This window comes from Gallinula chloropus (assembly GCF_964237585.1).
Source record: "Gallinula chloropus genome assembly, chromosome: 1".
Lineage (NCBI taxonomy): Eukaryota > Metazoa > Chordata > Aves > Gruiformes > Rallidae > Gallinula > Gallinula chloropus.
The window spans coordinates 91481744-91770101 of NC_140085.1; the positions used below are offsets into that span (position 1 = coordinate 91481744).

Genomic DNA, 288358 nt, shown 5'->3' on the forward strand with positions numbered 1-288358 from the left:
AAGGTAGTTTAAACAGCTTTTTATCTCTGTTGGATCCCTGTCAGTCAGGGGAGGAGGAGGTGAAGAGCAATGACCTGAGCATAGCAAATGCTGTGTTACCCTCTTGCATCACGATTATTTCATTTCTGAGGGGAAGTTAGAAGCAGCAACAGGAATAAAAGCAGCAGTTTCTGCCTCGTCTTCCAGAGCAGCATCAGCAAGCGTCTGTACCATGACACTCCGCTGCATGCGTCTTGTCTTCTTGCTTCTGCTGGGATCGTGGTGGCCGGACTCAGAGAAGCATGTGGTGGGAGCTGTGAAGGTCAGGGAGCACTACATAGCTGCTCAGATCACTAGCTGGACCTACAAAGCAGCACCTGAGGAAAAGTCCAGGTAACAAAGTACAGGACAAGAAGGATGAAACTAGTCCTGTCTTGTGAAATGATTTGTGTCTTCTGTCTCCTGTGGAATTTCAGAGCCCTGGAGGACTTCAGGGCCTGATTTGTTCGCTTCAGATTTGAGTGACTTTAAACAGCATAATCTGAACTGGAGGCAGTGAAGTATTAAAAGCTCCCTTTTATTTACTTCATTAGCAAGTAGAATTATTTTTATCTTTTCACAGCACTTCTATTAAATATGTTCCAGGGCTTGCTTCCATCTTCTCTGTGGGTTGATGCTGCTTGTTTGTGTGTTTTAATGTGGTTACTTTAGGCGTATGGATTTTGGGTGATGTTGAGAGATGGTGTGTTAAAGTTTCAAAAACTTGCAGGCTTCAGAATTTGCTGGAGGAATAAATACATTCCCTTTTGTGTACTATCACTTTCACTTATATCAGAGCCTAATGAACTTTGGAACTAGCTGTGTTGTTTCTGAGTTGTTCAGTAGTTTTTGTGAAATATCCATCCTGAGTTCTGCCAAGTAAAGTCTGTAGGATCAGGCACTGATACCCTTTATTAAGTGAAAATACTAATAATTTGGGGTTTCTTCAGATTCCATTGCAGAACAGGCAGCCTAGACTCACGCACCAATCAAGCATATTAAGTATCTTATTTGTATTACTGCTATTATAATTATAAACACTGCAAGGACTATGCAACAGATGATGAAGCTTGGATGTAATTTAGATTTCTTATGCTACGTTCAGTATAGATATCATACATAGCTTTTATTTACTCATAAAATGTCTTTAAATGGTAGAAATTACTCCTGCTTTCAAGTGTGTATTTGAATGCTACTGCATTTGTATTTATGTTGGTGGATCACTTTATTTTTAACATGAAATTTTTGTGATGTATATTGCATTTCTGGATGTTATGGAAAGGGTCTTTCCAGTTCAGATTTAGACTTTCTAACTATTCTTGCTTTTCAAGACCAATTAAAACAAAGTTTCTGTGATTTCCAGAACTCCCCTTGGAAGTTTAATGCAACTGGTATAAGTGTAGTGTCATGATGGCAAGACAGAAGAAAATGATTTTTTAATATAGGAATGTGAAGCCAGATGCCATTTAAGTATTGACCCAGACATGTGAATTTAGTAGTCAGAACTTCGTTCTCATCTGCACTGGATGCATCATTGTAAATATCAACTGCTGTTTTCATTAAATGTCACATTGTTGATTGATAGTTTTCATGCAGAGCCACAGACAGCCTCAAACATTAGTTGAAATAATAGGAGGTTTTTGTAAACAGTACCATTGAGATATCTTTGTATTTGGAACAAGTCACATCACAAATTGGTCTGATGAACTTAAAGAAATTTAACTCAAAAATTAACCAAACCAACCACAAAGATGCTCACCAAGGAAGAGTTGTTGGCTTGGATCCCAAAGGCATTTGGGTATGCAGCTTGCTTGGGTTTTACTAGAAGTTTAATATCTAAATACAGTGTAAGAGCCTGATGCTTCTCTGCTTTTGGTTCTAAATAAATGAAGAGAGGCTGAAGAGAAAAATTGGTCCATTTGGGGTTATTTCCTTAACCTTCTAATCTGCAGGTTAGAAAAGGACGCCGCTTCTAAGTGTCAGTCATCTTACTGTCATAGAGCTCTATCTGTTACCCTGTACAAGTGATATTTATAAGACACTTCAGAGCAGAGTGAGAATGTATCATCTGTGCAAGCAGCGTGGCCCCTGCTGTTCCCAAAAGTTACGTGACTAGACCTGCTTGTGTAGCCTGAGATCTTTGAGGCGTTAGTAAGCTGTGCCTGTTGTTCCTTCCAGCTATAGAATTGGTGTCAGTAAATCTCCCCTGCCACCCCACCTTCTTACGGCCACGTTCTAGGGAACATGGCCACCACAGGGCAGCACCTGTCTGCGAAGATCACGGATCAGGGCTTTCTCCTTAAAGAGTGAAGAGGGACTCAGAGGGACTTACAGAAGCCCTCTGCAAAAAGAGATCTCCCCCTTATGGACCCTGGGTGTCACTGACGACAAGCTCGCTGGGCTGTCTCTGCCCAGACTCTCTGTGCTTGAGCAGCCCACCCGCTCGGCCCAGCAAGTGTGCCTGACAGGGCAGTATGGAAAAAGCAAGTGGGATTGCTGTGGGATGCAGCCATCTTACATGCTATATGAAACCAATCAATAAATGTGAAACGACGCAGCCTACTATCCCTCCAGCCCTCTTATCATCATGATTTCCATTCTGGAAGTCTCGTGTGCAGGTTTTCTTCTGCTTTCCTAAATCTTTTCTAAAACGTGGTGTTACGGCGTCCCCAATTCATTTACACTGAAAGACTATCTGAAAGCAGTCTTCTGACTTGCTGTGAGATCCTTAGTCGTTGTCAGGGAACGGTTTCATGCTTGCTGCTGAGGTCGTGGCTGCTGCAGGGGCTTTGCTGTTAATGCTGATGTGTAATCTCTGCGGTAAGTTTGAAGTTCAAGCGTGGGGCTGAGTAAAGAGAAGTTCAGGTTTCTTTCACTGTATTTTTTCAGATGCTTTTGAGGTTAAGTGTGGTCATGACATCTTCCTCTGTGTCTTGAGTAGACAAAACAAAGACACTGTCATTGCCAAATCAAAAGGACCTATAGAAATCACTAACAAAATCAGGGTGAACTGTGGTAGGTACGGTCCTTGAATACCTAGTATGAAATGGCCTAGCTGAGGAACATTATAGATGCAATAGAGGGAGAGGGGAAGACAGACCCTACAGAGCTTTGGACTGCGTGCCTTTGCCTTCAGCAAAATGTGCAAGTGATGAAATGTAATTGTGAGATTCGTTTTCTGAGATACCCATTAAGCAGCATCTAATGGGTATCTCAGAATGGCATCTCTGGGAATATTTGTCCTTTTAATTGTCTTTGAAACTCTTTTGATTTCAGATTGGAACATTCAGATCCTGTGTTCAAGAAAATTTCTTACAGAGAATATGAAGTGGATTTTAAAAAAGAAAAACCAGCAAATACGTTTGCAGGTAAACAGGAAGGAAAAGTTTTCATGTTGTTTGTTGCTTGTTATAAAGCCAGTAACGAGCTAAGCAAGCTTGTGGTTTTGTGCCCACTGTTTTGTGCATAAACCAAATAGGCAGAGGGGATGAGGTCTCTAGGGAGCAGCACTAGGCTTTCAATGACCATGGAGAGGTTGGATTTTTAGACGTGGGGGCTCAGTCCTCTCTGCAAATTAATTGCACTGTACAAAGTTGTTCCCTTTGTTTTCAGCATCTGTTGAGAATTCCCATCCACACGTAGACTTGCACAGTCACAGTGACAACTCTGTAAATTCACAGGGAAGGGGAGCTCAAGGCCTGAGGCTAAATACATTTCTGATAGATCAGTGGAAAGGAAATTAAAAACTCTGAGGCTGGGTGTGAAAGGTGCCCCCTTGCCTTCGTGTCTGCTACTGTTTGAAGACACTTCAAATGGATGAAGGCAAGTTCTGGTACTTATACCATATGTAACTATGGTACTTGTGTTCTGGTACTTACACCGTATGTAACTATGGTACTTGTGTCCTGGTACTTACGCGGAGTACTTATGTAAGTCTGCACTTCGTATTAATAGATAAAATAACTTCAGATGTTAGATGTTCACATTTAGCTTTCAAAGTAAATGTATGTGTGACTGGTGATACAACATTGTTACAGGCTGCCCTGAAAAATCTGGCCCATGATATGATCCCTTCCAGGTTACTTTCTTCTGTGTTTTGCCAAACTGCTGGGTTTTTTTGTTTTTTTTTTTTCCCCCAAGAGAAATAAATAAGAAAAATAGTTAACAAGGAAACAGACAAACAAGGCAAAGGTTGTCTTAACATTTCTCCCATTGCTTATTTTTATAACATGGGAAGTAGGGATACAAGCCCCTCTTGAAAGTTTTTGCAGGCTATGTCTCAAGAAAATTGCACTATGGAACTGGTTATTTAGATACATCTTGAGGCTGAAAGATCTTTTTGTTCCGTGACTTCTGGCATCAACACTGCTACTTAAAGAACAGCAGACATTTTATAGTTTAAATTTTGTGTGAAGGATTCCTAGAAATTCCCAAAGAACCTCAGTATGAACCTTTTGACATCTGGAAGTAACTTTTTCTTTCCATTAACTACCATTGTCCTGTGATTTTTAAGTGACAGTCACCAGATAGACAGTTTATGACATTCCTGACTATGAGCTGCGGGTTTTAAGTTCCCACGTGCTTTTTTTATGGGTGAATCTTTGTTGCATGTCATTCTCTGCCTGTGGTAGGTTTTCAACTTGTACTTTGAAAGCTCATGTGCTCTGCCGGTGGGAGAGAACTCTTCATTTCACTGAACGTGCCGTTTCACTCACATTTTCCTCTCTTGAATAACTACAGGCCTTCTGGGACCAACTCTGCGTGCCGAAGTGGGAGATACCTTAGTAGTTCACTTTAAGAATATGGCTGACAAGCCAGTCAGTATCCATCCCCAGGGCATAGTTTACAGCAAAAACGCAGAAGGTAAATAGTATAAAAACTCCGTGTTTTGTTCGCTTACTTGTAAACTACTGCTTGAAATATTGAGATCAGTGTTCAGTGTTCCAGATCAGTGTTCGAGGATTATGTGTAACACAAACATCTCTTGATCCTGGACTGAAACTTCAGATCCATTGTTAGCTCTTTTCATGTCCATCAGTGGAACACTAGGAATATGAGTGTCACCTGACAGGCCTGGTGTCCTGACCAGCTGCCTCTGTGCTAATACAGTTTCACAGAATCAGAGTGGTCAAGGTTGGAAGGCATCTCTGGAGGTCATCTGGTCCGGCCAGTGTGTAATTGCAAAGTATTCTGTTTCAGTACATGTAAACTCTGAAGTGCAGGTCTTAAGCCTTTCCCAGGTCCCTTGTAATGGGATGCATCAAGGCGTTACTTCTAAAGGCAACTGGGAAAGTGCTGGTCATGTTGTTCTCATACCTGTGAGTGTCCTGGGTTTTGGCTGGAATCCAGTGGATTTTCACAAGAGGCTGGGAGGGGACACAGACAGGACAGCTGGCCTAAACTAGCCAAAGGGCTAGTATCATCATGCTCAGTATTTAAAATGGGAGCTGGCTGGGGAGGAGGGATCACTGCTCAGGGCTGGGCTGGGCATCGGGCTCTGGGGGTGGGCAAATTACATTGTGTACCACCTGCTTTGTGCATTCCAAGTGCGGTTGTTGTTATTTTCCTTCCTTTGCTGTCCTGTTAAACTTTTGTATCCCAACTCATGAGTTTTACCTTTGTCTTCCAATTCTCCTTCCAATCCCACCTCAGGGCTGGGGGGAGGAGTGAGGGAGCAGCTGGGTGGTGCTCAGCTGGGGCTAAACCGCAGCAGTGAGCAGAGGTTGAAGCTTCAAGCCATCCTAACCCTAGCCAGACTGATGGAGGGCCACACCTTTTGGCAGCAATGATGGCTCTAGGAAATGTTTATTCTGTAAGAAGCAGGATGGTGGAATAGCTACTCTCCAATATGCTGCCCTGCACAGTGTGAGTGGAATCATGAGTTATCTCATTGAAGCTGCAGTATCGTGTAGGCAAGAAACAAAACAAGCAATTGGAATTGATTGTTTATTGTATATTCCAGATGCTTTAATTGGTCTTTGTGTTCATGCCACCCTACTGACTCTTTTCTTGGCAGGCTCCCTGTATGATGACAGAACATCCTCTGCAGAAAAGCGGGATGATGCTGTACTTCCAGGCCAGATCTACACATATGTGTGGGATATAACAGAAGAAGTTGGTCCCAGAGAATCTGATCTTCCTTGTCTTACTTATGTATATTATTCTCATGAGAACATGACAATGGATTTCAATTCTGGTCTGATTGGAGCCTTGCTTATCTGCAAGAAAGGTAATGAAATGCTTTAAGACTACTACAAGGTAACATAGTTTCATAGTTAGGGTTGTTTGATAACGAGGGAAGACATTATTTTCCTTTTCACATCTTTATATACAGTGTAAAGTAAATGGTTTTCAGCATCTTTGCTTTAGATGTTAATTTTTTTTAAATGCCAGCTGTCATGCAGATACAGCTTATAAATTTTAGACAGAGCATGCTGTTATTAGATACATTTTCCTGTACTGGTTGCATTTATCAGTTGCTTAACTGCAAAATATATGACCTCAAGTTTCCTGTCTTAGAATAAATATTTTTGAAGCTTCATTCAAAGTGGTTCAGCCATTCCACACAATAAGGCAAGAAATAATTGGTTTACTTGTGTCTTTTAAAGGCTGTCCGATCAAGAGGCTGTAGCACTCTCTATATCAAGGGTTTGAAATCACAGAGCAGTGTGTCTTTTGACAGTCATCTGAAAATACAGCCAAATTTGAATAGATTAAGAGTCTTTGCAAATTGCTTTGCATATAATCAGGGACTTCAGGTTTTAGTGGTTTGAGTCATTGAATTCCATCTCCACTAATTTGAACTGGTGTCTTGCAGGACTTGTAAATAACTGGTAGGTACGTGCCACTGATTTGAGGGAAGTTTGAAACAGCATGACACTGTGTAAACTACTCAAACTCCTTGCTGATCTCTTAAATCCTCATTTTTTTCCAAGTCATATGTACCCTTCTTTTAGTGAAAGCTCTGTGAGTTATTTGGCTCGATCCCCGTTCCCTGCAGTTTCAGTTGAACATTTTGTGTAGATTGCTGACTGCATGGACTTGGACCTTGAAGCTTTCCTGAAAGTAAACATAAAACTGGTTCAGTGTGGATTGCACATGGGCATTCTTCTCACTGATAGATATGCATTTAACTGCAGAACACGCCTACTCATGTCACCTCAAAGGAGTGGCATTGCTATTGATTACGTTCCTACTGAAATTTTTGAGGGTTTGTGATTTTAGTATTGCCTAGGACTTGTTGTTTTCCTTATTTTTACTGGATTTTCTTTCTCTGTGTTTGTGTGTACATGTGCATTTTATGACATACTGGTAGAATCCCAGAATCCCAAGGTTGGAAAAGACCTTTAAGATCATGAAGTCCAACCATTCCCATCCTATGCTAAACCATATCCTTAAGTTCCTGATCTACCCTTTTTTTAAACACATTCAGGGATGATGACTCAACCACCTCCCTGGGCAGCCTGTTCCAGGCCCTGACAACTCTTTCAGTGGAAAATTTTTTCCTAACATCTAATCTGAACCTGCCTTGACACAGCTTTGTGCCATTTCCCCTTGTCCTATCTCTTGTCACCTGGCTGAAGAGACCATCTCCTACCTCTCTATAACCTCCTTTCAGGTAACTGTAGGCCTTCTCCAGGATAAGCATCCTCAGCTCCCTGAGTTAATCTTGACACATGCTTTGGCATTGCTTGCTTTCCTTCCTTCTCAGGCTTCTCAAATTCATGCATATATTGTGAGCTTGAGTTGGTGTGGTGGTTTAGGCCTGGCTGGAGGCCAGACGCCCACTAAGGTCGGCCTATCACTCCCCTTTGAACTAGGACAGGGGAGAAAACATATATATGAGTTTGAGATGGATTGGTTTGACCACTACCTTCAAGAAAATTTGAGCATGTTTCTAGCTAGAGCAAAGACAAATGGTTAGCTATGCAAATTTCTGAACAGGGTTTCTTTGAGTGGGCACTGCGGGTGATGGGCGTGTGATGGGCCTGTGTATTTGGTCTGGCTGGTGTGGAGTTAAATTTCTTCACAACGGCTCCAGTGGTGCCATGTTTTGGATTTGTGGCTAAATAGTGCTGATAATCCACTCAGGTTTTAGCTATTGCTGAACAGTGCTTGCACAGTGTCAAGACTTTCCTCTTCTTCATCCTCAGATCTCCCCAGCCAGTAGGCTGGGGGTGGGCGAGGGGTTGGGAGGGCACACAGCTGGACAGATAAATCAAATGAATCAAAGGGATCTTTCTTACTGTGTAACATCGTGCTCAGCATCAAATGTGGTGGGGAAGAGGGATGTTGACTTCCAAAGTGGCTGTTCCTTAGAAACTGGCTGCTTTGTGGGATGTGGTGAGTGATTTCCTTCATATTGTTTGGGTTGGTTTTTTCCCCCTCTCTCCTTCATCTGTGGAACCACCTTTACTGACCCACAAGTTTTCTCACTTCTGTTCTTCCTGTTCTCTCCCCTGTCCTGCTGGGGATGGGGAGGTGATGAAGCGGCTGTGTGGGTTCATGGCTGCTGGCTGGGTTCAACCCACCACAGTCTTTATGCATTAAGAGCAGCATAGAAGATATAACCTGGGAAGGTTATATAAAGCAGACTTTTGTGTTTAAGCACTAACTGAATGTTCTTGTCATGACAAGCAGACACATTCCTCTGTTGATCCGAGACATCCTGTGTGCAGGAAAACAGGACTTTGTAGCCTTTCATGAATAAAAAGCCTTACGTTAAAGATAACTGCTTCTAATCAGCAAACTCACAGACTGTTTAGTTCTTGTAGTCCAGAGGGATATCTCTTTTTTTGGTTATATATCAAAAGTAGAAAAGGAAGTTGTTTATTTGAGCAATCTACAGGAACAATCAGTGAAATAAATCACACCAGTTCTGCGTGGCATGTCCAGAGTGAATTCTACTTCTTGATAGAAATCACACCTGCATCGTAAACTCAACTGGATAGTTTCTTTAACTGATCCAATTTGTACTATTTGTCAAAATCTCTTTTTATTTAATGGTTGTTTTGCGAGTGATTGGTTTTATGGCTTTTGAAGGAGCTGATGACTTCAGTGTAGTGCTTGAAAAGGCAGCATTGGCCTTGCAGATGACACTGCCATCATTCTTCTCCTTGCCTCGTGGTCCCAAAAGAGAGACTAGCACCTGATTATGGACAGAAAGTGGTTTGGCACTCCCATTCGCTTAGGCAATCTCTACCACACACTGCCAGAATTGTCTGAGGCAATTCAATACATGTTGTTTCATCTCCCCTGGGATGTTATAAGCTTCTGTTTTAATGGCTTTCAAAAATAAAATAACATTATGGGTACTCTTAAGGTCTTGTCTGGTATCATCCATTACGTGCTAAGAGGTGAGACAAGCCCACTAAATGCACATTAATGCCATTACATCGATGTGAGAAGTGTTTTACTTCTGGTTCAAATGGAGACCTGTTGTTTCTTGTCCACAGGAAGTCTAAATGAGGATGGGTCGCAGAAACTTTTCGACAGGGAGTATATACTGATGTTTGGTGTGTTCGATGAAAACAAGAGCTGGCAAAGATCAGCGTCACTCAAATACACAATTAATGGCTATACTGATGGAACGTTACCAGGTACTGTTCAGGCTTGTCTGAAATTAACATTGATGAAGACTGAATGTTAATTTTGCTTGCTTTTTATGCAATAGAACAGGATTGTGGCGGAATGGGATACAGCCTTTTTTAGAACATGTCTGTGAGCATCTAAATTCTAGAAGAGAAATTGTGCTGCTGGATGGAATCTGTGCCATATTGCTGATAAGAACAAGACTCTTCCTAAGAAGAGTTCTGCTCTAAGAACAGGATTGCTAACTTTAAAAAATAAGAAATTCTTCCTTTTTTTTTTACCTAGCTGACAGGGAGAGAGTGATGTGTTTAACTGAGCTGCTGGTTTTAGAGCAGCAGTTCCTGAAAGTGGAGAGTCATTACCACAAAATCTGGCAATTAAATGGGAAGATTGGGAAGGTGGCAATGGGGCTATGCTGTTGCTAGTATTTTCCCCTTGTTCTCCTAAGGAAATACTTTTGTAGTGGACTGTTCCCAGTCCATTGAGCAAATGCAAAGCCTGTTTTAGGTGGGGCTTTCTAAACGAATATGGGGTAGGGTAGTTACTCTCACTAGGTACAACCTTGGTCTTTAGCTTGGATCCTTCCTTTTTTTTTTTCCTAACAAGGACAGATCAGCTTTCCAAAAGTGGCTGCTGGTTTTCTTCCTCACAGTAAGTCAGGTTGTCACTTGCATGTAAGATTTAAACACCTGTTTTCTACTGCCATGCAGGATTTGGGCATCTGTTCCATTTCACAGAATCACAGAACGTTAGGGGTTGGAAGGGACCTCAAAAGATCATCTAGTCCAACTCCCTGCCAGAGCAGGATAACCTAAATTAGGTCACACAACAACATGTCCAGGCGGGTTTTGAATGTCTCCAGAGAAGACTCCACAGTCTCTCTGGGTGGTCTGTTCCAGTGCTCTGTTAAAAGCTTCTGAAACTTCTCATTGCAAATACTGATCTGAGGAGTCAGAGATCTTTGTTTTTAATGTTCTGAGTGAATATTCTATTCAGACCTACTGTGCCTAGGGAGCTTGCTTGAATTGCTTGTATTGTGAACTCCACTCTCGTTTCTCTTTCAGATGCTGAGGCTTGTGCATATGACAGCATTAGCTGGCATTTGATAGGAATGAGTTCCAAGCCAGAAATTTTCTCCATTCATATCAATGGCCAGTCCATGGAGCACAGACATCATCGAGTTTCTACTGTTAACCTTGTGGGAGGGGCATCAACCACAGTCAACATGACAGTGAGTGAGGAAGGAAGGTGGCTGATATCTTCTCTTGTGCAAAAGCACCTGCAAGGCAAGGAAACATCTATTTACTAGGCAACTGTTGCATTGTCCTCCTCTTCTTTGTTCCACATGGCTTCTGCGGTTGCAGTGGTACACTTACTGTGTTTCAGATGGTTGTCATTTCCCTAAGAAACCACTGGAGAACAGGGCATTCTCTTGGAATGAGCAGCACATGGTGATCTAAAAGGCGTTCTTATCTGAAACTTTGCTGCTGTGTGCAGATCACAGAGCAGCAGTGAATCACTGTCCAGTGTCTGAGTCTGTGAGCTGTTCAGATAAGCACTGTTATAAAATGAGTAAGGAACCACCTGTTTTATGAGAAACTGACCACTCTGAGCTAAGGGCCACTTAATCTGATAAAAATAATTGCTGTTCTTCATCTGAAAGTGGGTATCTCTCTCCTAGCAGTGATCAGAATTCTGGTTTAAAGAATGAAAGAAACGTCTCTCACAAGAGCTGGAAGACATGTTGGGGGTGGGGGGAGGAAACAGGAAAAAAATAATAGTGTTCTGTCTGTTCAGCTGGTATTTTCAAAGAAGGCTAGTTGAGAGAACGTCTGTATTCCATTTGATTAATACGGGCCCCTTGGAAGGCTCCCAGCCTATAGATAGTCTACGTGGATGCAGCCTTTTCAAGCCTAAAAAGATGGGAATCAGATGAACGTGTGCTTGCTGGCAGCGCAGCCTTAGCCAAAGAAATGAGAAATTCAGTTGCAAACTGGAAAGTGGTGAAAAGGAAAATCATTATGGTACTGTTTTTCTCTCAATTAGCTGGAATGCACGGCTACCTCACTGTAAAAGACTGTGGGGACAAAGAGATGAAGAGGAGTCGTCTCTCCTATAAAGAACTGCTCATGGTCAAAAGCTGGGATTATTTCATTGCTGCAGAAGAAGTTACTTGGGATTATGCCCCAACTATTCCTGACAGTCTTGATAGGTAAAATAATACTTGTTAATATTATCTTTGTCAAGATAATATGGAACCAGAATAATTTAGGTTGGAGAGGACCTCTGGAAATCCAACAACAAAGATGGATCCACCAGCAAAGTCAGATCCAGTTGCACAGGGCTTCATTCAGTTGTGCTTTCATTGTCTACAAGGATGGGGACTCTCCTCACTCCAGCTGCACAATGAAGGAGTTTTTCCTTATATCTAATCAGGCTTTCTTATGTTGCACCTTGCATCCATTGTGTCTCATCTTTTCTATGCAACTCTGGGAAGTGTCTGGTTCTGTTTTCTGTCTAATCTCCCATTTGATAGTTGAAGATAAAAATAGCATGCTTCCTTAGCTGTGTCTGCAGACAACTGAATACACCAAGATTTTGCTTCTGTGCCATGTGCTCTAGCTCCCTAATCATTGTGGTGGGTCACCCTCCACTGGACTCTCCCCAGTGTGTCAATGACTTCGTTTGCTGAGGACCCCACAGGTGGACATACAATGGGGATGGCAAAATGTGAAAAATGTTTAGGACATGCCCTAAATAGCGTATAAGCCTATTTTTTAAATTACTTTTCACCATAATTCTACTGAAATAAACACTCCTCAAGAGGAAGGGAAAGGGACAGAAGGAATATTTCTGGAGAATAAAAGTTTTTAAAAGTTCAGTACAATAAAGTGTTCAGGGAATGGGAGACAGAGAGGTCTCTGTAAATGACCTTTGCATGGCACCAATGTAGATGTAGTAAAAGTCGTCATAAGTAAGAATACTGGGTTATTTTGTTCAAGCTAAGGTAAATAGAAGGAATTCTGTAACATGCACGAGGTCATAGTACACAATGCTGCCAGTGCCCAGTAAGGTTAAATTTGCAGCATGGCGGTTCCCCACTGCTAGAGTGCTGGTGAGTTCACAAGCTCATGTTCATAAGAACCTTTAAAGATATAAGCAGAAGAAGATAACTTCCTTACCCTGTGTGGTGTTAGAGTTTCATATACCTCCTCAGAATATAGTGTTCACATAACCCTTGAAGTATTCCTCCTCCTTTTTTGGTATGATTTGCTTCCCTTTTTATTTGTTCTTGGACTGCATAGAGCACACTTTTATATCTTTCCCTGTTAGCTATGTGGCATTATTTAGCTGTCTCACAGCACTTATTTTTTTTCCTCCTTTATTCAAAATTATAGAATTTATTCAGTACTTATATGCATTATTTACAGTATTTATATACAGAATTCATTCAGTAGTCTTTTGTTTGAAGTGCAAGCAACCAGGAGAAATGTGTTTCTCTGTGTTACTTGCCAGTGCTTATCCTAGTTTTGCTCTCAGTATTCACAATTCTAATGTCTTTAAACCAGAGTATAACACTAGTTATTGTATGGTGCTTGCCAGGGGTTAAGATTATCTGTCCCTGTCTCTCCTAGATTCTTTGCTACTGAAAGAAAATTGTTTATTTTTTTTCTGTGCTCAGTAGTGCCTTTGTAAAAGGAGACCAATGATTTCTGCTGTCTTAACTTGAAAATGTAGATGATGCTTCAGTTTGTTTCTTTCTTGCACGTGTACCCGATTAGATTAAATGTAAACTCTGACACTAATTGGATCGTATGTGATACTAAACTACAAACAGTGTTCCAAGGTGGTTCTTAGTAATTTAGGTTAGAATTTGGGGTGAAGAGCATTAGGTTGGTTTAGGGTTTGGAAATATTTTTTTTTCAAGCAATTAGGTTTCTACAAGTTGCTTGAGTACTAATTCTGTATTCAAACAGATGTCACCATTCAAGTTTTGTTGATTGATTGTCGTTTCCTTTCCTTTTTAAGACACTATAAAGCACAGCACTTGGACAACTTCTCAAATCTCATAGGTAAAAAGTACAAAAAGGCTATTTTTAGGCAATATACCGATGCCAGCTTCACTAAACGTCTGGAAAATCCTCGTCCCAAGGAAACTGGAATCTTGGGTCCTATTATCAGAGCTCAACTAAATGACAAAGTCAAAGTAAGTAACATAAATTCAGAGATTATTTACACTATAGCATAATTTTCTGTTAGGCTGTAGTGCACTTCTAAGGGGATGTAGCTGTGAGGCCAAACTTTGAGCCCCTCATTCCTTATGTTGTGCTTTCTGGCTGTTTTAGACAATAGCACTCATTTTTCATAGTGAAATGTTCTTTCCTGGAGTTCTGAAATGAAACTACAAAGCCTGATTTGGTGAATGCTAAATTATGTTTTTTTCCATTTTCCTCTCAAATATAGGTTGTATTCAAAAACAAGGCCAGTCGACCCTACAGCATTTACTTCCATGGAGTGACACTTTCAAAGAATGCAGAAGGAGCTGATTATCCTCCGGATCCCAGAGGTAAGAAACTTGTGAGTTACACTTTGCGTGCCACTAACCGTTGTGGAGGGTTTCACTGCTTTGAAGGAGATAGTGTGGCTAGAAATGTGCATTGACTGGGAGACCCCAGGTCTGTCCTCTGACCTGTTGTAACACCTCGTAGAGAAACCAAGTTGTTACCCGAAAAGCATTGGCAAATAAACTTGTTTTCTGTTCCTGCTTGTGATTTAAGAGAGACACAGACATTCATACTGAACTCCAGGTATCTCAGAGGTAGCTTGCAACGTTATAACTGCACCAGTTCCATTAAAATTGCAGCCTGATGCTATCTGAAGACCTGGCTCTAAGTTTGTATCACTACTGTTCTTCTTCATGTTTCCTTAGGCAATGGCACTCAGAGCAGAGGAGTAGAACCAGGGAAGACGTACACTTACGAATGGAAAATTGCTAAAACGGACCAACCCACTGCCCAGGATGCACAGTGTATTACAAGGCTGTATCATAGTGCTGTAGATATTGAGAAAGATATAGCCTCTGGACTGATTGGCCCACTTCTGATTTGTAAAAGTGAAGCATTGACGCAGAAGGGCGTGCAGGTAATGTATCTGGCAACCTCTCAGAGACAGATGTTGCTCAAATAGTATTGTCTGATCTACAGTGAGTTTGGTTTTTCTCCCCTTAGAGAACTGTTCAGCAGTTAAACCAGTGGGCTCCTGAATAAATGACTTAATGAAACAGCCCTCAGTAGGGGAGGAATTACATTCTGCTGTTCTTAGTAAGAGCAGCGTCACAACAAAAAGTCAACCTGACTTGAAAGTCTGTGTCTAGTCTTGATAATAAACTTTCCTGCTCCTATTATACTACCAGACTGTGAGGACATTCAGATGTGAGCTGGACCCTTTCTGTAAGAGAAATGACAATATTGGACATCGCTGATCCAGAGCAGCACAAACAGCAGGAGAGAGTTCTTTGAGAGTGGTTCTCTGGCATCCACTGCAGTCTTGCTTGGCAAAGATTTGGGCACCACTTGGAAGAAAAAATGTCAAAAAACTTGTGCTCTGGTCAAACCAGGAGGCCGGTCCTTTTAGAGGGAGCCTGGTGACATGCCATCTGCGTATCAGCAGCGCTTGTGGCTCTCTCAGTGCTCTGCCACGGGTTGGATGCAGCAACAGGATCTTTACCTTGAAGTCTTGACCGCCCCCTACTCCTTTTCACTTTAGCCCTTGGATCATGCTTACCACAGGTCTGGTGAAGCTTGTGTTGCCTACATAGTAGGAAAAATAGTAGGACTGAGTCCTTAACATGGGTTTCTGTTCATTAAGCATTCCTGCTGTGTTGTTTGTCTTTCAGAAAAAGGCAGATGTAGAGCAGCAGGCCATGTTTGCTGTTTTTGATGAAAATAAGAGCTGGTACATAGAGGATAACATCAAGGACTACTGCAGCAACCCTAGCAGTGTGAAAAGGGATGATCCCAAGTTCTATAACTCGAACGTAATGCACAGTGAGTGGAGTATCAAACTGAGTATTCAGTGGTTGCTTGTTCTGGGATGTAGTGCAATCAGGGAATTCTCTAGAGAGTCGGTGAACTCACCGTGCCAGGTAGCACTGTGTGGAAATATGCAATATTTTAGGGACCAGGTTGGCTCTGGACACTGAAACAAAGGCAAGGGTTATTTAATTTTTTTATAGCACCCTACTGCCTTAGATATGCTATTTCCAGAGCTGGAATCATCATCAAGGCTGTTGTGGTTTCAGCTTTCTGCCAGTCTCTTTCCGGGTGGAAATGTGAGTGGCAAGTCTTGCTCTGAAAATATTGAGACCTCTTTTATTTTGCTTGCCTTTTAGCAATAAATGGCTATGTGTCTGACAGCAGTGAAATCCTTGGATTTTGCCAAGACAGTGTGGTTCAGTGGCACTTCTCCAGCGTTGGCACTCAAGACGAGATTATCTCTGTTCGCCTTTCGGGACACTCCTTTCTCTATCAAGGGAAATACGAAGATGTGTTGAACCTGTTCCCAATGAGTGGAGAATCGGTCACAGTGGAAATGGACAATGTTGGTAAGTGGTAAAAATAGTGTTTGACACCTCTTCTAAGACATTTTTTAATCTCCAACCTGTAAGGGCTTACCTAAGTAAGAAAGAAAAGTTCTCAGATGAACACAGTGCAGGAAAATACTGTCTGCATGGAGTTTTGTTGGCTGTGCAGACCTAGATTGTCTTTGGAAACAATCCAGCATCACCTCCACTGTGTAATTCCCAATTTTGCCATGTTTGTCCATCTTGAGTTAACTAAAAAGAGCTAAGACTGACAAATTAGGCTGGTCATTATTGGACTAAGTGGCTAGGTGTCACCTTGGGTTTGTGGTCCTTTAGCAGCAGTAAAGCATGCCTGACTGAATCGGATGACTGGTCCAGCAATATATATTCCAATGCCTGACTGGAATCAATACTGTACCTTGAAAAGGCAACACTAGAACCCATGTGATGTACACATACAGAATTAACTGCAGAAGGACAGAGATTCTTTTCCATTGAAGGCTGTGAGTGTTTAGTGGTCATACTAAAATCCCAAATGGTTTAGGTATCCTTATCCTTTGGAAAACATCATTTTTTAAAATATCTTTTATCTATTTAAATGAAGAATTCTTTACATTCTCAAAGCTTGTTTTTGGTGAGTGCATGACATCAAGTCCTTCCAAGCTAAAATTGTGATGCATTTTAAGTCTTTCTTTACTGTTCAAGACTAGGGAATCATTAAAACTCTATCAAGCTTTATGGAAACCTCCCCAGTCATGAAGTTGCACTTTTGATTGACTTTAGTACATGATCTGCTCTTTCCACCTGGGGCATCTTTGGAAGGCTTTGCAGGTCACTTCAAACTGTGATAAATACAGAAAAATTGTATGTGACCTTTTTAATAAAAAAGGCTGTTTTCCTCGAGCTCTGTTAATTCTGTCTATTCTGTCACTTCTGCTAGTTCCAAAATCAAGCTGTAACAAGCAAAGAACTTGATGCTGTTGAAGGAAAGAGCTTGTTTTCTGCAGATCCTAGTTTCAAGTGGGGAATTTACCCTGACTAAGTATCTTAATCTCAAATGCCTCAGATTGGCAGCTTAATGTCCTATGTCCAGATTAGAAATTAAAATCATTTTATTCTTTCAAAGATCTCCCTTTATGCATTCAAAAGCCTTAAAAATGCTATGTTTGTCTGATGCAGAGCATCCTGAGCAGAACAAGTATCTGTGTGGCAGTGCATACAGCATTAAGGATTGGGCAAAATTAAAGTTTTATCTCAAAGGATCTCCATCTCAGCTCCAGATCCAAATGCGGGATCCTTTATATTCTCTTTCACTCTCATCATTTGGACTCAGTCCTAGGTGTGGCTTAATCTGTGGAGAAGAGCTCTAACTCTTGGATGTATTTATTTATATGTGCCATTATTTATTTACACTTACTAATTATTTCTCATTGCAACAAGAGCTTATGGAAATCACAGGTGAGGATCAGCACTCTGCTTTGGCGGGTGACCTAGAAACAAGCCCAGGAACTTCTCCTGACTATTTACATGATAAGCAATGTCCACTCTCCTAACTACCACGTAGTAGAAACCCCCTCTTATTTCACTTGCAGGTACTTGGCTCTTAGCATCCTGGGGTTCCTCAGAGGTGAGCTACGGCATGAGGCTGAGATTCAGAGACGCCAGGTGTGACTCTGAGGAAGATGACGAAGCGTTTCACATTATGGATTTATCTTACACCAAGACCGATAAAAAAGCTGTTTCCACATCAGTTGAAGAAGATGTGCTGGCAGGTGGAGATGATTCGGATTATCAGGATTACCTGGCGACTTTTTACTCCATAAGAAGCTCCAGAAAGGCAACAGGTGATGAAGAAAAACTAAACCTTACGGCGTTGGCCTGGGAACAATACGAAGGCACTGATGCTGAGCGTTTCAAGGGGGTGGCTGCCTCAGACCTGACAGCTGTAAATAGCAGCGAATCCACAAACACCCATCAGTTCTTAGAAAGTCGTATCACTCCTCTTCCCCCGGTCAAGACTGAAACATTCCAGTCAGATGACACATTGGTCACAGCAGAAGAGGGCTTATTTTTAGCTAGTGCAAGTGATGAAAAGGGTGACTTGGAATTTGAGAATAGAAGCCAAAGAAATTATGAAATAGATGACAGTAACATGGCTGTAGATGAACATTTGCTGAGTAATGGGGAAGGCCAAAAGAATGTTGCAGAAGAGCTTCCAGCTGATGAAAGGGACAGTAAGTTTTTTTCAGAAGACCATCAGGAGGAAAGCATGGGAAGTGGAACTTCCAGCAGTAAAAGAAACAGGCGAAACTCACTGGCCATTAAGTTTTATTCTGTCCAAACGATGAATGCTCTTCTAAATCACGTACGAAACAAAAACGTCTCATTTCCTGACAACACAAGCGCGCCTCATTCCGTGCATCATGCAGAGAACACACCAGATACAGCCATGGTGGGAGCTGGCCAGCTTCCAAATGATTATGATGATGATGATGATGAACTAGAGGAGGAGGAAACCAAGATGGAAAATGCCGTGGCTGAGGCTAACCCAACACTTACTTCAGACCTCACTGCAGGAGATGGGCCTAATGCATCCAGCCTTTCTGAACCCAAGCTGTCCAAAGATAAACAAGGAGACATTTTTTCTTTAGATCATACGCTAGGCAATGTAAGCCCTAATTCCAGCCCTGCACTAGTGAAGAACTTACCAGAAGTATCGTTGCCTGGAGCTGACAAATACTCCTCTAAAATGACAAATGAGGAATGGAATTTGGTGTCTGCAAAGGGGAGTCTGGGATTAGAGACGAATTTAGATAAACCTGTTAGAGGCAAGTTAAATCGTCATGGCAGGAATGGTACAGCATTTATAAAAAAGAAGCATATGAAGAAGCACCAAGGTTTGTCTCATACAATGGGAGAAAAACAGAAAGGGACCTATATGCACCCAGCTCTGAAAGGAAAGGAGAGGAACCAGAATGATACTTCGAGTGCATCTGGAACCTTCATCAAGATCCGAAGGAAAAAAAAGGAGTATCCAAAAATGACCAACTCACTGAGCCCAAGGAGTAAAGCACCCTCAAAAATCACCAATTCGATGTCAGGGTTTGGCCGTGCGTTGTTCCTGGGTGAGACCAACCACACAACAGCGGCGTGTTGCTCCAACGCCTCAGGGGTGGCCGGTGATGCCAACCAGACGGCGGATCTGAGCAGAGCCAGGCACGGAGAGTCGCTAAACTACACGCTCACCCCGCGGCAGCTGAAACCGTCGATCACGATTGGGCTTCCCCAAGAGAATGGAGACTACGAATACGTCACAGAAGGTTACTACAGCGAGGAGACATCGGGCGATGAATACGAGTACCACTATGTGACCTTTGAGGACCCATACATGACGGACCCAAAACTGAACATCAACGAGCAACGTAATCCAGAAAACATTGCTGAACACTACCTGCGTAGCAAAGGGAACGAGAGGAGGTACTATATTGCAGCTAAAGAAGTCTGCTGGAGTTACGCAGGATATAAAAAAAGGTTTGGCTAAATCACTTGCTTTCATTTTGCACACCATCCTGACACATACTAGCAGAATGCTGCTGATTCACATGCTGATAAACTGAAGAGCATCTTTAATGTGCAGTGTAATTTCCAACACCTCAGTTGCACAACCCTAGTTCTCAAATTGAATTTCCATTTTAATTTGATCAATGTTATTTCCCCTCACTTTTTCAGCGTTCTCTAGGTTTCCTTCTGCCTCTCCTTCAGCCCATACTTTTGAAAACAGCAGAAACCATAGGCAGTTTCTTGGTATGCTTGCAAAATAAAGAAATCCTTATGCTCAGAGCTCTGGTATAAATCTCCGTTTCCTCCTCAGGGGGCGTGAGGCATGTAGCGTTCCAGTGAGATTAACAGAGCCTGTGGCATATACTGCCTCACTGTAAAGGGATGAAAAGCAGCTTTTCTTCCTACTAGATGGCTTCAGTTAAGTTTCTGGGTTTTCCAGAATTAAAAATGAGGCAAGGTTTATAGGGAGTGATAATATGTTTTGTCAAAATAATAGCAATTTGAGCTTCTATTTAAGATCTGAAGAACTCTTTGAAGATCTGAAAGCTTATTTTTTCTGACCAGCTCTGTGCTGCAAAATGCAGGTATAATCAAATGTAAAATGTGTTTCTGTTAGCATCTCTGAAACGCTGCATCTGTGCAACAGTAGGGTATTCGTGGTAGGTTTATTATGCTCTGGGCCAAGCTCTGATTCAGATTATTAATGCTAATGGTAAGAAAAAGGAAAATAGACCTCAGGTGGGTTTTAAGATTGTAAGAACTCTTACAGACTAGTTGGCATTTTCCAGTCGTAGCTGATCAAATCTTTAACTGCAGAAACAGAATTTCATAAACACGGCAAGTCCTAACTTTCAGAATCATCTGCTGTTTATGTGTGTCTGCTCTTTATGTTCTAAAACTCTCCTGCTGTGGAAGTTCTCTGATTTCCTCGGAGTTGTTGTTTCTTACTCTGCATGTTTTCACTTGGGGATTTCCTTTCAGTACAATGATGAATGACATAACCTGCAAAGATGGCACCACGTATAAGGTGATTTTCCAAAGGTATACAGACAGTACCTTTACAACTCTTCAGGATGAAGACGAATACAGTGAGCATCTTGGCATCCTTGGGCCAGTTATCCGGGCTGAAGTGGACGATGTTATCCTAGTAGGTCAATGTTTTGAATACATGTGCAGGATATTTTTTTTATGGTGATCTTACACAGTATGAGTCTAAAAATACCACAAACGTTTAAAAGATCATGATGGGGAAACAGTTTTTGAAGCTTGAAGATGCAGTGTGAACATATAAGCACACAAGTTTCTTTGAAACTCTCCATTTTTCTCTCCTATGCAAGATAAACATGCTGCTGGGGGTTGTTTTTTTTCCTTATGTTTTCCAGCATTAAAAACTGGCTTATCAGTCTAATGTAAAATAAGATTTAAATTTAAGATTAAAAAAAAGTTCAGTTTTTTAAACCCAGATTGCACTGAAAGCATTACTTTTTATATGTAAAGGGAGCTTCTTGATTTTTTTCTTGAAGAAATCAGTAAATTTGTAATCAAGGTGAATGAATATATATATGTATTTGTCCAAAAAGTGTATATAAATGGGTTGCTTAGCTCTGATACAGACAACAAGGGTGGAGAGGATCAGCATCCTTGGTGGTACAGAAGAAGGTATTTGCGTTAGGAGGCCTATTGCTGTAGTTTCCTTTCTCTCATCCTCTTCACCCAGTCTCCCAACACTCAGGGATAGACTAAGGTGGGGAGAGCAGATCTCGCCGCTCTCTGCTCATGTCAGTAGGAGCAGCACACAACAGAAACACGTTGAGCTACACTTAAAAATGTAAGAGGCTGTTTTAGCTTGGGGGTGTCATTCCCTAAGGAGAGGTACATGTGTGACCTCTCTAGCCTCATGCCTCTCTGGAGCAAGCGAGAAGCGCTGGTTTCAGCGAGAGCGACACACGCAGAGGCGCCGTGTTACTATTTGCTGCCTTTCGGGACGACTGTGAAGCAAAGCGGAAGGGGTGGAAACTCCCACCCCCCTGCTCACGGTACTAAGGGCATCCAGGTGCGAAGGGCAGCGGTGAAAGTCCTGGGGACCTGGACTCGGTGGAAAACAGTCTCGTAAACTTATGCTTATTTTAGTGAATGGTACCACATTTGCATGGAAGTGTCAAAGTTATCCCTGCCATCTTTGCCATGCACAGTGTAGTCTGTAATCAATATACAAATCTTGACCCTGGTTTGAGGTCATAGGAGTGTATTGTGTGTGGACTTTGGTTTAGGCCTGAATTTGCTGAACAGAATCTCTTATTATTTTTGATTCTTTTCTTAGGTTCATTTTAAGAATCTGGCATCCAGACCATATTCTCTCCATGCTCATGGGCTCTTCTATGAAAAGTCCTCTGAGGGCAGCATCTATGATGATGAATCTACTGCTTGGTTTAAGGAAGATGATGAAGTTCAGCCAAATAACAGTTACATATACGTGTGGTATGCAAACAGGCAATCGGGACCTGTGCAGCCAGGAGCAGCTTGTCGGTCCTGGATCTACTACTCTGATGTAAACCTGGTAAGGAAATAAAAATAGAAGTGGTAGTGTTGCTGGGGTTGATCATGAAATCACAGAAACATTTACGTTGGAAGGGATCACTAAGGATCATCTAGTCCACACTGCCCAACTCAAGCAGGGTCAGTATTGGTCGTCCACGTCCATGTCCAGTGAGGCTTTGAACATGTCCAAATGATGTTACTGTATGGCTGTAGAAATGTAAGCTGCAGAACACGTTTTAGATAGCTATCTCTTATTTTTGGCTTGATGTTCCCATCTGACATTTAATCTCTTACACTTAGTTAAAGGAGGGATATAAGTTGTTGAAGAATTCAATTTGAAGAACCTTTTGGTAGACTAAACAGGGGGAAGTAAAGGTTCAAGACAATGGCAATTCCGGCCTTTGCTTTAAGTTTTTTGTGGCCTGATACGTTTCTAAGGAAATTTTTTTGACATCCTTTGGGATATCTATCTTGACATCTCATATGAGTTTATTACCTTCTAGGAGAAAGATATTCACTCTGGTTTGATTGGGCCAATACTGATCTGTCAAAAAGGAACCTTAAGTAAATCGAACAGCAGAACATCGACCCGAGACCTTTTCTTGCTTTTTATGGTCTTTGATGAAGAGAAAAGCTGGTACTTCAACAAACGTTCTAGAAGGCCTTGTACTGAGAAGAACCGAGAAATGCAGCAGTGCAACAAATTCTACGGTACTCATTTCATTCTGCCAAGTATTCAGTTTATTGAGGAAGAAGGAAAGTGGTTGGGGCAGTATCTCTCTGTGCCTTTAAACATGCATAAATACCACATGTTGTTAATGTGACTTTTTGTTGTTGTTGTCCTCCATTGTAGCCATAATAGTCGTAATTTTATACGTAAAGATTAGCATTGCCTGGAAATTTGCTATTAGAATGAAGAAAGAATATATTGGACTGAAACTTTCAACAGAAAACTTCTGATGCTCAGATACATCTACCCCTCATTTTTAAAAAAGAAAAGCAAACAACTCTCTTTTCAGTAAGAAGTTAATACCCTGAAAACTTTTGGCAAGAAATTTAAAAATGCTTTAGTAATCTGACAAATCAACTAGTTTTACTGAGGAGCCTGAAGCCGCTGCAGGACAGCCCTTCACAGACCTCTCTGTGGATACAGAGATTTTAGTCATGTAGAGTCAAGTGACTGACTATGCAAAGGTAACCCTTTTTGTGCTTGGAAATACTGGCTAGTAACAAAACTCTGTGTTTCTCCTTTTGAAAATCTGATGCTTGTGTGCTGTAAGTGACCATGTTTGAGAAAGGTGTGTTGAGAAGTAGAAGCTGCCTTCTGAAAATGGGGTCTGTAAAATCCAGTTACTAATCAAAGGTGTCAGCTGTGACTGTACAGCTGTGGAAGTGTCAGCTGCAGGGAACCTTTGGGATAGCTACTGAAGCCTCATACCACTGAATCTCTGCCCTTTCTTTGGGGCCTGATGTTCCTGTCTGACACTTGATTTCTTGCACCTCCTTGTCCTCCTGGCTGCCACATGTTGCAAGCGATCTGTGCTTGGGTGCTCTGGTGAGGCCCCCAGGCTTTCAGACCTGATGCATGTAGACTGTCCAGTGTGTAGCACTTTGTTTTGTGAGCAGTCTTCCTCACTAAGGATATGTTTTTTTCAGCCATTAACGGGATTACCTACAATTTGCAAGGCTTGAGGATGTATGAAGGTGAACTGGTCCGATGGCATTTGCTGAACATGGGTGCGCCAACAGACATTCACGTCGTTCATTTCCATGGACAGACTTTCATAGAACAAGGAGAGCCAAAGCATCAGCTTGGAACATACACGCTCCTTCCTGGTGAGTATCAAAGCAGAATAAGATCTAAAGGGTGATTGTTGCAGTCTCTTGTCATCATACCAAGGTAAAGATGAGCAGAAGTTAGCTTTGGGCACAGTAAGAGTGAGTTTGAAAGCACTAATAGTTCCTTTGCCTGTGAGGGTCAGAAGGAAAATCCTGCTGTGGGAGGGAGGAAATAATGAAGATAGCATTCCTGTTCTTTAGCACTGGAAATAGGAGTAAAGTTATGGACAAGATGTAAGTGCTTCCTCTCAGATGAGAAGGGATATATATGGAGAATGAATAGCAGTTCGGTCTGCAGCGCTGCCTTCTGTTTTACATTTCCCTTGCCACTCACTGCTCTTTTTTAGTGCATCTCTTCTCCTGTCTGCAAAGTAGGTTGTAGTGCTGGGCTTGGCTTTGGACAGTGCTCAACACTAAAGGTCAGTAATGGAAAAAGGAAGTCAGTAGGGTAGTGTCAGCCACCAATTCCTCGTGAAAAACAGATGTACAGAAGTGCAGCCATCCTGTTCACGTGTCCCCAGGCTTCAGAGCTGCTGAAGTCTCACTGATGTTTGCTGGGAAAGACTATTGGTATTGGGCTGAGTATGGTGAACATAGCTTTTTATAATGTCAGGATGAGTGTGATACAGAAGTCTGGGGAGAAAGGACATAGGTTAAAAGCATTCATTAGGCCACAAGCTATATTACTTTGCCCATCACTGTCAGCAGTGCCAGTGTGCAATAACAGTGCTTATGAAGCCTATATTGCCAGCTACAAGTATTTAAAAAAAAAAAGAAAATTACCACCCCCAAAAAAACACCCCAACAAAAACCCAAGGAGATAAAAATACGGGGATTGACTTGGAACAATAGGAATTTATTTTAGTAAATGTATGTGGCAGACTCACTATTTAAGCTTTTTAAGGTGATATTTTTCACTGACATCTACATATGGTTTTGTTTAAATGGGAACAAGAATTGTCATGTCTGCATTAACTAGGGATGTGAGAGCAGCAGTGGAGCATGTACTGTGGTTTTTAAGAAGTGCAGCAAGCAGTGTAAACCGTACCTGCTTCCTGCGTCATGCAGAGCATGAGGGCAGGGCGCGTACATCTGATCCTCCACATCTACTTCTGGCTTCTTTACACCCATCCTTTACTTGAACAACACACTGCAGTGACAGGAGTACGAACTACAGTCAGCAACACAGAATTAACATCCCTGCGTGGCTCAGCACTGTATTTAATGTGCAGGTATCTGTTGTTACGTACAACCATCTGAGGTTTTGTACTTTGCACCAGCAGCAAAGGTTAGGTTGTGATGTGGTCACTTAATTCCAATCTCAGTTTCCAGCTGCAAGTCGCTTGCTTAGAAAGAAGCGATTGAGATAGTGGTAGTTATTGCGCTCTCTGCAGTGTCTGGCAGGTTATTTAATTCTTCTGGGTTAAGTCATGGTATGATCTTTGGTTTTACATGCCTTGCTAACATCAACCTCAGAATGCTAATGTTTCTGAAACATTTCTCTTCCATTTTTTCAAGGTTCGTTTCGAACAGTTGAAATGAAACCACAGAGACCTGGCTGGTGGCTTTTAGACACTGAAGTGGGGGAGTATCAGCAAGCAGGAATGCAGGCATCCTATTTGGTTATAGCAAAAGGTACTCAACTAAAGGTGTATTTTGGCAGGGGGAGTCAAGCTATAAACTCATCTGTACCCTTTCAGGATCACTAAAAATAAACTTGGGAGATTGTTCTGCAAACACCGAAAGTGGATTCTCTGTGCTTTCAAGGAGGAGGTGGAGTGGTTGTTATAAACTTCTTCTAGAAGAAAAAAAAAATAAAAATTGAGCCTCTGGCTTTGAATTATTTAGCACACTGCCTTCGTCCATTCAGCACACTAGCTTTGAGATTCCCTCACAGTGACTACTGAATTAACCTGTGGAGAGCAATTGCAGAGATTAGCTTGGCCTCCTCTGGGAAGCGAGTGGCGATGTTACAGTGCTAAGAATTGTTCTGAGTGATGTTGGTGTATATATTGGAACAGCCTTTCTTTCCTTTAACAACCACCTTACTGTGCCCTAGAGTGCAGGGTTCCAATGGGTCTCGCAGGCGGAGTTGTACTCGATTCGCAAATCAACGCTTCGCGTTATGTAGGTGAGTTGATACTTGAAAAAGTCCTGGAGTGCTTCGGAATATCCCCAGGAAGGTATTGCAGTTCCATCATCTCATGATACACCTTACAAGATCAGTTCAGCAGTTAATCAACTGACAGGTTAAAAAGCTCTTCAGTGCTGCAGCAGAGATTGTGAGCTGTATTTTAACAGCATCACAGGTCTACTCTCAGCATCACAAGCCTGAAAGTTAGGGAATCTTCTGTCTGTGGCTTGCTGGATGACCTGGAACAAATCCAGGTTTGTCGCTTTGTCTCCTGGGTTCCCTGCTTGAAAATCAACAGTGAGTGTTCAAAAAGCTTTTGAGATTTGCATGTGGTATGAGATGTGGAAAGACAAAGTGTATCTGTTATGAAAGACTTAGGAACCTGGCATTTGGAGCAGTGATAGACTTTAATTTACCAAGTTTCTTCTTGATATAAAAGTGGGATCTTTTGATAAAGAAATTGATAGAACTTTCCATGGACAGTGGCAAATCAAGGCATACCAGTTACCACATATATTTTCCCCTGAAATAACAAATAAAATACTTATTTTGGAAAACTGATTCAATTTTATTTCTTCATTTCTCAACACAATGTTATGAAGTCTTGAAAACTGTGTTGTCTCATGCATTTCATATCAGTTGTCAACATGGAAACCTTATTCAGAGGGAAGTGCTCTGCCAGGAATGCAGAGCACATTTTCTGTTTGATCCTGCTGGTGGCCAAAACCTGCTTAGCAAACTCCTAGACCATGCATTAGATAAAAGTCTGTTATTTTTAAAGTCATTCTACCAAGTATAAAACTTTGCCGGCTTCTTCCACAGCTGACTTTCAATTGCTGACCGCATCCAAATTATCCTAGATTATGGTTTTAGAGTCCATTGGTTGGGATTTTCCCCCGAGGCAGACTGAAGAAAAACTCAAGCAGTCAACATCAGGGGCTAGATACAACCTCCATATACTTTTTTGGAGCACCTCTTTAAATTCTTGCTTTATTCATATTTTCTATCTAGACAACTGGGAACCTAAGTTAGCCCGTTTAAACAATTCTGGAACATACAATGCTTGGAGCGCTACAGTGGAAAGAGAACTCCCTTGGATCCAGGTATAGTTGGCACAGTGTGTGCTTTTGACCATCACTGAGCCTGGCTATGGCCATACAATCCTGTGTTGTGAGTTTCCTGCAACTTGTTTTAAAAGGTCAAGTTGCTTTTGTTCTTGCTGACAAGACTGCTGAGGAAAATTGGCAAGATGCAGCAAGCTTGATTGTATATACCACAAATTGTCCTTCTGCCTTGGAGTAACCTTGTCTCCTCTGCTATTGATGCCCAATGACTGGACAGTTACCCTCACAATTGAGGCACTAACTGTTCTGTAGGCAAATGGAATAATTTTCCCCATTATTTTTGTGTCCTTTGTCTGCCTGTAGCAGTACGTATTTATATTTATGTATGTTGGCTGGGTGATCATTTAAAGTGTAATAAATATTGCTGCAGATACTTTTGTTTGTATCCAACTTGAGGTAGCACGGTGTGGCTTCACAAGTCATCAGCAGGCAAATTAGGTTTACAGTTATGTAACCTCACTTCCACCTTTTTCTTCCATTGCAATGACTTTAGCACCAAGTAACCAATTTGCACTCAAATTTAGGGAAGATAGTTGATTTCCTACAAATCTCACCAAAATTGGCAGTGGGAGAAACTCAAACTTGTATTGCGGTGTAAGTTCAACAGGTGGCTGTTATATTTGGCTTAATAACATTTAACATGTTAGCAAGTTAGTGGAGGTTGAAGTAGAGGGAGCAGTTGTGATATCTGATGGGGAACTGGAAATCATGTTGGGAAGAGAAAGAACTTGATAGGGAGCATGTTAGAGAAAAGCTGAGGCTACTGCAGTAAAGCACAGAGAGATGTGGAAAGTATATTCCAAAGAATGAGTTTCACTGCTGATAGGGACATCTTCCTAAGTTGATTTTATGCACTAAGTTTTTGGATCCATTATCAGCAGGAATGGTGGCTTTTCAGCACTTCAGAATGTCATAGTCCTTTTCTCAGCCTGAGTATCCAAAACTAGAGGCAGCTTATGAAATGTGAGCCTTGAATTTCTATATACCCCTTTTGCCTATCTGTAAAATGAGGGTAGCAGAGGTCTGCCTAGAATGGAGACACAGATGTTTTTGAAGTGTCTTTGTGGTTCTGTGATGAATGCTGTAAGATGACCCCTGAAATTAAATGCACACAAAATAAATGCACACACAAATAAATACACAAATTAAACGAGACAGGATCTGCTTGTATTCTTTATTCCTCCTAAGAGTGTTAGTGTTGCAGGTTTTAAAATGCAGGGCTCAAAGCTATCCTGTATATGCCAAAGAATGAGATTAATTTCACCATGCCCTACTTGATTTGCAAACACTATTTTGCTGTTCCTAGGTGGACTTTCAAAGACAAGTTCTGTTAACTGGGATACAGACACAGGGAGCCAAGCAGTTTTTAAAGTCCATGTATGTCCAGAAGTACTTTATTGTTTACAGCAAAGATAAAAGGAAGTGGATCACCTTCAAAGGAGACAGCTCTCCAGCACACAAGGTATGTACATGCCATAGGGGTTACAACAACCTGTGACATGACAGCTTTATTCTATGCTAAGAGAGAGCAGAAAAAAATTATGGCCTTCAGAGACTTCGTAATACAGATTGAGGCCCCAAAGTGTGTTTACCAGTCTAAAAAAGTTCAGATCAGAAGACAAATCGTAAGGTGAGGAACCTCCTAGACTGGGGTTTAGATTGGCCCTTTGAGCTTGACTGTAGAGTCTGGCTTACTCACAAGCATCTCTCCCTACTTTTATTTCTTAAGCCCATGCCAGCTTTTTCGAAATAAGCAGGAAGGCAAACAAAAACTCAGGCCCTACCTCACCCAGGATTACATCCTCCTCTTTGTCCCTTCCTGCTGTCACAACAGTTGAATGTCAAACTGTCTGAGTTGCCTAGAGAAGGCCTGTGTAGTAAGTGAGGTCGTACCCTGAAAAAGCTTCATTTTGTACCCAACTGCTCCAGCCCTACCTATTACAGCTCCCTTCGGTTTGCCCTGAAGTTTCTATGGTACAACTCCCAAATTGAAAACCTGTTGTGTCTTTTTTCTCCTTTTGTCTCTTTACTGTCTTCTTACAGACTTACATATGTATAGAAATGGGTTGCTTATTTGAACTGAGGCCTTCAAAGTGTTCCCAGATATGCTGAGATGTGACCATGAAATATTTCAAGCTGCCCTGCAGCATAGGGTGCTCCATCACTGTGGATGGTGCTTATAGCATAAAAAGGACTGCTTTTGTAAGAAAGTGGGCTTCCAAGCTTGTGTTTGTGTTAAATTAACTGTATATTGATATTTCTATTTTTTTAAAACAGATTTTTGAAGGTAATTCCGATGCCTATGGGATAAAAGAGAACATCATTGATCCCCCTATTATTGCCAGGTACATCAGGGTCTACCCAACCGAGGCCTACAACAGGCCTACTCTTCGCATGGAGCTTCTGGGCTGTGAAGTAGATGGTAAGAACAGCTCGTGTGATGGTGCTTCTTTTCTGTCAAGTTTTTTTTAATCTAATACATTAAATGAAGCTGAAATTGTGGGTATAAGAACATTATTGCTTAGGGTATGACTGGGGATAACTTTGTGCTTCTTTTGACAGGTTGCTCTTTGCCACTTGGAATGGAAAACGGAGAGATCAAGAATACCCAGATAACAGCCTCATCTGTTAAGACATCCTGGTTTAACACATGGGACCCTTCACTCGCTCGTCTCAACCAGAAAGGGAAGCTGAATGCCTGGAGAGCCAAGGTAAGAAGTGAGAACTAGGGACAACAGCAAGACAACTACCATAAATGAACTTGTGCTGCCTGTGTGCTTATGCATTTCCTGCATGCTCTGTCCAGTGCCAAGCGTCACAGGGTTACTTCACATCTCTCTAGTCATCCTTTAGGAAGAAGCCCATTCAACTCTTCCAGTAGAAAGCTTGTCAAACTTCTGGCAACATGAGTGAGATAATATTTTGAGAGATGGGGATGTCCTCCGGCCCAGAGCCCAAGAGAACTTCCCTGCTGAAATAATCCTTTTAATTTCAGGGCATGAATGCCAGTTGAATATTTGGCTCCAAGGGGTAGAAGAAAAACCCTTCCTGTGTGGGTTTATAGGCAGTGCAGCTTAATGGATAATCGAGCAAGATAACCTTCAGCAAGGCCTGTGAGCTTCTGTGTTTTCAAATTGGAGCTGCATTTCTTTGCAAAGCACTTTGAGATTTTTCTGGAAGCTACTGTTTTGTATGAGCATTTTGTCTTTTAATTTTGGAGATAAATCTGTGTTAAGTTTTTATTATTAATTTAAAATTAATTTGGAAATAGTAATCTGCAGTGAAGAAGTTAATTGTATAGACCACCAAGAACACTTGTGACTTTTCCCTCAGCTTTACTCTTCTGTGCTGCTTTGATACAGTTTTGGTGCATTTTGATGCAGTTTTAACTATCTTTAAACAGGATTTTTCACTGAAGCAAATAGCCACAATTGCTAATAGACGACCCTTTTTATCAATTGCAGTTGAACAACAACCAACAGTGGCTGCAAATTGATCTCCTCACGATTAAGAAGATAACGGCCATTGCTACCCAGGGGGTCAAGTCTGTGTCTGGGGAAAACTTTGTGAAAACCTACATTATCCAGCACAGCGACGAGGGCTCGGAGTGGAAAACCTACACAGATGGTTCCAGCTCAGAGACAAAGGTACCGTCCTCAGCTCAGACCGCTGCATCCGCCGCTTGGTTTCAGATGCTGAGCACAGGCGAGGCCCAAAGGCAGAATGCCCTGCCAACAAGATATTCTCGCTGGATTTTAAAAGGCTTGGGAGCTGGGGTTACTACAGATAGTGCCATACTATCCCTCTGATTGTGATCATAGTCATTTAGAGTAACAAAAGGAAGGAACTCCCAATCTGTAGAGAACGCAGTCAACAATGTGATAAAAGGAGCTGATGCCATTTGCAACAGAGGGCATTTAATTTGAATCCTTGAGGACATTTAATTTGAGCAAATGATGGATTTCCCAGATCCTATCTTCAGCTTTTTTGTTTTTTCCTGCCTTGATTTTATAGCAAGATTAACGTCAGGGAACAGTTTAGCTGTAACAGAGCTGCTGGAGAGCTGCAGATACTCACAGTACAGACATAGTACTTTATATTGTCGTTCACCTTACACCAACCTAACCCACAAGGACTATTAGCAGAGGTAAAATAAGGGAAGCTGCTTTTTTTAGTTCAACCAAATTAGAAAGGCAAATTTCATGGTGAGGAAGGTTGTTGAATTCATTCTGACTCGGATATTGCTGGTCTAAATTAGCTTTGGCCCAACAGTTTAGGAAGAGATTGGATGTGATCTTACATGAAATCAGTAATGAGTCAGTCCATCTGCAACAGCTTGGAACCATTTTTAAAATAAAAAGCAGAGGTTTTTTAATGGCTGCCTTTTAACTGATGGTATGTTTGTGTATTTGCAGGTTTTCTTGGGCAATAAGAACAACGATGGGCATGTCAAGCATTTTCTTAATCCACCCATCCTGTCCAGGTTTATCCGCATTGTTCCAAGAACGTGGTATCATGGTATTGCCCTTCGGGTAGAACTTTATGGCTGTGATTTTGGTGGGGGTCTGTCTGTGGAAAGGACTGACAAGTCTGGGAGCTCTTAACCTTTCAGCAACCATCACGCAGAACAACAGTTTTTTAAAAAATCCTTAAAACAATCACACTTAGCAGTTCAGCCGTGTGCTTCCCCAAAGGACCTTAACATTTTGTCAGCCAGAATTGAGGGGACTATCTCTGGCAGATGCTTCATTCCTATAAATACACACTTTAGAAAATGGCTTTTTTTTCTCTGGGAAGAAATAGCAGTCCTTTCTGATTTATTTGTCACTTCTTCATTCTACTTTTTACTTCATTTTAAGTTCTATATCCCTGGGGATGTAGGCTCCGGCCTTCCTCCTGAGCCCTTATTATCTCCATTTTTGGTAATGCTTATGCAGCACAGAGGAGGAATAGAAAGCTATAGGTGTGTGTTCTTCACTCGTAGAGCTGAGAGGGAAAACCAGTGCAGATACAAAGCTGTGGTATGTGGCATTCCAACAATGCCTCCGTAAGAAATGATTGTAGAGGTGGCTTCACCTCCACCTCTCTTTAATCTGCAGTATGACAAAGGTAGCACTCATGCAACCCCTTCCTGCAGAGTGTGGGTTTGCATCATTGATTTGGTTCTTACACACCCAGCCCACCTGAAATGCTGTGGATTTCACGTAACAATTCATCTTCAGTGCCTTGGAAAGGGAAGGAGGGCATGGGTCAGCAATACCTTTCTTTGCCAGAAATAAAGAGGGAAGTGATTTAGCTGGGTTATGGGTAGGTCATGGTATAGCAACAGTAGAACCAAGAACTCCTGGCATTCAGTCCCACATAAACTTTTAGGCTGTGGGGACAGGGAGCTCCCTTAAATAGGAAGGCACTGAGAACCATAGCTGCTCATTGAGAGTACTACCTGGTGGTGGCAGAGATCATAGAATCATAGAATGATCTGTGTTGGAAGGGACCCCAAGGATCACAGAGTTCCAACCCCCCTGCCACAGGCAGGGCCACCAAGCTCCAGGCCTGGATCTACACAAGGTTGCCCACGGCCCCATGCAACCTGGCCTTGAACATCTCCAGGGACTGGGCATCCACCACCTCTCTGGGCAGCCCGTTCCAGCCCCTCATCACTCTCTCTGTAAAAAACCTCCCCGTAATATCTAATTTAAACCTTCCTTTGATGTTTCATCTAGCCTTTCTCTGAGGTGAGAAACATCTGCATCTTCTTTACCACTTAGCCCTGACAGCATTTTCATTAATGGAGCTACTCTTGTGCACAGAACACACATGGATTTTTCTCAGGATGACTACATCTAGTGAAAATACATACACAGTCCATGGTCCCATTATTCCAGCAGACTTTTAGCTAAGCTTTCATTTGTGTATTTGGCTTCTATCCTGTAAATTGTTTAATTGCAGAACTTTCACTTATCACACTGGGTACCATTCAGCAGGGTGGATTTTTCAAAGTAGTTTCTCTTTGAACCTCATATGGTGTTATCCAAGCTGTTACAGTATTTTTTCCAAGTTTTGTATCTTATGGACCATGCATTTGAAAATGAAGGTATTGAATGGGAGTGGAAAAAAGTATAAAAGCTTTAAAAAAAAAATACATGTTGGGTTTTTTTACTATGTCACAAACTGTTATTATTTTTAACTGGAAAATAAAGATAATATTGTAGCATGAAAAGCATCAATGTGTCATTTTGTATATTTGCCTTGATGATACCTCTGGCAATAATTGGTAAACTTTTGTATCACAAAAGTAAAAGTTTCAGCTTGGTGGGAATTTTCAGTGCCAATCAGAATTAATTTCAAAGGGTGAAACTGAATAATTGCTTCATCTTAAAAGAACAGTTTCTTGACGGTTGGTAATGCTTCTTAATCTGTTGTTGTGTAACGTAGTCATGAAATTGCAATACGAGCCATACTCTCTAAAAAGAAAGAAATATTTAGAGTCAGGTCTTACCTAGAGAACCAGACAATAAATGCTCCCTAACTTCAGCAGAACCACGATTTTGTGAGGTAAGTGCTAAACAATTTCCATTTAAGGCAGCTGTGGTCTTAATGACATAGAATTATATGTATTATATGTATTTATAGGTATATTTGAAAAAACCCTAGGCAACTGCCAAATTGTTTGCCAGGAGTATGACTCAATACATCTGCATCAATTTTACATGCTGGCGACTCTGCTTCTACTTCCTAATGGGACAGGACTTGGGTCAGCTGGGGTCAGCTGCCCTGGTTGCGCCCCCTCCGCAGCCCCTTGCCCACCCCCAGGCTACTCGCACGGCAAGCAGAGTGGGAGGCAGGAGAAGGCCCTGACTCTCTGCAAACGCTGTGCGGTAACAGCTACAGCATCAGTGTCTTGCCAACGTCGTTTCGGTCACGAATCCAAAATGCAACACCCTGTGGCCTGCTGCGATGAAAAGTAACTGGTGTTCCAGTATATCCAGTATAGGAACAGCAGCGGTGCCTGGGCCTGTGCCAGCCGAGGCATGTGGCCATTGCTGTTAACAAAATGTTCCCTGGCACAGCAGAGTAAGATAAGTACTACAATAAACAGCAAAGGTCCAAAACAACCACTGGCAAGCTCTAGGCTCTAATATAGAGTAAGGCAAGGGAGCACAGGGCCCTGCCAATTAACAGCTATAAATTCCACCTAGCACGCTCTGGCCAGACACCGTTATCTCTAAGTCATCTTCCCCCATGTTGGGCATGAGAAAGGACTATGGTGGTTGGTGCTGGCTGGCAGCAAAGCCCCCACTCAGTCACTCGCTTGCTCCCCTGAGAGTGGGCTGGGGGAGAGAACTCAAAGGGCAAAAGTTAGAAAAACTTGTGGGTTGATGGAAAGGCAGGTTAATAAGTGAAGCAAAGCTGTGTGTGCAAGCAAAGCAAAGTAAGGAACCCATTCACCACCTCCCATCATCAGGCAGGTAGGTGTTCAGCTGCTTCTTGGCACGCAGGGCCGCAGCACACCTAACAGGTACCTGGGAAGACAAATCACCATAACTCTGAAGACACATTTCCCAGCCCCCTCCCCCCCCCCTCCTTTCTCCCAGCTTTTCTCAGTAAGGATGTCACACAGTCTGGGCTGTCCCTTCGGTCAGCTGTTCTAGCTGTGTCCTCTCCCAGAAGCTTGTGCACCCCTGGCCTGCTCACTGGCAGGGCAGAGTGGGAAAAAGAAACGGCCTTGGCGCTGTGCAAACACAATAGCGAAAACATCGCTGTGTTATCAAGGCTGGTTTAGTCACAAATACAAAGCACAGCACTATACAGGCTGTTGGGAAGGAAATTAACTCTGTCTCAGCCAGGCCAAGTTCACAAAGTATTTCCAAATGCAAACGAGGGGATGAATTCTTGGTTCATGCTTACAGCAAAGGTGATGTGAAAACCCATCTGACTGGACCTGCCTAACGGAAGGCAGGCTGTGTTTAGTGAGCCTGTAGGTGATTGGAAAGCCCAAGAACTTTTAGCAGTTTTGTGAACCAACCAGACTACATTGACTCTGCAAGGGCTTTAGGAAATTTGTAGTCAAAATGGTTCTTTTTGCATCCCCTTTTACACATGGAAAGAAATCTCGTGCACGCTGAATTGACTTGCAAAACACAGGAGGGGAGTAAGAGTTCCTGCAGTTCTCTCAAAGCAAAGAATAAAGATGCATATCACAGCGTGAAGGTTAGCAAACACAAGCTCTTTTGGACTACGTGAGAAACGTGGTGCCAGAGTTCAGAGTATTCACATCTGGCTAATAATTTCTTCACTCACGAATCTGGGTGGCTGACTTCATAGTGGCCTTTTGATCCAAAGGTCCAAAGTTAAGGCTTTTAGCCCCAAAAGGTGTTGTAATGGAGCTGCTGCCCTCTAACGCTCGTTCCAGCTTCCAAGAGGGCTCGGGGTGCCCCAAGCTGACCGTCTGCAGATGGCAATAGCAGAGGGATGGTGATGCATGAAGTCCCGTGCTTTTCTCGCTAGGTGCCACTAAGTGTTTCGTTTTGCTTTCCAGAGGTGGTGGCTGTACTCCTCCCTTCAAGCTCAAGTTGTGAAACTAGTTGTGTCCGCGCTTGGATTGCAAGTGTGATGGAAGTAACACACAACAACAGTCGAGCAGCTCCAAAGCAGCTATGGAAAGCAGCACTGCAGTAGTCTCTTCAGATCCTGAAACATTAGCCCAGTTTTCAGACAGGTTTGTACAGACTGCCCTGTAAAGCCTCAAGATGATCCTGGCAGGCATATAGGAATCAGTAAGCACAGCCTGTCCTTAAGGAGTAGGTGTAAGCTCTGGTTTTGCTGGCTTATTTTTTTCTTGCTGGCAGCTCTGAGCTTAATTAATGCCTGTGCTGTGGAGAAGGTTGCACTGAAGCTGAGCTGCCTCACCTTCACCAAGGTTTGCAGACTGGGTGGTCCCCTCTGCACCACCGGCATAGCAAAGCGTAACGGAGACTTAAAGCTGTGCATTGCCAACGGATAAAAACCAATGCAGATGGTGTTTGTGTTTGCACTCTCAGAAACCTCCTGAGCTGTGCACCACAACAGATACAGAGCAAATCTGGGCTTTTGGGCACTTCACATATTAGAGACCTCAGTGAGCACGTGTGGCAAAAGCATGCCCATGTCAAGTGCTGGGAAAGCTCTGCAGGAAAGCATCAAGTAGGAATCTGGTCAGGACTCTAGGAGAATAGTCAACCTTTTGAGCAACTTCCAGCGCCCTCTGAAATGGCCTTGAACACAGGGCTGGGGTGAGGAGGTTGATCTGAATTTTAGGACTGTGCTAAGGGGCAAAGAGAAGGCTTGCAGTCTCACAAAGAGTGATGCTCAGGAGGTAGCTTTCATGACAGGAAAAGACCTTTTAGATACATACCAGGAGGAAGATGATAAAGGCTGTGCCCATGTCCATACATGTGCTAGGGAAGACTATTCATGTTACTGTTTAATACCATGGAAATAAGATGCAACGCTGTCCTGGGGTAACCAATTGTCATTTTGTAATGGGTCAGTCATTCCACTTAATCAGCATGGAATATTCCTTCTCTTGCTCTTCTATGTTTTGTTTTGTTATGTTTATTCATAGCTGTACATCATAACCAGTTTTTCCACCTACACTTTCCTATCATTGCTGTGCTCCGCTCTCCGTTTGTTTGTTACACCCAGTACTTGCATCACGCTTTAATTACAATAATCTCCTCCAGGTATGGGCTCCATCTTCTTGAACATTTGTACAGCACCCTCCAAATCAGGCCATGGGATCATTCTCAGGGTTCCTGTGCACATCTCTGACACCATTCTTAATGAGAGCAATACTGCGTTGAGCCCACTCTGACCTAGATACATCTAAAAAGTACCAACTAATCCAGACCTATGTTCTTCTACATTTAATAAAAGTTTTGGGTCTATTTCTTCTAAGTCTAACTGATGCACTGCTTGCTCCCCTTTGTAACACCTGCTGTTGTGCTCTCTTTTAGCACTTCCAGGGAGAATTTGCCCACCAGCGTCCCCGTTTGTAGCAGCCCTCAGTGACCATTCTTCCCCCACGGAGCTCACTGCAAAATGTTATGTACGTAATGGAAACATATAGTGCTGTAGGTCATCATCTATCTTAGACCAAGAGTTAATTTGATACCCACTGGCAAACGATCCCACAGGTTTCAGCCACAAATGCCTTATTTCCGATGGCTGCATGCTCCAGCCTGCCTGGTGTCAAGCGCAGAGCCTGCTGTGCAGTGTGGAGGGCAAGGGAAGTTTTCTTCTCTAGCAACCTGCCTCCTCGCGACTCCTGTGCTTTGGAGAGATGGCTGCTATTTGTTCTAAGGCTTCTGCAGGTCTTGCTAGCTTGGATTTTATACTGGCTTCTCTATCAGCTGCGCTCCAGTAAACCAGACTGCTGCTTTTCCCACCCCACGCAAAGCTTGCAGGATATACTTGGTTTACCAGTCTTGCTGAACGCAAGATCTAGCATGTATGGAAGGAGAGGCGATGAAGGCAGCGCCAGAGGAGACCCACGGTGGAATGTGTGGACATCAAGGCATGAACTACAGGTAAGAAGTGATGAAGCTTCAGAAAAAGAAAAAATTAAGATGAATTTGTGTTGAACTAAAGTCCCCAAATCCCTCTTTGACTTCGCGTTTTGTGCACAGTAAAATAGAAGCGGACGATACGCTCTGTCCATGCTACAGCAAAGAGCTGTCACAATCTTCTAGCAAGATACCTTTTCTTGCAGGTAAAGGACAATTTATCAAATTCCAGCAGTATATTTATGACAATGGCTGCCGACCCTCCCTTCACCTCTCCAAAATACAGAAGTTACCCCCGAGAGTCTCCTTGCAATCAAAAAGCCTGAATGGCTCCAGAACGGCTCAAAAAAATCTGCGGCATTCAGAGAACTCCACAGCAGAAATTATGTGTGTTTATTTTTTGAGGAGGGGAAGGAATTTTAAAGGAATTAAGAAGAAGGGATCAGGAAGCTGAGTCACTTCTGTTGTCCATCTCAAGGCTTTTTAAAACTTGTGTTGTGCTATTTGAAGTCCTGATATGGGAAAAAACCCTCTGCTCTTTCCTCCAGTGAAGGTACTTTGTTTGGTCGGTGTCGATGCCTGGGAAACACATGCTCTGTGCTTGCAGGACAGGGCTACAATAATTTGAACTTGAATTCCAGTTCCTATATACTCAACATGCAACATCTTAAAAGCCTGGAGCTAACAAACCCTAGGATAGTGGGAAGTAACAGAAATGAAGGCATACTGCTCTGAATAAAGTAATCAGTGGCAGTGCTTTTAACTTAGCCCATCACGGCTGCCTAGCATTTGTAACTATCTGTAACTATTTGTAAGGCTCTTGTTCAAAGCCCCAAATCATCAAAGGATCAGTCAGGCAGGGGAACTAGAAGACAGAACAACTTCAGTGTTGTGTCCAGTCTTCTGTCTTCTTACAGACAGCTATAGCCTATGGGCTTTGTTGTAAACTACGCTTAATTTCACAAATAATTTGGCCTTTTTTGTTCTCACTACTTTCACTGCATTTCCAGATACATACTGCTTAGGAGAGTCTACTTCCCCAAAATAATTACAACGGCCAAAACCATACAAACAGAGAGATCAGTTGCTGCCATTTCTCACATTTATGTGTCTTTGTTCCTTCCATGCTCAGCAAAAGACAAATTTGTTTTCACTCCATCCTTCTGAAGAGTTTCTGAACCATTTGTGCCACCTGAGTGCCCTGACACGCTGACTCTCACTCTGAGAATGGCTTCACAAGAGCACAGGAAGATATTAATTTACAGAAGCCTTTCTCCAGACAACTTGGCAAGACTTTGAGACCTTTCCTCACACTTACATTTTTATAAATTCATCCATGATAAAGTGAACTGGGTAACAATACTCCCCCCCGGTGCCTTTTTTGGTGAAACCTATTGGAGTTTAAGTAAAACCACCTGGAGAGGTGTGGCTTTAAAATGTTGACTCTCAGACTGAAGTCTGGATTTAGATGAGCTGCTTGGACCTCATGCTGGATCAAGCCTCTCTCAGGGTGATTCCACTCTAGCTTCAAACAACAAGGGGTTCTTAGTCACAAGCACTAAAGAAAGCAGCAACTGTGCCCTGCTGAAGGGCTTGGTGAGCTCCTTTTCTTCCAGAGTGCCAGCAGCAATTTTTGAGATCAGTCTGAAAATCTGGAGTTCTGGGCAAGTGCTCTCAGATTTCAAACTTCCTTTGTGCAACAGAGAGCAGGAGAAGAGCCGGTGTGTCCCCTGGCCAGCAGGGCAGCCTTCTCATGTACCGCAACCCCGAGTTGTACGAAGGTGAGGGGTTTGATAAAGAAGTTGTTTGAGGAAGCTGATACACTCAGAAGGCAGTTCTCTGGTCAAATAACCCAGCACAGAAGGGTTTTGTCCAGTGGTAGTTACACAAGCCTTGTCATTGTATAACAAGTTATTCACTAGGATATTCAAGAGATGTGCAAGCCCAAATTGGATCTGTAAAGGACACTGTGTCCATGCAGCATCTATCATTCAGTTCAGTACACACATGAGCAAGCAATGCCTTTCTTGGTTATTTCCATATAATATTATTTATGTAGAAGCATTCAGAATATGAGAAATCACTCAAATTGGTCAAATCTTTCTGGTAAAAGAATTATGTTCTCCGAAAAATAATTTCATCCCATGTGGAATTTAGTAATTTTCAAAATACTCTTCACATCACCTGTCTGGAAGATAAAAATGATGAAAAACGTATCTCTGTGAGCTGGCTTCAGCTGGGATGCACTTCATTTTCTTCCTAGCAGCTGGTACAGTGCTGTGTGTTGGATTTAGGATGAGAATGATGTCGCTAACACACTGATGTTTTAGTTGTTGCCAAGCAGTGCTTTAGCCAAGGCAAGGACTTCTCAACTTCTCACAATGCCCTGCCAAGAAGGAGGCAGGGGATGCACTGGGAGGGGACATGGCCAGGGCAGCTGACCCAGACTGGCCAAAGGGATGTTAGACATCACACTGAACAAAAAAACAGAACAACTGGGGGTAGTTGGCCAGAGATCAGGGGCTGCCTGGGCATTGGTCAGTGGGTTGCAAGCATTGTGATTCACTTGTTTTGTGTATTCTATTATTATTATTTTACTATAACTATTATTATTATCCTTCCTTTTCTGTCCTACCAAACTCTCTTTATCTCAACTTAGAAGTTTTAACTTTTTTTTTTCCTGATTCTTTCCCCCATCTGGCAGGGATGTGGCTGTGTGGTTGTTTTAGCTGCTTGGCAGGTTGAACCACAGCAGTTTGGGGTGAAACAAATCATTGTTTAATGCTAACATAAATTGTATATTTTGGTTTGCAAATTAAAACAATTAGTGTTGAAGGGTTACAATTCTTCCTCTATTCCTATTTCTTTTTTTTTAAACTTCCTATTATTCTATTTTTCCACTGAAAATACTGTGTGCTTTATGAGAGAGGTAGGGGATTGGTAAAATTAAGGAAAGGAAGTGTGAGAAAGCCTACTTTTCACAGCTGATGTCATCCATCTTGGGAAAAATATTGGAAGCTTTGAGGTTCTTCTTCACTATCGAACACCACTAACCCTGCCTTTTTCTAGCAGAGTGGTGGAGTGGAGAGAGAAAATTGGAAGGAAGGCTAGGAAAAGAAAGACAGGAGTAAAAATTCAGGGGATAAAATGTTATCCTGTTTCCAAAGGCTGAAAATACTTGTTGGAAACAAACTAAGGTAAGCTCTTCAGAGAATAAAAGAAGCACTGAGGAAACCTGGAGTACTTAAATCAGAAAGTTGCGGGTTCTTTTTCTTACGCAGTTTTTGGAGGAGAAATGTAGGCTTGCTGGGTGCCTGGCTGCCTGTGTATTGCGTCAAGGAAACAGGTTGAGCTGACATAAAATCCTCTGGAAACATCAGTTAACCTCCAGTGGCACAACTCTAGGGACTGCTGTTTCGGAAACATCCAAAGCCACCCATCAAATCCTGTGAGCAGCCAGGAAGTTGTGGGAACTGCTGCCCTAGGCAGGGCACACCACGGGAACTCCAAGGTTTTACTCTCCTCCTGCCTCTGTTTGGCATGAAGTGATGACCCAGGCTGGTAAGAAGATCCACTACACCTCACCCTCCCGCTAGCAGGACATACCCTTTTATTAGCTGCTACTGAGCCACACTGCAGCAGAACAAAGGTGCTGCCAAGGGCTAACTGAGAGGGATCTTCCTGTTTCCGTTCATTTCCCCATGGCAGCTTGTTTATTGGTTTTTGTTTTGGCTCATTTCACTCTAACTGGGCTATTTTAAGAGATCAGCAATTCCTTGCAAACAGTAGACATGGATGCCAGTATTAACAGGAGCTGACTCTTTCTAATTAGAGTTTTCTCTGGTTTGAATTTTCTTCTATTTCTCTACTTAGAGTTTTCTTCAAGCTAAGGTGTGGTGAAATGGGAGTTGAAATCTTTTTTTCTACTTTCTTTTTTTCCTAATAAACCTGCAAACAAATGGAGAGGTGCTGAGGAGCAATGGCCTGAGAACAACTGAAAAGAAATGTTGCTAGACCCAGAAAATAACCAGAAAGCGGCAAAGTGCTGATGCCAGGTGTTACAGTCTGATGTGTTGTACAGAGAGTTGAGTAATCTTATGGGTGTAAACCCTTCTGTGGCTATGCCTATTAAGCAATGATGATGGAGATAGTAATAATAATTCCTCTGTGGTTCAGGGAATCTGTTCTGGGGCTGAGAGGAACCTGTTCTTGCCCACCCAACTGTGCACAACCAGATGCCTTGTCTGGGATTTTGCTTCCTTGCCCATTGGCCCCAGCTGGAAGGCAGGATATGCAATAGCATAGGTGGGAGGCGTGAGCCTCCTATGGCATCAGCCAGTTTGGGGAACAAACTGTTAAGGATAGAGTAGGAAGCCCTAGCAGTGGTGGCAACGTGGTGGAGATCACGCAGTGGAGCACAGGGAAAGGTAAAGCCAGTAGATAGAATGCAAGGGACAGATTGCATAGCTGAACAGCAAGGAGTTTAGAGGACCGGCAAAGCTTTAAGAATATTAGTCCTCAGTGAAGCTTTAGATAACGACTCTGAATGTAACAGTTTTATTCTCTCCTCGTCTAATGTTTCTTCTGGTTGGACAAGGCGCAGCTTGTCTTGAACCGCAGAAGAGGTTCCAGCTCTTACCTCGCTAGAGGGAAGCGGGTAGCAGAGATCTGCAGCAGAACGCATTTGGGCCGGGAAAGAAGGATCAAGCGCGGCACGGCAGGTAAGGGAGCTCTTTGCGGGCGGATTTCGGGAAAGCCTCACGCCTGCCCCTCGGGAGAAAGGGGAGAGGAGGAATTTTCAGGGGGGAGCAGCCTATGGGGCGGCCTCAGCAGTGACTGGAGCTCTGACACGCTGCGCCGTGTTTGCGTTGGGCGCGTCCACAAGCGGGGTGTCTGTCTGTCCCGCTCTCCGCGGGAAGCTCGGAATGCGCACCGTAACCCACAGCACATGCTCCCCGGGCCGCCAACTTACGCCGTTCGGATAAGGAAGCAGCTGACCCCGGCGCCCCTCAGACGGCCGTGGGACCGGCGGGGCGGGGCGGGGCGGGGCGCTGTCCTCCCGCTGCCCACGCCGGGCCGGAGGCACCGCCCCTTCCACCCCACCGCCCTCCCTCCGCGCACACGTGCTCCGCTCCCGCCACCGCCCCTCGCTCCCCATTGGTCGGCCTTGCCGAGAGGAGGCGGCCGCGCCCAATCGGAGGGCAGCGCCTCCTGCGCGCCGGCGAATGGTGTTTAGGAGCAGCGTCGCGGGCCGGCGCTGCCTGTTGGGAGGCGGCGGGAGGTGACCCGGGACGGGCCCGCGGCCGCCAGCCCCAGCGACCCCGCCAGCCCCACCAGCCCCGCCAGCCCCACCGGCCCCCGGGAGCGCGCCCGGCCCGCGCCCCTGGCCGGTATGGCGGGATCGCGGGGGGGCCGGTCGGTGCGGCGCTCGGCCCGGGCTGGCGGCGGGTGCTGCTGGGCGCTGCCCACGGCGCTGCTGTGCGCCTACGGCTTCTTCTGCAGCGTGCGGCCCTCGGAGCCCTTCCTCACCCGATACCTGCTGGGGCCGCACAAAAACCTCTCCCAGACCCAGGTACCGTGTCCCGGGGGCACCTTGTCCGTGTCGTGTCCCCTCCTCCCCCGTCCCGTCCCCCATCACCCCCCCGCCCGGGTGCCTGTGTTTCCCGTGCAGCGCGTGGGTGCTGGGGCTTACCGCGGACTCTTTGTTGTTTCCTCCTCTCCCCAGGTGTTCAACGAGATTTACCCGGTGTGGACGTACTCCTACCTGGCGCTGCTGTTCCCGGTGTTCTTGGCTACGGACTACCTGCGGTACAAGCCTGTTGTCCTACTGCAGGGCCTGAGCCTCATTGTCACCTGGTTCATGCTGCTGTATGCCCAGGGGCTGCGGGCCATCCAGTTCCTAGAGTTCTTCTATGGGATGGGTACCGCCACTGACATTGCCTATTACTCCTACATCTACAGTGTTGTCGATATCAACCTGTACCAGAAGGTCACCAGCTACTGCCGGAGCGCTACCCTGGTGGGCTACACAGTGGGCTCCGTGTCCGGGCAGGTCCTTGTGTCAGTGGCAGGATGGTCCCTCTTCAGCTTGAATGTTATCTCCTTAACCAGCATATCCATTGCCTTTGGCACGGCTTGGTTCCTGCCGATGCCACAGAAAAGCCTTTTCTTTCACCACGTCTCAAGTCAGCAGCTCAGTTGGGAAATGAAGGTCATGGACTGTAAAAATGGCTCAGCAGTTCAAGATCACCCCAAAGTGCAGAGGGCACCCGGCTGGGAGGAAGAGACAAAAGTTCCCTTAAACGGGGAGGGTCATTCAGCAGAGAAACAGGTGAGTTGTGCCCTGGGTTTCCGTAGGTAACAGATGCTATGCTAATGTCCTTGTCATGCACGTGTACGTGTATAGGTGCATGTGTGCATATGGGTGTGCGTACAAACGGCGTGGTAGAGATGTAATATCCAGCAGCGGAAAGTATCCCTCTGCTTATCCTGCTTCCTTATTTATGGTACAGGAAAGTCCTATTCCTGGCTTTTTCTTGATTGAGCATGGTAGGCTGCCCCTTAGTTTTTCTGAAGTTGCACTATGTCTCGCAAGCCTGTGGTTAAAATTCTCTGGACCCCAAGCTGTTGTTCAGTGGTACAAAGCAAGGGATGTCTCTGTGGCATAAAAAACTGTGCACCGCGTCCAAATTCTGCATGTGCTTCTGGACTGCACCCTGCGACTTGCAGAAACAAGGTGATCCTCCCTGCACTCGTGTTTTGGAAACGCTTGTGCAAGTTGTGCAGTAATAAGCTGTGTAGTAATTGGGTTTGATCTTGTGATCCTGGAAGGAAACTGTGGTAGTCCTTGTGGGCGCTCACAAGCTGGCACTGATCAGTTAGACAGGGACAGAACGTGGATAAACTGCGGGAAGCACCTGTGTGTACCGACAGCTTAACGCAGCCCACAATGCACTGAGGTAGTGCCCCAGTTTGTGGCTTTTGTTGACTTTGTAACCTCTAACACAGTTGCTTGTATGGAAGCAAGCGCAGAGGGGCCTTGTTCGGCAGCGGGGTCTGTTGGGGCTCAGGAGGTGACGAGCAGGCAGCTTTCAGTTTTGAGTCCCGACGCAGGCGGGCAGCTGTGTGCTGGGCAGGTCTCTGCCGTGCTGCTCCGGGTATCGCAGGTGTATGGAGAGCCTGGCGTGGCAGGGGGATTCAGGGCCGTGGGGAGAGGTCGGCCTTGCTCCTCGATCACACGGAGGTTGTGCTTGTTATGAGAACAAGCCAGAAGGTGCAACCGGCTGTTGGCTTAGTCAGCTAATGAGTACTTCATGTAGCAAGTTAGCAGGCTGAGGGGAGGCAGAATCGGGGCTGCTTTCCACTCCTTCCAGCTACAGCTGGGATTTAAAGGTATTAACATTCCAGGGACCTAATCCTGCCCCATCCAGGTTGGTCGTCCATGCTTTACACTTGAATGCTGAAAGAGATTTAAGATGAATTCTGTGCTGATATTGACTGAGGCATTAGTATCACTTACCAATCCCTTTTGTTTATCCTACTCCCACCCTGTGAGAGCGAAGGTGGTTCCATGCTCCTGGTATTTTTAAAAGAGGAGCGAGTATGCTTGCATAACCATCCAGAGTTCAGTCACACCGGGTGCTGAGCGCTGAGAAGTGCTGGTGTGGGACGATAATCCTTCTGACTGAGGTAACAGCAGCCACATTTCATGAATGTAAGTGAATGGCTGCAGGAATAAATGTCCTGAAGAAGCATCATCAGGCAGCGGGAGGGCGGAGGAGCCTTTCCAGCTTGTCGGGCACACGCTTGGGTTGAACGGGCCAAATCAGTTTTGATAGCATATGTGAAAGTTCCCTTCCTTGGTTTTCCTGCATCTGAGCTTAACGCTTCACGTGAAACCTTCAGTGGGGGGGGTTAGGTTGCTATAGGTACATTGCTGCAAGATGATCTCTTCCCAAGTTGTTCTGTTGGGCTTTGGAGGGGCGATATCTGCATGTGGAGCAAGTGTTTTGCCATTGGCAAAGCACCAACGGGACTGTGTGGTGTTTATTAAAGATGCTCGGTGACACTTGAGTGGTGGAAAAAAGGGAGTTTGGGACATGCTCTGGGGGTTTTAGTAGAAACACCGTCAAATGAGCTCATGGAGAACAGTCTTTCCTGGGCACACACTGCATGATTCCTCTGGGGAAAAAGCACACTGCCAAGAGCCCAAAGTTGCTGCTGCTGACTGGAGACCTCTCTGAAACTGGATGTGTGATGGCACCATGTGCAATAGCTCAGTCCTATGACAGTGCTGTGTGTTTCCCTGCAGGGAATCCAAGTTCACAGGGGCTAGAGATGCTGTGTGGGCCTTGGGGGCTCTGTGCAGTCTCACACAAAGTAACCACTGCTCAGTTACAGGAGAAGGGTCTCCCCGGTCTGCAAAGACTCTGTATGTGTGTGCATGCAGCAAATACAATCAGCAGCTCTGTCTACAAAGTAAAGACGTCCTTGTTTCCTCTGTTGCTGGTGGCACAAAGTGGTTAGGAACATGGCTGTAATGGCCTGTACATAAAAAGCAGTTTCATTTGTCATCATCCCCTGTTGCTAGAACTGATGTATTTTCTTTTTTTGCTTGCTTTTTTTTTCCAAACCACTTCATGGGTCTGCCCTCTTTCACGCTTTCTGGCGGGGAAAGCTTTGTTTTTATCTCATGTCATTTATTCCAGCACCTGCGTGTACAGGAGCTGCCGCTTGTGATAGACACTTGTGTGTCTGGTGGAAATAGCTTCTGTTTCCCTTCAGATCCTCAGGCAACATGTCACCTTCTCAGAGCCTTGGCAAACATTAACCGAGGTAGAGAGCGGTGTAACGAGGTTTCTTTAGTAATAGCATTCAGGGCTTATAAATATTTGAAGAAGCAAATTGTCTCATTTGCAGGGAAGCACACTCATCTGGTTGCTTCCATGTTCTCAGCACTACCAAATTTGGTTGAATTTGGTTCTAAGTGTCAGTGATGTTTTTGCCTTTATGGTTTCCAGGACTGGCTTCTGATCCTCTCTCAGTAAAGTGGATATTGCGTCCCCTTCTTCTGTACCACTGGTACCTTTCAGTTGTTCACATAGTACTTCTAGCATCTAGGAGTTCCTGCGCTCTGCTTGGGAGAGACAGAGACTGGGGGGTTGTGTGGGACTGAATCCTTCCTCTGCCCTGCAGGAGCTTGCCCTGGTTAGGGCAGAGACCAGCTGTTGGCACTCTGGCACAGGGAAGCATTTTATTCATGACTCCGTAGAGATTTGTATCCAGGAGTGGTACTTTCACTCACCAGTGACCAGGCCGCTTGAAAGGAGCAATTTTGTGGAGCAGTATGAATATCTGTAACTGGTGACTTAATGTTGCTCTCTCTTTTCTTCTCCAATCCATGCAGGAGCAGAAAGTGGACATTGTAAAGGTGCTCAAAGATCTCTGGCAGGACTTCCTGCAGTGCTACTCCTCCCAGACCTTGCTCTGCTGGTCTGTGTGGTGGGCGCTGTCCACCTGCGGCTACTTCCAGGTCATCAACTACGCTCAGGGCCTGTGGGAGGTGGTGCTGCCTTCTCACAGCACAGAGGTCTACAATGGAGCTGTGGAGGCGGCCTCGACGCTGCTAGGTAAGCTGCTGCTGCATCTCCTGCTCTGCTGAGAGAAATGCCTTGTGTCCCTCGAGGTCACCAGAGTGTGGTTTGGAAGTGACTTGCATTCCCCCTGCGTGCAGGAGGCCATCTGGGGTGAATCTTCAGTGACATGCCTGGGTACAGTAGTGCTGACTTTGTTGCTGCATGCAGCCCATACTCTTGTAATCCCGCGTGTAGGTGTTTAAAGGAGCCTCCCGAGTCAATCTTTGTTCTGAGATATTTGGCAGGAGGCCCCAGGCATGTGGCTGACTGTGTGTTCTTGGCTGTCGCCATGGCAGTGGGGTTATGCTTAACGCTCAAAGTCAAGCGAAGGGCCAGTATGGCTTTACTGCTTTTCCTTCTCTGGCAGCGTTGGGAACACGGGAAGGCTTCCTGTACGCACACAGCTTGCAGCGAGCCACCTTCAGTCCTGTCAGCACCAGGAACCAGAAACGCTGCTCAGATGAAAGAAGCTGCTTGGCTGGAAAGGGCCACGTAGCTCAGTCAACACAAACATTTTGTGTATTAAGTTGTTTAATGCCATTCCTTCACTAGAACTAGGGCAATAGCTTTTTAACATAGCTAACATACCCTTGCAGAGGCTTTCTAGGTGTTGCTGTAATATGTTCCTTTACTTTGACAGAGTCATCATTACACCATCTGCTGTGGGCATCACCTACTTGGGGGCAAAAGAAACGAAGGAACACAAACAAGGAAAGCTTAGTACTTTCTTGAGCGTGCTCAGCCCCCTCTTGGAGTTCAGCGGGAAGCTGTGTCTGGTTTATAGTTCTAAAAGCTGGTCTACCACCCATAGGTAGTTGGGTTTGAAACTGTCAGTGGTTTGATTCTGAAGGCTCTGGCCATTCAACTGTCTTTGGTGTGTTAAAGCTGTACTTTAGCAACTTGCACATGGTTCCTCCACTCTAGCATGATGCTGTGGTTCTTATTCTTGTTTGATTTGGCTTGTCTACCATCCTGTCTTGGTCCCAGGAAGGAGAAGAATCACTGTCAAAGGGAAAGACAGCCCAAAGCTTGGCCAAATGTGGGCAGACTATTAAAAAAAAAAATTTAAGTATTCTTCAGACCTTATTATGAACATCTTTGATACAGAAGTTTGAGGGATTTTTTGGTGTGTTTTTTTAAAAGCCTGTGGACAGTAGACCGATTGCAAGAAAAGGTGGTTGGCACTAAACTCAAGCAAAACTGAAGGTTTTGGAATTGATTTTTTTGATTTGTCATTTTAGCTTTGATTTTTTTTCCTCCCCCTCTACTATCATAAATGGTCTATAAATGTTTTTGGCTGATATTTTCCGAAAGCAAAATAGCCTCTGTCCTCAAACAAAAAAAAACATTTCTGCTTGATGCAGATTTGTCACTTGGAACAAGTGAAGTTTAGCAAACTCATATCTCAACTGAAAGCTTGAAGCATAACAAAACTGGAAGGGGTGCAAAAGATGAGCATCCAGTGACCTGAGTTCTTAGGCACTTCTAGAGTAAATGCTCTAACTTCTGATTTCCAGATTGAATTTATTTATGAGTAGTTTGTTTATGTCTGACTTCATGCCAAGGCTGTGTTTTAGCACAAAACTGTCTCATTCTGGCTTCTCATAGATAATCTGTCCTTTGCTCTGGGCCAAAGAAGCCAAGCTTTTCTAGATGCTCTTTGGTAGAGTTAAGCTCTTCATTCACTTTGTCATCTTACTAGTTCCTCTTTGTACCAAACCTGCTTTGAGTTGCACTCTTTTTGAAGATGGAGGACCAGAGCTGCACTCAGCTTTATTCAATGAGGCCCCAGACTTGTAGAAGGACGTTGACGGTCTTTACTTTTCGCCCTGTATTAGAAGCGCCTTTCCTGGCACATCCCAGATCTGATTTGCCATTTTCATTGCCCTTAGTAATGCTGTGCTCAGTTATGAGCAAGGTTTGGCAGTCTTCATGTAAGAAGCTGTTGCCATACCTGCACTGCCCTGCAGAAGGGTTTGGATAGAGTGTGGTGACTCATGTGGTTGTCAGCTTCCTGTCCCAGGTATGATAAATAGTGTTCCTTCTAGTGAGGTCAACTAGGAGCATCCATGCATCTTCTTGGGAATGTGGCAATCCTTTATCAGGTGGGGATGTGAAAACACTGAATCAGCTGTAGGTGTCTAACTGCAGGACGATTCTATATCCTGTCATAATTAGGTGTCAGGCCGCTGTAACGTTGAGACACGGTGGGGAATAAAACTTCTTGCTTGCTGTGAGGTTCCCAGAGAGCAATGCCTGTTCCTGGATTTCAGAATTGCTGAGAAGGTAGAAAGAAGTCTCTGGGACATAGCTTCTGTTTCATCTTGGGGTTTTACAACTGGGGGAGGCAGTCTTTCAAAGAGCAAAGTGTCAGTCAGGCAGTGCCACAGCAGGCACTGGAAGGAAGAGTTTAGCTGCTGGTCTGCAAGATTGATGAGAGGCCTGGCAGGGTTGCAGGCTTGTCTGTGCCGATGGTACATAAGGAGCCTTCATGTGGATGAAGGGCTTCTAAGATTGCAGGCCAGCTGAGAACCACAAAGAGCTTAGATGCTGCTCTATAGCACTTCTGTACAGTGGTTAGTTGCTGAATACAATCCTGGTTTTCAGAGATCTCTGGTAAACCTCCCTTTGTCAGTATGCTGTTTGTCTCGCTTGCTGTGTGCAGCCACTTGCTGTGTTGCTATGCTGCTGGTCGCTGTCTGGCTTGTTTGCAGAACAGGGCCTGCTTCCACCACGAACCTTCATGTAAATGTCTGTACTTGGGCTTCTCAGCAGTTACAACTGTGAGAGTGCGTGAAACCCACCTTGACTGCTTGTTGACTTGCATGAAATATCACATGCTTTCCATCTTGTGATCTGTCTTCTCGTCCCCAGCCCCACTTTGTAAAATCCAGCAGGAATCATAAACAAACCTGTTGTGGCTGTAAAGGTTTGCTCTTGCACAGTCAACAATGCGTGATTGTAGTTTGTGATTAGGCTACATCCCAGGAGATGGGGATTTGAACCTCTGCTCTCACTTAATCTTACAGCCCAATGAGAAGGTGACAGTAAATGTCAGTTTTTGTGCCACCTGGGAGAGAGCTCCGACAGCTGTCTATCAGAGTGCATAACGTTTTCCTCCCTCCTAATGGCCTAAAGTACCACAAAATAATTAGCTGAGTGCTTTTGAGAACCAGGGTTTGCATTTCTGTGTAGCCCAGTTGACAATGCTGCTGTGGTCAGGTGCAGAGGACTGAGTGGCAGTGGTCTGAGTCCCGGGGCTGTTGTGCCTCTGAAGCCAGGGAGGAACTTCAGAGGCAGTTATTGACCTCTGTTGTGGTTTTGGGGTTTTTCTGTTCCTGTAACAGTGAATGGGATTTTGCAGCAGGTTTTTAGGTGAGGGAGAGGTCAGGAAGCAGAGCTGCTAAGGTGTGCATGTTGGTGTCCTCCACTTCAATCATGTTTGGCTACGAGGGGCGGTACATCTTGTAATACACAGCCTCCAAGTGTAATAACTAACAGTTATGCTTTTCTTCTCCTCACAGGAGCTGTTGCAGTGTTTGTTGTGGGTCACATAAAAACATCCTGGGCAATGTGGGGTGAGGTGGCACTTGCCCTGTTCTCCTTTCTTATTGCTGCTGCTGTATATATCATGGACACTGTTCGTAACATCTGGGTGTGCTATGCATCATACGTTGTCTTCAGAATTATCTACATGCTGCTAATCACAATAGCAACGTGAGTATCTTTAATGTAAATAGCTCTCAAGGCTATAGTGGGTGTGAAAGCTGGGCTGTTGTCTGTGTAACAAAGGTCTAGCTTACGAGGAATTTGGAAACCCGTTGTAAGGGTTTGTGTTGTGAATTCAGGTTGGAAACTGAGGCATGGAGATATATTTGGCTGGCAGCCCAGGCTCCAAAGTCTTGTGACACAAAAGGGACTATTTGTAAATACCAGATAGTGCTGCTGGTCAGGGGAATGTTTTGCACAAACATGGCTTGCAGGAAGGACCAGTGGAGGAGAGGACAGTGCTTTGCCGGTGGTGAAGCGTGAACTTTCCCAAACCTGTAAGAAGGGAAAGGTTCTTGTATGTTGTTTGTCACTTTGGGGAGGAAAAGAACAGCTTTTGTTGAACCGTGTGTATATAACAGCTATAACAGGACTCAGGCACAGTATGAGGGGAGGTGCTGAAACTGGTAACTCCAAAATGAGTTCCATCAGAGCGCACTGCATCTTCTCTGCCTGCCAAAGATCTTTAGCTCCATCGAACAGGAGTGCTGCTTCAGTAAGGCTGAGACCCACACAGCCTCCCAAAGGGTGCTTGATTTGGTTTTTTTGACTCTTAGATGTCTTTGTGGGTCTCTTCTAGCCTCTATGCTTGTCTGACATGATTCTGTTTAGAGAAGTACACCGCCAGTGTGAAGCAGTTAAGCCTTAGGTGTGGAAAGTGCTGGACAGGTCTGTGTAATTCCATTAGGTTTCCTAGAAGCCTTGTCCAGAGATGTTTCTCCAATTCTTGCATTTCCCTGCTTTTTCACTGTCCTTATGTTTCTGGTCATCCTTTTCTTTCCAGGTTCCAGATTGCTACAAATCTCAGCGTGGAGAGGTACGCTCTGGTATTTGGGGTCAACACTTTCATTGCCTTAGCACTTCAGACTCTGCTCACTTTGATTGTTGCGGATGCCAGCGGGCTTGGCTTGGATATTTTCACCCAGGTATGACAGGCTCTCTTAGCTTTACTGATGGGAGGGAGGAAGATAAACCAGGCTGGAAAGCTTCTCAGCCACCTGTTTGTCAGTCAGAGGTTTGCCGACAGAGATAATCACTGATGCCTGATATTTTTAGAAGAGTAAGGGAGCTTGTGTGTTAACCCTCTTACAAACTTAGTAGCTGCTTGGTTTAATCACTTTTTTGTGTTTTTTTTTTTTCCCCTTTCCCCTTCTCTGCAGTTCATGATTTATGCCTCCTACTTCGCAGCCATCTCACTGGTGTTCCTGGCCAGTGGCATATACAGTATTGTGAGAGCTTACGGAAGACAAGAGCAGATGCGAAGCAGACCTCCTGACAGCCAGTAGCACACCAACTGAAGACTCTTGGTAGCTACGCATGAGGGTGTAGGTCTGGGGGGTTTTTTAATCTCTGCCTCTTCTTCCCAAGGCAGTTGCCTTAATGGTATTTGAACCATATTTATACTATGTTAGTAGCACATTTTAGAAGGTAAATGCCTTTTGTTCTTCGTTGCATATATGGGATGTGCAGCAAAGAACAGGAAGTTTTTCTTAAAGAATCAAAGCCTTGGGAGCTTTTAGTCCAAGGCTGTGTGTTTGGAGGCTGCCATTGAAAAGGCAGCTTCATCATTGTCTTGTCAAACTGCTACCCTCTGTCACTGAGGTGCTGCTGCGGGGCAGAAGCAAGGGCACACTAATAAACCTCTCTGTGGAGAGCCCCAGGCCTGGGACAGGATGTTGCCTGAGGCCTGTGCTCTGCAGCATGGCTCTCCCGTGCCTGCCCCGTGATGCTGGATGCTGCCTTCTGAGGGCTAGTACACTTAGGTTTTTGCACACGCATCCTTGAGTCGCTTTTAGTGTTCCTGCTCATCCTGTCTGTCACCCCTGCTGCCGGAGTTTTACCTTAGCTGATCGTGGTGCTTTCTCAAGGACTCAACCGTGTCCTGAGGCAACTTGTGACACTAGTAGTTGTCTGTCAGCAGCACGACCTGTGCCATGAAGGGCTGTGCCCAAGGGAATGTAAAGCTAGAGGGGAAGCTTAGAGAGAGTTTAAGTAGACAAAATGCTAGTCTGCAGGACTCTGGTTGCCTTTGTCCTTTTGGACTGCAGATGCCTGTGATAAAAGATGTTGCTGCCTCATAACCCTGGAGGCCGGGCTATTTCAGTGGGATTTCAGTGGGATGGTAGATGTTAGTACAGCACTGAGGAGGAAGTTGACCTTCAGGATTTTTAAGCTATTTTTTGGTGACCTTGGAGAATCACGACTCTGGTGACTAAATAGACACCTTCAGTTATAGTAGTAAGTGGGATAACTGCCTGAGGCTTTGAAAAATGCTGATTTCTGGTCTGCCATTTCCCCTCCACTGTTACTTTAAAATGCCTTTATGCTTCTGGTGGGTCTTGATCAACTAGTTCTACCTCTTTCCACCTAAGCAGGACAATGAATGTTTGGAGTGGGCAGTACTCTTATTTTCTCCAGTCTAAGCAATTTGGGATTTGCCTCATTACGTGGTTTTTAAAAGTAACTTATTTTTTCCAAATTGCTTCACTGCTGGGAAGGGGTTGCACAGAGTAGGTCACCTGGATACTCAAGCACCATGACCAGTACAGCAATAGATACCATTAGTACACTGTGGACTGTTGCTGTGCGGGCTGTGGTGAGTTTTAATTGCGCAGGAGAACTGGCAAGGGAGAAGATGCGGTGCAGCGAGCTTCCCCACATGCCTTTTCTCTGTGTGCTGGTTAGAGCTGCTTCCTGCCAGAACCTGAGGGAAGGAGCTTTGGTCATCACTTGGTTTTAGTGCCATGGAGGCTTCATGGCGTCAGGGTTGGGAAGGCTTCTGTCCCCTGGCTGGGCCAGGTGCGGCCTTTCTCATCGCTTTGTGTGCCTCGGCCTCTACCACACAAGGTGAAGGATTAATATGTTTGGGATGTGCCAAGTGGGGTCTGGGGAGCCCTGCTGGGCTGGCTGCTCAGGAGAAACAACTCTCCAAAGCTTCTCTGCGTTTGCAGCCTGCCTCCTAAAGCACCGCCCCCCCCCCCCCCAAATGAAGGGGCTCAGCTGTACTGGTATTTGCATGTGTAAATGTAACTGCCTTATCCTGAAATGGAAACTTGAAGCCACCCATGTATATATTCCTTTCTTTACTGGTTTTTTTTTGGGGTGTGTGGTTTTGTTTGGGGTTTTGTTTGGGTGTTTTTTTTTTTTAAATAGGATCTGAAGCCATGAAATGCTAGCTGATTAGCTGTCCTGGGACAGGGACAGTGGGTGCACTACATATCCCATCCTTTGGGTTCCTTGGTCTGATGGCAGAGGAGTGGGTGAGCAGCACTCGCTTTAAGCGATTGAAAGAAGCAGCTCAGTTTTAATCACACTTTTCATACAGAGGAGAAAAATAAAAAAAAAAAAACAACAACTTTGGGAACAACACGTTTATTTAAAAGCAAGTAAGGAAGCTAATGAATTACAGCAATAACAATGACTTTTTTTCCTACCAAAGTAATGAAACTGTGGCAACTGCAATAGAGAGGCATGCTATGCTGTGTGTGTCTTCAGGCCTGTTAATGTCTGCAAGCCACACCTGCATGTTGTTGAGTTTCCTGTGCTTCCGCTGTTGCTGTGGTGATGAGGTGACTGTAGAGCCTGTCTGGAGCTGCATGCTGAGTTACTGATGCCCATGAAATGCTGTGAATACATTGATGCTGTTGGTTTCTAATTGAATAGCTATTTTTGGTAAATAAAAATACTCTTGAGAGAGACCCTGTGCGGCCAGTGTGTGTTTTGTCGTCTGATACCTTGCTAATCCACAGTGCTGCTGCAGTTAACTAATGCAGGTTGTTCTGAGCATCTTTCTTACAAAGAGGTGGGGCAAAAGCATTTGCAGGACAGACCATGCAAAAAAAGAATCAAGTCTTTAATATGATAGGTGTTGACTGTTCTACATAGGCTTGCAGAGCTCTGTGTCTTGGGTCTTGCACTGAGAAACCTTAATTGGTGAGTAGTTCAGAAATACCATGCTGAGTTCCAGTGTGGACTGGTTCAGTGGGGGAGAAAATGTAACTGAGACAGGGTAACTCTGCTCAGGAAACATTAGTTTCACTGAGGGTGACTTGTAAGGGAAAGGAAGCGCAGGCTTGCTGTGTGGGATCACCTTTCTATTTACATCAACTGAATTAGAAAATTGGGGTCTTAAGGAAGAAATGCCTTGAACTCCCCACCCTGGGATGCCCACCCCTGACTCTCCTGGACTTCTGGAAGAGATATCTTGTACCTGATGGTACAGCCTGGGATGCAGGGAGAAGTGCTCTCTGAATATCTGCTTCTGCTGTGGTGTAGTTCAGTGGGGGTAGTCATCCAAGCAGCTCTCTGCACAACACCCCAAACAAGAATATAGGTGGGAGAGGGGAGGTGAAAGTGAGATCTAGGGAAAAACTGCTGTTATTACAAATGTTGCCTTGAGAGCCTTATCACTGAGGCAGGAGTGAGAGGACTGTCACCATGTCAGGCTTGCACTGGATTTCATTCATCTGCCTTCTCCGGGTGTATATAGGAGTCAGCTGTGCGGGGATGAGCTTCTTGACAGCACAGGGGCTTAAAAATCTCTGCTTACACAGGACCAGAAGGTAACTACTCTCTCATACATGTCTAGCATTTACCCTTTAGGGTGGATTTAAGCATTTCATTTCTCTGGTCCTGCTGAAAGGTGCTGTGACAAGAATCTTGAGGCTGCTCTTGCCTGTGAGCAAAGCAGATCCACGTGAACCGTGGCAATCCTCCTTGCTCCTCCCATTACATCCTGCCACACTGTGTACAGCTGAGAGTGCTGAAAAGGGACACTCGGAAAAGGAGCCGAACGCCCCTGTTTGTGAAACAGCATGCAAGGCAGTTTCATGGAGAGGAGATAAACGCTACGTGTGGCTGGGGTTCCTCCCTGGGATGCTCTGCCTGTTTCTTTGTTCCAGTTGATGCTGGGAGCTGCTGGAGGTGAGTGTTAAGACCAAATCTGTGTATCCTATGCCAAGCTTGCTATGGTGCTGGTAAGATGTGGTGTGGTGAAAGGGAGTGGGCAGGTGCTGGGCTTGTTCTGTTTGAAAGGTGAGGAGCTGCCAGAGGTTGCTCTTTCAGTCCCTCTGGGCCAGGTTGCTGTCCCCCTGGGCTGGCACTGGCTGTGACAGCCTGCCAAGGCATGGCAGGGTTACCCTGAGTCGTGCTGTGGTTGTTTGCATGTGTGCAACAGCCGGCTGGCTGCTCTGGCAGTGCTCTCAGGGAAAGGGAAGGGCTCTGTGCAGAGGTGATTATGTTAGCTTCTCCTATCAGTGTGATAGTAGCCAAGCACTGGGAAAGAAAAGGAATTTGCTTATGGAAGGGGCAGGAGGCTGGGAGCGCTGAACCCTATTCCCAGCAACTCTTGATATAGTCAACCGTTTCCTGCACAGCATACGGGAGGTGTTCAGATGCTTGTGTGACATTGCTCTGGACACATTTCACAGCCTGTTTCAAACATACTCTTTGTAAATTAGAATTCCATAAACACAGTGTCTGATGCATTAGTGACAGAGAAAAGAGTAGCCAACGTGTTGGGGCCTGTCCTTGGAGACCTGCACTGTTTGGCTAGTGTTTCTGTTGTGTTTTTTCACGAGACTGTTCTGTAGCTCCCTCACACATGGGAACGACTGAAAACCTAAATTTAATGACATATGGGTTAATGAATGAATGCATGAGTTGAGATTGATCGTGAGATACTGTTGCGTTATCATTATCAAGCATCACAGCTTGATCTTCTAGCAACGGGGTCTTATCCTTGTCTTGCCATCACACGGATTTGTAATTAGCTGAATAAAGCATCTTTTGTGAATGAAAGGGGTAAGTAACACTGACTTTCAAGACGAAGGATGGTCTTATGATAAAAGCAGAGCAGAAAGCTTTGATGCTGTGTGCAGTTCCCTTTGTTTTAGTCTGCTATGAACTTGTCGAAACCGCTCGTCTCTGAAATGCGGAAAATCGGAAGTTCAGCGTATTGTCTTCAAGCATGGGAGTCTCCAGGTACAGTGGGAACAACTGCCAGGCAGGTACTCAAGTGTTATCTCAGGCAAATATCAGGGAGCCCTTCCAAATCCATGCCAAACCCCACTTCTCTTTCTGGATGTATGGTGTGGGCTTAGCAGAAAGGTTATGGAGCTGAACCTCCTCCTGTGACGTGGGGCCTAGGGTGAGGGCTTTCTTTCAGAGACCTTCCAAACCCCACCCTGGAGGGATTTAGCTTTGTGCCCCACGTTATTGTGAGTGAAGGGGTAACTCTACCTGCGTTACTCTGAGAGTTATCCACACCCTAGCTAAATTTATTCATGGCTGTTTTCTGCCCATATTTTCTTTCATTAACATTAACCCTTTAGTGCAGGGGGCGTGCTGCTCTCTGAGGCATTTGGCCTTCTGGTGCATTTGTAGATTGCCATTCTTTGCTTTGCTGGGCTTGTGTATTCCAAACTGGGGGCCCTGGCTGGGTGTGCTGGGCGCTGTGTCAGCACTGCCTTCGAGGACAACTCCCTCCCTCCACCCTGGGGAAAGCCATGCTGCCACAGCCCATGTGCAGGCAGGAGCACTAAGGGAGGAAGGTCATTTCCCCAGACACGGAGCTGGGAAGCCATGCTGAATGAGCCTTGGTCAACACCAGTGGCCACTCCCTCCACCTTTACAGCATCGCTGGAGGTAAGTTAATGGCCTCCATTGTATTTCATGGCATAAAGACCAGGAAGGAAACCCCAAGCCTCGAGGAAGAAACAGGCTTGGTTCCAACTACACATCCTGGCTCCCCTTCCATCATGGCCAGGGCTCTTGCTGTGGTGCAGAGGGCTGCCGGCAGTGTGGGGCGCTTCCCCTTGCTGTCTGGGGGCTTTTTCCAAAAGGGGATTTATTCAGAGCGGGTTGTGGTGGCTTTTTTTCCTTTTCACACTTCAAAATCCTGGGAGCGATGTTGTGTAATCAATGCAGAGCAGTACCTCGTTGGAGACAGGCACTGGATTCATTAAGCAAACGCTCAGATTGTGACAGTGTTACCTTTCTCTCTGATCACCAGCCTGAGCATGAATAATACAACACAAAATACGCACGAGCAGGTGCATAATTTAACAGCAGCGAAAGGCTTTTGGCTGGGCTGGGAAAGCTGCCTGCGGCCCCCCCTCCTGAGTGCTGCGGTCTGTGGGCCTCCCCCCACGCCCCCCAATACTCTGCTTCAATTCCCGAGCGTTACATGAGATTTCCTAACGCAAAGGGCAAGGAAAGCGGCTTTACCTAACGGGCCCCCAGACCTGAAAATGGGGGACAAAGCCCGGGGAATGGAGGGGGGGGGCTGTACGGAGGCCCGTCTCCATAGCAACGGGGCGGTGGCGCCTCGCGAGCGCGCCCAGGTCCGCGCCTGCCGCTGCCTCGGCACAGGCGGCGGGGAAGAGGTACGGGCGGGGCGGGGTTTGGTCCTCGGGGGCCACCGTCGGTGGTGACCATTGCTGCGGGAAGGTGACCGGGAGGGGCGGTCCCCGCCGCAGCCATGGCAACGCCGCCGGGCTCACCGACGGGGCGGGCCTAGGCGGGCGGCGGTACCGGCACCTCGTCCCCCGGGCCGGGCGGGCAGCGGCGGGACGGCGGTGAGCGGGGTGTCCGAGGCAAGCGAGGCGGGGCTGGCTCCCGCGGGGAGCAGGTAGTGCCGGTGAGGGGAGCGGCGGCCGCACCTGCCGGCCGGGCCCGGGGTGGCCGCTTGGCGAGCGGCTGCTGCCGCGCTGCACCCGGCCTGCCCTTATTTGCTGCGGGCCGGTGAGAGGTTGTTTCGCCTGATGGCGGGCGCTGGTAGTAATGCCGGGGAGGCGCTGCCTGTGGGGCGGCTCGCTGGCGAGCGTCGCTTGCCGAGCTGCCCGCCTTGAAACGCGGAGCCGGGTGCTGGTGGTCCCGCCCGCTGGGGCTGGACCTGCCCCACCCTAACGGTGCTGGGTTCGGCTTTCGGTGTGTGCCTGTGGGTATGTTTTGGCGGCAAAACCCCCGAAGTCCATCGGTGTGTTCCCTCACTTGTTGTAACCGTGCCTGGCCCGCGCGTAGCCCCGCAGAGGCGTTGCTCAGCTTTGCAGAGCGGGTCGGTCCCAGCGCACGCAGCCACACACCCCCTGCCCTCAGCTAGAACAGAAACAGGTGAAAATGAAGACGTCAGATTTTTTTCTGAATGGTTTTGGCCCCTATTAAAGTTGAAGCACTTTAATCATAAGACCCGAAACAGTAAGATCTGGTTCAGGAATTTCTTAACCAAAGTGGTGTAGTTTTCCATGGCTGGGTTCTGGTGCAGAAGGGGGGCTGCAGGGGCAGCTCCTGCGAGAAGCAGCCAGAAGCTCTCTGCAGGCCCCACAGAGCAAACACCAGCCGACTCAAGGCCGGAGTTGTTGCTGACCGAGGCTGAGCCCATTGTTGATGATCACAGTGCCCCTGGGAATCACACTTAGGAGAAAAAAACCCGCAAGCAGATGCTTTTTGCCTCCAGAGAAGGGAGGGAGAAGATGTAAGAAACTCTGAAGACACTAAGGCCAGGGAACGGGGCGGGGGGAGGAGGCAACCCAGGTGCCGGAGAGAAAGATGCCCCTGCAGCCCATGGAGAAACCCATGGTGGAGCAGGTGGAGTCATACAGAAGACACTGTGACCTGCATTGGAGCAAGTCCCTGACAGCACTTGCAGTCCATGGAGAGAGACAGGGGCACAGAGATGAGTGAGAGAGAGAGACCCACGCTGGGGGGACTTGTGACCAGGACCAGGCTGGAGCAGTCTGAGACTGAGAGGCATTCAGTGATTTTATGACTGCACCCCATAGCAGTGACCCACGCTGGGGCAGCTGGTGAAGAGCTGAAGCCCTGTGGGAAAGAACTCACGCTGGAGAAGTTCGCGGAGGACTGTCTCCTGTGGGTGGGACCCCACACTGGAGCAGGGGAAGGGTGTGTGGAATGCACCCCCCCAGCTAAGAAGGAAAACATCTCATGAGGAACTAAGCAAAACTCTCATTCCCTTGCCCTCCCCATGCCACAGTGGGGGGGAGAAGGGAGTGAAATCATGACTAAAATGAAGTCTACTAAGAAGGGAGGGGTGGGGGGAGGTGCTTTAAGATCTGTTCACACTTCTCATTACCTGACTCTGGTGTCACTGGGTGTGCAGTGCAGTGGCATCAATTAGAGAGTTTCTTTCCTTTATTCCATGTAGATTCTGTCTTGCCTCTGATGCTGATGGCAGAGTGATCTCTCCCTGGCCTTATCTTGACTCCTGAACCTCTCAATAGATATTTTCTCCCCTGTCCAGCTGAAAAGGGGAGTGATAGAGCAACTTTGGTGGGCATCTGGCCTCCAGCCAGGGCTAAACCACCGCACAAGGTCCTTAAACTGAAATTATCTCTTCAACCATGACTATGTTGCAACAGAAGAGTCTGGGGGTTATGCTCCTGCCCTTTATTATATGTATGCTAAATAAACAGGTTTCCTCATTTGCAGTGTTGTCCCAGACTGACACGAATGTGTTGTGCTCAAGGCACAGTTCAGCTGTGTAGCTTTTGTGTCTGCTTACCCTAATGAAGTCAAAGAGAAATAGTTCTTTTGTGCTGAATACGTACTGCAGCAAAGTAACCTCCATTAAGAATCTGCTACAAGTCACCACCCAAACCAAGGATATTTGTGAGGAAGGGGCATTTCCCAGCAGAAAGGATTACATGTTGTATGAGAAGAGGTACAGGAAAAGCAAGGTGGAAATAGAGATGGTGTGGAGTGCCAAGGCAACGGCCTGAACAAGCTGGAAAATTTAAACTCTTAAAAAATCTACAGTGATTCTCATGGCAAGTGGTGGCTAAAAAGAAGTGGAATAGAAGAAAGAAAATGCCAGATTTTCTTGAGCAAAATATGGATCAAACAGAAGGAGAGTTTTTATTAAAATCATATATAAAGAAGCCTGTAACAGAGTGCCCAGTTTTATTACCTTTTATTCCTCTTAAACAAATCTGGATGAAATCTGGGGGTCTAAAAGAGCAGTGCTTTTGTCAAGCATGGTACACAAGAGCTTTAAGAAGTGGAACTGGTGTTCTTTTGAGGAAATAACTAGGACCTCCAAGATGGTCATCAGCATTTAAAAAAAAAAAACTTGAAGAAATTTAATCAGCCTCTTCTGGAAGGAAGGGTTTTTATGAAATGTGTGACAAAAAATGCACTGACTGATTGGGAAATCGAGGTGACAGCCTTCTAGTCTCAAAGGGCAGGGTGCTCACACAGCAAGTGCTGTTTTGCAGTTCAATGGTCTTCCAGGACCAGAGCCAATTCTTGCATCCCATATCATGTTGCCATCTGCTAATTGTTGCATCAGGATCTTCCAGTATGTTGTAAATGACATGGATTTGTCCTATTAGATGCTTAGAAGTGGCATCTTCCAGCCTACAGCAGAGGGTACAAAGAAAGTTTTGAATACATTTCCTTGGTTTTCATTGCTTTTGCAACCAGTAATAAATAAGTTAGGGAGGGAATGATGAGCAGCTACAACTGTAAAAAGAGCAGAATCAGCTGTTGAGGTTGATGTGTGTCCACACATCTTTAACCATTCTGTGTCTTTAGATGGAGGCAGATGCCTTCAGTTGAGAAAGCTGAGCTGAGGGGTGGCAGTCAGTCAGCCTGGACCCCCAGCATCTCAGCAGTCCTTCAGGAGCTGTTGGCACTTGAGAGCCACATGGTCCAAAGATTAAGAGATTCAATCCTTGTAGTGGCTCCTCTTCAGTTTTATCATGAATGTGGCTGTATTCAGCCTGATTAGGTGGTTACTGAGTATTTCCCATTGTTGTCTTCCTCAGAAATGAAAACCAGAACTGAATCGTTTTCTCAGCCATCTCAGTGTCTGTGTGACTTGCTTTGCCCCTAACGCTCATGGAGGTGACAAGGTTTGAAAGCTAGCTGCTAGTAAATGTTCAGTGACTCTAGCCAAAGGTTCCTGTCAGGAGTCCAGTCCATGTCTTCTCATTTGAATATGTCATTACAAGAACCATTTTGATCATTTGATCTACTGTAAGCCATGGCATATATCTCCTAGGACTTGTGCATCCCGTGTCTTTGCAATGTAAGGTTAAAAGAGCTGAGATTTCTCTACAGGGAAGTGGGCCAGGCAGGTGTAAAACACACCTGGGAGCAACACAAGCTGGTAGTGCTTCTAATGCATATAAACTAGTAATGTCTTTATTATGGGTCTTTAACACTTAAGAGATAGTGAGTTTTAGTCTTGGCTCTGTCAGAGACTTGCTGCATGACATAGAGCAAGTCACCTTGGTTTCCTTAGACTCAAATCTTGCCCTAATAGTCGGAGCTGGGAACGCTAAAACTGTTCATGTTTACAAACTGTTAGCAGTCCTTAGTTCTGAGTGGTGCCGTGGCACTGTCTAACACACAGCTCACAGGCTTGTTGTTTCTGATTTAAGAGAAAGCAGTGTTCTATGTTTGTTTGCCACTAGAGTTTTAAAACATTTTTTTTCCTTTCCTTTTTATAGTATTACTCTAACACATCACCAAAATGAGTGAAAAGGAAGACCAAGGAGATCCAGGAGATATGGGTGATTTAACAGAATACGAGGATGACTTTGAAAAAGACCTTGAATGGCCTATGAATGAAGAAGAAAATCTTGGTGTAAGAGAGGTATTTGTTAAATGCTTGTTGTCTTATCTAAAAGATGAAATTGAATAAAATTTTGAATCATAAGCACAATATTCAATATGATTTGAAATGTGTAGGTATATTAACTGAATTTTGACAAGGAAGTGTATTTGAAACAATAGTGAAAAATAATTTAGTGGCTGGTCAGTATGGTTATAATTGCCTTAGAGCAGAAAATTCAGTGTTCCTTGAAAATATGTTTGTTTCAAAGGCACTTCTGGGTTCCTTTAAGTGTTTGTGCAACATGTTCTGTTTTTATGCTGTCACTGATTGCTTCACTGCTCAGGCCATGGTTAGAAGCTCTGTACAGATATGAACATGGAGAAACTGCAAGAGAGCTGTTCAGGCCAAAACTGTTAGTTGTGACATACACAGTTTGACAGCCTGTTTTCAAATTAGGGTGGTTAGTATTGCTCTTCTCTCTCACTGTTTGTTTTCTCTGATTCTGTTTTTTTGTTGGGAGAAGAGACGATTTTATTTTAATTTTTTTTTTTTTTAGAATCCTGAAAGAAATGAAGATGATGATGATGAAGGAGAAATCGTTGAAGTTGCAGACAGCTTTGAGGAAGACAATGAAAAAATGGAAGAAAATCCAGATCAGCTTTCAGAGGTAGAGGTAGATGTGGGAGCGAGACCCTCCCACGAGGATAGTTTGGAAACCAGGTCCGATGTTAAACAGGAGGACCGTGTGTCTGACACTGATAGTGAAAGCTCTATCCAGGAATCCAAGCTGGAAAACCAGCAGGAACAAGATGAGGAAGAGGATGAAGAAATAAAGCGTTACATCCTGGAAAAGATTGAAGAAGCCAACAAACTGCTGGAGAATCAGACTCCTGTGTATCAGAACAGAGAACGGAAATTAAAATTTAAGGATAAGTTAGTGGATCTCGAGGTTCCTCCTCCAGAAGATGCTGAGGTTTATAAACCTGACCTTGCGAGAGGCGATGATGTTTCGAATAGGCTTTCTCAGTTGCACATTTCTAATGAAATGGGACAGGAAAGCACATCACTTTCCCCAGGTGCTGGCAAGAATGAGGAAAAGAAGGATGATAAGGTCCTAGTGGAAAAAGCTGGGAAGTTTGAACTCTTAAGTTTGCGTGATATTGAAAGCCAGGGCTTTTTACCTCCAATAAGTGTTTCTTTTACTGATATTGAAACTCAACGTGCGTCTCCAAAACCTTTACACTGCGATCCTTTTGGCACTGCCTCTCAAATGAAGGAAGTGCCTCCAGTGCAGCCAGGAGCACATTCTTTTTCTCCTGCTGGAGAGGAGTCTGTGTATGTCCCTAAACCTCCAGCTAACCCTAAGCGCCGTCCAACTTCTGCTGTCAACGCTGCAAGAGGGCTGGGAAGACGGAAGACGCCGCAGAGAGCGCAGTCCGCAAACACACCCGTGAGAAGCTCCACCTACTGTCTTTCTCCCAGACAGAAAGAATTGAGGAAGCAGTTAGAGCAAAGGAAAGAAAAGATGAGGAAAGAGGTAAAGATCTAGAGGCAACAAGTAGATCACAGTGACCGTCCTGTTCTTCTGCTTCACGGAGCCCACGTGTTCAGGGCATTTACTGCATTTTTCTGTCGTAAAAGAGGCAGTGGTAACAACACCACCTGTAACATTATTAGTAATAGGACTTTGCACAGAATCTCTCAAAACTCCTTTCCTTAAAAGGAAAAATCCACACCTCAGAGAGTGGTGTAGGGTCATGCCTTGTGCCCAGGAGAAATCCAGTATTTATTTAATATATCCTTCATAAATAAACCTTCTCCTGCTGCAGTTTTGCTGCTTTTGCCTACTGACTCTGTACCTAAGTTCTGTTACAGACCCACTGTTTACATGAACATACCCCATGGTATCGCGTCTCCACAGATCACACGGCACTGCAGGGAGTGAACATTAACCACAGTGATGCAGGTGCACGTGGGTGTGCTCATGGGGTATGTCATAGGCAGTTACCGTGTGGGAGAGCGTTCGGTCACAGAATAAGGTTTACGCAGGGGAATGACTGTGAGACCTTCCCAACAAAGCGGGGTGTGTTTGAGACGTATGGAAGATAGAGCTGGCTTCAGAAGTGGCATTGCCTCGTTGCTTGCTTAAGATGCCTGCAGGTAAAGTCACACTGACCTGGTAATATGCCTGGATAAGGTTTTGCCTGGGTGAGTGTTTTAAGTTTTCTGAACGTGTTTGGTGCAGAGTAGGTTGTTGTCCCCTTTTTCTATTAATGGGTACTACTTTTCCTTGTGATTTGATTTTACCTGATTGCTATACAGAGGACAAAAAGAAGAAAATATTTCCACTACTGAGGTTATTCTTGTATCTATAGGGAGCAATAATTTAAAAGAAAAAAAAAAAGAAAATAAAACCAGTTGCTTATGTATTACTGGGGAAAAAAAGCCACAAAACTTTAATTCTTTCTCAGCTCCTTATTCAGAAAAAAAATAGTATTTAATAGAGAGTCAGGAACTTCAGAAATCTTTACCAAAGATTTAAAAAACTTAAGATGTTTTGCTTTACTCTGCATTATGATGATGATGGATCTTTGCATTAGGTGGTTGGACTCGATTATCTTTAAGGTCTTTTCCAACCAAAACCATTCTATGATGATACAACTTCAAAAAGAACGCTTTGCTCTGTGTGTTGCTCTGTAAAAAGAGCATGGAAGCATCTACCATTTCTCTGTGCTATGATGTTCTAGGTAAGCTGGCCGAGCGGCTTCAAAGTTGCTTCCTACCTGTGGAAATAGGCCTGTCCTGCTTTATGTGAAAGCTCTGCTGAGGCTTAGCTCAGCAATGAGGTTTATGAAGTGTGTTTTCTTTGCATACCACAGACTTGATCCCTTGATGCCATACTTGGCATATTTAAAGTAGAAGGTAGTGTGGTGGAGGTGAGGCAGGTTATTTTCCTAACAGTGTGTGCTGAATCTCTTCCTCTGTTGGCTGACCACTGAGAAGGTAAGAATGTCTTACCTTACTTCTTTGTTCTTCAGTGGAGCTCTTCCATCCTGTGATGGATTTCACAGGCATGAAACATGTCTTGGCATTACTGGGATACATCTACTTTGTTCTGGTGCGGTGGGGTTTCTTTCATTTCAGTAAATTTGGAGAGTAGTCTGAGTGTTGAGTGTAGGTGGGAGGAGCATCATCTGTTTGCAAGAAGGGTAGATTTCTACAAGTGTTGAAACAAATGGGGATTGTAGCTTTCAAAGAATCAAAACTCAGTAGACTGTCCTCATCAGCTTTCTGAAGGGACGTTTGAAACCTTCCTTCTCTTTGTAGTTACTTGCTAATTAGCGAAAATGAGATCAATAATTAGCAAAAACTTTTCTCAATTTTGTAAAAATCTGCGAACTTGAAAACAGGTTTAAGCTATTAATACCCCTTCAGTGAATACATTATAACTTAATGTCCAGAGAAAAATCCTTATTGATAAGTAGTGCCTGCTGTCCCTATGTAGTTTAGTAGCCTTTAGGGTTTAGTGGTCCAGTAAGCCTGAGAGTTTAATTAATTTTTAAAATGAGTTTAAACCGATCCATTTTAAGTCAGTCAGAGCTACTGGGCAGGCTTAATTTTAAAAGTCTTCAGCTGTTGCTACTGTGAGTTGAGTTGAGTTGTGTCATGGAAGTGGAGGTAATCACAAAAAGAGTATCTGAATGTAACTTCAGCTGCAGAAGTGCTCTGACTTGGTTTTTCCTTTCAGGATCAACCATGACGCAGTCATTGTGTATTCCTGTTTTGTCAGTATTTTTTTGTCTTGTATCACTCAAATGGCTTATTTATTGTCTGTTGTGACAATGAAGGCCTTTCCAGGTTAAAATAATTCTCTTAAAAACTTATTTTATTCACTCTTAATTCCATTCAAGGAAGAAGAAAGGAAAAGGGAGCAAGAAGAACAGAAGAGAAGAGAGAATGAGATGGTTTTTAAAGCATGGTTACAGAAGAAGAAAGAACAAGTACAAGAAGAAAAGCGAATTCGTCGTGCAAAGGAGCTGGAAGACTTAAACAGCAAAGTAAGATCTCCCTAATGCAGGGCTGGGATCTGTAGTGCTCTCAAATAGGAAAACCAAATTCTCAGCCCATGCTCTTTGCTAAGCTCGTGAAATGTCACAGGGGTAGGAAATGTTTTGGTTATGTTGCTTTCAGTGAAGAACTAGGCTGACTTGCACGCTTAGGATTGCCCTGTTTGTCAGGGTGGCTTGTGTCATAGAAGCTACGTATATGAACTTAATAGCAGCTGTAAAATCACAGGAGATACAGGAATGCTCCTTTTTACCAGGAGAATGATTTGGTGGAACCCTGCAGTGATCGAGTAGCCACAAAAGCTTCTGAAGTGCCCTCCTTGCCATCAGAATTTGTTGGCAGGTGACTAACGCACGTGGCCTGACCAAAACCTGAAGATTCAGATGCTCTGTCGCTGAGTTCTCTGCCTTGCAGCAATGGGCTTGAGCAGCTAAATTCAGTATTTTTTTTACAACATACCACTTTGAATGCTTGCTTATATATATGTTCCCTGCCAGATGAGCATGTGTTCTAGAAATTTACAAAGTATGTTTCATGAATGGGAGAAAGTTTAAAAAATAATCATTATAATGTGATAAATATAAAGGTCATTGGGTGACAAGCTTTGTGTACATGTTTGTTGTTTGCTTTTTTTATAGGATAGGAGCAGGAATCCAGAAGAAGCCTTCAAGTTGTGGCTTAAAAAAAAGCACCAAGAACATATGAAAGAAAAACAGAAAGAAAATTCAAGACGCCAGGCTGAGGGAATTGCTTTTTTCCCAAGAACAGAGGAATGCAACAAAGCCTTTAAAGAGTGAGTAGGGTCACTCCTAAGGAATCACATTTGCACATTTTGTAGTCTGTCAGCATAAGACTCTAGTCATTTTATGGTACATCTTTACTGCTGAAGTCATTACAGGGGTTTGATGTTTGTTTGAGGCTTTTTATTTACTAACATTTTAAAAAATACTTGCTTGAGTGTGCACTGATAAACTTACAGCCTCGTGAAAATACATTAGTTCCTTCATGTAATTTGCTGTTCCCTGCTGTGAACTTGTCAGAACCTGACCTAAAACAGAGGATTGCTTCTGCTGAAAAGGGGAGATCCTTCTCCTCTGCCCTTTTTGCCTGTTCTGGAACAGGCTTGAGTTAATTCCGTTCATTAAATAAACAGAAGGTTCATCCAGTAAAGTGATTTCTTTTTTTCCCCTCAAGCCCATGAGTTGACCCAGCTCAATGAAATAGGGGTGCAGAAGCAGAAGAATTGGGATGGAAAAGTAGTGCCTCCTGTGTTTGGGAGTGGGAGGCTTTTAGGGTGGTGCAGCCTAGACACCTAACTTTATCCTAGGTGACTTTAATGCGGGGGCTGGGGGGAGGAAGTCTCCTTTGAATGGATGATGATGAACTTCCAGTTGCAACTGTCAGTGCTTCTAATCCTCTTTCTCCCTCTGTAGTTGGCTGAAAAGAAAGAGAGAAGAAAAGCGAGCAGAAGAACTGGCTGCTAAAGAGAGAGCAAGGCAGCTCCGATTAGAAGCCAGAAGGGCAAAACAGCTGCAGAACATCCACTGCATTAGCGCAGAGCCTAAAGCCTTTCGCTTTACAGACCACTACAGTTGAAAGTGTGGTGTAACCACAGAGTTTTTGGAGGCAACCCTCTTAGTTTTTCTAGTTTAAGGTTTTGCTCTTTACAGCTACTGACTTCTTATTTTGTTGGTGGTGTTTTTAAAGCTTTCAAGCAAGTTTAACGATTCCCATCACTGACAATGATTTTGCTATCTATTTATTTGTGATTTTGTTGACAAGCCTGCTTTTGTGTGTAACTCAGGGAGCTTCTTGGTTTGACCAAATCTAAATGAGTGCAACATCTATATGCAGGGGTGGCAAATACACATTCCTGGCTTTAAAAGGCACCTTAGACTCAGCACCACCATGAATTCCTGGTTGCAGGCTATTGTGTGAAACACTGATTTTAAATGTTTTTTTCCCTTCTGAATTAACATTGCTGTTTGCTGCTGCTTGTGATGAAGACTCTGCAAGATGCTATGTTGTTGGAAATGCTGTTTCTTGTACCACTCTGTATTTGACCTTTGTGTTGACCAGCTGTGAACACTGGCAGGACTGGAGGTTGGTTATTTTAGTTCAGGTGCAGCGGTTAGTGGAAGGCTGATGTGTACCTGAGTGTGCAACAGCTTTTGGCACTTAATTTGAGTCCTCTCACGTAGTTCTCTGTTCACTGAAATGGTTGTGTGAATTATGACCCTCACCAGTATGAAGGAAGCTGGATTCCTTGTATACATGTCCATGATTGCTAAATTACTTATAATAAACTACATCACTGTACCCAACTAAATTGTGAGCTCGTCAGACAACATGCCAGGGTCACTCACGAAATCAGAAGTAGTGGAAGACAAGGAACGTTCTCTCCAGCTACATATCCAGGAGATTTCATGATCTGGCATTGTTCTTGCCTTTTTCCACATGCTAAGAGTTTTCTGGAAGCACTGAACCAGAGGGAAATGTAATAGGTGTAACCCAAATTTGCTATTAGGATTTTTCTCTTACCATTTTGGGGTGGTTGCAGGTGTGCTGAGGAAGTGCTGGTGTTTGGCTGGAGAGTGCTGCAGGTGCAGCTTTTACCAGCACAGATAAAGGGCTTGGATGTGAAAATAAATTTCACATGCTAACAAGAAACAAGAATTACAGGTACCTTCCTCCTCCTGGCAAGCAAAGGCTGGGGAAAAAGTTTGCCAAGGTTCACAGGCTCTCCCTAATTGTAGTAAGCTACAAAAGAAGTGCCTCTTGGCTCTTTACCTGAGCCCAGCAGAGTGAAGGCATTTACAGTTCAGTGTCATGTGGCTCCTTTAATGCTGCAGAGAACACAGCCAGAACTACAGCTGTACTAAAATCCAGAAATGCAACTTGAAAGCATGCAAAGAAAGTTTATTGCAAATAAAAGTTCATGCAAATAAAAGCACAGCCAGCAACAGCAAGAACCAGTCACTTATATATTCTGACTGTGGTATGAGATTCAAAGGAAAACTGGGTAAAAGCAACCATTGCAGAAACTGTTTTCCCAGACTAGCCAGCTGCCTATGATAAATTTGGGAGAGAAACTAAGACATTAAAATGCATATTTGCACCTCCCACCTTTCCTTTGTACATCTGCAACTTAAATAGGCTTCTTTGGGTTTAGCAGATTATCTGCTAAAAATTCTCTTTGAACCTACATCAAGATTATAAAACCATACAAGTAGAAAAATAGAGTTTTTCTGGGTTTTTTTTTTACCAGCAATTGTGCAAACTTAGTGCTTCTCTTCAGCTTCCCCTGACACCCAGGAAGGGCTTGAGCAAGGACTTGGTTCGAATGATAGGTCAGGTTTCAACACTGTAATAAAGGAGGCAATCAGTCTGTCCCAGCTGAGGATCAGCTATGCTGATCTCTGAAGAACACTCTGAAGAACAGATGGAAAAGCCATTATTTTAGCTTTATGGAAACAAGAATAATCTCACCCCACACAGAGTTCCAGAATCCATTTAAAACCAGTTACTGTTTAGATATTATAGCTGGAGCTCATTCAGGCTCTCTCTCCTCCTTGCCAGGAGGGCTGCTACACAGTCTATGCTCTTACTTTCAGGTCTTACAGCTACAAAGAATCATTGCACATATTCCTTCTTACCGTTCAATTTAAAAAGCTTAATGTAGACTTGGGGACAGTTCATCACCTTGGTGAAGATTAAAACAACAGCATGGAGCTGATGAGTTTCCACTGCCATTTAAAGAACAGCCTACTAGCACTTTATTTACTTTGGTATAGCTAAGCTTTTTGTCTCCCTCTAAAGAGAAATTCATTGAGATTCGCTAGTAAGACTGTAAACCTTAAACAGTCACGGGCATCTCTATACCCTACAGTTTGGACCAGCATAACATTTTTGGTCTTGCCTTTGTAGAAGAAAATATGTAGCTTTCCAGACTAAAAAGTAGAAGTAGTATCCCAGAGGCTAATGAAATCCTGCTAGTCCCTAACTTCAGGAGGCAGAGAAGAAAGAAGTGATTAATCTCCAACATTAAACCCATCCATTATAGAAAGAAGCAGGAAAAAGGGCACCCTGCTGAACATCAGCTAGTGTAATTCCTCAGAAAAAGTGCAGGTGCAGGGGCACTGGCTGTTTTTAAAGGGCTATCAGCTCCCCCTGACAGTGGTCGCAGCAATTGAAAGTTATATCTTCATATCTTGTATAGGGGTGAAACCTCCCGATGTTCTTCTTTGTGGAAAGGAAGGAGGGTGGAGAAGTCCCAGGAAAAGAAACTTCTGTTGATGCTTCTGTACGTGCAGCTGGATCCAATACACGAAGCACCTATGGATGGAGAAGTTGAGAATGAAAAGGTATCTGTTAAGTTTAATGGGGCTTATCCCTCTCTGACAGGTAGGAAGGGTGTTAGATCTCTGACCTCCTCAAAAGTCAGTTTTTTCAAGTTGAAAACTAAATACCCATCTATCCAGATGCTCAATATAAAAGACATTAAATACTGTTTATAAATTAATAATGTCCATCAGAAATCCAAGGAATTATTTTATTGAGAATAAAAACATCTAATCTTTTCAGAGCAAAATCAGGCAACAGGTAACTAGGCACTGTGAACCTCCTGCTGCTCAGCTGTCACTCATCTGCTTCCAGACTAAACCATTAAGTCCAATTTGTTCTTCAAACATCAGCTTTCCTCCAGTGAATTTATCTTGAAAAATAATCATACAGCTTCTCTCTGTTTCCACACACTTTGAACAGAACTGGCTTTTAAGGCAACAGAAACTACTGCTGAAGCGCTGTGATCTATTCCTACCTGAACTGGGTTTCTTCTCCCACTCAGATTTTAAACTCAGTTATTGTCACTTGACTTCCTCCTGACACACTAACGCTAAACAAATTTTGACCCAATTATTTGTGGTGCTAGGGATAGAGAAGGGAACACCGTGCATCATCACATTATTTATGTTGCTCTGCTCATTCTTCCTGCTTGTGGGGGTGGTTTGGGTTTTTGTTTGGGAGGGGGTTTGTTGGGATTTTTTTGTCTTTTTTTTTTAATGAGGGAAATGGTTGTATTCCTCATGCTTCCCCTCCATATAGCTTTTTAAAAAGAAAAAATATCAAGCAATTAACACAAAGCAAAGTATTTCTTTCTGGAAAGAAGACTCTGTGCTGACAGATTGAGATGTATGAAAAACTCTCACCTTTTCAGCCATTTTCTCAGCAGGGGTATTGCAGAACTCCACAGCTGTGGAAGTCTTCTTCGGACTGTTAGCACCAACGTTTCCAAGAAGATGAGAGCTGACAGCTTTGGCTAGCTTACAATTCACAGCTGCCAGCTCTGTTGTAGTGTAAGGTTGGGCACTAGGATAGTATGTCTGCTGTCTCCCCCACTGAAGAGAAACCATCAGCTCCTCCAGCAGCCTGTGCAGAAAGAAAACAAGCATTAGTGGTGGATTTTATACTCTATCCTATCAGCACACAGCATACGTCAGAGGAATCGTTCCTTCCTGAGACCTACTGCACAAGCTGTTAACCAAACACATGGCAGAGAGAGAGAAAGGTGTTTAAAAACAAGGAAGCCTCCAAGGCCTCACCAACACAGTATTTTAATACTGGTAAAGGTTATTTGACATCTGGCAGGATAGGCATTAAAAAGTCAATGTGGGTAGAAGAATCTGTTTGTTTTGGAAGGAGAGGAGACTTGAAGGCAAGACAGTAAGTGATTAAATAGAGAAAGCCTGAGGATACAAGGGATGTCAATTCTACAGTATGACACCCCTAAGACCTCACACCTCCAGGGAAGGGAGAAAGAATTGATGCTAATTTGGCTCTTTCAGCTCTGAGACTGACGGCACTATCCACTGACACAGCTGATTTTTGTTGAATATCCCTAGAACGAGGGAGAAGTTACTTGATTCTTCTCTGGCCTAGAAAAAAAACCTGACAGAAGTGAAAAGCTCGTGCAGACATAGTCTGGATTAGAAAGATCGTACTTCTGCGTATCGATCATCTCTTGCCGGAACTGATGGCGCTCGCTCAGCAAGTCCTGGATGGCACCTTGCGCGTCCCTGGTCTGACGCTGCAGGATTGCTCTGGCGTGGGTCAGCTCGTCAGCCATAACCCTGCAAAAGGGAATCTCCCGTCAGTGAGGCAAGCAGTTGGAAAGCCACCTTTTCTCTACCACAGACTGGAATCTGTCAGATCAAACTAAGCACTAAGCTGCTTTTCTCACTCCCCTCCCCCACACAGGGCTGGTATCAGCCTTATTACAGAGGACATGTGGAAAGAGCAACTGCTGTTCAGCTGTGGTCAACTCAAGCCCCAGGTTACGTATGGTTTGACTTGCTGCCTTCAAACAAATCTACTAATGGACCTTTAAACACCCTGGGTCAGCGAACATGACAGACAAGGATCCCCAGAGATAAAGAGCTAAATATGTTTTGTTTTACTAACAGCTCTCACAGGTGTGAGATCACATGATCACATGATCACATCTTTTCATATTCATCTCTCAAAGACAACCGCCACAGACTACAGTCACCTCTCTGCTTTTCTTATGGGTGATAACTGGATGTTACATGCACCAGATGGAAGCATTTAAGAGCTACAAATGAGACACCTGTTGTCATGCTGCCCCTCAAGCGGGTATTTCCAACATACTGGAAATGCAAAAAAAATTCCCTAATTAAATTTAAGCAGCTACCAGTTAGAAAATCTGAGATCTCAATGAGCCAGAATGCTACAATATCAAAGAGTATTTACTCTAAGCACATCACAACACCATGGTTCCTAAAAAGGACTTGCATCTCTGATCTCCAAACTCCAGCTAATGCTAAAGAAAAAGGTTAAATTAGGATAGTAACACTTCCCTAACTAGGACTACCACAAGTATTTACATTCTCTCATTATGCAGGAACTTCTTAAGACCAGCAAATTAAAGGGAGGACACTGCAGTCTATTACCATTTTCTTTGAGTAGTAAGATTGGGGGTTTTTTTTAATATATATTAAGCATCACAGTTTAAATTTAGTTATGCCCAGCAACAGTAAGAGATTAAAAATCCCAGAATACTATTTACATATCTGGTAAGACAACTACACTTACCAAGCTAAAAGTCTAACCCATTGTCAAATCAGGTTTTGACATTCAGAACATCTTAAAATTTGCTCCTAACTTTCAATACCCAGTATTCTGTGGTTACAGAATTAACAGGAGGGTTCTGGGCAGCAGCGCAATCGGTGTTTAATGAAAAGGTGCCCCTGCTCTTTATCCATACTGAGCTACCCTTCCCCATCACTGTAAGCAGAGACCTTAACCACATCAACTGCCTCACAAACTGGTGACTGGATCATCCTGGGATAAGAGGGTGAAAAATCCAGCCAATTATCTTTAACTCCAGACAGCTGTCCTGGAAGACATTTTAACCCTAAACTGCAGAGAGTCTATCAGAATCAAGAGCTTCTCTTGCTGTGTTGACAAGAACTGTAGTTCAGGTCTTAGGAGACTTAGGATCCACTGTGGTACCTTTGAAAAGCAGAACTATTCAGATTTACAAGGACCTTACTTTCTTTGTCTTTCTTCTGTATACTCAAGTTTCATAATAGGTGTCAGTAGAGCTGTTGTGGCTGTCCCCTGCAGGGGTAAGCACATGCCCTGCCACTGCCACGCGACGAGAGACGGAAGGAGAGTGCTGTTACACCAGCTCTGTAAGAGGGAGTACCTGCTTGCTAGGAACTTGCTTCGCCACACATCACACTGTATAGACATGCGCTCCAGCTGCTCAGAGAGCTGAGCCAAATTCCGCCCCAGGACCTCATTCTCCAGGATCAGCTGGTTTTTCTCCCGAGCCATCCGTTCAAAGTGATACTGCAGGTCATCCCCAACAGAAGCAACAAGTAACTTCTTCAGCTCCCGATTCACCTGGAATCAGACCAGACTGTCTTGTAGTGGTCAATATGGAATGAAACACCTCTGACTTCCAGACTGCAGCACAAGTTACTGCAAACTGCTAACAATAAATTGCCTTCCTCTTTCTGGAAGGGGAGGCATCCAACACAGAGTATGTAAAGCCTCACAGTCCACCCACTCCAGTGAGCAAAAACATTCGAGGCTAATGCACATGTAACATCTTCTTGTTTAGGTTCTACCAGAGACCAAAGAGGAAGAACAAAAGCCTGTTACTAGAAACAAAGTTTCAGCAGTATTCAAGTAATCAGTAAGGCAACAAAAGCCTAGAAAAGCCATCCACAGACTGTATTATGCAGAAAATTACAGTTGCCTCTTCTATGGCATAATGCTTTTCACTTAGTCACTGAGGAGCAAAAATCTTTCCTCATGAAAGATCCATTTCCCTGCAGCCCTCTAATGTGTTTTTCCCAGGTCAAGCCTTTGATACTTTCACCCGTTGTCACAGAAGTAGCACTGGATTACTTACATGTCCTTCTAATCTGTATCTTAGCTGATAAGTCCACATTTCAAGGCTAGAGTGTCACAGTTCTCTCTGGTCACATTCACAGACCACTTATATAAACCACAGTGGCTCAGCTGTGTGAGAAAAGCCATTTCTTACCTCTGTCTGTATGCGCAGCTGATTAGAGAGCCCTTCTTTATCCTGTAACAACCGCTTTTCTGAGTTCTTTAGCTTTTCAATCTCATTCTTCAGTTCTAGCTGTTCTTTCTTGGGATCTGCAGCTCCATCTGACTGATGGAGCACGTCTCCCTTATGTCCCGCTGATTTAGACACCTTGGCATTTTTAGTTGGAACGACATGGGTGATAGCTGCTTTGGGGACTAATATGCGAATAGCTTCAATCTCCACCGATTTATCAGCATGTACTTTCCCTAGCTGTAGAACTCCAGGACTCAAAGAAGAGACAGTCTTTTTCTGTGGGCTGTGGTGGGTGTGATGGTTCGTAGTGTTGGCCCCGGTGACTGCTTCCACCGATACAGCCGTCTGCTCTGTCTCCATGCCATCTCCAGGTCCTCGGATGGGTGATGAGGCATCCTCAACTACAATTTAGAAACGGTGGAAGGAAAGTTTACCACCTTTCACATCGTTATAGTCTTATTGTAACTCTTCCCTTAACTTATTTCAAAGCTATGGATTTTAATTGCACACTCCCCGTGTCAGTTAGTCCTCTGCAGCAGCAATTACCAAGCACAAGTTAGACAAGTCCTTGCTGGACTGTATATTGCTCATTAGTACTAACAGTATGAAACACAAACATTAAGATTAATACATTTCAGGTCAATTTCCTGCTGCCACACAAGATTAAACACAGACAGGAGAAAGAGCTAGTAAGCAGAAAACTCTTGACAATATTCCTCATAGGTTAAGGGCAAAATCAGGTTTAGGGAACTGACAAAACCAGAGCAGCCTTATTTTGAAAAGCAGCTATTAGCTACATAGATACTAACACCTTAAGAAGTTTAGCAGACTTAAGTACTATCTAACAGGCATTTCAGTTGTCTGAGAGAAGGCTTAAGAAAAGCCAACAAGGCAGTTTTGCTTCATTTCTAATCAACAGAACCCGGTATTCCCAGAAATGCATCCTTCTGCCCTGAACTCCCCAGTACACATGACAATGTTTACTGAAATTCACTTCAAGTTGACTATGTTTTAGTAGTTTCCTCACAATGGGTGAAAGCAAGAGTTTCTCAGCACATAGCCACACGTACTGCTCATACAGTAACGTGAGGCTGCATGCTCTGGCTAAATAACAAACTTCCAAAATGCTGTTGTAGCATCATTATATTGCCCTACTTTCAAGCTGGCTGAATCAGTAGCAACAGGCTCTGGATACTAAAGGACTGACAAGACAAGCGTACACAGAGATGACAGTACCAGTGACAAAACTGTTTAATACAAAACCATATTTGGTTAACCTTTCCCTCCAGGTAGCTCTCATTTTCACTAGAATAATGACATCACCTACCTGTTTCCTAACAGCTATGGAAAAGGAGTAAGTTTAAATGAGTGGAGTCTGGCATACAGTCTAACTCTGGTCTTTAGCGTTCAAGTTAAAGCACTTTTAATCCAGTCCGCTTACACAGCCTATGAGCCACGTACCTTTTTCTAGAGATGTCATTTCCCCTTCAGCAGTCAGCTCTTCCAAACTACATAAGTCTGAGGAAGAAAGGAGAGGAGGGGAAAAATTATTTAGCAAGATAACAGTAACAGTTAATCTTGGATTACCCAATGTTCTAGAACAACCTCTAAACTCTGTTTCAGTAGTGAAAAAAACGCATCAAAACAGAAGGAAAAACCCCCAAATTATAAAAACTACACTAGGACCTAAAGAGTTAAAAAGAGAAGGCCTGTGAGACTTCTGGCACTTGTTTCTTTCACCAACAGCTGGACTTCAAGACCTACCTCTTGCTCTTCATCCAGCTCCACTTTCCCCAATTTCCTCTTCCTTGTCTCCCTCCTCCTTACTGAGAGCCCTCACCTTACCCTTTAAAACTCTAACACTCCCAGAGTACAACAGCCCAACTGTGCAGAAATAACCACAAGAAAGGAAAATCCTACACACTTCCTGAAGCGGGACAAGAGGCAGGGAGGAAACGGTGACAACTGCACAGCTGCACAACTGCTTTAGTCCCACTTGTTAATAGAACTTATTTGATCGAGCCAGTTCCCAGCCAAAGCAGGAGTCAGTGCCTGTGAGCAAAGCAAATGCTTAGTTTAGGCCAAGAATAAAACTTTACCCCCAGTGTGGTCCAAACTGCTATGCTGACCATCTTTTCCTTCTCCTCAAACGCTATCAACCATTGCTTCCTTTATCCACAGGTCCATCCACTCCTCACTCCCCAGGCCACTCGCTCCTCTCTCCTAGTCTGCCGGGACATTAGTTTGAGATTGACATATCCCTCTTGTTGGTTGGTGTTTTTTGTTGTTCGCCCCCCCCCCCCCCGCCCCCAGCTGTGCTGTTACTCAGTGGAGACTTCCCAAAGCCTTCACTTCCTTTCGTTATACCACTAACTGAGAGGATTAACTCTTTGCTACAGCTCTCTGCCCTATAAGCACGCCCTCAGCTTTCTAGATGAACGTCCTGCTTTGCAGAAAGGAGGCTTGTCTTTTTCCATCACCAGAACATGAAAGACAGAGCATTCCCTCCCTGAAGTTTCTCACACAGTAGGCACGGGAACACCTTGCTGCCTGTTACTCCTACAGCTGGAGTTATGTTTTTGCTCATTTAACACCACGACGTGCCCGTCACTACCGTTCGCTCCTTTACTGTGGATCTCATCTGAGGAAAACGAGGATGAGGAAGATGTACCTCCTCAGACAGGGGCAGAAGTACTTAACAAGACACTGGCAACGAGAATCTGGCCGCCACCGCTCCATCTGAAGCCACCTGCTGACGATCCTGCTCCCTCCGCATTCGTGTTACGTTACTGTTCTTGCTGTTGCCTTCAAAGCGCCCCGCAGCCCCCTGCGCGCATCCCCCTTTCCTCACACCCCAACAGGCCCAACTCCGCGCCGGCTGAGCCGCTGACCGCCGCGCCCCGCAGAACCCCTCCGCGCTCAAGGGCCGGCGGAAGGAACCCCCGCGGCAACGCGGCCCCCGAGGGCCCCGGCGCACCGCCACCCACCCGCCGCGCCTTGGCTACCGGGGGCGGGCGGGCAGCCACCCCCTCCCCCGCCCAGCCCCGCAACCCGCCGGCAAACGAGCGCCGGCTGCCGCGCACCGGCTCCGGAAAAAGAGGTTTCTCCGCCCGCGGCAGCGCGGCCCTTACCCGCCCGCCTGCTGCGCTCCGCGGGCCAGTCCCGGCCGCTCTCCAGCTCCAGCCCTGCCGGTACCAGACCGGCCGCAACCCCCAGCAGCTCCCACCCCCCTGCCCCGGCGCCGAGAGACTCCCGAGAGCCGACACCCGGCGGGCGAGGCGGCGAAGCCCCGAAGACACTACCGGAAGGTGCAGGGACGCCGCCGCCGCTGCAGCGGAGCCCACATCCGCCACCTCTCCCAATTTCCGCTTCCCGAGGCGGGCGGAGCAGCCCCTGGTGACGGGACCCCCTCGCCCAATCCTTGCGCCGCGTTCAGGGGCGGGGCTTCGGTTGCCAAGGCGCGCCTCCGCCTGGCGCAACATAGCGCCGGCGGCGGCGGGGAGCGGAGAGCCGTCTGTCGCTGCCATCGCCATGGTGAGTGCCGCCGGGGCTGAGGGCACGGGCGGGGGCAGCAGCAGCAGCAGCAGCAGCAGCAGCAGCAGCAGCAGCAGCTCCGCACCCTGATGCGGGGCCGCTGCCGAGGCGGGCGGCGGGGCGAGGCTCGGCCCCGAGGCAGGTGGGGCCGAGGCGCCGGCTGCGAGGCCCGCCCGGAGGCTGCGCTCCCTGGTGCGCGGGCGGCTTGAGCGGGGCGGGGAGGTGCCGCCGCCGCTGTGCCCCGCCTGCCCACCCGGCGCGGTGGGCGCCGGTGAGGTTTGTCTTGGGTCGAAGCTTGCCCCGGGCTCTGCTTCCTCTCGCACTTCTCCGGGCAGCCCTCGTGAGGCGCGGCAGGCGGGCAGCTGAACGGCTGCTGTTAGGTCCGGCTGGAAAGCTACTTGTGCCTCTGGGCCGGGCTGGAAGCGGGCCCGGCGGGGAGGCAGCTGGCGAGCGCTGCGGAAGGGGACGCGTTTCAGGCACAGCAGCCGCTCTCCGCGCCCGTGGCGCGGCTGGCGAAGGCCCGGCAACTCTGAAACGAATTCTGTGCTCCAGCACGTATGCAAGGTGGTGTGAGGGCCTGACAGCGCCTGTCAGCAGGCTCCGCCGCGGGTAACCTGCCTCCAGCAGCTCGGATGTGCCCCAGCTCCCCAGCCAGCCTAGCACCTTCCTTGTCAGAACGCAAACTCAAGACCAGCGTTTGCCCCTGAGGCAGGAGTGCCGCTGTTTGTGTTTGAAACCCAGGCGTCTCGGGGGCTTTTGTCTAATCCAGGCACAATTGTCGTTTTCAATTCCCACGTTGAATTTATTCACGTGGGAACTGAAAACGCAGACCTGCTTTGTGAGCTCACACAGATGTCACCTACGTAAGATGTTTGTTTCGTCACAGTTGTCTTTCGCTCTGGCTGTGATGCGTTTCTAACCTCTCCCGGTTTCTGAGGTGACACCAAGTTAACTGCTTCGTTGAAGCAGTGTTGAATCTGAGCAATGTCTAGAAAAGCATTTCATGATGAATTTGTTTAATTTGTTTTGAAAAGCCTTCAGTGACAAAAAGTGCATTATCTGTTGACATAATTCTGTTACTTGGTGGGTTTTTTATAGTTCAGTGAGCTTTTTTCCTAATATATTCCATGCCACAACCGATGTCACTGATTACCTGTTCTATCCTTGGTGGGGATAAAGAGATTCCTGTTTCTTTTCTGTGCAGAACTTGCCGGTTATAACTTTGCCCTTTTCTCTTTTTCACATTCTGTACTAAGCAATTTCTTTCCCCTCCTAGATTCTCCTACTGATAATTTAAAAGTTTGGATTTTTTTTCCTCTCTGCAGTTTTCTCTAAACCTGGTGTTTAATCTCTCCATTGTTTGCCAACTGCTGTGTGTTTCATTGCTGCTGGACAAAGCACTTGTTTCTTAGGTATTAATAGTGACAGGATTGCCATCCTTTTTTTCCCTAACTGTACCTCATTTCAGTCTCTTAACTGCAACCAACTGTAATGTTCAGATTTTTTCCCAGTGTTTTTGTCTAGTTTTCCCCCTTGAATTTGAATTTTTTGTAGTACTACATCGTTGTAGTACTTTGTGTCTATTTTTCGGATCTTTTGAGTTGTTTTAGTAGACTGTTTGCAGGCTTTCCCACCTTAGTTATCAGCCCAGATTCAGAAAGCCTGCTTTCTCAGTGTCATTGTAATAAAGAAAATATGAAGTAAAGCCAGGTGCACGGCAAATCATTGTGGAGCCCCATTTGACTCCCAGCTTGCAAGAGAAGTATTCCTAACTGCTTTGTCCTATAGTAGTCATAACTGCTCTTCAGTTTCAGCCATAATTCCCTACTCAGCTTGTTAGACTGTCAGGTGACTTAGTTTAAAAGCCCAGTCAAAGCCAAGTTTGTCACCTCTATGGCTCTTCCCTTGCTTAGTGTCAGAAAAAAGATTTGTTCTTGACAAAAAGCTTGTTCTTGACCAATTCACATTATCTGCTTTTTCATTATTGTCCTGTTTTCTTAGATACTCAGTGACTGACTGCTTAATAACTCATTCCATTATCTTCCCAAAGACTACAGTTAGAGCCCATCAAAATCTTGACAGCTGTGACATTGGTGCAGTCATCATCATGCAGGTGATTGTGGTGGTTGTGGCACAGAGGGCTTGATCCATCCTGCTGCCACCCATCTTGGGCTGGAACCTGTGGAAACACAAGCATACCCTCTGCCCCATGTTATTAGAGGGAAAGGTCCTTCCCATTGATTTGTCTGTAGCGTTTTTTTATCATCACTAAAGCTCTATTATTAATTTCAAGTTGGGTTTGCGAGTTAAAACGACGCTGTATCCGAGGCCCATCTTCCATCCATCTGTTCAAAGCATTCAGAACACAACAAGCTTTTGTTACTTGCTCTTGTGAGCCCCCTCTTTTGTTGTTGTAACATAGTTTGAAGAGCACTATGCATGTGTTCAGTCGTTGCCTCTCCTGTGGGAGAGTGAGGAATGCCTGTGGCACCTTTTACTCCCCACTGGGGTAAGAAACATCGGTGTTTTGTATGCTATGTAACCGGGACCATTATCTGATTTGATAGTTACTGGAATTAATAATGCCGCCATTCCATGGCCCAAATGCCCGCTCTTTCTGCTGAGCCGGCCCAGTCCACCCCGGCGCTGCTGGCGGTGCGGGCGCACAGGCAGCGGCAGCTCCTTAAGGTGGCCGCTCCGGGGGGTGACCCTGCCCCACACAGGGTTTCCTGCCAAAGGCAGCAGCTGGTGGGAAATTGTCTGTCAAATTTGGATCGACACTGACTTGTCCATTGCCGCCCTCTGTGGCAGTGCGGAAACAGGCCCGGCCCTCCATCTTGAACTACGTTTGCCTGCGGGCAGTTTGCTCGGACGTGCCCACGCTGACCCCAGGAATAACGTGGCTGCGACCTGACTGACGCTGCCACAAGCGCCTCGGCAAGCAAAGCCAGCTCGTGCTGCCTGGAGCCTATATCCATACACGCCGTGATCATGTCAGCCACAGTGGGGGTTCTCAAGGGCCACAAACCCTTCTGACAGTCCGAACCAGCATTTTCAATTGCGAGTTGTTTCAATATATAATCCCGAGCAGCCTCATTCTCAACTTGCTTCTGTGAGGCACCATTAAGCCTATCCAAAAATTCTATAAATGGCTCCCCTGGTTCTTGCTTTAGACAAACAAAACATTGTCTTTGTCCTCTGGCTTCTGGAACGCTTTTAAGAGCTTGGAGCGCCAGTTGCTTGACCTGCTGCAAGTCTTCGGGAGGGATTCTGGCTTGAGCTGCAGTTGTGCTGTAATCACCTTCTCCCAGCAGCAAATTCACATCAACAGCTCACAGAGGGTGACGCTGACCCAGCGCCTGATTTTCTGCAGCCTGAAACCTAGCAAACTGTCTCATTTTTGATTCCCACATAGTGTATTGCGTATCAGTCATAATAAGCTGAAACATGGTTTTTAAATCATGTGGGGTGAAAACAGAACTATCACACAGAGACTGTATCATATGGGTAGTATATAGACTGCCAAGTCCATGATCAGTTACCGTACACCTGAGGTCTTTTATAAGGTTGTAAGAAAGCCCCTCCCATTGTGGTTCTCATTCAGGAGCATATATTACCGGGAAGGCACCCAAAATGTCCACATTCCCCGCCTGTTTCGCTTCCTTTCTTACAGGTGCCCATTTACCATCCAAAGTTTGGGGGATACAAGTCAGGCTCCTTTTCGAGGTCTTTCCGCCCTAGATCAAATGGATCAGCATCAGTATTATTAGGAGGTCTTACAGTACAGTCTGGAAGAGGGCATCGGTGGGGGCTGACGGTGGTGTAGACTTCTGTTGCCCCTCACACACCTGAGAAACAACATGCATTGTTAAGGTCTCAAAAATGCCCTGCCAAGAGGTTGACAAACCAGCCGCCTCCCCAGGCAGCCAGCACAGGTGAACTGAGTCAGCTCAGGTGAGCTGAGTCAGCCCGGGCTGTTTCTGCACCACCTGACATCATTCCCCCATAAGAGGGGCTGGTTGGGGAGGTGGGCTCCTGGTGTCTCCGGGGCAGTCTGAGTGTGGCTGGGAGTGTTGGGTCCTTGCTTTGGTGCTGTTGTCAGATGGGTAAGGTACTCTGTGCTATCACCAGGTGTAAATGAAATTTGCAACAGGGTGTTACTGTTCCACGTCCACGGTGCTTTTGTCAGCAAGCTGTCCTTATCCCAACCCATGGAGGCTCTGTCTGTCCTCCAGGAGTGAGCGAGCGAGTGGTATCTGATGCTCAGATACTATGTGGGGCTGAACCACCACAATGGGTTAGCTGGTAAAATGACGCAGCTTTGGTGAAGAGCTGTCATTCAGAGCTGATCATATAAACAGGTAGAACTTCCATGTTAATAGACTTTCCTGAACAAGTGCATGTTAACTTTTCTTTTAATAATTTTCAAATTATGTATTTTTTGTTGCAAAATTTTTTTCCCTTAAAAAAAAAAATAAATTAGAAACCTATTTTAATTCTTCCAGGAAAAGATGCAAAGTCTCCCTAAAAGATGCTTTCCTCATGCTTGAGAAGATTTGCTTGCCTGGTCGTAAATCAAGACTCAATTTCACTCGAGTGAAGGCTGATGATTACATTGATTTATGGGTATTTTTAAGGTGCAGAGTGGCCGGACCCTTTCAGTTGTAAGCTTGTCTGGCAGAACCAACGGCGAATGTAAGATTCCTTCCCTAATGGCTAGCTGTCATTTGCTGCATCTCATCACAGGGGAAAATAAAACACTGTATGCAGCATGAGGGGAAAATAAGCAAAATGCCATCAGGTCGTCTTTAAATGCTTATTACGTGGCAAGTCTTCCTATGAGCATCATAACTATGATATGGTTTCCAAATCCTGCAAATTTGCTTCTTGAGCAGCTAGGTGGTGTGTGTTGCAGAAGATGCAGCTGATGAAAGAACAGAATCTTTGGCCCTGTGTCAGCCAAATGAAAACTGCTAAAAATATAACCTTCCTGTGAGGTGTGTCTGATGGCTCAATGGAAAATGTTGTTCCAGGTCTGGGTTTGATGTCATCTTTATGAAATTATGTGCTATATAAAATACCCTACGTTATATAAAGTTGACAGGTTCAGAATCCATTGGATTAATCGCCTCCTACGCAATCCAAGTCTTGGCTTTGGCTTGCAGAAATTGCCATTTCTCTAAAAGTAATTTTGGATGCGTTGATGGCTCTTCTGACTGATTGCCTCAAGTAGTTGACAGTATGAGAGGCAAAGTTGTGTAGCACTACTTAATAATAAATTCCCTATTACTCTCTTTATCACCCAGAATTGTCTCTCAGAATCCTTTGCATTTTACATGCAGTTCTTAGTACGTTTGGCACATCTGGTCAAATTGTATGTTGGGTTGGGTTTTTTTATTGTCAGAAACTGAGGAAATTTGGGAATTACTCGGTGAATTGCCAGGAGTAAAAAAAAGTTACATTCTTTTCAATTAGCCATAACAAAACCATAGAATCATAGAATGGTCTGGGTTGGAAGGGGCCCAAGGATCACAGAGTTCCAACCCCCCTGCCACAGGCAGGAACACCAACCTCCAGGCCTGGATCTACACAAGGTTGCCCAGGGCCCCATCCAGCCTGGCCTTGAACACCTCCAGGGATGGGGCATCCACCACCTCTCTGGGCAGCCTGTTCCAGCACCTCACCACTCTCTCTGTAAAGAACTTTCCCCTAATATCTAATCTAAATCTTCCCTCCTTTAGCTTTAGTCCATTCCCCCTTGTCCTGCCATTCTCTACCCATTTAAAAAGTTGAATCTCCTCCTGTTTCTCTGCTTCCTTCAGCTGCAATGAGGTCCCCCTGCAGCCTTCTCTTCTCCAGGCTGAACAAGCCCAGCTCTCACAGCCTCTCTTTGTATGGGAAAAATACTCCTATTTGATGACAAAATCACATAGGATGACCAAATAATAGGATTTGACAATGGAGCCAGTCATTATTTAGAGAATTGTTCCAGGCAGATTTGATATGGATAAAATTCATATTTAAGAATGCTTTTCCATGAACACTGACCTTTAGCTACACTTGTGGCTACCAGGAATAACCACCGAGAGTACTGTTTCCTGGAAGTAGGCACTATGCTTGGCCCAATCCTCCTAAACTCTGTTGTGTCCCTAGACAGATGGAGACCAGAGACACTGGTGCCTATGCAGCCCGCCAAGGTCGCTCAGTAGTGTTTTGTGGGTGGAACTCAGTTCTTCTGTCCCAACCAACAAACTGGAAGGGGAAAAAACAATGGAAGGTTTGGTGCAGGGAGTATGGTTTTGTACAGCTGGGCTTTGGAAGACAGTGCTATAGCTCCTTATAAGGAGGAGAGCCTAGCAAGTACTTGCATATGTAATGAGAATATTCCCAATCAGATGAGCACAGAGCAAAGGCAGAAGTTCATTTTCCCCTCACAGTAATGTCTATAGAGAAACAAGTTTCCAGCATGAGAGAAACTTTGGTGAGGTGACCCTTGCAAATGGTCTTGGAGCGGGCAGCTCTGATAATTCATTTAAAACGTTGTGACATTGGTGTTTTTGGAGGCTGAGTATTGAAGGCAGCCATGTACCCATACAGCAGCAGTTCTCCTGTGTGAAGGGACTTTATTGCCCAGGCTTTGATGAGCGGTACTTTGTAATGTTGTCATTTCTACCTCCTCTTACGAGGTTACTAATTTGGAGGCATAAAGAGATAGCAAACAGAGCCAGTTTCTTACTGCTCATTTCAGAAGTTAATTCTTGAGGTTTAAACAAGGTGCTCAGCCTGTCTTTGAGCACTAGATGGTGCTCCTGTATTTGCAAAGAAGCGGCTCTTTCCGGTGACAAGTTCCAGGCAGCCTGTTGCGTGTTTTTTGCATGGGATTCTTCAGGAATTTTAACTATCTTAATTAGTTTTAGAAAATCACGCGTTTTCTACAGAATATTCTAACGCGCTTGGAATGAGAGACACATATAAGAGAGGTCTGCACATAGGAAGGGGGGAGATGTGGGCATGTGTGCTTGAGGCTGTGTTCCGTGTGAAGACAAGCACATTTAGGTATGAACCTTCATTTAACTTTGTATCCTTCCTACTTTTACCCTTTCTATGTATTCTTTGTCTACTGTAGTATCTAGGGTCAGGACTATATTATGCTGTATGTTTTCTATTTAGGTAATAGCAATGCTGCCCTCACCTTGTCTGATGTTCTCTGCTACAACACACTTTGTAGTAACTGAACCTTGGCCTCTAAAAGGAATGATGATGATCATTATTTCCATTTTGCAAATGGATGAAGTGGGAAATACTGCCTCCTTTTTCTAAAAGTGATGAAGGTCAAATGTGCTAATGCAGGGGGCAGCTGTGAAGGTGAGACCAAGCAACTTGCCCACAACTTTGGTATTGGAGTCTCTTAGTCACTGTCTGCATCCACCAGAGACCTTCCTATCTCTGGGGAATAGCATAGTCTGCTCAAAACTGTGATGCCAAAAGTCCTATGCTCTGCTAGAGAAATAAATCCTTGAGTTTTAGAACAAGTCTTTGTAAGATGAACCTGAAAAAGCTGGTTAGGATTAGCAGAGTTCAAGAACATGATTATACCTGGCTGCTCTGCTTCCTCTACCCCACAGTTACTTTTTGACGACTTTACTCTTGGGAAATTGCTGAGCAGCTTTTATGATGAGAACATCTGTTCACATGTAGCTTGTCATTAGTCTGACTTCAGAATGAAGGATATCTGACCATTCTGTACTAGCTGAAATATGGATTTAGTCTAACTACCTTAGAATTAATATTTTATGCAATCTGAGGAAAAAAAAAGTATTTTAACATCCCCTTTTGGTTAAACAGCAGTGCAGACAAAATGCTTGCTTTTGGTGCCCACAGTAGCAAGTGAGAGACCTGATGGCAGAGTTGTGCGTTTACTTGGTAGGATCATAAATTGTTATTCAGCTGTTACAAACTCTGACTGCTCAAGGCACACACAGGATGTGTGGTCTTCAGAGCATTCACACAAACTTCCTGGGTGCTCATGCTTGACATACGAGCTGGCTGATGGACCCTCTCTCACTTAGCTGTGATTCCAAGGCAAGGGACCAGTTCGTGTTAAAAATGCTTTTCAGAAGGTTAGTGTGAGCTGAGATAATCTGAAGATGCTGTAGGCCTTTCTCTACTTTGAAGTGCTGTTGACACCTTTAGTTCAGGATTTGTAGGTGTCTCCTTTTGAACCTCTGCTTCCAGCTGCTTAGATTTTGCTTGAAAACTTACAGACAGATTCTACTGGAGGTAAAAAATTTAATGAAAAACTTGAATAAGAATGTGTGGGGCAAAAGAATTGAAAACATTTTGGAATCCCAGTTTTTTATAAAAATAAGTTCAGTGTTCCTCTGTAGAGCTTTAGTGCTGTAAAGGTTGGAAATTGAAAGTTGAAATTTTGCTGGAGGAATGGTCTCTTTAAAAAAAGACTACCTTTGAGTATTGCCTGAACTATTGTTGGGCCAAGTCTTAAGCCTTTCAAAAAATGTTTCTCTTGTAAGTACATTATAGGTTGGATTGTGTAATGGGATGTCACTTGATGTATGTGTAGCCTTGTTTCCCTCTCTGGGATCACATGCAGAGACTAACCCTCATAGTTGGAAGTCAGAGACCCAGCATTCAGCAACTGATCATGGCAGTGTTAGTTCTGCCACTACTGACTAATTAGGTGTACAGCACCTCAACTTTATACTCAAAGGTAATTATGTGAGATGACTTGTGTTACAAATGCGTTTCTGAGTCAGGGAACAGCTTTGCCTTTGCTAAAATCCCTGTCAGACTCTTCTTGAGTTCGTGGAGGCAGATGGGCACATGCTGGGCACTGCTGACTGCTCTTAGAGGAATGCTTGTGGCTGTGGGACTAGAAGTGCAATTATATATGATCTGCAGCTTTATAAAGTGCATCTTGTAACATGCATTAAATCATAGAATCATAAAATGTTTTGGCTTGGAAGGGACCTCAAAGATTATCTAGTTCCACCCTCCACTAGACCAGGTTACCCAAAGCTTCATCCAAACTGGCCTTAAACACTACCAGGGATGGGGCTTTCTCAGCCTCTCTGGGCAACCTGTGCCAGGGCCTCACCACCCACAGAGTAAAGAATTTCTTCCTAATGTCTAATCTAAACCTGCCCTCTTTCAGCTTGAAGCCATTACCCCTTGGCCTATCACTACATTCCCTGATGAGCAGTCCCTTTCCCATTTTTCTGTAGGCCCCCTTTCAGTACTGGTAGGCCGTAAGTAGGTCTCCCCAAAGCTTTCTCTTCTCCAGGCTGAACAAGCTCAGTTCCCACAGCTTGTCCTCACAGGAAAGGTGCTCCAGCCCCCTGACCATCTTCATAGCCCTCCTCTGGACCCATTCCAACAACTCCATGTCTTTCATGTATTGAGGACCCCAGAGCTGGATGCAGTACTCCAGTGGGGTCTCATGAGAGTGGAGTAGAGGGGCAGAATAACCTCCTTCGACCTGCTGGCCATGCTCCTCTTGATGCAACCCAGGACACGGTTGGCCTTCTGAGCTGCTAGTGCACTGCTGGCTCGTGTTGAGCTTGTCATCAATCAGCACCCCTAGTCCTCCTCTTCAGGACTGCTCTTAATTGACTCTGTGCCCAGCCTGTAACTGGGATTGGGATTGGGCCGACCCGCATGCAGGTCTGCATTTGGCCTTGTTGAACTTCATGCAGTTTGCAGGGGGCCATCTCTCCAGCCTGTTGAGGTTCCCCTGGATGCCATCCCTTCCCTCCAGCCTGTTGACCTCACCACACTTCTTGGTGTTGTCAGCAAACTTGCTGCGGGTGCACTCGATTCCACTGTCTGTGTCCCCAACAAAGATGTTGAACAGTGCCAGTCCCAGCACTGACCCCTGAGGAACACCACTTGTCACAGACCTCCACATGGACATTAAGCCAGTGACTACAACTCTTTGAGTGCAATCATCCAGCCGGTTCCTTATCCACTGAGTGGTCCATCTGTCGAATCCATGTCTCTCCAATTAAGAGACAAGCATGTCATGCTGGACAGTGTTGAGTGCCTTGCACAAGTCCAGGAAGATCATGTCTGTTATCTTCTCTTGTCCACCATCTCTGTTACTCCATAATAGAAGGCCACCAGATTTGTCAGGCACAATGTACCCTTAGTGAAGCCATGTTGGCTCTCACCAATCACCTCCTTATTCCCCATGTGCCTGCCTGAGCATGCTCTCCAGGAGGATCTGCTCCATGATCTTGCCAGGCACAAAGATGAGACTGATCGGCCTGTAGTTCTCTGGGCCTTCCCCTAATAACAAGGTTCGCTTGGTCTTCTAGAGCTAAATCTGTCTTCACAGAGCAGTGAACAGCAGCCTGGCATCCCTCATGTGTTTTAGAGAAACTGTGTTCTGCAATTAGAAAAATACACGAATTGTAACTAAGTGCTTAAGTATAACGTGTAATTGCGGAGGATTGGAGTTAATGGCTGAGGACTTGAATTCTTGATTCTTACATGAGAGACTTGGGGGGGAATGTTATTCTTATCAGGCCTACACATTTCATGGGAAACTTGTGGAATTTACATAATCTAGTAGTAAAAGAAGATTTCTTGCTTATTAAATTCACCAAACAGCCAGATAATTTTGCTGATGTGAGGTGGGATTGTAGATTCCTAAATCCATGAAGAAAATTTGGGGCCTTCAGCCTTCTAGAGTTGTGTTTATCATGAGCCCTGAGCATATGGGGATGATTTACTGATCTGAGATCCCTGTCTGCAAGGAAGGTTGACTCAGTTAGTGCTACAGAGGCAGAAGTAGCCCCATGTTACTTGGTAACAGGTGGTCCATGCAGCAGTAGCTGTATGAAGATAAACAGGCAAAAAGGGAGTCTCAGAAACCTTGGTAATATTGGGGGTCAGGTAACTCTGTATCTAGAAATGGCAGCACCTATTTGCAATAGGGTAAATGTTGTAAAAGTCTAAGTGTTGGACTAAACAGACTTACAGAGGTGATTAATAATTCTAATAGTTTGACCAATGCTTAATTAGTTTGCAATAGTTGTGTAGTGTTTGTGTAAAATTTTCGCTAGGCAGGATTTGCTTTCTATAAGCTGGAGGAGAAAGATTGCAAAATTCACCAATGAGCTTCTGAATATAAAGGTTTAGATTGAGATTCATCTGTAGTCAAGACACTGTCATGGAAATAGTAGTTGCCAGATGTTTCTCCATTTGAAAAGTGATCTTTTGATTTTTTTATTAATTTCTTTTTCCCATTTTGACTAAAGAAAAGCCTGTTGAGAAAGTGGTGGGAGGTCTAACAGCCGCGAGGGGGCTGCAAAATTGGAGTTCTAAAAATTATACCAGCTCGTGTGTCAGAAGCATGAATAGAAGAGGGGGAGGAAAATGAGTTTTAAGAGACAGAGCTAATTGAGTGCTCTATCTACACAGTGCTGGGGATTTAAGTTTTGCCTAGAAAATATCCTGTATTATAGGAACTGTGAAGGTAGAAGATGGGTTGAATAACACAACTTAATAAGCATGCACTGCTGAGGATTCATTTTGGGATTTAAGGTGCATTACAGTACTGAAAATGAGAGCACTTTATGCCACTCAGAATGTTATTTGTTAAATACCCCCAGTATGTCTGAAGTCTCTTGTTTCTGTCTTGCAAAATCGTTGCTAACATTTAATGGCTTAGCTACTTCTGCACTTTTTTCCTTCCCTGTTCTTTCACAGATGGATATTTTTCTTTTAAAGAATTACTGATGAAGGAAAATGACTTGTAGTGTGCAAATAGAATTTTTCATACAGCTGCTTCCAGCCTGGTTGCCTCGAAACTAAAGTTTGTGAGATCACAATCTGCTTGTGAGACCACTATCTTTTGTCTTAAGATCCACTCCCCACCCCTCCTCAGTAGTCTGAAGTTTACTGAAAAATTTTCATCAGATTTGGCAAAGGGATAATGATGATCCTCCAGGTTTCCTGAGAATGTGGAAGAAACCTGCCTAAAGCATCTTTAAAGAAAGACTTTGGTGTGAGCTCAACCCTGGTTAGACGTCAGAGAATCCAGGTGGTTATGAGCCTTTATGCAGTGCCTGAGCTGAAGAGAGGCTGTGGTCAAAACAGTCAGGGATGAGAATCAGGTAGAGAACCAGGTCTCATTATTTCTCATCCTCACAAAAGTACTTGTCATTCAGGGATGACAAGGACTTCTAAAGAAAGGCAGAGAACTGCGGTTGGGTAGTGTCTTGTTTAAGAATGATGCCGGTTTTAGATAAACATACTGTCCTCCTTGTTAAGTCAGATTGAAGGATGTATCATGCCTGGAAACTATGGAGAGAGACGTTTGATGAAAAAGCAAGTGTTTTGCTCAGTGATAAAGTGACACCATCCATTTTGCTAACCGTTCCTTTGCTCTCTGAGATGTGTCTTGCTGTAGCAGTCCAGGGACAGACTGTATAAACAGAAGCACTTTGTATAAACTAGAATTGCTTTACAGCTTTTGTAGTACAAATATCCCTTACTAGTGCCCAGGGTCTGGCAAGCCCTCCTGAAGTAAGTGTTTTGCTGTAGCTGGAGAGAAGGAGGCACAATGTGTTGGCTTCTCTGAGGTTGCACTGAAGCCCATGTAGAGCTGAGAATGCAGGAATCCCAGACCTGTTTTCTGTCTTCCATTGACCTTTATTTAGCAAACCAGAAGGTTGGTTGTGATTTCTCCTACACCCTCCCCTCCAGGGGAAAATGGAGTAGGGAACTCATTAAATGTTTTAACATCTGCTAATGTCATTTAATTGAACGTGTTGTGCTTGATGTCTTGACTTCATCATTTTATGTAGTGTTTTTGTAAAGGTTCCAATTGGTTTTATGTGTTCTTGACTTTCCTCTTTCAGCGTTATAGATTTATCTGTAGGGGAGTGTCACACTTAAGATGCCCTTCCATGATAGAAAAGCATTCCTAACCCCCTGGTTGAGACACTCTTTTCTTTAAAGCTAATTGAAGTTACCTTTTTTTTGTTGTTTGCTCCCAATTCCTGAGCGCTCGGTGCCGCTTGGGAAGCTGGGTGTGCTGCCGGGCCTGCAGTTCCCGAGGCAGAGGCACCTAAAAGCATTCAGCTGGGAATAAAGCAAAGCTAGCCGGATATTAGAATGGGAGAAGGGAAGGCTAAATACCACAGAAGTGTTCTGTGGTACCACATCGAAGTATTTCTGCTGCACTTCAGAAAGCAGGTGACACTGTGCCAAGGCTTCTCTCTGTGGCCTGTTGGGAGGGGCAGTATGAACCTGAGCAGCCACCGTTGCGGGCGGTGGAGAGAGATCGGGATGACATTCCTGACTCTTGTTCCTCGCACTAGGAATTTGTCAGTGACTTTCTTTTCATTTGTGCTGAGGTCCTCTCACAGAATCTGGGTTGGAAGGGACCCCAACGATCATAGAGTTCCAACCCCCTGCCGCAGGCAGGGCCACCAACCTTCCTGGGGTAATGAGGTGTTGGGGCGCTCTGGCTGAGGGCTGTGAAATCTTCCACTTTTCAGAACGCAGTGTAGTTCTGAGGCACTGTGCAGGATTGAACCTAATTACACCTGACAGGTCATCACAGGCTGCTAATCACTTTGCTTTGGGCAATTGTTTTCTCTCTGAGTTTCCCTTGTTAGGAAAAAGGGAAGCCAGGGATGAAATTGAGCACGTCTCCTGTAGTAGTTTCACATCTTGGAGACTCTTTTCCATGCTGCAGTCTAGGGCAGGCTAGTGAAAGGGTATGTGAGAAAGTTGTTTGCCGTACTGGTTCTGTTGACTGAGCACCTTAATGGCTCAGGAAAGATAATTTCAGGGCTTGTGGAGACTTAAAATTTTGTTGCAATCCTTACAGTATGTGAAGGGAAGTGGGCAGGTTTTTGTGTTTGATTTTTTGCTTTCAAAGTCCTGCTCCAGCATTAAATAAGTTAAAAAGATCTGATATGAGCTTAATAGCTACTAACATTTTTAGACTTATGATTTTAAACTGATTGGTGGTGATGACTTGGAGTGGCAGTTTTACAGTGGTGCCTGGCAAGAGCTCACCAAAACGTGTTCATGTTACTTCATGTCATGATTGTATTCAGGCTTGTCTTCTATCTGTTCCAAGACTATTTACATGAATCTGCAGTAGTAAAACTGCAGTCCTACCGTGTTTTATGTTATACTTGTTTGGCAGGGCCTTTAGGTTGATATTAACATCAGATTTCTTCACTTTGTGGTGCGGTCCTCTGAAACAATCTACCTGTTCAGAAACATCATCCATTTTCAGTTATTTTTAGTGTTTCCCGTAAGCCCTTAAGTTTTCTTGTGATATTTTCTCTGCATTTAAAAATATTTATTGTGATAATTTTATGCTCATAAAGCAGAGGAAAATCTAGTTATGGCCTAGCAGAAGCTTTACAGACTTTGTTTTGGAAAACTGTTAGCTCTCCATATTTTCCAGATACAGAATAATAATTGATTCAAATTTGCCTGCTCACTGATTCCATTACTGGACATTTAGGGGTTAGGTCTGCAGTGTTTTTGAAGTCTAAGTAGCATTACTTTCCCTTTGATTACAACGTGAAAAAAAAAAGTAATACAGATTGGTCATTTCTACCGTTCAGCTAAATGAGAAGCAGCAACCAACAGGGCCTCCTGAAGAACAAATACGAATAGCTCAGACCTTGAACAAGATATATATATAAAAATAATTTCAAGTCTTCAACCCAAGGTTGTGTTAAAAGAAAAAAAGCAGACCAGTTCCTCACCAGACAAGATGCACAATGTATTTTCTCTCTAAACGTCGAAGTGACAATGACAGATATGTGTGACTAAGTGAAAAATTTAATGGTGTTTTCTTTGCTTGTTCACATAAAAACATCCCTTCCCCAAGACAGGTAGGCAGTTGGAAATTTTGAAGTTTTGCCTAAATGAAAATTAGTAGCTGCTCTGGCAGCTGCTGCTTAGAAAATACATTTGAAAACTATGCTGTAGTATGAAATAAGTAGCATGAAATAACATAGTTATATATGTCTTCATATAATGAGGAGGATTTGATTAAAGATGATGCAACTTTTTAATTTCATACATCATTAGTCAACTTCTGGAGGTTGTACTCTAGAAACAAGGATGTTTTTTCTTTTCAGATAACGTCTTTGGTAGAGAACTGCTTCTCTCTAACATCCATCCTTGACAAGATGATGGTCAAATTGATCAAATATTTTGTCTTCTCTTTCAGCAATAGCAGTATATCTAAGATCAAGGATGAAATCAGTCATTTGTTGTTGTCCAATAACTCTTATTATTGCTTATTACCAATGACATGCCCATACAGATGAATTAAAGTTTTAAGTTTTGAAAGAAGCAAGCATTTGTTCTGGCTTACTTATCTCCAGAACGGTGGTAGTAGCAATGAAGACAGAAGCATGTCTAGCTTAAGTAAGGGCCAGAAGCCAGGGATAGGCCCTGGGGAGTTTTTTTGTGTTGGATGCTGCCCCTAAAACCCGAGTGTGAGTATTGTGAAAGGCTGCAGTGCATCGTGTGGAGGTAACACATAAGTTAAAGTAGCTCATGTAAACAAAGCTTTCAGCGCAGTTCGGACTGGAATGAAAGCTTTGCCTCCTGTGCTGCCCCCACTGCACGCGTCTCTGCTGTGTAATCATGTCTGCGATTTGCAGGGTAGGGGTACCATAAAGGCTGCCAGGAGCCTGGGACACTTGCTGTGATACTTGTACCTGTTCAGTTAAAAGTATTCATTGAGCTGTGAAATTCTCTAATTGTTCATTGTCTCGTTCTTCCCTGCTGCTGCTTGTGCTAGGACTCCAGCCTGCAAAAGCATTTGTTCCTAAGTCAGCTTCAAGGTGAAAAAGCTGAAAGAAAAAAATCTGTTGACAGCAAAAGCAAGATCACGGGTCTTGTTTTGGTGTTGGTTTGGTTTAGTTTTGGAGTGGTTTGGTGGTTGGGTTTTTTTAATGTCTGTATGCCTATAGGCTTGCTAGGAAGATGTTTATGAGTCTTCCTGCTGGTGTTCCAGCATAGTCATAGAAACGCACGTGAACTTTCTATGCTGTTGCTTACTGAGCAATCTTTGAAGCGACTGAAATGCTGCTGTTGGCTAAAATGTGAAGGACTGACAAAGCCTATGTGGCTTCAACTTGCACTCCCTGATGTACCTAAGTGTTTAAAATGTGTAAGAAGAGTACAGAGTGGAAGCCTGTGACAAGGCTGTGCTTAGTCTCAGGAGTAACAGTCAGATTTAGAGGAGGTGTGGAAAATGAAATCATAGAGCTCCATCTAGTAGCTGTCAAATAACCGATGCTGCAGTATCAATAGCTGACGGACATGTACCACTAAGAGGTGCTAGAGCTGCACGTCTGCGTGCATTGCGTCGCCTTTGTGCCCTTTGCTGTAGAGGTTATCCTTTGAAGCATGAGGAGACGGGGGGAGGATGCACACGGAGATAGGGCTTTAGAATTATTGTAGTCTAGCTTTCTTGTCACAGTCCTTAGGAGCAGAAAATGAGTTGTAAATGAGATCAGGCTATTTATGCTTTATGTAAATTTCAGGAAGTTAAATAGTGAATCAAACTAATGTCCTTAACTTCAGTATGTTTATCTCACAATTAACAGGAGTTCAGACATGACTGCTCAGGAAGAGGAAAATGTTTTTTTGTAGGATGTGTGGCAAATGCATTAAGGCTCTGTAATTCAGTTCTGAGCAAACACATTCTTTTTAACAAACAAATGTAAATCAAATACTTTCACAAAGTCAAGAAGTCTAACAACAACTTCTTCAACAGAATGTCTTTCATGACTGATGAAATCAGAGAAAGTCTTGAGATTGCCTGGAAAACTGCCACGCTGTTTCCATGGTATATAAAAGATGATAGCTAACAAGTGAAAAGATGTCACCAGCTGTGGTAAGCAGATGATGATATGCAGAGTGCACAAGTCCATTCACTAATGGGTTGGGTTTTTTTACTTTTCTGATAAAGAATGTAAGGAAGTTTTTTATTTGTATGTTTTTACATCTAAAGCATTAATGCTTTCAGTAATAGCTCTTTATCCTCTTTTGTGTTTTTTTTCAGAGTCAAGATGACAGGTTTGCTTTCACTGCTGAATGGTATGACCCAAATGCCTCACTCTTTCGGCGTTATGAGCTGCTCTATTATCCAAAAGATGGGTCAGTAGAAATGGTAAGAATAAAAGACATAAATAATCTGATGTTGTTAATGCAATTAAACGGTTTATAAAATGACAAGCCACTGCCTATGCCTATTAATTTTCCAGGTAAGAAAAATGTCATCTAAGATTTGTCTTGGTCCCTTTCCTAAACTAAAAGGAAATTAAAAATACAAGTTCACAGTGAAGCATGTGAAGGATCCTCTGTGTTTATGATTTTTTCCTTAAAGCTTGCTTTCATATGGAGAGATTCATTTTCACAAATCTCTACTTGGGTTTCAGAATTGAAACTCAACAGCACTGACCTACTGTTTGGGAAACTTAAATTGAAGCTGATTCTAAACAGGGGAATAAGCTTCAGCTGGAATTCCAGAAGTCTCTGAAGAGCAAAATGTAAGAGAGTCTTATTAAAGTAGAGGAAATGGTAAATTGCCTTTAATTTGTTTTTAATGAAAGGAAGGATGTTTCAGACAGTGGGATCTAAATTCTTTTATCAGTGGTGCTTGCACAGACCTTTCTGATTTGTGGTTCATACAACTAATCCTTGTTGTTTATGGACAGCAGGTTAAAACAAGCAGTTTGCAGTGGCAAGCACATATAGTGTGTACTGCAAAGACAGTCTTAATAAACCGACCAGTGCTTTGGATTTCCTTTAAGGAATGAGTGAGTGGTTTGGACTAGTCTTTTCTGATTTTTAATGAAAACCAAGGGCTTGAGAAAAGCCTAGGTTTAGATATTCACACCCAGTATTAATTTAGTTTTCCTGCTATAAATACCAAATGCAGAAATAAGGAAGCAAGCAGCCTCTGCCTTTCCTTATCTGACCTACTGCTCACTGAAACCATGGTACCCCCTGTCTGAGAGTTCATGCTTTGCCCTTTTTACTGATAGTCTCTTTAAACAAACTCTGTTATGATGTTGTCCCTTTTAGGTTAGTTCTTTGTATCATGTCTGTGTGTGCAGTTCTCAAAATGTCAGGGGTTTCATTTTTTATATCTCAGAAGCAGTTTAGCTAATCAGTCAGCAGCCGTAATACTCTTCCTACTCAACCATGTGTAGGCTGGCAAAAGTGGTGTTCATTTCACCTAGAGATCTGGATGCCAAGAGCTTTCAAGGTGTTCTTGAGCTTCTTAATGCATTCAGCATCAAATACCTATGTGACTTAGCAGACTTAGGTTAAGATAGTATGGTATGTACACAGCCTAAGATAGTATAGTATGTGCACACATATGAGTATATGGACTGTGTGTGATCAGAACAAGAGTTAAAACAGCAAAAATGCATGTAATACTTCTATAGAAAGAATATTTCTTTGGGGGTGAATTTGTGGACAGAGATTAAATTTAGAATTCTCTTCTGGATTATTATTTTTTTTTTTAATTTCTGTAGAATTTGATTAATCTTTCTTTATCACTGCCTAAATCTGCATATTTTGGTACATTCTGAGGAGATGATGGCCTGGTCTTACCTCTAATGTACCTGAGAAGGGATGTCATGGATATGAGCCAGCCTCTCCCTGCTTATGAGAACGATGTTTCATCCCTTTTCCCACCTCCCTGACAATAGTTCTCCTTTATCACACACCTCAGCTGAGGGTGGAGCAGAGGTCCTGAAAGCTTGTGTTATGTGAGGTACTCAGCTTTCCTTTGTGTCTTGGTTCCTGTGATAGTGGGAATACTGAGACAAGCTTCTAGATTGCTTTACAGCTGGAAGAAGACACCATAGATTTTTGTCCAAGGACAGCAAGCAGCTCTTTGATCAAACTGGTCCTCTTGACAAAGAGATGCCCCATTCTCTGAATTTTCCATAGTTAGTAACTCTTACAGGGAATTCTTAAAGCCTGAACAACTCTTCTTTCTACAGGATATTTCCTAAAAAGAGAGAAGTTGCCTTAAAACGGGACAAATTCTTATCAGAGATCTATTTTATTTTGGATAATTTACATTTACATGTACACAGGTAGTTCAAACAGTTTCACATTTTCTTCTACTGTGGTTTATCATTTACTTTATAAAAAGGTCTTTTCAACAGATCCAAAATCTTCTCTAAAGAAAAATTCTTTAACATGGGTAGATGCCCTTGCACCCCTTTATCTTCTGCTGGAGAAGAGAGAAACAGCTCAGGGTGCCTTTCTAGCAACCGTTAGTGAAATAACCAAGTAAATGCTCAGATTTTTAGTCAAGGCATTGAAGAATTTGAATATAGTCAAGTTAGTTAATAGGCTTCCTGATGAAGTCCAGGAAGAAAAAGAAGTAGTTGAATATATTTTTTTATTTCATTTTATTTTCAGCATGTTGTCATTTCACTTACTACTGCATTTGAATGGAGAATATTATTAGGGGCATGTATGAGGGGTTAAAGACATTTCAGCATGGAAGGATTCTTCCTTATAGTCCTTCCTCAGCATAAAGAACTATCCAGATAACTTATATTCTCTGATCTGCAAAGTTTTGACTATTCTGGAAGAAAACTTACGATTCTTCTAGGCTTCTAACAGAAGAGAAATGTTTTCATACATTTCAGAACATGGAGGTTTATGTAATTTTGCTCTTAAATTTTTTTTTCTCCACAATTTGCAGAAGTCATGTTTGTTCTTTTAACACTACTCTAGTCTCCATGCCATTGCAATGGGAGATAGTGCATGTAATTCAAGACAGAGAAGTTTGGCCTGAGGAGGACAGAAGTCTTAATTTCATAGGATTCTACTTACCCAGGAAGCTGAAGGCATCTGTAATATCTAAACGCCGTGAAGAAACTGTTCAGCAGGTTGCCTTTTGTGCTTTGCCAGCCCACCCAGAAAACTGCACATTAACATCTTGCCTCTTGCTTGGAATGATGATTTCTAGCTGAATTGTCTTTGACAAGGCTTTTGAGCTTGCAGCTCTAGGCAGCGAGAACGTCTCAACCGAGCGTTGCACTCATCCATCCATCCCTAATTCTGAGTCCAATAAAGCGTGGTGTCACTGGAACGATGCCCTGGAGAGGAGACCTGCCACGGTGTGATCCTTCCTGGCGCGAGCCGTGGGTCTGTGGAACAGGGTAGGTCTGCTAGGGGGAACGCTCAGCGAGGCTGGGCAGAGGTAACCGCGAGGCACCTGAACCGTTTATCGCAGCTTGAATTAGCACGGGCACATGACAAGGTAAAAAATGCAAAGGTAGCTGTCAGCCTGAGTCTGCTTACATGGAATAAGCGTATAATTGTGGTTTTAGTCTTCTAAGCTTTCCCTGTACACCTGTAAGTTCAAAGGTTTAGCAATTAAATCAATTTAGTGATCAGATTTAATCTCGCAGTACTATGGGAGTTTCTGCAGGTAGGGTAAAAAACTATGTTGAAGGCTTTCCCACAACTTAAATCTCATGCTATGGTAAATGTTAATGTTCTTTTCTTTTCAGTATGATGTGAAGAACCGCCGCACCTTTCTGAAGCGCACCAAGTATGACAGCTTACACCTGGAGGATTTATTTGTGGGCAACAAAATCACTATTTTTTCCCGTCACCTGTCTTTAGTGGACTATGGGGATCAGTATACCGCCCGCAAGCTGGGGAGCCGCAAAGAGAAGTAAGGAGGCACATTTTTTAAGTCTTCTCTGTGGTTGGGGATTCAAAGTAGTTGTTCTTTGTTGGAAATAAGTTTTCTGTACTACAGGGAGAGGAGGAGATGGCTGCGAGTTTGCATGGAGCTTGAAGTGATCCACCATACGGATAGGTGAAGAGAAGCAAAGTGGACCATACTTGTGGGCAAACCCATGGTTGCCATTGTTACCTGATATAAATCTTCAAGGTCAACTTTGCCATGCTGCCTCCTCTAGGTCTCCTGTGAGAGAATAGGGGGAGGAGGAAAGCAGGGGATCCTGTTCAGCTTTACTTCCCCTGGGGCAAGCAGCAGTAGGATTCTTGTGATTCTGGATACTCATGGGGCAGAGTTGTTATGGTAACCCTCATGTGCGCGGGGCTTGAAAGACCTGAATCTTGCAAAACTAGCATCTCTCCCAGGGGTCTGTGCATAAGCCAGTACCTTACCAATCGCATCTACTCTGCGTTAGTAGTAGTAACTGAAAACAGTAGGAACAGGAGTGAGAGAGGCCCATTCCCACTCTCCATTGTTTTTCCCTCAATAGAGGATTTTTTTCTGAGATTTTTTTTTCAGCTTCTCTTCTGCATGAGGACAGGAAGTGTTGTGTGAAAGTGTCAATTAAACTTATAGACTCATTTGTTCAGATGAACTTAAATTATAATGGATGAGACTTGTCATCTTTTTTTGGTTGAAAAACTTGCTTTGGAAAAGACTTTAAGATCCTATCCAAGAACAAAAATATCAGGAGATTTAATAAAATGGCAATAAGACTCACTTAGAAGGAATTTGAATCTGGTTTGACTTCAGTGCAGGTAATGACTGAATTTGCAAATGAATACATTTTTAAACTTTGCCCTAGCTTTCTTTTGAAAAGACTGTGGAATATTTTCTTAGGCATGATGTTCTGGTGAGCCCTGTTTGCCTGCTTGCTTATTCCCTCCCACTAACTGGGCTTATTTTGAACTCTTGTTGGAGAGTTGTACGTGACAAGGCATACAGGGAGAGTCACAAGTTGTAACACACATCTTTGTCTTACCCTCACAAAAACATTGCCTTTCAGCTGACTGCCATAATACCTTTCCAGAAGGAGCTCTGGTACTTCCTCCTCTAAGCTGGGGTTGGGTATGGTGGAAGAGTAGCAAAGGTGGTGGAGAACACCAGAGGATTCTGTATGTGGCTTCTCTGATTCTCGGTGGATTGGGTAGATTACATCTGCATTGTTTATGGTATTTTATATTGATGTAACTTTTTATAGTTGCACATTTCCTGCTCTGTTCTCCCTAAACTAGTGTGAGTCCTGGTGCTGATGCAGTTTATACCAAGAAAAGGCAGCCTGTGATAAAATGACATTGCCTTCTTGTAAGGGAAGTTGCTGCCTGTACAGCAACACTATAGTTGTGTCAATGAAGTGGTCCTGAGCGGGGGCGAGTTCTTGCTGCTCTACAAAAGGAAGGAGGGGAATTTATGACATGTCAGCTGTTTGGAAAACATTTTAGGAATGTTGGCTGGAAGATAACGTAGATATGCAAGTGGTGTTACATATTCAGAATAGCCCGAAGGAACACAGTGAAAGGTGTTTTAAATAGGCAAAGGATCCTCGAAATCCAGTTTCTTCACAGAAACTTTCACTGGGTAAACGGGGTCATTTTAAAAGAGTCCTTGGGCAAAACAGTTGCATATGAGGTATCTGTCTTTTTGGCATGGTCCTCCTACCAGGTTTTACAGCAGTTATTAGTTAAATAGATGTAGTAAGATTTCTGCAATGCATAATAATTCCTAAAATAATCTGTAACTGGAATTCTGTTAATACTTTTAAGGATGTTGCATGGGGCAGAATGCTTCCCTGTCTTTTTCTTGCCTTTGTGCTGAGCTATCAACAGTTTAGTCCTACTTTGGAAATATGTTCTTTGGTCACTAAATATGTATGCAGATAGGCAGGCAAAGGCCTTTGAGGGACACAGAGGAATGTCTATCAAAAATCTTGAATGATTTGAATTAAAGACCTTTGTTTTTGTTAGTAAAGGAAATGACTGTGACTCTGGGTACATGAGGTACAAGAGAGAAGTGTAAAAAGAGGCTTGATTTGCACTGAAAAATCTCAAGAATTTTCCTGAAATTATTACAACAGATCTATGGAATTTCAATTTCTACACCTACTTTTTCTTCTATCTTGGATCGATTTTTAAATGTAACTATATTTGTGTGATGTTCTTCCCTGCTCCCCTTCCAGCACATCATAAGGAAACAGTCACATACAGTGACTAAAATGGGTAGATAAGCACGTGCTTACTTACAGTATGCCACTGAGGAATCGCTGGCGTGGGACTGGGATTTCTGTTTCTGTAGTCTTTCACTTGTGATCCTGGGTGGTTGTAAACTGAGGCAAACGCCTGCCTGTCCGGTCTAAGTAGACTATACTTAGAGGCAGTTAATCTCACTAGTCTTGAAAATGGTGTTAGAAAGCTTGTGTCTCACCCAGGAAGATTTGAATTCTTTTTCTTGATAGGGCTATGTTATTCTTGTGCTTCTAGTCATTGACATAATCAGTGTTTTTTCCCGTACAAGACATAAGCTACTGTACATGCAACAGTCCTATTACTAGAAATAAGTAGGTCTCTCAAATACAGCCACAGCGTGCATTGTGCACCATTCCTTTGATGGGTTCCCATCTTCTGTTATTTTAGTACTCGTTGGAGTCCTGCCGTACAGTTCTTCTGAGAATGTAGGCAAATGAGCTTAATTTTCCTTCTTCTTTCTTCCTAGACATAAAAGTGTTTCAAAATGTGCTTTGCAGACTGCCTGATGTCAAACCACAAGAAACATACTCAGAATTAAAACTAAAAATAGGGCGCATGAATCAAAATCCAATCTCAGAAATGGTCTTCGGCATCCTGAGTTAGGGTTGTTTTCTTGTCCTGCATATGTCTGAGGAGCTCACACCAAAATGTTAAAAGTTTATATATCAGTGTTAGAGGAAAGATGTTATAAGAGTTGCTCATTGTAGTTGGCATTAATGTCTTTTAGGTAAATTGCTTCATAATGCAATATTTCATTTCATGTTGGAATTAGTTTTACTAGAAAGCTTGAAATTGGAAAAGTAAGAGAGAATTTGTTTCTAGCATTAGCACTCTGCCTTGAATAGCCTCTATACTGACAGATTCAAAAAGTAATCAAGGAGATGCAGATGCCACTGCAGGTCTTGTTCCAGTGGCTTGTTCCTTCTTTTTCATGGGAAAACAACAGTGTTAAGAACCTCTTATGCCAGGATGAGGGTTGTGCATTCTGTGACTGGGTGGGTACGAGTCATTGGTCCAGCATGCAACTGCTCCCCCTCACTTGTCTCGATGCATGTGGCATGCCCTGTCACATAAACAATAATAACAGAAAATTAGGTGGAGCTGTGAAATCCTTGGGGAAAGAGGGGAACAGGCTACAGGCTGTAGGCTGCATGGGGTATGCTGTGTTGAGTGCTGGTCAGAGGTCTGCCTTTCCTGATCCGAAGATAGGGCTAACCCAACTTCAGTTTGCAGTGCAATGGACTGAATTGTAGGCTTGGTTGACGACTACTGTGCACTTCTGGCTACACCCTTAGTCTGTCAGTCTTACTGTGTCATTATTTCCCAACGGATCTGGACCTAAGTTGGCCCATATATATGAGCTTCCTGATGCTTGAGGAAATCTGTTTCTGAGCTCTGAAGGTCATCTATGTCTCTGCCTTAGTTCCAGATGAAATGTCACATATGTTCAAATCTTCCTCTTTACATTCCCTGGTCCTAACACCTCCTTTCCTTTAGATTTGCTGTGAGCTAATTTGTCTGTTCCCAAAGCATATGTCAATCTGAGGTCACTTCGGGTTTAAAGTAAATGTAGTGGAAGTTCATCCATCTCCTGTAACCTCAGCATTTTTGCCCTAAACTAAACTGCCACTAAACTAAAGGCTGCTATGCTGGCATGTAAGGTGAGAAATTTGCAATTATTTGCCTTTCATTTAGGGAAGTACTGCAATAATAAATTCTATCTTGGGTCGCCTTCATTATTGGAAACAGTGTAGAAGATGAAAAGAGCGCTTTGGGATTGTCAGAGACGTGGAGTTTCTGAGATACAGGGTTGAATAAAGCTGTGATTTGTAAGCTGAGCACATTTGAAGCTGACTCACCGCAAGATGAATACAAATAGAAAATGCCATTTTACAGACCTTCTTTTTGTGCTTGTTATTTTTGATTAATAACATGTTTAGTGCTGATGGTGTGCTTGGTGCTATGCAAAGCGCACTAATAAAACAGTCCTGGCCTTGGGGATGTACAGTATAAAAAGATAATTGTCGAGAAGACAGGATGTACTTGGAAACAAAGATGTGGGAGAGAGTGTAGAGATATTTTGGATTGGTCTCCCTTAGAATATAGCTGTCAGTCAGTGTAAGAGACGTAATACCTCCTCTGCCAGCGTTTTATTGTGTCTATTAACAGTGGCAGCTATTTGGCATGCAAATTGTATACCATGAAGGGTTTGTACTGTACCAAGCACAATAGGACCTTCTTCTCATGGAAGCTTCCAAATATTTTAAAAGTAATAATAAAACAATCATTTCACTTTGAGTTTTATGGAAGAGGCGTGTGTTTAAGTAGTATTTCTAAACAGGGAATTTTAACAGCTTCATTTTTTTATATATATATATATAAATATGATCAACATGAGGAAAAAAGGGAGCCAAGGAAGCATAGGGAGACATTAACAAATCAGTTATGTTCTAATCCAGAGCTGTGAGTGAGGAGCCATAGAGATACACACTGGTTAAGGAAGAAGTGGTCAAATTGCTTGCTGTGAGAGTGAAGGGAGAAGCCAGTAAATAAGGACTGCTGGTGGAACACTGTGGGATGACTTGGGTTGGAAAGCAGAGGAAATTGTAATGTGCAGAGCTCGTTCTTATCAGAGTAACGTCTTGTGCAGGCATTCAAGAACAGCGTGGAAATTGATGAGACACTGGGACCAGGGTGTTTGACTGTGGCAGAATTTCTCTCTTTGATGTGATGGCTTCTTGTCTGAATATAAACTCAACATGCACACCAAATGCTCTAAGGAAAGTAAAGTTGGCTGTATCTCTCTTCTTTTCTTTTTTCCAGAACCCTGGCTTTGATTAAACCTGATGCAATGCCCAAGATTGGAGATTTAATTGATATCATTATTAATGCTGGATTTACAATAACTAAAGCCAAAATGATGATGCTTTCAAGGTAAGGAATTTTTAAGGTTAGCTAGTTAGCTCTATTGTATCTAAATATTATTTTTGCAGTTAAGGTTTTTTTTGAAGCTATGCAGTGTTGTTCCACATATCAAATCCATCCCGGTGAGTAGTAGAAGGAAGACTCATCTGTTACATAATCATGTAGGTTTCTGAAAGCCATTAGAGAATTAAGCTAAGTATTAAAAAGTTCTATGCAAATGAGGATGGGTGATTAAATATATAATGTGTCTGTATGAATCCAAGATGACTACCATAGCTTTAGCAATTCAGCAGTGTTTACTACTGACATGTCTGTATGTTCTCACCCCATGGCTTCTTGATACAAAGCATGTTGTTGATAGCGTTGTCTTTTAAGTAGTTGGTTTGTTTGCTCTCAGTAAATCCATTGTCTTAATTTGTGCTCTCAGAACCCAGACTGGTTTGCTTTGTAATGACTGGAAGTCCCAGATGAAGCAAATGATCTGGTGTTGTTGCAGGATTGGACAGATTTTACTCATGCATCTTTCTAATCCCCTCCCCCCCCCCCCCCCCCCGCCCTGCCCCCAACCTTTGTTCTCCACTTATCTCATGGAGCCACAAGGTTTTAAAAAGGGTGTGCTGCAGAGGAAAAAAAATTAATTTACCCTAGAAGACCTCCACAAAGTTACTGCACTACTTACCCTTTGCTGCTTTGCCAAATGTGTTCATAGACAATGTGTCGTTTGAAAAGCAAAGCAATCTCTCTTACATAATGCCATTTTCATGTGTTCTTATGGTTTCTGTGTGAGGCAGGAACAATTTTCCCCTATCCCAAAACCATATGGACTTTCTGAAATGCTGATAAAGCGACTATATGACTTCCTCCTCTTGTCCCTGCATTTACTTGCTGCAACATTTGATGATACAAGCCCCAGACCTTCCCTCAAACAACTCCAGTTCAGGAGTTCAATCAGGATTCTAATCATAGAATCATAGAATGGTTGGAAGGGCCCCCAAGGATCATAGAGCTCCAACCCCCCTGCCACAGGCAGGGACACCAACCTCCAGGCCTGGATCTACACAAGGTTGCCCAGGACCCCATCCAACCTGGCCTTGAACACCTCCAGGGACGGGGCATCCACCACCTCTCTGGGCAGCCTGTTCCAGCACCTCACCACTCTCTCTGTAAAGAACTTCCCCCTGATATCTAATCTAAACCTTCCTTCCTTTAGCTTTAACCCATTCCCCCGCAATGCTGATTAACAACTCACAGAGTCTTTCAAGCCAGCTTTTTTTGGCTTGCTCACCTGCAGCCAGAGAGGTTTGATCCTGAAGTGTTGTGTTGGGTGGTTCTTTATTTCAGTGTCTGAGAACTTGAAGAAGGGTTGAGTCAAGTCACATGTTTAGAGTTCACTCACACTTAACGGAAGAGACTGAAGAGACTTGAACTTTTATTTTCTGTTGCTATATCATAAATTTCTGTTTGTCTTGTGTAATTGAAAAGAATTATTAATAAGCACAGGATTGGGCTGTGATACTGGATATAGTTAAAGTAGCGTATTGAGTATTTGTTGTTTCTCTGCATACTATATACCCTGTTTCTTGTGACTGTGCCATTTTAAAATGATGGAATTACAGCTTTGCCAAAGCCTTCTAACCTTTGATCTCAGCAGGCAAGCTTGTTCAAACCAGCATCACCAGCTAGTGCTTTCTTTAAAGGCTTCCTTACTGACATGTGTCTGACAGTCACTGATAGTGGATTCACACCTTCTGTAGAAAGGGTAACTGTGATGTGAAAGCCAGGTCAGGGCTTCAGTCTCTTCATTGAGTCCTGTGTCAGTTCAATCTGTGATTCCTGGATGATCGTTGTTTTCCATCCTTTACAAACAGAGGGCTAATGAGAGAGATTAAATGAAAAAGGAACAAAGTTATACAGCACAACTGCAGTTTTCTATTTATTGGAAGAGAAATTTTTAACTGAACAGTAGAGCTCAGTTTGTTTCAGAAATACATCCTTCACATATTTCATGTTCAGAAATTGTAACGCTTAATCTGTCTGCACACCTTTTTCTTACTTGCTTTTCCCAAATTATTTGGTGAATTTAGTTTCAGAAGTGGATTTTTTGGTGAAGTAGTAAATTGCAATCAAAAACTTGAGGCTATTTGCAGAGTGTAGGTTTGAAGCTTGAGGTTGTAAGAGTTCCTGCAAGTAGCATCACTTTTAAATCATGTTTCTTCCTCAGTTATGAGATGGAAGGATAGCATATTAGTGGTATGGCCAATGAGAATCTTTTAAATTTTTAATGGTTCATACTTACACTCATCTGAAAGCAACAGACTGGGAATTATTCAGTTCCAGTGAGCAGGTGGTCATTTTGATAGACAAGCTGGAGAAAGCTGTGACTGTTCAAATATTTTTTTCAAGGTTAGGAAAATCAAATTCTTCTTAGGTTCTTCTTGAGGTTGTTTCTTTCCTCTGGCAATATTTGGATTAAATCTGGACTGCAGACAGGAGAGAGATCTGGAAAGTTGTATTGCAGATGATGGAACCATGCTGCTGTTCTGATTTGGAATCTGCTATTTGAAAAACATGGAGGTAATCTCTTTAGTAAAGAGGTCTGCTCAAGATGAGAAGAATCACAGAGAACAGAAAATATCAGAACACTGTTTCTGCATGTAAGAACAGTTTCCCAGGTGGGGATCTTTGTACCCAGAGTAGGGGTGTGCAGTATTGCTTGCCTTCACCTGTCAGTGCTCCCGAAAGAACTTCTCCTTCTCCTCAAATTCAAGATTAGGAAAATGATACACACCAGGGTTTTGAGCAATCTGAGACCAAGCCTGCACTACCAAACTGGAATTTTGAAGCTGCAAAATAACACTGGTAGACTTGAAAAGCCCCATGGTTTGTTTTTTTCTAGATGTTTCCATGAAGAAAACAAAAAAGAGTGCTGTAAGCTGGAGTTAAATAGGAGAAGCAGCTGGAGAAGAAATCAGGGAAGAAAGAGAGTAGGATGGCCAACTGCAGGGGGGTGGTGGGGGGTGCAAAGTCACCAAATGGTATGCTCAGTGGTGGATGGATGGTGGGTCCACACCACAGTCCCTGAAACCCTGTTGCTTTTTGAGAGGAAGCAGTGTGTAGTAACTGCTGTGTTCCCCAAGGGAAAAGTGCAAGACTGAAGTGGGGAAGTGTGGGAGAAAGCAAATTTTAATCTGGAGGGCATTGTTCTACCTATGTGACTTGTAACATTTGAAGATACTGAATAAAAGCCAGGTTATGTGATGTTCTGTTGTGCACCAGTGTAATCAAACACTATCCCTGATAAGGAAGTAATTTCCAGTGAAGCAGATAAATTGCTCATTTATGCTTGAAAACCAAACTTCATCAACCAGCAAACACACTTAAACTGAGATGAAAGATGAAAGCAACATAACAGTGAATGTCTTGGCAAGACGGTGACTGTGCTGCGTTTATTTCTCAACTGAGAATGTGGGGACCATCAGTGACCCTGAAAGCCCAAGCTACGGGCTTCAGAGTTAACTTCCTTCCCAGAGTGGGAGCATAAGGAGGAGCCAGCTACAAGCTACACTTGTAGCCTCTCAATATATGACAAAGTTAGTTGTAGTTTCTATTACTGGTCATGAATACCCCACAAGCTGCCTAGCTTGGGAAGGCATATGTGGATTAACAAGTTGATGAATGATAGTTTGTGTTTTTCAGGGTCTTTTATATATGTATGTGTGGATACATTTATGTCTTTTTAATCTTCCAGAAAAGAAGCAGCTGATTTCTACGTAGACCATCAATCAAAACCTTTTTATAAGTAGGTATATCCATTTCAGCTAGGCATGTATAAACTGATTTATTGAATGCACAGGATTTATTTACCTTATTTGGGCCTGCAGGACTGTGGGAAAATCAGAACTTGTCTTAGCGGAGTGGAGCCTTTTTCAAAGCATGCACCCTGTTCATATTCCTCTAGGGACAGGTCCTTGTTTCAGCTATGCAGGTTTTTAACTCACACTCTTTACAACCTGCTGATATCAGGGGATTGTCTTTGGTGTCTCAGAAGTGAAACTTCAAAGCCAAGGGAAGGAGCGTCTTCAGGATCAGGGTGGAGTTTGCAGGTAGTGAGAATTAGAGGGGAACGCTTGGCTGTGAGAATTATTTGGGAGTAAGTACCTCAGATCACAGGTAACTGCAAGTATAGTGTATGGAGCAGTTTTTTACTGTACTGCTACCCTTGGGCAAAACATCAAACTTACATCATGCTGGACTGTTCCACTGAACATGAAAAATCTTAGTCTTTCTAAAACCATCGGGATTGATGCTTATGATCCTGAGATTGTGTCGTTTCTACTTTTCCTGAAAGTGCCTGAAACAACTTCCTCCCTCTGGACTTGATGGTCTGCCTCTGTTAGGAAGAGGGTGAAGCTCTCCCTTGGGTTTTTTGGCCGTGTCAGAACCTGGGTTTGCACTGACTTGGCCAGAAGACTTGGTTGCAGTGCTGTCACAAAGTGCCTGAGTATTGCCAGCTGCTCTCCTGCAACAGCAACTGATCTGTTGTGGGTCCAAACTCAAGCCCTTTACAGAGACATGGCCCCAGGCTATGCCTGACCAGGCTGAAGATCAGAGGAAGATTTAGAATTGCCTTTTCTTTGCTAAGTAAGCCTGCTTTGAATATGTTGATAAATAAGCAAGAATTTTGTCTGTAGTGTTATTTCACAGATGTCTATCTACACTAATGGTAGTTCTCTGAGGAACTGTAACCTTTGTCCACACTTATGTGGCTGTTTCCTATCCTGGAGTCCTATTGGCTACATCATCTGTGGAAGATTTTTCTCTAAATTAGAAACAAATCATAAAGCATTACAAATAAAACAGAACAAGATTCTTAAAGGCAGTGGAATGTAAAATCTCTGAGTCATTTATATCTAGCAATGTATTTCTTGTCTTTAGATTCATATTTAATTTGCAAGTTCACTAGTCAATGTAAATCTAGTGAAGAGTAGGTAAAACAGCAATTCTAATTGTCTGGAAAATAATGCTTTTTACATTAAAGAATTTAATTTTAAAAATGTACTTAATATTCAGGATTAGTCTGCACAGTGTGGTAGAAATTGCTTTTTTACTTGGACATCTATTTTTAAGCCATTTAACTGTATCGTTAGCAAGCAGTCTCTGATCAACAGAACCCGAGTTTCAGTAGTCAGTATGCATGTTTTATAAAGATACAGAATTATACAGCTGTGGTCTTTTGCTTATTTATTTTTTTTAGTTTTTAAATTAACGTTTGGGTTTCTAATTTTGGGTGGTTGTTTTCTGTGTGAGTGAGTTGGTCAGGATAGGAGGCGGGGCTGTTCCTGACAATCTTTCCTCCTTACCCGTTCATCCCATTAAAATCATGTCTGCTTATGCCAGAGTATAACTTAATCTGTGGTTTAGTCCCCTCTCCACCACAATCTTTCCAAGTCTTGCTGCTCCCCTCTCTCCCTCTTTGGATTTCAGCTGGGCAAAAACCATGGGAGAGATCCAGGGGCCAGTGGAGAAATCCATCCTGACAGCAGTGTTGAAAGAGTGTCAGGGCATGTGTGAGAATCCTGAAATCCTGCTGTGCAGAAGAGACATGCTGAGGAATTGTTCCTGTCGGATGTATGCTTGGCAGGGTCTCTCTTGCTGTTGCCAGTGCTGATCTTCTAAAAACTCTTTTGAAATCTAACATACTACACAGTAGCTCGAGTGAGTTGGTATTCTCTGGTTCTTCTACAACCATAAGAAGGGAATGTGTTCACATCACCTAGTCCAACCTCCTCCTCAAAGCAGAGCCCAGTTCAGAGTTAGATCAGATTGCTCAAGGCGTTTCTGAGCATCTCCACTGGGTCATATGTATTTGTTGGTTTTAATTTGGTAGGATGGATCACCATGTGCTGTTTCCATTTTGCAGTGAGCTTCTCCAGTTTATAACAAGTGGTCCCATTGTTGCTATGGAAATCTTAGGAGATGATGCAGTTTGTAAATGGAAAACATTACTGGGGCCAGCAAATTCTGCAGCGGCTCAGACTGATGCACCAGACAGCATTAGAGCAAACTTTGGACACGATGGTATAAGAAATGCAGCCCACGGTCCAGATTCAGTTGCCTCAGCTGCTCAAGTAAGTCTTTCACTGTGTTTGTTGACTGGGGTTTATTTTTACTTTATCTGGTAACAGCTGGGCCAGAAATGCCTCATTTTTCTCCCTGCTTGAGTTCAGAACTAGTTTAGATATTCTTCATGGATCCTATTTACCATGGAAAAACAAACTGTCTGGAAACAAAAGTCTCCTTTATCTCTGTCACAAAGGGGAATTGTGGGCACTTTGATCAGGAGAGCGTGCCTGGTGATTTTTAATGTCTTCTGCGTAATATATCTATAGCCTACCAATGTAGGCCATAAAAAGAAAGGGATCAAACATTTAAATCTTCATGTGCCCTTGTTTTGCTTATCTGTTCTCTTCCACAGTTCTCACTGGTCAGCTACCTGCAGCCTGCTTTCCCCTGCTGTCATTGCTCAGAACAAATAATTATGAGAAGTGCCCGCTTTGTATTGCTTTGTGTTCTGAGGGGTAATACAGTGAGGACTCTAGGTCTCTCTTGCTTGGCTTGCAGTGGATATTTACTTGGAGTTAACCAAAAGTCCTGAAACAGGGTGATAGATATTACCAGCATTTCTAACCTGTTGAGATGCCTACTTGTGTGTGGTGGTGTGTGGTAGGTATGCTGGCAAGAATAAAGTTTACCTCACGATCGATTGGTATTTCACTGTGGTATCGTAGCTCTAGACCAGCTGGGAAAAGGTAACAGTTGTTGCTTCCTTGATGGAAGTTTTCCCTCTGTTTAAATAGGAACAGTGGCAACAACACAACTGGAGAGAGATCTGCCCCAGAATATGTAACAAGCTGCCAGTACTGTACACTAGAAGAAATACATAGAGATTATATCCTGGTGGTGAGGGCAGCGCTGGTCAGTGTCTTCTGGCTGGCTGTTAGGCTGCGTGGCATAGCAAGCTGACTGCAGAGCGTGGTTGGTTTTCTGCTGGCCAAGCATGCCTCTCACTTATCTGCCCTGTGCCTGGGCTGCTGGATCCTCTCCGTGTGTCTCCAGTTTTGGCAAAAAAATCTTAAGTTGGACTGGAAGTACGTTTTCTGCTGGCAAATGGGGTGAAGATGGTACATGGGCAGAAGGAAGTTTGGATGAAATCGATATTTTCCGACAAAGGAGAATTTCAGTCAGAAAAGTCCTTGTAGTTCTGGTTCAACAACTAGGTATCTTCCTATGTAAGGGTCAAAGATTGTCCTGGTACTGCTGTGACAACTGTGCCAGCCTTTGAATCGAGGGTGTAGGAAAGAGTATCTACTAGCATAGAACTTTGATTAGAAGCATAAGTATGTGCTTTGGCTTAAGTTTGTGTTCTCTGCACATCTTTTATTAATGCTGTTTGAAGGCCCTATTCACCTGCAGTAGTTTTATGACTGTGGGCTTACTTTGCTGAACTCTTGCAGGTGTGTGCATCTTCTGTGGTGTTACTGATAAAAATCTTCAGTCAGTCAGCCAACATTGTGAGTTTAATGCCCTGTGCCTATTTTAACTTAGTAGGCCTGGTGTAACGTGGCTGTACAACAATTGCTGTGGAAGCGAGCTGGCTGCACCTCGCAGCGGCTCTGCTGAAAAGAAAGATAAAGGGACCTAAATGAACTCCTCTGAAGGAAAACCAGAGTCCCAACTGCTTCTAATGAATGTATTGTAGACCAAATGGTTAGAGTGGAAAACTGGTTTGTTCTTTGGGAGGCTGAACGGCAAATGACAGGATGCCTCTGGTGTACTCTAAGCAGGCCAGATTTTGGAATTACTTTGGATCAGGAATAAAGGGAAAGGAAAATAATTTTCTTTCTAAGGCATCACTTAGTTTTAGTTTGGCATTTCATTATCCCAGTCCTTCAGCATTATTTTGTTATTTTCCTTCTGTGATTTTTTTTTTACTGGATAAAACAATGTGTTAAATATTGTAAATATTTTTCTGCCTTTTCTTGACGACTTCTCTTAGACTAAACATCAGTTACCGGAGCGGGGCAAGGTCTTTGAAGCATGCAGCATTTTATCAGTAGAAGGAAGCGGGAAACGAACCCTTTTGTCTCAGATATGCCCACTTAAAACGTGGATCATTTGCTCAGAGAAAAGCAAACCCCATTTTCCCTTCTGTTGAAAGATCCATTAGTTTGAATTATGTAATTGTTCAAGTAAGGATTACAGGAATTGTCAGAGTGCCATGAACAGAAGACTGGGAGATAGCAAAGTCTATTCCATCTGAATTGAGCTAGTAAATTAAATGAGACAATTCCAGGAAACGACACTGCTGCTGTTATACAGGAAAAAATCAAATAGTAGTACTTCAGTAGTAGTATCTCCATGATATTATTATTTCCCTTGAATAGAAGTTCATCAATTCTCTCACTGAATTTGACCAATGGGTCTGAAATGGATCTGTGTTTCCAGCATTTGACTAATGTTTATTGACAGATTGTGTAACATATGTGAATAAATGATATGGAAAAAGTGTGAAGCTGGCAGTGCACAGTGAAAAAATGTCACTCAGGAAAGAAGCTTGGCTGTCAAGCTCCACCCCAGTATGGTCCAAGACCCAAGCTATATCATACCTGAATAGTGATGGTGGGGGACAAAAGAAGTTATTTGAGGCAAAAAGGTTCTCTTGATTCATCCCAAAAATCAGAATGATTTTGTTCACCAGCCTCAATTCAGTAAGATTAAAAATAATAATAATAATAAAATAGGTTCATTAAGGCATGAGGAGTGGGTCAAAAATTATCAACAACTGTTCTGTTGTTTACAACTATTTTCCTTTTGTCTTAAGCATGGGGGGTGGAAGTCAGCTCTGTATATGGAAAGGAAACATACTGAGAAACGGATGGTAGTTGCGTTTTTGCTCATACAGTGGAAAAGGTTATGTGAAAACAGGGAAGATAAAATACGTGTATATGGGAGTGGATTTGGATTTGGGAAAGATACTGAGGGAAAGAGAGAGAATTCAGAAAGCTGGGAACACCTCTACAAAATGATGGTGGCAGCAGCATTTTGAATGCTCTTGAGTGGAAATGGATTGTGCTGTGGAGGTGAAAAGGAAGACATTGCAAGAAATATTCAAATCACGTTTTTATGATTGCACCAATGGTGCCAGAGAAGGAAAGATAGATTTGAGAGAATATTACAGGGGAGGAGTACAGAATCACAGAATCGTAGGGTTGGGAGGGACCTCAAGAGATCATCGGGTCCAACCCCCCTGCCAAAGCAGGCTCCCTAGCTCATATCCCACAGATAGGTGTCCAGACCTGTAGCACAAAAGAATCTTTAATTAAGGTTTATCTTCTCTGACTATGGATACTTCAGATGTTGTTACTTATGATAAAAGCTGATGTATGCAGGTAGATCAAACTAAAATGTATTCAATTACAATTGTTTTTAGGAGCTGGAGTTGTTCTTTCCCTCCAGTGGAGGTCGTGGACCAGTCAACAGTGCCAAATTCACAAACTGTACTTGTTGCATTATTAAGCCTCATGCAGTTAATGAAGGTAAGCCATACAGATAGTGGAGGTAAAAGCAATGTATGCTTTGTCATATACATGATCATTCCTGTCCTGGGGTTTTTTTGAGACTGCAAGAGTACAGCGTATATTCCATAGTACATACAGAAGTATGCAAATACATGTCTTTTACACACCTTGAGTATTTCTGCAGCTCAGTTCCATGGAGAGTGAGGAGTCGTGTGCTTTCTGTGTGGACACTGGCCAATTTCAGAACATGAAGCAAGAGGTGGAAAATCGAATGAGAAAAGTACAGATGAAGTTTGATGAATTTTACTGTGAGACCTTATCATGTCCTTTGTCCAGCCCACCACACTCATCTGCTGGAGGGTTCGCATCCTCACGCACGGCAGAGTGAAAGCAGCACACCTGGCTATGTTGCAGGGCCTTCCACTCAGGCAGTAACATGTTACATTAAAACTACTCCCAAAGGGAGATTTGTTGAGGATACAAATCTTTCCTTGTTCTGTTGAATGTGATGGGGATGAAAAGTAGAGCAGGCTTATTTACTCTGTGAAAGTGAGCCAAAGACCTAAAACATTTGTTGGACTCAGTGATGCTTTCTGTACCAGGGAATGCCCTGTGAGCTCACCATATGAGCATTGGAAATGTTTGATGCCCAACTGTCACCATGCAAAAATAATCTCACTTTTGTGTCCTCTATTTAGACACAGGACCATGTGTAGGATCAGTGACTGCAGTAAAATATTTTGGCTTTGGCGCTGCAACAGCATTTGTGAGTGCAGAATAAATACTGCTGTGTGAGAGGATGGAGACTTTTCTTAGTGAGATGGAGAGCGCACGGCAACGTGTTCATCGCTTCGCTGTGGATAGTGAAGCGGGAACACCAGAAGTGGCTGTAGCAGTTTCCAGGCCTTTCACACCTCAAGTGGGATGTCTGGAGAGCTTGCTTTAAAAAAAAGGCTTTCACAAGAGAGTCTCGCACCCACTGCTGATAATCTGTCTGTTATCTGTTTGAGGCCTTGCGTGGTATCTGCTGCCGATAAGTCTGACGTGCAGCAAAGACAGTGTGATGTTCCTTTTACAGAAATATGGGCAGCAGCTGGGTCTGTGATCTTACCTAGCCAAATGTTTGGGGCAGACAAAGTTTTCCATGTCAGAATTATCATCCTTAATTTGATTGTGAAAATAGCAAAGCGGGTGGTTTGGGCTGTGTTTTCTTATAGCCAAGATATAATCTCTATTTCATATATAAGGGCTCAGATTCTCTCTTAATGAGCTCATGTTGTCCCTCCCTACTTTTAATCTTCTTCATTTCTATATATTTCCGAGTGTCTTGTCTGTTACTTCCTTCCTTTCTTTTTTCTTAAACTTCTGAATTGCCACAGGACAAATTCTGACCCTGTTTGCATTCCCCTCTGGGAGTGAGTGTCTGGGGGAGGTGGGAGTGGTGACAGGGAGAAAGAGGTACAGGTACAGATAAACAGATGTAAGTGCACACCCAGTTTTGCAGTGTGAGCACTAGAAAGACTAGACTAAAGTTGAGCTTAAGTACTCACTGCGTAGTCCTGTTTCTCACACCACAGAGGGCTGGAAAGGCAGAGTACATCTGCCAAACAGCAACTAAAATTTGAAAGACAAAGTGGACCTTGTGTGAGTGTTCTCCATCTATATGGCTTTGATTGCTACCCTCAACAGAATGAGGAAATCAAAACTGAATCTCCTAAGCCAGCAAAGAGTTTTATCTATTTCAAAATAATATCAAGGGTGATTGGAATTCAGGGATAGGCTATGTGTTTTACCTTAGTAAGGTCTGTTGTTTCTGCCTGTTTTCCTCAATGTTGCTTTCAAAGTTTGAAAAACCACCCCTTCTGCATCTCAAAGTTTATTTTCTGAGGCGATGTTTAAACTTTCCAGCGGTTAACGGGGATTTGAGCTTGGGAAGGGAACAGTCGCTTGTGGCTGGGCAGTGGCCTCACTCTTTGGCTGGGAGCACTGGCATGGTTTCATATTGTAACTGAACTGGTTCCAGTCTGCAGTGTGGGACAAGATGAATCCTTCTTTAGAGGGCTGCAGGAACTCTCCAACATCAGCCCAGTGGGTCAGGAGTTTTAGGATGCCTTCATTCTGAAATTAGTCTTGTGATTGAGCTGCTTGTTTTAAAAATGAAGGACATAGCTTTTGTCTCCCATAGATTTTAAAGCTGTTCAGTTTTAGAGAGTGCTACATACCCGGTGGCAGGCTGTCTCTAAAGAAATGCCACCATTTCTCCTTCCCTGTGCAGACTGTTGGAGTTGGGGAATAGCAGCTGGAAGGATTTGGGGAGAACCAAGCAATCTGCTCAGGAGATCTCCCAGCTGCATGTCTGAAATAGTCCGACAAGAAAGGAGAAGCCCAGCTTCAGGGATTAGCATGCAGAGACACGGCAGTGGAGGAGGTTGGCCCTGTGGGATTGTGCAGAAACAAGAAGGAAAACCTTGTGTAGGCAGGAAGTTTTAGAATGTAAGGGCTTACCTACTGGGGCTCAGCGAGCCCTGACAGAGCGCGGAGGCCCTGCTCATCTGTCTCCTTTTCACCAGCAGTTAGTAACGGTGTTCAGTGGTACACAAGGGGTTCTGGTTATGCCAGCAACTGCTCCTGTATCTCAGTTGAAGTAGGTGTTGTGGCAACTAGTGAGCTTCCCTTTTGGCAAAATTGCATGTAGGAGACTGGTCTTAAAAATATGGAATTTGCGTGCCCACAGCAACAGTGCTTCTAGCTGTGGCTGTTTGGCCTGGGGGCTAGAAATGTGAGTGGAAACATGGCAGCTGGAGAGGAGAGGAAATCCTATGTAGCCATCAGTGTGGGAAGGTGGTTTGGCAGAGGCACGGAGAGGAATTTATGTCGGTCAAAGCACTGCAGATCTGCATTGCAGATTTGATTTGTGATCCACAAATTTTCAGTATTGAGTATCTAAAAATAAACCTTTTTGGCATTTCCGATGCGCTACTGAGGCTTTGAACTTGATTATCTAATTACCATGAACATAATCTGCTCATTACACATGTACAATTACATGAGGCTTCACTGACATGCTTGAGCTCATACTGAACTTTCGTCCTTATTTCTGCAGAAACATTTGACCAAATTACCAATTTGAATTTTGCTTTCCAGTATCTTACCCAGTATTTCTTTCTCCTCCAGAGTCCATTGCCTAGCTGATTCTTAGAAGGAAAAACCTTCTGTTTTCCAGCCTGAAGATGGTTTGCTGTGAGTTAGGAAGCTTTTCAGTGAGCTTACCCTGCTGTCAGAAGGCTGGATCTAATCTCTAGTTTACGCTGGTTAATTCTGGGACAGAGTCCTTTCTTAGAAACGGCCTTTGATTACCATAGAGGGTTTATAGGGTTCCTGTCCAGGGACAAAGCAGTGGAAAAATCACTGTTGGCTTTATCTCTGGCCTTCCTGACCCTCTCCCAACCGGCACACAGAAACATGTGTTGCTAGGCAGCCGCAGCAGCGCAGCCCACCGCCTGCAGCACGGCCTGGCACAGCACTCGCCAGCCTGATAACTCCTGCAAGCCAGAGTGCCCCGAGTGTCTGTCAGGCTGCGGGGGAACCCTGGGGCCTGATAAAGGGTGTGATGTACGTGAAGCTTAACTTCAGATGTCAAGGGTGCTGCTAATGCTGGGAGGGTGGTATTGCTGGACCTATAGGAATGTGTATCATATGTGTGTCTTAAAGAAGTAAGGCACTAGCTATTTTGTTGTTCTGGTGGCAGTGTAGTGTCTTTTGTGGAGGATTGGAGGTGGGAAACCAGCTGGGAAGACCATTGAAAGCAATGTAGCCCAGCAGTCTGGACAAGGCAGCTTTAGCTCATTCTTTAGTGGTTCCTCACGGTGGAGATGAAGCACTTCCCTGGCTGGCTGGGAAACTGGCAGTGGCGGGGTGATTGTATTTTATCTCTAAAGAGGGTTCACAAGAGCAGTCCAGTAGTACTTTATTGAGAGCTGAGAGAATGCCAGAGCAGCCTGATGTTAATCCATGCAGACCTGTCCTGACCAGGGTTGTGTTGGGGAGAGGCGAGATGGTTTGACCGCTCTAGAATCTGCCACGATTTTCAGTGTCTTTTAGCCTCCTCCTCTTCTCCTGATACCAGTTTTTGGTTGAGGAGGATGGAAACTAGTAAGCACAGCTCTTCAGTGCATTTATCAGGATTGTAGGGTTGAATTGTTTAATAATTGGGGAGTTTTAGTGCGAATCTGTGTTCTGTAACCCACTTGCTTCTTGTGCTTGGAGTTGCTGATAATTCAGATACGAGGTTACAGATGCAATCATTTAGCTGTTTTCTTTTTGTAATTCCCTTCGTCTTATTAGATCTGGAGGTATTAGCAGTAGTGCTCAGAGGCCAAAACTGTCAGTGCACCAGAACGGATGAACTTCAATTTAATGCCCTGAGGATAGTTATGACTCGACTGTTTTGTTAGCAGAAATAGCACCTTGCAGATTACTGGGTGGCATTAACTGTAATGTATTTATTTGGGAAGTTTCGTCATGTTTGCTGCAGAATTACAATTTGGTATTTTGTGACTGGTTTAAAATGTCTTCGATGTGGCTTTTACTTAATTCCTTTGAAAAAGGAGCAGGGGGAAAAAATTAAAAGAAAATAGTGATGATGAGGCTACAAAGGCTGAGGTCGTAAGTATGTAGGTTATAACACAGAGCTTAGGAAGAGAAATTCTGCCTCCCTTTTCTGCACTCCCAGGCAGAGTTTGGGGTTTTCCTAACATCAGAGTTTTGCCAAAACCAAATTTGGGGCTAGAATCATGCCATGAACTTAAAAAGCAAAACTGGTAGTCAGGAATTCATTAGGCCCGATGCAAACTGAAAGCCCTGCGTAGAGCTAAAGGTAAGGAGGTCTCTCTGGCCTCGAAGGCTCCTGGTTGTGAGACTGGCTACCCAGACATATTTGTTTATAGTATTTTTTAAGTTTGAGATTTTGTTCTAACACTGCTGATAAGCTAAACCCTTGTCCTTCTTTTGTAATAAAAACCCATAAGTTACAGTGCTGTCTTTAACTTCTGAAGGAGCAGGAGTGGTTCTTTCCAAGTGGAAAAAGATGTTCTATGGAAATGTGGCTTTAGACCTGTTCTGAGTGGGTGATAAATCCAAGGGAGCATTCCTGTCTTAATACCTACTGGGCTGCTTTAGAAATGACAGGTAACTATAGGAATTGTTTTTTCTTATTTATGTGAAAACTTGACAAATTTTGATTGAGAGAAGAGTTCCTTGCTCCAGGGGCAAACCTAACTTTGTAAAAAGAAGACCAAAGACCGTAACTGAGTCTCAAGCAGGTACTTATGCAGGATCTCAGCTGAAGTTACTTTACGAAAGTAACAGTGGGGAGCAAAGGACTAAAATACAGCTTTTTCATAGATTATATGTCTGGCTGCAAGCAACTGAAGAGCTGTTCCTGACACGCGATGTATTTGTTGCTCTGAAAAAGAGAAGACATAGCTCTGAAGATCCCCAGTTGCCCTCTGTAGTGTGCTGAGTATACGTGTATGTAGTTAGAAAAGAAAATAAGCTGGAAAAGGAAAAAGAGGATGGGAAAGAAGAGGTGCAAATCTCATCAATTTCAGGGTTAGGTATCTATATCATTGTTTTATATCAAGATTATTTGTATTAATTATATAAGATTTTTTAAAAATGTAAACAAACTCTGGAATATTTTTTATTTTTTTCTGCATCCTGGGGTTTTAGGCATAAGTTGGAGTGAACTCGTCATTTTTATTTTCAGGAAACTGAAGTAGAACAATGTTTTCAGAAAGCAGTTTTCTTGTACTTGAGAAAAAATGAGGAAAGCAATTTTCCCATAAGTAATCTGCAAGTATAATTCCTGCCTGTAATAAGTATGCATCATGGACAGGTGGAATGCAGAAGCTGTGGAATTCATCTCATTGTAGGCAGAACTTTGTATCTTGCCTTCAAGCCTGAGCACAATGAGGCATTGGTGATAGCCTTGATACACTTAACAAGTAGAAGTCTGGGAAGAGCTACTTGAAGGTAGAATCTGAAAATAGAAAAAAAGTGGGATGCACATAAATCTTTGGGGGTGCTTTAAAAAAGTACAGTGGATTGTTTGAGCCATGATCTCTGGATGTTCCTACATGCAATATGGCAGTCTTGGTACTGCTGTCACATGAAAACTACCCAGTGAAGTGCTGTGCTTTCAGATGCAGGCATTTTATTTGCAGATGGATTTGACCAGGCAGAAGACACATTTATGCAAAAGTGTTGCATTTTGTTTCTTATGTTTTTCTTTAATATGCTACAATACAGGGTGTTTAAGTGTCTGGTAGTGCTGGAGTTTTAGTTGGTTGGTTTCTCTTTTAAAGAAGCAAGGGAAAAGTTATTAAAATGAAAGCAACCTTCTTTACCACTTTATCACTAAATTTTAGGGGGAAAAAAGCTTCCATGAGAACAGTAGTCTATCCTCTTCCATCTCTGCTGTAGTTGTAATGATGGATGTTACTTGCTTGGGGTAATTGTTTTTGAAACCAAGCCTGTGTTGTACCTTGGTTATTTCCTGCATCAAGTTTTAGCAGCTTGGCATTGGCTTCTCAACTTAGACTGACTTTGGATTTCAGTGGCTAGTGGGGAAGTGGCATTTGTTTTACAAAAATATGAACAATATATTTTACATTTCAAATGATTAAGATAGAGGAGTAAGTGAACTGAGTGTGGAAATCCTTTCTGACGGTCTGAGGCTGGAAGAGGAGAAGGTATACTTCAGAGAAACAAACAGATCAACTGGCACAGCTAGTCCTTGCTGAAGCTGGGAAGTATCCTCCCACTACTGGAAAGGGAGTGTTTCCTAATAGCGTTCAGTAGACTTACACTAGTGATGCTCCTGTTGCTGAAAATCATCTCTGTGTGGGGATGATATTGTTAACATAAGAAAAGAAAATATTAAAATGAGTATTTATTACAGCATTTTGGGGATTTCATTCTTAAAGAGTTAGAGAAAAGTTAATTTTAAGAGTCATCGAAGGAATTTTAGGCTAATGAAACTTAGTGATGATACTAGGGACTTTTAGGAGCATGTCTTTTTTGAAGGAAAATGTGCTTTGCTGATCTCTGAATTCTTTAAGTATGCTTGTCATAAAGGAAGGTAAAACAGGGCCAGATTGTAAGAGGTGCAGATATTCAAATGAATTAGGCTTAAGTCCCTGGCTGTTAGGAAACCAAAATTTTCTTACAGTGAAGTCATGTCCGTGTTTAGATCTGTGCAGCATAAGCATCTGTATAGCTTTAAGTGTTTTCCTGAACATTGGACTGGACATGAGCAAGTCAAATTAAAAGGCCTGTACAAGTGAAGTCTTGTCATCAATCCTTGGGCTCCTTTGTTCTTGTCAATATCATCACGAATGACTCGGATGGGGAAGGACAAAATATCCTCGCGGCGTTTGCAGATGGTACCAAGCGCCTACTGCAGCTTCGGAGGACGTGATTCAGAGTCAGGCCCTTCCTGATGAACAGCTGAAAATAAGCAACATGAAGAAAATGAAACTGAATATAAACAACATCTGAACGCTGCTGGGGAGGGGGATAACTGCACAAATATCAAATACAGAAGGAGTAGTAAAGGTATCAATGAGAAGTCTATAGAGAAATGGTTGGAATAGTGATACATTGTAAGCATAATCAGGGGTCGCAATTTAGACACACTTTGTTTTAGTGAGTTTTTAAAATCAATTTCTGGGCCCTTGTGTTTCAAAAATACCACAGTCTACTGGGAACAAATAGAGTAAGATTCAGCCAATGAAAACTTTTGCTGGGTTTCATTTATTTAGCCTGAGATGGAGAAGACAGGTATATACAGCTTTCTGCATGTAAATTTGGAAAATAAGTGTGTATTTACTAATCTAGATTATGTAAGATCTATTCTACTCAATAAGGAAAACTTCAACATGTATCACTGGCCTGATACCTGGGGATGTAATAGAACTTTTGTTACCACAAGTTTTTGAGAACATTTTAGAAAAAATAAGAATATGCATCCAGGCATAGTTGAACTTCACTGTACCTTGGAGCAAAAGATAAATATCTTGAAGTCTTTTATTGCCCTTTCCAAGCTGAAAATAAGTGATAGAATTTACAGTATATCTACTATTGATCTAGGACAGTGAGTTGGCAAACCTTCCACAGGAAGTGGAATTTAAAATGAGTAAAGGCTGCAGGCTCTAGGAGATCTCCTGAGGGTTTTAACCTCCGGAGTTAAGTTAATTGACAGTACAATAGCAGATTAAAATGATTGTTTATAATTATGGGCTAATGCCCAGTACAAGGCATAATTTTAACCACTTCTTCTCTGTAACTGTAATCATGCATGGAAAGTCCTGTGCACAGTGTTCAGTGGGGATAAGCTTATTCACCTTTATTTCTTTTTCTGTTTATGAGTGGTTTGAATTACAATACTGAATGCCATCATGTAATCCAGTGGTACAGCCTCAACTAAAGTATGTTTTGTTTTGTTCACACTGAAGAAATCAGCAAAAATAAATAAAATCATCATAGCCATAGAAACATTCTCCTAGCCAGTGATAGACCATAATCTTCTCAAGTGGGAAAAAAAATTAAATCAGAGTGGGCATGATCACACATCACAGATCTGAAAAGAAAAGCGAACTGGGTGTTTATTTTTAAGCTTTCTCTTAACACAAGAACAAAGAAAGACACAAACCTAGGTCTTTCTGGTATTTTTTTCTAAATATACAACTGTCAGTTTGAGTTCAGCATAACCTTTGCAACAGTATTGATCTTTCATTTTTAATCTTTTTCTTCTGTGGATTTCTCAAATAGCACACATTGCGTAGTCACATTGCTGGATACTTCCTGTATCTCCAGCCTGGCTATGGTCTTTGACTGGGATTTCTCTATGGGGTTTTGTATCTGAATTTTAAGTGTGACTTTTCCAGTCTGTTCCCATGCAGTAGTTCCCAGAATAAGTTTTGGGGTTTTTTCCCCTGCAGATGTTCATCGTTTTGTGTCTTAATGCACTGTCTGGCACTGAGGTGTGGTCTTGCATTGTGCATAGTGGTTCAGAAAGTTGCAACTGGGATTAAGCTGTTGAACCTTTCTCCCCCTTTGAATTTTTTTATTGGTGCCCACTCTCTGTTGCCTCAAATGCTCAGCTGTTTTGGGTTTGAGTTCCCCTAAGATTTTCTGTCTGTATGTGTAATTTTTCTTGTGCTAGCAAAATGCCAGCTTCTCTAGTAAAGCAGTGGTGTGATACCTTTTATCTTTTAGTAGTTTCAAATGAATATTGTTTGTAAAGATTTTCATGAGGAGTTCCCCGTCTGTAAAGCTGCCATTCAAACTTTTTGAGGTTATTCTTTAATACAGTTCTTAGAAATGATGGAATGATAGAAAACAGTGGATTCTATCATTATGAACAGTTTTCTCATCATTTCCTCACATATTCCTGCATCTTCTGTCAGTATTTTCTTATATTTTTTTCCGTCCTGATGGTTAATCTGGTAGCTTTTGAGCTCTCCTTCTCCCTGTTGGCCCAAAGTGTGTCTTTCAGGAGATTCTTGATCACTCTGTCTCTCACTTCTTGGTACTCCAGAGTACAAATACAAAAATAGCTGGAAATCCTTTTCTATGCAGTACACAGCAAGGCTGGGAGATCAATAGTTGCAGATTATCACTTTGGCCAAACTTTTGGGAGCATAGAAATGGTGTGTTCATGTTGCATATGAGATCTTCTAGAGTTGCATTATTTCCAAGTAGAAAAAGCAAAAGAGAAGAGATAGATAAAGCTTGTCTTCAGGGGATAGCTAACCAACTGATAGGAAGAAGGGCACTTTTTGAAGGTATCTGTCAGCTTCCTACTGCACCATGTTTTGCAATGTTGTCTAAATCAAAGATTAGGGAGAACTTCAACTGAATACATTACAGGAGGGTCCAGCTCTCAGTCTCACTTCCTCTTCTGGAATTCGAAAAGGACTTTGCTAGGAGCCAAGCCTGATTGTGATTCTGCAGTTTTGGGACAGGACCTTCGACAGTTGGTGGTAGAGAATCAGATAATTTCATTATTCTGTGAATCAAAATTACATTTTAAAACATCAGCAATAGACATGGAATTAAATTAAATTGCTACTTTAAGCATCTGGTACCAGTTACTTCTAGAAATATGTTACTGGATTGGGAGAATCATTGATCTGCTCAGTCATGGCAGTTTGTGTATTCAGGTCAAAAAACTACTTGTTCCAGAGGAATTTCTTTTATTATTGGAAAGATATTACATATAGAGGCAGAGATGAGGAAGCTAGTTCTTGACTTGATTTGAAGGCAGTCTGCTGTCTTGCCTAATAAAGCTTTTAATGGTGCAGTGGTTAAATTGGGAAGCAGGCCAAGAACCAGACAGAAGAGAATGTAACAACCCTGGTCATAGAACTGTTGGTTCATAGCGCCTGGCAGGTCCAGGTAATGCAGCTATTACATCCTATTCATTAAAATGCTGTTAGGATAAAAGTGGCTTTAATGAGCTCTTTTATTTTATCCCAATATGTAATTCTGCAAACAGTTGTACCATTTTTCAATCTGATGTCTTCCCTGCTACTTTCTTAATGAAGTACAAATTTCAAATGCCGTGTGTTGTAGAGCAACAAAGCATAGAAGATCAGTGTAACTGAGGAGGTCGTGGTGCCTTATCCTTCCATCTGATTAAAATATGTTGGAAGATTATCTGTCCTGTATTAGGTGCGTAGTAACGTAGTGCTGCCTAGGAGACATGAAGGGTGTGCACGTGCCCCTGCGCTCTCTCTCACTCTCATATTTGTTGGGATTAGTGTTAAATTTCCCCAGTTGTATTTAGTAATGCTTGTGATTCTTTTGTGCTTTGTGACTGGTGCCTAATCTGCAGCTTTGATTTGGGTTCTTACTGTAATCATGTTTTAAATATGCAATGACCCTGTTTGAAAGGCCCTTAAAAAGTTGGGGTTTTTTTCACTTAAGATCTGGATTTTAAAGTTGAAAACAAATTGTTGAAAGCTGCTGAAACGGCACTCCATCTAATTAGTTCTTCTTTTCCTCAGCCTTATCTGCCCACAAAGGAGAGAACATGTCCCAGTTCAGTCATGCAGCTGGCTGAAAGTCTGAAAGAGATCCCAAGCTGAGCCTTGAGCTGCCACTCTTCTGTTGCTGGGGGATTGTCTCTATGCTTTTTGTTTCTGTTTTTGATCAGGTAGAATTTGAATGGAAAGTGTCCCTAGAATATTGGCTAAACTGGGACAAGGGAGGCCAAGTGATGTGCTAGAGAGCAGTCCTGCAGAAAAGGGGTGCTGGTGGATGAGAAGCATCACATGAGCCAACAGTGTGCGTTCACAGCCCTGAAGATCAACTGTATCCTGGGCTGCATCAAAAGGAGCTTGGCCAGTAGGTCAAGGGAGGTGATTCTCCCCTCTACACTGCTCTTGTGAGACCCCTTCTGGAGTACTGTGTCCAGTTCTAGAGTCTCCCACATAGGAGGGACATGGAACTGTTGGAACTGGTCCAGAGGAGGGCCACAAAGATGGTCAAGCAGCTGGAGCACCTCTCCTGTGAAGACAGGCTGAGAGAGTTCGGCTTGTTCAGTCTGGAGAAGAGAAGGCCCTGGGGAGGTCTTATAGTGGCGTTCCAGTACCTGAAGGGGGCCTATGAGAAAGCTGGGGAGGGACATTTCAGAAGGGTGTGTAGTGATAGGATGAGGGGAAATGGTTTTAATTGGAAGGGGATAGATTTAGACTAGCTATTAGGAAGAAATTCTTCACTACAAGGGTGGTGAGGCCATGGCACAGGTTGCCCAGGGAGGTGGTGGATGCCCCCTCCCTGGAGGTGTTCAGGGCCAGGTTGGATGGGGCCTTGAGCGGCCAGGTCTAGTGAGAGGTGTCCCTGCCCATGGCAGAGGGCTTGGAATTTGATGACCTTTAAGGTCCCTTCCAGCCCTGACCATTCTGTGTATCTGTGATTCTCTGAAGTCACTGGATTTGTAGATATGCGCTGCCACTGGTAACTTGCTCATCCTCCTGTGCCTTAATTCCCACATCTGGGAAGTGGAACTAACACCCTACTTTGCAAACATAAATGAAAGCTCATGCCTCTTCCTCAGGTGCTTTCAATTTTTTTGGCAAGACAGTCTGTGTACAATGGCAGTGGTAATTCCTTGGGTTAAGCCTTCTGCTGCAGTCATGGGAAATCACTCTGGAGCAGCAAGGTGTTCTGTGGCTCTGATGAGTGAGAGTGACCACCTCAGGAGTACAGTCTAGAGGAAAATCTTGATAGGTTTATCAGAGTTAATTATTAAACAAACTTTGTATTAAAGACTTTCATGCAAAATGTATTCTTACTTTGATTTCTTACTTTGATTTCCTTAATCTGTCATTAAAGGAGCCTTGCTCTTCTCTACAGAGAAGAAAAATCTTAATGACTTCAGCAGAGAAACAGAGGTGAGAGCTGAATATTTGAGTGCCTCTTTGTTTCTCTGAAACATGGATTTTGCTTACAGCTTGGAAAACTGCCGGAGACGAAAGTTCTGTAAAAAGCAGATCTCTGTGGTATCCCAGAGCCTGACACCTGATGAGTATTTTAATTAGATGATTACCAGCTGAGAAGGCCAATGCAAGTGGCCCATTCTTGACTGATAAAGTGTAAAATAGAGATCTGTCGTGCAAAGCAGCGGTCTCATCCCCAGGTAGCCTTGTCCCTGCAAGTGGCAGTTCCCGTTTGTCTGCCACTGCCCTTTCTTTGTCCTTGCTGGTTTCTGCTGGAGTGGTGGCTGGTGCAGTATTGGCTCTGAAGATCAAGAAGGAGGAAATGTTTATGCTCTGTCACAGATTATTTGTTCATTTCTTTCCTGGATGGTCCTGGGTCAGTCACCTAATCTCTTTACAAACGGGCCATTCATCTCTGAAGTCAAGACTGTAGGCTCACTGCCTCACTGGAACCAGGGTGTGGGAATGTTGAGCTGCTCAGCCTTTCCAGTGCCTGGACAGAAAGAAACTGGAAGGCTGGCTTCCCACTCTGACCTGGTCTTGTGTTTCCTGGGAAAACCTGTCTGAGTCTCTTCATTTTGCCACTGGAAATTTTGGGGTTTTTTTTCACCTTGGTGAAAAAGGGGAAATAAATTTCCCCAGTTTCACAGGAGTGTTGTAAGGGAACTTCTATTGGTGCTGGTGAGCCAGCAGTGTAACCATATAGTGGGACAGGAACTGTGCCTGCCTCCACTTGTTTCTGTGCTGCCTGGACTGAGTGTGGATCAAAAGCTCAGGTTTTCCCTTAGGTAGTCTGAAGATCTTTGGAAGAAACATGCACTGTTTTATTAGGGCAAAGTTTTTCTTTGTAAACCTTCATGTGGACATACTGTAGGGGATACTTTAGGGACAGTGCTTTTCGTTTTCATTTGTAAAAATGTTTTTTGAAAGCCTGCCAACTATCTCTCTCATTTACTCAGAGATTCCACTGACCTTTTAATGTGGTAGGAAGCTCACCAATCCTGTGTCACAGGTATTAACAGACTGTGTACAGTTCAGGTCTTGGACATGCCAGAACCTAGATACTAGCTTTGTTTTATTCTCATCTACTAAATTTATACAGTGCTAACCCCCCCTGCAATTTAAAGACTAGTTAATAAAATTATTTAATGATTGGAAATAAAATCCTGCTGTTGTCATACGTTATAGGGTATTCTAGGGCATGTGATAGGACAAGGGGAAATGGTACTAAGCTGCACCAGGGCAGGTTCAGATCAGATGTTAGGAAAAAATTCTTGACTGAAAGGGTTGTCGGGGCCTGGAACAGGCTGCCCAGGGAGGGGGTTGAGTCACCATCCCTGGATGTGTTTCAAAAAAGGGTAGATGAGGTACTTGGAGATACGGGTTAGCACAGGACAGGAACAGTTGGATTCGATGATCTTAAAGGTCTTTTCAAACCTTGTGATTCTGTGATTCTTCTGTGGTTAATTCTGTTCTGAATAAATATCCAGAAATTCGTAGCTTCTCATAAATTATGTTAGAGAATGGGCATTTATGTTATATAAAAACGGTGATTTGCTGAAATTCATTCACCCTGTGCTTGGCTGACAGATTATTCAGTGGCCTGATCTTGTAAGCACAGGCAAATCTAAACTCCACGTTCAGTGGCAAATCAGGGGGTTGTACTCTTTGAAATTCAGTGTTTTGTTTTACAATGCCATTCAGTCTTTGTGAATGCATTCTGGAGAGACTAAAGGAAAGCAGTATGATCAGCAATAACATATTTCTGAGTGGTAACCTTAGAAGCAGCAGGTTAATTTGCACTACTATGTTTTTCCCATAGAAGACATGAACTATTGTGCTGGTTTATTGGCAATATTTATTATCATCCTGCATTGTTTGTAGCTTAAAGTAGGAACCTACCCGCCCTGGTGAATGCTGTGTAAAACCAGTAAAATACTCAGCCTGTGCCCTGAATTGATTGCTGTATTAGTGTCAGTATTGCCAGTAGAACTTCATTAAAAATACAAATCTTGATCTTGCAGCAACTGGGTGTTTTGGAGTTGATCTGGGTAGAGCAAAAGCTTCACTAATTACCTTTTCTTGGTAACAATTCTTTTCAACAGCTGCGTGGAATTTAGTTGTCTGAAGCTATCAACATGTCCCTTTAGATATAATACAGAGGTTGTGAACTCAGCTCTGCTCTCTGCTTCTTCTCACAGCATTGCAGGAACACTGTGAGAAGGGGTTGTTTTTGTTGCTGTTTGAAAATAAATTTTATACTGGCATGAATACCTTCCAGTTGTAAATTCTGCTTTTTAAAATTGAATACTCTTTTTTTGTGTGTTTCTTCAGGGCTAGCTGGAAAGATTATCAAAGCCATCATCAGTGAAGGGTTTCAGATCTCAGCTTTGCAGATGGTAGGTTTCCTTTTGTGTGTGTTTTTCTGATGAACACAAGTTGGAGGAGTGCTTTGGGTGCTTCACAGCAATGCACAGGTGTTTTCTTGCAATATAAAACCCTTGTGCAAACTGTGTAGCAATGTTTTGGAGTCAGCATTGTCCCTGTGGTATTTGTGGTTTATTATTTGATTGATCAGCTGATCTGTTTCTCATCGTTGGGTGACCTTGAGCCAAAATGCTTTATCTCTTTGGATCTCAGTTTCCCTGGAGTTTGAAGAGGGATAATATCATCTCACCCTTCTGGAGCAATTTGAGATATCTGTGCAAAATGTACTAGCTAAGATTAGAGAGGTGATTGTTAATATCCTTCCTTAATTTTAAAAAATATATATTATGAATTAGGGGAAGGCTTTCAAAGGTATTTAAAGGATTTTGATCACCCTCAACAGTTGAAGGAAGTTGGCACAGAGATTGTTCCCAAGAGTAGTCCTGAAAGTCATGCCCTCTGACTTCTGTGAAAGTCTCAAGATCTGAAATCCCCCTATGACTTAAATTCCCACTACAAATGAAGAAAAGTCTCTTTACTATGCAACAAATAGATCCTCTTTCATGTCTTGGTGGCGTCAGCCAGCACTACGTTGTCTACTTACGTTTGAGGTGGAAGAGGATACCTTGTGTTTTGTTGCCTGTGGTACCATTGGCGAAGTTGTTGACAAACTTCATGTTGCAGCTGTAAAGGCATCCCTTTTACCTGGTAAAACTTAAAATTTTGAGTATTCTGAATGTTTGCTGATTAAGAAGGGGTGTCTGTCTATTTTGTTGCTGTTTAAGGCGGCCTGGCTAACATTTTTGTTTCCTTAGTTCAACATGGAGCGTCCAAATGTGGAAGAATTCTATGATATTTACAGAGATGTCGTCTCTGAATACATGGTAAGCAAAAGTGTGAGAGGAATCTGAAACAAAATATGATTAACCAGGGAAGCAGTCACATATTTCATTTTTGAGATTGAGATAGGAGTTCTTTTAGGAACCTGATATTGACCAGTTCTAGCTTGTCCTCAAATACACTAACTCATCTTTAAAGTTGTACTGTCTATGTTGAAAGAAAGGAGAGTCTTTAATGAAGATTTTTGAACCCAGGAATTTGTAAATACATCAGAATGTATATACTGTTTACAGTGGGGCTGCTGTGCTTGAATGCTTTCCTAATGACATTCTTCAGAAAAGTTAAGAAATCTGAAATACGCTGTAATCCCAGTGGATGGTCTAAGTGTCTGTATATTATTATACATTGTACTGTAACCTAAAACCTCCTGACTGCAGAGAACACAGGAAGATGAGCTTACATTTCTGTGCCACCTTCCATCAGAGGATTATGGTTCATTTCACAAACAGTAATAAGTTTAGCTTCACTATCATGCTATGTACTATGCAAATTATCCTTTATTTTTAAATGGTGAAATTATTAAAAGCTTTCTATACAGTCATTAATGTTACTCCATACAGTTACTGATGTTACTCTGGTAATGACATATCTATTTCCCCCCCTGCCCTTTATGATTCTTTAGTCTAACTTACTTCAACAGGGTTTGTAAGTTTGTCTTTAGATAGGAGTACTGTTAGTTCGCTGTCAGGTTGGGGAATACTCTTAAAATCTCCTCTGATCACACCATTTTTGAAAAGGATCAGAGGAAGATTGGACAGGTAGACTTGTAGATACGTGGCAGAATTGAAACATGGTAATATCTGGGCAGTATTTCAGGGCTCAAAGAATCCTGGGGTACTGCAAATGTCTCTGCTTTGAAGCAAATTGGAAATTTCCTACCATCTTCTGCAGCTCTTCTGTACAATCTCTGACCCCCTAATAAGTTGCAATTTTTAGTTATTTAATTGGAGAGCTCCTCAGAAGGGAAAGTGACATTTAAACAGGATTAAATCAATGAAGAGGATATGATTTAGATGGGATTTGAAGAAAAGTGAGAATCCAGGGTGCTGTCCTGTGAGCCATATGTGCAGGATGAACTCAGTTGAAATGAAATGAATTTAATACCTCCACACACTCAGGGTATCTGTGAGACAGGAAAACGTGGGACAGCTAATCACGATGGCAAAGGGATCCAGGGAAAGCACATATGGGAACAGCAATAGATCTTGTCAGCGCAGGCCGAATGGGAAGAAGTGTGCTGCAAAACAGGCTATTGGAGAAAGAATATGACCTCTTGTATCTGTGACTCAGAACAGTCTGTTTTGATCTGAATTTCCTTTATCATTCCAAAATAGCTTGGCACAGGAGATACTTGGCATCTGGAAATCCTTTTCAAAAACTGTACTCCCGTTTCTCCCGGTCACCCCTTGCCAGCCGGATGAAGCCTGGACGTTGTATATAAAGCGCTTCTCTGAGAGCTGTAAAAGACAAACCTGAACAACTGCCCCAAATTTTATCATTGCTGGTATCTCCTGCATGCCATTTTCCATAGTCTTGATTGGCTTTTGTGTTGTTCTGCTTTGTATTTCCTACTGTAGCCAGGACAAAAAATGGGGAAGAAAAGGAGATTGTTTTGGGTCAGCTCAGAATCTGCTTTGTTAATCAAAAATGCTTGCACTTGATCCAGCTCCAGGAAAGGTTTTGACATGTTATTTAATGAATAAAGTATTTACTAAAGAAAAAAAATGATCTAGCTGTAACTGGGAATCTTAAGAGAGCAACGGCATCTGCTATTTAAGCTCTGGACTTGATTAGGCTCTGTAGGTTAGAGCAAGCTTGTCTCACATAGTACCACATGCCTCTGTGCTGTAGCTGGCAGCTGGTCTTCATCTTCAGCTTTGTGATGTAATGAAGGAGTCAGGAGTGACTTTGTTCAAGTTGTTTGCTGTTGCTGGTGGGATGCCAGATCTGATACAGAAACAATAGAGAGGGAATGAACAGGAAAACCCAGTTTGCTGGGAGGAATTCAGTCTATTCAACTAAAGTTAAAAGCCTGGGTTTTTTTCCTCCACTTTCCTGTTAACAGTTATTTAGATGATGGAATAAAATGAAATTGTAGAGTAGTGACTTTGTGGCAGTTTGCTGTTTCTTAACAGAATTAAATATATTGCCCTTTGACCTGTTCTTAACAAAGGATCTGTTGGTGATAAGACAGTTTTTGGAATTAAAGTATTTATTCATATTGTAGAGGATGAAACCAGTCTGCACTCTTTTCATGTCCTCTCAGGAATACTTCACCTACGTTTCTTAGGATCAGGTTGTTGATAGAGGCCTGCAGCTAAAATTCTGTCCTGGTGACTTCAGGGCAGGGGAGATTAAGAACACGCTTTCAGCATGGAATCGATTATAAAGATGCCAACTCTTAGGGACAGTGGTGTGGAGTCTTTGTGTATATGTGTCTATCACAATTCATAAAAAGCAGAGGAGGACTTAATTCTTATTTCCCTACTACCTTTTTGCTTACTCTGTACACTCTTGGTCTTTGCGGTGGCTTGTCCTTGACCTGCCCATGGCTGGTGGGTGTGATTACAAAGCCTTGCTTGTCCTTCCCTGTTCTCCTATATTTTCTGTGAATTTTTCTCCTTTCCCCTTGCCTCATTGGCTTTGATTCTTTTAGTTGCCCTGATTTGTTTAATACTTGTCTGCCTAAATTTTTAGGCTGGTACATCCAATTATAAGGACATGTTTTTAAAAAGGGAGACAGGCTCAAACATCAAAATAAGTTCTTTCTGCTTGTGAAACCTGTACCTCTGATCAACAAACTCTGAATTGGCACTAATGCCCAGAGTTAATTTAAGCTTATGAAAAGTCAGACTCGTCTTCATCACCCACTCAGAACTCATGATGCCTCTTTACTCTCCAGGAGGCTCCAGGGCAACAGATGCTTTTGTGTATCCGAGTTTCTGGAAACAGTGCATCACAAGAACATTGCCAGATCAGGGACCTTTTCCCTCACAGGTTGTGTACGGGCCCCTTTCAGTTCTGTTCTGTTCTTTTGGCTTACATGTTTCAGCTTCTGTAGGAATATGTGAGGAAAAGACAGTGAGAAACAAAAGCCCAAGAGACATTTTAATGACGTGAAGCTGTAAAACAGGTGCTTATTTGGAAACAAATACAGGCTGTGTACTGTGTTCCCTGTAGGGAACACTGCAGAGTACATTGCTGCCTGTGCAACTGGCTGAGCATAGTGCAGCCTTCAATGTTGGGGTTTTTTTTTTTGTTTGGTTCCCCCCCTCCCCCCCTCCCCAGGCTTATGCCCAGCAAAATGTGTTCCATTGATTTGACAAGCTGTGGGATACTTCTGTGAAAGCCGGGTCCAGATCAATAAGGATGTATCCATAAAAGAATTTGAAGTATAGTGGGTGCTGTTGAGTGCTTTTCAGTATCCCGTTGAAGCTGAATATTCAATTTACTTCAATCCCCACCTTCTAAACCAGGTAGCAAAATAAAAGTGATTTCTTTTGCTGTGAATTCTGATGGCATCTTTGTTTCATGTCCTGGCTTTTCTAAATGCAGCAATATTTCTTAATTGTTCCAGTCCTGTAAGTTTGGGTCTAGTTTTGTGGTGAAATGCAACCCTTGTGAATGCTCAAAGAAGCTCAGATTGGTCTCTTTTTTTCTCCTCCAGGAAATGGTTACAGAGTTGTGTTCAGGCCCTTGCATAGCAATGGAAATTATACAACCTGAGCCTCCAAAAGTCTTCAGAGATTTCTGTGGCCCTTCGGACCCTGTAAGTCCTTGCTTGAGTGATAACGAACACTTAAAAAGTTGATGTGCTGTCTGTGTGAATTAAACTATTGTGGTGTGGTGTGGAGGCCACGTGCCTGCTGCCTTCCTTGGAAACAGGCGAGTGTTACCTTATTATGGAAGTCAAACGCTAGTCTGCAAATCCTCCATTTGCAAATCTTCCAGCAACTCCCCTCATCTTACCTAAACTAGATGATAAAGTACTGTGGTGATATTTATGTGAAAGGAAAGCTATCTAGACAAAAATCTTTGAAGATTCATAAATATTCTAACACGAGGCTTCAACGCCCTGGAACAAATAGTTATGGCTTGTGCATGCTGATGTAAATCAAATGTTGGTCCACTTCAGCCGGTGGCATTCTCCTAGAGTGAAACTGTGAGAGGAGATTTGTTTCCTTTGTTTTTTAGAAGTAAGAAAACCAAAAAGGGGTGTAAAAGTTCTCATACCTGTTTGCTGCGTTAATGCTTCTCGCTTTTATCTTTCATCACACGAAGTGACTAATCGGGTACGTGTGATAGCATGTCCAGTTTGGGGACAAACATAAGTGCTGTCTCAAAGTTTGCAGTTTTTTATTACACAGTGAAGACCCCTATACCACACAGGAGCCATGAGATGAAACATCAAGATGGAGGCAACGAGTTTGGGGTTTCTGTGACTTTTTTTAGTTCTTTTTTGATGCTTCAGTTGCAGACAAAAAATGGCAAAATTCACACAGATTAATATTTGAAGGGGAGAACAAGTTGGGATATATTTTTCTTCTGCTCTAGAGTTACCATTCCAGAAAGCACAAGTTTAAAGGCATTATCCAAACTCCTCCCCACCCCGCTTCTATTTGGTAACATTCAAATGTTTCTCTGCTGCTTTAGCATCTTGTAAGCAGAGCGTAACCTGTTTGTCTGGCTTAGTTTTTACTGCGGGATTTGGTATTGGTAGTAAAGTACACAATAAGGTATCTTCAGTTTTGTTTCAAACTCCATCTTTAAGGTTTCTGATCTTTAAAGGTTTCAAAGATGCAGTTGTTTTATTTGGGCCTGTTACATCCTTTTCATGTTTCTGCTTGTTGAATCCCTGATTCGTTAAAATCAGAATATGCTTGCAAACATCACAGCTGCTTTAGGTTATTAAAGACAAGGGTACCTATACAGACAGAATTTCTCTATTTTCCTTTACCACATCACATGAGAAGCTCTGTCATGGCCACATAACGTGTGTGACTGAAGAAACAGTTGATAAGCTGAGGAACTGACCAAGGGATGTATAAACTGATGTCTTCTCTGGGTAGTACAGAGTGACAGCAAAGGAGGGAACTGAATTGCTGTCTCCCAGATCTTTGACTAGTGACCTACCTACGCTGTTTGTGTTTCCCTCTTAATGGTTAACCATGTAACTTGTGAAGTGAAAATGAGTACCTGCCTGCTTCTAGTGGAAACAGATGGCTGTAAGCTTTGGACACTGACTTCACAGCAGCTACACTAATAGGAGGTTTGGAAGACAAGCCGTTGTATTATATATTTCTGTCTGATATTTTCTATAGGGATTGCAAATGAATTGATTCTTAAGACGCTTAAAGCATGTGTACAGTAACTACAGCTACTCTCAAGAGCGATCTTCGCCTGAAATGCGTGTGTCTCTTCAGATAGCATTTGTGGCTTGTCCTTGGGGAAGAAGGCACTAAGGTATCTCAGTGGTCTTTTGTCATTCCCAACTGGAATCATCAGAGAAGCTCAAAACTCAACTTTGTGGTGACAGAATCTGTCTCAAATAGGAGTAGCAGAAACCGTAACATCAGTTTCATTATCTGGCAAGGTTGTGTACAGACCATGAAGATACCATGGACTCAATATTCTAGTGTTTAAATCTAAGTGTTGTGCAAATACTGCACGAGCACTGAGATCCAAATCTCTCTGTAATTTTGTTTACATGTGCTAGATCCTGATGTGTGTACAGCCTGTTTATAAACACAGGTGAAGACCAAGTTTACTACAAAATGTACGGTCGTGGTTTCACCCCAGCTGAGAGCTGAGATCCACGAAGCTGCCTGCTCCTTAAAGGAAAAAGAGCAGGGAAAAGGGAAGGGGGAGGGGAAAGGTAAGGGAAGGGAAAAGGAAGGGGCAAATAACCCCCAAACCAAGAAATAAGAGGCCCGTGGGTTGGGATAAGGATAGTTTACTAAGATAACAGAAAGATACAATGTAACAATACTAACAGGACTTTAGAGCAAAAATATATGAAGCTGTTGATACACAATGCAGTTTCTCACCAAACCACACAACTCAGGCCGTGCCACCCAGAGCCGTCCCAAAACCCGACCGTCCCCCAAGAACCGCGCGTCCCGGAGCCGCCCCAGGCCTTCCTCCCGTCAGCCCCCCGATATCCTGGGCAGGACGTAACTGGCGTGGAATACTCTCTTTGGTCAGTTGGGTCACCTGTCCTGGCTTCGCCCCTCCTTTCTCATGAAATGGCACTGCTCCCATTTTAACTCCCAAACACAGCATTCCATCCGCTGCTACAAGTGAATTTAACTCTATCCTGACCAAAACCGGGACATTATCCACCCCTTATTCCATACCATCTACGTCATGACCAGATCCAACCATTTCTTTTGGGTATAACCAGTTTCTTGTTTCAGACACACATATGTGTGTGTACACATGTATACGCACACATGTACATACAGGTATTATTCCCTTAGTCTATGGACCATTTTTCTGAGTTTGTTGAGTGAATGAACATTTAGTCCATGATGATTTTCAGGCTTCATTCGTCGTAACAGTCTCTCGTGGTGTCAGTATGCGCCACTGGATCGTTGCATGCTGCATCTCGGGCTCTCGACCGATACACCTGACATGGTCCATGTTCATAGTCTGTGAATCAAAGATGTTCATTTTCAAAGGGAAGGAGGAAAAAGTTCTTGGAACACCAGGTCTTGGTCCCGTCATCGTGGCACTCTTCCTTCATTGACTTGTATGACTCCGGCTGTAACTCCATTGGTACAACATACAACAACATACAGCAATAATAGCAATAAGGAATGTACAGAGCAATTATTATAATACAATTTCTACCTTAGTAATTATATTGGCTATTCTCACCTAAAATCAAATCCCTCTGGGGTACACATCGAACTTCTCCATCCTTCTGCATTACCCACCAAGTACAACCAGGTCCTTGAGCAAAAGCAATCCCAGACATGGGTTTACCTTTGCCTGAAGCAGGGATGACCCAAACCGTCTTCCCTAATATACTTTTCATATGCACCACTGGGACTCTGTCTCCTTCTACAGTACGTGGAAATTTTGACTGGGCAGGACCAGCTCGATTGGTGGATCCCCTAGAGTTAACTAACCACGTGGCTTTGGCTAAATGTGTATCCCAATGTTTGAATGTTCCACCACCCATCGCTTTCAGGGTAGTCTTTAAGAGCCCATTATATCGTTCAATTTTCCCAGAGGCTGGTGCATGATAAGGAATGTGGTACACCCACTCAATGCCATGCTCTTTGGCCCAGGTGTCTATGAGAGCGTTTCGGAAATGAGTCCCGTTGTCTGACTCGATTCTTTCTGGGGTGCCGTGTCGCCATAGGACTTGCCTTTCAAGACCCAGGATTGTATTCCGGGCAGTGGCATGGGGTATGGGATACATTTCTAGCCAGCCGGTGGTTGCCTCCGCCATCGTAAGCACGTAACGCTTGCCATGGCGGGTTCGTGGGAGGGTGATGTAATCAACCTGCCAGGCCTCCCCATATTTGTATTTTATCCACCGTCCTCCATACCAAAGGGGCTTCAACCGCTTAGCTTGTTTGATTGCGGCACACGTCTCACATTCATGGATAACTTGTGCAATAGCATCCATGGTTAAGTCCACCCCTTGATCTCGAGCCCATCTATATGTTGCATCTCTCCCTTGATGACCTGAGGAATCATGAGCCCATCGAGCTAGGAATAATTCACCCTTACGTTGCCAGTCTAAATCTACCTGAGCCACTTCAATCCTAGCAGCCTTATCTACCTGATGGTTGTTTTGATGTTCCTCCATGGCCCGACTCTTAGGCACATGGGCATCAACATGACATACCTTTACAACCAGCTTCTCTAACCGGGCAGCAATATCTTTCCACAAGTCAGCAGCCCATATGGGTTTGCCTCTACGCTGCCAATTGTTCTTTTTCCACTGTTGTAACCAACCCCACAGGGCATTGGCTACCATCCATGAATCAGTATAAAGGTAGAGCATTGGCCACTTTTCTCTCTCAGCAATGTCCAGGGCTAACTGGATGGCTTTCACCTCAGCGAACTGGCTTGATTCACCTTTTCCTTCAGTGGCTTCTGCTACTCGTCTTGTAGGACTCCATACAGCAGCTTTCCATCTTTGATGCTTTCCCACAAGGCGACAGGAGCCATCAGTGAAAAGGGCATATTACTTCTCATTCTCTGGCAGTTTGTTGTAAGGTGGGGCTTCTTCAGCCCGTGCTACCTCCTCATCCTCTGGTGACATCCCAAAATCTTTGCCTTCAGGCCAGTCTGTGATCACTTCCACAATTCCTGGGCGATTAGGGTTTCCTATTCGAGCCCGCTGAGTAATTAGTGCAACCCACTTGCTCCACGTAGCATCAGTGGCATGGTGTGTAGAAGGGACCTTCCCTTTGAACATCCAGACCAGCACCAGCAGTCGGGGTGCCAGGAGGAGCTGGGCTTCAGTTCCAATCACTTCTGAAGCGGCTCGAGCCCCTTCATAGGCGGACAGTATTTCCTTTTCTGTTGGAGTATAATTGGCCTCAGATCCTTTGTAGGCCCGACTCCAAACCCCCAGCGGTCGACCTCGAGTCTCCCCTTGTGCTTTCTGCCAGAGACTCCAGGTAGGGCCATTCTCCCCGGCCGCAGTGTAAAGCACATTTTTAACGTCTGTCCCTGTCCGGACAGGCCCAAGGGCCACTGCATGGACTATCTCGCGTTTGATCTGCTCAAAGGCTTGTTGCTGCTCAGGGCCCCATTGGAAATCATTCTTCTTCCGAGTTACGTGGTAAAGTGGGCTCACAATGAGACTGTAGTTTGGGACATGAATTCGCCAAAAACCTGTAACACCTAAGAAAGCTTGTGTTTCCTTTTTGTTGCTTGGTGGAGACATAGCTGCTATTTTATTTATAATGTCCATTGGGATCTGACGACGCCCATCCTGCCATTTTATTCCTAAAAACTGGATTTCTTGTGTAGGCCCCTTGACTTGACTTTGCTTTATAGCAAAACCAGCTTCTAGAAGGATTTGAATTATCCTTTTTCCTTTCTCAAACACTTCCTCTGCTGTATTGCCCCATACAACGATGTCATCAATATACTGCAGGTGCTCTGGGGCTTCACCCTTTTCCAGTGTAGTCTGAATCATTCCATGGCAGATGGTGGGGCTGTGTTTCCACCCCTGGGGCAGACGATTCCACGTGTATTGGATGCCCCTCCAGGTGAAAGCAAACTGTGGCCTGCACTCTGGCGCCAGTGGTATTGAGAAGAAAGCATTTGCAATGTCAATTGTGGCATACCACTTGGCTGCCTTTGACTCCAGTTCATACTGCAGTTCCAGCATGTCCGGTACAGCAGCACTCATACCTGGAGTGACTTCGTTTAGGCCACGATAATCCACTGTCAGCCTCCACCCTCCATCAGACTTCCGCACTGGCCATATGGGACTGTTAAAGGGTGAGCGGGTTCGGCTGATCACTCCTTGACTCTCCAGTTGACGAATCAGCTTATGGATGGGGATCAGGGAATCTCGGTTAGTACGGTATTGTCTTCTGTGCACTGTCGTTGTAGCAATTGGCACTTGCTGTTCTTCGACCTTCAACAACCCCACAACAGAAGGATTGTCAGAGAGTCCAGGCAAGGCACGCAATTGTTCAATTTCTTCTGTCTCCAAAGCAGCTATTCCAAAAGCCCATCGGTACCCTTTTGGGTCTTTAAAATACCCTCTACGAAGATAATCCATACCTAAAATGCACGGAGCTTCTGGGCCAGTCACAATTGGGTGTTTCTCCCAGTCCTTCCCAGTTAAGCTCACTTCAGCCTCTAACACAGTCAATTGTTGGGATCCCCCTGTCACTCCAGAAATGCTGACAGGTTCAGTCCCAACATGATTCGATGGCATTATCGTACACTGGGCACCAGTATCCACCAGAGCCTTGTACTCTTGTGGGTCTGACGTGCCAGGCCATCGGATCCACACAGTCCAATAAACACGGTTATCCCTCTCCTCCACCTGGCTGGAGGCAGGGCACCTCTATTGTTTCTGATTGTATTGGCTGTTCACTGGTGCAGTGTTCTTCCTGGCAGAATCGCGTTGGGCGTTTCTTTTACCTCGCAGCTCATTTACTCGTGCTTGAAGGGCTGAGGTGGGCTGCATACCCCACTTACTCATGTCCTCACCATGGTCACGCAGGTAAAACCACAGCATTTCTCGTGGTGTGTACCTACTGTATCCTCCCTTCTGGGATGATGGACGCTTTCTCCCAGTAGCTGCAACATCACTCCATACGGGTTGGGAGATGGACACATTTTCATCAAGTCGTTTGACCAGTTTCTCTACTGCTGCGATGACAGAGAAAGAAACATTGTCCTGATATCTCTGGAGTCGGCAGGACACCTCAGATACGGTTGGTGGATATGCATCATTCCAGTGCATTGTTGCCAATGAATTGGTGTGCCCTGCTGGTGCACTTCGTACAACCTTACGCCACATAGCTGGAGTGCACAGGACGTCATCAGGATCAGAGGGAAGCTGTGGGTTGTCCAGATCATAATAAATTACCTCCCGCACAGCTAATTCTCTCAGGTGCTGGATAACTGCCTCAATGTTGTTACACTTGAGTGATTGACATGTAATGTATTCCTTTATGGGATACCTCTCCCTCACACTTGACAGTAGTCGCCTCCAGAGGCTGAGGATTTCAGGCTTTTCCCCAATTGCCCTATCAATGCCTCCTTCTCTAGCTAGGGATCCCAACTGCTTGGCCTCCCTGCCATCTAATTCCAGACTACTGGCCCCGTGATCCCAGCATCGGAGCAGCCAAGTGATGATGTGCTCACCTGGGCGGCGGCTGAAATCTTTTCGAATCTCACGCAGCTCACTCAGGGACAGGGATCGTGTGACAACAACCTCATCCTGAGATGGTTGAGATGGCTTTGCCTTATCCCGAGATGGTTGAGATGGCCCTGCCTTATCCCGAGATGGTTGAGATGGCCCTGCCTTATCCTGAGATGGTTGGGATGGCCCTGCCTTATCCCGAGATGGTTGAGATGGCCCTGCCTTATCCCGAGATGGTTGAGATGGCCCTGCCTTATCCCGAGATGGTTGGGATGGCCCTGCCTTATCCTGAGATGGTTGAGATGGCCCTGCCTTATCCTGAGATGGTTGGGATGGCCCTGCCTTATCCTGAGATGGTTGAGATGGCCCTGCCTTATCCCGAGATGGTTGAGATGGCCCTGCCTTATCCCGAGATGGTTGAGATGGCCCTGCCTTATCCCGAGATGGTTGAGATGGCCCTGCCTTATCCCGAGATGGTTGAGATGGCCCTGCCTTATCCCGAGATGGTTGAGATGGCCCTGCCTTATCCTGAGATGGTTGAGATGGCCCTGCCTTATCCTGAGATGGTTGGGATGGCCCTGCCTTATCCCGAGATGGTTGAGATGGCCCTGCCTTATCCCGAGATGGTTGAGATGGCCCTGCCTTATCCTGAGATGGTTGGGATGGCCCTGCCTTATCCCGAGATGGTTGGGATGGCCCTGCCTTATCCTGAGATGGTTGGGATGGCCCTGCCTTATCCTGAGATGGTTGGGATGGCCCTGCTTCATCCTGACATTCATCAGATGACCCCACTTCATCCTGACATTCATCAGATGACTCCGCTTCATCCTGACATTCATCAGATGGCCCCGCAGAACACTCTTGAGTAGTATTCATAAACCTTTGCTTAATATTTAACAAAAGCTGAACCATGTGCACCAAACATAACAATAGCAAAATGCTAGTTTGAATATCCCAGGGATATTGGAAATTTGCAAAAACTGTTACCAGAGCTGTTGTATTGAGCCCAAAGGAAGAGAAAGCAGCGTAGATATTTCTTTCTGTACTCCCACCATACCAGCTGCCGTTATTAACTCCTCCCTGTCCGAAGAATGGACAGTGCAGCAAAATCTCATACAGATACCAGCACACGTTCACGACCATCGATATCACTGCATCATAGACTGTTGTCATAAAGTACACCAGAAGGAGGTACGGGAACGAAAGCAGGAGCCGCAGCCCCAGGATGTTAAAGGATCCTGCTAGGATTGCATACAACAGACGGTGCTTTTGCTGCCACAGCTGTGAGCACAGCCTTTTGAACAAATACCAGAGCATCGTGACCAGAGACTGCTTAAACCAAAGTGCTTATCAGAACTTTGTCTTAATTACAATCGGGTCAGGGTCAGATCTACCGTTATCCCAACCTTTCGGGCCCCACGTTGGGCGCCAAAAAGACTGTCGTGTTTCACCCCGGCTGAGAGCCGGGATCCACGCAGCTGCCTGCTCCTTAAAGGAAAAAGAGCAGGGAAAAGGGAAGGAGGGGGGGGGGGAGAAGGGAAGGGAAGGGAAAAGGAAGGGGCAAATAACCCCAAAACCAAGAAATAAGAGGCCCGTGGGTTGGGATAAGGATAGTTTACTAAGATAACAGAAAGATACAATGTAACAATACTAACAGGACTTTAGAGCAAAAATATATGAAGCTGTTGATACACAATGCAGTTTCTCACCAAACCACAACTCAGGCCGTGCCACCCAGAGCCGTCCCAGAACCCGACCGTCCCCCAAGAACCGCGTGTCCCGGAGCCGCCCCAGGCCTTCCTCCCGTCAGCCCCCGAATGTCCTGGGCAGGACGTAACTGGCGTGGAATACTCTCTTTGGTCAGTTGGGCCACCTGTCCTGGCTTCGCCCCTCCTTTCTCATGAAGAGCTGAGAAAGTCCTTGACTGTCTGACAGCAATTAAAAACGTCAGGGTGTTATCAGCACTACTCCCATCTTACTCTCAAACACAGCATTCATCCGCTGTTACAAATGAATTTAACTCCATCCTGACCGAAACCAGGACAATGTACCCAGTTGGGTCACTTTGGCTCCTGCTAAATAGTGCCCTATTTGGCAAGCAGCACCACTGAAATCGCTGTTAACTCTCAAAGCAAGGTGCTGTTGGAAGTGAGTAAAGGTGTTGGAATGGGCTTACATAAAGAATCTCTCCCAATCACATGTTTTTAACTACATCTTAGGTACATAGCAAATGTAACTTTGTGACAAGTCGGGTGTCTAAACTGGGTATGAATGTTAACAGCCCTTTTGGTCTGTTCCTGGTTCTTCAGGAAAACAGTACGCTTCAATAAAAGGCATCGAAAAAGTGGTGACACAGTTTTCCTAAATCCAAGTGATATGTCATTTGGAAATAGGTCTGGTTTTGTCAAAGCCCTCGATGTTTAGGGCTGAAGGAGCAGTTAGAGTTGTTCCATTTTGAAGATTATATTTTAGTAAGCTGGCATTTTATACCAAGTGTATGGTGCTAAAAATGAAATGGAACTTTGTACTGTTTTCTATAAATGGGTAATATTTTGTTAGCCCTGCAGGCCAGTAAAAGTCTCTGCCAAAAATATGGTTTGTTATAAACCAGCTTATGAATACTTTATTAAAACCTCTCGTGTCACAGCAGGGAAGAGGAGTTACCAGAAAGCCGTTTTGAACCTCTTTGTAGTAGCATATGAGGGGCCTATCACATCTGGAAAGCTGGCAATGGGGTAAAGATACTTGTCTGTACAGAGCTGTCCTGGAGATGCTCATTCTCAAACCTCTCCTGGCCTCATTGAAGGGCTCAGTGCCAGAGTGTGGATGGTGTCTGCACTGGGAGAGATGCTTTCCTGCAGGTCTTGCTGCTGCTTGTGTTCTTGTACACCCACTTTCTTCGTGAGTGGACAGCTGGGTCACTGCACTCTTGGTGAACTGTCAGCACCTTTAATTAGACTTGTCTTAAGCTCCTGGAGTGCAGCAGGATATTTTTTGGCAATTGGTGGCTTCATCTGAGGCCTTTCTGTAATCTTTCAAATCAGACGTGATGCTTGGGGTTTTTTTGTCTTCTGATTGCACCCTCTGGCTTCGCTGTTCCTCCCTCTGAGCCAGCTCCCAGGCTACTCATGTGACTTGCTCTCGCTCTGCACCTCATTCTGTCTGTCCTGGAATGCCTCTGTAGCTAATGTGTAGGGTTTAGAAAGGGAAAGTTCTCTCCAGATCTGCTATAACAAACAGGTATTTACCTTGACATACTGTTGCAGCGCCTCTTGTAAAAGGCCAGCAGGCCATTCTGATGTCCATCTTGAAAATACTTTCTTTACAAAGTTAAATAAGAGCTGTGTAAAAAATCTCTCTGAATTCCACACAAAACTGTGGCTTTTCAAGGAGGGGAAGCGCTCACAGCCTCTGCTGTGCACTCAAAGCTGAGAGGTTTGAGATCTTGAGATCCTGTGAGCAGCTGAGCACTTGTATTGGAATATTTAAATTTCACTTAGGAATGGTATTTCTGAAATTACTTTTGAGTCCCACCTGATTATCTGTGGTGTGTCTGTATCATTTAAACCCTCTTTCAAAATACAGTATCAAATCTTGTTATGCAGGTTGCTAAATTGTAGGGAGGGGAGGGGGGTGTACTGGGTGCTATTTCACTCTGTTTCTACTGGTGCAGTTCTGACATCAAGAGAAAAAAGCCCAACACCTATGGCAAAGAGAAAACTGCTCTCCAAAGCTAAAGTTAAGAAGTTAATTAAATCAGGGCAATACAGAACACAAACCTTTTGAACTTTCAATACACATGATCGCTTAGAAATAGAGTGTTGCAAACTGCAACCAAAGTTCATCAAGAAAAGCTGTGCTTCTTCATTGTGAAGAAATGAAAGTGCTTGAAGGGGTAGGGGTGAGGGTGAAAGCAACACAGTGCCAGCTATCAAGAAAGCTGCTTTGCTTAGGTGTGGTAAAATAAAAAAAAACCCACACAAACTGTTGTGCATTGATTTGACATTGTTTCACATGGACCAGGAAGCAAAGGCTATCCTGGAAAACCTTCATTTCAGAATAGGGGTTGATGGTCAGGGAATCCCATCTCCGCTTGAGCTTGCTGGCAGTGATGTTTTATTTGATTGGTGTTTGTGTATTTTTGGCCTCTGGAATGCTTGGAGGCATCTTGTTGTTCATTAGGTCTGAATCTACAGCTCCAGTTTTCACATTGTCTTCATGCATCTTCTGTGTTGAAATAGCTGCTGGCAACATCATGTCACGGCATTGTTGGGGGGATAGCTTAGTATTTGTAAGACATTTCTACCTGATTGTAAAATGATGTAGAAATTTGATCTATTGCTTTTATTTTTGTGTTTTTACCTTTCTTTTGAACTTTATTCATACACAAATGAAAAGGTTGGCTATAACATGTGATTCCAGGAGTCCAGCTTACATGTTCCTGGCTGATTGTATAACTTTTAGTAGTCTTAAGAGCTTTTCTCTAGGATTGGCAGTACACTAAAAGTGACTCAAGTACCTTCTGCTGTGAGATATTATTAAAGTGATGGGACGTGCTGCAATATTTCTGCATCCAGTGGGCTGAAAAGGAATTTTTGTATACTTGCTTTAGATCCTAACCTGCATTCTTTTCACATGGAGGGGTTGCAATTGTAAGGGTAGCAGCGTGTTAAAGTCTTTGGTACTTTTGGATACACACCAAAGAGCTAAAAGGGAGATTAGATGGTTTAAAACAAAGCGGTGAACTGGAAGAGCTGGAGTCTGCTTTAGCTCCATTCCTGACCGTGTGACCTTGGACAGAGAGTTCAATATGTTTCTGCCTCAGTTATCACATCAGTTAAATAGGGATAACGCTGTGAGCCAAAGAGCACTGTTGCTGTAAGATTTTTGTTTGTATAGACTTCTTGTGAATCTCTGGCACTGAAAATTACCTACATGTGGGGCCAAAAGTGTTAATTCCTAGAACTACGTTAGCAGCATGATACTTCCAGATTGCATCACATAAAAAGTAGTTTGGTGGAAGATATAAAAAAATGTAGAAACCTTTTGAGCTCCCAGGTATTCATTTTCTGGTAATACTTTCATGGCTGTTTTAACATGGATTCTCCCTGTAGCCTGGTCAGAGTGTTGACAGCAAGCACGTAATGTGTTTCAAGAGTAATAAAACTGGTGAATGTAATTCTTTGATGAAGAAGATTTTCATACCATTGATTATCTGCTCAGATAGCCCGAGTCATGTAGCAATGATAAAAATTTTCATTCAGCGCCAGAGCATCATCAGCTACAGTAGCAAACAGATGGATCGATACCAGTTAGAATATCCTGCTGTTTGAGCCTGCAATGGGAAAGACATGATTCAATTGCTTCGATGTTATTTAGGGTCAGTCATCTGACTCTGTCCTTTCAGTTTTTAATTTCCACATCAGCCTCTGCAGGTCTGATGACAAAGTGTTCCAGACAGTCCTAATGCCTCATAGTTGAGGCACATGGTAATTTTTGACTGAGTGTTTGCAGGGGGAGATGCTTCCCTCTTGTGCAGCCCCCTTTTGCTGAGATGCTGCTGCTGGTTCATAAAGCCCAAAGTTTCAGAGGGTTCAGGGCTTCTCCTGCTTTGTTCTTTCTGTGTCACCCAGTGGTGCACAGACAGGGGGCTTGTTAAAACCGGGTTTGAAAGAAAGGAGATGTTAAAGCAGCTGTAATGGGACTGTAAAAGTGAGTTGCCATCACCACTTTAGGCTGCCAGCATGTTGATGTAAGGTTTGAAATTTACCTCCAAAAGTGTTACAGCTTCTCCTCAGAGACAGGCCTGTGTCACTGCCAGGCACCGCAGCTGTGCCGCTGAGTTGCTTTCCCTGGTTTAAAACTGATGGAATCTGCTCTGGCTGCAGCAGAAACAGGATGGGTAGGTAATTGTCCTATTTGTTCTTCCCATCAAAGCTGTGTGTACCCCTGGGAGCAGCTGAGAGTCAAGCAATTAATTTTTACAGGCATGAATTCAATGTTCATAGTAAGTTCTCTTGATGTGTTCCTCTTGTTTCTGTACAGACATTGCAGAGCTCGGCCAGACCCTGGCATCCTTCCCCTGCCAGCCCATTTGCTTTAATTGTGTGTGTGTGTGCACTTTGTAGTGGCATGTACGTGTGATCTGGTTGCAATTTTGAGGTGATCTGCTTGGAGCTCTGTTTCTTGCATATGGTTTTCTCCAAGCCACCCTTTGCAGGGAAGCCCTTTGATGGGAAGAGGGACTTCAGCCTCGTGAAAATATATCTTTAAGGGGAGATTAGAGCAAAAATCAGAGCACTAGTAGTAGTGGAGGAGCCTTTTACTTGCAAGTCGTTTGCTTTAAATGTGATTTCTTACAGCCTGAAGGTTGCTGTCACATGATGGCTGTCGAGTGTCATGTGGAACCAGAGCTTGTAGGCTCACTTTGATTCTTGATGGGTAGGTGCATATGTGTTGAAAACCCTTGTTATTAGTGGTAACTGGCAGTCTCTGTCAGGACCCTTAATGCTGGCAGAGCCCTCAAGACCAAACTGTACTTTAAATCCCATGTGATTGAGGCATGTTGGCGAGGTTACAGTTCAGAAAAAACCCTTTTGTCAGCCTCCCCTTGTCTGAGGCTCCAGAGCTACCAGACATGAACATGAAAGCAGTGCTACATTTTCTGCCTACGTAAGTCCTGGACTTGAATTCAGTGGCCACAAATTACAGCCATTTGGCTAAGTGGATAAGAAAAGATGCTACATTGTCTGATACTGAGCCCACTACTACCACAGTGACACTGGAGAAGTCTGCTGCCTTTAACCTCTGTAAAGAAGGTGCTGGGGATCTCTGGGAGAGTACTGAAACTGGCATACATTTCTCTCTTGTTTCCAGTTGCTGCAATACTCTCTTTTATCCCAGTTAGCTACAGAGGCCCTCTAGCCTACACAGGGCTTTTTTGTAGCTTCCTCTGCTACCTGTTACTGTGATATTTTATTATCCCCTGATGATGAGGCACCTTCTTAACTGCAATTTGTGGACATTTTCAGAAAGTTATCAACACTTTGTCAAAAATGCTGTATACCCTCCTGGAAAGAAGCCTTAGGGCTCCCATCTGTGTCCTGTCTTTCCCTTATGTCAGGCTGTGTTTTGCTTTGACCTGGTTCTTCCTGGGCTCTTCATGTCCCTGCTTCCAGGCTGGAATAGCTTGTCCTGTTTCAGCAAAAGAAGAGAAGCTGAATGTGAGCCCAGAAACCGAAGGAAAACAGGGATATGTGATGAGGTATTAACAGCACTGGTTACTGATCTTCCTTGATGTTCTGTGCAGCCACAGAGACCTCCTAGCTACTTCCCAGAATGGATAACATGATAGGGTGTCCTGGAGCTAGGTTTTTAGCCCTCTCCCTACAAAATGTCATAGGTCTTAGCCGTATTTATAGGGGTTTAAGCCACACTTGGCTTTACTTTTTAAGAAAACTCCATTTCTTGGTCACTGTTCCTCTCATGAAGACACTCAGCATAATCTGCAATCACAAAGATTGGTTGTGTCTATAGGTAGGTGTGAAAGAAGCCTGAAAGACTGCCTTAGGGATGATAAAGGCTCCCGTTGCACTCAAGACTGCATGCATCCCAAAGTAGTAGGTGGATGCTATTAAAAAAAAGTGGTATTTTAAGCATCCTTGATGAACACAAGATTCTTATAAATGCTGTGAGTTACATAAATTCATCTCTTCAGCCTTGAGGAGGTTTTTCAGATCGCACGGGGTTTTGGTGCTGACTGTCCACCTGCACGTCTTGTTTTGCAGAATGAATGCTTCCACGTCCTCTTGGTGTTGTATCTTCCTCGTTAGGCTCTCTCCAAGCTCTGGACATATGCCATGCTTTGGAGAGTGGTGCTATAGATTTAGTATCTCATATAGATGGATCATATTTTATTTAAAAGGTGACCACAGAACGTTTGGAAAGTGCTTGCTTGCCTAGTTTCTTTTAGCATTTGCTTGGCTTGGTTTTTAAATACTGCTAGCTAATAGATTTCCAAGTACCGTATCTTTACTGTAACTCTGCTTACGTATCAGACATGGATTCAGGAGAAGAGGTTTGTTTGGCATTACCCTAGAAAAAGAGGGTAGGCTTCCAAGAAGTCAGGTGATCCTGTGATACCAGCCTGATATAGACAAAGACACTGTGTAACTTTACATTGCTAGGCAGATCAAAGGAAAGCCGCAGGGTTCTCCTCCAGGGCTTGTTTCTCTCAGCTACACTAGAGTAAAACACAATTTACCTTGCCTGTAGAGGAGTTTAACACTTATTAAAAGTAGGAATATTCGTCTCTCCTGTGAAAATACAGTCTTTATCAGTAAGACACAGAGCTGGCCATCAGAATTCCTAGGTTGTGGTCTCCTGTGGTCATAGGAGGTCTACCTTCCTTTCCCTTTTTGCTTGTTGGAATTGTTTCCCCCTCTCCTTTTCTCCTGTGCTTGTTCTGTGATGTTTCTGCTGGAGCTGCTGAGTTTTCAGAGAATAGATTCATTAATATATTCAGTCCATAAAGGCAGAAGGTAAGAGCCTTTTTGAGAACACAGTGGTTCTGGGTTAATTTCAGCCTATGTGGTTGTTTTCTTTGCTTCCCTGGAGTTCTGTTTGGTTACAGCAGACAGCAAATAAGTCTTTTACACTGGACAGGATGTTTCTGAATATATAAAAGCTAATCCCAAAAAAAGAAGCATTCAATGAAAAACAAATTCTCTGTAACCTCAGCCCTCCCTTGGAAAAAGGGAGCAGGTTTGCCAAAGATACGGGAAGTGCTGAGGTCACTCTGGGGAAGAAAATGATACTGTTGCTGCACTAAACAACTTTTTTCTCCTTCTCCAGTTTCTTAGCATCCTGGTCACAGTGACCTTGAGTGTTTGCAGAATCTTTGATTTTAATAGATTAGGAGCATTTGCTTACATATCTGACTCAGGTTTTTGTTGACTATAGATAGCCTTGTCCTTCACTTGAATTATTCCCGACTTCTGCTCAGAACACAGGAGCTTTGTAATACTGCTGCATATACTTCAAGTTATGAAGTAATATGAATGATATCTCCAGTCAAAAAAATTAAGAAAATAATAAACCAAGGTAGGGCATGATAGAATGGGCTGGAAGGGATTTTTCTGGAGCTCTGTAGAATTCAGCTAGCAAGAGTCAGCACACAAAGATGCTTGTTGAAAATGTGCAGTAGAGGAAGTCATAAACGTGTAGAAAAAGAAGTGCAGAGGAGCACTTTTCCATATAACCATGGTGATGTTGTGGTCTTGAGTATCCTAAAGTTGGCTGTATCTGTCCCAAAAGGTTTCCAGTCTTTCAGTTGGCAGTTTGAGAAGTCAGGGAGTTTCTTTTCTTTATTTAAGGTTCCTTGGAATAAACATATGAAGGGGATTATCAGACTCTTATCCTGGAGGACTACATGTTCAGACTGCTTGGTTAAAAAATTGGTCACAGTACTAATAACAATCAAGCAGAAAAGGACCCACAGATCACAGCATATCTTATGTACTCTTGATGATAAATCGTATGCTGAAGAGCTTGATCTGAGGGGAACTGATCACTACTGGAAGGAGATCTATGAGTTTCTCAAGTGGGTTTCCCCTGAGAGGAATTATTTTGGTTTTTTAGGTGGAAAAGGTGGTATCCTTGTACTGTACAGTGCACTGGGGCGTGTAGGGACTGAAATCCCCCAGTTGCTTTGCATGCTGTACGTGCTGTGACCAGAGTATATCTGCAGTTATTTTCTTCTTGAGCTACATTATGGAAGGCTTCAAAATGGGTGTAAACAAATACTACAGCCTAAGTCTTCCCTTCTGTAACAAAAAGAAGCAGGCAGTCTGGATTTGCATTTCTGATTTTGATGGATATCATTATTATTGTTGTTGTTATTATTGTTCCTCTCTGCAGTTACTGACAGCCATGAGAACAGCTGCAGTAACAGCTTTCATTCTGTATCACTGGTCTCATTTTCTGTGGACACGATTAAAAACTGGCTAAAAAAAGATTAATTCAGATGCTGAGAACCTGCTGAATAACTTGGGGTGCTGCTTGCTGGTCTGTTTGGCTTAGGCTGGCATTCACTTTTCTACTGCAGGGTCACCTGAGCAGAATTTTTAGCAGCTTCTCTCACTTACAGTATGATAGACTGCATCTGACGTGCACATGGGACTTCTCATGGATACTTCTGCTAAGCAGCTTTCCCTTTCTCTGTGTTCTTTGACTTCCCAGATCAAGGGACTAGAACGAGGTCAAGGTGGAAGATGGGTGAGCAGCAGTTCCCATGGCAGCTCTCAAATTCCCCTAGGTGACCTGGCTTGGCCCCAGTTTTGTAGACTGGGGCTTATGATCAGAGCACTACACAGGAATTAAAGCAACATTAAATCAGGGAGAGAGAATACTGGAGGAACTGGTCTGGGATTCAGAAGATCTGTGCTAAGGGCTAGACATTGAATTTATTATTTTTGTGAAATGTGTATTTATTTGTGTCCCTGAGAAATTGCTATCTCCCTGTCTTGGTTTCCCACTCCCAGAAATGGGGTCCATTCTGCTCCTATTTTATGTTCTCTGTGTCTCTTCATGTAAGTTTTCCAGGCCAGGAACTGTCTGTGAGTACGTATAGGAACACTGACTAGTACAGATAGTCCTGAACACAGCAGGGGCTTTAAAAACACAGTTTTAACACAATTAATGAGTGATTCTTTCCATCAGAACTGGGCTGTTCACAACTGCGTGGGAAGAGATGGCAGCACTGCTGCCTCCAAGGAGGAGCTGGCTGTTGGAGAGGCTTGAGGGCACAGGGTGGAAGGGGAAGCTCTCTCCCGTGCTAAGCCCCCAGTGAGAAGGATCCCTGGAGTTTGCAGCAGAGTTGTGAGTTTTGTCTTTCAGTTCCACTGTGTCTTCAGTTGAAGTAGATGGTCTGAAGTTGGTTCAGCTAGGCAAGTCTCGGTAGAATTCTCAGGCAGGGTTTTTTTTTTCTGCTTTGCAAAGTGTAAAAGCTCAGATATCTGGAGTGCTTTTGCAAATGCAAAAATTCAGCCTTGAAAATTCCAGAGGAAAGGATAATTTATCATTTTTCTTGTTCTTACCGGGAATCAGCCAAGATATCTGCAGGCTAAAAATAATGTCTTGCAACTTCGTAGTGACTTTCACTGGAGATTCTCCAAATATTTTTCTAACATGAATTAATGAAATCCTAAAATACCCCTTGCAGCCTAGTATTTTTGTTTAATCCATGCTTTATAGGTGAGTTAATAAATGGATGAAATTCTGGCAAATTCTGGCCCTAGGAAAGCATTGGTAGGACTAATCTTTAATTTTTAAAGATTAAAGCAACTAATAATCAAATTATATGGTGTTTTCTGATGCCTTGTGTGGTTAGCTGCTTTTCAGTTCCTAAATGCACCTTTTCCCAGCTTGTCGGGTGATGTAAATATCCCTTATTGGACCGAGATAACACAGCAAGATAGCGAGATATTTTACCTTTAATCCTATTTCGGGACCACCTTACACCTGGTGTGTCAGTTCTGGTATGTTGGTTGTCCTCAAGGCTTCACCATCCAGCCGAGTTCACACTTAACTGGAGAGCACGGCTGCCAGCTCTTACTGAAGGTCAGCCCACGGGCGACGGCAGGGAGGCACGCAAGCAGGAGGGTAACTACCTTTCTGAGCAGGGCAGTTATCATTAGAATTGCTGAAGCATCAACCAGAGACATGGGGACCAGTGAAATTGCTGTTTTGGGCTGGCAAATGTGCCATGTTTGCTGCCCACAGCAGAGAGCCTGTGGAGAGCTGGTGCTGCTGCACCTTTGGGCTGCCAGAGAGGAGGAGTGGTAGGGAATGTGGGGGAGTGAAGCAGAGGGAAAATCAAAGTGCTTCAGGGGACACAGGGTGGGAAAGAGACAGTGTAACAACTTCTTCAGACTTGTGAGTTTCTGAAAAACTGCCAGGAGTGGAGTATGGAAGATAATTTTAGTTCTGTTAACAAAACTTCCAAAAGATATACAAGGCTTCAGACTGGTAGTTCAGAGGTAGGGCGACTTTGAATAAACAGAAAAGCAGATGGAATTTTTTCCCTTTTTTTTTTTTTTTTTTTTACTCACACCAGAGTAACGAACTGTGGTTTGATTGCTTTGCAGCTTTTGTTGCAAAGCTATTTGATTTGGAAGGAAGTGAGTCTCGGATGCAGTTTTAAAGACAGCAATTGAATTTTAATTTTGGCTGCTTTTCCCAAATCATTTAATTTGTTGAGCCAACCTTTATGGCCATACTGTTTCCAGTATGTAACTATATGCACGCAAACCTGGCTCAGTTAAATATAGATAAACTTGTCAGGATGGCCAGGAAGTGAATGGAGGTGTAAATATTTTACCATTTGTCAGGAGATGGCCTGAATGTTTAGGTCAAATGTGTAGTGCTCAGGGCATGGAAGATGAGGCTAAATATTGTAAAGACATTCAATGCAACCTTTCCAGGTTCTTGAGAACCTGTGTACCAGGATTTTTTGTGATAAAGACTATAAGATGAGGGGTGTTTAGTGTGTGTGTGTGTGTTTGGAGGGGGATGTTTTGGTTTGATTATTTTTTGTGATATATGGAAAGTACAAAAGGCTGTGATAACACTGAAAGTGTGCGTAAGGCCATTGATACTGACTCCATATTTGTCCATGACGTCACTGCAGCTTGCCTGGAACACGAAGAAAGAAGAAAATACGTCACTCTGTCAATAAGAGACTTCTGGATTGGTTTGTGAAACATAGGCTGAAGGAAACCTATTGCATTCTCTTGACACTGGTTTTGTATTTATAAGCTTTCTGAAATACTTTCAATCAGTAGACCCAAGGTTTCAGAGCAAAATGTGTTCTTCCCCAGTTAAAGACTCCACAGTGCCAACAGCAGCCTCATACGTAGATATTTTTTGTCTGTAATGCAGGCAGAAGGCTTGGCACCTCATTTAGTGAGGATTAAATGGACCTCGGATTTTTGCAGGAGTAGAAAATTGTTGTGTTCTGCAGCAGCTGATGGGGAGTGCAAGGTGGCTCATCACATGAAACTGGGGAACAGAAACCAGGTCAGAATTGAGGTAACTAGAGAGGAAGCTCACACATCACAATTGGTTTGCTAAAGATTGAAAGGTGTTTGGGCTGCAAAGAGAACATTCAAAGCAAAGTGAGACAAGCTAACCCTTGTGATCCCAGTTTCATGTTGATGGTTAAGCCTTTGGGTGGGAACAGTGAAGGGTGATCAGCTGAGGTTGTTCCCACAGTAACAATAATGCTAAGGTGTTTCTTAGCTTGACTAAGCATTTCAGGAGATGTGTGTCTTCTGCAGGTATTCTGCAGGACAGATTGTGCTGCTCTTACAATTTTACCTCACTGATGGCTTCTGTAGGATTGAGTATTTTGTGCAGCTCCTTGCTGCAACCAGCAGTGTGTGGCATGAGTGGTGCTAAAATGCCCTGGAAATAAAAGCCAACTGCAGAGCTGTGATGATGGGAAGAGAAAAGAGGCACTTATCCTACCTACATTATATAGCTGTGCCACTGCAAGAGTCTTCTCGTTTTTCCTGAAAGGGCTTATCATCCCTCTGCTCACCAGGGAGGAAGCCTGGGTGCCTCACACAGAGGAGGCAGTCAGCTCTCTGATGGCTAAAGTTCAGCCAGAGAAATTCCACAGCGAGTGCTGCAATTTACATTATTTTGTTTGTTCACAGCTAATGTGTGTTCTGTTCGCTTGAGGAGGGCGTAGCTGGTCTTTAAAAGGAGAAAGGCACTGGCTTGTTTGCCTGAGGCTGGCTACTGCCTTCTGAATCAGTTGGCACCCTCAAGGGGAAACAGGGACCATCTCTTTTGTGACAGCAGGGGAGCATGGAGAGCCGCAGAAGGAAAAGGTGTCGTGAATCCAGGGTGGAGAAGGCGAGACCAAGTCAACATAGAGCCTTCAGAAACAGCCATGAGTGATGAATGATGAATGCCAGGAAGAGCAAAGAGCAGTCAGGGCTCAGGTAGAGAAGGAAAACAAGGTGTTGGGATTAGAGGGGACTGTACAGAGCTTGTTGCAGCCCAAGAAGTCCTCTGAATGCCGGTGGCCTGAAATCACACCTGAAAGAATGAACCTGCCCTGGGATCACATTGTGGGTGGGAGAAGGTTTGATCACAAACTCACTTATTTTTATTCTGCTCCACTCAAGAGGACCAGTAATGAAATTTCAAGGTTCCCTTGTTCTAGTTCACATTCAAGTAGAGCAAAGTTTCAGGCTGTAAGAGTTCCCTTGTGTGCTTTTGGTCCATTGAGAGTTTGTGCAGTTTCCTGATGAGGTGGGAGGGGATGGTTGCTGCACAGTCAGGGGTTGCCTCTTTCTCTTTTCCTTGACTCCCATTTAAACAACAACAAAGCGTGCAGAAATGTTTAACAGCAGTGGCCTTTTGCCTCTTCTAGGTACCTGATTAAGTATTCATGGCAGATGCTTTAAAAAAAAACCCTGGCCAAATTCTCTTGAAATGTGCAGTTTTGGCTGGAATGCGTTACTGTTCTCCATCCAGTCCATGTAAAAACAGGCATTTGAAGGAAAAGCAGTTAATGAGCTTTGCTTGTATGTTTGTGACTTTTCAGTCTGATTTGGACATACTGCTGGCATTGGTGACGCTTTTCTCCTGTTGCTTGTAATGAAGTAAAAAGGTGTTAGAATGTGCTAAGTACTTCATACAGGCAGAGTTGCACTGGGCACAGCTGTATGATAAAAAAGTGAGCTATATCTGTATCTTGTGTAGGACAGGGATCTTCAAAGGGCTAGCTGTAGATCAAAGCCCAGCTTGTAAGGTGTGATCAAACAGCCTGCTGAATAAGACCAAAGAAAATCATGCTGACAGCATATTCTTCATGTGAGGTTTGAGATCCTGACAATTCCATTTATACAAGCACATGAAGTTCCAGCACGCACATGTTACTCTCCTCTCGTGTGCATGGTAGATCTGTAGCTGCTGTTAACCTCCTCCATCGTTCCACTCTCAACTCCTCTCACAGTTTTTGAAAACCTATACACAAAATACATACCCTGGAAACTAGCCTCAGCAGAAATCTTAGGGAAAAAAGGTTTAAAAGAGGATGGAAGAGTATGGAGGAACCAATCCAAACCCCAATATTATATTTGTATCTTCCTTTTGTTGCAGATGAGGACCTATGAATAAAATGCTCCACAAGCTTCCTCTTGTAGAGCAGAAGTGTCTGTTAATATGAGGAGTAAGTTCTGTGAGGAGGCTTCTTCACCTGTATATGATCCATAGAGCTCTTTGTATCTCCATCATTTACAGAGGCCCTGTCCCCTGCTTTACCTCTCATCCTGTTTGTTAACCGATGGCAAGGAAGGCTTATTAGTCAGGTGCTACAGTGTAAAGTGCTGAAGGACCTACCCTTGTGTACTTCTGATCTGATGCCATCCCAGGCAGAACAGAGCAAGTCCCTTTTTGTGCAAGGTGACTGATGAGTTTCAGCAGGGCAGGAGGACGTGTAGCAACCTGCGCTGGAAAAATTGAAGGAAGGAAGGAAATTGTGTGCTGTGACAATAGGAGCTTTTGCCAGTGCTGGTCAGAGAGTCAGTCTGACAGAAGAAATATGAGGTCTTCAGTTGTGAAGTAGAGAGCTAAGGACAAATGATCAGCCAGGAGGTCCCAGCTGCTTTTGAAAAAAAGAAAATGAAAAAAAAAAAAAAGTGGGTTTGGTGAGGAAGGGGAAACTTGTCAGAGTTTTGTAAGCAGCATTTTTGGACCTGTGAGATGATAGAACAGTTTGAGCAAGAGTTTGTATAGGAAGCAGAATATGAAATACCAAGCTTTAGCTTGTTAGATCTGAGCTGTTTCTTGCTAAAACATTTCCAAAGGCTTTATATCCACAATAATACTTTTTTTTTTTCTAATATGCCCAAGTTTACCTTAAAAGAATTGAAAGCCTAGTGCTGTTGCTGGCTTCCTGACAGCTAGTTGTTACTGGAATCAAGAGTTGTTTAAAGGAAGGCCTGACCTTATGGCAGCCTTCCAGAACCTGAAGGAGGCTACAGGAAAGCTGGGGAGAGGCAATTTGCAAAGGATGTAGTGAAAGGACAAGGGGTAACAGGTTTAAATTAAAGGAAGGTAGATTTATATGAGATATTAGGAAAAAAAATCATCTCTGAGGGTGGTAAGGCCCTGGCACAGGCTGCCCCATCCCTGGAAGTGTTGAAGGCCAGGTTGGATGGGGCTTTCATCTGTCAGGCAGGGGAGCTGGAACTAGATGATCTTTGAGGTCGCTTCCAACCCAAACCATTCCATAATTTCATGCATTTATGGTTAGTGTCACATAGCTATAGTTAACTGGCATGAGACTTTTGTTTCTCTAGCAGACATTCTTATTTGTAAGCCTTTAATGAGAACCGCACAGAACACGTTTTTTGTGGGTTTTTTTTTTTCTCCTTGGGACCTTTTTTTTTTTTTAAAGTGAAACTCTTGACCTTTCCTCTGAAGCAAAGTTTGTTTGATGTTGAGTGCATCATATTCACATATCCTTGGCATTGGTATCCAAAGATCCTGTACAGCTTGTGACGTACACCCGGTAACAATGGGGAACTGAAACTCCTCCTAGTAGCACACTTTGGATTAGACGCACTCCAAGCACTAAAGCAGCTTAATTGTCTTCCAGGCGGGGAACAGATCTAGGTTTCTAGGTAACAGATCACCGTGATTGTTATTACAGGAGAACACCTAGGGCTTGCTGGGCTAAGAGAAGAACTGGCCCTTAAAGTCCAATTGTCTTCAGTAATGAGACAATTCAGGTGGGTGAAGCTGGAAAAGTGGCTAAGAGGTGTTGTCTTGTGAAGTCTTTTTGGACTAGCTGAAAAAGATTCACTGCCACCCCAGAAGAACATGATGCTGGGGGTTCTCATCTATTCCTATGCAAAGTTTTCAGACAGCCCAGAGCCATTACTGAAGTTGCTTTGAACCCATTTGACACTGAAAATTAAGGAACACTTGGACAATCCAGTCTGGTGACTTGGCTGTGGGGGCAGTAACCTCCAGCTGTAACACTGAAACAAACACCTGGGAGTGGCACAATGAAACCACGCTGGCCAAAGTGATTACACCTTAATGTACCCAGTGCCTTTTCTGAAACGGTCTGGTGTAGACTCTGTTGGCAAGGAAAGATACTTTTTAAAAATTCAGTAGATGTAGTCTGAACTTGTCATTGACCTGTCCCCTCACAGGCAGCAGTGCTTAGGTGGCACTCATGGAAGACTGTCTAAAGGGTTTTAAGGAGAGAAAACTGGGTTAATACCATCACCTCTGACTTTTAAGAGGAGACACACTATGTGTGAGGCAGGCTTGGGAAAGAGCTCCAGGGTGTTGGGAAGAGAAGCCAACAAGGTGTAAGCACAGTTAGTATAGGAAAGAGATTAAAAGACAACACTGCAAGGAGATCATAGAATCATAAAGTGCTTTGGGTTGGAAGGGACCTCAAAGATCATCTAGTTCCAACCCCCTCCCATGGGCAGGGACACCCTCACTAGACCAGGTTGCCCGAAGCCCCATCTAACGTGGCCTTAAACGCCTCCAGGGATGGGGCTTCCATCCCTATGGTGGAAGTGATGGCACAGAGAAGTACAGCAGGACTGCATTATGCCTTGAAAGAAAGAGCATGGTGCGGGGGTGAGCCAGTGAAGGCAGCCCTCACTGGTATAAGGTGGGAAATACAGCATAGTAAAGAGGTAGGGGAGGAATGTTATCTCGGGACCTCAGTGGTATCTGCTGTAGTAGGAAGAAACACTGACAGGCCAAGGAGGCGTTTGGCATTGTGGTTGAAGAACTGCATTGAAATGCCAACCTCAAAGAACAGAGCAAGTTGTAGAGAGAATCTCGGGGGGATCAGATGTTGGCACACTAGTCACAGTGCCAGAGAAGCACCCCAGGGGAGAAGACAGGGAGGTGGTGAAGTGGCTGGGCTTCACTAATGTCAGGTTCTGAGGCAAACAGATCTGTGTTAGGGGAGGCAGTCTGCAAGGTCCTGTGCTTGTGTCTGCTCAGTAAGGACAGCACATGCTGTGCTTGAGAAATGCAAAGCTGTTCCCCTGAACTAATTGTATTCATACAAGTGCCAGGGTGGCCTGTGTGTAATATAAAGGGTTCTGCATTTCACCTGAGGTGGCTTGATTGGCCCAGTTTCAAGCAGCTAGTTGTCATTACCTTGGCCATGTTTTTCCAGCGGTTGTGTATGCTGTATGTGTGTAGTGCAAGACGGTATTTCCCTCTTTGTTTTCTTTGGTAATGTACCACATGCATATTAATAGCACAATAACTTTTCCTCTTTATAAGATTCTATTGTGCCTGTGATACAAAGGAACAGTGTGGGTCACAAAGGTCTTTTGGTTTTCTTGTGTTCAATAGGAAATAGCCCGTCATCTCCGACCTGGAACCTTGCGCGCTGTCTTTGGGAGGAACAAGGTTCAGAATGCTGTCCACTGCACAGACCTACCTGAAGATGGACTTTTGGAGGTAAGATTTGCTAGACAAACCTGTGCTTTTGTATCATAGGAAGTTGTAAAGTGAATAGCTGTACTTGACATTGTTTTAAGCTGTTGAAGTGTTTTGTATGTGGAGTAGCTGTGTTGGAGACCAGTGATCAATTAGAAACAAAAGCAAAGAGTTTATTAAGGGCATTTGGTTAATTCTGATACTGTAAAAAATTAACCCATGCCATTTTCTTGAGTGAATATAATACAATAAAGTATTTAATGAAATGAATGTCAGGAGTCTTCTCTCTGGCAGTATGTGTCCTTAGATATTAGCACCTAACATTGCTTCTGCAGGGACACCTTCCTAGCCCTTTCTTAGATGACCCTTGTGGCTCCTGACCTGGATTGTCACTACAGTGAGCTTGTGTGGAGCTTGGAATATTACAGGCACTAGAGATTCAACCTCCCCAGATAGGGTCCAGGTTTATTTGCAGACAGTCGTAATAATGCACATCAGTTGGTATTTCCTGTGTTTTATATTAACTTAATAATTATTATCTGATTTTGGCTTTGTATGCTTTCATTAAAGTCCAATAAAACAGGAAAATGTTAATTTGGGGGAGTTTATAGACAGAAGTACTTGCTATGAAAACCAGAACAAGCTCACTCACTTAATTCCATGCCTCAAAAACAGTGGGGTTGAAGCAGCCTGTAAATGTATCATGAATGGATCAATGCAGGTGGTTATCCAGCACATGCATAGCTTTTGTTTCACTGATTACAAGTATTTGTGAGCATGTTGCTGTCAGGCTGTAGCAGAATGACAGAGCAGCAAGATTTCCCCTAGTTTGGATAATTTTACCCTGCTAAAATGGGGCTTTCATTGAGGGGAGAGGAACAGCTAACGGTGTCGTCATCGCCCTTCGTGAAATAAAATCAGAGCTGTGAGTTGAAGTGCTCTTTGCACAAAATGGCACCTAGTTTAAGGAATAAGACCAGTGAAATTCAGCAGGGAGAATGGCAGCCAGGATAAACAAAGCTGCAGCTTTTAAAGCCATTTCCAAGCTGCCATTAAAAATTGACAACTGCTAGTTTCTGCCCCAAGGGACTGGATTTACATAAACAAACAGGTATCTGTCACCACGTGCCCAAAATCCCCCAGTCTCAGCTTTTCAGTGGCAGCAGAATAAAAGGCGTAGTCTGCAAGGGAATAATGTCTCCCCAGCACTCACAGAGCACTTCAGTACTTCAGCAGAATCCTCTCCATCGTGTCCACAGTCTTGTCTCCTTTGTGCTGGTGCAAAGCAGGTACAACCCCGTTTTTGGTGGTTGTTTACATGAAATTTAGAGCTGCTGTGAGGTGGGTGGGACTAAGCAGTTGCATTGCTTCTCTGAAACAAAAATTGAGGCTGGAGTTCTCTTTCAAGGTCTTCACTTACACGAGTTTGTCCTTTGAATCCCACAGCTGAATCACAAGCTAAGTTCTTGATCTAGTATTACTCCAACTACAGGCTTTGCAATTCCCATCAGTCATTTTAACAGTTGTTTATTGGTTGGATTTTATTGGGGAGTGTCTAAAACTTTTTTTTTTTAGCATAGGCATAACTATACATGGCTCTTCATCTGTCTGTAGTTTCTCCTGGTCCAGCAGTTGTAAAGGACATCAGTCAATGCTCTTTAATGAGTAAATAAAGCAGTGAATGTTTTATTCTGACTTGGCAAATAAGCTTTATAATGTAAACTGCAGGAACCTTTCTACTGCTACAGCTTTAATTCTTGGAGTATCTTTAGATCTGTGTTCTTTAAGAAATTTAGTTGCCTGAAAACTTAGGTAAGCAAAATATAAACTAAAATCTCTGGTTTTGCAGGGAAAGGGCACTTGTCAGAGAAAAGTATGACCTACTAAGTTTACACTACAAAGCTGAATAATCTTTTTCAAAACCCAAAGAAAATCACCCCTAGCAGTCTCTTTTCTTTTTTCAAGTGTCGTTGGTTTTTGTACAGTTTTAATACCCATTATAGCCCCAAACCCCACCCAAATGCAAATTCTTGCACTTCTCTTTGGATGCTGAAAGGTAAATTTGGCAATCTGAATTCAGGTGCAAGAGCCAGCAGCGCCAGAGTTTAATTTCAAACTCTGGTGCTGACTTTATTTGAGCTTGGTAAGCCACTTGTCCAGTTTTGGCATGAAAGTGTTTCACTCTGAAACTCTGTGTGATGATGTTCTGACTTACATTTCTCTTCTCCAGAACAAAATACTAAATACAACAAATTTTAGAAAGCAAATTGCAGAATCATTATTACAAATAAAGACATGACATTTCTGACATTTCCCCCATTCCCCTCTCCCCTAATTCCCGCTAAATATACGTTGTTACGGGGGTTTATGTGGGGTTGGTAGGGTTTGGGTTTTGGTGTGGGGGGGTGTTGGTTTTGGTTGGTTGGTTTTGTATTTGGGGTGGGTTTTGTTGTTGGTTTGTTGTGGGCTTTTTGTGGGTTTGTTTCTTTGGGTTTGGGTGGGTTTTTTTCAGAGTAGGAAATAGCTTAATTAGTCTTCTGAAACCAGTAAGCTTTCTTAGAGAGTAGAAACTCTGATGTAAGCTTTCTGAAACTCTTGGAGAACCGGAGAGACAGGCCTGAGGGAACTGTTACAGCCCAAAAGTAGACAGAGCCACTCTGATACACTGTGAATAAAGTTGTTTATTGCCTTTAATTCAGAGTTGTTTTGCAATCTGGTTGGCGTTTGGTGGCTGAATCCTTTTCTAGAGGTTCCCATTTCCAGTGCAGCTGCCTCTTACATGTCCAAGGCTGCAGAGTGGAAATGACAGGATCTTTGAGCTTGAATTGAGCCCAGTAGGTTTGTACAAAGCCTTAGCCATGTCTGTTGGCTGGCACATGGGGTACTTACGCTGTTAATGGTAAAGCAGCTTCTGAGAGGTCCCTGCCGCAGTCCTGACGCCGTTATGGCCGTGTGTTCGGCATGCGCATCCGCAGGGTCAGCACTACCCAAAGGTCCTTCAAGACAAGGTGGTCAAAGGGACTGCTGCTGTTGCCTCTTTGTGGATAGGAAGCTGAATAGGTCGGTCTGTGTGTTCATTGGTTTGGTGACTTTCAAACTTCCAGAACCAAGTGGAGATGGAAAGGGGAGATACCTGGTTAACCTGCTCTTCTGTCATGGGCCTTGCGTTGCACAGTATTTATGGAAGCACCAGAACAGCGTGTTCCCATGTAGAAGGCTTTCCTGAGAAGGTACCTTAGTGGCAGATACTGCTTATTTTAAGATTTCTGCACCTTTCTCTGCAGTTCATCACCCACAGTTTAAGACCTGAGTGAAATTTGAAAAGTGTTTGCGATGACAGCTGTTGTCTGATTGTCCACACATGGAGCAATGCCCTTGACTTCTCAGAGGAGATGAGGCAGGTAGTTGAGGGTTAGATCAAATACGTGCTAAAGTTAATAGCCAATCTCGAGGTGACTTTGGTTCATACTTAGCTGATGGTCACTAGGAAGGGCAGGGTAGCGACCTTTCTCCCAACCCAAGGAGTCCTCAGGGAAAGGAGAGAGAACACTGCTGTCTCAGGAACAGCAGGACTAATTAACTAAGAAAGGGTCAGCTTGTGCACCTAGTTATAGAACACTATTTTTAATTCATGTGGTACAGCAGGTTTTCAATGGTTTTTTGTTAGACCTCTTTTCCATGTACCTGGAAAAAAAGGAAGTTCACTTTTAGTCTTAAAAGCCCCACAAACAAACAGACAAAACAACCCCAAAAGCAAATACCAGCACTTGTTCCCACGAGTTTGACCCTTATCTCCTGGCTTTGTTCTACAAGCTACTTCATGTTTTAGGCAGTGAATAAAGCCACCAGAATGAGTGAATAACTCACTTCGGCTCAAGAAAGGAGGGGAGATGCAATTGAGCCTAAAATGCAACTGGTCACAATGGAAACATCAGTGTATTTTCAGTTGTAAAGCTGTAACAGCTTCTTTTATTCCTAGTTTAGTGATAAGGGACAAGGGTGAATATCACTCTGAAGCCTCTTGGATAAGCTCTTTTACTGACTGAGTCAGGCATTTATTTATTCACTTTATAGACTTGTCTGTCCTTGTATCAGTATAAAATGTGTTTTCGTAGTGACTGGATAGACACAAACTGTTCAGAACAGTCTGTTTTCTCAGCCTTGTCCTCAGTTTCCTATTTTAATGGGGAGAGGAAAGAAAGGAGGAAGTAGACAGAGTCTGATGGTGATGGAGTGTTTATGAGGTGATGGGATTTCACAAGTGAGGGATAAACCAGGAGTTTCTCCATTTTTCTGACCGACAGATGTTGTGTAGGACACTCATTCAGAGCAGGGCTTTGCATTTTATTTCCTCATCAGAAGCGGGTCCTGCTCTAGCTCTTGTCAGGTGGTTGGGTTGGTTCTTTTCCTTACATAAAACAGGTACTGTTTGGAGCAAGTGAGCAGTCACAGTGCTCACCAGCATTCGTGTTCCCTCTGAGTCAGGTGGAGCAGGGGCTGAGAGGGCAGGTTTTGCATGCCAAGGAAGCGCTCTGTTGTAACAGGCCAGAAGTGGCATTGCCTCTGTGTCTTTCATGTACACGTGGTGAAAGATGATTCTGTTTCTCAACTCACCATCTTTGACCTGAGGAACATTTCTGATAAATATCTTTCTTTTTTTTTTCTCAAATAGATGCTTGCAAGCCATTGGATCCGATGAATCATCATTTTCTAGACAAAACAAGTTTTCTTGAAATTAGTCATAGCTGGACTAGTTTTAATCGAAGTGCTTGGTAGAAGGTATTGTGGCTGCCAGTCGAGGTGTTCATGTGCCTCCTTAAAGAAGTGAAGGCACATTAAAAATCGGTCCGCGAAGACCTTACTCGCATCACTGGAAGTACAGTGAGTGAAGCTTTCCACAGGAGGTGGTGCTGTACACACACCTCACTGACTTCCTTGGGTCTCGAGTGGCTGAGCAGCACCTTTCCCATTATGCAGGAATCCACATAATCTGCAGCCATTAAAGAAACTGGTAGCCTAGACCTGCAGTTATAAGAAAACCAGTATTACTGGGTTCTGGCATGACCTGCCTGTAAATCGGTGCTTATACTGTGCAGGTCAAGGTACTTTTTTGGGAGCAGTTTCATAAGGTACTGCAGGGACAGTAGACAGCACACATCAGGGGTAACCTGAAAGGTCTCTCCACTGAGGGGTAACCTGCTGTGTCTGAGCTGCCCACGCTGGCTGTTCCCACACAATGCTCTTGGGGTACAGTGAATCTCACTGAATCTCTTTGCATTATGAAAAACAATGCTTAATAGTCATACATGTATACATGTGTGTGCTTAGAGGTAGAGAGAGAGGATGCTGCCATCAGGGACATGCATCAAGGAGGATTTGCTGTGGGGCAGGCAGAATTTGAGTTCTGGGTGAAATAACCTTCTCCCTGTTACTGAGGAAGGTGCTGTTATTAGGTGACTAATTCTTCTAGTGGATAACAGCACAGTGATCACTGCGCAAGTGTGCCCACCTGTGCCTTTGTGTGTGTCTGGTGGGCTCTGCGTGAGCTGCAGAGCCGAGTGGGCTCTTAAGCCAGGTTTTCATGGGAGCAGAGGATGTGCCAGCTCCCTTCTCCATCTTGCGTCCCACGGGCGCTCTGTCTGCTGATGGCTGCCCGGTGCCGTCAGGCTCCGCTTGGGCACCGTGGCTGTGCAGGGACATGTGTCGGTTTTCAGAGGTGCGGGCAGGTTTCCAGCCAGGCAGCAGCAAGGACCTCCTCGAGTGTCGTTTTCTGCCTTCCCCCTTGCCTCACAGCTATCTGTGGCATCCACAGACATGAAAACAGCCTATGGAAGGGGGGTGATTGTGCTGTTATCAAAGCAGGGTGGGTTTTGTTTGTCTTCGGAGAGAGCCATCGTCACGGTGGTTGGCTTTTTTCCCTGCCACCCCTTTGAACTTGAGCTGCGCAGTGATGTTTGAGAGGGTGGCTGGGGGCTGGCAGGCTGTGCAACGGGCTGCTGTCAGCTCTCCTCTCCCTTGCCCAGCCTCGCAACAGTGAGACTGACCTACTGGTAATATCATCTAGCTGTACAGATCGGCTCTGGTGGTCTGACGGATGGAGACTTGCACAAGCTCTGGCACCGGAAACTCAGCTGGCTGGATCCAGTCATGGAGAGATGGGAGGTGATATCCTATGATAAGCGGTGACAGGATGGGCCAGTTCAGCAGATGTGTTTTGTCTGGAGAAGTGCTGTGGACAATGATGACCAGCATCATTTGGTTGGTATTAACTGAATGCTCTGATGAATTCGGAGCTGTCCCGCTCCTGGGCCTTTTGGTGCAGCCTGTCTAGAAACCAGCTGACCTTGGGCTGGCCTTCCAGATAGTGCCAGGAGGAGCACCCCTTAGGCCTCCTTCCCCTTTGCCTTTATTTGGGGAGGCTGGGAGGAGGGTGCTGCTGCAGCAAGCTGTTCAGAGTGGACAAGGGGGCACTTGCCTCACGCAGGAGGGACACCGTAGATGCTTCCCCCAAGCATTTCCATAAGATCAGGGTCCTGTTACAGGAGGGCTCTGCTGGCTGCCAGCTTGGGGGGTGTGTTTGCTGCTTCCTTGCCTGCCCACTGCTGTTGTCTGGGCACGTGGGCGTGCTGCAAGGTGCTTGCTGCCATCCACCCTGGAAATAACCATCGTTCCAGAGGTGAGCTGGTCCACAGGTTGGGGTTATAGTGCAACAGTGTAGGATGGGAGGCGTCAGAGGGATGCAGCTCTGTTAAACAGATCTTCTCGGTGCATCAAGGTATAGCCCAAGCAATTTAATAAAGCATGTCAATGAGTAACTGTCAGAAGCGTCAATGTGCTTAGTGAGGAATTTGTGTATGTCACACTCAGAACAAAGGTCTCCTGCATTGCTTGTTACCGATTAACTTGTCTGGTATTATGCAAGCTGCCTCTGCCAGCTGAGAACTAACTCTCCCCATTCACAGGGCAGCACAGCTCGTAAAACATTACACAGCAGAAGTGCATAGCATGGCAATGAACCTTTCACTGAGGGCATTTCAGCTGTACAGCATTTCTCTCAGGAGTCTTTAAAATATTAATAAAGCAGCCATTGTTTCGCTCAGTCATACGGCAATTTTGCAATGAAGTCCTTTATTAGGGGCCCATACTGAGCTGCATAATCCAGGGTAAGGTGCTTTTAATCGTCTCCAATGAAAAGAAATAAAAAACTGGAGGGCTTGGGTGAGGTTGGATTTTTGGCAGGTTTCTTTGCAAGTTTTCATCAAAGCTGTAGCTATTTTTGTCTGTCTGTGGGAAATTTCAGTCTCCCCTGGTACAAAATTATTTCTGGAGAGGTCTGTCAGATAATGGTTATTATGATTCAAGCACTCCTCCATTTTAATGTTCTGAGACTTTTTAACCAACAGCTGTGGGAACAGGTTGGAAAGAATCTGGAGTGCAGGAAAACCTCATCTTCTTTGGAGGGGGTTTTGCATATTGGAGGATGTTACCCAGCACTGGAATTCTCTCTCACAACATTTCCTGATGCTGTGTGTATATATATATATTTGTATGGAGAACTGAGTTCTTTTTGCCTAGGCCTGTCTGAAGAGAAATTAAAATTAAAAATAGCAACAACAGGGGGATGGATTTTGAATGCATGTTGGTGATTTCTCCTTTTAAAAGAATTAAATTATGGTATTATTATGTTACTTGCAGCCTGATTTTGAACATGGGTTGTATAATTATTATACTTGTGGGCCAGACAGGCAAACTCAACTAGAAACCTGTTTAAACAGAGTTGTGAAATAGTTCAGCCCTTGCGTTCCCACTTCTGGGTAAGATCTGAGGTCCAGTTGCCCCTTGTTCTGCCAAGGCTGAGGTTTGTAAGTGCCAGAGAGGGGAAGTTAGCGAGTGGGAACCAAGCAGCTCCCAAAGCTCTTTAAGTTTCACCTGATCCTGAAGGTAACCTGTGTGATAAATAGGGCTTGGCTTTTGGCACATGCTTGTGTCGCGCTGAGCAAGGTGATTTTGTGGAGGGCAGGTCAAGGCAGAGGGAAGGCGTGACGCTTCTTGATAACTCATCTGAGGCCCAGCTTGTGTCTTGGAGGCTGCTGGCTTCCTTCTTCCCCTCAGCGCTGTTCTCACTTTGAAACGAAGAGCCCAGGTCCTTTTTTTCATTACCCCCTTCCTCCAGCTGAAGCACAGAGACGAGTCAGCTGCACGATGGGCAGGCTACAGCAAAGCAGAGAAAAAGGCCCAGGGAACAGCTTATATGGCCAGAGCAGTAAGGGGACGCTGTAGGTATGCAGTTACCCAGAAGCCCAGAACCTCCTTTCATTGCTCAAGCACCTGTTTTGTGGTAAGAGAAGAGCTCTTTTCCTGTAGCACATGTTGTTGTGTGATGTAAATGTATTTTTACATGGATTCCTATTATTGACTTGAGCCAGTTTCAGCTCCCACCTCTCTCTCAGAGGTCAAATAGGCAAACGATTAGCTATATCACACTTCCTGTGTAGGGCTTGCCCCATCCCTCATCAGTACAACCTCTGTGACTGGCTGCTGTAAAGTGGCAGTAATTAAGAGGAGAGTTTAAGTCAGGAATCCACATACAAGTGTTGAAACCTGTGTGGAACACGAGAGGGGAAAAAACCCAAAGCCAAACTTGTTAATATGGGTGGAAGACTGTGAACAAGATTTCCTGTCTCACATAGATGCTGACAGCACAGGGTATCTTAAGAGTTTATCAAGCTCTAGAAACCACTTCTTCTTTCATAAGTAATAATAACTTTCTATTCAAAGTCTTGTGTCATAGCAGTACTGGCTTTGTGTGGTGATAATACTGAGGGCTTAGACACTGGTGCTGATGATCTTGTGTGAGGAGCTGTGCAAACACAGAACAAGATGGCAGTACTCACCTGGAAGGATTGCTGGTTATAGGCCAGGGCTCCTCAAAGTCACCAGGCATCTTCTGGCTTCAGTAAAGACTCATTCCTACCTCTTCCCCTTTAACACTGAAGTGCATTGGCCTGTAGGCAGGGGTGCTATATCTACACGTGTATGTGAGATGTGCTGAGATATGTAGGTGAGCCTCTGAGCAAGAGGCAATTCTCTCAGGTGGATGGAGTTGCTAAGTGGGCGTCTTCCCGTCCTCCTTGGTGTCAGTGGTGGTTACTCCTGTTCTGCCCAAGAGAGACAGTGTGCTGAGACTGCCCAGTCACGAGCTGTGGGCTTGCTCTGGCAGCCCCCTTACCCAGTCCAGCTATTGAATGGGAGCTTGGTCACTCAGGCATCACTTGGGCTAGTCCTGTCTTGACAGTTCAGGACGTAGCATGAGTGTTGAAGTTCCCGAAGGCTGCTGAGGGTGAGACTGAGACAAGCTCTTGGTCTCTTAATGGCCAAGGAGGACGGAGCTTTCCAAATTAGGAGACATTCCTCAGAAGGAGCTTTGGGCACTGTGCTAGGGGAATTCATGCCGTTAGTTTGGTGGTTCATTCCCAGTCAACACAAGGAGTCACAGCCTGCGCAGGGACTTGTGGTGCTGCGTGCAAGGCCACTCCTTGTGGACTGGGTGGTGCTTTCCTTTGGTTGTCTTTTTTCAGGCTATGTTGTTACAGTCTCATCAGGTGTAGCCTGTGGGTTCCCCTGGCCAAATGCCATCCTGCAGAACATCTTGGGTGCTCAGGAAGAGCTTGAAGTACTGGCTGCATTCTACTTCATTTATTTGCTTGTTGCTTCTGTCCACACTTGAATCTGTGATGTGGGTAGACGTGTTCTCGTTCTCTCTGTGCAACCACTTCGTCCTGTACTAGCAGCAGTCTGGGGAGCTCACGAGGACTGTGACTTTCAGCACGCTCTGAACTGGCTGCAGAGCCTCAGCTTTCACGATAGACGAGGAGCCACCATGAGGAACACATTCAAACCAGGCTTTACTGACACATTGCAGGCACTGGCAGCAGCGGCTCTCCTCAGGGTTTTTATCTATATTCAGGAAGTGCTTATAGCTTTGCATCCACATCTGTGGCAGTGTGTCTTGCTGCTTGTCTGTACTTAAGCTGACTGGTTCAGAGGCATCATACAAGAGCTCCTGGCTTTGAGGAAGGCAGGTGTCCCTCAAGATGAGTGTGAAGCTCAGAGGCAGTGAGTGATCCTGGTGACTGAGTGACCTACGTGGGATCCTTGGGAAAGTGATACTTGCTGTCATGTTGGAGTTCTTTATGTGAGATGGGAGCTGGGACCTTTCGCTCTGTTTCATTCCAGTGGCTCTACCAGGCAAGTGATCTCTTCAGATGGCAACCAAAGGCATTGATAAAGGAGGAGTAGAGCTCCTGGTGGGAGAGTCCTTGGCTAACATGTTCAGCCCTGATTACTGAGCAGCTGGCTTGTGCCATGGAGTGGGGAGATGCAGTGAACCAGTGCCGCCTTGTTAAATCAGTGGTGTGAACCAGCACAGTAGTTATGTACAATGTAAAAACACCACTTTGCTATTTGAATAAGTTTTTTTTTTGTTTATGGAGTAAGTAAATAGCATAAAACTCACTTTCTTGGCGGTTTGATTGTGGTGTGACAAATTAGTGTCTTGCCCTCTCATTTACATCTTGTTTAGAATTCAGATTTTTCTAACCTTTGACTTCATGGTACAATCTCCAGGTAGTTTCCATTGTCCTTCTCTTTCGCTGTAGTTGCAGAGTTGATCGCGACCGTGCGCGGTGTTTGAGGTGACAGCACATAGCGGAAAGCAGAACGCACTCTGTGTTACCCTGCAGTGTTTCTTCAGTAAAACCTTCCATTGCAAAGCTGAATTTTTGGGTGCATGGGGGGAGGGGGTATCCCAGTTGTACTTAAAGTAACCTGGACAGTTGAAGTGCACGGGTGCAAATTGTTCTGCCTTGGGCAGCCTGACCAGCTTCCTTCCTTACAATGCTCGAGGGAGGGGCAGGAGCGACCAACTTAAAAACTTCCTGCGACTAAACCCTTGTCAGATTCACATGGAAAAATAATTATTTTCAGAACAAATAACACAGTGAGTATGTAGAATCAGCATCTCCTGAGTTGGAAGGATCCATAAGGATCATTGAGTCCAACTCCTGGCTCCACACAGGACCAGCCAAATCAGAGCATGTGACTGAGACACTTCTTGTACTCAGCCAAGCTGGGTGCTGTGGCCACTTCCCTGGGGAGCCTGTTCCAGTGCCTGACCACCCTCTCAGTAACAAACCTTTTCCTAACATCCAGCCTAAACCTCCTGTCCCAGCTTCATGCTGTTCCTTTGGGTTCTATCACTGGTCACTAAAGAGGGATCAGCAACTGCCCCTTTGCTCCCCCTCATCAGAAAGCCATAGACCATGATAAGGTCCCCTCAGCCTCTTTTTCTTGAACCTGTGTTGGCTGTGACCAATGCCTACACTGTCTTTTAGGTGTTTCTAACTTAACTCCCAGTATGATTTTCTCCATAATCTGGCACTGAGGTGAGGCTGACAGGCCTGTAAGTACCCAGGTCTTCTTTCTTACTCTTCTTGAAAACTGGGACAACGTTTGCCAGCTTCCAGTCAACCAGGACCTCTCCAGACCCTCTTCTTTGATGATGGCTTTTATTTCTGGACTGCTTGTGGCTGGAAGGATGGTATGAACCCACGGGCCTTCGGTGTCTTAGTCTAATGATGTAGTCACGTGAGCTGAGCGAGCGGCAGCTGACATGGCAGCTGGGGTGTTAGTGAGGGCGCTTGCCGGCAGTTGGCAGGTTCACCAAGATCGATGGGCAAAGAGAGACTTTTTAATTCCCACTAATAACCTCACACTGAGATAACCTGTAGAAAAATAAGATCTAAGTGTTTAGGGAGAGTGTAATGATGAAACTTTAGGTCAGCAAAGACTCTTTGGATCATGTGCTGTACCTACACTGAACAAAGGAGACAGTCTTGTGGGTTTGGGGAAAAAGGGTGTCAGTGAGTATCTGTCCATCTGCATGAAGGCACTGAGGTGAGTGACAGGTCTAATTCAATACAGGGACCAAAAACCCTTCCATCTCCTGGCTCACAACTTTTGTTCAGCAGGGATGAGGAGGGACCGAAATTCCCATCACCGTTCTGGTGATGGCTGAGAAGGGAATCTGCAATCTCAGCATATTTCCTTCCAGTGTCTCTCCCCATCAGACACCCTGTTGCTGCAGGAATGATGCCAACAGGATCTGTTATGGAAACCTACCAGCCCAGGGGAGCAAAGGGAACGGACCGTGAATGTTGAGGTACCTTTTCAGTGCTGGGTTTTTCTTTGAGGTGAAATGTAAGGAATGCTGCCTGTGTGACATGCTGGTACCCTGCCATTCAAGGTAAGCCTTTGTCTGTCCTTATGCAGACAAAAGCTCAGGCTCCATTGCTGCTCAGCTGATGTGTCTCATCAGCGCTGCTTTTTGCTCCAGTTTCTGGGCAGGAGAATTAAACTGTGGGTGTCTGTAGTTGTTACGCTTGAAATCAGAACGCTCTGTGCCCTGCACTGGGTCCTGCTTATAACCAAGATCTTTTGCTCTCCCTTGGAAGACTGACTGCCTTGCTCCACCTGCTCTCTTACATTTTTTTTCATTCCCCTGGCCTCACCATGCTCTTAGGGCACGCATTGTTCAGGTGATCATCATCTGCGCTCAGGCAGGGCATTAGAGTGGACATTGTTACTGCCTGCCGTTGTATTAACTCCTGAAACTCTGCAGTAAGGAGTGGAAGCGCCCAGAAGGAGCAGCCGACTTGGTTACCATGAGTTTTGCAGAAAGCATGTGCAACTGCAGCCAAACTCCACAGAACCAAAGCAGCTGTCAGCTCCTCCTCGGAGAAGCAGCTCACGGGGTCAGAGCTGGAAGGTCACAGTTATTTACCTGTGAGTTATTTACCTTACTACTTCCTGAGAGTTATCATTCCTTGTCCCCAAACAGAAGCTAGAGCAGGCATGGCTGCGTGCTGCGAAGCAGGTAGATGGTTCCTGGGATCTACAAGGAGAGTGCTGGTGATGAATTGCATCCTCTTTCGTCCCTGGGATGTAGTGAGCACACCTGAACGTTAGAAAGGCTTTGGGTGGCTTCTGTGAAGTGCATGTGGCTGGTTTCAGATCGGTTCCTGGTCTGTGTTTGTCCTCTGTCCCCTTTGGGTCCTGTAAAGAAACCAGAGCTGTGCCTGGCTCAGATGACCTATCAAAGCATGAGGTCAAACATGAGGCCTGTTAAGAGGTTTTGTACAGGCACAGCTCCTGTTCCTGTGGTCTATACTGTCATCCGACTCTGAGAAAGAGAGTAACTCTATCTCCTAAAATACAGAGTGCTTTGGAATGCCTAACCCCTGCCTGGATGCTCCATGCAAGTACCTCCAAGTCCTGGATACTCTTGAACAAGAACCTGGTGCTTTTGGAATTGGGTTCTTTGAGCTGTCGCTAGCAGGGACCTTGTAAGATGGAGGCACCCAAAGTCTCTTGGTAGTGCAGAAATCCTTGGTCTTGGCTCTTGGCCCTTGTTTCCTGCTGGCTGGTGTTCCTTGTCCAGCACGGCTGTGCTCCTGAGGGTGAGGTTCTTGGAGAGAGAGGTGCTTTCTGTGTACCAGCTCTTATACTGGGAGCAAGGTGGCAGGTGACCCACATAAAGATAATTACACAGTGGCGCCTACTTTTGCATGTTGCACAATATGTAGGGTGGTTTTCTGGTGTTTGTGCGGTGCCAGTACAGCCTGCGTGATCTTCAGCAGCCCAGTAAAGGCTAATTGTGGAGGAAGAGGCTGGTGTAGGCCGTGCATAAGCTGAGGTCGTTGGGCTGGGCCTGGCCTGGGAAAATTGTTTGCACAAAATCAGGGGCTCTTAAGGAGTAAAATAGCGCGGAGCCTTTGGTCCTTAATAGCAAGGGAGCAGGAGCGGGGTGAGGACAGTGTTCACCCTGCCCATGTGTGCTGCAGAGGCAGCTCAGGAGGCCAGGTAGCTCCCTCGGAGCCAGCGCAGGAAGCGGTGGGAGATGACGCATCAGGGAAGCGGGGCCTGTGGTGGCAGCAGCTGACCCGGTCCCGCCGCCTGCGCCTCAGTGCCCACAGAGGAGCCGGCTCCCCTGCGCCCGGCCTGCCTGCTTGCCCTTGGCACAGCTCCCCACGCGTGCTGAGGGTCGGGCCTGGCCCGTGCCAGCCAGCCGCCCTCCGCCAAACCGGGAACAGAGGCCCAGAAGTGCGGCCTTGAGGAGCTGTAGCTGTAGCTGTAGCAGGCCTTGCTGATGGGTGGTGGTGCAAGTGCTGGTGCAGGCACAGCCTGAAAGGTTCCTGTTCTTAAATGTGTGTGTGTAGGGGAGTGGCCTCTCTCCCTCTCAGCCTCTGCACGTCTTATTTTATTGGTGTTTGTGTGTCTCTCTCACCCTGAAATCCAGGGGTCCCATGTCAGCGAGGAGGGAGATAAAATTCGCTTCAATGGCTACAATTATATTTAATTATGCTGAGCCACTCTGGCAGGAAGAACAGTGTGTTCAGGCTGGCCGTTTATATTGTATGGGGCTGTTGGGGGCAGGGAAGGCAACGCCTCCCCGGGCTGCGGAGGGAGAGATTTTACATGGGCAATACAGCACAGCTTTAAAAACAAAACCCACCACTAACCAAACGTCTCAAAAGCAATGCTAATGTTAAATTGTGCGGTTGCAGTGTGAGGGCACAATGTCCAGCCTCCCTTCCCCCCTCCCCCCCCCCCCAGCTTCCCCTTTCTCCCCCAGCTCCAGGGCTTTTGCCCAGGGTGGGTTGTTTTGAGTGAGGGTTGATGAGGTCTCTGGGTTGATGAGGTCTCTGGGTTGACGAGGTCTGTGAGTTGTTGGGTCTTTTCAGGGAGTGGGTACAGCGTGTGCGGGGGGAGGGGGGGTGGGGGGAGGGAGCAGCTGCTCTTACTGCCTGGTTAATTAGTGATCAGAGGAGGCCAGCCTGCTTTCACTGATTGGTGCTAGAAAGTGATTGAGGGGTGGGTGGGGGGGTGGGTTATGTTTGTGTTTCATTCTGTATGCCATTACTAGGAGCAGTGGATAGGAGCTTCTTCGACACCTTCTGACTGAGGCCAATGCAGGCACCGTAACTTTCTGGAATAAGCCAAGATCTTTATTACTGGTTCATGCTTGGACTTTGCACTCACATAGTAAATGAAGAGGAACTACATTAGCTAACCATGAGCTGGGTCTTTTATACATACAGCAGGTCGGGCTGGGGAGCAATGGGGTGTTGGTTGCTGTTGGTTCATTGTTTGACAGGTGGGTGTTGGGTTTGTTTTTTTTTTAAACTGGCACAGGCTCTGGACCTAAGACTTCACTTGTAGGGACAGTCGATCCTACCTAACTGTGCAACTCCCCCCACCCCAACCAGTGGCAGCAGTATGCTACAGCCCACCAATTGCCAGGACCCAAAATGGCTCAGCTTTCCTGCAGCTCTTGAGCAGGTGCCACTTCCTCCAGGGAGTATTTTTAGGGTTGTTATCACAGTGTCTTTGTTAAACCTGCACTGCACAACTAAGGTACAGCAGCCACCCCAGGGAACAGTAGCCCACTAGCTCCTGGGGCAGAACCTGAGACAGCCAGATGCCACAGCACACTGCAACTCTGCTTCCCCCTCTAGCAGCTGGCAGCAGTTTAGTGCTTGAGTTTCCAGGACGCTGTGCCCTGCTGAGGCAGTCGTTACCAGGCAGCCTGCTCTAGCAGCGTCCTGTCTTGTTGCTTTACACAGAGCTGCCGTCCCTGGCAATCTGCATCAGGCAGCGTAAAGCCACCTTGGCTCCTGCAGGAAGCCAGCTGCCACGGCCTGTCACGTCCCAGCAGCCCTGTCAGGCACTGGCCTGCCCTCGGGGCCAGGTGCTTGGCCCAGCAGCAACACAGAACAGGTTGCTGCCATCAAGCTTTCTTCTGCTTGCAGCTGCGGTGGTTCCCCCTCTCCAGGCAGCACACACTGCCACTGGGGGCTGTACCCCACCCCATGGATAAGCTGCTGTAACCTGTAGTTGCTCTGGGAATGCTGGGCCTTAGCCTCCAGCCACAGAGCACACGCAGGAACCATGAGGACACTTGGAGACCTTGTTCAGGGTGTGGTCAGAGAGAGGGGAAAACCAGTAACTGGCACCAAACGCCCTTGCTCCAGGGCTGGTGTGTGACAGCTGTGCTGGCAGGCAGGAGCAGCCATTTCAGGCCATTCCACTACCTTCAGCTGGGACCCTGGGGGAATGACAAGGGTGCCTTTTCTGTTTGGAACAGGTGCAGTACTTCTTCAGGATTCTGGACAACTAGGAGCCTCCAGCCTCACCCGATGTAAGAGACATGCACAGAGAAGGGTGTGTTCATTCATTTATTTGTCCAATGTTTCAACCTGACTGAAATACAAGATCAACAAGAGCACTGTACTCCTGGCTATTACATGTTAGAACATAGAGTTTTGCACTTTAGACAACATTTAACACCATTCTATGGGGTACTGCATTGCTTTTATAAAGTTTAAAATAAAGATTTATTTTCAAACATGTGACTTTGGTTTATTTCATACATTACACTTTCTTGCAGAAAAAATAAAATTGTACAACTGCATAAATATAAAATTCTTCCACCATGAAAATGGTTAAAACATTCAATAAAGACATTAGCACCACAGTGTGCGATGCCTCCAGCAGGAAAAAAAAAAAAGAAAAAAAGAAAAAGAAAATATACAAAGCAAAGAGTTTTATTCCTATCACTGAGGAGAGTGATAGTCTGACCCGGTCTCTCACACAACATACTTGAGCATGAGGGAAAAGGTGGAGAAAAAAAAGAGAGAGACAGCATTCGCTACAAAGCACAGTACACAATCATCTAGTCTCTTTACCTTCACTTAAGTTAGTTTCCCCTGCTGCCCCTCCAAATAAAATACCCAAACACCACAGGAAAGTCAGAAGCCGTATGGAGTGCTGTTAAATAGTCTCACGGGTGGGCCTTTCTTTAAAAAGGAACAAAATGATGAGAAGTATCATGCCAGTTCTAGTCCCATTGAGTATTTACACCTTGGACAGCAAAAGTCTTTGCTCACGAGAAGTAGAAAACAGATACAATACATGGCTTGAAAAAAATGACCAGAGTATGCACCTATAGTACTGTACACTAAATAAAATACACAAGGCAGCAATACTTAGGGGCCAGAAACACTGCTTACTACGAGTCAGTTATGGAATCATAATTTACAGTAAAAATGGGCATGTCCCAAGGCTCAATTTTGTTTTCTTTTCTCATTTACAGTAGAATAAATATTTGTCGCTATTGCTACACTTTGTTTACATTCTAACCTAGTAAATGCAGAAAGCTAGTGTAAAGCATATAGATTACGTGTAGGTCCCATACGTATGACAGTTTGTTCAAGACTAGGTGGTTTTCTTTTTTGTTCTTTTTTTTTTTTTTTAACCTTTTTTAATGGCTAGGAGGGAGGGGGTGGGGGAGAGAGCGTTGTGCTTACGATCAGCTGCTTTTTATGTCGAATTTAATATCAAAGCGTCCCTGGAAGCGGTCTTTGTCGCTGTACTGGATGTTCTGCCCGTAGGCCCTGCATTCCACGCGCACCTCCACGTCGTAGGTCAGGTTGGTGAACTGCACCGCCACCAGCGGCTGCAGGTACCGCGGCTGCAGCAGCTTGCCGTAGTAGGGGTAGTACTGCAGGCCGAAGCCGGGGTAGCCGCCCACCCCGTAGTACTCCACCGTGCCTATTTTGTCTGCATCTTCCTCTCTCTAGGGAGGCGGGAAAAGGAAGGACGATGTCACTCACCCAAACTCTGCCTTTTGCAGCCCCTCTGCCCCCCAGCAGCATCAGTTTTTCACCAAGAGCACAACCTGGCTTTGGTGACCCCAGACCCTCACCCCACCAGGGCGAGGACGGTCCCAGTGGCAGAGGACACTGACGCACCAGCAGCTACTCAGTGACAGGTGCCTCCCAACGCGCATCCGCCAGGAGAAAGCACTTCCCTCTACTTAGGAGCTCAGCTGCTCCTTTACGCACCCAGGGGTCACCAGCTTCCTGACACATATCAAGGCACCTGGGCTTTACAATGCTGGGTAAAACATCTTCCCTGGAGCCCTCATTTCAGCCATCCCTGCCAAGTGCCCCAGTGCACCCCTTGGGAGCAAAATGGCGACTTTTGAGGACACGCTTCGCCATCCCAACCTGATTTCACTCCTCCCCGCAAGGGCAGCGCTGCTGTTTGTCACACATGAGGATTTAAGAAACTCCCGTTGTGAAGGGGGAAGGAGACAGCTCAAGTTCAGAACCACCCTGGTGCCACTGTGGAAAGGCAGAGGGGTCGCTGTGCCTGGACAAAGCCCTACCCAGCCCTCCCCTGCAGCCTCCCCACTCTGCTGTACCGCATCGCGACTCACCTTGGCAGTGCAGTGCACAGGGATGAGGTACGGGTTGTATTTCGCCATGATGTCTTGAGGGAGGCTTTCATTTATGGGGGCCTAGAAGAAACCCAAAAGAGGAGGTTGTTTCACAGTGGGCACTTCTCTGCAGACTGTGGCACCTTGGCCGCAAAGCTCAGTGGTACGAAACACCAGAATCCCTTCTGGCTCCGTTTCAGAGCCAACAGCAGTTGGTGGCGGTTCGTTCTTGGGACAGGTGGGCCACATTAACACATACAGAGGCTGGGGACCCTACATCAGCAGAGCTGTTGTCTGCTCTTACAGCTTTACCACTGTGCTTGTCAAGGCAAGTGGATCAGGCTGTTTTCCATCCCGTGGCATCACTGGGGAGAGCGTTTCATGGCCAAGCACTAGCTAGCCGGGCTCGTCTGCGCAAAGCCCATGCCACAGCAGAAGAGCCGGGCTGCTGGAGGATCTGCCACGTGCCCACCTGGCCAGTGCAGCCAGGACTGGAAAGAACAAAGAGCAGCAGTCACACCCTGACGCTGCTGAACTCTGACAGTACCTACAGGGAAGGACAACGGCTCTGAGCGTGTCACGGCAAGGAGGGAGTGCCAACTCCCATCCTGGTCTTTGGTCTCTGAACAAGCACCGTGGTTTTGCTGAACAGCCCTGCAGGTCTCAGCTCTGCTTTACACACACCTTGCCCAACACAAGAGCTAAAGGGTCTCTGCTGGAGTGTGCAGTGAAGGGAAACAGAGAGTGCCCCGGGTACACGCTTCATTTAGAAATCAAACATGTCAAGTCTTTCCTTGTGGTCTGGAGCCCCTCAGAGGGCTCTGGCAAAGAAAAGAACACACCAACCCCTTCTTTTCACCAGCATGCACACCTTCTGTCATCCCACAACCACCAAACACCTAGCACACCATCTGCTCTGTGCTCCAACCAGAAGATGGAGTGCAAGATTTAACACTCCACCTTACTTGATAAGGTGTGCTCTGCCACTCAGTTCCTAGAGGATTTTCTAGCATTTAACTGTGCTGAGGGGAAAACTAGAAGTAAAAATCGTTCCCATCCAGATTAAAATCCTTCAGCATTAGGTGCAGCACAGAGCACACAGGTGACAGACATCAACAGCATCAATACATTAAATAACCTTAAGATCTCCTGCCTCTCCCACAGCCTGAGCTGTGCCTGACTCTTGGGTGGGAATTACACTTCACAGACCATCTATCAGTCTGACAGTGAGTATCCACACAGCTTCATTTAATTACATGGTTTTAGCAACACAGGCAGCTCTACAAGGCCTGAGGAAAGAACAGAGTAGATGGGGCATGGCACAATGTACTGATCTTACTGCAGGTGGAGTTGGCCTGGGATGGTCCTATGGCAGCACACAGTAACTTACAATGGGTTTTCTAATCCTTTGAAGAAAACCCCCTGTCAGAGCAAGTAGGACACCAGGAGTTCACACTGTGAGGCTCATCCCTACTTGTTGCCAGCTTGAGGTGTGCAGCTTTCCTTGCTTTTTAATGAAAAGGGTTTTAAAGCCAGTTCTTTGCAGAAGGGGTTTAGCACTGGTCTCTCTCTTCCAGAGACACAAAAGCAGGCAGAGCAGGTCTGCAGCCAACTCGTCCTTAGCTGCTCCTGCTAGAAAGGGAAGCTACTTGCCTTAGGTTTGAAGCCGATAATTCTGTTGAGCTTGACGAGGATGCATGGTTTGCCATCCTTGTACCCAAAGTAGGGATCATTTATTCCAGAACAGTTTTCCAGCCATTCACGTCTGAATTTGCAGACCTTCTTCTGGCCCTGGGCATCATTATATGATCCTCTCTCTTTGTAATCGCTGGGTACGTCTGTCACGGCAGGGAAGGAAAACACAGCATTTTGCCTTCTGCTTGTCAGGAACAGCAGCACTTGAGCTTTAGCCAGGTCTGCCCCCTTGTCCAATCGGGTAAGTGGCAGCACGTCCTTGAGGCTGACAGCACAGACCTGCACCCAGCCACCCCCCATGCATGGGCTGCTCCCAGACCAGCGAGGCTGCGGGGCAGAACACACACACTTGTCCTCCACTGCCTCAGAGATTTAGATTGGGGGTTTTTGCTGCTTTTACAAGCAGGCTCCCCTCAGTTTACATTCACATATTATGAGGTGATAGTCTTACACCACGTCACTACACAATCTACTAAAGGTTAACACCTCCCAGGCATTTTACTGCATTGCATCAAGAGGACCAAAACCGGCTTTAGCAAAGGCATCAGTAAACCCTCCATGGCTTTTGGAGAGGGGGAGGTCAGCACCGTGGGCTTTTTAGAGTCAGCCACAACTTTCTCCAAGGGAAACCTTGGAGTGTCCAGCCACAGAACCTCTACAGCAACTTCTGCCTGCCTCCTGGGCAGATCCAGTCTGACCAACCTCACCACTCAGCGCGCAGCCCTGTGACCAAAGCCAGAGCAGCCAGCTCAGGGCACGTGGCCAACAGCGGGTACAAGAAGAGCAGCAGCCAGAGGCAGACCCCACGGCTGCTCAGCCTCAGCCCCTGACAGACCTGTTGGTCAGAGCCCTCAGCTGCAGCCATCGATCGACACTCACCCCCACAGTCCTGAAACACAATGTTGTCGGTTTGCTGGTCAGCGCTGTAGTCCTTCAAGAACTTCTCGAGGTTCTTCACGTACGGCTCGTAACTTTTGGCATCGGAGGCAGAAAAGGAAATTTCTGTCTTTTGCACCTGGGGGATTTGAGTCAGTCCTGAGAAAAGCAAAACCAGGAAGAAAACAGTAAGTACAACTCGGGAGTTACACAGCCGCGGGGCAGCGCAATGCACACTAAGAACATAACCTACTCCGATAATCTCCGTGTTTCAGGCTTCAGGACTTGCACAAAACAAGCTTAAGCTCAGTAGGGGGGAGGCTCTTATCTCTTTCCAGCAACAGTCTAGAATATTCATCTTGATGTTTGCACCACTAAGCAGATAAAAATCACAGGATCCAGAAGGGAGGCTAGAAGTCAAGGTTTTTCTCAAGAAAAACAGTCAGCCACACTTCCCCTGCCCGCTTCCGCCTCCTCCCCAAGGACAGATGGGGAGCTGTCTGCATGCGAGATCAGCCACACACCACCGAGTCCTGGGGAAGCCCACTCTCCCGTGCCTGTCCCCGACAGGTTGACTGGAAAGCCTGCAAAACACACTACGTGTTCAGGATAAACATCAGAGCTGCCCACTCAGGAACCCTTGGTATAAAATATGAGAGGCTCCCCAAGCACGGAACGGGCGCTGCTGGTTGCAATCCAGGTTGCCTTTGCGCACTGTCCCTCGTAGGATGCGGGGCAGGAGACATTTTCTCACTCAGTAAATTCACCAGCCTGATGACTTTCTCTGGTCTTTCCACTCAGTAAGCTGGTGTTTCTGATGGCAGAAAAGCCTTGGAGCTCTGTGATCAGCAGCTCAACATCATTTCCACACAGGCAGAGATGTTTAAAACACTGCCCTAGATTCTTTTGACTTCAGGAGGGCGAGCATGAAAAGAACACGTGGAGAAGAAACTAGATACAAGCAGTGCCTATGATGATGAGAAAGGCCAACTGCTTTCCATTTCATGATGGGGCTTGGAAATAGCTGCTCCTGCACGATGCTTAGGTCACATTTTAATTGAATGCAGTGATGCATGGCTAACACCTTAAACTTGAGTAATGGGAACTGGGCTCACGCTGTTTCTGCGGTGACCACTGTAATTATTGATATCTTGACTTCTGTTCAGCATGTCATCTCCACTTTAGCAAGAACAAGGAACAGCGTTTGCTTCGACAGCTTTCACAACAGGCCAGCTGCCAACATGTTCCCCTGGTGCAAAATTCAGGCAGCTTAGCTGGCTGGCCCCAACCTGCAGGAGCTTGTGACTCCAGCAGTTTTTCCAAAGCCACTTGAGTGCTTCTGCTTAGTCCCTCCTCAAACCAGCTCACCACTTCCCCCCTCCCTGTCCCAGTCCCTCCCCGCAACCCACCGAGTTGGAATTTGTAACCTAGGACAAAGATTAGCCTTGTTCCCCTCAGCGCAGTTCCTAGTAGCCAAAGATAGTGAGACACCCAGCGAGTAGCTCAGAGTTTCAAGTTTTATTCCAGGAAGCAGCTTTAACGGCTCAAAACTCCCTCTGCACAAACTGACTGGACTGGAGTGTTAGAAGCAACTTCTTATTCCACTATTATTATTAGAATCTATGTATTATTCCCTAACAGCAGTATATCCTACCCTCCAAGGGGGCTCTCAACCCCTTTTCAAGCAATTAGTTGCATTTTTGCTTCACAAACAGTTATAAATAAATATATATAAAGTGAGCTGGGTTCAATTTTAGTAAGGGACTTCAACCCCATTCCACTGAGCCCTCCTCATGTTACTGCTCAGCTGGGAAGCAACAGGCTCAGAGTCACTCGAAGTGGCTGCCTGGAATTGCAGCGAAGGTTCCTTGGTTCCTCTCCTGGCTCTGCCTGTCCAGAGTTCAAGTTACAGGTGGGTTGTTCAAGTGTATAAATACAGAATTCCAGAGTGCCTGGCCAGGCTTGTGCAGCTTTGGTCGGGCAGTTAAGCTAGGGAGCTTTGCTCAGCACCTCTAAAACCAAGGACCTCTCCACCTCTGCTTTTTGCCTTGTCCAAGGAACACACCCAGGGCAAAGGCAAGGTCAGCAACGTACCCCCTGCAGTGCGCAGACACCAGTGCGCAGATGAACTCTGCTCTCTGGTTAGGAGAGCCCAGCCCCTGAGATGCACCATCCAAAGCCTGCCCAAGACACAAGTGACTTGGTTGGGAGAACAGACTCCTATCCAAAGCGTTCCTGCTGCCTTGTACATCTTTGCAGAGCCGCACCAAAGCCCCAGCAGCACCTGTGTGTATGGTACAGCTGCTCTGGCAGCCAGCACAAGAGGACAAGGGTTCCTGTGAGGGAGGCTCGGCCCATGGCCACAGCTGGGCTGCTCTCAGCCAGACTTGAGGCTTTTACAGGTGCTTGGATTAATCAGACCAGGCTGGTTCTGAAAACAGTTTTACCCTGTTAAGAATGTGGTGCTGGCTTCCACCACACCCCTTCCTCACATGCCTGCAACTGAAGACACACAGCCCTATGGACAGATCTCCCACTTCCTTCTTCCTTGCCATCTGCACATCCCCGTGCTAAACAGAAGCCACAATACTGCTACCAGGGCAGCACCATCCCTGAGACCTTCTGAAGCTTCTTTCCCTCCTTTCAAGTGTGTTTTATTTGGTATTGCAAGAGGGCATAACCTTTAAGTAACACTTCTGTAACCCTGCTGAAACTTTTTCTTGTCCCCATTAGGGGAACTGAAGCAAGCAGGGACAAGGAGGGAAAAAAAACCAAAACCCTGAGCCATTCCAGCGCTATTATGGGTTGCTAAACACCAGCAAGGCAGCTCAAATAAAGTGCAAGGATAAATAAGCCTCTCCGGGGCTTTGTGGCCAGGAGGAAGCCATACACCAGCAATCCCCATGGGGGAAAAGAGAGCCTGAAGAGCTTTCTCAGGCAGCAGTCTAAACAGCCCTCTCCTCAGCTTCAGGCTATGAGCTGCTTGACAAAGCTCTGCACCTCACGCTGCACCCAAGTGTCCTGTGCAGTGATGCTGCTGTGCAGGCATGGAGGAATCAGGTAGCTTTTTCCTAAGAAAATGCCAACAAACTACGCTTGAGAATTTCTGCAATTGCCTCCTAGAGTGCATTGCTGGGAAATATGACTACTGTCTTCATTTGACTGACACTGTCCACGTAAACGATGAGTGATGCCTTGACTTGGTGACAGACACCACCTCCTCTTGGCTTTCTAACTCAGTGGATGTACCAAGATATGTAAAAAAATAATCTTGTGAAATCACTGATCTGTTTTCAGCTACAGTTCCACTTCCAAGGCACCACTGCAGATTAAAATCACATTTATTCAGCTTCATTTAAAGCCACATTTCCCACACACACTTTATTCTAATCTGCAGGAGCAATACTTTTTTTTTTTCCCCCTGAAGCCTTCTGAAGGTGAAGAGGAAGAAACTGCAAGTGGGAAGTCAGGCTTGTTATTAGGAACAATTGTGTAAGTCCACAGTAGCCACTTCATCATGCACTTCCAAGTTCCCAGTAATCTTGGTTCAGAATGTATCTGAACACTTCTGAGATGACAAACTGAGTGATCACTACACCCTTCCTACTTACCACCCCCCAGCTCACTAAATGTGTGGGCTTTAGAAGCCTCGGTACCAAGCAATGCCCTCCCAGGCTTTGTCACCCTCTACCACATCCCAGAAGTGCAAAGAGCCAGGGCACCTTTTCTACAAAGGCAACAAGATCTCCTTGGCAGGTGGCATTCCTGGAGCTAGAGAGTCAGAGGCGCCGAGATGGGAGACCAAAGCAGAGGACTGCAGCTCTCCACAGGAGCAGCGTACACTCCCAGGGCTCTCCTGCCTCCTCCCTGCTGCTATCCAAACCGAGTGGGGAGTTACACACCACAGCAGCCCCTTCTGTGACACACCCACCACCTGGCCAGGCAGCACCTGAAGCCAGGAGCACACCTGAAATCCTCCTGTGCAGCCAGGGATTCTTCTCCAGTGCAGCTGGGAAGGAGGGCTTCGTGCAGCAGCCAGCTCTGGCTCCCGCTCCAGCCAGTGCCGGATGCTGCATTGCACAGGATGCGCACCACAAGATGGCAGGATGCACAGCCCAATTGATACTGGGGCAGGGAACAGGAGGGGGATGGAGTGTTGTGTTTAAACGCTCGGTACACTGCGTTTTAAGAGGCAACATCCTCGCCCTTCCCTATTAGCAGGGCAAGTCCTCTGTGCTTACAGCAGAGTCCGAGCCGGCAGCACACAGGGAACCGGGGCCCTGTGTAACATTCCTGTGGTGTTCAACGCAGAAACCAATTAGCATAGTAATGACACTTGGCTACAAAAATAGCACTTTATGGCTTTCAATGCTCTACCCATGTCAATAACTCAATAGAGCATCCTGCAGGTTCTGCCACTGTTAGGAAGTGTTTTGGAACATGAACGATAACATCGCTGCCCCTACAGCATTTGCTCCTGCCAGTCCCAAAGGTAATAATCACAGCTTCCCCTTTCCCAGCCTTTTTGGGCTGACACAGCAGTGACTTGCCCAAGGAGGACACAGCATTGCAACAAGAATTAAAAAAAAAACAAACCACCAAACAGGTTTTATACTTTACTAGAAAATCCAGCTGCCAACATACTTACTCGGCCTGCAAATCTGCCCACAAGAACCAGGAGATGGAATTGCCTCAACACCGTTTCCAAGCTCACAGTCTGCAGGGGTCCCAGACTACAGAACACTTAGGTTTGGCATTCACCAAGCACCAGAGCAAGACCATGCCTGTGTTCGCTGCCAGAAGAGCAGCAGTGCCTGCAGCCCAGGGGAGAGCCCTACATGGCAGGGGAACCCAGGCACTGCTCGCCTCCCAGACACAGCAGCGCAGCAGCTCGCTGCAGCATCAGTCTGTGTGAGAGTCCACATTAAAAGGCTGGTTTTTGACTTGCTGTGGTCTAACGGCTGCTGTGCTACAGGATTAGGAATGGATTTGAAGTTAAGAGCCAGCCTCCACCACATCTTACACCTAGGTTATCCATATTTGGAGAAAGTTATCCCACAATGCCCTGCAGAGAACCCTGTGCTGTTAACTGGTAAATGACCCCTTGAAGTTGTACACGTGCACCAGCACAGCTTGGTTCAAACCCCTTGCTTACTGGGCTGACTGTTGGCATACATTCCAAGATCTGGATTTTGTTCCCCTGGATGTCAGAACACATGCTGAAAGCCCATTACAAAGATCCCCGATGACCTTTTCCTTCTTCCTCCATTTTGATTTCTGTAGCACACGCTACAAGAGCTTCACAAAACTCAGTTCCATTTCTTGGCTTAAAAAAAGGTAAGCCCCAGAGGAAGAACCACCACCCTAGTGCAGTTATCAATTGAGATGAGTAAAAATCCTCTGCAGGCTGAAATATCACACAGAAATGTTGCCACAGAACTGATTTAAAATTAAAATTGCAAACTGCTATTACACAGAAAGCAGTTTACCTAGAATGACTAATTATGTGACATCAGGCTAAACAGCAGGTCTACCTGGACATGACCCAAGATCCATGGGCTTCTTCACTAATTACTTCACGTCTAGTGAGACCACTGGGCTTCAGCAGGGAAAAACGCATTATTAAAACAACTACTCCGCCATTAGCCACGTTGGCTTTTCAGATGCAGCTGACGCCTTGGGGCAGTAGCTGTGACAGTTTAGCCTGTCCTGCAACTATCAGAGCCCCTTGCAGAGGCAGCAGCAGCCACTTTCAGTGCTGAAGACCACATTTACCCCAGCCGCAGGGCATTAAGAAGCATCACACGCTAACACAGTAGTTCCCATCTCCACTCTGTCTTTACAAAGCACCAGTGAGAAAGCAATTAGGTGAAAGAGATTTTTTTTTTTGCCGAGATTTGGTGATGTTGGCATTCCCTCTGTTGCTAGAGCAGGGAATCAGCACTGCACTGCAGACAGTGGGGCCGTAAGACACCCTGTGACACCAGAGCCAACTTCTGTAGCTACGAGCCATCAGCCTCACAATTGTCACTTAAATACCACCGTTATTAAAAGCTTCTGAACTGTTTTACAGAGCAACTGGAGACAGATCGTTACCATCCCCAGTGCCAAGCAGCCTCAAGGTCATTTGTAATGTGGGAAAGCAGCAGTTGCGCAGCTCCCCTGCCATGCTCTGAGCAGCCGCTGGCTGCAGCCGGAACCAGACAGCGCAGGGAACCTGCGGCAATGGCCAGTTACTCCATTCACCCCTACCCAAGGCAGGCTGGGCACAGGCACTGCTCCAACCCTCACTTTAATTTTAAGCAGAGGCATCTGTCTAGTAAAGATAGGTCACGCATCAGCGACAAGCAAGTCCCACCGTTAGCCCCCCATGACACAGTCAGTTGAAATGCCCATTAGTAAAAGCTCCCATCCCCCCTAGATCACAGAGCCTGGTTCAGTGTTGGCTAAAGGAATTCAGTAAGCACACCCAGAATTAGCATGGTCCCCTTTCTCCCTGTGCACCCCAGTTCCACAGATAGGAGCTGACACCGTACCTTCGTGTCTTCACTTACCCACAGGAGCACAGTGGTTATGAAGAGAGAAAAACCAAACCTGGCCTCTTTATACAGCTCATTCCCGAGCTAAGCCTGTCACCCTCATGCTGAACTCCCTCAGTTTAGGAGAAGGGAAGAGCAGCAATCCAGGTCTAAGCTCCTCTCAGACAGGAGGCATGCTTCGTGTGACGCAACTTTTAATTCTAGCATTCGATTGCCTTCAAGCCCCAGCACTGTTAACACAGAAGGCTGAGAACATACCCACCCCCTACAAATATGTGTTGCAGCAATGGCGTGCTTATTTCATCCTCCTTCTTGAGGTGAGTAACCAACCCGCCTCCCCAGAATAGCTTGCACCAAGTCAGACAGGGGCCTCCTATTTAGTTACCTGGAGGTGCCACTCGATCCTGGTATTTGGGCTCAAATTCGCTGACAGTGAGCAACATCACTTGGATGGTCCCGATGAATATACCTGCCAGGCAACCGTAGAAGATGACATAGAAGAGGAGGATCTTAACTGCAAGAGGGAACAAACAGAAAGAGGAATTAAATCGAGCCCTCAAGGCAGTCACATTTCAGGACAAAATTACCAGCATCTGCCACTTGCCCATAGGAGCCCAGCACACTGAACTGGGCTGGCAAGCCCTGCCACAGAGGCACGTATTTAACAGCAGGATTATGCCCTGATGCTGACAGAAAAATGTAAATCACTCCAGCTGTTTGGGGACCTGGAAGCACGAGCTCCCAAAAACCTAGACATCCACAGATCGGGACTCAGGATTATAAAGCATGAGGACTAAACTGTGTTCTTCCACATTTTAAAGGATCCCTTGGCTGACCCAACACTACCATCACACACTTATCACAGGTGACAAACTTTCAGCAAAGCAAGTGACCAACAAGCAGCATCTGTACTCCAGACGTGCTCTGAACAGCACCCATTCCAAAAAGCTCTGGGCCTCAAATCTGTTTCCAAGAGAGCCTACAGGAAACGTTACATTCACATTTACAAGCAACTTTAAGGCCTGATCTCTCCTAGCAATTCAAGCCATCACCTCCATTAGAGACAACCGGAGCAGATTCCAGGCCAAAATTAGCTCCAATAATCACATACATAGGACATTACCGCAGGTTTACCAGCCTTGAACGTCTAACAGAGGTGCTCCTGCACTCCCATACCAACTGGGAAGCGAATTACATAACAATCAAAGACTGACCTTAGCTTTGGTCCAAGGAGGGAATGAAGGGAGACACCTAGCAGTCTAGAATAATCTTTAGACAGGGAGCGGGGGGGGGGGGGGGGGCACTGTGTGGAGAAGACTCTGGAGACACAGCATGGCTCAGAGTCTGGGTATCAGTTACCAGTTTACAAGGATTATCTCAACTGATTAACTGCACAGTAACATGCCGTACTAGGCATCACCAGGCCGCCTACGGGAAGGATAAGCCAGCCCATGCCAAGCAACTATAGGCTAATCAGGCTGCAGGAGCAAGCAGGCCAGCACAAAGGCCAAGGAGTACTTGAAAGAGACCCAGCTTGATCTCGGAGTGTCCTCCTCTAACCGCAACCCAAAAAACAAGTGGTTTCTCTGAAGGACTCGAAGCCACCAGCTACAAGGGAAGAGGAGGAAGCAGTAGGTAGAAGTAGTCCTCCTCCCTCCCCAGCCCCATCAGCAGAGAAGCCCCACGATGAACACAGGCGGTTCTGGTGGTTTTCTTTTCAAGTCTATGAAAGACAGGAGAGCAGGAAGGACAGGCAGCGATACGGAGGCGGAGGGACACTGTATGAAAGGCACTCCATCCTCTCATCTTCCTCATATGCACCACCAGAGGTAGCCAGGGCTGGTGGGCAGAGCCGGGTGCAGTAGCGCGGTGCTCCAGGAGTTAAAAGCACTCTTTGGTATCCAGGCAGCATAAACCAAATGGCTGTGACGTCAGGGACGTGTGGAAATTTTTTCCAGAGCACAGTCATAGGAGGTGCTGTTGTAACAAACCAAACACTAATGCTGTTGTCTGCAGCGTAACGCCTTTGAGTTTTGTAACATCAAAAGGCAAACGCTGGGAGGTTGCTTATTTAATCAGGTTCCCAGCCAGGATGCTCATAACACCTAAGACACCTTAAAGGTCACAATCACTCCTAGGTCTCAGAAAACACGCAGCAGGTCTCACAACCGAGCACGACACTGTCGAATGAGAAAGCTTCCCGCAACAGGTAGGTTTATAACGGAGCAATCGGATCATCAGCCTGCAGATTGACTCCACAGATGGAAGCGAGTCCTAGGCAGATAGGTACAGGCACTCTGGGAGAAGGACCTGGTTCAGCCTCCGCATCTGAAGCACTGCGCAGTTGCCTGGTGCCTCAGGAGCAGAAAATACCTATCCATGCGCACCCACAACCCAATTCTGCTCACGTAAAGATACAGCAGAAGCCTGCTCTAGCCCGCCCGCCTGCCAGAGCTAAAGCTGGCGGCTCCGGATGTGGCTGATCCATTACAACAGGAGCCGAATTCAACATCGCAAAGGTGGCACACCAGCTGTGGTTGGCAGCAACTGGAAGACTGTCTATTTGCGTAAAGAAAACGTTAAAAGCCTCTTTAGTCTGAGTGCTATTTGTACAGCTCCTAATAAATACATCAGGAGCATTTAATCGTGAATGCACATATAGCCATTTCCTTCTTGCAGAGCCATGAAAAGCCAATTGTTCTCCCTCGACGAAGCAAAATTAGCTGGGTTTTCTTTATCCAGAGAAAAGGGAAAGGGAAAAAAAAAAATCAAAATAAAAATAAAAGCCACCCTCAAGTACAGGGCGGATGACGGCTGGCGGCAGGGCTGGCTCCCCCGACGGCGATGCTCCCGGGCCGGGCCAGCCGCCGCGGAAGGAGACCCAAGGACGAGGCGCCCTCACCAAGGTCGGCCCGCCCCAGGCTCCATCCTGAGGCCGGGGACCGACCCCGCCTCACCCCCGGCCCCACCTGAAGTCACACCTACGCGGGTAACGGCCCCCGGCCCCCGCGGGGCCCCACAGGGCACCGGTTGGTTGCGGGGGGGGGGGGGGGGGGGGGGGGGAAGGAAGGGGAAGGTAAGGGGCGCCCGCCCCCCCCAACCCCGCACCTCACCCAGCGGGGTCACGTCGGCCCCAGCAAAAGCCACAGCTCCAGCCCCCTCCCTCGCTTGAGCCGCCCCCGCCGGGGGCCGCAGCCCCGCCGCAGCCGGCAGAGGCGGGGCGCCGCGGGCCGTGCTGCAGTAGCCGCCGCATCGCCGCCGCCGCCCCCCGACCCGGCCCCGCCGCCCCCGGCCCAGCACTCACACCAGCTGCCGCCGGTGCGACCCAGCAGCTCCTTCTTCTCCGAGTTCCAGATGAATTTCTTCCAGTTGCCATCGCCGTCCTTGGCCTTTCCGCGGGCCATGGCGTGCGGGCGGGCGAGCGGCGGCGGCGGGGAGAGGTCTAGCCCTCAGCGGGCGGCGCGGGAAAGCCCCGGCCGGGCTCCGCGCCCCGCGGCACCGGGAAGGTCTGGGGGCGCCCGCCCGCGCTGCGGGACGGCTGGCGGTGCCGGCCCGGTGGCAAAGCCGCCCGGGGAGAGGTGGGCGCAGGCGGGAGCGGCGGCGGAGAAGGGAGGGGGAAGAAAAGCCGAGCGAAGCCCACGGGGCACAGAGCAACCGCGCTCCCCACCTGCCGCGCCCCTTCATATAGAGCGCCGGCTCCGCCTCGCCGCCGCCGCCGCCAATGGGCGCAGGCAGAAGGCCCAAGGGGCGGGGCTGGCCGCGGCGAAGGGACGGGGCCCGGCGGAGACGCGCCGCCCGCGGGAACAGGAGGGGCCGGTGGGGGCTGCGGCGCCGGCAGCAGCTGCTGGTCGGTGCGGGCGGGCCCTGCCGCGCACCTGAGCCGCCGGGCCGGGCGGGCGCGGTGCGTGCCGGCCAGGCGCGCGCCCCTGCCCGTCCGTTAGCCGCGGGCGCGTTTGCGCGCGCATGCGGGCGCGCGGCCGCGGGCGCAGGTGTGCGGGCGGGTGCGCGGGCACGCGCGCCTGCACACCTGCGCGTTTGCGCGGGGCGCGCTCACGTGCGTGGTTGTGCCGGGGCCGCGGGGCCCCGCCTGGTGCTTTGTAACACGCACACGCACTCCCCCCGCACACACACACACACACCCCCCGCCCTCCATGCCGGTCCTGGCTCCGGCAGAGGCCGAGCCGGCAGCGTCGCAGCAGAGGCTGATGGGCCAGGCGCTGAGCATCGGCCGGGCGCTTGAGCATCGCCCGCCTGCTTCCCCTCCTCCTCCCGCCGCCGCTGCCCCGCGCCCGCCACGCTCCGGCTGGCTCACGTGTAATGCGGCTGCGGAATATGTAATGCAAACAGCGCACCCTGCCCAGCCCCGGGCCCCGCCGCCTTCGTGCCGGAGGCACCTGCCGGGAGCGGCAGGCAGAGCCTTCCCGGGGGCGCGGCTCGCGTGGCGGGGAGCGGGACCTGGCTGCCCGCTTGCCTACCCTGGGCGGGCGGGGGTGGGGTAACAGGCCGCGGCTGCCTTTGCAGGGTGACCTTCAGGGCGCTGCATGAACGCTTCTGTCGCCCCCGGGGCCGGGGTAGGGGGCACCCGGCAGACGACAGCTGGCCCGACCCGGCCTGGCCCGGTTGGGGTTTCCCTGCTGCGAAACTCGGTGCGGCTCGGCCGGAGCCCCGCTGCCGAGCAGCTGCCCCCTCTGCATGGGACCACCCATCTGTCGGGCCCTCACGCTGTCCACGCCGGCGTCCCCCTCACCGGTAATGCCCAGGTGAGGCCGCCAGATCCACCCAGCCTGCCTGCCCCCAGCCTTGCCCGCAACCCCGGCCCCCAGCCCGTACAGCGGGTGGGCTGTGCCACCGCCGCCTCGCCGCGCTTCAGAGTCCGGCACCGGTCTCCTCGGGACGTGGGGGGGTTACCTTGTTTCCTGCCAGGGAGGAGCTGAGGCAGGCCAGCACGTGAGGGGCCAGGGCATCCCAACCTGGGAGCTCATCCTGCTGTCCCCGGTCTTACCCATCCCATGCTGGGACCTTGCAGGAAAACAGGAAAGGGCATTTTCATGAACCATTTAAACTACCATTTTAATCTGCTGTGCGAACACAGGTAGCTAATGTGCTTTGATCCCCTGGTACCGTGACAGGACAGTTAAAGTGACCCCATGATCTCTACCTCCGCGCTTCCAAAGCGTGCTTAAGGTCAATTTGGAATTTCCTATTGGGTTGCGATGTATTCCACATACTCTCTTGCCCTCAGGTTACTGACAAGTTCTCTCAACTTTAACTCTATCCTCTTTCTTTTTTTCTTTTTTTGGGGGTCTGTGAATGGAGATGAGTGCATGTAAGCTGGGCCTTTCCTGGTATCTCCCACCAGGTGCATGTTCTGGAAGTTCCCTGCAAGAATGGCCTAGCCTGAAATTGAGGACAGCACAACCAACCAGCCTCAGCATGCTCCTCTCAGTCCAGCTGACATCATCTTCTCTCTCTCTCTAAGCCATTAAGCTAGCAGTCAGGGGACAAGGTAAAATGTGGCACCCTTCCCCAAGTGATCCACAGCGACAACCCACAAACAGCTCCTGAACAAACCGAGACACTAGCCTTAGCCTACTGGAGCTGCATAGTGTCCACACAGGCCAGATACCCTCAAGGTCACGCCGCCATTCGTGGCAGCGGCTGAGCATGGCCTCCATAGCTGCAAGCATATAATGACACTTCTCAAAGCTGTGTAGGCTTTTGGGTTAGAAAAAGGACAGGTATCACCCAAGAGGTATAGAGATGTTGTGTGCCTGGATTGGGAGTGTCCGGATTGCTGAAAACTCCAGGATATGTTACATGTGATCAAAGGGGGGGAGGTGTGCCACATGGATTTTCATCCTAGGTTAGGAGAATTGGCTCTTGGTGGCATTTATGTGATCGAAAAGGGCTGATCAGCTAGAGGGAAGAGGATAAATGCCATCTTTCCTTTCTCCTTGGTGTCTGGTCAGAGCTGGTCTTTTAAGAGACCTGCTGATGGCGATAACAAAAACAAACACAGACGGCAGTATCTGATACCCAAGCGAACATCATCTGCGCTGCAGGGAGGACACTATCAGTTACAAGTTAAGGTGGCTGTGATTACAATCAAGCCAGTAAGTAGACAAGCACTGATGCTGGAGGAAAATCCCACTTGTTCTTAACTCCCAGACCTCAGCACAGTTGCTGCTGCAGCCAACTAGGCAGTTTCTCCCTGCTGCTGGGCCACCAGGTCTGCTGCACTGGCACCAGGAAACTGAACCAGCTCTCCTGATGCCCTGGGTGCAATTTATGGCCTAGGTATGCTGCCCTATGAAGGGCAGCAGTTTGGGAATTACATGTGGGTGTGTGGTGGTGTCACCTAAGCACGAAGTCTACTCGTCAAGACAGCCTACTCTCGGATGCCATCCCTAGCATTATTCATGGGCCAGGACTCAGCTCATCCAGGCTGCAAAGGCAAATAGCACACAAGTTAGTTCAGGGCAGGTGTAACAGCAGCAGTTGGTGCAGCCCTCCTCTCCTTGCCTTCTGCCCAGCAGTGGGGTTATCCAAAATAAAACGGGCATGGGATAGTCAAATCAGAGAAGGTTTGAATGGCATACACTCTCCTAAGACCACAGAGAATGAGTTTGTGGCTAGAGAATATCTGAATAATTGTACCACAATTGCACAGCAAATGGCCGCCCAGGAACATGATCCTCCTCTGAGCACATTCTCTCTGTCACTACAAGGTCCGGTGGTGCTGGTGCAAGCTGAGCTGCAGGAGCTCCTGGCTTCATCAGAGTTTGTTTAAGGATCACCTGGATACTCTCTCCTCTTCCTGCAAGCATCCGTATTTCTGTATAAACACACAGAGAAGTCCTGTTGGGTTGGCAGTGGCTGGTGATCCCAAGACCACACAGGCTGGGGCGTGCAGGATCTGGAACAGGCAAAGGCCCTTCCTAAGGCTTGCACGCCATTCCTTGCAAGCTCTTTTACATGCCTGAGGCCTTAGGCCCATGCACACACTCAGGACACGCCATTTTACCTCATGTCAGTGAATTGTCCTCTCAGAAGCCGCAGAACTAACAGGCAGCGGGGTGCCAAATTTTATTCAAATTTACTGTTTGTTTGGCTTCTCAGATATCAATCAGGCCGTCTCTAAGGTTACAACTATATGATCTGATTTTTTAAGGTGATAAAGGGCCTGAGGCGATGTTTGAAACTGCCAAGAACAAAATGTGCAAACTGATCTGTGTCCAGATCAGCTGCAGGAGGAAGGACGGGGCTGGGGAGGGGGGAAAGCTGTGCACCACCACCTAGGAGGAAACGGCCTGCAAGATGGAAGTTGTTAAAGGCTTAGCTTGCCACCGTGAGGAGTCAGCATGTGACGAGTACTCACAGTTTTCTCATGTGGGTTTGGGGCGTAACCACCAAAGAGATCCCTGCTTCCTTTGGGTCTCCTGCCTCGCAGGGCTAGGAGAAAGCACCTAGGGTGAGGAGAGGTGTCTCACTACAGGGCAAGAGGAGGGTGGACAGCGAAAAAGAACGGTCTGGCACAGAGGAAAGTGAGGATTAGTTCAGCTTGGTAACTGTTCTGCACAGCAGCACCATTTGGGGGGGGGAGGGTAATGAGCCTGTGTGGCTGGCGGTCACATCCAGGAACTTTGGGTAACACGTGATCGCGAAACATCTCTGGAGGTGGCTGTGGATGATGCTGCGATACGCAGCAGAGGAAGGAGAGAGGCACGCTGGGGGGGAGGGACTCTCACCCATTGTGGGACTGAGCACTAATTATAAGATGAGAGAAGTGTGCAAAATGGCCTCAAGTAGTTACTATTCGTGGGCTGCCACTCCAAACAAATGGGGCTGGGCCTCCTCAGGCTGGCATGCTGGGAGCTGGAAAAGGGCAGCTGCTGGAGAGCTTGGCACCCAGCCTGCATCACACACAACAGGTGAGAGTGAGCGAGGAACAAAACAGGCGAGGAGAGCTTGCTTTGGCTCTGCAGAGAGCGAGAGGCAGGGAGGCCCATGGGCATTTTACACCTCTCTGGGAGTTGTGAGGGGTCTCACAGGGAAGAGAAGTAACCCTCAAGAACTGTGTTCAGTGTCCCAGCGAGGCAAGTGCCAGCATGTGCTGCCCCACGAATCCTGCAGGACACCTCCCTGTTTTCTGCCCAGAAGTTGAGGAGAAACACAGCCCACTCAGGTTCTGCTGCACATTACACTGACTCAAGCAGGGTCTGTCGTCTCCCAGAACACAGTGTGACAAAAATAGCATTCAGGCCTTCCTTCTTCTCCTTGCTGTCCTCCCCATAGATGTGGGTCACTAGGGATTGGGCTATATGAGGTCAGTCTCATGAGCACAGTGGCTGCATTTGAACAAATTAATAGCATAGAGCTATGCAAGCCAAGGTAACTAAGTTCAAAAAGTCATAAACTGGTAGACACTAAGAAAGTAAATATAAACAGAAATAACCTCCCCCCCCCCCAATCCAACCATGGGGCCAGTATTCTTTTCTTTAATACCAGCTTTATAGTTGTGTAATACAACTTGTGGGGGTGCCTGCACATTTTACCCTTGGCAAAGTGATGTGGAAAACAACAGCTGTTAAGATAGATGAGTGTAAACAGCACGTGGAAACCCCCAAAGTGTCTCAGAGGGCATTTGCCCCAAACTGATCTTGCTAAAGAGGGAAGCAACCATCAATCCTCAACTGATAATGCTGAAGAGGATGGCAGTCATCAGCTGGATGTAACCAAGGGACGACAAAAACAATTTTGAGACAGAGTTGGTTTGAAAAGCTGTATAAAAGAAGTGTAAACATTTGTAAGGTAGCAGGGAGAGGCCTGGGACTGGGAACAGAGCAGCAGTCAAAACCCAGTCTGGCACATCACAACCTCTGCTTAGACCAGCAGCTTCCCCATGCACGAGATGCCATCAGCAGCCAGCATCTAGTACGTTGCCTGACCCTGTGGGATGCAGCATGTAGGGACCACACTTTGGGGGTGTGTGGGTGACCTGCTGAGGTGCCTTCCCAGCAGTGGGTATGTTACCTGATTGTAGGGAGTAGCGTGGGTGCCTGTAGAACTGGAGCAGCCAGTACCCCAGTGGGGAGTAGGGTGTAAGCTGTGGGACCCACGCTCCCAGCAGTGACTCCCCCTGCTAGTAAGACAGGAGTGGATGCCTGCCTGTATGGGATTGGAAATTCTAGGGATTAGTTACAGCAGTGTGTTTCAGAACTTGCAATAGTTTATTAGTGTTTAACACTGTGATTGAACTGCCGTATTGCTGACAAAGATCCCAGGTGTATAGTTCACTGATAGCTAATTACGTGGCTTTAATAACCATTAATAAACCATTTCAATCCTGATTTGGTGACATGAGCTGAGACTTTTTTTCCTGCAACAATGACCAACTGATACAAGTTTTTGACCAGTCCTGGCAGGAGAAGGCCTCTATGCTCAGTGACGAAGAAAAGATTCACTTCATGTTGAACTGGAAACTAGATGCAGGACAAGGGATGGTTTCTGTGGTGGACTGGATGGTAGGTGGTGACAGAAAAGGGGGATGCATTAGGGACAATGCGCTATGTGCCCAGTATTGATAACTAGGATAGATACTTCTGGTGGATGATGCTTCCACCGAGCTGATCAGATATGTCTGTATTACCTGGGAACTAACCATGAAGCTGGCAAGAGCAGTGGATGTTTGGTGACAATGTGCATCTGGAGCCCTTAATGGAGCAGCAGCCAGCTCCCTGGTATACAGCCACCGAGCTCAGGCAGACAGATCAGCTCCCGATGCAGCCAGAAGCTGCAGTTCTGGGGGACTCACTTGGCCTGACCTTGCCAGTCCAAACAAAATGGCCCCTGTTGGGCTCCTACTGGATATAGCAGCACTACGCACCATTAAAACAGGCTGCCATTAGTTTTCTGTCTTGGCAGCAAGATCACAAGCCTTCACTCTCCACTTACTCCTGACTGTGGTTCATATGGGGCTCCTGATGGCAGGTTGCACTTGGGCAACAGTCTGCTCAGCTGCCCTGGCTAGAGCTCTGCTGTCTCCAGGGCCAGCCAGTCTGGGACGCCCAGCATGAAACTAAGTCGAAGAATGAAAACTAAATAAACTCTCAAAACTATTTTGAGGCCTGGTCTGATAGAGTTTTAAAAAGAAAAACAAAATCAGAGTGGAAAAACATTTCTATCTTTAGCCATCAGGAGCAAGACTTCACTAAGCAACACCACACAGGAGCTGGCAATGGCAATGGTAAGTTAGGGTTCGACTTGTTCCTAAACATCTTTTAATTGTTTGGTCAGTGGGATGGGCCACAGTGGGATGCTACATGATTTGCAGTCCTGGCCAGAGGCCTTTCTCCTTCTCCTCCTCATGGGAGGTCCTCTCCCTAAAACAACTCACAGATATCTGTGATAATTTTTAAGACTACTCCAGCATTGGCCACGTTACAAGTTCTTACTGACTGAACGTCAGTGACTGCCACCCAGGAAGCCTGTTGTCTGCTGTGGGCTTTACTGCTTTGGTTTGGGTTGCCTGGTTCCGCTGCAACATCCAGTGATGACCAACACTGCACCCTCGCCTGCAACACAGGAACACCTTACATGTGAAAACCAAACACGCTTTAACTGGAGACCCTCTCTCCAGCCCTCAGCATCCAGGTTTCCTGACAAAAGGTGGCAGGTGGCCACAGTGGGGACTGCCTTTTTTACCCTGATGTAATTCAGTGCTGCACTAGTCATGCCAGAGCCTAGAATTCCCTTTTCTTTTTTAACCAGTCCTGCCAGGACCACAGCCCATCCCGCAGCCTGAGAGGCATTCGCCGACAGGCCCGAGGCAGACACGCATCTCACAGGAATTTAAAAAGCACTGAAGCCTTTCTCATTATAATCAATAGGAGTTAAGGACCTGACCTGTGTGGTTGATTTGAAAAGCTGGATGGGCCAGAGTTTGTATTTTTAGATGCGTGTGTACCTTGGAACATCTGCTTTGACTTTCCACAGTTCAGCCTTTCTGAGCAGGTGGCCAAGATACATTTGACAGGGACATTTGTACCAGACCCGCATCAAAGCAGATCCGTCCTGCAAAGGCCCAATGGGACCCGGGCACTTGTGTCACTGGTGGCCACAGATCCATCAGGCATTTCTCAGAAACTATCAATACTGGCTGAGTAAGACACGGCAAGGTTCGGGCAGAGGGAAGTGAACACCATAAACAAAGCACTCCATCATGTCAGGTATAGCGATGGGACAGGTAGAGGAAGAGAGCGCATGCGGTGATGCTGCTGTTATTTACATAGGGCAATGCCTTTTGTTTTTCTGGTATTTAAACTCTATTTATCAGCTGAATAACACAAACCCTTGGAGGATATAATCGTGACAAGACCCCCAAGCCAGCTAGAGCTTTGAGTTGGTCTTTTTTTATTCTTCCTCATGGGAAACATCCCCAAAATACCAACATGCAAATCTGTTCCTCTGCATGTTAAAAGTATTCCCCAGGCAACCAGTATCGGGAACCGAACAGAAATTCCCCTTTCTCCCCACCCATATTTCCTTTTGAAAAAGCAGTCACTACTGGTAGTCAGAGATCAGCTGCTGTCACCTGATGTTCAAAGCACTTCACAAGTGAACAGTTGATACCAAAATGGCCTTAGCTAACCGGTTTTGTTACAAGCTAGTTCTGCTGACTGTAGGAACGTTAAGACTGGCCACCTCTGGAACACACCAAGGGGCCACTCAATCCAGTGTGTCTTCTCCAGCTGTGGCCAGCAGCAAATACTGAGTAAAAGAGCCTAAGCACAGGGCGAGTACAGAATGACCAGTGTGACCTCACAGGTGCCAGCACCCTGCCACCTTGGGGTTTCCCAAGCCAGGGAGTACACTTGACAGCTAAGTAAACTGGGCGTAGTCCCAAACCTAATCTGCGTCTCACTTTGGAGAAGCAGTTTGTATCCGGTATGCTGCACCTCACCCTCCAGCTCAGCAGGGTGACTGCAGCCTCTCTGCAAATTCATCTGAGTGAGCTTTAGAGGCCACCAGCTGCGCAGAGGTGAGGGCAGGTCTCAGCCATATGTGTGAGCAGCTAGAGCCTGCCTTGGGCTTTGCACTGGTGCTTTCTATCATGGTCCAGCAAGATGGTTTAAAGCTGGCTCGGATCTTTGGGGCCTACAGGAAAGCTGGGGAGGGATTGCTTGTAAGGGCATGTAGCGATAGGACGAGGGACAATGGCTTTAAACTAGAGTAGGGTAGGTTTAGAGTAGACATTAGGAAGAAGTTCTTCATTATGAGGGTGGTGAGACACTGGAACAGGTTGCTCAGAGAGGTGGTGGAGGTCCCATCCCTGGAGACATTCAAGGTCGGACTTGATGAAGCTCTGAGCATTCTGATCTAGTTAAAGGTGTCCCAGCTTACTGCAGGGGGGGTTGAGCAAATGGACTTTAGAGGTCCCTTCCAACCTCATGTATTGATTCTATGATCTTGCTGCTGATTTGAGAAGTCACCCACACATCAACACCACCAAACAAACCACCTATGAGTCTATAAAGAGCTCTGAAGCTTTGACTCTGAGCCCCTTCTTGGGCCGCAGCCTCCTAGCACATGGGAATTGCCTCTCATTTTTCAGTCGAGATGAGGTGGCCCGTATGTCACCTGTGGCAACCAACCAACTCACGGTCCTTCCCTGCTGCACTGTGAGAAGGGGCTTGCTACAGGGAAAGACACCATCTGCTAGGCACATACTTAATTTATAAGAGCTAATTAATTGAATAATAGGTTAGTTAGCAAAGCTGTTGGTCTATACTGTATTCAGAGGGCTGTTGTCGTTAGTAAGATGGGTGCTCTCTTTAACTTGATACCTTTTGTAAGGGAATCCGTCCCATCAGTACCAATGGGACTGAATGTAAAAATGAAGATGTATGTTTTATTCTCCAGGAGAGTACTTTTGAGATGACGAACATTTGGTCATGGGGACGGAGATCAGTGTGCTTCATTCGCATGATAAGCAGTGGAATGAATATCCCATTATAAATGGAAAACAAATAGTTTACTCAAGGAGCTTTAAATGTCATCAGTCTCTTAGAAAACTCATGTCAGTAGGCCTCATGTGATTCTGAAAGCAGCGTGGCTGTTCAGTGTAACTTTTGGCTCCACGTGGGCCCACTGGGTGCCTACTACACGACTGGGAGCAGCTATCTTTATACAACTGACAGCCTTGTTCCCGGTCAGGGAGGCTCTGACCTGCCACTGAACTGAAAGTCTGAAGCACTGGGCTGCTGCTGCCTCAGTTCTTCCACCTTTATCTCAGGGATCGGGTTTCCAGGAATCTGCTGCAGCTGAGTCCCCATAATGAAATGGCACAGGAGAGGCACCCACATTGGGTACCCACAGCAGGCCTGCAATCCCCTCTCTACGCTCTCAGCTTCAAAGCACGCTGGCCAGTAAATGTGTGTATGTTTTTATGGCTCCATTTCTAGCTGGTAGGGACATGTGGTACATGGGAAGCTGGTGGCAGAAGAAAGAGCCAGACGGGTGTTTTGCTACCTTGAATGCAGGTGAGGGCACCGTCCTTCCAACTGTTTGGCATCTGGCAGAGGGGTGCAGCTGGAAGCCCTGCGCAGAGCCCCATGCAGCTGCCCAAAGCTGCACTCATGAGAGAACTACACAGGCCTGGCCTCACACCTCCTACAGAGCAAAGAGCTTTCTAGGTGTTAATGAACTGAGTCCAGCAGGATTGCTCTTCTGGGGTAGAAAGGTCCCCACTTCATCAGTGGGAGAAACTATGGGTTTGCCTACATGGGAGGTGCTCTGGCAACCTAATTTGAACGAACTTTGCAAGCTAATGAAACTTTTCAAAACTTAACTAAATCACATTAAAGGTCCACATGGGCATTTTAACTTTAAGGTATGTTTATTCTCTGCAGTATACCTCCAGAGCAAATTGAGGAACATTTAATTGAGCCCACCCTAATTTTTACTGAAGGTGTGCACTCTGATGCAGTTGATCCACCTATTTGGAATTCGTGCTTCTGCTTCACTTAGATGACTTTTTCCTCAGTTTCCCTTTGTGAAGAAACTATTTGAGAGGGAAGAAGGGATTTGCTTAGGATCATCCAAAAGAAGTGCCAGGACCAGAAGTAGGGGAGTCCAGGCATACACAAGTATTCGGGGAAGCAGCTTTTCTCTCCACTACCTTGCTGTCCCTGCTGGAAATGTTTTCTGCAGATCTAGCCCTACTGCATTCTTTTTCTACCCCCACCACACCAGGCTTTGCAGCAGACCCCAACAGCAGAGACAAGACAGAACGAGTGAGCTCACAGGTGTCTTGTCTGGCTGCAAGCAACACTGTGTGGAAAATTCATGAAAATGCCACAGTCCTTCGGGACCGCTAAGTCTGGGGATCATTTATTCTGCCCTTCCAGCATAACACAGGCAGTATAATTTCATTCCATTACTTCTTCAGTCGGCCTGATAGTTTATCTTTGACTGAAGCAGAAAGTCAAGTATTTGCTGCAGTTGAGTTGTTCCAGGCATTTTGTTGGATGCACATTTTTCCATAGAAACCAATTTTCGTTTCAGTAAACTACTTTTTAATAATCTTTCCCCCCCCCAGATAGGCTTTTCTGTACAAATCCATAGCCATTTCTTTCTTGGGGATGCAACTTTGGTTTATAGGAGCTTTAAAAAGAGGGGAAAACACCATTCCTTTCCGGGGGTCTGAAATTACTCCACCAGCATGAATGCAAATTTCTCCTAACCTTAAATACCTCCCTATTACTATCACTGCTGTGTCTAGGTTCTCGAGGACATACAGTGGCTCCGTTTGTCTACCTCACCATGTCAGCAAAGCAGGTGGAACAGGAACACCAAAGCCTGTGAGCTTTGCAGGGTGCTCCCAGCCTCAGGCACTTTACAGCAGCCAAAAGGAGAACCTGGTGGGCAGCTTCAAGGCAGTGAATTTAGCCTCTTTCTCCCCCCACCTGAAGGGCAGCATGAGGTTGGGCAGCACAGAGAGGTGCAACTACCCACTGGAATAAAGCATGAAAATGAGCTGGACAGAAAAATGGAGGGTGGCCTCTATAGGGTAGGTAACTCACTCACAAATATTAGCTATCAGAGTAAATTTACTGTGCTGCATTGTCTCAGCATTCTGGGATCATCAGTAACGTTCAGGACGTACATGTAAGAAGTTTTCCAGTGCTGGATCTCAACACCACACTACAGACAAGCCACATAATTTCTTACCTTTTCCTGAGGCAGAAACTGAGAGATGGGAAAATGACATGACCTTGCACACACTTGGCAGATGTTTACTAGAGACCTGGGGGCAACACCCAGAAGTCAACTGGTAGTTGCGGTATGTTTGGCACCCTGATTCATAGACTCATCTGGCCAAAGCTTACAGGGTCCAGAGCAAAGCTGATCTTTCCCTGCAACATTTCACAGCTACCCACCCATCCCACCTTCTCTGTTGCCAGGATCCCATGGGCCTGGACCTTTCCTCCAGCTGCCAGTCCTCTATCTGGAAAAGTACAGCTCTCTGACAAGCCCTGCAGGAAAAATGTTGGAATCATTAACCTGTCAGGGACTTATGCCCAGACCTTTATTACTGTCCCCTTACATGAAGCTGAATAAAACATAGCATCTTCAACTGAGCCTATGACAAATGCATTACGTTTGCCTCATTTTCTCATTTGCCAGAGGAAAGAGTTGGAATTACTCTGAGCAAATGAGTTTTAGCTTTTCTCATTAGCTTTACATAATCTTCAGCGCACAGATTGGGAGGAAAGGGCTTACAGCAATTTTGGCTGAAAGAAAAATGACGAAAGGTTAAAAACTGAGAGCACAAGGGCAGGTACCACCATTCCAGAGAAGTTTTCAACCTCCTTCTACTAGTCTTGACTGCATGAGGAGTTTAAAAATGGCAAAATATGACAGAGCCAGACAAATCCTTAGCCAGGTACTGGAGTGGGCTGTTCGGGTCAGATGCTGTGACTCACACAGGCTGATCTAATGTAAATAAAGCAACTTAAAAATTAAGGGCTCGTCTCTACTTTTAGCCTTGGTTAAGTCAATTTAGATCGCTCCAGTAAGTGAACTTTATGGTAACCCTAGACCTGTGAAATCTTGCATGGTCTAAGGCATCGCTGGGGACTTTTTACACATCATGGGGCATCCTGCATACATGCTTGCACCTGTCCTCTTACCTAAAGAACCATCCATTCTCCTTCAAACCACTGCATCTTCCACTGCACCCTGCCCTGCATGGAAATAAGATGAGGTGAACACACTCTTGAGCACATGGCTGCAGTATCCTAAATTGGAGGCAGGTCAGCAGCCTCTCACATGTTCCCCTCAAGCCTAGACTTTGCAATAGATGCATACCACTCCTAGGAGTTGCACCAAGGTCATCAGACCACTACCTGGATTGAGAATCTGACGGCACCATGCAGCCTGAGTCACAGCCAAGCTGGACTGCGCACCCTGTCATCCATGCATTGCATGATCTGCTCGAGGTGGGACTCGCCAGTGCAGCCGTGGAAGCCACAGCGAAGAGCCCCGAAGGAGGGCATTGCTCCAAAGGAAATCAGTTACCCAGGCAAAATTTTGTTTTGCTGACATAACTGTGTCATGCCAGGGCTTTCACAAGCCCTGTCTGTTTCACACTCAGATCCAGCTCAGCTTCACCAGCAAGACAGTGAAATGTAGGCCAAATGCTCCGAGCCAGCTCATCCTTTATATTTATATGAGAGCAATCAACTATATACAGTTGATCATATGTTGCAAGTGTTGCAGCACACAATAGCCCGTGGCCAAAGGAAGCAGAACATGCCTAATTTTGTGCTGTTTTCAGGGAAGTGGGAGGCGTATTTGCCTGTGCACAAGCCAGAGTGTGGGCAGGGCTTCGGGAACTTGAAGTGAAGGTTGCCCTTATGTACCTCCACACAGCATCGCCTGCCTCACCCTAGACTGCAGATAGGGCACACCAGCCCAGAAGATGATGGTGGTGACCAAGGCACACACACAAGGTGCACAAAGAGTGGGAGAGTGGTGGGAGAAGGAGAGGGCTTGTCGCAGGACGCCTGCAAGGCAGCTCCTCCTCACAAAGGCACGTACAGCATGCAGGTCCCCAGACTGCTGTTTGTCACACCGCATCTGAAGGAGAAAACGAGACTTAAGGAAGATGATGATGCCACTTGTAGTGTATATCCTATGGCAGATGAGCTGTAATTCTTTGTCTGTGCGATGTTAGAAAGCGGGGGCGGTGTTTTGAAGATATTTTCTATGCTGGAGCTAAGAATGGCAGGTTTCACAATGACGCTGTTGTTTAATTAAACGTGAAGCAGTGCGTTTGCAGTCCTGACTGAGACAGGGAAGTAATAAAACAAAGACACTAAAACTTATCAGCAATTCTTACCACTTCTTAATGGTGTTCCTAATCTATGCCTTTGACCCTTTGGTAATGCTGCTCCTTTGGTAATTCTTTGCAGCTATAGCATTTAGAAAGTAACTGAAAATTTTATGCCAGCTGTTAGCTTATCGTGTTGGCTTTACAACAGCCCAAGACAAAGGCCAATATATCATAAAATAAAAGTCCAGCTCCATATTTAGACTTCCAAGTAAATGCCTTGAATTTCAAATGAGCAGAACTCACAATCTCGCTCACTGCTTTTAATAGAAACTCAAGGGTTCCTGAAAAAGCAACTCCTTTATCAGACTATCAGATACGGTCTTGGGGACATAGATTCTTATGCAAATCATAGACACAGGCCACCAGTGAACATCATGTCATTAGTACAGTTATTGATCAGGGAAAGTCCTCAGTGTAGGGAGGGACCTCATGAGGATATTTGTGCTTTTTCTTTCAGATGACTTGAGGGACAGCTTTGCATCCTGTCAGGCTCATTTAGCCCCAAACTGCAGCTCACCGAAGACTTCTATTGGCCTGGCCAGGACAGGAAAGGGGTGAGCTGCCTTGCTGGCGTCATTCTTGCAGCAAAGCCCTGTTGTCTGCCTGTGGGTTACAGTCTGATACAAAGCACAGCCTCGACAACACACCTTCTCCACAGCAGAAGGACCTCCCTGGTAAAAAGATGCTGGAAAAGCATCTGTAACAAAGCTGTGTCTGCAAGACGTGCTCTTTTGACTACACTTGCTCAGAGTGAGCATGGCCACGCTCGTATCTCCGTGCTTTACTTTGGCAAACCTTCCACTTCCAGTAAGAGAGAAGCATTAAATCAGCAGCAGGCCTATGGGGGCTATTGTACTGGAATTTAAAACTGGGGGTTCTACTGGTACAGACCTGGTTAAGTGAAAAACGACCTCCCCTTGACACGAACACGTAACCACAACAGTTACACAGGCGTGCAGCTGCGCAGGTCAGACACCAGCCTGAGAAGTTTCCTGGTGGCTGAAGAAAAACTGCCGAGCGGTTTGGCCACGTGACAGGATTATGCAGAAGAAATGGAATAAAATGAAATTACAAGGTGACAGATCCAAAGCTGACAAAAGGAAGCGCTTCCTCAGATACATGGTTAAATTCTGGAGCTTGCTGCCAGCAGTGCTATGGATGCCAAAAATAGACTTCGAAAAATGATTTGCCAAAGTCACGTGGACAGATCTAGTAAATGCTATTAAACAGCAAGATTTTAGGAAGCTTTCAGGAACCCACAGCCTGGCAAGTACACCAGACAATTACCACTACATGCTTCACTTTCTCACAGTTTTCTCTAAACATCTGCTACCAACCACCAATGAAGAGAGGGCACTGGATGAGGCAGACATTTAGAGTGATCCAGTATGACCATTTTTCATTTAAGACTTCCCATGTTGGTGCTAATTTAATGATGAGGGTTGTTAACCACAGCATTTCACCAACTGCTTCATGGGCAGCTGAGCCATCTCTGCAGCCCAAGCAACCTCTTCAAGAGACAAGCTGTAAATCGATGGGGAGATAGTCATGCCATGTTCTCCCTGGGTTAATTTATCCAGCTGTTCCCTAGAAGTCAGAACTCGGGCACTTATTTCACCTGGTGCAGACATGCCCTAAGGGATTCTCCCAGCTCAGACACAAAGGATTCTGGCAGGCAGAGATAACTGATTCCAAGTCTCCCAAGTGCTTTGCAGACACCCAGATACTGGATCTGTCATGCTTCTCAACTCAGGAGACAAATGCAGGACAGGGAGGAGGTGGTATAATAGGCAAGAAATAATAATTATGCAATTGGCTAAAAGGACATTGCAAACTTTTATAGATGGGCACATCATCCCCCACTGAAGTTTACAGTGCACACCGCACTTTGACAGCTGCCTTCATTGGTGTGAGCCGTCCTCTCTGCACAGAGAAGCGAACATGGCTGGGAATTCTGCCACAATAGTGGTTATTGCTGCTGCTATACATAAGGTCAAACTCTGTTTTAGCAAGGAATTTGTCCCCTGAGCTGTAACATGGATTGAACTTGCGTACACAGGTGAGGGAGGCAAGAGCATGCAGTAACATGGTTAGCAGAGAATTACGCTGTAACATGACCCCTTGGCAGAGGGATCTGTCTTCGTAAATGCCATTCCAGGGGTGATAGATGGAGGTAAAGGAGTTTCTAATGCTGCTGCATTATGCTACCGCTGTTCCAAATGTAACAGACCCCAGACCGCCGTGATTCCTCAGTGTTTTTGCCCAAACCACTGTGCCCTCTTACCAGCTGCTGTGGGCCACAGTCCTGTCCCCGCTGGCAGGAACCCCCTGAGGTAGCTCCCTGAGGAACACCAATGGGAAATCCAGGTATAATATCTGGCTTTGCCCCAGGACTTTGCATCATTGCTTAGGAAACACGAAAAGGTGACATCTGTAGTGCCTCCACTTCTCTTCTGGCAGGGCTTACGGCAGTTTTTACAGGAACACAAGGAGAATGCAAAGATGCAAGGGTGAGCTGTGAGGTGCTCAGAAGTGGTGTTACCAGGGCCCACTACAACAAGTGAGACAGGTAGGCCCTGTGGATGGTGCCTGGTGGACAGAACCGGCATGAGATGTCTCCCTGACACGCAAGGCAGGTGGCTGTAACTGAAGCTCGCTGTGCCTGTGGAAGACCTCCTGAGGTAGCTGAGGTAAATCCATACTTTGTTTCTTCTGGCCTGCTGAAGCTTTGTCTTAGGAGCAGCAGAACAGATGGCTGGTCTGTGGAGTCGGGGGCTCAGGTAGTCAGGACCTCTCTACCTTCCATCCAGAAACCTCTTTTCACCAGCGTCACAAACACCTTTGTCCTGGCGCAGCTACAGAGCCTGACACCAAAGCCTCCCAGCTCCACACCACTGCTGGGAAGAATCACAGTTTCTTAAGACTTCCCTGAATAACCATACAACTGCATGTTCCAGAACAGCTTGTTCTACCTCAAGCCATGTGGTTATTTCATCTAGTGGTGGGCTTTGGGGGAGCTGCTTTATCGCCAGCTGCAGTGGGCCGAACCGTTTCCTGTCGTTGATTAAGGAAATAGAAGTCACCAAGTGCAGATTTCCCTGAAGTCCTTACGTGAAGCTCTTCCCCTCTGCACGCTCTCTGCTGATTGTATTGCTTTGCCAAGCCTCGTTAAGGCTTCTCCATTGTTCTTTCTGCGCCGTCAATCATCCACGGAAGCCGGTACAGGCTGGTAAGCTTTGCAAAGACGAATATGCAATTGAGATCCTTAATTAACGCCACGTAACATTCAGATATATTCACTGAGGAAGGGACATGTGAAAGAAATCAAGCAAGAAACTTAGCAGAGTGGGGGGAGGGGGATGGACCCCTTCCAAGGATTTTATCTGCAGAAAGATCTAATTAAGCTAGAATAATATGCAAGCTTGCTTAAAAAGAAAATGAACATCAAGAGAAGCTGAAGCTAACAACCAGCTGTCTCCTCTTTGAGAGTTAAACGCATTAGCTCCAGAGGCAGAAAAGAAAAAGAAAAATAGGCTTAGGATTTGTGTATCTTAAAACAAGTGAAATCTACACCCACTGGTATAACACTGCAAATCTCCTACTTCATTTGCATCTCAGGGGCAGGTCCGCTCACTAAAGGGAAGTGTCCCTCTATTTGCCAGTTAAAAACACAGGCTTTGCTGCCTCTTGTTGACATACCTAGTACAAGCCTTCCCATCCCAGGCTTCCTACCACAGCTTTGCTGCCTGGGCTGTATCTGAGAGGCAGCACTGAAGGCATGGTGACCAACAGGTAGGCTGGATTTGGGATTGAGGGAAGATGATGTCATATTGTTCATAGAGACGTCATGGGAGGTTCCCCCCCCCAAACATGGAGAAATGTGGTAAATTATTCTTTCACAAGAGAGAATAATGGGTTTACATAATGATTTCCACTGCATCTAGGAGAATTAGGTAGGTACCTTGGTGACCTTCTCAGGGAGGTAGACATTCAGTTCCTCTAGGGTGTGTCTAAAAGGAGCTTTTCAATATATATACACACACACACATATATACACACACACACATATATATATTGCTAGAGTCACCACACAAATATTTCAGTAATGGAGATGCCATTCATACCATTGAAGGAGTTATTTTCTCAGCTACCTAAATAGTCTGTGTAAATTTTATTTTTTAAATTTCATTTTATTTTATTTTCCAAGCAAGGTCCCTTCCAACCCAAAGCATCCTATGATTCTGTGATAAGCATAACTGAAATGATGTTAAGGCCAGCACTGGTATGAGTTTGATGTATATCCTCTATAGTCACAACTGGCATACCCCAGCCAGCCAGTGAATATTTACAATGCAGAATAATCCCTATGCCCATTATCAGTATCACCATTACCCTTTAGCAAGGGAAAAACAAACCCAGGGAAAGGTATTCACACCAGTGTGAGAAGTCACACAGCTCTGCTGAAGAGCCAACAGCAGTTACTCCCATTTTCCCACTTTCCATTTAACTTCTCCATTCAGTGGTATGTCCTCAGCCCTCAGGACCTTGAGGATGCTAGAGGTTACTTCATGGTTGGGAAGTTTCTCCCTCTGTCTAAGCATTACCAGAACACAAACTTATACCCATCAACTAAAACCATCACGAAAGCACAATCCAATCTGCAAACTCAGCAGGACAACAGAGAAGCTGAGCAGCCTTCAGAGCACAAACCAACACAAAAAGCCTGGACTCCCCAGCAGTGACTTGTCAGTGATGCATAAATTTCTTCCAAGGAGATAAAGTGTTCTTGGAATCCAGATGAAGACCCAGATCAAGAAGCTTTCCCTCACTGCTGTAGCTGTCTATTAAACAGACATAGAAAACATTATACTAGTATAGGCAGATTTGCTCAAATGTTTGTTCTCCCCTCTTCATTAGCTAAGAGGTGGAAGGGAAAGCGTGTATTTCTATATTCCAGGAATCAAAAATGGTTTTGCCTAAATATAGAGCAATTCAGCAGATCTAGTTTTTCAGCAGACTGGCTGTTTTGTGAAGGGGGGGGGGTGACCAAGCATGCATATATTGCATGATACGGCTGAGAAGACCAAAAGAAGTGAAAGGCTATCATTCCTTGCCCTTTGAGACTCCACTGGAACTCCCTCAGGCCTGGCTGAGATTTAACCACTCGTCTGACAACCCTCCAGCCCATTCATGTGGGCAATGCGCTGAGAAACCAACAGCAAAACAGGGAGCAAGAATTCCCAAATGCTCTAACCGAAGACACGATCCATCACAGTTTCCTCTAGTGGAGGGCAGTCAGAGTGGGCTGGTCAATACCCATCAGAACACAGGCAAAAAGGAGATTAAAAATTGAGAGATGTGGAGGTCTTAGTTATTTTGAGAACGGGAGAGAGCAGCGATTAAAGCCAAGCAGCTTTTGAATACAAGGATGAGCACTCCCAAGTGCTGGAAGATTTTTAAATAGAAAATTAATAGAGGAGAAGCCAGATAATGATGTATTACTGTATACTTTATATGCACATGTATAAGGCCTGTGTTATTCTTTAAAACAGGACAAATGGCGTATGAAGGAAATGAGCAGCTACAAAGCAGGATCTGGATTCATAACCGACGCACCAATACAATTACCTCCCCTTCCCACAGTTTTATTTGGGAGAAATGATTTAAAATTTCTTGGGCTTTTAACTGTGCTTTGTCAAGTATTTCTAGTGGGCTATATTTCAGCTGCAGTGCAGTGTCTCTAGCCTCCTATTTAAGTAACACTTTGTTTTGGTGAAGAGAATGAACATGGCCTGGGAACAGACTGCGACCTCCTCCAGTGAAATTCACAAATGTAATTCCAGGCTTTTATCTCCTGCTGCAGTCTGCTCTGGCAAAAAAATATATTATTTTATATGTGATTATTAAGCTAACCATAAAATATGACATGCTGTTTGACTTTGTTACAATAACACCACCACCACCGCTCCCCCCCCCGCCCCGAATGGCAAAAAATGTCTTTGCCTACATCTTTGTCAGCTCTCTGACTGGCAAAACACATCTTTGTCATCAGTGGCATACCAGGATACTTTATCCTGGGTTTTACCCATATACTCAGGAATGTTTGACATGGCTATAAATAATTCAGTGCTGACACATAGTTTTTCAGAAAGATTTAGCCTCGGTTACAATGCAAGATAAATCCAAGTGCCTGGTAGGAAGGAGGCAGCATGAGAACCGTGCTCTTAACTGGTTTCTTTACCTGAGTAAGGAAACAGCCAAGATGGCACTTGTGAGATCAGGTCTTTGTGGGAAAATGCACCCAGCTGAGAAGCTGGAACAGGCAGGACCAGTGGAAAATCCCCGGCACAGCACACAGCCCCTGATGGGAACGCCAGCGCCAAACAGTTAACACATTCCTGGCCCGACGAGATTTCCTTTGCACAAGTCCTGGCCTGTGGAGGGGCAGGATGATCTGAGACAAAGAACTTGCAGGACAAATCTCCCACTGGAATGCCTTGTGGTAAACGGGTTAAAAAAATACAGTCTGTGGTAAGAGAGGTGGGAAGTTTGCCTGCTCCCAATATACAAGCAGAGTTCAAAAAAGCCAAAAGAAGAGGGTGCCCAAGGGGAAGTTTCTTTCTCTTGTCCACAGCATCAGGGCATTGAGACAAAAGGAACTCAAAAAACAAGAGGAAATAATCCAGTCTGTCTTTGTCCTTCTGGCCCAACAGCGGTGAAGACCAAGTCGCAGCTCAAGGCTTAGGATTTGGTATTTCTCCTTGTTCCGAGGAGGTTTCCTTGACTTATGACCTCCAGAGCAGGAGTTTCCTGTTGAGAGTTTGGCAGAAGACCTGGGTTAGCTATCCTTACTTGATGCCCTTTTCATCATTTCATGCCAGCCCTCAGAGTTGTAGGAGCAGAAAAACTGTTAAAAGGCTAGGGCTACATATCTCTGGCTTCGTGTGCGACATGTAGGCAAAATCCCTGTCAGACCCCCAGGAATGCCTCAGTGGTGAAGCGTGCAGCTGCATTTACAGCAACATCAGATTTCCTTCTGCAGTTCAAGGAGAAAATGCTGCAGAACAGGACTCCCCCCTTGGCATCCTAAGGACAACAAAAGAGAGTGACAGTGAAGAGTCCTTGTTCTGCAAGGACACTGCTCTCCTGCAAATCAGCCTGTAGCTCCCAGTCATGCCAGGACAGTGGAGGCTGGCATAGAGCACCTCTGCTCTTCCACGTGGCCTTGCGGAGGCACCCAGTGTGCGATAGTTGTGATGCTACGCAGGCTGACCCACAGATGGACCCACAGCCAGTATGTACTCTTTCCTGGCTTTCCACTGCCCGTGTGCCAGCATGGGACCCTTTATAGGTGGAAACCTGCTCCCTTGGCTATGTGCCCAATGCAAAGCGCCCACAGAGGTGTGGGGTGCTGGTACCCTACTGCAGCCATGCCCGGAGGAGGCGCCTGAGGAGCAGCCCTGGAGCTGCAGCAGTGCTGTCTGGCACCTGCTGTGGTCTGGTATGCAGACCAAACCAGTTACACCAGCACCACTGTCCTCCCAGCCCCCACACGGAGCTGGTCCTGACAGGGACTGGACAGGGTGGGGATAGGACCTGTGGAGCTGCTAGGGCTCCATCTTGGGTGCTAGCCAAGAAGAAAAGCCACGTGGCAGCTGGACCCACGTGGTTTCATGCCAGCCATAGCAGCCACTTGCTAACGCTGCAGGTTAAAGTTCTAGCATAAAGCATAAGTAAGGGCCATCTAAAGAAACAAATGGGAAGCTCTCCATAGGGCTGTACCTATCCCTATGCCTCCTGTTTTCCAAGTTTTGTCTCCCTGGTTCTAACAGCCTTTTGACATCTTTCAGCCTCGAAGAACTTTCCAGTAAAATTTCCCATGTCTCCCAGCTAGTTCCCTTAGAGCTTTTGTAGCATAAACAAAAGACCCCTTTCCCTTCATTTCCTTCACATACCCATCCTGTAGGCTGTGGATCACACATTGATCTCATTTTTCTTGTCCATTTCACTTGTTACTTCAATGCTCCGTCATTTCCTCTCATTTCCCTCTTCTACTGGTTGACTCTTTTCCCAGTTCTGGGGAAAGCAAACCAGAGATTTCTGATGTAGACTCTGTGGGGCTGCAACAAATATGCTTCTGGCTGGGAAAAAGGTTGAGAGAGAGAGGAAAGAGACATGAAGCCTGACTTGCCAGGCTGATGACCATGCAGTCTGTCCAAAGCAAGCTTTTCTGAGGACTGACACAGCGGGCAGAAAATGCAATGGCTGTCAGGGAGAAACAACCAGTGTTTCACCAACGATGACAAGAAGCATACATGAGGGCCAGGCCAGCTGTGTGGCCCTGAGTCCTCTTGTACATCTCAACACTTCTCCACTCCACTGTGAGTTACACACACTGGCTCCTCAGGCTGGCATCGGGTTTATAATAAGCGAAATTTTCTTACTGGTTGCTGTGTTTGTGACTCCTTTTCCTTCTCATCCTTGTGGAAAAAAATACCTTATCCTCTACTTGTGCTTACATGTGATGAGAGGTTGTCTTTTGTGAGAGACTGTTGCTTGGGTCAGAGCTCTTGGGTAGATGTAGAGCAGATGTCTGAAATGAAGGGAAAATTTCTAAAACACAGTAATTTCACACCACCAGGTCAAAGCCCTTCTCTTAAGGCAAAGGCCTCCAGACTTTTCAGGGTGGTGATCCACTTACAAATTTTCTACAAACATAAAGGCAACATAAGCATTACTGAATGAACTGACTTTATGCCAGGCACACATACCCACTCAAACTGGCGTATTAAAGTCACAACTGTGCTTATCTCACCCGTCCATTTTTACCGAATCCAGAAAGAGAAAATCGTTCTCTGGGTGGGTATGAGTGACACAAAATACCAATATCCTTCGCTCATCCTTGCAACACATGTGGCAACACTGCTTTGACAGCGCGTCTGCCTCAGCCTGACGCTCATCCACTATCACTGTTGTGCAAGAGCCTCCTGGAAACCCCACAGCGTTGTTCCTGTGAAGCCGGCAGGAGCCAAAATTGGGTCAGGTTCTGACTGTGGATCCTGGCTTTGGTGGGCAGGCTGTGAGCAGCTGCCCTTCCCAGGGCAGCTCTGTTGCTTGCCATTTCCTTCCCGTGCACCACTGACCTGTACTGTCCTAGTGTCCCAAGCTCTCTGGGCAAAGGCCCCAGGCAGCCACGTGAGGAGACCACACCTGGGTAGGGAGGTCTCAGGTTCAGTGAGCTTATGCTTCATGCAGTTTGGGTGACTGCAGGATGGGAGCTAAAGCCCTGCTTCGGACCTGGGAGCTTCATCCAGCCATTGCATCTGGCATTGCTGGCATGCCTGGGAACAGCCCTGGCTGCTGGTGAGACAGACCGCGCAAACACTGCAGACAAAACATGCTCCAAGCTGTAACTTGTTGCAACACTTTTGGGTTTATAACCTAAATCCATGGAAGTTGCATTGTGAAAACCGGGCAATGGAAGGGGTGAGAAATCAAACCCCGTATGAGTGCCTGGGTGGCTCCTGTGTGCTGCAATAGCCTCTTCACCTCCCTGTGCTGCTCCCATTGACCTTGACTTCAGCAAGAAGGCTGACAGCCTAAATCAAGCACACACTAACAGTGCTCAGCTGTCAAATTCTGGTCGGTGACCGCTGGCAGGCTGAGCAAAATGAATTTTAAGCCCCAGGGGTTCACATCTCACTTGCAATGGGCCCAATGGGCTGTTGAGTTATGGGGCTGAGATCAGAACAGGCAACTGAAACTGCTCTCAACCGGGAGATAGAACAAGGATTTGGGAGGCTCCAGCGTAACTGCTGGCTTTGCCACAAACCTGCCACCTAACCACGCCCGAGCCACCTATAGCTTTTAGCCCCCTCACCTCACTTCCCTGAAATCAGGGTAAGCACTGTTTCAGTGGGGTACCAGGGGCTGGTTCTCTGAGAAGTGTGAAGTGTGGCCATTACCCCAGAGGGGTCAACAAGAAAGAACTGGGTAGCGCTAACACTGGCCCCTTTCCTGCAGGACTTCACCTGCATTTTCATGTGGGCAGGGTCCCAGTCCACCTGGAGCAAATGCAGGACACGCACTGCTTGCTCCAGCCCTGTCTGTTTTCCATCCCCTGTGGGTAAGACAGAGCTTCAGGCCCCAGGGCTGTGAATAAATTACTCTCCTGATGCTACATTTGCTTTAAGAGCAGCGGCATCAGGGTTTTTTTCTCACCTCCTCCCTCCCCACAAGTGCATGAAATGCCTTTCAGGTAACAGGCCATACCCAAGGATTCCTCAAGATGTTAACACAGGAAATTTTGGGCTAGAGAAGGCTTCTGTTGTTAGGACAACACGCATCATAAATGCTTCAATTGCAGCATACTCCCTGCCTGGTCCCAGCCACTCTCCCTATGTGCTTCCCGGCCTCTCTCCCACTTGACAGGCTGCAAATGAGGTCAAATGCTCTGGAAATGGGTTTCGGCACTTTTTTCTGCACGTAATAAAAACTCCCAAATGAAAGCATTTCTCGAGTCAGCACTATATGAGCAGAGGTGCCTAAGCTGCAGTGCTGAACTAAAGGTGGTGGTGATCAAACTGCTGGAGCTGACTGACTTAGCCAAACCAGGCCAGCCAAGTCTGTGAGCCATTCACCTCTGCAAGGACCAAGACGCCCTCCTCTCACACATCCGAATGGCAGATGCAGTGAATGATAATTCATGACCTACATTTCCATGGTGTGTCCATTCCATAGCGGTGCTCTAGCAGCAAAGGGCAAGGCTCTGCATTCGGCCCTGTACTGCCGCCTGGCAAAGGAGAAGGCTGCTCATACCCCATCGGATATGCAACTAGAGGGCACGAAGAGTTGAGGGAAGGGAAATGAAGTCATAACATCTGGGATTTGGCAGGGGTGCAAGGTTAACATACTGCAATGATAAAAAAAAAATCCACCTGGTAAGAACCAGGATGCCAAGTGTCCAGACCTCACAATTACACATCTGACTGAAGACATGTCCAGTAGCACAGATTTTTCTAGCACTGTGGGGGGCCTTTCCTGCTTCAGATATAAGATTGCCACCTACTGACCAATCACCCATACTCTGGGCAATACCCTAAATCTTGACCCTCCCTCCTAAGACTCCCCATTCTCTTCCCATTATCAGCAAAACTCCACTTCATTTAGTTTGTGATATCTGATGAGATTGCAACCAGAGGTCATATAACTCTACAGACCATTAAGCACCAGTTCACTTGTGCAGAAGCAAATGGCTCCATTATGCTGAAGTCCCATTACTCACGCCGCTCACCTTAAGCACCAGGATATCATCTGAGCAAGGCAGTGAAGGCAATAAACATGTAACCTGCCCAAGACATGGTTTGTGCTGGGGAGATCTGGATGTGGAAACTATTTCCAGATACTTCCAGATCTGTGCTGCTTAATGTACAATGGGAACACATTGCCAGCAGCTAGATTTACATGTCTGGGACTAGAATATTTGGACACGTGTTGTTGGTTTGTGGTACCCTGGCCCTACCTGCCAAATGCAGAGAATAGGCTTTTAAATGACTTCTCATCCAAATGTGTGTGAAAGAAGTATCCCTGCTGGAAACTTCTCACTGCAGCACAGTTCTGTTTGTGCTGGAAAACCCAGCTATCACCACCCAGTAAACCCGAAGAGTGATCTTGGAGGGATTCTTCTCAGCAAATGTCCAAAAATAGCAGATATTGCAAGAGGGTAGAAGGTCACGTAACGCCCTTGCTAGAACACTCTTCTGAGTCCTGTTCATTACCTATGAGAAGCAGGACGCTCTTTTTTTTGCTGCTAGCTAGGCAGTTTCTAATTCACGTAGTCTTTCTTTAGCTGCTATTTTGCTGAGTTTCTCATGCGCTTTTTGAGGCCCAGTTTTCCTTCACAGAGCTGGGGTGACTGCACTGGGCTAAAATCTTTGCATTTCTGAGTTTTCTCTCTTGTTTCAGTCACAGCCTCTGCCTCTGACTCAGACTGGTGTTTCTGATAGGATCCCAGGGAGGGAGGAAACAAGAATAAATAGCATCACGCCCTCCTCACGTGGGCTGTGGTGCAGGGCTGAAACAGAAGATGAGGAAGAGCCTGGGCCGGCGAGGGAGGGGGTTCAGCTGAAACTAACCCACATTTTGAGGATTCCTCCACTCTAATGGGGCACTGGAGCAGGGGTATTACCAGCCTCTCCTTCTCTCATTCCATGACCCAAACTGGCTATTACTTGTTCCTAACTATCGGAAGCATGAGCTGTCTGTCTTAACCTCCCGGAGCTGGCGACAAAGCTGCCCTAAGAGGCAATTAATGCTGCTGGGCAAGATGAGGGCAGGTTAGCATGGCAAAGGTCACAGACACAGGGCACCCAGCCCTAATCGAGGGTGACACTGTGTTTGCTTCCCTCCGGAGAGCAAATGGCATTAGGGAGAATGAAGCCAGGCACAGGCCGCTTTGAGACACTACTGCCTTGAAACAGCAGCAGAAAGCTAAAGGGCTGTATGGGCAAGGAGGGATAGAGAGCTTAAGGATTTTGACAACAAACAACTGATCCTCTGACCTGATTCAAAACCTGGTCTGGTGAGAACGGATGGTGACTCAGCCTTGGAGGACTGATTAGCACTCTGCATGCCAGGATATGCTGGCCTCAATTTGGTTCTTTGGAGATACCTGCATGATGAAGGGCTCCTTACATCTGGCACATACTGCGAGTTTTAGGAGGCCACTAGGCTGAAACTGAGTCAGCCACTTACAGCCAGTCCCTTTCAGCCAGAACGGCCTGATGGTGTCCCAACCATGGGTTCCTTGGCATCCCGACTGAGGCAAGCTGGGCTCAGAAGCCATGTACACAGAGTTTTGTGAAGCTCTCCTTAGAAAGGCCCGATGTGCATGTGGGTGCCCTCAAAACATTATCAAATACTTTTCTTAGATGCCTACCTCTTAGTTCCTCCACTCCTTAGGGTGCTGCAGCTTTCAGTGAAATGCTTTCCTGCCTCACTGGCTGCACAGTTTCAGATCCCATTCTTGCTTCTATTCTGGGTGCAATGTCATAACCAGCAGACCTCAGTATTGCATTTGCACCTTACTTTCTCAGATAGTAATAACAAGCCACACCAGTAAAAAGCCTCCTGTTGTTGCTTTTCCCTCTATCACTGCATTTGCATTAAAGCTTGTGCTGATTGCAGTTGATTGGTGGGAGGAGAGGGAGAGAAAAGGTATTTTCCGCATTCCTAATAGCTCTATAATGTCCTAGTAGGAGATAAGGCTAGGTCATGTCATTGATCTCTGTAACATAGGACATCCCAGGGCAGATGGGAGGTAGATAGAGGCATTCTGGGCATGGGACTGAGCTTTGCAGAAGCAAGTAGAGCAGAAACTTACATAGGACTGAACCCACATTGGGAAATCGCTTTCCTCTTTTCAGTAGAGCTACTGTGGTGGAGATGAGGTCTAGTTTGAGGCAAGAACTGCTGTTTTTAACAGTTGTGTTCATTAATATATCCTCAATTGAAAGGATAAAATAAACTGCTGTAAGGAAATAAAGTCCCAGGTACTTTCTCTACGAATTCAGAGACCTCCTAGTCAACGCCTTGGGTTTACCAACAGAGACCTCCAAGAAACCCACTCGGTGTTTGTGGCAGTTCTAAGGACAGAATACAACTTTTAAACCCCTAAACATTTTCGAACTTTCTCTATATGCCCTAATGCAACAAAACAAGAGGAATTTTCTCTTTGTTTCCAGATGATAGTTCTCTATCTGAAAAGGGGAATGAAACAAGGAGAGGAAAAGGAAATGCAGTACACTGGGAAACACTGAATGTAATATTTACCTATTCACTACATCTTTTTCCTTTCAATACTTTTTGCCACTCTGGCCTCTTTCTGCCTGAGTTCATGCATATGAGAACTTGTCCCTTGATTCAGGAGCCAGAACTGTAGTATATTCTAGTTTGCCTGTCTGGGACAGCAAAATGTCTTGCTGTCCCAGACAGCAAAGGAACAGTGAGACATTTTGCACCTTCACCTCATGCTTCCTGGGCCTTTGCTGCTGCGGCCTGTTGCACCTTACGGTTCGAATAAAGCCTCTCGGCAGCCCAGTGCAGCCAAGGGCCAGGCACGTGCTCTGGAAGGGATTTCCCCTCTGCTCTTATGTGGGCATCTGGGTGCCTCTTGGTTTACATAACTCTGAGAAACATCTGGGGTTTAAAATTCCTGGTACCTCAATTTGTTATGGAAATAAAACGCGTGCTTGTTGGATAAGGATGCTGTCTGCAGCTTACGCCACTTGTTGAGTCAGAGGGAGGAGGAAGAGGATAGAGGCTCGGTTAACGCGTGCAGTGCTCCTTCCCAATTCTTTTGATAATGGTCCCGGGCAGCTGGTTGCGCCCTTCCTGAAGTACATAGAAAATGCCAGGAGATTTCTTTCTGCCAGCCCAGCTGAGGCTCTCTTCATGGCTGCATGCAGGGAAAGGCACGTTTCAGAGTAGTATTTTTAGGGCCGGGGAGCTGACAGACCTGAAGAGGGAAGGCACCTCTCCAGAAGCTGAGTTGGGCAAGCACGGGGCGTCCGTCCACCTCGTCCCTCTGCCAAAGCACCCCCGACCTGGAAGCAAGCCGCTTCTCACAGAGATGAGCAAGCTGCTCGCCTGCCTTCCCAGACTCCCCCCTTCCCCCATGCCTCTCCACGGAGCTGCAAAGCACCCTGATGGTTTTTGGGCCACACGTACCTGCCTGGCAGGAGCCCAACCCAGCCCAGATAAGCGGGAGGTGCCCCTGTAGCTGTGGACGGCCCCCCTGCTGCCCCCGGCTGGAAGCAGAAACCCAGCTCTGGGTCACTGACTGACTAGGATCCACCCCTCCCAGGAAGACAGTTAATGTATTCATTTGTTTTTTTAATACGGTTCCTATTGTTCAGGAGATTAAAGACGCAGTTGAGGCCTGTGGCATTTTTCCTCTGGGATGTAATTAGGGAGGAAGAAAAATTAATCTGTATCTTTATTAACTCTTCCAAATCCAAGCTAAGACACAGGAGAGGCCCCAGCATAACAGGGCAATGGACATTATTTTTATTACCCAGCCATTGCCCTGACTCTGACAGTGGCAGCTACCACGCATCCAGCGAGATGGCAAGCCATAGGAAAACACACACTGATAATTGTTGGAGGCGCCCAGTCAGTCTCCAGCACTACCCTGTGCCAGTGGCAGTGTGCCAGTAACTGGATGATAAATGTTACAAAAAAAAAAACCAAAAAAAAAACCCCAACAAAAATCTGCCTACTTTTGTATAGGGAAGTTTTGCAATCTTTTCCTTAAAGCTGCAGTTCCGGTATCAAGGGGCTGCACGGGGGCTTTGATCGAAAGGAAACAGGATTTTAGCTGTCATGACTGCATAGGCAAGCCTGAGTGTAGCAATTCTCTGTACATCAATGGCACCCATATCCAGAGGGCATTAAATAAAGGCATTTTTCCCCCCTATTTGTTTAACAATCCTTTGATTTCTGTGTTTCGAAGGCCTCTTCCTTGATGACTAAACACCTGAGATTAGTAGCATTGCGCACAAGTATTTTTTCTTTGCACAAAGATAAGCATTTTTCTTGACATTTAAGACACCTTGGCTTTTCTTTTCAGAGGCAGCAAAGACATGGCACTCCCACGATCTCCACTGAGCCCCCCGCCTACCTCATGAGCAAGAGTCTGGAATCACTCATACTCTGGAGCAGGTCAAGTAAAAAAATAAATAGAAAATTGCTTTAGGGCCACCTACAGCTGTATGTAAGCCCAGCTAGAAGGACGTATTGCTGACATGCTGTGCAGTAGATTTCTCTTTTATGGCCACCTTCACTAGCCAACTCGCTATTTACTAAACAAGGTTAGATATAAAATGCAAAATATGTACAGAGAAGACTGCAATAAACCAGATTTCTCATGCACCTTGAACCATCTTATCTGCACTCTGCCCCAACCCCCGTAAGGGCTGCTAACATCGTAAATCTTTTAATTAATACAAAAGAATGCTTAGAAAGAACCAGCTGGCTGGAGGAAAGTTTCCTTTGTCCCGCCCCCTCCCCCCCCCATCCCCTCCCTCCCTGCGTGAATCACAGTGACACGTAGTATTTGATCTCGTTCTACTAGCTGGTTTAGGGTACTTTGTCCTGTAAGACTACAAAAGGAGCTTCTGATCTCAGGACATGGGCTATGCTTTTATGATCACAGACTATGAAACTGCAAGACACAGACTGAGATATTTTACAGGACGTTAGTACAACTAATTAATTTTCTTCTCCTATAGCTCTAGACTTACCGGAGGGTCGGTGGTTTGGTTTTTAAAGGGAGGCAGTAAATCAAATCACAAGGATACATTTAGGAGTGCCCTACAGTAGCCTTTGATAAGAGAATGCATGCTAATGTATCAGTGAGATGCACTGATACTCAGTTGAGAGAAGCTATGTAGATGCCAGGATGTACCAGTTTCTAGACACCTGAATAGAATAACACATCTTTCTCAAGGTGGGTTTTTTTTTTTTATTTAAAAATGCATCTGTTTGGACAAACACTGAAAACAACCATTGTTTTCATGCTTTCAGTAGATTTCAAGCTGTGAGCCTTTCTCTGTGACTGGGATATTGGAAATCAAGTCATCTCTGGCACTCAGAAATACTAGGGAACACAAGCAGGAGAAAGATTTTTCCAATCCTAAAATCATTACATTCAGGATTCACAAATGCCTGCAGTTTATACTTGTATTTAAATCTTAAAGCTTTTAACTGTGACCTCTTCCAAAACACAGCCAATGTGATGAGATCCACTCACATGCCCCCACCAAAAAGACGTGACTTAAAATTTGAATGTTTTTTAGCTTAATTAATCTGAATACCAAGCTTTTCCCTCCCTAATTACATTGCCCAACTCTGGTTTTGCAAAATGCTGTTTAGGTAAACCAATTTATGTGCTGTGTTGAGAACTATAAAAAGAATTAAAATTCTTCTTTTATTAAATTCTCGAAATGGGATTTCTCTATTCATCACAGGAAATCCTCTAGAAAAACAGTCTTGCACTGAAGAGAAAGAAAGGACATATCTTCAAATATACTCAGTTTTAATAAATTATATTTGAGCATAAATACTCAAAAAAATCTAGAGGCATGGTTTGTGCAAATGTAACGTGGGGAAATGACAGAGCACCTATTTGTCATTATCACAGACAACCCTAATTTAAGCAACAGTATCCCAGTTAATAATATAGGAAGAGATTGGAAAGGAAGAGGTTAAACTTTTTAATTGGTTGTTTACTGTTTCAATTCTAGTCAGCATTTATGTGTCTGCTCAACAGTAGGAGGGTTTAGGAATAATAGTGGGAGTACTGGCTGTAAGCTGCAAGTTACAAGCCCATGAACAAGCCACGATCTGATGTAATAAATCACAAGTCAGATGCTCTTGTAGTTCATGACATCATGGGCACCTGAAGCACTATTTATAAGCTGTACGAGACACTGTCAAGAGTATTGCCAATTCAGTGAGGCCTGAGACTTTAAATCACAGCATCAGAGAATTGTAGGGGTTGGAAGGGACCTCAAGAGCTCATCAAGTCCAACCCCCCTGCCAAAGCAGATTCTCCAGGACAGGTCTCAAAGGGAGGCATCCAGATGGGTCTTGAATATCTCAAGAGAAGGAGACTCCACAACGCCCCTGGGCAGCCTGTCCCAGGGCTCTGTCACCCTCACTGTGAAGAAGTTCTTCCACATCTTGGTGTGGAACTTCCTGTGCTCTGATTTGAGGCCATTGCCCCTTGTCCTGTCAATATTTAGGATTATTTTCTTATGGCCTTTCTTTGATAAGGTGGCCTATTTGTGGCAAGTTTAAGGCAACAGAAAGGCAGGATTGCTTGCAGCCACCACTCATGAGGTGGGGCCAGGCACTTGCATAGAGGGAATCCAGTGGAGTCAAGTAGATGGGAGTTGTGCTGCTGAGCTGGCTACCACTGCTGCTCCTTGAAAAGTAATTCAATTTCCAGCTTCACTAAGCTGACCTGAAACACCAACAAAGAAATATTCAAGGAGAGCCATGGGGAAAACATTGAGGGTGAGTGAAGGTAAGATGACCAGAAAGTGACCAAAAATGACCTGAAGGGACACAAGGCTGGAAGAGTCACTCCTGGTACTGCCCTGCTGTCAGGCGGTGCAGTCAGTAAATGTCACCACCCATGCCACTGCCTATGGTGGCTTTTTGGGTGGAAGGTGGGAACAATCATATTCTTCTGTGCTATAGCACAGGGTAGAATGGCTTTGCCTAAATCTGCTTTGGTAATAGCACCATAAGTTGCTCTAACACAACTGCTAAAGCAGCTGACGCAGCACTGAGGTCCAGGAGAGGTGATGCTTGCACTGCGAAGCATCCTAACCACCAGTCCTACGTAGCTCTAATTCAGGAAAGTGCTGAGTCTTGGTTCCTATGTGTTAGAGACTGCTTAAAGAGTAGCAAAGCATCAGCTGTCTCTCCTGACAGGCTTATTCAGATCAGGATCAGCTTATTTCCAGGATCAGTCCCTTTCAGAGGGGTCAGAGCTGCAGGTGGCTGCCAGCACAAGGGCACTTCTGAAGCGGCTGTGGAATTTCTCCAGGAAGATTGTCCTCTGTGTGCAAAGCTTTAGAGAGCAAGACACCACAAACTTTTCTAATCTGATCAAAGAGAGGCACTGCAAAATCCTCAGGCATAATCACTGACTGATAAAACAGTCAGCGGGAAGAAAGGGGGAGAGAGAGTAACAGCAAGCCTCGGAGACTCCTAACTATTTAATTCAATCACAAAAAGGTAACAGCTGTTTAGTTAAAAGCAGCATCCCCATATAATTACTGCAATTATGCCCAAATACATTATTTTGTTTACTCCAAATTGACTGCAACTTTCCCCGGTGCTCAGCACATTTATACTGCTAAGTAAGCAGGCAAGTTAAACACGTCACCAGCTGCTCCTCCCCTTCTCTTGTGCCAGCCCCTCTCTGAGGTCTCAGCTCCTCTGGAGGGGACTCGCCATGGCCAACACACTGATGAGGCTTGGAAATGGTTAAAAAGTCCCATTTTTAAATTCTTTAGGGAGACTAAAGGGCCCTCCTGGTACTACGCTGCATGGAGGGTTACTGTAGTGGGTTTTAGCAGTACTGCCATAACCAGGTCATCTACTGTTACCAGCAAGGTCATCGCTGGGTAACTGCGGATACAGCTGGGGGAGAAGGGACATCCTGAGGCACAAACGTTTTCTGTGTGTCTGACTGTGCTGGAAGACCAACCTGTGTGCATTTTGTTTGCGTCTGAGTTTTCCAAGAACTGAGCTTGCCAGGAGACACTTCTTGTTAAGCTCTCCAGAAAGGAAGCCCGCTTCTCTGGTACAAAGGCATTGGTACTGCCAGCTGAAATTTCAGGCAAAATGACTGACAGCAGGTGCCAAGGAGCTAAAAAACAGAATACTTAAGTAAATCCTGTATGAAATATGCATGATTCAATTTCCTTCTGCTTTCAGGATCAAGTGACTAATTGTAATTAGTTGAATTGTTAAGGTAAAAATCTGTCTCCTAAAGGAACTTGCAAAGGATTTCCTAAAATAGCCCTCTGAAATTTCCAGGTCTCTTTTATGTTCTTCCAAACAAAACTATAAAGCAGCCAGAGAGTCATGAAATTAAAGCATCTCCTCCCTTTCCCTGCTTCAGGAAGGTGGAGATAGTGTTCTCTTGACCTCCGGACTGAGGGCTGCAGTTTTCCCCTTGAAATTACCCCCCCGTATTTCACTAGAAATAATGCTGGTATACAGCAGGAAGGAAGCAGGAGTGACTTGTGGCTGCTGTGATAAAGAGTCACTCAATGAGCACGCCTGCTGTGGGGAAGCTTTACTAAGGTCTGCCCTGCTTGTGGGCTGGAACTCGGTCGTCAAAGTTTCTGGCAAACGTTTCCAGTTGGGATTGAACTCCTGAAGTTAAAAATTCCTGGTACCCAGCAGAGCTTAGTTCAGATTTGGCATTTCCTGATGGCATTCATCCTGGAGAACAGTCCCTGCTATCTCAAGGGCTCGAAAAGGAAAGCAGATGCCGGAGACCTGCAAGGCTGGCTAACAGGTTCCAGTCGAGCACCAGTGACTGGAGATAGCCACCAGAAGCAGTTCCCAGCAGGCAGGGGCTCGGCTTCCTGTGTGACATGAGTCAGTGGCGCTGGGCCAGGGACCAGCAAGAACAAAGTACCCTCAGTGCAGCAAACAGAGACGCCAGGGACTGGGTGGCTTAGCAAAGCCTGGGCTCTTCTCGGGGTTTTTAGACACAGCCTTCTGCTGCTGGGGCAGCAGAGCTGTTGGGGCCACGAGCAGAGGACCGTGCCAGTGTGTGTAAGGCTGTTTGGAAATTTTCATTAGCACTGAGGTGGGCCTGCAGGGGAGCAAAACTCTGCTGCTGGCTTGCTGATGCTGCTATCTCATCTTCCACACAACCCCAACGGAGATTTATAATCCCCAACAGCAAGTGTCAACCCACTGGACACATCTGCCCCTCACTGCAGCAGGGAATTCCCTGCAGGCTTTGGCTTGGGCACAGGAGCTGAGCGCGGTCCCACAGAAAGCAGCCGAGCCACCTGTCTGGTCCAGCCTTTCACACCCCCCCCCACACCTCTGTTACACAGAATTCCAAGTCTGAACATGAGACTGGGGACACCTTTAACTTTAAGCAGCTTTCTGGTTTCTCTGAGGTCTAAAATGCCCCACCTAGATACTTCTGAGACAGGGAGAGTTAGCATTTCAGATAAGCAACCTGATAGTCAAAGGAGTTGTCTCTGATAGATTTAGAGTCTGTAAAACAAGGTTGTGCAGGGACACGAGCACAGAGAAAACACTTGGATTAATGAAAGAAGTGAGTAACAATAGATTTAATTAATCAATAACCACACAGACACCCTTCGGAACCACTGCCAGCCAGCTGGAAAGTTTTTCTCTTGCATAACAAAGTAAAACTCGAAGTGCTTTATTGCTCAATGGAGAATTTTTTTTTTTAAAGCCTTAGGTTTGCATTTCATCTGGAATTACTGACCTTTCAAAAACATTGACCCTTTTGTGTGCAGCCTTTTTTTTTTTTTTTCCCTCTTCTGGTGAAAGGATGAGAGAAAATGTCAAATGACATTGAACTGATAAATGGTGTAGGTGTCTCAAGAAATACCTATGGATGATTTCTCCAGAATGAACAATGTGTCCCAGAACACGTTTTGAAATGTGGACTCAGAGTTGATCGCTCCCAAGGACATACCTGCTGCATGTGCTCATGAACACATGCTGGGAAATGTCCAAAAAACCTTTTTTTCCCCTTTTCTTTTTTTTTTTTCCATGATAAGAGGCTCTTACAAGGACTATACAGACAGAGAGCTGGAGATAGAATAACTCTTGACCTGAAGAGACAAGTCCTGAAGAGACAAGATGACCATGAAAAAGGAGAACGAACAGTACTGAAGAGACCAGTCAAGGTAATGCTGAGCAGCACCTATACCCTAGTACAGAGGTGGCTTATCTTAAACCAGAACAAGGCACTGCTCAACTGGAATAACCACAACTGTAGGTAGGGCCAGACGTGCCAAGGAAAGGCACCACCAAAATGAACCATGGAAAGCCCCGTGTTTGGCCTAGTAGGGAAATCAGCTCTTTTAAGACTGTCCTTCTTGTGGCACATGGATTTAGTGCAGCACCCCCACCCTGCTCCCCAAACTGAACAAAACAAATGCATTCAAAAGCAGAGGCATCCCTCCTCATGTGACCCAGCCTACTTTCCTTAGTGGGATACTCCAATTTGACCCATCATGAGCAGATGAATCAAATGTTCAGAAATGGATTAACCTGAAGTGCACTTTCCTCATTCCTCTTCCTGGCACTGCTCCTCATCTCATGTAGATAAAGAAAAGGGAACACCGATTCTGCATTTTTCACTGGTGACCTAGTGCTTGGGAACCAGGAACTGAACCACTTTTCCACAGTTCCCAGCAAGTTCAATACAATTATTTCCCACTAGCCTTAGGCTAGATTTGGTTCACCAGTGCAAAGACACATCATACATCCTTACCACTATGTTTTGAGATCATGTTTCTTCTGGAAGGTATTTTCCAGTGGTCGGTATCCTGAGAAATAATGTACCTCACCCTGCACTACAGATTTGCTGCCCTGGAGTCACCTGACTAGGCTTTTAAAATCCAAACCTCCCCCTCTGTGCTTCTCTGTACACACTCATTCTCCCAAGTCGTGATAAGTGTTCTGAATCAGACAGATATTTAATAAATACAAAGAAAATCCCACTAGAAACATGTACATTATTTATAGAAGCTTTAAAGCTATGAGCAGTGCTTAAATTCTAATCACTACATCTAATAAAAAAATTCCAGCAGCCAAGCACCAAATTCCATGGTGACATCAGCATTGTAAATTATGCAATGTAAGTGTGATTATTTTACACACTGAGAGACTACGGAAGGGGCAGAGGACAGGAAGGAGAGCAAACAGTGGAGAACTGCAAGTGTATGTGAACAAGCAGTGGTTTTTCCTTCTGATTTTGCAGTTTGTAACAACCTTGTGTCCATAGTTTTTTTTTTTTTTTTTTTGGGGGGGGGGGTTGCCCTCTCCTGTCAAAACACATTGAGCACTACAGAGTATCCAGAGTATTTGGCCCTGTAGCACTGCACCAAGTTAGGTCTTGGCACCAAGCTGAGTGGTGCATTTGACACACCAGAAGGATGAGATGATCTTAAAGGTCTTTTCCAACCTTGTGATTCTGTGATTCTGTCATCCAGAGGGTCCTGGACAAGCTGGAGAAGGGGACCCACGTGAACCTCATGAGGTTCAAGAAGTCCAAGTGCAAGGTCCTGAACCAGGGCTGGGGCAATCCTTGTCATCAATATAGGCTGGAAGATAATGTGATAGAGAGAAGTCCTGCAGAGGAGGACTTGGGGTGATGGTGGATGAGAAGTTCAACGTGATCCAATGATGTGCACTCGTAGCTCAGAAGGCCAAATATATCCTGGGTTGCATCAAAAGGAACGTGGTCAGTAAGTCAAAGGAGGTGATTCTCCCCTCTACTTTGCTCTCATGAGACTCCATCTGGAGTGCTGTGTCCAGTTCTGGAGTCCCCACATAGGAAGGACATGTCACTGTTGGAACAAGTCCAGAGGAGGGCCACAAAGATGATTAGAGGGCTGGAGCACCTCTCCTGTGAAGACAGGCTAAGAGAGTTGGGCTTGTTCAGTCTGGAGAAGAGAAGGCTCCAGGGAGATCTTATAGCAGCCTTCCAGTACCTGAATAGGGCCTACAAGAAAGCTGAGGAGGGACTTTTTAGAAGGGTGTGTAGTGATAGGATGAGGGGGAATGGTTTTTAATTGGAAGGGGGTAGATTTAGATTGGATATTAGGAAAAAATTCTTCATTATGAGGGTGGTGAGGCCATGGCACATGTTGCCCAGGGAGGTGGTGGATGCCCTCTCCCTGGAGGTGTTCAGGGACAGGTTGGATGAGGCCTTGAGTAGCCTGGTCTAGTGAGAGGTGTCCGTGTCACTTGCAGGGGGTTGGAACCTGATGATCTTTAAGGTCCCTTCCAGCCCTGACCATTCAGTGATTCTGTGGTTCTATGGATTGCTTAACTGCAAAGAGCTGACCACCAGCAAGGTTGGCTAACCAGGTTACGCAGCTTGCATGGGAGAGGCAGGAAACAGAAAGCATCCAATTCTCTAAGCCAAGAGCTCTGGACTTGATTGTGCTCTGCGTTTTCATTAATCTCTTTTTCAGTGGTTCAAGCCCTGCTACTCCAAAGCAAGAAAGGGATGAAGAAATGGTCCTAGATGCATTTCTGGTGCTGCAACACATTACAGTAAATTACCGTTCATCCAAGAAGCCTGAGAGCAAGTGGCAACCGTGTGATTCTGATGGTCTTTTACATTATTTACATTCTGGGCCTCACTGAACAAAGCTCTGATAGGCAGAGAACAGGTGACGAGCATCTAGACCCCCAGGGTGGATTTGAATTCTGAAACAGTTTGGTCTGTGGATTTTGCATCAGTTTTTGGGTTTCTCTGCACTGTGCGCAGACACTTGTGGCCAGAGCTCCTTCACACAGACCCCCCTGCAGCATGCTGCTGCACTGAGGTACCCAGACTGAATGCAGATGCAGCTGCTTTGCTTTTACACCTTGCTGGGCCACAACATTCTGCTTTCGGACCTGGATTGTCTAGGGAAGGGGGAAATGGAAAAAACAGGAGTGAGACCAGGTAGCAGGGAGCAATGATAACAATAAACACCATCTAAAGACAAATAGCAACATGGCTTATCCTTACAAAAGTTACACATGTGCTGGGAACATCTGCTGAAGGACTTTCCTCATGATGCCTTTACAGCTAAGAAGTCACATCAACCTGCTGTATCTCAGGGGTTTCCTAGGAAAACATCATCATCTAATCACATAACAATGTGGGATGTACGGAGTCTGGAATTAAAGTTGTCATCCTTAGCAGGCTCACAGCCTTAGCACGCCGCCTCAATTTTAAGTCACCCAGCTTTGAGAGGGTTTCCAGAATGAGTCCCTCAGGAAGGAAATTCACATGGAGCAGCTGTGAGATTGACCACAGTCTATTGTGAGTTGGACTGAGACCTAAGAATCCACACCAACCTGGCTAAACAGCCTATCCTTCCAAGCCATTAACAACAGGACAGTGACAGAGCCTGTTCCTTTCACCACCATGGCCTTTAAACAGGAGTTTTACATCTTCCAAGCTTAATCTTCTTGGAGGAGATAGGTTAATTAGGTTCTGTTAACTCAAAGATAATTTTTACAGAACCTGAGCATCTTATTTCTGTCATAAACCAGTGATATGTATCTGTTGTCTCAATTAACTGACATTATTCCAAGTCAAAGAAATCATGTTGAAGGCTGAAGTCTGAAGTGGAGAAGGGATCTATCTTATGGATACAGATCCTGTTTCACTTACCCTTGCATACATCAGAGGACCTGCACCGAATACAAGGTGAGTCCCATTGCTGGGTCAGAACTGCACTTTATCCCAACAGGTCCTGATTTAACTGCTTTCTTTTCTAGTGCTTAAATTGGTGCGTGCAAGTAGTCCAGCTGAATCAGACTATGCCCAGGACAAATATAGTTTGTTGGACTGGTGCCATGGTTCTTATCATCTTCCAGAATTAAGCCCACAGTGTTTCAAACCTTACGCATGTGCTTCAGAGACTGAGATAGGACCATCAGTTGTGGTCTATCAGTATTTAAGAACCTCTATATTTGACACAGAAAACCCTTTAGGAAAAAAAGCAAACTCAAAAATATTTGGACCACAGAAGTATGAACAATCAGTGAGTGACTTGGGATGAAGAAGGAAACCTAATGGAGTTATCTCAAAGCAAACTTATTAGATTTTCCTGTATACAATGGCAACTCACATGCAATATTATTAACTAAGAAAACTTGCACTTGAGTAACTCCAAAGTTTCAACTCAAGCCTAGCAGATGCTGTTTAAAAATATTCAATAACATTAAATGTATTGCTTACACCACAGGTTACTGATCAGGTAATTTAAAATCCATGTATTTTACCTGTGTGCTGTTCAGCTTTCCCCCCTGACTTTGGACAGGGAATGCAGGCATCTTCATGTCACAGATTTCTCTCCTATTTTGGCTCTGAAATAGTGATCCACTTTGCCTATGTCAAGGTATTTCCATTTGTAATGTTTTGCCACTGCCAGCCCTGAAAGACAGGACAAACCTATTCCTTCCAGTTTGTCCCTTCACAAAGGAAGGGCAAGGAGTTTTCTTCCCTCTTTAGCCCATTCAATCCAGGCCCCTCTTCACAGACGCTCCTGAAACTACGGTGTCAAATTGCACCTATAAATCTTTAAAGGTTCTTGTGGCATTTGTTTTACCTAGATATCCTGTTTCCCTTTCCAGGATTGGTCATTGGGAACCCAGTGGAGATTTCCATTTATCCTTATTTATATAACAGAATTATAGCTTGCAGCTTTTCTGCTAGAGCTTAAACTTAGTAGAAATTATAGAAAGATTGGGCTGGAAGGACTTAGCGGTCCCTTCCTTACAACAGAGTGAACGTGGCTCGACTGTCATTGTCTAACAGAGCTTTATTCCTACAAGACTACATAAACAAGGACTTCACAGCCTTCAAGGTTCCTTCACTGCTGCTCTCTTCCTATTTTCAAAATAAATCTACTTCTGATAATTAGCAAAATCTTTGTTTATGCCAACAAAGCTGGCCACTATTTGTTGCATATCCTTCCTGCCATGGAAGCAGAGAACAATTAATCCCTGTTCTTCTTATAGTTCCATTAGAAGACAGTTTTCCATGGTTCCCCTCAATCTTCTTTTCTTCCTCCTAAACCTAGCAAACCCAATTCCTTCAATCATTTGGCTTTGGCCAGGTTTTTGAGACCTGCGACACTTTTCATCCGTCACCTCTAAACACACTTATTCTGCTCTGACACAGAGACATACTCTGGATAGCATGCTTTTTTTCCTTTGATGTTAGAAAGAGCTTCTTAAATACCTAAGATATGTCAGATGGTATCGTGATACCTCCAGCAAAGACCATAATTACATTTGGACAAAGTCAGTAGCTTTCTTCTTAGAAATTTTTTGGTATTATCATGAGAATTTCCCAGTACTCTGGTGTGTCCAGTGCACCATCATTGAAATCATCAGGATGAAAATGACACAGTTGTGCACATCACATTACTTTTGTTACCTTAACCCTTGGCCTTGTCTGCTCAGTCCACCGGTTCCATTCACTGGTTGCGTCACGTCTTTGACTCCTTGCGAGCATTTTGTGGGAATCCAGTCCTTCACTGGACATGCAAACTGCTGCTTAACATACTGGCACTTCAGCCTGGCAAGACTGTGGGCATTAAAATGTTTTTCTGAAGTAACATGATGTGTCAGATGACAAAGCACTCCATGACATAGACGTTGAGGAGAGTTAACTTCGTATTAGGGAGACTACCGGGAGGAATTCGGCCTGCAGAAGAGCAGAGCAGTCGGGGCAGCAGGTCCTCAGAAGTCCAGGAAAGAGAAGCAGCTCAGAGAGATGTCTGCATGCCAGCACGAAGAGCTCCATGACATCATTTGGTAAGCCGGAAGGGGAAGATGGAAGGTTGTGTTCAGCAGGCGGATGCAGGCCCCTTAGCAGAAACGGCTCTGGTCTGGGATTCTCATTGAACCTCTTTGTTCTCCTCTGATGTTTTGAACAATGTGATTCTGTTTCTCCCCATGAATGTAACCCTTATGGGTCACTGCAGTTTTGTTTATTCTTTACATAAACCTTAGGAACTCGCTTTTTTTTTTTTTCTCCCTTCTTCATAGCAGATGAGCTTCTCTGGTCTTTCGTAATTGCCCTGTGGTTCTCCAGGAAAGCAGAGATAGCTGGGTCATGTCTGGATCATTATGGTAAAAACACAGTCAGGAGGAAAGCTAAGGGAAGTCAGGCTGTTGTACAGAGTGCCATACAATGTGGGACAGCTATTTAGGTACTCACTTCTCCCCTCACAGGGGTTCAAGTTGTCATCAGCCTGTTCCCTAGCTTGCTGGCACAAACCAGGTGCCAGAGAAACTGCAGGCAAGCCCAAGTTTAACACGTGCTGTGCTTACAAACAGCATCTCGGTGAGATTCAGGGAGGCGAGCGATCCGCTTAACAAGGGAGGTGACGAGTCACTCCACAGTTAGTAGCCTGGCACGCTGCAGGAAGCCAGCTTCATGGACCTCCTGCTCATCGCTGTCAGAGATGCCGGGAGAGACCGTCAAAAATGCGTTGAGGGAAGCGTGATGACCTGAGGAGACAGTTAGGCTGTTTAGCCCAACGTGCCTATCCGCTTAAACATTTCGCTTCCACGCAGCCCTTCTTTCTTACTCTTCCCTTAGAGCCTGCGATTCTCCCCCTTCTGCCTGCAGACACAGAGCTGTAGCTGTTGCTTGATCTCATTTCTGTGACATTTCAGGCACTCTTCCTGCTGACTTGTTCCATCTGGTTATTACCCTTTGAGTGAGAAGTAGCGCTGCCTGCATCTCTGCTGAGTCTCCTAGTCTGTGCGCCGAGTGTTTCGGCTCCTCCTCCCTGAACAAGCAAGCTTGAGCAGGTTTATAAATAGGAGTTTTCAAGCTAATGAGAGGGGCTGCGGGGGTGAGGAAGAGAGAAACCGCACTGAAGTCACTTTGGAGGCAGATCCTAGTGCTCTTCATAACGACAGCTTTGAAGGCACAGCTGTGGAGGGACATTTGGAGAGGGGATGGTTAAGCACTAAAAGGGGGAAGGGGCTCTGTCTTGGCTCTGCCACAAGTTTTAGTACAACTTGGGAGAAGTCATACCTCCTCTCAGTTCTCTATGGGCTGAATCCTTCTCCTGCTTCCCTCCCAGAAAATGTACTGCGAGGCAAGAACGGTCTGTTCCTATGCATTACTTGCAGACAAGGAAAACAAGCCTTGCTGGGATCTCTCAGTATTGCCATGATAATACAGACTTGGGTTTACGGGCACTGGCCCGGCTCATCCTCTCGCCGGGGCACCATGTGCACCTTGCCCTTTATGATGTTTTTTCCCCCTCTTTGTTTTTATTATCCCCACTTAGGGCTGGTATAAAAAGCACCACAGGTGCTGCTGGGACTAAAATCCTTGTGCTGACTTCCAGCCTGCTTTCCAGAAGCACAAGTCATCCCCCTTATCTATACTATGAAGACAAAACACAGCCAGTGTGACTTAATTCACACAGATGACATGTGGGTAGACAGCTTCATATCTGGACAGTACACTTCTTGCACAGGCTACGTGGTTTTGTAAATGCCAAGTGTCGCTGTATTTGGTGTCCAAACCTAAAGGCAGGGACCTGCACCAAAATGATGGCAGAGGAGTGGCTGCAAGGCAGCTCTATGTCATATGAGGATGTGTGATAAAAGAGAGGTGGGGGTCAGACACACTGAAGGCAGTATCAGACACACAGAGCACATCCTGCTCCTGAGCAGCCTTCCAGGAGTAACAAGATTATTAGACAAGGCTCTCCACTTGCAAGTCCTAGGACTCGACGTGACATCTGCGGTGCTTAGCAGGTACAGGGAGGGAACATGACGTCAGATGTAGAATAAAAGCTGTGTAGGAGCACAGTGGGTGATGGGTGATTTTGTCTGGGATTGCCCCGATTGCCTCGAAACATGAAGACTCAGCCGTAAACCGCAGGATGTTCTGTCTCTCCATCTGCAGTGGAAAGAATCCAGATCCACTCTGGTGCAGGACAGCCACAATGCAGACTTTATGCTCAAGTATCTGTGTGCCTATAAAAGAAGTGATGCTCCTGTGTCCCTTCTTCCTGGACCTCACACAAACTAAGCCTCAAGCAGGCTGTTCTCTTCATCCAACGATTTAGGACAGATTTCTTGGAGAGGTAATTGAACATGGTCTTGTCCTTGTATCTTCTCTTTCAGAAAGTCATCTCCAAAGAAGTTTGGAATCATTCATTTACAGCCATGGAAATGACTGAACATCTTCCTACACCATCCCCCCTCCTGGGAGAAACCCTTCTGTAGTCCACAGTTAGAACTGATCACTAAAAACAAACTCTCTGGTTTCCAAGCACCCAGCTGCAAGAACTGGCTTTTCAGGGCAGTAACAAGAACCTCTCAAAACATTCTGGCATTGTGAGATACGAAGAATCAGGGGCAGCTTTGCAGGGACCTGTTCAGCATTTACCCATCCCAGCTTAGAAAAGCAATATCCAGACAGTTCCTACATTTCTACCCATCAGGCTGGAGGCATGTTTAGTAGGAATCCCAGACTTTCTCCCACTTCCAGATATTCTCATCTCCACGGAACTCTTGCAATAAACCTTCACAAGGTCCCACAGATCAGCCCAGGAGCTCACCAAGGAGTAAGGTAACAATGTCCTACCAGCAGGTTGCGTTCCAACAGCAGTTTGGTAGGGGAATGGAAAATTCAGCCCTTGCATTTGATTAAGCTGAATGTGATGCTCTTCCAAAGCCAGTTGGCAAAGTTAAAAGGTTGATGGCCTTTTTAAAGGGTAGGCTGAACTGCAGCCAGCTCATGCAGTTTCAACCGGAGATGTACTCAGCTTCTGAATGAAGTACTGTGCTCCTACTGCATGTCAGGTCTTCTACACACTGAAGAGGAAGTTCATTCTGGTGGCACCAGGACATGGACAGACTCTCTCCCACAAAAATCTCCAACACTGTTACTACTGCCATCACTCTAGGAGAATTTCTGATGACATTATGGAAAAATGTCTGTCTGTAAGTGACACTTTAATTCAGGAAAGGTCTTCTTCAGAACTTCTCCCATCCAACAGCCATGCTTGGTTGCTTGCCCTTTTTGGAAGCCACCTCTCTCTCCAGTATTGCTTCTATGGCTCTAAAATATTAGGCTAACTACCCGGCTCATCTCCCCGCAAGCACCAGCCATGCGTTCTGCTTTGCAGAACATGTTGCACAACTATAGGTCCTGTTTGCTACCCAACCTCCTGACTGCCAGACCACTGCTTCATCCACAAGAACGTATTGCCTAACACCAAGCAAATGATATGGGACTAACTTTGCACCCTGCTTCTGCTCTACTTGCAGCTGGAAACAGATCTGCCAGTTTCACCAGAGGATCTGTTTACTGACCTGGTAACACTGTGATTTTTGACCCACGGTATGTGAGATCCCAGGGGGTCTGCAAATTAGTTTTATGAAGTCCATGGACAAGACCAGGGAAAAAAAAAAACTTCCTCTCCCCACAGGAGCCCACACCTCTGCTGGAATTTTTAGTGGCTGGCAAATTGGAAGAAGGTCAAAAACCATTTGTCTGCGGTAACAAGATAGGATATGTTCCCTCAGGCATGAAATTTTGGGGAACTGCTGAGGAGCTCTGCCAGGTTGTGACAGTTGCAGTGTGTAGTTAGCACCTCTCAATGAGGAGCCGTGTTTGTGAAATAGCTGAGGGTGCAGCCAGTAGGCAGCGGCGACTCCTTACTCGGTGCCTGGATCAGCCACGCCATTAGGAAGGCTAAGCGTTCCGCTGGGCCTTTTACATTGCTCCAGCACCAGGATGCAGTCAATGAAGTCACATCAAATCCATCCAGTGCAGAAAACTGCCTGGGACATGGGGAACTGTTGCTGGCTCCTCTGCCCCCCACGATGTGACCAAGCCTTTCGCAGCGTCTGCATGAGCCATTCACAGAAAAAGCCTGAATGCATTTCAGCACAACATTTTCCTTGGGAAAACACAAGGTACAGGTACACTTTCTCTGCAAGAACAGACATGGATGGCACTGAGATTGTGCCTAGCAGAATGGAAAAGAAAGAATTTTCCAGTTCTAAACTTTCTGCAAAGCAAAAAGTCCACAGCAGAGAAGGAGAAGCCCCCTGCACCACTCTGAACGCTCCAGCTGAACCTAAATCACACGCTTGAAAAACTATACTTTAGGGCAAACAGGATGGTTCTGTTTAAAAACCACACACAGAAGATAAAAATGTTGCAGAATCAATTCTTTTTTACTCTCCTTGCCCCAGCTTTAGTAACAGATCACTAACCCAAAAGTTTTCATGGGCTCAGCCCCCTGACTTGGCTTTGTTTTCTTCCCTTCACAAGCATGTTGCTCTTTGGTATAGCGCTGGATGCCCGTTCGGCACCTTTTATATGTGAATCTTCCTGCCACATCCAAAAGGTGTCCCCCATGCACGCCCAGCCCTTGCTCCTTTGCTTTGGCACAGCTAGTCCGTGTTGCCCCTGAGACAGGAAGAGGCAAACCACAGCTCCCAGCAGGGCAGGTGGCTGGGTACAAAGGAGGGCTTGGGAAATTGGGGAGCTTGGCATGGGCACAGCAGCATTACCCCAGTAAGAAAATAGCTATCAGCACATAGTTATTGGAGTCACCCAGTTAAAAATGAGCTGATTATAGATATTCATGCCCTGTAGAGACCTCCTGAATGGCTCTGACGGGCTGTCCAGACTATTCACTGATTACATCTTTCCATCTATGGCAATTTTTGCCATTTAAAAGTGTGTGGAGGGAAGCACTGTCGAGGAACATTTTTTTTTTTCCTTCTAAATCCTGCCAGCCTTCAGCTTTGCTCGCGCTCCAGGAGGTACCTGTTAGCTGGAACATGGGAGAGCTGCTTTCTCTGTGGCAACGCACGTTCAGCAGTCTGTGGTGTCTGATGAAAAATGCACATGCTAACATACCATCAGATGATGTAAAAGCAAGAGGCTACTACTGGGACAAATGACTAGCTCTCAGGTTCAGCCCTGCGCTGTGACATATGCAAGGAGCACTAGACAGGATCCATTCGAAGCAACTGGTACATAAAAGCACAATAGCAAGAGAACCGAACCCAAGCTGCAATCTGGCTTGTGCAATATCCAACTAGGGGGTTAGTGGGAGTAAGATACCTATCTTCCCCTTCAGTGCCTGGTAGCAGCTTAAAATCCTGTTAAGTGCCTGTGGTTTTGTTTTTACACCACTCTATGGCTTGAAAAAAATCTGGTCCTGCCTGTAAAGCCAGGGCTTTTTCAAAATTGATGCACACCCAGGCCAAATGTGCCTTAATGGGGACTGGTGTAATGGCAGTTCTCCAGTCAGGGGCACCATCCCGGGCAGCGACCTACCACGTCTGAGCATAGGGCCATAGAAAATGGCCAGGAAGAGCTGGCAGGGCATGTGCTTCTCCCACAGGTTTGTGGTCTTTCAGTGTGGATGCTGAGCAGGAGGGGCAGGAGCTGCCTGGTGGCACCTTGGTTCCTGCTCAGGGTTCGGCAAGCCAGGCTAGCAGCTGCTTCTGCTGAATCAAAACCAAATGGGCTCTCGCGTGGCTGTTGCTAGCATGGCTTAAACACCACTTTCAAGTCAGAAGTATTATTGTCTGTGTCATCTCTATAATCTGTTGTGCTTGTGGATCAATGCTGTTGTGTTAGGTGAAGCGTGCAAGAGATCAGATCATGGCTACTGTAAAAATTGTTGCCACTGCTGCCAAATCCTTGGAGTAACATCCATTTCCCTGTTTATCCTTACTTTCCCATCAGTTAAATTACCTGCCATAGTTTCTCATGTCTAATAAATAGAACTGAGCTTTACTAAATACCACACCTTCTGTGTTCTCTCAGACAGACAGCTCCTGCTATGTGTTCTCATTAGCCTGCAAGTAGCTGGCCAGAGGGGATTGCTTCAGCTTTTTGGATGCATTTCCAAGGTCACAAGAATTTTCACACCTTTACTGCTGGCTGTTCAATGGCAGGTAAAGGATGTTGCAGCTAATGGGAACACAGATTGGAGCTAATTATAGAGTGATTGACTTGCCACGGACTTAATTGCTTATTAGAAGTCACGCTGATCTCTGAAATGGAAGCTATGAATCTCATAATATGCAAGGAAATATCCACCATCTGAAAAATATCAGAAAAGCTCCTTCAGGTACATGGGATAGGTATTTGCACACTACTTCTTTCAGTGTGCCACACATTTCAGCACCAGTGCTTGGAAGCCAAATCTAAGCATTGAGGTGTGAATATCAGTGAGTGGATTTATGTAAGAACAGCTCTAGGCCCCCTGTCTTGCCAAGGTCCAATATGACGTCACAGCGCCAGCCAGCCACTGCCAGTACCTGCATGTGGGGGAGCACAGATAGGAAGCTGTGTTTTTGTAAAACTCCACTTGTATTAAGCAACTCTGCAGGTTCTCCTTTCACTTCAGGGCACCAGCTCAAACCACACCACCCCCCCTGCCCTGTCCTTCAGTGTGTGCTGCTTGCCGAGTGCTACCCGAGCCAGAGACTGCACACTGCTATCAGCAGAAGTGCCCACACCAGGCAGCGTGGAGATGTGTCCTTACTTGTGAAGCTCTGTATGCTATGGCTCTGCCTAGTTTCAGGACCTGTCCTCAGTTTTCTTCCCCATTCTTGCCCACAGGCACCAGCTGTCTCCATTGCCTCTTCTACCATCATCTCCTGTTTCTCCATGGAACCCTAGCAACCCAAACTCAGTCCTGGCCTAAGCAACCACACTGAGCACCAGTGGAGCTTATATTACCCACCTTGCAGCCCAGGCTCAAGAAGATCCCACGTTTGCAATGTATTGCAGTGCAGTTAGCAAAACATCCTTCTTTCTTCCCTCCTGAGCATCTTTGCTCATATATTTAACTCTGACAGTGGTCAGCTTTTGAGCTTTTTCCTTCATTTAGCCCCTATTTCATCATATCCATTGGAGCTGATCTTCTCACTGCTGACACGGCCTCGCGCTCCTCTGACACCCCGCTGTCTCAAACCTCACACAGGACACCCAGGCACTAACTTATGTTCAGGGACAGATTTTTCAGGGCTGTCTGGCAGTTACACCATGCCACTGCCTGCTCCCCCACCCCATTTGGGAGGAGTACGTACCTGCTGCATTTCACAGCTGAACGTCAGAGTGCAGGTTTAAACTGCAACTAGCTCCAGGAAATGCATTTGTCTGTAAACTGCAGTGGTTTAGGGGCAGAAACGTCACACCTCACACAGAGGTGTAGACCCTGCTGTCTGCTCCCAGCTGCCTGTTACATGTCTTGCAGGGATTCACAGCCATGCTCCATGGGGTCCTGCTGCGGTCTGCGGTTTGGGCGTTCGCCCTGCTTGCGCTCTCTCCCTCTCAGCAGGCTCCAACTTGCTCCCTTGTCAGAATTTCTCTCTTCCTCATTCAAACTCTGTCACAGACAGTAGGAGATAAAGCTGTGCCAAAGGGAACGGCCTCTGTACAAACACGAAGCTGTGGATAGCGCGGTTTCCCCTTTAAAGCCCCACTCCTGTGCCTGTGAGTGGCAGCTCTCCCCCCCCCGCCCCGTGACGTGGTAGCGCAATGAGTCCCCTGCACTGAGACGCCGCTCACAGCCTTGAGACAAGGCACAAAGGGAGCGCAAATAAATGAACAGTACGGTGGGAGAAACAAAGAACAAAATAAAAGCAAGCAAGCAAGCAATAAAGAGAAAGAAAAGAGAGAGAGAGAGAGAGAGAGAACCAGCGTGCAATATTTAAGGCTGCACCATGCAAAACTACCCATGGAAAAAATCATGCAGGATTTCTACAGAACCAGGCTGGCAAAAAGCCTGTGGGGAGTCCAGTCAGAAGAGCATGCTGGCCCCACGAGCAAGGACAGGGGTGGCAAATAAAGGACAAGCACTGCACAGTGTTCACATTGGCCTAGTGCATCCCATCCCATGGGATCCCACAGGGTGTTAGAAGGACTTCTCCTGCTCCTGAAATACAGCTGTATTTGAGGTGGCAGGTTGGCGGTATGCAGCAGCAGCATACAAGTAAAGATAAAAGATATTTTTAATGTTGCATGGGTTGTCTATTCTTTTGACTCTCCACTTCCAAAAACTCCCCATAAAAAATAAATATTCCTCACACCCACCAGTAGCTACACAAGATTGACTCCCTGTAGAGAGCCACGGGAAGTCTTCTACCCCAGAGCTGTATACAGGCTTGGAGATGGGGTGGGGGAGAAAAAAAAAAGGAGGAAAAAAAAAAGAAAAGAAAAAATACATACTGCAATGAGCCATAGTGCATGGGTCATTGTATTGGAGGCTGTCAGGAACAGACACTGAATTCCATTAGCAAGGTCAAAGCCGTACTCATGAGGTCGTCCACATCCTCTACAATTTTAAATTAGGCATTTCTTCCTGAATAGCAGTTTGTTCCTGTATCCTCCTATCTGATCCCCTCAGACCAGCCTTCCTCCACAATTGATTCTCACTTCTCTTCCCTCTTTGCTCTGTACTCTTCCCTCACTCCTTCTAGTCATAAGAGCAACTCCCTTCTCATTGACCTCCCATCCTATCTCCCCAGCACCCTCCCCCCCCTCCAAAACAGCACCAATGGCACTGCAGAGCAGCTGTTACCTGATGGATGCTGAAAGGCCCCTTATAGATGACAACCTTTCCCACCACAAGAGAGCTGTCTTTGGAGGCTTTAGTGAATTTTTAGAGCAGAGACTCTCTCCCTCAGTCTCATGCACAAAGCATTCAATGCAATGATCTCAGAGCTCCAGTAAAACAGAGCTCTTGCTTCCTTGCAGCCACCTGCCTGGTATCACGTATAGGGGACCACCTGGCCAACTGTGTTCACTGAACACTACCTGCTTGCTCCCACGTTAGGTATCCTGTCGGACAGGGAAATGTAGGTCTCTCATCTGCCCCTGGACATTTCAGTTGGGCTGAGCTCCTCAGCGCCTGGGCTGCCGCGTGATTCAAGCTCTTCTTTTGTGATAGATCTAGTGATCTCTGCTGAGCAAGTGTTCAGCCAGATCAGGAAGGAAATCCAGTGTGCTGGGTGACCCAGAATGGCAGCTGGGCCACATGGTGGTTGCTGCCTGAGTGTGATGGCGAAACTCCCCAGTACTTCAGTGGGGATGAAGAACCTTATGAGACCAGTGAATCTGCAGCCAAATCAGGGGCCCACTGAGTGAGGGCTGCCCCTCTGTGTTCCTTTATAAACAGATTTTTTTCAACAGAAAATGCTTTTAAGCATCTTTCTGCTCAAGCCCTGTATGTTTTCCCTTCCTCCTTATCTCTTCTGGCTGTAATTAGCTGTCAAGCCGTGGTGCATATTTTCTGTTCATTTGCCTTTTAAAAAGGCAAAAGCCAAGACTTCCAGAAGACAGGCAAGGGCTCATTTCCCTTTTTCACTCTGGTTGGAGTGAGACACCACTGCTGCTTAACTTGGCTCAAAAAGCCTTGCTGTTCTTCACCTTTAATCATCCATTCATGCTCCTACACCTCCCTCCTGCATGAACTGACCCCGGTGTTTGTGCACCTGGCTGCTGAATTAGCTCAGGATAAAAGACACCTTTCCCCTCAAAATGGCTATGTGGTTCACAGCACTGTTTGCAAGGGCAAGTAGCGATAGGATGAGGGGCAATGGCTTTAAAGTAGAGCAGGGTAGGTTTAGATTAGACTTTAGGAAGAAGTTTTTCACTATGAGGGTGGTGAGACACTGGAACAAGTTGCCCAGAGAGGTGGTGGAGGCCCCATCCCTGGAGACATTCAAGGTCAGGCCTGGTGAAGCTCTGAGCAACGTGATCTAGTGAAGATGTCCCAGCTTACTGCAGGGGGGTTGGACTAGATAACACTTAGAGGTCCCTTCCAACCTAACTCATTCTGTGACCTTATGACTACAACATAAATGCTCATGCCAGCACCACAGACAGGAATAACTGAGTTGGGGGAGAAGAATGACAACAACTGTAGTGGAACGGGAGAAGTGTAACATTAAAGCAGGCAACTGCAAATTACAGCCTTGATGCTCTCCACAGCTGCAGCCTGCTAGGCAAAAGCTGCTCAGCCCGCTGTATATTGAACAGGGCCAAAAGCTTGACCCATAACCTTCTCTCCACTGTGTCACGAATAGAAACAGAAAATTACCTGCAACCTAACAATCCCTCCTCCCTCCTTTTTCTTAAAACTCGTGGTTCTTATGAGATCCGTGTGTCTTCTTCCCAAGCGGGAGTTCATGCTCTAAGGCGAGCCATGACCTGCAACAATTCTGTACTATTGTCTGCCTGGAACATTCTGTAGGGTGAGAATAGAGATGCCTGTTCTTAAAGGGCATTTCTCTGCAAGGTATCTGCAACAATCTCAAAGCACTTTGCAAACATCCTTTAGTGATGACTCACAGGACCTTCTCTCCTGCTCTTTAGTGCTGAAATGGAGCTTGTAGTTTGTCAATACGAAGAATGTGGTGGCAGCAAGGTCTTCCTCACTCCTTCCTCACTCCTTCCTCGTGCCATCCCCACCTCCCAACAGGCTGACCTGAACTGTGTGCTGCCCCATAAACCAGATGGTGTAACTATTCCTACTGAACAAACAAACCAACGTAACAAAAAGCTTTTCATTTGTTGTATTTCATAGTCTCAGCAGTTACCAGACTGATAATACTGCTGGGAAAATGCTGACTGATGATGCACACCATAGTAATATGCAGTGGCACAGGAGCAGGAATGAGCTGTGGAGGAAGAAGAAAGCAAAGGAGAGGATAACAATGGTAGGAAGTGAAGTAGCAATACCTGAAGCCTGTATTACCAAAGAAGACTGTGTCACCAAGCCACTATCCCCACAGAAAAAGAGCAAGTGAGAGACAGAGAGCAGAATTTGAAGCATAATTTGAAGCATAATTTTATTGCTTATTCCTCTCTGTCAACTCCAGGCATGCTTCTGCCCTGCTGGTCTTGTTTGAAACCCTAACGAGAAGGTAATGATTACAAATCTAAACTGAGGCTTTCCCACACGAGTGTATTACCAATAGTTGGCAGCTCACAAAAGTTTCTAGACTGGTTCCTAAAGAGAAAAGAAACCAAGACATCCAGATGCCCGAGCCAGACCTTGTTTTTAACAGCAGCATGCACATACACACCCAGGTATAGATACCTCTGCCTGCTTCCCTTCCTTTCTCCTCTTTGCTTCTGCTACCACAAGAAAATTGCACTGGTTAAGTTAAAAATTGATTTTAAAACCAAAATTTAATTTAATTTTTTAATGCTCATTTTTAAACCAGCGCAAAGGGCCGGGTAACCGCCTCCTAGTTTTCAGAGGGCGCTTTCAGCTTAGGGAAGCTCAGTAGTGCACAGTCTCAGGGGGGAAAGTAAACTGGTACAATGAAACTGTGAAAATACCTGCACAGGTGCCCGGCTTTCTGTGGTGAGAGCCTACACATGTGGAGATGAAGGGAATCATCTGCAGCCCCCAAGCTACTCCACACTCAGTCCCTGTGTGTGAGCACACAGTACCCTCTGTGCGGGAGGCTGCCTGGGCAGCGGGGTGCACAGGAGCAGCAGGGGCACTGCTCCCACTCAGCCTGCCCACAGCTCTCTGTGGGAAACCTCTTCCTGCTGTACTTCCAGAGGAACAGAAACACCCTCTCTGAGATCCAAACAAGCCCTCCCCATGTACTCTGTGGGTCAGAAAACAAGAAGGGGATAGGAGGCTGCATTTTAAAGCTTTGCAACCCACATGCAACAGCAAGGCCTAGCATTTCAGTAAGCAATTCTGTGCAAGCCTATGATCCAATTAAACTATCTCTTGGGTTTTACTCTGTGAGCAGATTTGGCTTTCCTACTTTATTCCTGCATTTGCTAAGCCTAGTATTCTTTCTAACCCTTGGATCACAGAACACGCTGCAATCTCCAAGCCAGTGCCCTAAATTAGCCAGCACTGTCCCCAGGACAAGTACCATTCCTGAACATCAGCCACTTCCCCAGTAAATGATACCCTCTGTTTCCACCCGCTAATTCCTTTCCGTTCATCATCTTACTCTGGATGATGCCCACATTCCCTTGGTCCTGTGGAATCAGTAGCTCAGCTCCCAGCTGTGAACAGCTGGCAGGTCCCCAGGGTCCAAACAAAACCGTGGCTGCCCCCCTATGACACTGGATTAGAGTTGGTGCTGGTTTGCCGCTGGGGACAAAAGAGATCCTGCTCACTTTTCTTGTGCTTTGCTGCCGCCGTTGATACACAGCTGCAGCTCCCACACCGAGGGTTCCCCGGGGCACCAGCCTTCTGGCCACGCTTCTGTCTTTGCTAGCCTGCCACCCCTCCTCTCACGATACATACAGCCTGAGGTTTGTGTAGCATACTTGTGCTGTGCTGGAAGAAAGTGGGTTTGGCTGCAACACAGGGGAGGATGCTCCCCTCATTCTCCTGGAGTGAGGTACGTGGGTAGCGTCCCAGTCAGCATGGCCTTGGCAGAGAGCGGGCACGAACTAAGGAGGCTCTCCTAACACTGAAATTATGTGCTGGCATGAGAAAGAGCAAGTCTCAACTAAATGAAACTGGTATTTACCTTCACTGGCAGTTTGAGGGAGTCAGCCATGGCTGCCCTGAGACAATCCAGCGGGTCACTGCTAGACCTGCAATGTGCCCACCCTGCAGAGGCAGGCAAAGCAGGAGATGGAAACTGAGGCGTTCAGTGCAACTGCTCAGATCGCTGCCATCTGAGTTAAAAGAACACATTTACTACAAAAGAGAGGCAGCAAGGTCTTTCCCTCTCAACTGACCACACACAAGAATGGGCAGGGATTTAGCAGTGAGGAGGAAAAAGAAGTGCAACGCAAACATGAAGAGAAATAATTAAGGCCATGCGAAAAGAAATGCAGGGCTGCTCTAGGACTCAATAAAGCATTTCATTCCCAGAACCAGAAAACAAAACATGCCAGCCAGCTATGACCCAGATGCCTATTTTGCCTATTCCAGGGTGCTGGAGAGCCGGATTGTCTTCTGCCACCACCACCTCTGTTTGACTGCATTCAGTCAGTGTGTGGACAGCTGCTATTTCCAGCATCAGGGCTAGTGGCATAATCTGTCCTTACTCATCTGATCTCTGTGCAGGGTCACCATCACCGCCCCTCCCATCTATACCCGGTCCCTTCCTTCCCTTTTCTGCCACAGGAATAGATCTCAGTGTCTGTTTCTCGTAACTTACAGCAGCTAAATTCACTTTTGCTCTGTCGCTGGAAAGCCTGGCACTGCTCTGGAGAGGTGCTACATTTATTTAAAAGTGCACTCAATTTGCAGCATGAAGGTTTTTCATCTCACCAAGGGCAAGCTCCCACTTGGAAATCAGGTTAGCTGCTGTAGCTGCTAGTGGGCCAACAGCCACCAGCAGCCTCTGGTTGGGGGTGGAGGGAGCAGCCTCTCAGTGAGGAAGGCTGCTCATCCCTTCCTGGCAAAGAAATGAAAGCAGCCCCACTTCCAAGAGCCCGGTAACAAACCAGCTCAGTATCGGTTCCAGGTTGGCCCTGGCACCTGGCATCTGACGTAGTACAGGACTGAATTGCATTCTGGTGAAAGTCACCCTCAAGTTCAGATCCAAAACTGGCTTCCAACACAGCTGCGTTATTAATTTGTTGAATGACGAAGAGAATTGCTAGGGATGCAGGTAATAAAGGAAGCAGTATGTTTTAAAACTTAACAAAAAATACTGATATGAGATTTCAATAACTTCCAGTAGGAATCCATCACAAAAGCAGCTCTGTTTTACAGCAGCTCCTCCACGCCAAAACATTTAGTCTCATTGCTGTTGATGCTTAAGCGATCATGTCTGAGGCTGCTTTGTTTCACAGCAGAATTGATCACTAAAGATTACAAACAGAGCAGTAGCAAAAGGTCTGCAAAGGAAGACACAAAAGCACATTGTTAAAGAGTTATAGACAAAATGCCCAAGGGCTGCACAGAAAATGCTCACGAGCATAGACTTATGACCATATGGCACACCAAAAAAGCCATCACCAAAGGTACAATATCATGCACCCATTGGTAGGAAATGGCAGGATTAGACCTGCCTGTGAAACCTTTGCTCTCTGAGGAAGGTAAGGCACTGTGACATAATCTCCAACTGCAGAATCACAAGCTGTTTTGTCTGAGGAACCCGTGCCACACTCTGCGCAGGGAACCCATGAACCCCAACGGTGACTCCACAGCCATTGCTATGTGGCCTGTGCACTACTGGGTCACTGTGCTACAAATTTCACCTGGCCCAGATGCAAGCACACGATGCCTTTTTAATAACCCTTTCAGCCAGAGCTCGCAGGGTGGCATTTCGGAAGTGTCATATTCATACAGGGGACTTACACCAGCTGTGGAAGGACAGACCACACTTGACTCATCATGAAGTCACTGAAGCTCAGGCAGACTGTGTATGATATACAATCTGCCAGAACAGAGTGTCCCTTCACTTCTTTAAAAAGCATTTGACACAGCAGAGTAAGTATGTACCGTTTCAGCACTGTGCATCATGCAGCCATGGGACGTTCGCTCTGGTCCTAGAATTGGAGGTAACCGCCTCATACAGCTATGGATTAGGTAAAGAAAAACATCCTCATCCTTACTGTCCTCATTCCACATGAACCTCCACACCTTGTGTCCCACTCACAAGCTGAATCCCACACCACCAGCATTTTCTCTGCATATATGTCTCCCTGCTGCTCTCGGCATGGTATCGTGCCACAGGACTTCATGGAACAATGAAGTGCCAGCCTGGCTTACTGGGACAGGCTCTGAACAATGCATACCATCTGCAGCCACGTTATACCCAGCTAAGTACCCTTAACTTGAGCTGTGCCATGAAAACTCACTTTTTCTCTGTTACTGCTTAACAGAGGTATCGTCAGAACAACTCTGAGAGATGGTGGGGAAAGGATATTTCACACACACTAGAGTGACCCTTAGAAATCATAGGCTCTAACTCTTTCTGGCTGGCCAGTCTAAGATCTACTTTTTTCAGAGTCCTTCTCCATTGAATAAAACTGGCCAATCAATGCAAGTTGTAATCTTCCACACAGTGGAATTCCTTAACAGAAAAAAAACCCCAAATATAGTCCATTACAGCATCACTTAAAGCTATTTAGCTGGCACATAATTTCTATCAGCAATGCTTTTCCTTTTGATGCAATTTTTTTTTCCAGACTAGGACAGTGGTGGGGGCTGTGTCTTACAGCTGTGCCAACCTGTGCTCCCAAGAGCAGCAAAACCATCTGACAGCACGTGGCTGATTGGATTTTATTCCTGATTTCTCTTCTGCTTTGTTTCTCTGTGGCTGAGAGCATGGAACTGAAGGGGAAGTAAACATTAGATTGGCTGCTTTTGACATGATTTGTGACATAGATCTTTCACAGCTCACTGTGGGACTAGTCCCTGGCACTCATGTCTCTGTTAGATAGTGTGACCTTTCTTCTCCAAACCTTCCCATTAATCTGCTGCCATGTACCTGCAAATAGCAGGGGATAATTCTGCCTTCAAAATTCAGCCACGAGGCTCAAGGAGAAGTCCTGCCTGATGTCTGCAGGGAGAAAGGTAAAGGAATCCAAGGGACACTTTGAGAATTAGTGAGTATCCTTGCTAGAAAGGAGATTTAGTTCATGGAGATCACAGCCTGTCTCTCTTTCAATTCTCGCATCAGACTTAAAATAGGCCTATAGCAGTGAGGGCAGAGTACAGCTCACTCCACTCTGGAAGATGCTCTTTACTTCATCTTCAAGAGGTGAGGTCTACCATCCAGTATTTGCAAATGAGAAGCAGAGGTTTAACAAGAGAGATTATCTAGTCTTGGATGCAGACTCGGACAAAAAGTACCCTCCTGACCTATAAGTCTTCTGTATCTATATTTAGTAAGTTATTTCAAGCTCCTGTCTTTGAACTGGAATGACCCTTAAAAAATATCTTCAGTCATCTTTTGAATCCCCTCTTCAATCCTAAACTGTGGTCAAACTAAAAACAAGTCTCCACTTTTGTCTCATCTTAGCCCAAGTTTCAATTAGAAAACCCTTTTGATTCTGAGATCGTTTTCTTTGACTTGGAGAATTATTCTAGGAACCACGCTTTCAGCCCAAGAATGACTACTATATATTCATGTTCACAAGAATTTGTTTCAGCACTAGCATAAATCCTCACATCTCTTCCCAGGCTTTCTTCTTCTCTTTTTTCCTTCCAAAAGTGCCCTTTAGACTGCCTCTTTTTTCTCCTCTTGGTGGCAAGAGAGGTAGTTCAGGAGACCACCACCTTTGCACAACTACCTTTGATTCTCCCACTTTCTCCTGGCTGTTCTGTGAAAGAAAGTCTTATCTGTGCCCAGGCACTGTGCCAACCTCATCACTTGACTTCACAGTTTTATAAAGGTAGGCTGACCTCACTGACCAAGTGAAGATTCTGGCTCTGACATGTTTTTCCTCTTTGACAGCAGCCTTACTCCTTCACCCTTTGATGGTGGCCAATTCTTTGCTAAATCCCTATTGTCTCAAACAACTGAGCAGAAACAACTTTCTGAGCTTTACATTTTCTTCTTTCACATTATTTGCACAGACATTTTTCTCTGGATACCTACTGTGTTTTCCATTTATACTCTGCAACTCCAGATATGCTTTGTGTGTGTGTGTGTGTGTGCGCGCGCGCGCGCGCGTGCCTTTGGTTCCTGCACAACTTCCCACAATTTGGGATCTGGCTGGGACAATTAGGATGCATCAGAACAGGGTAGGTAGGTTGAATTTCTGACCCCTCTCACCCACTAGCTCCTTAGAAAAGTTTGAGCCAGGCTACAGCACACAAGTCATCTCATCTCTGTCCTTTTACCTTATAAGCCGGTCTGTGACTTCCTACAAAATTGCTGGATGCAGTAAACTGCTGCTGCATTCTGCTCCAGAACTGATTGCACCTTTATGTTAGATAAAGTTGGATAAGCAACCCAGAGCTTTTGGCAATAAAGTGTGGCTCTATAAAGGAAACAATTAATGTTGAAGATTTAAAGATTTATTTTTCTTTTCCTGAATGCTGCTCTCATATGAAGGATCAGATTTCTGTGTGTGCTTTTACTCTGGAGATTTTAAGTAGATGTGTTGACAAGCTTGTTAGGAGACTGCAGGCACTCTCTTCTAAAGTCCAGTGGTCTTAAAGAAAGGCTGGAACTTGGGAGGAGCAGGCTCAACTCCCTGACTTCCACAGATCTTGAATGTATCCTTGGATAAGCCACTTAATGCTCTTGTTATTATTTCCCCTGAGTCAAGTCGGTAGAGCTGCAGTCTCTTTCCTCACAAGGCAGTTGGTAAGGTATTTATAATGTGAAGTGGTGAAGTGATGATGGTGCTGAAGGACTCAGAATGTCTGGTGAAAGTGGAGCAGGGGAAATGTTCCCAGGCTCATCCTGAAATGACAGCAGTGAGGCAGAGCCCAAAGGACACCCCACACGTGCATACGGCTGACGTTCCTGTGCCTGAAATGCCCTAAAAATGAAAATGAAGACCACAGGAGTACGCCTGACATTGTCTTATTCTCTGTGATTTGGCTGCATTTCTTATCCTCTGAAGTGTTTCTGAGGTGTTATCTAAAAATTATGAACACATAAACATTACCTCTTTGGCACAAGTGGAAACAGACATTTCCTTTTCACCAACTAGTGCTCCTGGCACTAGTGAAAAGGATTTCTTAACTCAAAGTTGTCCTTGCCAAAGGAATTACCTGAAACTGCCCCGGGATGAATGGACAGCTGTAGTATTTTACTCTGTTTTTTCTCCCTTCTGTGTTTGTAATGATCTTTACTAGAGAGACAGTACTACTGTTACTATTAGTGAAGCATTCCTAGCAGTATGCCAAGCATGTTAAGCATCTTCCAGACATAAATATTCACTCAGCAAGGTCCATTCTTACATTTCTAACTGAATCAATGGCAGAGCAATCCCTCCTTGGAGAAGCTCGCTGTCAATGAGCAAATAAAACTCTCAGCAGGAGTGGGGAGCTGTGATAGAAGGATGACGCCAATCACCCAGCTGTGGATTGCTTCAACACCAGGCATCACATGCAGGGCTGCAATCTTCCTCTGTAGCTTGGGCTCCAGAAAGCCTTTCAGCAAAACAGGGCTAATGCAGAATATAATTACAATCAATTGGTGCTGGCAAAAGCTGGGCTATACAGGTGATGATTAGCAAAGCTAAAGTATTCCAACAACAAGGCTCATGTCCAGTGTCGCCAACTTTTGGGTCCTCTGTGGTCCCTTGAGCATCCTCCTGATGGAAAGGATGGTCATGTACCATCACCTCTTACACAAAAGCTTCCAGGCAGGCTGGTGGCCTGCTGGGTCTTCTAGATCCAGGCCTTGGTTCAGCCTTGTTTTATGGGAAGAGCGAGTTCCCTCCCTCAGAGGAAAGCAGAGGCACTGGTGTCTTCTTAGTTCTTGAGATGCCAGTGTGAAAACAAAGTAGCTGTTACAAACATCTAAAACTTTTGTCAACTGCCTTTCTTCAAATCTGAGTAGGCCATGCAAACTGCTGCTTCAATGAGCAGATGAGGAGCACTGCTTAAGAGCCAGGCATTATGTCAGTGATCTACCCCTAGGGAAAATCCTATGACACCAGTGCAAAATCAAAAATAAGTAACACAACAAATCACTGATGCCAAAGAGTACTGAAATATCATTTCAGATTTCCAGATCAGCTCTTATCTCCAGAATTAATATTTGGTAGTGTTCTTACTGTTAGGAAATTCATCTCTGCCCTGAACCTCGATGCTGCAAAGCCTATACTTTTCTGTGTTTGTCCTCTTTAAAAAAAAAACCAAACAGGTAAAAAGCTTGGAAATTACGATATTTTCAAAATGTTGAACATTCATCAGAGCTCAGCTATATGTCTTGGCATTTCCTAACCATACACTGCTTTAATAGGTATCCCTCAACCCTATGAGCCATGACTGGCACAGCTATAAGCTAAACTGCTTAAATCAGTCTAAGCCTTTAGAGCAGTTTAAGATAACTAAGCCACTTAAAACTCATTAGTACTGAGTTAAGCAACATCAACAGGGTATCAGAGATTGTGCATTACAGCTACTCTAGCACTGCAACCTTTTCAAGCATGCACACTTCCAGCTTTGTGAATGCATTGCAAAATTTTGTAAGTTGAGTGCAGCTGAAGATTCCCTTGTGGTCTTGCCTTGATGATCAGTCTTGATGTAGTCCACAACACGTCCAATTTGAAGTTGCTGAGGTTATCCATCTTTTAATATTTCTCCCAAGAACAAATTTGACCTGAAAATACAGAAAACTAGCTGGTTAGCTAGATGGCTAGAAAACCAGCTGGCTAGTTTTTCGTTAATATACTTTTAAAAGCCTATATTAATTGTTGACATCAGTTGTCTCTGCATGTTTCCTAATTTTTTTTTTATGTAAGTGTGTTGGGGAGAGAATTAAAGAGCCCATACAATGGTGTGAGACTCATGAGATGGCTTGAGGTTGGTATGACTCATGAGCATGAAAGCCTCAGTCAGGTATGCAGTTAATTCCTAGAACTAAGTGTTCTGTGTTTTAGAGGAAAAACTGTTCAATATTTTAAAATAAGTGGAGTCTTTTTCAAGAATCTTATTCTAGACTTTCTTCAGCAGTTACACCATCTTCCTGTACAAAGCAAATTAACCAAGCAGCACAGACAAAGTCGCTGTTGCTGCTTGGAGAGGAGAGGCAGGTGTCAGGGTGGAAGGAAGGAAGAAATAAGAGAATGGGGGCCGAATTTTCTAAGACCCTGTTCTCATGCACTGGGGCCTATGGCAGATGCCAGGGAAGGACCTTGGCCCCTTCTGCAACAGGAACAGCTCCAACAGCAGCCAAAGTTTTTGTACTGGCCAAGCAGGCCCTGTGGCAATCCCCACTTTGCAGCCTGCAGCAGTCTGCAGGGACCCATGTTGTCTACGCTTATTAGCAGACCTGTCCCCAGCTGCTGCGGGCTTGTGGCAGCATCACAGACCTGCTCCTACAGCCTTTGGCAGAAGAGGGAAAACGTAAATAAAACAGTATATGCACCTCAGAACCCCCACTTTTGCCTTCCAGCGTAACCCTTACTTTTAGACACATACGTGCTCTTTATTCACAATGTAGGAAAACGTTGATTGCCGTCAGCCAGAGGCAGCGGGGATGAGAGGAAGAAGCCTGACATAAAGAAAAGAGCAATACTTTGAAGCCTTTTTGGGAAGAGTCATAAATCCCAGAGGAGTCAGTTTAATAAGCAGAGTCTGGAGGTGTATGTAGCTCTCCACTTGGTCACCCTGGCATCATCATTTCTCAACTGTTTCTCTGTACTCTCCACCCCATTCTCATGACATAAAGGGGGGCTGGGTATCGTTGTGAGGGCAGTACCAACTTCCAAAGGGCTCCAATGTTAATGGCATTGTGTGAACTATGTTCCACAAGGCTTCCAAAGTATTAAAAGAAAAAAAAAACCCTACAACAATGGAAACAGCAAAATTTCACCTTAGTCCTCACAAGGTTTATCATACGTCGCTGGAACATCAGCTCCTCATCAGCCTTTCACCACCTGAGACAACAGACAAACTACCCATGGTGGAAAACTCATATCTGTATATTTATCATAAGAAGACCCCCACAAGTACCTAGTTTGTCAAGGAATTTCCAAGTTATCATGAACAGACCCGGCCCTAAGTTCTGGATCTGGGGAGGAAAATGTTCTGTCTCTGTCCAACCCTCCCCTCTCGGGTGCCTGAGGCCAGGCAGGTATTGCCATTGCTCTGACAGTTCCAGCTACGCTGGTTGCCACATGAAAGGCTGGCACATTTTTACAGAATTTAGTTTCCAAACTCTATGCCCCTCCTAAGCAGGCACATCTTGAGTGTTCCAGTCCTACACTTTTTTTCCCAAATTTCAAGAAATACCACAGTAATGACAAAGGCAATTCCAAAAAGCAGGGCAGCTTTCTATTGACCTCCAAACAAGGTGAAGGAGTGAACACACCAGAGCTTTTCAATCGGCAGTAAGATTTCTGATGTGGGCAGATGTACACATTCTGCATCATCTTGTTCTCAGAAACGGGTGATATTTAAGTTGGTTTTGTTTAAATTCAGCAAAATAGGCCTGAGGCAGCCACCCGGCATGGAAAATTTCAGCCTGAATGATAGTTTAACAAAGTTACAAGAGGGAAAAAAAGAAAAAAGACAAGACTTGTGATGGAAATGATTATGCAACTTTAACTGTGTGTGAAGGTAGCTATTGCTGCCTAGGATGAGGCTACCTTCTCATATAAAGCTGCAGAGCAATAATAGGGCGTTGTTTGGCACTGCATTCTTGAATAGCTTTAGCAAACACAGAAGACCAAACACTAGGAAAAATGAGTTAGATAAAAAGCAAAACAAAACAAAGGTCTGCACTAAGTTCAGAGAACACTTGTATTTTCTATACAAACTGTATGATTGGACGTTGTAATTTCTGGAGCAGGGCAGGGCTGTGTTTCTGGTTTTGGTGCAGAAAGGTTATAAAAATGGAGTGACTGAGTTTCTAGGTCATAATGCAAGCTGTCACATATTCCTCTTTCTGCCTTTCAAAGTGTGATGACTCTCCAGTTTCACTCAAGTTTTACTGAACTCCTTTAAACTCTCTGGGCACCCTCTTCATCTGGGTTATGGAAATGCAATACCACTCATGAGAGGTCAGGATCTAGTCCTTCCTCCTTCAGCTTCACTGATAGTTTACAAATAAAATCTGGAGTTTAAGTCACTCTATGTGCACAGCCTACCACTCTCCATCCAAGTTGCTGTAATGAGATAATTAAACAAAACTGGAGCATAAAACGTACTTGAATTAAAAGGTTTGGACTATTTGCTACAGTTTTGTCATCAAATGACTCATCCACCATTGATCAAGGCCTGCAATTATAATACTTTACTTTTCCCTAAAACATGAAAAAGGATGGCTAATTGGTCACCCCAGTCATGAGTGCTGCACTTAAAGCATTTGAAATCATATAATCTCTGTTGTGTGTGTGCAGTAGGGTTTAGATTTTTCATGTTTTTTTTTTTCCAGTAGCAATATGTATGTGATGGCTCTTTCCATTTCTGTTTTCTGTTTCCCCCTTTCAAACAAGCAGGTACTCCAAGCCTCTCATTCTATTAGAAATCCTGACATGCTACAATGAATTAAATAGCACTGTGCCTTCTCACCAAGAAAAGAAACATCTTTTCTTTCACAGAGAAAAGAAACTTCCACTTCTGGAAGTTAGATGCTAATCACAGCTTGAACTCGCTCATCTGACTTGAGCAAAACAACTGTTCAACCTGCCTAGCTAGGTTTGCAGCCAAGTTGTTTGACAGGGGCCACAAGGGAAGTGAAGGTCCGTGTTGAGCCAGAAGGCAAAGCTGTTGGCTTCACTGTGGGCTGCGCCCCTGTAAGGCGGGAAGGCTGGTTGCTGTCCCAATCCTGTATCACAGCAATACAAGTCTGCTGTGGATCACAGAAGGTGAGATTCAGGAAAGAGAAGGCCTCAGTTTGCATCGGCAAAGGACTGTAGTGCCAGCTTGAGGAGACCACACAACTCTTGGGAACTTGGCGTGTGAGGGGGATACTGGTAGAAGCTTGGCTTGTCAGCTCTGGAATTGAAGCTATGTATGCTGCAATTCAGTAGAGCTCTTCACCCATGCTTAGATCTGACACAATCCTAGATCTCTGTAAGGGAAAGCTTTTTCAGTGAGACTCTATTTTCTTGCCTCAAGGATTGTGAAGGATGTACATTTGGTTTACTGGCCTCTGAGGACTTCTCCAAGGATGCCAAGTAGAGGGTACAGCTTGCTCTGGCATTTCATTGCTTCCATGCCCTGGTTTTCCTTAGGAGACCTGGGGCATCGAGGCTGTTTGTACAAAGCACTCAGAGACACCAGTGCACTGTCTCCATTTGCCCTGGGACTAGCTCATCTCTTGGGTACACCAATTGCATCACCGGCACAGCTGCCATCAGCAAGCTGCAAGGCATCACTGCCTACACTCCAGCATTCCATGTTATCCTCCATCCACTCCAGCATTCCATATTATCCTCCACCCACTCCCGCACTGCATGTTGCCCTCCATCCAGCAACACAGTACAGCCAAAGAACTGTTAGTTCAGCACACAGCCTGTGTGCATGTCGGGTAATCTAAGATCGCCCCAGGCTGTTTGACTACCCTCACCAGGACTCTCCTGTCTTCAGCTGCTGCCCAGTTTGCCCACAGCACTTGAAAACACATGGCTCCTTTATCCTTTGTGAAAATAAGGAAGCTTTTCAACTTTGGTATGTTAATCCTGAAAGACAAAAGAAGGTACAGGACCAGCCACCTGGAGAAATGTAAGCCACAGCCTGTCAAGGAGATCAGTGAGAGTTAGGTGCCTGTATTCCTTCTCGGACTTGGCCATTTGCCTGACAACGCTTACCATCAGACCAAGTTTTTCACCAACTGTTTCCTGCAGCTCACAGGGAAAGCAAACTCCCACAGACTTCCTCAAGGGTTCTGCCAGCATAAGGCCACCCTTTTTCAGAGCAATCCTCCAGCAATGGTGAGAAGAGATTTGGTAGAAAGCCTTGGCTGGGGAATTTCTTCCTTGAATAATTAGATAATTTGCAATAGCATTCTTAGTGGTGTTATTAAAATGCCATGACTAAGAGATAGCTGTGAGAACGTTAAGGACCTGATTTATTTTTCTGTTAGTAGAGTTGATTTGTGTGCTCAGGATTTTCTCTTCACAGGGTCAGAACAATTCAGAAGATCATGGAACAGATTCTCCTGGATGACATGTTGGAGCACATGAGGGATGAGCATGTGATCTGGGACAGCCAGCACGGCTTCACCAAGGGAAGGTCGTGCCTCACCAATCTGGTGACCTTCTATCATGGAGTCACAGCATCAGTGGATAAAGGGAAGGCGACCGATGTCATCTACCTGGACTTGTGCAAGGCCTTTGGCACAGTCCCCCATCACATCCTTATCTCTAAATTGGAGAGATGTGGATTTGGTGGGTGGACCATCCAGTGGATAAGAAACTGGTTGACAGAACGTACCCAAAGGGTGGTGGTCAATGGGTCTATGTCCAGGTAGAGGCCGGTGACAAGTAGGGTCCCCCAGGGATCAGTCTTGGGACTGGTTCTCTAACATCTTTATCAATGACATCGATGATGGAATTGAGTGCACCCTCAGCAAGTTTGCGGATGACACCAAGCTGAGTGGTGTGGTTGACACAACAGAAGGAAAGGAAGCCATCCAGAGGGATCTTGAGAGGCTGGAAAGGTGGGTCTAATGAGGTCCAACACTGCCAAGTGTAAGGTGTTGCACTTGGGACGGAAGAATCCCAGACATAGATACAGACTGGGAGAAGAGCTCCTGGAGAGTAGCCCTGCTGAGAAGGACCTGGGTGTCATGGTGGATGAGAAACTTAACATGAGCCAGCAGTGTGCCCTTGCAGCTCACAAGGCCAATGGTATCCTGGGCTCCATTAGAAGAGGGGTGGCCAGCAGGGACAGGGAGGTGATTGTCCCTCTCTACTCTGCCCTCATGAGGCCCCATCTAGAGTACTGTGTCCAGGTCTGGGGCCTGCAATACAAAAAAGATGTGGAACTGTTGGAGAAGGTTCAGAGGAGGCCATGAAGATGATTAGAGGGCTGGAGCACCTCCCCTACAAAGGGAGGCTGAGGGAGCTGGGCTTGTTCATCCTGGAGAAGAGAAGGCTGTGGGGGCACCTCATTGCAGTCTTTCAGTACCTGAAGGGAACATACAAACATGAGGGCAATCAACTTTTTAAATGGGTAGAGAATGGCAGGACAAGGGGGAATGGATTAAAACTAAAGGAGGGAAGGTTTAGATTAGATCTTAGGGGGAAGTTCTTTACAGAGAGAGTGGTGAGGTGCTGGAACAGGCTGCCCAGAGAGGTGGTGGATGCCCAGTCCCTGGAGGTGTTCAAGGCCAGTTTGGATGGGGCTGGGCAACCTTGTGTAGATCCAGGTCTGGAGGTTGGTGTCCCCACCTGTGGCAGGTTTGGAACTCTATGGTCTTTGGGGCCCTTACAACCCAGACCATTCTATGATTCTACTATTCTTTTTATCTTGACCCTCTTGAACTTCTACCCAGGTTGCTTTTTGCTCTCCACATCAGCCAAAAAGTTTTAAGTTAAGACATAATATACTGTGTTATTACTGGGAAATCAAAAAGGAAAGTGTAATGGATTTTCTGTCCTTTCTAAATCCTAGCTGACCTATAGTGAACTTTTGACCTTGTATTTAGGATGGTTCTGTAAGCAAACGGGTGGGGACACACAGGCTCTTAGCAAACAGCTACTTTAAACATATTTTGGGCCTCTGTGTGACGTTGTGGGGTGCTGACTAGCTTGTCAACACTGGATTGCCTGAATCAGCACTCATTTAGAAATGCAGAACCTGAGACCTGTTCCTTAAGGGCTCTCTTTTGCTGGTGAGCAGACAATTTATTTTTTAAACTTACACAAATTTTCCAGTATCAAATAATGCATTTTATCTCAGAAGATCTATTAGGTCAGTAGTTTGGGGTGATGAGAAATTAAAATAGTAACGTGTTCGAACTAAATAATGCAGGCCTGAAGAAGCTTTGTATGAAGGAAAAAGCAACCAACCAAAATCCAACCACACATAGAAAAAAAGATCACCCTAGCTGAACTCCCCCTTTTTTTTTACATAGAAAAAATGGTGAGTCTTCTCTGTCTTTTTGTGGCAGAGAAAAAAGCAGGTGATCGTGACTGATTTGCCATATTCTGGCCCACCACAGGAGAACATAATTTGAAGCTTTCACAACTCAAAAGCCAGAAAAGCATGGCAATAGCACAAAGCCATATGAATGAGAAGCCAGTGAGATTTCAAGGAATCTGGGATTGGGATGGGTGTTTCCTCCTCTTCCTCTATGAGCTGCATGCCATTGCTTGCTGAGCTGTCCTGTCCTTTAGCGAGCCTTCTGCCCTTCCTAGCCTTCTGCAGTCACCCGCAGTGACAAGTGTATAGCCACTTTCTGCACCACCTTATGTGTTAATATAGTCAATAGTGGTTAACCTGGCTGTGACATTTCTGGAACAGCTCCATTTGATACCGCTGATACCGCTTCCCTGCCTGAAGAACAACTGGCACTGTGTACACACTTGGTGCCAGCCATCTGAGTGCACTCTTGGTAGCTGAAGCTCACAGAGACCTGATAAAAGTTCTGAAGTCCCCTCTGCTGCTTGCACCGCCACCTGTGTAGCACCAGGCACAACTGGGGAGAAGAAGAAATGCCTTGCCAACATGTGGACTCCTTCACCCTCCTCTTCACCCCCCCCCCCCCCCCCACCCCACAAACCAACCACCCACCACCGAAGATCCATTTCTTCAATATCTTCATTGACAACCTTGATGAGGGAATAGCATCCACCCTCAGCAAGTACACGGATGATACAAAGCTGGGAGGAGCAGCGGACGTGCAGGAACACGGTGCTGCCATCCAGAGAGACCTGGACAGGCTGGAGAGCTGGGCAGGGAGAAACCAGATGAAGTTCAACAAAAGCAAGTGTAAAGTCTTGCACCTGGGAAGGAATCAGCTTGTATCAGTACAGGCTGGGGGATGACCTGCTGGAGAAGAGCTCTGTGGAGAAGGACCTGGGGGTCCTGGTTGATGACAGGTTGGCTATGAGTCAGCAGTGTGCCCTGGTGGCTAAGAGAGCCAATGGGATCCTGGGATGCATCAGGAGGAGTGTGGCCAGCAGGTCAAAGGAGGTGATCCTCCCCCTCTACTCTGCCCTGGTCAGGCCCCACCCGGAGTATTGTGTCCAGTTCTGGGCTCCCTGGTATAAAAAGGACAGGGATCTCCTGGAGAGAGTCCAGAGAAGGGCTACAAAGATGATGAAGAGCCTGGAGCATCTCCCCTATGAGGAAAGGCTGAGTGAGCTGGGACTGTTCAGTCTAGAGAAAAGAAGACTGAGGGGGGACCTAATCAATGTTTATAAATATCTTAAGTATGGGATGCAGGGGGAATTGGCCAGCCCCTTTTTAGTGGTCTGTGGGGACAGGACAAGGGGCAATGGCTGCAAGTTGGAGCACAGGAAGTTCCGCACCAACACGCGGAAGAACCTTTACACAGTGAGGGTGACAGAGCCCTGGGACAGGCTGCCCAGGGAGGTGGTGGAGTCTCCTTCTCTGGAGATATTCAAGACCCATCTGGACGCCTCCCTGCGCAATATGAGCTGGGGAGCTGCTTTGGCAGGGGGGTTGGACCTGATAATCTCTCGAGGTCCCTTCCAACCCCTACAATTCTGTGATTCTGTGATTTCCCTGATTCACTCCCCAAGTTGCTCTTCATCATCTGGGCATGCCTCCAAGGAGATCCTGGGCTCCCTGTGCCAGGTCAGTGCTTCTGTGCTCCTACCCCACCCCATAAGAACCTTCAGGACAATCCCTGCAACCAAGCAGAACTCCAGACCTTTCCCCTAGCCTGGCATTCAGCTGCTTCTGCACCTTTGGAAAGATGAAGGTATCCACACATAAAACAGCAGCAAGGGCATCAGCTACAAGACTTTGTCCTGTCATTTCGTATGAGTAAGAGCTTCCTTTCCTCTCATCACAAATTTGAGCTTAGTTTGTGGCAAGCTGTTAGACAGTAACTATGATTGATTCCTGCAATTGCTCCATATCAGAGGTAGGTAAGTGAATGTTTACCAAATACTGGTACTTTGGAGTTTGCACAATATTATTAGATAGATCAGCATAATAAACCACTTAGGGATCCTTTGATCTAGAGGCTGAGCATGTATTTCAGATCTGAAATGTCCATGGTACCAGAATATTTGCTTATGCCCACAATTCCTGATTGCCATGCACAGCACAAGCCCTTCCTGGCTTTCCCTTCGGCTCTGCTAAGTCAGACCTTGGAGAACTCGGTGTCACGGGGCTTTGCCCTGCACATCGCCACAATCTATTAGCAAGGAAAAAGGCCAACACTCTTTTTGCTTAAACAAAATATTAGACTTTAAGAAAAGCAGCACTCCTAGCAACATGTACAGTACAGACCTTCAGGGACTTTTAATGTACTTGCTTCAAGGTGATCATAGCTGTCCTCAGAGAGGAACTTCCATACAGGCTATGATATTACATATTACATATTACCTTTGAACCAGGTTGGACCTGCTGTTACTGGAGGTAAGCAATTGTACTAGCTGGATGGTTAGTTCCCAGAACAGAGATTTTATAAGTAGGGAGAGTACTCAGACTGCAGCCTTTCAGATCCCTAACTATATTATAACTTAACTACTTGGCAGAATTCAGGGAACATAAAAAAATAATCCATGTGCCATCTTAATGAGTTCTTACTAGCGATACAAATATTTGGGCTTCTGGACAAAAGACGATTATAGGTTAAATGATATTTGGATAGCATCATGTGGCTGATTAAAAATGGAATAAACTGCTAATGCAGTGAAGAATGCATCTGTTTACAGGCCTGAATAGACTTCTAAAACAAGAGAAAAACTTCTGAAAAGCTTTCTCATTTTATGTACTACTGTGTACAAGTGACACACTATGGTTTCCATCAGGCATTTTTCCAAAGGAAAAGGGAAGGAAAAGAGAAAACAAAGGTGAAATACATCTTACTTTAAATGCAGGGATTACTGTTAAGGGTAGGGGTTTTTATGGTATTGCACTTGTAGGCTGGTAAACTGCTATGCAAAAATACTACTAACTCAACAGAACTGCTGCCATGGAAATGGTTCTCCAGCAGCTCTTGTCACTTCAGTGAAACGCAGCAGTGTTTGTTGCTCCCCCACCCCTTCTGCCCTTGCCTGAATTTATTCTGCACCACAAAGGCAATATGATGGACTTCCCTCCTTGGGCACTGTCGCTACAATGTTTGCTTTCCGAATTATCCATGATGTCTGAGGCTCCCTAAAACCTATGGGGAAATGCATCGAGGAGGCAGGATTTGACTTACAGAACCTTTATGAAGGTTTATGACAAAGACTTCACTCAGATCCACTAAGGGGTTTAGAGCACTGTAGCAGTGTCAGAGACCAATGCAGCCATGGTCCCAAAATTCTATCCCAGAAATCAATCTGACATGATGATACTTTGGTGTGAGGTGACGGACAGGAAGCTTTGGCAAAGAGGGAAGCTCTGCTCCCCGCTGGGGCCAGGCACAGTGCAGTGCGAAGGGGCTCCTCCTTTCCTCCTGCCCGCAGGATGCAGCCGGGAGATGCAGGAAAGGGAGATGCTGTGGGGCGCCCGGGAGCATTGTTCAGTCTCTGGCCTGACGTTTCTTTCACAACTCGAGTCAGGTCTTCAACCTCAGCCTGCACAGACATGAACAAGCTAATTTTAACCTGGCCAACTAAGCTGCAGAAAAAGGCACAGCTACCCGAGGTCCCACTTGGGTCCATCTCTATCAGCCAGCGTTTCCTCCATGGGAATAGCCCCGCCTTTGTGTGGTGGAGCAAATGTCCCCTTGATCTCTGGTTTTCAGTTTCTTATTCATAAATGAAGTACCTTGTCTGCTAACAGCACCGTGAGGAAAAATGCTTACAACAGGCAATGGGCCTTGGGCGGGGGAAAACCTGGCACCTATCTGACCTGAAACGTGAGTTTTGTCCTGTTGTCCTTGAATTTTACTGCCTCTCAAGAGCTCATTTTATTACGTGCTTTCCCACTCTTTTCCCCACAAAAGAAAAAGACAGAGTGACATTTCCCACTCTTCCACTCATCAAACTGACAGAAGTTCACCTTTGTAGTAACTTTTTTCCCCCTTACAAGTAGGCAAGTACTGTACAGACAACAGGGTATGTGTTCTGGAGAAGTGATGGATGAGTGCTGCAGTGGTCAGGGGAAGAATCTGAAACTCTCAATACCATTTTAAGCTTTGGAAGGCATCCATCTGTCTTTATAGCAAAAATAGGCCAGAAATACAATAAGAATAGACCTCTCTCATGGGGTTTTGGTACATCAGCTCCTGCTTGAGGCCAGAGCTGTCTGAAAATTTGGAAGAGAAGGTTAAAAGAAATTTTGGTGTTCATGGGAGAGATTAAAAAAGGAGAAGAGGAAAAGTGGAAAAAAAGGAAAGGAGAAAGGGAAGGGGGAAAGGGTAAGGAGAAGGAGAAAGGGAAAGAGGGAAAGGGAAAAGGGTAAGGGAGAGGGAAAGGAAAAAGGCACAGGAAATAGGAAAAGAGCTTGACTTTTCAAAGAAGGATTTGGTTTATTTTCTTTGGATTAATTTGTTCATGCCCAAGAGTTAGTAAATCTCAGTGATCAGGTCAAGCACTTTTCAAGGCTTTAGCAATCCTCCTCCTCACTGCCCTGCATTACATTTAGTCCCCTACAGAAATGAAGAGTACAAAGGTGTTGTGAAATACTATGAAATCAGAGTGGCAGGACCTTGTACTCTCTATGTCCTTATGCTGCAGCAAAAGGATTACACACAGCCCATAAATCTCAAGCCTCAACACAGGAGATCCCTGCTGGGGGATCTGATGCTGCCCTTGGCATAAAGTGTCAGCACCCAGTGAAACTGGTGGGAGTTTGAGGCATGCAAAATAAAAGAAATGTGGGACTGGCCCTGTACATATTCATGCAGAGCCCTTGGACAATGGTGGGAATTCCTTCCTCGGTTCAGCTGTTCCAGACCAGATGGGAAATACCAGCTGGAAAACAAAGCAAAGAGATGCTACTATTGCTTTTCATTTATTTAGCCTTCTTGTAATGAAAACAAACATAAAACCCAAGAAAGGAAAAGCTCAGAGCACACCTTAAACTTTGGGGATGTTTACAAATTGCCAGCTCTCTATAAAAAGAATAAGCAGGAATTGGTGGGTGGGTGGGTGGGTGTGTGTGTGTGTGTGTGTGTGTGTGTGTGTGTGTGTGTGTGTGTGTGTGTGTGTGTGTGTGTGTGTGTGTGAAGGGGGAAATCCCTTGAAGATATTTCCTGGTTCCTGCTTAAGCATGTGAAGGAAGAAGGAAGACTTACTCAATTTGGACCAGTTCCAGGTGCACACTGTCACCTCCACATGGGGCTTTGTTTTTGGTAATGCTGGTATCTGTGTTTGCCATTCAAAGTGACAGAGCCACAAACAGCAGCAGGCCAGAAGAAAAAGTTGTCTCACACAGATGGTGGAAAACCAAGCTTGGCAGCTGGTGGGCTAGGGACAGTGGATGTGAGGCTCAAGGGGAGGAGGATTCACCAAGATGGGTTGGTGGCATGGCCCCTCAACCAGTGACAAAGCAGGTCTGTTAACAAATCTGTCTGTTTCTCCACCTTTTGTCAGCTTTTTTATGGAAAAAGAATAGCTCATACCCAAAATTTATTTGGGTCCATCCCTCAAAGTCAACTGCTCTTTACAAAAGCTGCCATTCACTCAACAGCATGGTACTTATGTGAGGTTCCTGTTTTGATACACTTTCCTCATGTCTGTGGTGCTGTAAATCTGGCTGCACACAAGGGCAGGAATTCCCAAGCAAACAGTTGCCAGGGTTCTCCCTTCAACACACCAGGATCTGCTAGGCCAGGTCACAGTTGCAACCAACAAGTCCAGTGTCTTGTCTGCAGTATCAGGCAATGCCTGCTTCTCAAAGGCAAATTCAGAATGCCATGGGCAGTGCAGTGCTGGCTATGAAGGAGAAAAGATTCTTTCTCCTAAATAAATCAACTACCCAGTGTCTCAGACCCATTGCCATCAAACTCCACTGTCTTTCCTGCTTTGCACTTCACATACCCATCCCCAGTCACATGACAGATTTCCTTTACAAATCTTTGGTAAAATCTGTCTCACTGAAGCACACATTCTTTCTGAAAGGATCTACCAAATCCCTTGACCTCGGTGTGCCTCCCACCACAGGGCACAGCCCATCAGTCCATACCAACCTGCAGCCAGAAGCCATGTTCAACCACTGTGGGGAGAAAGCAGGGAAGCAAATGGATACTCCCAGTTCAAACAGGATTTGAACTGTTGTAGGAACCTTCCAAATAAGTGAAGGTGTAGCCCTTAGTGAAGGGGATGGGGAGCAAGTCTATTGGATTTGTGAAGAGCACAAAGCTTTGCATGAGACAGAAATGCTTTGATGGCTTCTACAGTGGTATAAAGGACCACATAAATGTATCACACTTGATATTCCAGACAAACCCAGGCACTCAGTGTCTATTGCAATCAATGACAGCTGTCCAAGTCCTGTCCCTCTGGAATTATAATTTAGCAATTTTTTTCAGCATTTCATTGCTATCTAGCTTTTTTCTTTTGAGTTATATAGTTTAAAAATTTATGAGATGGGCCCAGAAAATACCCAATGCATGCGAAACCTGGGTTGAGAACAGTCAAGGAAGAGGGACAACCTGCATAAACACCTTCTGGAGAGGGACCCAGCTGTCCTGTTCCTCCTTCATGGTGAGAAATGGCAGCACGTGTGCTGCTCGCTCCTGGCAGAGGGGTAACACTAAGGGGCTGAAGCACTGAAAGGCAAGCCCCTGAGACTTGGCAGCCCCTTCTGCTCGCAGATTTCCCCCCTTTTCCTGAGGCGGGTGTGACATACCTGCCAGCTGGTGCAGTTGACTCTGACTGCCCTCTAGTGCAGGGATCAAACTTGCTGAATAATTTAAGACAGGGAAAGCTACAAATGGAACAGGCACCCACAGCTGAATGGTGAGCCAGCTCTTGCTCAGGCATGGGAGGTCTACTGCTGGCAGGGAGACTCCCAAGTTGTATTCCAGGTGGCACAGCAGCCATGACAATGAGGCCGCCGATCTGCTTTAACAGTGCAGGGCAACCGGTTATCCCTTCTGCTGCTACAGACAGAAATCCTCATGCAAACCACAGGTAAATCAGCAAAGTATCACCCAAACAGAAGCATCACATTGCAGTTTGACATTTTAGAACTGTCAGAAAGAGCTTTTGGGGGTGACGTGTTTAAGAGAACGCTGGGTTAGTCCAGTCGGTCTCACATGTCGGCGACTGACTACTGAAACAATTCATGAACCTTCTCATCTTACAGGAGGTTTTAGAGCTTCTTTTCCATAAAAGATGACAATAGTTTTGAACTACTGAAATCCATGAAAGCCCCAGAAAAATATGCTTCTGTGCAACAGTGGAATCACTCAGGACGATTTTAAATAATCTCGATTTCTTACTGCTTCAAGCTTTAGAAGCATTGTTAAGACAGAAAACAGAGCAAACTCATCGTTAGGTTCAGCAACTACCTGCAATTAGATACAGCAAGATAAAATTACTTTACTGGAGAGAAAAGATCTACTTACAGTGGTTCCAAATAGACATCTGAACTATTTATCTTCTTCTGTACAGCTGGTGCATTCTGGCTATGGTTTTTTTGTGAGATAAGTAAATCTGAATGAGCTGGGTCAGAACATCCACATTCTTAGGATCCATTTGATAGCTTCCTGTTGAAAAGAGGCATTATAATGAGGTGAATTTAATAATGTGACAGATTCAGAAGAATGGTAATGGACTACAGAGCCCTTTGTCTTTTAAAGTCTTTTGTGGCAGATCCGTTCACACACGATCATCCAGCCCATGGCCTTTTCCTTACGAGAGGCCAAGCTCTGGGCAAAACCCAAGTAATGGTATATTTGTCCTGTAATCCATAAGACACAGAACTTATTTCAAAAGCACGGTGCTAATGAAGCACCATTAGACAGTGGTCACAAGTGCTTTGGCTCCGTGGCTGCATTTACCTCCCATGAAATATATTAATAGTCTCCTACCTGCCTTTAGCTCCCCAGTAGTTACAGTAGACACGCATACTCATACAGATCAGATGGCCTGCGGCCTACGTATGTGCCCATCCACGTACCTTTGGCTGTATTCTTGTGAAGCTTCTCAATCTTTGAAGATTATCTAGCCTAAACAAACTAAGTATCTGCAAACATTACTGTCTCATACCCATCCTTCCCAGCTCTTCTAATACATACAAATGGGATCTACCATGCTTTCAGCTAACTAAAAATCAGCCCAAGGTACCGTGGCCAAAACTTACATTAATTCCAACATGCAGTTAGAAGTCTCTGCAGAGCAAATTAACACCCTCATCTAGTTCCTGGGGGAGAGTTATCCATATAAAGCCACATTGCCACAATGTGTAGACATGAATTCAAGGACAGATACCATGACACAGTCCAGTTATGGTCAGAGCTTGAACACATTGGTAGAAATTGTTATCACTGCTGCACCTATTTTGTGACTAGTTAGAAGATTTCACCATCAAAGGCACTTTCTATCCAGCAATAAATGCACCTGAGCAACTCCTTCTGGTCACCTGAGTAATTACTTCTTTCAAGAACACTATTTGTACCAGTTTTGTTGACATGTCTTTTGTGATGACCACACCGGCTACAGTCAAATTATCAGGCTTTGGCACCTGGGAAGAGAATCCCGGTTTTGTAAATGTTTCTTGCTGTTGGCACTACACAGCCAGAATTACAAGCTAACAGCAGCAACATCTGCACACAGACAGTGTAACTTCCCAGTAACAAAGGCGTGCTGACTCCTTGGTGTTAGTTCCCACTGGCTGAAAAGAGCCGGGGACACAGAGACGGACACTCACAGCGTGAAGGTGAATGTTTACCACCGGGGCAGCAAACTGACACTGACTGACAATTAAGAGGAAATCTTCAAGCTGTTGTTTCTTAGAGTGAATCTGCTGCCTAACTCAGAAGTCTGGTTAAACCATTGCAGGATCTGACTAAAGGTTCTTCAACTAACACTGCCTTTTTTGGGCTTGATTGGCTTATCTCCTCAACTCCTTCAGTGTGCAAAGTGATACGTACGGGTGCACTTGCTCTTCCTCTCTCTTCCAGACCTGTTAGTGCAGACCTGCTGCTGCTGCCACAGCTTCTGCCGCTGAGGAGGAGAGATTGTTTTGGACCTGTTGGGTTTTTTGTCCCTGTAAAAGCTGTCATGTGACAGCATAACAAATGCAGCAGCTGTGGAACAACCCCGTGTATTTTGACAACAGCTGGAGGACAAAGGGCACCTGAAAGGACAAACCACCATAAACGCAACCTCCCTTGGGAAAAAAGGTGTTCCACTCTAAACAGCGTTGGTGCAGGTCAGCTTGTACACCTGAGAGAACAGTCTTAAGTCCAACACTGACCACACCTGTGCACGTTTCTCCTAAGCCCTCCTCCAACCTTGTGTTCCAGCTCTGTCCTGCAGGAACACTTTCTAAGAGGTATGCATAAATTTCATGCCAAAATATGATTCTATCTAGCTCCCAATCAGAGTCGTGGGAAAGATTCACATCAGCTTCAGCAGCATTAGCTCAAGCCTTCCATCTAACCTAACATACCACTGATAGCTATGCATGTCCCTAAATGGCCCAGATGTCCCACACTGATAGCACATGAACAGTGCATCATACTGGTCATAGTATGAAGCAATAACTAGACTGTTATTAAACCACCCGGAGCTAATAAATAGGAACAGAGAGATAAGCACAGCACATGGTACTTTCTTACGGGTCTAAAGGAGCTTCATGAGCTAGTGGGCACAGTCCCCACTCCTCTATGTCCAGTAGAAAACTCCAGCCTGGGAATCTCAACCTGATCTCCTTTACTCCCAGGACAAGCATTCTCTTCTGAAGTCGGTGTGGTGCCATTACTGCACAAGCACAGCAACATGCTCCTGTTACCTATTTTCTCATTTGCATGCTCTTAGGCAGCAGTAAATAAAAGCTCGAAGCAGCTCACACTTACTGAAAAGGCAGCAAGCTGGCTGAAATTCACTGCAGGGTTGGAGCACACACACACAGGCTGCTGCTCCTGGTAGCAAGGGAGCTCCTTCCCCAGCTACCCTGCAGCAACATCCACATGAGCCTATAGACAGCCGACTACAAACAGCCAACTATCATTACCATTTCAGAGCAATGAAAGTAAATGTAACAAGACACAACTGCTTTTAAATTACAGTTATTGATGTATTGCATTGTGCAAGATAAATGCTCCCCTTCCCTTCTCCCACTTACCTAATATAATATTTGTTAAGATTAAGATTGAGATTTAGTAAATCAGACAATCTCAACTTGAGTTTTCCACAGCAGTATTAGCCCTGCCCAACAGGGCTGGCCAGACAGCAGGGTGTGACAGGCTGTAAGTCTGGCAAACAATTTAACATGGTACTGTTAATTTTGCCTTTCGCTTCAGGAGTACACTCCTCACATTTATGCCGATGGGAACTCAAAGGAGAATTCTCGAGTGCAACTGTTAAAAAAATTGACTTATGCAATCGATTAACTTTTAATTCCTTTTTATGAGCCCAGTTCCATGTAGGTAGTATCCCACCAACTGATACCTTCCATCAAATATATCTGCATTCAGGTATTTAGTACCTAATCGCTTTCTTGTAACAGTAGAACCTCGCAGCTCTTACCCCCCCATGTTTTAATCACTTAGCCATCAGCAGGATTTTTAATACAGAACATTGTGACTTTAAAGATGTCAGCTTGTAGCTACAGCAATGCCAAACAGCAGTCTCAAGCCTTCCCTGCTCCTCTGCTGGGCTAAGAACTATGCTGCTGAAATCCGTGCTACATTATTGCCCTGAAACTGTCCGGGAGTTCCACCTCCTCCAATATCTTGTAACTAAAAATGGAGCTCTGGGCTCACCCCCAAGAGGTCACTAATTAAAATAGGTATTTTTAGACTGGAGGTATGCTCAGATACACCGCAAGTGATACTATAAATATTTTGTGGGTTTATTTTCTTATACATTTAGTCTCTGGAAAAAGGACAGGATTTTTACCTTCAGTGTAATGACACTGCCATTTATGAAAATATACACTGGATATAAGAGAGAGGAAAGAATGGATCAGAAGGCACTCAATGACCTCAGTAGTTAGCCTTTCAATTACATTAGTGGGTGATGGCAGAAACAAACAACTGCAAAGCACTGACTGAGTATCTGCATTTACAGCATCACCGGCTCCAATTACATTTTAAAGATAAGCTTATTTTCCCCACTTTTTGCCTTCCCTTTCTATCTTCCCTCCTGCGCCAAGAAAGTGCTCTTTGCTATCTCTGCTAAGGCTGGAGAGAGGCTTCGGGGAGGAGGAGACGAGGGTATCTGCAATTTCATCCAGTTCCTAAAAGCTCAAAGGGAGAAGCGTATCCATAACTCCAACGCTTTGGGTTTCCTACAGCAGACCAGGAGGCCAGAGTCATCGGAGGGAATTTCCTGTCCCCTCACAGGTCTGCACAGCACTTTCTCACCAGCCCTTCGCTGTGTCCTGACGCTGCGTATCCCGTGTGCCAGGCACAGAAGGCACACCTGAGTCACCTTCTGGCTTGGGAAGGAACCTGGAAGGACTGCAGAAGGCTAAAGAAATTTCCTACAATGCTGGAAATCAATGAAAGGGGGAAATCACACTACTTCATCATTTCTAAGACTCATGGGTTTTAATATGGCATATGGAAAAAATAGTTTGTTCGATACACTGTTCAATACATTGCTTGCATTAGTGGCTTGCACAGCCTGTATGGTACCTAGACATTTTCTTGATGCTGATGCATCCACTTTCACAGGGCTTCACAAAGAGAGAGGCTACAGAGGTTAAAAGTGCTTTACAGATGGGGAATGGAGCAACTGAGACCACATGACAGCCAAGAACTGAATGCAGGTCTTTGAATCCTGGACTAATGTTTAAATTATTATTATCTTCCTTCCCTTTTCATCCACAGTTCTGGTTGTTAAGCATCCACTGTGACACAGAGTAGCCCAAGAAACACTTAAAGGTTTAGGTTTGCGTGCTTCTGTTGTTCTACTCTCCTAAAATTCATCAAACATCAGAATGAGCTTGAGTGAGAAGGGGCTGCTGTGTAGGCAGTTTTAATTCTAGGTCTCCGACACTGGAACCCATTTTCTGCAATGGACCCTGTTTTTATGCATTGTACACAACCCTCCAGGATGGCTGATCAACTCTCTAAAGAAGGAAGATGCAGCAAAGAGAACTAAAGAAGGAAATCAGTGGAAATTCACATGCATCAATTAGGAAGACCTTGATAGCCATTCTAAGCTGTAGGAAGTGTGCTTTGCTTCACTGTAGGTTTGCAGAGAGGACACAGGCCTCTTATAGGGATGAATACATAAATATTTCAGGTGATGAGCTGCTTATTCTGTGGACTTCAATTTTCTTTGTGCAAGCAAGAGAACTGCTCTTAAGCTTAACAATTATAGCAGCTGTCTGTCACTCAGAAAGCTGTAAGCCCTTGACAGGAACAGGTCTGGTCTCTTTACAGGGAAGAAACTGAGGCACAGATGCTGCAGTAAAAGACAGGAATTCTTTGTGGGAGACTTAAGCTGTATTCCTTTCCCTGCATGTAGGTTACTGAGCTACACAGATCTTTGTTATTCAATATAAAGCTAGAATATTGGATAGTTACTGGCTTCTGCACTCAGACTAATAAAACCCTCATTGTTTTAAGTTACACATCCTTTTAAGTTACACCGGCCAGAGGAGAGATTTGGATAAATTTAGTAGCATTACTGCAAAATGCTTGCAACTTTGCTAAACAAATATTGTTTTAAGGGAGATAAAATTTAGTGACTATTTGGTGAGTTCATGTAATTGTAGCTTTTATGAAAGGTGGAGAAATGTCGCGGAGAAGCAACACTGAATCTCTTTGTTCATCTGTTAACCAGAGAAGGAATCCAGCAGTCAGACAGTCAGGGTTTCTCTTTCAGAATACCAGTACCCATGCCAGCTAAATTATCTATTTGGAGACCTCTACCCCATCTACTCCTAAAGCAGGATCCAGTCACCTAGCCTCACTTGATTCCTTCCCCCCATCCCATGCTAGGTCCTTGTGGGACACTGTTCTTTTCCAGTTCATTCTGACATCTATTTGTGCAAGACACCATCCGCTGCACCCACAGATGATGGCATGAGGAAGTCCCTTCCTGCCACTGTTGCCTAGAATAATATTTTCTGAATTATAGTTGAAATGAGGCAAATTAAGTCAATTCAGGCTAAACCAGGAATCTGCTGATATTCCACTGAAGTGGACCCAAGCCCAAGTCCAGATATGTATGTGCAGAATGGTATATACCTCTAGAAAGTCACCCCATCCAGCCCTATAAAAGTTGTTTCATTTCAGAAGATCTGGGAAAATCCAGAATCAGCTCATGTTTGCATGAGAAGACAGGGAGCTTGAGCAAAATATCTAAGTTTATCTGGGTAACTTTCAACCTGAAATCCACTCCCATGTGAATTATCAAAGCTACTTTATATGTAGCTGCCAACAACAAATTCCATTTTCCAAGGGAAAGAATCCGGCTGCTGAGCGGTTGGAAAATTCAGGAACTGATCCCTCTTTCAGGCCTGTTTCCTCCAGCCCCTTAGAGCCAGAAGTTGTGGGAGAAGCAAGGGAAAGAATCAGTTTACTCCAGTCTCAAATCGAGCCTTAGTCAAAGATATAAACTTAATCTCCTAGATCATCTCCAGAGGTGCCTTCCAACCTCTATCATTCTGTGATTCTGTAATGGCTATAATGCAGCCTAAGAGCTGCCCAGCATAAACCACATACTTTGCTTACAAAGTTCCAAGCCATTTTTGTCTGCAGGCATAATGATTTCAGTTGGGAGACCTGGTTTTTTTGTGTTTTTTTTTTTTCCTTCTTCCCTCCCCACCCCACCCCCACCCCAGCCCCTACAGAAGTGGTTGTAGAGGCATCATACACCTTTATACAAATATAATGCTCATTCACTGAGAAGGAGGGATCACAAAGCTTTAACTCCATCAGGATATTTAAAGCCACTGCAATTTCTCTGTGTAGACAAACCTCCTAATTTCCAACACTTGGAGATTCATTTATCATAGTTCTTGAGATCTGGCTTGTCACAGTATTGGAGAGCTTCCCAAAACTTGGCAACCTGAAATATTGTCACAATATGCAGGATCCTTCCCTGCAGTCACACTTCATAAAAGCAGGCAGAACTTACACCCAGGAGCCACCAGCCTTCCAAGTCTACAGCCTTTGTGTTTCTCTTCCACAAAGCTGACCTTGAAATGTACTTGCTGCAGCTATTCTCTCTCCCTCTGCTCTTGCTCTGAAGAGCTTGCTCTGCTCTGCCGGACATTCCTGAGTCATTACCTATATCTTAACATCCATGTCTGAGTGTCTCATGCAATTTAAGTGACAGAAATATAAAGCTCCACTTTTGAATATCATTTCTTTGCAAAAAAGATCCAAAACCGTGCCCTGTCATGACTCTCTCATGGACTTGTGTTTTCTCTGTTGTGAGAAGCTGGAATGCATTGCATTAGGTTTCAAAGACCTGCCTGCCTGTGGAGGATGCTCATCCCCCCTCAGCAGAGAGAGAATTACACTGATTTGCAGTGCTATCAATTATTTTGGAACAGTCAGTGACTCCAGTCCCAATGGCTCATAACCTGCTCCCACGTGCTCTGATCTTCCAACCCTGGCCCTAGCCATGGCACTTCTCCTCCTCCATCCACCTCCTTTCCACAGCCTGGAGGAGCTTGGCTGGGATAAATGCTGAAAGCAGGTGGGCAGTAAATGGGTTGGGATGAGCTCGGAAGCATCTGCTCCTGCCAGCTCTTCGTTAGCCATGGGGGAGATGTGTGAGCCACAGCCACCTCTCTCCACAGCAGCCAGAGCAACAGTTACTGCTGCGCTCCTTCACTTCTCTGCTGGGACTCACCTCATCCATCTTCCCTGCTTTACTGCTACAAGCTGACAGGACCACAAGGATAACTTGAAGCTAAGCAATTCCAAAACAAGGAAAATAACTCTGTACGTCTGCTCAGAGAGTTACAGAAAAGATTTAGGAATAAAAACCCCCACACTTCTCTTGACTACTGGTATAAATCTAACAACTTTTCTATTGTCTCTTTAAAAAAGAAAACAAACAAACAAAACTCCACCAAAACCCTAGTCTCTCCTATCTGTGTGTCCTTGAAATGCACAATCTCCCCACCTGGCTTTGCCACATCTGGACTTGAAAACATGAAAAACCCAGCATAATGCAGATTGTGTCTTAGAACTCATCCAATCCAAAAGCTTCTAGCTAAGGGAAGAGGAACCTCTTAGGGGCAGGTGGTAAAAGGATGACCTTACCCAGAGAAGTGTGAGGACAGAGGCTCACTGGGACCTTAAGACCTCCAGAGGCAAAAAACCACAGGTGCTGCCTGCTATAATGAAGCAACACCTCAAAGGTCTTCTCCTTGTCCTCCTCTTGAGAAACAGCCACTGGGCAGTGGCATTTTCCTGAAACCCATGTCTGGACTCCTCAGGTGCCTGATCCAATTGTACACCAGAACCAAGAACACCAGAACCATCCTGAGGAGGAACACAAGAGGTGGTGGAGACTTACAGAGAGGCTAAAACATCAAAAGACGTGGAAAACACAGAGCTGAAAGTAGAGCCATGGGAATTTGATACAACAGTCCCACAATTTAGTGAGTGTTGCAACAGCCCTCAGAAATGCTCAGCAAAGATGAGCACTGTATCAGGCTCTGAGGACAGCTCTGGTTGACCCTCCACTTGGCACTTTGACTTCAGCCAAGAAGCCACAGCTGGGGAGACAAGTACCATCTCTGGTGACATGATAAAGGCACTGCTTGCAAACCAAACAGCTGCACAATTCTGGACAGTAGGCATGGCACAAATTTCTTAGGAGCCCAAGTTTGCACATAAAAAGCAATTGGACTCTTTTCCAACACTTGGGTTGGAAAATTTCAGTGGACCTCCTGTAATCTGCAGAAGTGGTAGTCCTAAACCACAGACTTTTTTGCTTACCCAGAGAAACTCAACTGCCTGGGAGCAGGGTGTCCCTTGCTACTCTATAGGGAGGAGCTGCTTATAACCTCAAATTCCAGTGATGACCTCATGCTGGCTCTATACCAGTGGTTTCTATGGAATTATTCCTGGTTTACCACAATCTAGAGAGGAGAATCTGGCTCACTGAGATAAATGTGTGAAAACTGGCAGCCCTGAGAAGATGCCACCATGCCCTGCCACCTGCATCTCCTACGCCTGAGAGACAAGCCCTGAAGGGGAATACCTGCCAAAGAGCCTCTACCTCGTGCTACATACTGTAACAAAAAAAAACCCCTCTGGTGTTTTATCTATGTTGCCAAATTAACAGAAATGCTCATCAAAAAAACTATCTTGGCACTGTCTAATAACAAGCTTTTGAGAGGCCTATATTTTTCCATGGCTGCAACTCCTAAAAAATTTAATGCTTTGTTTTGACTTGACTAAGGGCTGGGGTGGGTAGGTGGGTGGTCTGAAATCCATATGGGCTGCTTTAATTACCTTAGTCACACCAGCAGCTTCAAGTTACCACAGCATCCTATCTGTTTTTTTCCTGTTAGTAATGAGAGAACCTTAAATTGAAAAAAATAAAAATAAAAAAAAACCAGTTTAATTAGTTAAAAAACACTTGTATACCACATTTCCCTTGCTAGACATCCTCAGCTGATGAGGTGTTTGCTGCCTGGTGACTGGTTTCTCTGACTAAATTTTTAGAAAGAAAGAGCTCAGCATGTTCTGTTTCGTTACTCTTGCACTGACTTGAAATGATACTTATTCCAGTTCTCTGCGGTCTTGCTTGTTCATTCTTATTGAGTTATCCTGTCAGGACTTGGATGTGAGACCTTAAATAAAACCCTGCTCAAGGGTTGATCCAATACCCTCACACGGTGTCATAGCCTTACACTTCTGAAGATGCACCATAAAAGTGACAGATTGACTCTTTGAAGATGCCTTTTCTAGAGGGTCACTGTTGAAAATGTGTCCCTCGATCAAAATGTTTAGTACTTCATCCCACCACGAATGTCCTTGCAGCATCTTCTTGACAGTGTTCCATTTCCAGAGTTGCTTTGGTACATTATGGTGTCAAGTGGTACCCAGCAGCTGCTGTTCAACCCAGCCATAGCTACAATTCTGCTGTGGGTGAAGTCTGTTCTGTGCAGCCCTGGCAGCTCCATGTTTTTGCTCTCCTGGAGGGGCTTTCTTTGCCCTACTGCATGAATCACTGCCCTCTGATTACCCAAGTCAGACTTGTGCAGAGCAAGACTGCGTGAACAACACCTGGAAATGCCTGACAACAAAATATGATTTACTTGGGTACAGTACAGCCATATCATTCATGCAAATCTACTGCCAAGAGAGTCTTGCCATACTATAGTCTATGTAGCTACAACAAAATAAGGAAAAGAGTCCACTTTTCTCATAACTGGTGGGACATCATAAATCATGGGCTCCAAGAGCTTCAACCCTACATCTGACAATTTCTTTATGCCTTCTTTCTCTTCACTGAGGCTTCTATATTCCCACCAGGTCCAGTTGCTGTCTCCCACTCTCCAAGTTTGGATGGCTTCCTTGAGACCATGCCCACACTCTGTGGTGGCCTTCCCCAAGTGCAGCAATGGAAATCAGAACAACAGCAGAATGGACCCAGATAAGCACAGAAAGCACCAGGTTTTGCTTTTACGGTGTATCAGCCTTGACTTCAGAGGCTGGCATGTTTTTATCAATAACCACATGAAGTGGAAGAGGAGGCTTTCAGGACCTACAAGCAAGGGAAATAGAAAGGCAGCGGTCAACTTGCCCTTACATCAGGGGCACCCAGCCTTCTCTGGTTGTGTTAGGAAAATAAGAAAGTCTCTGCCGGGCCAAGTGCCCTGGGCACCACAACCTCATAGGTCCATGTTTCACCTGCAGAGCAACCCCCTGCCCAAAAACACTTCACTCCTGCCCCAGGACTCATGGCCAAGCACTGCGGCACCAACAGAACTGCCCCTGGGCTGCTGGCAGGTGGCAGGCAGGTGAGGAGCCACTCCTGGGGGCCCAGGGTACCTGTGGCGTGAGACCACGGAAGTTCTTAAACGCCATCAAGATTTGCAGACCAGATATGCCAGGCACAGTGGATACAGCCGGTGCTCAAGCTGTGTGCGAGACCGTCTGTTGTTCTGCACGGGTGTTTCTGTATCCCGCCTGTGGTGAGGCCTGTACTAGCCAGTGGTGTGGCCTGTACTAGCCAGTGGGGATAGAGAAGGCTCTTTAGGGTTACTGATCAACTATGCTGTGGCAAAATAAACAGTAAAACAGAAAGTTGCTAATTTAGTCAAAGAAGTAATTTTTAGGGTCTGACTGGTTTTGCTACCACACAGCAGGCCCCCGTCGCCCCCCAGCTTGGGGTTGGGCACTGTTGCTTGTCTGGAAGGTGGAGTGAAACGCCTACATGTGTCGAGCAATGTTGTTCCGCGTTACCAGGGGACTCTGCAGGAATCAGAGGCAAAGGTGACACCCAGGGCCAGGCAGCACAATTTCTGACACGCTGTCACAGCATACTACAGCATTTTAAGGCTTGTTTAAATGCGGGAGGTGCACCCATAGGAATGCCAGAACACTCTGCAATCCCAGTGTGATCCATTCTGACAACTTTATAATGTAGTTTTTATCTATGCAGGTTGCCTAATGCTAAGAAGTCCTCGGCTTCCCTTCCATTAGTGAGTTACTTTTGTAGAGTTTTGCACTTGTTTTGACCACTCTGTTTCAATGGGAGCAACTTTTGGAAAGAAAATACACAGAAAGAAATTAACCTGACAGTTTTTGTTGCGCATTTCTTGCCCGAGCTATCTTAAATTCCTGCAGGAAATTTATTCCACAAATACACTGGCTGCCATCTCATTTTCCTTGTTCAGAATCTCTGAAAAACTCAGTCTGTTAAAAAAATCACAGATAAGTAGTTATTGACTATGACATTATAATGGTTAGTTATAATACACGAATAACTAGCAATTATGATGTTCATGTTAAAACAACATTTTCAAAATTGGGAATTGAAAAAATTTTTCTTTCTACTTTTTAAGCCTCTAAATTTCACGTTTTAAAGGTCTTCTCAACAACCATCAGGGAAACATTCTAACTAAATAAAAAGAAACCTGGTCCTTGGTTAAGCCCATAACTTTGACACAAAACCTCCAACTGCTGAGAAATTGCCAATAAAATAAGGAAAGCCAGCAGTAACTGCCATAGGGAGCTCTTGAGGAATCAGTGGCTGCCTGGTCTGGGAGAAAGGCTGAAGCAAAAATAGCTCCATACTAGATCTAAGCCAGCATCAAGTCTCAAACTGGCCTATAAAAATAACAGGAAGAGCCTATAAAGCTATTTCCTGATGAAAGATGACCTTGTCCTTCAGGGCCTAGGGTATCTTTCTGAAACTCTTACTCCCTAAATCTGCCTTTGCTGTCAGCAAGATATATCTGAAATCACATAGCTTTGTAGGGATTATTCAAATCCGAGACAGGAGTTTAAGGAATTCCAGGCATTGAAAAAATGTCACTCTTTAGAAGTGTGTTTGGAAAACAGTTTGGTTTCAGCTTTCTGTGATACTCAGGGATCCTAAAGGACAGGTCTGGGCCTTAGTAATACCCATCTCCCCTTCCAGATCAAAAGTTAAAAGGAAAGTATACAACATTCCTCCCCAAGGCCTACCGGGAGTGCTGCAGTTACATCATTCAAAGTGGGCTCAAAGGTACACCCAGCTCAACACCTGCATCATCATCACACACCCACAAAAGTCTTCTGCCTTTTCACCTCCCCTCATTTTTTTTCATCTTTTCTTTTTCTTTCCCAACCACTCGTTAATTCCCCCATTTGATTCCTTCACACTGTTCCCTCAAACCTCTTTGTCCCTATTCCTATTTTCCATTAGTTTTCTTCACAAGAACCTTCTCTGTTGTCCTCCATTCACTTTTTCCCTTACAATTCACCTTGTTTCACTTCACAACTCCTGTTCAGCTTATGCTGTAGAAGAGTTGATCCAGGTTTGGATTCTGAAGCAGTATCTTACTGGATCACATCCTTAAACTAGTTTTTTTCTGATGCCCATTGCTTTAACCTCCTGTTGATTTCTGGCAACATTCTCAATAGCTGATTTAACTTGGGCTCATATGGCCCCAGAAAAAAGCCTACCAACAGGTATTTTCTACTGAGGAAATATCTCTTCTGCATTGGCACATATTCACCCTTCCTCTCCCACCTGATTTCTGCATGCTTTCTGTCTTGTGGAAGTGGCTTCCTTTTTTTTTAGAAACCCCCCTATACAATTACAGGCATTTTACATAGCATTTCCAGAACAGACATTGCTTTGCTGCAGTTATCTCCTTTCCAATTATTGTCAGATATCTGGCACTTCTGTGGCCTTCTAAATGATGGCACATAAGCCCACACGACAGATCATGAGGGCTACGCATCTTGATTTAGCTTATTTCCTCGAGTCTGTGTCAGCAGAACTGAGAGCACATCTTGACATCCTGGATGAGGTACCCAAAGTAGGTTAACTATCTGCCTTCACTTACAATGCAGCATCTGACAGTAAATGTTTAGCATCTGGTGCTTATCCATTTGAGGCTGTGGTAGTTATTTGTAGCTCAGACCAAAGGGTTCATGTTCAAGTGACTGTGACAGTCTTTTCTGAGACAAAATGCACCAAGAGAACAGGACCAGCAAGCAGCTGTCAGGATCAGTGCATTGGCCATGCATGCCCTAGGCTCCACTCCTGCTACTACTTAGGGATATCATGGCAGCACCTAAAGACTCACCCAGAGAAAAGGGCTAACTGTGCTAGATGACACACAAACATACTGTTGAGGACAGTCTGTGGAACAAGAAGTTGAGGACTGACACAGGTTAGGCAGAGGAAGAAGAGCTCATTATCTTCCCCAGATCAAGGATGGGAACTGAAACAGCCACTGTGACTTGTCAAGGTCACTCAAGAATTGAGCAACAGAGATGAGAACAGAAATTTTTCTTATTTCTGAGTCATAGCTCAGTGCCTCAATCACAAGACCATCCTTCACCTCTCACTCTTACCCCAAGGGAAGAACATGTCATTCCTGTTTGCTTATCTAGCAGCAGTCCTATCTACAGGCAATAGGATCCTTCTAAGCAAGCAGGGTACCAGAAAGAGTGGGGTCTGAAGTAACAGGGACACATAAGAGCTCACCTTCCTGCTGGAGGCACGTGACACAGTTGTTGTGCATCAGGAAGGCCGACTGATTCCTGCAGCACCCTCAGATTTCGTGTCTCATGAAGTCAGCAGAGACAAGGAGAATTCACGGCCTGATCCCTCTCAGATTAGGTTTCTGAACGTTTCCTTTATGGCATGTGGAGAGAATCTGAAGGAGAGCTCAACGGCACAGATATTTTCCTGGCAAGGGGACGGACCTTTGAAGCGCTCGAGTGGTCCCAGAATAAACTTCATGACTTGGGAATGAACACTATGTGCTGACAACGTCATCAGTTCACGGCTATAAAGGCAACCTTCAGGGCAGCTCTTCTTGTGCCCACTGCAGTGCTGTGATCCAGCCAGCTTTTCTGGAAAGAATGCAAACAGTTGGGTGGGATGCCTCCATGGGCATGCACAGTAGTGGGGACACCAGCTGGGGCATCAAGGGATGGGGGACACTCACCCTTGAGAGGTAGTTGTGAGGCAGGGCTTTTGGGTAGACTGAGTCCTGCTGGCTTTAGTACCACTAGATATCTTCCCCTCAGATAGCTGGAATCTCACTGCAGAGGGAATGCAGGGGTACAGAAATCATCAGGGCACAATATGGGAGAGGGATTGCAACAAACACAGCCACCCAGTTTAGGCTGGTATAGAATAGCCAGACAGACTGTAGGAGGCCTTGCAGGTGTCTAAAATAACCACATAATGACCATGGCGGTTTTCTGCAGAAGATGGCTAGGGATTTAAATGGGAAGAAGGCATTGGTCAGATAGATGGTTTGGGATGCATGATGGCTGAGGAACAGTGTGGAGGATTAAAAAAAGTTATTCTGATGAAAGTAGATGTTGGGGGCAAAATCCTGACTCTACTGAAATCCAAGAAAGACTTCACTGGGGTCTGGGTTTGGTTTTGGAGAACTGCTGTACTTGTAAGCCCACAGGCACCATTTTTTAGTAGATGCACAGCATTGCCACATACTTCAATGCTGTCTAGGCCTGTTTACAAGGAAAATTTCTGCTAGCTAGAAAGTACAAACCTCTAGTCACATCATACACCCCAACCCCAAAACCTTTGAAACCTTGGAGGAGTTCTTGGCTTCAGACAGAAGAGCTGAACAAGTACAACTTCCCCTGTTCCTCTTGTGAAATATTTCTTAAATATGTTGAAACAAAGCTTTTTTTACCACATGAGGATAGGCACCCACCAGCTCATTCAAGACCAAGTTTCATGATCCACACTTCTGTAACAGAAGTTTTGCTTCACACTCCTAACAGGTCCCAGGCAAAGGCTGTACAGCAGAAGCAATGGCAGGAACTATTGTCTTGGGGAAGAGTGGCTTGAAAGCTGCCCAGCAGAAAAGGACCTAGTGGTGCTGGTTGACAGCCAGCTGAACATGAGCTGTGTGCCCAGGTGACCAAGAAGGCCAACAGCTTCCTGGCTTGTATCAGAAAGTGTGGCTAGCAGGACTAGGGAAATCTCTGTCCCCCTCTACTCGGCACCAGTGAGGCCACACTTTGAATACTGTGTTCAGTTTTGGGCTCTTCGCTACAAGACGGACCTTGAGGTGCTGGAGTGTGTCCAAAGAATGGCAAAGAAGCTGGTGAAGGGTCTGGAGAGCCAGTCTTATGAGGAGCAGCTGAGGGAACTGGTGTTGTTTAGTCCAGAGAAAGGGAGGTTTATCACTCTCTACAACTACCTGGAAGGAGATTGTAGCCAAGTGGGTGTCGGTCTCTTCTCCCAACTAGCAAGTGATAGGACAAGAGGAAATTGCCTCAAGTGGTGCCAGGGGAGGTTTAGATTGGATATTAGGAAAAATTTTTGCACCAAAAGGGTGCATTGGACCAGGTTGCCCAGGGAAGCGGTTGATTCACCATTCCAGGAGACACTTAAAAGACATGTAGATGTGGCACTTGAGGATATGGTTTAATGATGGACTTAGCAGTCCTAGTTTAATGGTTGGGCTTGATGATCCTAAAGGTCTTTTCCAAACTAAACAATTCTGTTAGACTAACTTGTATCTGTCTGCAACGATGTTCATGGGCTCAGGACATGTTCTGACAGCGGGAGAACAGAAGCAGCCACAGAGCAAGACAGTCTTTAATCAACGGGGAAGCCCAACTCAGCTCCAGGCCTTGCCCAGTTGGATCTCCAAGTTCGTGACCATTTTTCCTTCCTACAGGGGAAGAGAAGTAAAAGCATTGTAACTGTCTTACTCATACCTGGCCCCAGTCCTAGGAACAGATCAGTAACTGTGATCACAGCTACAAGCAAAAAGCTAGTGACAGATGAGCTGGGTAGGTTTTGCAATCGACAGCAAGAAATCCTGGGGTCTCCCCACTGAGATTAGCTTTTATCCTTGCTGATTCTCCCACCTGGTGGGAAGCAGCGTGGGAGAGCACAACAGAGGAGCTATATGTAACTCTAAAAACATATAGATGTTGTGGCTGCCTGCCACTGCAACCCTGAGCAGACACAACCCTTTCTGGAGTTTAGTTCACTGCTTGTTCCCTTCCTCTTTCTTATGCTGTGTCCCCATACCGTAAGGCGATGCACTGCCACGTCACCGCATACTCATTAAAGCCTGTGATGACAGTGTCCAGACCCAGTGAACTCCCACAGCTACTTTAATCACAGGTCAGGAAGGGGTAGCAGGAAATTGTCAGCTGGAAATCACCGACAGAGAAGGGGATGTGACAGCTAGGCAGTCTGATGAAGGAGGCCAAGCAGGAACACGCATGCAGGGAAGAGAGGATCACGTCATGGAATCACCGCTTTTGACCACTAGACCACAGGGTTTGAATCTCGTGCTGTTATCACGATGTGATGCCTCAGATAAAAGGGGATGAGCCCACATCAGTCATTCAGCTAATGGGGGAGAAGAAGAATCCTCCTGAACAAAGCAGAAGGCTTTGCATGAAGTTTTGTGCAGGAGCAGATGATGTATGAACCGGGCTTCCCTTTGGTTCTCTTTCCAACAAAAAAGGTGATAACTCTCCAGGGGGTAAGACTGAGGACAGGGAGTGGAGACAGTGAAACCTGAGCCCTCAAGTTTTCACCATAATGTTTGAGCTCCCGTAGCTGGAAGAGGGGATAGAGAGGAAAGGAGAGGTGGGGACAGATCTGCAGCCCCAGCTGTGGCAGAAAGCTGATGAAAAGGATTGCACTGAGGCAGAGCCTAGCAGTGTTTCTTAACCACCCGTTTTTTCATGGCTTTTCCTTTATAATCCACTAGAATTTTGTACATAACATTGTTTTTTCCTCCTTCTGTTAATATTTTCTTGCTCCCTCTCCTTGTTGCTGTTTACAAGCAGAAATGTAGGTGTGTACTTTCTTTCAGTCTGTGCTTTTGCAGGGTTTTGTAGAAAACCTCTAAGGTCTTAGCAAGCACCTGTGGTCTTTGGACAAGTTCTTAAGCACGGACATGAAACACCCAGTGTTATGTCTTGCTTCTCTTGCTGTTTAGGAGCAGATAGAGGAGAGCTGCCACATCTCTGGCCACTAGAGCAGTCTCTGAAGGCCATGTGCCTGCCATGTAGGTAGCTCAAACCCTAAATAACATTCTCTTTGGATCCATTTTAATCTTTCTGCAGGGTAAAGGTCAGTTGAGTAAAAGCTTATCTCACCATGCCCTGCACACTTCTCTCTGAGACAAACATTGACTGGATTCATTTGAAGATCTGGTCCATTATGATTAATAATTTCCCAAAACGCTTACAGCACTGACCACATTTACACACAAGCCACTTTCCTTGTAAGTAATTGCTGCAACTGCACTGAAAGTTACATCCATATCAGTGGGACAGTGACAGGAAGATTGTGAAAGGTAAGAATCACAGTAACTGACTGTACATCACGTTCACCATATCATAGTCGCTTTTAGGAGCTCTTGCTTGGAAAGACACACATCTGATGAGAAAGGTCTCCATTCCCATCACAACTTAGGCACATAAAAGTTCTGATACTTCAAAGAAAATCTCCCTACTCAAAACACCTGGCTTGCACTGCCCACCCAAAGTCCTGCAGCGGCACTGGCAGACCCTTTCAACACTGTGTGTCAATTTTGTTTCTGGAGAAAAAATAATTACAGCAGAGTGAGAATGGTACGTAATTAGCTGCTTTTCCAAATCAAAGTACATGCAGAGATGAGTTGCAGCTCACTCTGCCTGTTGAAGGATATGCACATGTGAATTTCCTTGCATTACAGATCCCTCCAGAATAGACATCTCAGATCATTTCAACAGTCTTGCATAGCAACTGCAGTCCCCACTGTCTCTGCTTTCTTCCCTGCCAACTCTTTTTCTCTTCCATGAATTACACTGATGGGAGCTGCGTGTGGCCCACTGGCTCACATGGCAGCATGAGAGGTTTGTGTCCTGCTCTGCGGCACCTCTGTCCCCAGGAAGGTGTTCAGTGGGTCACACACTACACTCACCAGCTGCACTTGGCATGGGAGGGAGGACACAGCAGAGACAGAGGTTACAATGCTGCAGAGAAAACGCAGAGCAAAAGCTGCCTGATGAGAGGAGCACAAGGTGGGAATTGATGGCATTAATTTTACCCTTGATGAGCAAGTCTGTCGTATTAGTTTCTATCCACTGCATAAACTGAGGAACCTGCCCAGGGCTCTCCCAGAGCTCTGCTTCCCATTTGTACATGGATGTTGCCTCAGCTGGAGCCATAATAGCTTGTTTCTTTCATGTTCGTCCTAACCACCCCTGTGCTGTTGCTGTGGTGATCTACAACTGTGAGAGACATGGAAGTGATGGATGGAGCAAATGGAGTACCATCAGAATTGAGAGGGCAGAGGCTTGCAGCAGGATACCTGAGCCATGTGTTTCAGCTGACAAGAAGAAGAGAGTGAAGAGGACATGGGTGAGCTTGACAGAAACAGACTAAAATGGATGGGGAAAACAAAACAAGGAAGAAAGGGCAGCAGGGACACTGGCTTTGTGGTTAGGCAGGGAGTAGAGATTTGGTAGACAATCTGTTCCACTATGGCCTTCCCAAGTGACATTAGGCAAACCATCCCATGGTCTTGAGCATCAGTTCCTTTTCTATAAAAAGTTTCTGTGAGAGAAACTGTCACAAAATGTCATCAGGAGCATAAATACAGTGTGGCAACCACCTTGTAAGTGATAAAAAACAGGCTGAACATCAAGGAAAAAGAAGGCTTTCATCTGAACAGCCTCAACAAAGTCACATTTATTGGGGAAAGCAGATAGATACAGACTGGAAGTGAGTTGGGGCAGCTTCTGTCTGTCTCCATGACTATACACACTGAGTATGCAGTTATTGTACGTTTATGAAGCTCTCTTGCCTCAACTGTTGGCATCTGCATCCCAGGGCTGTAGCCCCAGTTTGCAAATGTGGTATTGTCACTTGTCCCTCAGTACCAGGGAAGGATAAGGGTCTTCTGCTGAAACAGTATTTTGTTTTCCCTGCTGTCATTCTCTCCCCACCAAGTGTTTCTCCACTGGATCATTGTTGTGCAACTTGAGTTTTACTGGTGTTTCTGAGAGCACAGGCTTAAATTTAGGTAAAGTGGAGACCTCTTGTATGCAGATGCCACCAAACTGATTTGTGATTAAGCAAATGCAGCCCTAGAAACCTCCTGGTCACTGAGTGGTATGTCAAGAAGTCACAGCACAAAATGTCTTTCACTTGAGTGAAATCCTTCTGAAGCACACTGTCCTCATTTCCTTACTCATCCCCTCTCCCATCAGATACTGTTGGCTAGAAGTTTTCTTCTACTTTCCAGGCTAAATTCCTTTATGGTCAGTTTATACCCACTTGTTCTTGCGATACAATTGTCCTTCAGCTTTAATAACTTCCTCTCCTTCTGATTTTCACACCCTGATACATGCGTAAAGAGGAAATACAGCCTCTCACCCTTCACTCTGCTGGCTGTAAAAGCCAGTCTCCTCGCATAGGCTAGGAGTGTCCCTGCTTCTGGTACCATCTGCTTGCTCTTCTCTTCACCTGTTCCAATAGGAATACATATTTTTAGTAGGTAGGAAACAAGAGTTTCACTCCATTTTTCAAATGAGATTTCTCCTGAGTCCCAAACACTACTAATTCACACTTTCTTTTCTCTCTGTATACGTTGTAGGGTATTATTTGCCTTTTCACAACTGCAACATGTTGGGGCTCCCAGTCACAGTGTGAAGACAGTGTAATGTATTACTAAGTGCAAGCATTCGTCCTGCTTTGGCATTTCCAGGTGCTGAGCCACCACAGTGTTGCTGTTACAGATGCCAATACAATTCTGTGCATTAAAGCTCATGCACTCCCAAAGCCAGTCACTGAATCCCATTCTTCCAGCCTGACACCTTCCCTTTCCACACGACATACCTCTGTCCCTCCATCAGCCAGCCCCTTATCTCCCTTCTAACTTTTTCATAACTTCTATTTTAGCTATTAATTTCACATATCGCACTGTGTCAAATACTTTATTGTAGTCTGGACAGATAAGATCTCTATCATTTCCCCTATCCAAAATAGTTGTCCTATCAAAAAGAAATATCAAATTATTCTGGCATGCTTTGCCTTTGACAAACTCCTACTGCAGTGTACCTCCTTGTTCGTTTGCCTCTGTGGTTTTTTTCTTATAATTCCCTCCTACAGATTAGCTCTAAAGCTGTATGCTCTGTGGTGGTCAGAAGAATGGGTCTGCATTTCCCTAGATTACACCCTTTTCCTTTTCTTAGAGATTATTACAGAGGTACTGCATCTGTTATTCTGCAGTCAGACAGTGCCACCACCAACTTGATAGATTAATTAAAAATCCGCCCTGGAAGACTTGCCATTTCATTTCGTATGCCAGCTATCTCAATACTCTGAGATATTCTGGTCCCTGTGACTGGAGCTGATCAAGATGCTTACGTTCTTGTTTCATCTTGAGTGCAGTCATTTCCTTTTCCATACACAGAGCGCTTGCCCTGTGTTCTCCATTGTCATAATTACTGGAAACCAAAGTGCTACTCATTTAATTCCTGCTGTTCTTGGGTCACACCTATGATCCCCTCATTACTGTCCCCAAGCACGCACAGGTCCTTTCCAGATCATGTCACAGAGGAATCACTTCTTGTTTCTTTCACTTGCCTTCACCAGGTCTACCTCAGGTTGGCCTTTGATCATCCTTAGTTAATCCTTACAGTTTTAGCCCCCTTGCCCCCCCAACACACAGCAGCCATCCCTGTGACCTGCTGCTTAGTTCTGGTGCACTCTGTGCTATCTAGTCTCATACTACTCCAAACGCACCAGCGAAAGAATCAGCTTGGAGCCAGTATAAACGAGATGTCACAGGGGCTTGCATGGGTTTAACATTAAACTATTAAAAATTAAACTTGTGCAACAAGTGTGTGAAGATATGCCCTAAACCCTTCCCTGAGATTTAAGTGCAAGCATTTCATGCCCACGACCAAGTTGCTCTGGGTCACGGAGAGAGAAGCATTTTCTCTCCTTGCCTGTTCTACACGTTCACTTATTTTGTAGATTGTCTCTTTTGTATTTTTAGAAGTGGATGTTGCTAAGGCAACCAAACTAGCTGAACATTTTGTTTCCCTAAGAACAATACATGTTTAAATATTCAGGCAATTTTCCATTGTTCGGCAGGAATGGTGAGATCAGTCAGATTATCCAGACCAGATGAGGGAAGTTTAGGTTGGCTTTCTATCATATTTAAAAGCCTTCAGTGTGCTGACAGCCATTTAACAGCTCTGTCCAAGGAGGAACAATATATAGCAGACATGGAGACTACCCTCCATAAATGGGAGAAATGCTTGGGTTTATCCCCTTCTGTTACACTCCCCACAGTAAACCAAAGCACGTATGTTGTATTTCCAGGTAGCCGAGCTGTGCTCACCCCTGTCTTGAGGCTGACACAAGATCTGCTCATGCTCTGCAAGCACAGCATTGAATATTGATAGTGTCATCCAAGTCAGAAGGGGCAAACAAAAGATCCATACAATGTATTATATCCTTCCCTCTTGCCTACCCTGTGGCTTTCAGGCACGTGTTTCAACCATCTGGAAAAGATTTAGAATATTCCTGCAGAACCAGCTGCTTTTGGTACCCCTGAAAGCAGGCTGGTGATGGTAGCCTGCGAATGACCCTCCCCTACCTGTATGAAGTTGACCAGCCTGGCTTCCTGGCAAACTATGAGGGGCTGTCACAGCCCATCCCACTGGCTGGTCTGTGATGGCAGGAGCTGCCACCTCATGAGTGGCTTGGAGCAGAGTGTGGTGTCAGTGCCCGGCACAAGAGCCAGAACCATGTGCTGAGACTGAAATACCTTGAAGTCTGCTTCTGATTTTGACATTAATGTTTTCTGGGATGATCACTAGGTGTGCTTAGCTTCACTTTCCCCACTGGCATTGTAAGGTGGCCAAAACTGTAAGAACCTGAAGAAAATATGATTATAGTTTAAAAATGTTTTTCAAATAAGTGCCAAATACTACTATAATGCTAAAAGGAGTAGGGGAGAAGGGGGAAGGGATAAAGGAGATTGTTAAATGTGAAAGTGGTTAGCACATGAGGACTCAAAAGGCACAGAGGCAAGAAAAGCACGGCACAGTCACAAAAGGGCATGTACTCCCAAAACTGATCTCTAATCCAGAAGCAGGGAGCAGCCTGATACCAAAGGACAGATAGTGCAGAGGAGAGTCACGATGGGAAGATAACTGAGGAACACAGGACTGGAGCTACTGTTAGCGACAGCAGAAATGCTGCATAGTGGAGCAGGCACTCCTCCAGTGAGTGACACACAGCACATGCCTGACTGACTAGTGTTACTATGGGATGGAGCTATTTATCCTTTCCAATGCATCTACCTCTAGAAATGGGCAATTCTCTCTTCCTTCTAAAAATCTTTTCTGGAGATGTGAGCAACACACCATTAACACTGGATTACAAGTTATTGACCTGAAAAGAGAACTTTAGAAACCTTGTTGTTTTTCATAATTTGGTGGTTTCTGTGTGCATATTTGTGCTATATTCTCTGTCCTTCTTGTTTTAACAGAGAAGAACATCACCTAGAGCATTCAAATACTGTAGCCGAACAGCTAATGAGTGCAAGGAGGTTTGTGTTTTTCAAACAGCAATAGCAAGGTCTTCTAATTTATCTAGGCCAGATCCAAGCATACCAAACTGTAAGAGAAGCTTCCTAGGACTGCCGAAGATACTGGTTGAAATGGCAGTCTTAGCGGTGAGAATTAGTTTTCAGGAAACTAGCTGCTTCCTAGGATGATGGACAGCTAGGCCAAGTCTGAATAGCTAGAAAAGTCAATGGACCATGGGTCAGCCTGATGCAGCCACGTGTGCCATAAAAGTCCTAGCCCCAGCACAGGGTTTGG

At 45.3% G+C, this 288358-nt stretch overlaps 6 protein-coding genes across 6 annotated transcripts; 4 read left to right on the top strand and 2 right to left on the bottom strand.

The window, feature by feature from the left end:
* Window positions 1–211: 211 nt before the first annotated feature.
* Window positions 212–31992, top strand: F5 (coagulation factor V; the record flags this gene model as incomplete). Its single annotated transcript, XM_084279459.1, has 25 exons — window positions 212–372; window positions 3295–3386; window positions 4759–4881; window positions 6035–6247; window positions 9474–9617; window positions 10674–10895; window positions 11656–11821; window positions 13639–13816; window positions 14074–14176; window positions 14540–14751; window positions 15506–15656; window positions 16001–16213; window positions 17785–19723; window positions 20735–20900; window positions 22074–22310; window positions 22795–23002; window positions 23948–24127; window positions 25649–25765; window positions 26190–26261; window positions 27276–27367; window positions 28695–28850; window positions 29666–29810; window positions 29951–30099; window positions 30853–31035; window positions 31804–31992. 25 exons carry the CDS (start codon window positions 212–214, stop codon window positions 31990–31992), a joined length of 5811 nt encoding a protein of 1936 aa, XP_084135585.1.
* Window positions 31993–43324: 11332 nt separating this feature from the next.
* SLC19A2 (solute carrier family 19 member 2) lies at window positions 43325–52621 on the top strand (the record flags this gene model as incomplete). The annotated part of the gene is made up of 6 exons (XM_084269133.1): window positions 43325–43504; window positions 43658–44263; window positions 47339–47561; window positions 51092–51284; window positions 52120–52261; window positions 52496–52621. 6 exons carry the CDS (start codon window positions 43325–43327, stop codon window positions 52619–52621), a joined length of 1470 nt encoding a protein of 489 aa, XP_084125259.1.
* Window positions 52622–62829: 10208 nt separating this feature from the next.
* CCDC181 (coiled-coil domain containing 181) lies at window positions 62830–68699 on the top strand (the record flags this gene model as incomplete). The annotated part of the gene is made up of 5 exons (XM_084275607.1): window positions 62830–62952; window positions 63470–64450; window positions 66825–66971; window positions 67620–67774; window positions 68415–68699. The coding sequence occupies 5 exons, from the start codon at window positions 62830–62832 to the stop codon at window positions 68575–68577; spliced, it is 1569 nt and encodes a 522-aa protein (XP_084131733.1). The 3' UTR covers window positions 68578–68699.
* Window positions 68700–69883: 1184 nt separating this feature from the next.
* On the bottom strand, window positions 69884–77075 carry BLZF1 (basic leucine zipper nuclear factor 1; the record flags this gene model as incomplete). Its single annotated transcript, XM_084267666.1, has 6 exons — window positions 69884–71316; window positions 72189–72408; window positions 72981–73109; window positions 74708–74907; window positions 75557–75996; window positions 77057–77075. 6 exons carry the CDS (start codon window positions 77073–77075, stop codon window positions 71131–71133), a joined length of 1194 nt encoding a protein of 397 aa, XP_084123792.1. The 3' UTR covers window positions 69884–71130.
* A 1176-nt stretch (window positions 77076–78251) lies between these two features.
* Window positions 78252–176127, top strand: NME7 (NME/NM23 family member 7; the record flags this gene model as incomplete). The annotated part of the gene is made up of 13 exons (XM_084275957.1): window positions 78252–78262; window positions 78409–79129; window positions 96207–96314; window positions 99694–99860; window positions 104996–105106; window positions 108846–108896; window positions 111018–111225; window positions 114588–114693; window positions 129516–129580; window positions 130424–130492; window positions 134176–134277; window positions 159778–159885; window positions 176069–176127. 13 exons carry the CDS (start codon window positions 78252–78254, stop codon window positions 176099–176101), a joined length of 1860 nt encoding a protein of 619 aa, XP_084132083.1. The 3' UTR covers window positions 176102–176127.
* A 19-nt stretch (window positions 176128–176146) lies between these two features.
* ATP1B1 (ATPase Na+/K+ transporting subunit beta 1) lies at window positions 176147–190958 on the bottom strand. The gene is made up of 6 exons (XM_084264229.1): window positions 190619–190958; window positions 187700–187828; window positions 180779–180934; window positions 179858–180042; window positions 178205–178285; window positions 176147–177559 (listed from the first exon to the last, which is right to left on the bottom strand). Exons 1-6 carry the CDS (start codon window positions 190716–190718, stop codon window positions 177293–177295), a joined length of 918 nt encoding a protein of 305 aa, XP_084120355.1. The 5' UTR covers window positions 190719–190958; the 3' UTR covers window positions 176147–177292.
* Window positions 190959–288358: the final 97400 nt, after the last annotated feature.

What these genes read in the sequence shown, in the direction of transcription:
- ATP1B1 (XM_084264229.1), bottom strand. Translation starts at nt 190,718, where the DNA reads ATGGCCCGCGGAAAGGCCAAGGACGGCGATGGCAACTGGAAGAAATTC. An exon ending in GGATCGAGTGGCACCTCCAG is followed by an intron (nt 180,935 to 187,699) that starts GTAACTAAATAG and finishes TGCTTTTCTCAG; the next exon opens with GACTGACTCAAATCCCCCAG. An exon ending in CTGTGCACTGCACTGCCAAG is followed by an intron (nt 177,560 to 178,204) that starts GTGAGTCGCGAT and finishes CCGCCTCCCTAG; the next exon opens with AGAGAGGAAGATGCAGACAA.